The following is a 288,358-nucleotide window of genomic DNA, read 5'->3' on the forward strand; positions in this document are numbered from 1 at the left end:
TCCTTCCTTTTGATTCAAACTGGCCTCATTCAGCACCCTGACTAAACCCACTTTCCTCTACCGTGCACATTAACTCCCTTAATCATTAAGTTCTTAGGACAATGAGGTTCAAATAATCTTAGGAACAAAGCCTTGGATCTATTGACCACAGAAATAGAGTTTCAATCAAACTGAAGATAACACTTAGGCCTCAGTTGTGTTTTAGATCCAGACCTAGAAAATTGTTGCTGTATCTAGGCCAGATGCACCAATCACCTACCCTCTACCTGAGCACCACCAATCAGTAGGGACCACAACTCTGACCATGACCCTAACTACCTTAGCCACTGTGATGAACAATTTTCCCCCTATATAATGCAACTCCTACAAGCAGAGGGGAGGGGCGCAGCTCTGAGAATTCACTCACCTGTGACTCTGGATGTGGAGCCACCTCCTCAATTAATAAATGTACTTTCTTTGCTGCAAGCTCCTGTTCATGTCTTATTGGGCTTTGATACATGTAGGCAAAGAGTACTTCAGAGTTACTTCAGTCCAGTAACACTGGAGCCCTAAATACTCAGAGTGTGGTCTATGAGGGGGTGTGTGGGCTGTGGGTGTGCACATCCCTTTGGCCTTACAGACCTTCCATGGGCACTGGTGGAGGTTGCAGCTGGACAAATCAATAAGGCCCCTCTTGCCTGGGTCTATGGGAAGTACTTCCTTACTGCTACTAAGGAGAGAGAAATTTGGTAGATTAAATGTTTAAAAATTCATGCAGAACTTAATGAAGGGCTGATTAAGACATATTAATAGTCTGTATTTAACAAATACATTACTATAATTATATTGTTAGCAGAATTGCCTTTGTGGTATCAGTGTCTCAGTGCTTGCTTATAGTTTAATAAAACACATTTAGAATCAACACTATATGTTGTTGAATTAATTAAAAGCACCATTTGTGTTTTTGCTAACTAAAATGTGTCACAGGTTTCAACAGTTCTTTATTCATCCTAAAAATATTAATGGAGTGCCTACCGAGTAGATACTTGCCAGGTAATGTACTAGACACTCTAAACATTATTAATTAAATAAAGAATGACTAGAGCTGCATTTTGTAAACAGTTGACACAAGGGAGTAAGTTGGAGATCTACATTTAGAGGGAAAAGTCTAGGAATTTTTTGGAGAGAATGGAGGTATTTGGTTTTTCCAACACCACTACTTGATTTTCACTTGCTTAAAAATGTGAATTATGAAATTTGGAAACATTTCTCTTAAAAATAGCTCTTCTCTGCAAATACTAGATTCTACTCATCTTCACTTATTTTATATTCTAGATTTATGTTATAAACATATAGACATAGGTTGACTCATTTGTTTCAGGAGCCAGCTGTGTGATGCTGGCATCCAAGGGAGGGTATATAATGCTGGCCTGATCAAACACATTTAGGTGAATGCCAGCATCTCTTTCCGGTGATAAAAGAACTGGGATATGACAGTAATTCTTATGGTGTATCTTGACGATTGACACTTAAAAGATGCCTAATAAGAGTTGAATGGGTATTGTAATCCCACACTGCCAGAAATTCGATCATCAAGGTTTAGACCTCTGTTAATAGTGGCATCAGACCACTGATGTTCTAATGACTGTAAATCTAGTTCCTTCTCTGTTTTTACTCTGTGGTTGTATATATATGGAAAGCAAGAAGTGGTCTTAAAAAGAATGAGTATGTGGGGCTGGGAAGACTGTGAATAACAGCCTGATTTAGAGACATGGATATATATTCTAGCTAATTTAGAATTGTTTCTGGGCAGCATTTTCGTGTGATAGTTGAAATATTATCTGAATAATATATGCTGATAATTTACTGAAATCTTGTCAATCTAGAAATAGAGGGAAAAAGCATGATAATCAAACCACTCAGGTATCAAGGAGTGTGATTCACCCATTATCCTGCAGATGCTCTAAGGAGTCAAATAACAATGATCCTTTCATCATGGGCAATAGCCACCTTCAAGAAGTGATAATAATGTCTCTCTTTTCCCACAGTACTAGAATTCTTTAATTTCTTTGGACATATAGGCTGAAATCATATTTCATCTAGTAGGAATTTATGTGGAAAAAAATTTCTACTTTGGAAAACTGATCTTGAAATAAATACTTTTAGTCCTATTGCTTTCTTTCTATTGCCTTACAGAAGTCAGCCACATTGAGAGTTGGGGGAGGAAAAGAGGAATATTGGTCCTTCTAGTGAGAGAAGAGCAGGCCTGGGAAGGTTCTAAGAGTAGGCTCCTGGGAGGGGCCAGGATGACTTCTTAGAGAGGGATGAAGGAGGGCACTAAAAGTTTTCATTTACCTCAAACTGAATTATCCACAGGGTTTAAATCCACTTAATGCTTTTTTACTTGGTAGAGGAAGCATACGCATTAAATAGAAGAATGTTATATCATGTCTGAAGCAATTAGACAATGGAGTGTGTGTATATATGTGTGTTTAGCTTTTTCTGACTGTAAGTTGCAGTGGTTTAATAAGTGAATAAATTTACTTATTTATTTTCCAGGTTTATTGATGTATAATTGACATATAACATTGTGTAAGTATAAGGTGTATAACCTGATGATTTGATAAACATATATATTGTGAAATAATTACAGTTGAATTATGTAACACATTCATCACCTCATACAATTATCATTTTTTTTAAGGGGAGTGTGAGAACATTTAAGATCTGCTCTCAGCAACTTTCACATTTATAACATAGTATTTTGGGGTGACATTAGTTAATAAGATTATATAGGTTTCAAGTGTACATTTCTTTTCTTTTTTTAAGTATATTTTATTGATTATATTTACAATAGTTCCAATTTTTTCCCCTTTGCTCCCCTCCACCCAGCACACTCCTTCCCTGACAATCCCCTCCCCAAGTCCATGCCCATGGCTCACCCTTTCATATATTCTTCTTCTTTTTTTAAATAATTAATTAATTAGTTAAATATTTTAACACTAAAAAATAACAATCCCTTCCTCTCAGACTTAAGACCCTTTACAATCTTATAAAGGACAATGGACGAAGGTCTTGAGCTCCTCTAGCTGCTTCAAGCTGGACATGGTTGTCGTCCTACCTACCCTTGGGTCCAGAAATCCCTAATAAGAGTGGAGGTGTGGAGGGGAGGGTGGCCTTCCCACAAGGGGAAGGATCGTGCAGACTCCAGGTTGGTTGGCTGTCTCTGGACAGCGGCATGCTTGGTTTAACCGGCTGGCATCCGTGTTGTATTCTGGAGGCAACAGAGTTAAAGAACATCATTCAGTCTGTAACCACTAGATGACAAAAGACAGGTATTAATTTTTCAATGTCCCACATTAGGGAAAAGAAGGGCTTCTTTAGAGGAAGGTATGCCAGGTACATCTCACCTGTCCAAAACCCTTTTGCCCATTATACTTAGTTTGGACTGAGGGAAATATTTTAGGTTTCCCCCCTCTCGGGCCTCTGGGCTCTTTCTGTCCAAGCCATTAGGATAGAAAAGAGAAACCAGTTTTAAAGTGAAGCCCACAGACCACCCCGTTCTTCACCAACCCAGCCACTTAGTTCAGCCAAACCATTGAGTCTCAGGAGGCAGCAATGCAGACAGGATTAAGTGAGGCCTATACGTACAGACAATCACTCAGGTAATGAGATCGTAGGCTTATGCCCTTTGAAAACAGAAAACACATGTTAATTTATGTAACATAACCCACATACAAGTCCCTAAATGTGTAGGACTGTCTTATCGGAAAGACATCCAGTTGCAAGGCATTTGACATTCTTCTTGCCTGTAAATTAAACATCTTTGATAATGCCACAGACATAGTTTAACTTTCAAATGAAAACAAATTTTAAATGAAAAGAAACTTTAAAGACGGTTAGCTGCACTACTTTATAGTCTACCACTGGGCATTGTGAACTTCCTTGAATCTTGATTTTTCTCCCTAAGATTACCCTCCTTGTCATTAAGGGGACTGCATTAAGTTCATTTTTAATTTATCCTGTTCATTTGCACAAACACAACAAGAGCAGCAAATGACCACTTATGATCTTTAGTTCTGCTTTGCTGGAACTTATGCAAGGAACATTTAGGGTGACCTTCAGTCTGCCCTTCAGGGCACAGAAGCTGGGCCACATACCTGGCATTCAGCCTTGCCTGTAAACACCTGTCTTTTCCAGGTCCTCCTGGTTTTCCATTGTGCCTTAAGGCCCTTCTAGCCATCTTTCAGGAAAACAACCTTTGTTCCTTCCCTGGAAAGATTGCTATGGACCGCTCATCCATCCAAGGTACCAGGCCTTTTATCTCGTAGACTTTTATTACCTTTGAAAGTCAGTCCCAGTTGCTCAGGGCTTTTTGGTAACAACCAAAGCCCAAGCATGTCTCCTTTAGGCATGACATTCCAGTCAAAGTCTTAGTCAAAAAAATCGTTATTAACAACTGGTCTTATTAGTTTTATGCAAAGAAACTTAGGTCATTACTTACTTTTTAGAATGCCAAATTCTGGCGGGATCAGATAGGGAGAAAATATATACAGTGTGAAGGAAAATCCTTGTCCTTCTAATATTCACTGAACTTGCATTTCTACTCTTTATATTTTTATTTTTACCCCCACTAAAAATTTTTCTGTTTGTTTGTTTTTCCATTACAGTTGTCTCACTTTTTCCCCCCTCTTGGTTCTCTGCACCCTGTTCCTCCCTTCTCCCACATTCAGTCCCCACCCAGTTGTCCATGTCCATGGGTCATTTATACATGTTCTTTGACTAGACCCTTCCCCTTCTACCACTTCTCTCCCTCCCATCTCCCCCTTTGTTACTGTTAGTTTATTCCTCGTTTACATACCTCTGTTTCAATTTTGCTCATTTGTTTGTGTTGTTCATTAGTTTCCTTTAACAGGTGATAGCAGAAGGTAATTTTCTTTTGTTGCCTGGCTTATTTCGCTAAGCATAATTCTCTCTAGTTCCAATCATGTTGTTGCAAATGGTAGAAGTTCCTTCTTTCTTTCAGTACTTATTCAATGTCATTTTCCCCCTTTGTACTCGTGTTCGTCTCTGTCTCTCTCTGTTTCTTCATCTTCTTAAAGCAGACCCTTTAGCATCTCTTGCAATACTGGTTTGGTGGAGATGTATTCTTTTAACCTTCTTTTGTCTTGGAAACTCCTTATTTCACCTTCCATTTTGAATGAGAGCCTTGCTGGGTAGAGTATTCTTCGTTGTAGGCCTTTGTTTTTCATTACTTGGAATATATTTTGCCATTCCCTTCTGGCTTGTAGTGTTTCTGCTGAGAAATCTGATGATAGCCTTATTGGAGCTCCCTTGTATGTTATAAGTTGTTTCTCTCTTGCTGCTTTTAGGATTCTCTCTTTGTCTTTGAATGTAGCCATTTTAATTATGATGTGTCTTGAAGTGGGCCTGTTGGGGTTCATCTTCATTGGGACCCTCTGTGCTTCCTGGACTTGCATGATTCTTTCTCTCTTGATGTTAGGGAAGTTTTCTGTCATTAGTTTTTCAAAGAGGTTTTCTATCCCTTGTTCTTCTTCTTCTCCTTCTGGAATTCCTATGATACGGATATTATTACATTTCATGTTGCCCTGCAGCTGTCTTAGAGCCTCTTCAGTCTTGTTCAGCCTTTTTTCATTTTGTTGCACTGTCTGTGAGTTTTTGTCTACATTGTCCTCCAGCTCGCTGATCCGATTTTCTGCTTCCTCTAGCCTGTTTTTAATTCCTTCTACTGTGTTCTTCAATTCAGAGATCGTATTCTTCATTTCCTCCTGGCTCTTATTGATAGCTTCCATGTCCTTTTTGATGCTGGTATAATTCTCAGTAAGTTCCTTATAGTTCTTCTGGAGTTCACTGTAGTTTCTCTGGAGTTCTTTGTAGTTTCCGCTGAGCTCATTGAGCTTCTCCATAATCCATGCTTTCAATTCCATATCTGATAGTTGGCTCCCCTCTATTTTATTTAGCACTCTTTCTGGGGACTCTACCTTTCCTTTCGATGGGGGGTTGTTTCTCTGTCTCCCCATTTTTGTGACTCCTATTGTTTGTTGGTGCTTCTTAGAATGATCTGCACTTCCTGGGTCTGCCCCTGGTGGCGTCAGATCCTGTACCAGTCTGGGCCTAGGCAGCCTGTTGGAGACTTCCAGGGATCTACTGCCTTTGTCTGTCTCCTTTAGTTGATAATCTATTCAATCTGTGATTAGTTGTCAGGCTTAAGGACCATGGGTGTGGCCGCTTAATTCCTGTAGGCAGGGCCTTTGCTTCCCCTCAGGCTGATGCCACTTGGCCGGGAATGGTCTGCCTGCAGTGTGGGAATGAGTCAGCCCTGGGATCCAGCCGGCCGCTTCCCCAGCTCTCCCCTCAAAGCCACCACACCAAACTCTCCCCAAGCATTTCCAGTCCTCTCTGTCTTCCCTCTGCTTGTGCCCAGGGTAAGTGGGGGCCAAAATATTTTTGTATGTGATCCGCTTAAGAGCTCTTTTTCTCCAGCTGTTTCTCTCCGGCTAGCAAGAAACCCTGTGGCTTTTCGCTTTTCTCAGCTGGATACTATTTTACTTTCCACTCTGTTGCTGTAGGCTGGGGATCCCGGCTGGGGGTTTAGACCCTGCCCTTCTCAGGGGGAATCCCCGGCTGCTGAGCTGTTTCTCAGCCCCTTCAGCTGCCACCCGTGTGAGCCCAGCCAGCCCTTCCGCATCTCCGCACTCCCTACTGGTCACGTTGTAATGTAGTGGCCTTTTTTGTCTCTCCGTGGTTATAAGACTTCTCTCCAGCTGGTGTTCGGTTGGTTATTCCAGATGATTTCTCCAAAATTACGTTGTTATTCCAGACTAGTTCTGGGAGGAAGTTAGTGTAGCTTCCACTTACTCCTCCGCCATCTTGTTTCCCTCAAGTGTACATTTCTATGATACATGATTGATATAATTGCATTGTGTGCCTACCACTCAAAGTCAAATCATCTTCCATCACCATATATTAGGCCCCCTTTACTCTTTACTAAATACTCATCTCCCTCCCCTTTGGTAACCACTACACTGTTGTATGTGTCTATGAGTTTCAGTTTTATATCTCACATATGAGTGAAATCATATGGTTCTTAACTTTTTTCTGACTGACTTACTTTGCTTAACATAATATGCCCAAAGCTGATCCATGTTGTTGCACATCACAGTATTTCATCTTATGGGTGAGTATTTTAACTAAAGTCACTATGCTGTACAGTCTATCCCTAGAACTTGTTATCTTATAACTGGAAGTTTGTACTCTTTGACCAACATCTCTTCATTTCCCCCACTCCCCAGACCTAGGCAACCACTATTGTATTCTCTGTTTCTATTAGTACGGCTTTTTAAGATTCCACCTATAAATGAGATCATACAGTATTTGTTTTTCTCTGACTGGCTTATTTTACTTAGCATAATGCCCTAATGGTCTATCCATTCGATGAAAATGGCAAGATTTCTTTCTTTTACATGGCTGAGTAACATTCCATTTTATGTACATACCGCATCATTATTCATCCATCAATGGACTCTTAGGTTATTTCCATATCTTGGCTATTGTGAATAATATTACAATATACATGGGATTGTTGATATCTTTTTAATACCCTGTTTTCATTTCCTTTGACTATAAACCCAGAAGTGGAATTGCTGGATCATATATAGTAGTTTTATTTTCAATTTATTGAGGATCCTCCATAATATAGTCTTTGATAATGACTGTACCGATATACAATCCCACCAGCAGTGCACAAGGAATTTCTTTTCTCCACATCCCCACCAGAACTCATTATGTTTTGTCTTTTGATAATAGCCATTCTGACAGCTGTAGTTTTGATTTACATTTTTCTGGGGATTATTTGTGTTGAGCATCTTTTCATGTACCTGTTAACCATTTGTATGTATTTTTGGAAAAATGTCTATTCAGGTTCTCTGCCCATTTTAAATTAAAATTTTTTTTGTTGAGTTGTATGAGTTTCTTACATATTTTGGATATTAACCCCTTATAAGATAGCTCGTTTGCAATTAGTTTGCCTTTGCTTTTTTATTTTGTTGGTTGCTTCCTTCTTTGCCATTTAAGTGGGTTTTCTGCAGTGAGCAAGGTTAGAGGTTGTGAGTCTCACATGTATATTTAAGGGAGTCACTAGTGTACTCTTATGGTTGATACTGAGTGTTATTTTAAGTCTTTGAGAGGGAATGGTTCCTAAGAATAAATTTTATCTTCAAATGCATAATGCGATGAGCCAAGATGGGCCTCATGCCTCTAACTATCTCCTAAAAGAGTAAGTTCCAGGAACTGCTGCAAATGTTTAACTTTGATGAGGGTTTTGAACTTTGGGAAAGTAATTTTTTAGCTTTCCCAAACTATTTTTGTTCTGTAAGGTCTCAGGACTAAAGGTTTTATATAAATCCCAAGTTCACTGATTTGCTGCAGGATGTGATGTAAAGAGCATTACAGGCCTGGGCAGACAGAGCTGGGCTAGCTGGGCTTCATCTCTTACTTGCTGCATGAATTCAGGCAAGATTCTTATGCTCTCTGTGTTGCAGCTTCCTCATCACTATCTCACAGCCTTCTTATAAGGATAGAGATGAAGTATGTGTAATGGACTGCATTTTTGTTTCCCCAAATTCATGTGTTGAAGTCCTAATGATTGTGATGGTATTAATGCTGGGAGCACCTGGAAAGGCCAAGGGAGGGCTCAACCTGATAGATACTGAGACCAGGTTCTTGTTCCAGCCCAAGAAAGTATTCTAGAGTGTGACAGAAAGATTTAGCAAAGCACAGTAAATTTATTAAAGCAATAGTATGCACTCAAGAAGTGAGAACAGGTGACCCCAGAGAATGAGACACCCACAATGGGGTTTCGGTGGAAGGTTTTTATTAAATGTGGGCAGGAAGGCATATAGGTTGGTACTCAGCTTCTGATGCTGGTGGGGAGATCACTGGCAAGGCTCATTTTTGTCCCTCCTCTCCAGATAGAGATTTCTTTTCTTTTCTTTCTTTTTTCTTTTTCATTTTCTTTTCTTTCCTTTCCTTTCTTTCTTTTTTCTTTTACTTTTTATTTGGTCTTCTGAGGGCGAAGCAAACAACAGGTGGTCAGTGAAAGTTGTATCTGAGATGTTTCAGCAAAGATGGAAAAGGGGAGGGGTAGAGCCAGAGGCCTTTGTTCCCTTCTTAGTTTCATGCCTCGTTATCAGGAGGTGGTGCCTTTGAGAGATAATTAGGTCATTGGTGAGGGTGGAACCCTTTTGAATGGATTAGTGTCCTATGTAAAGGACCACAGAGAGCTCTCTCCTCTCTTTGTCTTGTGAGGATACAATGAGAGGTTGGAAGGTTGGCAGCCTGCAACTTGGAAGAGGTCTCACTGACCACTACCATTCAGGCACCCTGATGTTGGACTGCCACCATCTAAAACTGGGAGAAAGAAATTTGTGTTGCATATAACCCACTGGTGTGTGGTAGTTTGTTATAGTAGCCTGAGCTGGCCAAGGCAGAGATATAAAAGGGCCTGGCACAGAGTAAGTCGTCGGCAGCCGTCCGTCTCGAGAGACGATGGTGTAGCTTCTTAAGAGTCTATCTGCACCGCCGAGAATGGTTGTGCAGTCCGACTCGGGAGTGACATGGTATCTGTCTCCTCCCGTGTTGAATCGACATCTTGCGATGACGCTGGAGTGTCCTCTCCAGTGAAGCTGAAGCTACAGAGCCTGGGCAGGGTGATATGGAGGGTCTGCTGTTGCCCATGCAGCAGACCCCCCCTCTCTTCGCAGCTGAAGGGTCCAAGGGAAAGACGGAGTCAATACAGCTTGGTTTCAGGTGCGCCGCAGGAGTTGCCGGTGTTGACTACAACGTCAAACCGCCTTAGGGACTCCGGCTCCGGATTTTCTGTCGGGGTTTACTCCCTTAGCCTTTCCCCTGAAGAGGTATGCCGCAAGGCAGCGGAGGTTTTTTGCAGTCAGAGTTTTCCTTCTCTGATGTGCCCTGACTGGAAGATCGAACCAGCGACACTTAGCTCGCAGGCCGACGCTCAATCCACTGAGCCAAACCAGCCAGGGTTACAGAGTAAGTACTCAACGAATATTCACCTACTCCCCTCCCTTTCCTTTCTTTCCCCAGGCTGATATAGCACAGAGTAAAAGAGAGAGTTGACAATGCCTTCATGAATTTGAGAACAGCAGCATGGTTTTGATCCACTGTACACTTTTTAAAACAACTTTTCAAATATGATATTACATATATACACAAAATTATAGATTATATGTATACAATTTAGCAAATTGTCACCAAGTATTTACACTCATTTAGCCAGTGCCAAAATGAAGAAATTACCAGCATTCCAAAGGCCTTTTTTTGGTAAAGATAGCACTATCTGACTTCTAACAAGATAGATTATTTTGTCTGGTTTTTAAAAATATAAGCATAATTACACAGAATGAGCTCATTTGTATCTGGTCAGAAAATAACTTCTCTTTTGCCTTCCTATGTTCTTCTAGCTGAACCAATAACCAAATTAACGTAAGGCAGGTTAACAGGAGAAAATAACCAAATTTAACACATATGTACATGTGAAGATGTCATTATAATATGATAACCCAGGACACATTGGACAGTGAGGCTCCTATTTTATTCTGGAGCTACCAAGAAGGAAGTATGTATGGCAGTTTGGGACTTAGAAGGGCAGGAAGGCTATTCATGTGGAGATAGAAGAGCAAATGTTTGGAAAATAAATGTTTGCTGGGCCATCTTTAACAATGGGATACAGAGAGGACTTTGATTTAAGGCACCTTGCTAGTTTCCTCCCTGACTACCACACACTACTTTATATTATCTATGATGATAGCTCCCTTCCTGGAGCAAGCCCTTTATCTAAAATTTTTAGGCAGTTAGGGGGAAGATCAAAGGTTTTTCCTGAGTCTTTTGTTCCTTAAAAATAACTAGCTTAAAATAGTCAATATCCAAAAAGGCATATTTTGTGGTGGCAAACTTTGCTCCCTGTTAGTTCCTTTGCTCAGCGTTGTATTTGTGTTTAACCCATGTTGTTATGTATAGCAGTGGTGTGTTCTGAATCAAAGAATTTTGAAGCTAGTAGAAATCAGAGTGAATGGAGGGCCAGAGATGGTAAATAATTTGCCCAAATTTACAAAGCTTGTTAATAGTAGCGATGCAATTAGATCCCAAGCCTTCCCATCTCTTGTCCAGGACTTTTATCTGCAGTCTCTGTAAGTAGCCTACACAGTTCAAGTTCACTGGACAAACAAAGAAGGGTAGAAAAACCAATTTCAGCACACATGAGTATGTCTGAATCATTGATTTGGAGATTTCACCATCATCTTTTGATCTGATCCTCTCATTTGTGCCTCCTTTACATGAGAATGTCTAGATCTTGTGTGCCTGGATGTTATTAAGGCATGAACCAAATATACATATTAGAGTGTCAGGGTTGGGAATGGACAGTCAGAAACATCTACACTGAAATCTTGTCTTATTGGTAAGACACTATCCTAATTTTAAAAGCTTCCAGAGGAGATTCTATAATTTTGACTACTTTTTATAGGCGTGAATTGGATCTGCCTATCTAATTCCGAATATGCAATGTACTTTTATTTGAGCATAAAGGCTTATTGGTATCACTTTATAATACCATATATTTGCATATTTATAATACCATATATTACACAGTACATACAGTATCATTCAAGATGGTCCTAATTGAAATATCCTCTGGAAACCCACTATTTAAAAAAATTTTAGTTATTGATTTTAGATAGAGAGGGAGAAAGCAACATCTGTTTTTTGCTCTACTTATTTATGCATTCATTGGCTGTGCCCTAACCAGGGATCAAACTTGCAATGTTGGTGTATTGGGATGATGCTCTGACCATCTGAGCCACATGGCTAGACTCAATGTTCTTTTTTTTTTTTAATTTTTACTTATTTTATTATATTTTAAAAAATCTATTTATTGTGTTTTTCTATTAGAGTTGTCCCATTTTTTCCCCATTGCTCACCCCCCACCCTGCCCACCCCTCCTCCCATAGTCCATCCCTACCCTGTTACCCTGTTGTCCATGTTCATGGGTCATTTATACTAGTTCCTTGACTAGACACTTCTCCTTCTCTCCCCCCATCCCCCAGTCACTATCAGTCTGCTCCTTGTGTACTTGCCTCTGGTTCTATTTTACCTATTTGTTTGTGTTGTTCATTAGTGTCCTGTATTAGGTGATATCAAATGGTATTTGTCTTTTGCTGCCTGGCTTATTTCACTAAGATTAATACTCTCCAGTTCCATCCATGTTGTTGCAAATGGTACGAGTTCCTTCTTTCTTTCTGCTGCATAATATTCCATTGTGTAAATGTACCACAGTTTTTTAATCCACTCATCTGCAGGTGAGCACTTAAGCTGTTTCCAGCACTTGGCTATTGTGAATAGTGCTGCTATGAGCATAGGGGTGCATTAGGTTCTTTTGAATTGGTGTTTTATGATTCTTCAGGTATAAGCCCAGCAATGAGATTGATGGATCAAGAGGCAGCTCCATTTTTAGTTTTTGAGGAAATTCCATATTGTTTTTCACAGTGGCTGCACCAGTCTACATTGCCACCAACAGTGCCCTAAGGTTCCCTTTTCTCCACATCCTCATCAGCATTTGTTGTTTGTTAATTTGTTGATGATGGCCATTCTGACTGGTGTGAGGTGGTATCTCATTGTGGTTTTAATTTGCATCTCTCTGATGGCTAGTGATGTTGAGCATTTTCTTTCATATGCCTATGGACCCACTGAATGTCCTTTTTGGAGAAGTGTTTGTTCAGGTCCTTTGCCCATTTTTTAATTGGTTGTCTGTCTTCTTTGTGTTGAGTCTTATAAGTTATATCTTCGAGATCAAACCCTTCTCTGAGGTTTCATTGGCAAATGTTTTCAGATGCTGTTGGTCCCCTTTTCATCTTGCTGATGTTTTCTTTTGCTGAGCATAAACTCTTTAGTTTGATGTAGTCCCATCTGTTTATTCTTTCCTCTATTTCCCTTGCCTTAGGAGATATATCAGTGAAAATATTGCTACGTGGGATGTCTGAGATTTTCCTGCCTAAGTTTTCCTCAAGGACTTTTATGGTGTCATGGCTTACATTTAAGTCCTTGATCCATCTTGAGTTTATTCTGGTGTATGGTGTAAGTTGGTGGTCTAGTTTCATTTTTTTGCATGTCCCTGTCCAGCCTCCCGGCATAATTTGTTGAAGAAGCTATTTTCTCTCCATTTTATGCTCCTTACCCTTTGTCAAATATTAGTTGTCCATAGAGGCCTGGGTTTGTTTTTGGTCTCTCTATTCTTTTCCATTGATCTATATGTCTGCTTTTATGCCAGTATCAGACTGTTCTGATTACAGTAGCCTTGTAGTATGTAGTTTGATATCAGGTATTGTGATTCCTCCTACTGTGTTCTTCCTCAAGATTGCTGTGGCTATTTGGGGTCTTTTTTGGTTCCATATAAATGTTTGAAGTATTTGTTCTAGGTCTGTGAAATATGTCATTGGTATTTTAATAGGGATTGTGTTAGATGTATGTCCTTGGCTGGCTGTTGCCCGACTCTGTGGACTCATGAATAAACACCTCACTTTGCTGCTCAAAAAAAAAAAAAAAAAAAAAGAAAGAAAGAAAAGAAAAAAAAAAAGGATTGTGTTAAATCTATAAATTTCTTTGGGTAGTATGGACATTTTAATGATGTTTTTCTTCCCATCCATGAACACGGTATGTGCTTCCATTTATTTGTATCTTCCTTAATTTCTTTCTTCAGAGATATGTAGTTTTCTGAGTACAGTCTTTTATTTCTTTGGTCAAGTTTATTCATAGGTACTTTATTTTTCTTGTTGCTATGGTAAATGGGATATTTTTTTAATTTAGTTTCTATCTCTAACATTTTATTGTTGGTGTACAGAAATGCCTTTGATTTCTGAATATTGACTTTGTATCCTGCTATTTTGCCAAATTCACTTATTAGGTTGAGTAATTATTTGGTGGAGTCTATAGGGTTTTCTATGTACACTATCATGTCATCTGCCAATAATGATAGTTTTACTTCCTCTTTTCCAGTTTGGATGCCTTTTATTTCCTTTCCTTCTGATTGGTGTGGCTAGAACTTCCAAAACCATGTTGAATAAGAGTGGAGAGATTGGGCAGCCTTGTCTTGTTCATGATCTCAGGGGGAAAGCTTTCAGTTATTTCCCACTGAGTATGATGATGGCTTCAGGTTTCTCATATGTGGCCTTTATTATGTTGAGGTATGCTCCCTCTATTCCCATTTTGCTGAGTGTTTTTTTTAAATATAAATTGGTGTTGTACTTTATCAAATGCTTTTTCTGCATCTACTGATATGATCATGTGATTTTTATCTTTCATTTTGTTTATGTGGTGTATTATCTTTATTAATTTGCTAATATTAAATAATCCATGCATTCTTGGGAAAAATCTCACTTGATCGTGGTGTATCATCATTTTAATGTGTTGCTGAATATGGTTTGCCAATATTTTGTTAAGGATTTTATCATCTATGTTCATCAGTGATATTGGCCTATAGTTTTCTTTCATTGTTGTGTCTTGACCTGATTTTGAAATTAGGATAATACTGGCCTCATAGAAAGAGTTTGAGAGTCTTACCTCTTCTTGGATTTTTTGGAATAGTTTGAGAAGGATAGAAGTTAGTTTTTCCCTACATGTTTTGTAAAATTTGCCTGTGAAGCCATCTGGTCCAGGGATTTTGTGTGCTGGGAATTTTTTGATTACTGCTTCAATTTCACTAGTTTTTATCAGTCTATTCAGGCTTTCTGATGCTTCTTGATTCAATTTTGAAAGATAATGTGTTTCCAGAAGTTTGTTCATTGCATCCAGGTTGTCAAATCTCTTTCATATAGTTATTCGTAGTAGTTTCTTACTATCCTTTGTATTTCTGTGGTGCCGGTTGTGAATTCTCCTCTTTCATTTTTAATTTTGTTTATTTGGGTCCTCTCTTTTTTTCTTGATTAGCCTGGTTAAAGGCTTGTCAATTTTATTTATCTTTTCAAAGAACCAGCTTCTGGTTTTATTGATCTTTTGAATTGTTTCTTTAGTGTCTATGTCATTTAATTCTGCCCTGATTTTGATGATTTCCTTTCTTTTACTCGTTCTGGGGTTTGTATGTTGTTGTTCCTCTAGCTCTTGTAGCTGTTGGGTTAGATTTTTTATTTGATATTCTTCTACCCTTTTTAGGTAGGCCTGTATTGCTATGAACTTATCTCTCAGGAATGTCTTTGCTGTGTCCCATAGGTTTTGGGCTATTGTGTGTTCATTATCAGTTGTTTCCAGAAACTTTTTGATTTCTTCTTTGTTGTCATTGCTGACCCACTCATTATTTAATAGCATGTTATTCATTCTCCATGAATTTGAATGTTTTTGAGTCTTTTCCTTGAGCTTGGATTCCAGTTTCAGGCCATTGATCTGAGAAGATGCTTAATATAATTTCAATTTTCTTGAATTTGTTGAAGCTTGTTTTGTGTCCTAACATGTGGTCTTTTAAAATGTTTCATGTGCACCTGAAAAGAATGTGTATTTTGCTTCTTTGGCATGACAGATTCTATATATATCAATTAAGTCCATTTGATCTAGAGTGTTGTTCAATGCCTCAATATCCTTAGTGTTTTTTGCTTTGAAAACCTGTCCATTGTTGATAATGGGGTGTTAAAATCCCCTACTATGAGTGTATTGCTGTTGATATCCTTCTTGTAGTCTTCCAAGATTTTCCTTATATATTTGGGTGCTCCTATGTTGGGTGCATATATATTTACAAGGGTTATATCATCTTGATGGATTTTCCTCTTAAGTATTATGAAATGTTCTTCTTTGTCTCTTCTTATGGCCTTCTCTGTGAAATCCGTTTTGTCTGATATAAGTATTGCTACCCAGATTTTTTTTTTTTTAATGTGCATTTGCTTGGAATAATTTTTCCTATCCCTTCACTTTCAGTGTGTAGATCTTTTGTTTTGATATGGGTCTCTTGTAGACAGCATATATGTGTAGACCCACTGTTCTTGATGCCACTCCCCAAACTTGCCATGGTGCCTGCTATTTTATAATTACAGTTGTCTCATTAATTTCAGCATCTTTTGAAGGTCTCTGTTCAAATTAAATGCATTTTTATGAGCGGCATGCTTTGTGTCATCAGTATACTTTGCTGCTTAAATCAGAGATAGGAAATGTGTTTCACTGAGATACAGAATAGACTAAACTGCATCTCATATCATAGGAACTCCTATTCAAAACCAGTTTCCTTTTGTAATCATTGTTATCGCTTAAGAGAGGAAAGGGTTAAGAGCCTTTGTGCTTTGGAGAGGTGGGGGTGAGAAGAAAAGCCAGGAAAACCTGAAGTTTTTGTAATTCTTAGTGGTTGAAAGCCCCAACTCTAGAGTTAAAATGTTAATTTGCAAAGTTTCATGCTGGAGATTTCTCATTGGATGAAGCTTCATGGTTGGGTAAACCAGTTGAAGTTGAGAGCAATAAAACTGAGACATTAACTGAGAACAATCACCATTATATTACACAGGAGATAGCTGACAAACTCAAAATATCCAAATCAATGAAGTTATTGGTGAAAATGAAAAACGTGTCTTTTATTTTAAGGAAAAAACCATATGGACTTTTGGCCAACACAATACTTGTTGAGCTTAAACTATGAGCATAGGCTTGCTTCAGTAAGGATTTTACTGATGATATTGAATATAGGAACATGTAGATCTTTTCAAAGTACATTTATGGATATATGTAAATGGTTATTTTAGGTTTGAAGACAGCTCTGATATTTACACATTCTGTTCCATTGTCTGGCCTTAACGTGTCTTATTTTTAATTAAAAAACCCATTTTACCACATATGAATCACTGCCTTATCATATGACACTATCATGCTCCCCTCTAGATATTAGCTCAAATTGTGCTGGATACATCTTGGACACTGGTGAATTAGGTCTGGAACAAGAAAGTACTGAGATAGCAACCCTGACTGTGGAAATGTTCTCTGAAGAAATAGCAAGTAAAATATATATACACATGCACTTACACATTAAAGAGTGTTGTAACCACTTAGAGGAATGTTTGGGGTACTCAAGACCACCTGGAATTTACTTTTGGCTGTGGATAATCCTAACTATAGCCCTGAGTTTTAGTTCACTACCTATAATTCAGGGATAAGGGCAGAGTTGTTGTGAACATAACCTAATAAAATAAGGGCAGTACTTTATGAACCTAGAGGGGAAAAATTTGTAAAGCTCAGGGCCAGTTTGAAAAAATTACTACAAGAATGTATTGGAGATCAGAAAAAAATTAGATGTTAGGTCTTACCCTCAGAATTAGCAAACAGACAGTAGATTTTATAAAGCTAGAAACATTTTGGTAATTTAGACAATGAGGGCAAATCACACATGCCTTGCTCTGCTTTCTAAGTTCTGATAGTGTAAACAAAATTGTTAACACCTGGGCCCAGTTCACGGACTTACGCTTGTGCCATCTTGCTGGTCTTAAAATTCTGTATTACACAGGCCCCTTGTTGAAATCTGCTGCACCCAGAGGACTGCTCTGTCATCAGCAGCCATGTTGGTGACATCTTTGGTCTCAGATGACTGTATTCCAGACCGGTTCGGTGTGAACTGTCCATTAATGTGGTAAGGGAAGGTTATAGGTCTTCACTTCCCCAGGATCATTCCTGTTTCTCTTTACATTTCTATAAACTCTCATTTATAGTATTTGTCTTTCTTTGCACATGAGCACTTAAGAGGCTAGTCATGTCATTCGAAAAGCTGGAGAAATCCTTTCACGTTTTTTGTTGTTGTTGTTGTTGTTGTCATTTTTTGGTATTTAGAAGCAGTAGCTTAAAGATTCCCAGAGGGCTACAGGGTAGGTGGAAGCTATACTCATCTGATCCTGGCACCAAACCAGATTTACAGCTAAATTGTAGAGAAATAAACCCGAATAACCAATTGAAGGCTAGCTACCTGAACAAAAATGTTATAACCAAGGATTTACAGAAGAAGCCACATATAAACTGGTACAAAGGGCCAAGACGCAGAAAGGCCTGGCCCCTGCACCGACATGCAATGACTAAGAAGCCTCAAGAATATCTCAGATGCAAAACTCCCTTTCCTCAGGAGCCTGGGGTTTTAACCCCACACAGGGGTCCCCAACCCAGAACAACAGAGATGGGAAGAAAAGTCTGCATAGCATCTGATGGTGAAAATCAGCGGGGGTTCATCCTGCTTGGGAGAGAAGAGAGTCTGCTAGAGACCCAGATGCCACCTTCCCAGGGTTGAGCACTTCTGTTACAGCACCAGCCTGGGGTATGCACTGCCTGATCCTTCAACTATGGGTGACACCATTCTGTTGTGCTCAGGTCCTGCAAAGGGATCTGCTCACTGCACCGAACAGAGACCTTTGGGTTGCTTTTTTTTTTTTTTTTTTTTTTTTTAAGTGAAGCTCTTGGCAAAGACTCAGACAGTGATTGAGCTGTGTAGCTTTTGAAAGGGGACCCTTTTCCCCACCTTGAGGACACAACTGTTGTACTCCCTCCACCTGTTGAATCCCTTGGCCTGCCCTGCCACTCTGGGGTCCTGCCTTGCTGAGTTCAGTCTCAAGGGGAATCAGAGTGCCTTGCAGAGCTGGGGCTTTACAAGTGTCTTCTAGGGAGGCTTTTGTCCTGGGATCAGATGGGCATGTTCTGGTTTGTGTGGCTACATTGTTGGGGGGCACTCCAGTCTCTCCTGTGAGCTCAGCCCTATTATCCTGGGAAGGAAAAGAAGTGCCCCCCACCACCACCAATGGGAGACTTTTCGGATTGGCCCTCTCAAGTCCTGGTGGCTCTGTCCAGCTGAGCTCAGTTCTCCAGCTGAACTCGGTTCTGTGGGGGTCAGGGTGTGCTGCTTTGAGCTGGGACATTTGGCGATCTCCTTTGGAGGCTATTATGTGGGACCAGAAAAAGAGCTTGGTACCCTCCTGTGAGCTCAGCTGGTACCACTCCCAGTGGGAGACTCTTGATTTGGCTTCCTGAGCTCTGGTGGCTCCACCCTGTTGAGCTTGACCCTGCAGAGGGGATGGCTGGCTGCACCCAACCTGAACCTGTAGCATGCTTCTCCTGGGGGAACTAGAGTTGAAGACTCTGGCAGAGACTGAGACTGAGTGGTTTGTATCTGGAGTAGGTTCCATATTTGAGTGCTTGACCACATGGCTCCCAAGTAGGGGACCCACTAGCTCTGTCTTCCCTACCAAGCTCATGACCTGTGGAAGGGTCTATGTGTAGTGGCCAGCCTGGGATCACTCTACAGTCTTTCATTGGAAGGCTCTGGAGGAAGATCAGGCAACCTCTGGAGGAGGTGGAGTAGCCAATAGATGGAGGCAAACCTCAGGGAGCCATGGGCCTTTTGTACATCTGCCCCCAGTTCTAAGCTGGAGGAAGTTGACCTTTGTACACAGTTTGGCTTCTTCCACACACCCCAACCCCAGTAGACACAGTCACAAACAGTGAATAGCATGGTAGCTTCACACAAAGAACCCAGAGTGATTATGCACAATGTCTGACATTGACCTGGGCCTGAACCACACCAAAGTGGACCCTGAAACAATACAATCAGTGTTGGGCTTCAGACCACAATAGAGCTCAACCAAAGTAGCCACACAGTGGCCTACCCAAAGGGGGATTTCAGCAAGCACCAGACCCTGCTGGGAATAACTCTGCCTTGGGGGGCAGCTCCTGCACAAAGACTCATACATGGTAATCAAGGTTTATCCATATAACCAGCCAACCTGAAGGGTTAACCCCACCCACAAAAGAGCCAGCAGCATCTAAGACACAACTACAACTGGAGAGAGCACATAACACACAAGAAACATTCCCAGGGCACTGAGCACAGTTGATCTGGAAGATTGTGTCACTGAGCCCAACAAGACACTTTCATCATAACATCATCATAACAAAATTGGGAGTCATAGCAGAGCTACCTAATACACAGAGACAAAATTGGGAAACAAAGAAATATGTCCCAAATAAAAGCATAAAAGAAATCCTCAGAAAAAGAGCTAAGTGAAATGGAAGCAACTAAGGTACCAGAGGCAGAGTTTAAATCAATCATTATAAGAATATTCAAAGTACCTTAGGGGGATTATTTCAGTGAAAACTTAAATAAAGAGACAGGAAGCATAAAGAAGGACTTAGAAACTATAAAGAAAGAACCCATCAGAAATTTAGAATACAATATCTGAAATGAAGAATACACTGGAAGGAATCAACAGCAGGTTAGATGAAGCAGAAGACTGAATGAGCAATTAAGAGGACAAGATAACAGTAAGCACCCAAGCAGAGCATCACACACACACAAAGAGAATTTTAAAAAAATGAAAAAACTCTAAGAAACCTCTGGGACAACGTCAGCTGTAACAACATCTATATCATAGGAATACCAGAAGGAAAAAAAGAGTGAACAAGTAATAGAGAACCTGTTTGAAGAAATAGTGACTGAAAACTTCTCTAACCTGGTGAAGGAAAAAGTCACACCACTTCAGGAAGCACAGAGAGTCCCAATCAAGATGAACCCAAAGAGAACCCCACCAAGACATACCATAGTTAAAATGGCAAAAGTTAAATACAAAAAGTGAATCTTAAAAGCAGTAAGAGAAAAGTAACTAGATACCTACAAAGAAGTTTCCATAAAGTCGTTAGCTGATTTCTAAACAGAAACACTTCAGGCCAGAAGGGATTGGCATGAAATATTCAAAGTTATGAAATGCAAGGAACTGCAGCCAAAATTACTTTATCCAGCAAGGCTATAATTTAAAATTGAAGGCAAAATAAAGAGCTTCACAGACAGAAAAAAAAGCTAAAGGAGTTCATTACAACTAAATGAGTATTGAAAGAAATGTTAAAGAGCCTGCTTTTAGGAGAAGAAATAGAAAGAGGAACATAGTTATAAAGAATAAAATGGCAATAATCAAGTACCTATCAATAATAACCATAAATGTAAATGGATTAAATGCTCCAATCAAGAGACATAGGGTAGCTGGATGGATAAGAAAACATGACCCAAATATATGCTGTCTATAAGAGATCACATCAGAACAAAAGATATATACAGACTGAAAGGAAAGGGATGGAAAAAAATATTGCATGCAAATGCAAGTTAAAAAAAAGCGGAGGTAGCAATACTTATATCAGACAAAGACTTCAAAACAAAGGCCATAGCAAGAGATAAAGAAGGTCACTACATAATACTAAAGGATTGATCCAACAAGAGAATATAACCCTTCTAAACATGTATGCACTCAACATAGGAGCACCTGAATATATAAAGAACATCTTTATATATTTGCAGACATTAAGGGAGAGAATGATAGTAATGCATAGTAGATGATTTTAAAATCCGACTGACATCAATGGATATTTCTTCCAGACAAAAACCAACAAGGCAACAGTGACCTTAAATGACACACTAGATTGGATAGATTTAATTCATATTTACAGAACATTTCATCCCAAAGCAGCAGAATATGCATTATTCTCAAGTGCACTTGGAACATTCTTAAAGATAGACCACATGTTAGGATACAAAATGAACCAATAAATTCAAGAAAATGAAAATCAGGTCAAGCATCTTCTCTGTCCACAATGGTATGAAACTAGAAATTGATTATAATAAAGAAACTGAAAGAAATTCAGACACATCGATACTAAGCAATATTCTTAAAAAATGAATGGGTTGTCTTGGCTGGTGTGGTTCAGTGGATTGAGTGCTGGCCTGTGAACCAAAACGTTGCTAGTTTAATTCCCAGCCAGGGCACATGCCTGGGTTGCAGGCCAGGTCTCCAGTTGGGGGAGTACCAGAGGCAAACACACGATGTTTTTCTCCCTCCCTTCCCATAAATAAAATATTTTTTAAAAATGAATGGGTTAACAATGAGATAAAGGAAGAAATCAAAAGTTACCTGGAAATAAATGAAAACAAATACACAATGACCCAAAATCTATGGGACACAGAGAAAGCAGTCCTGAGAGGGAAGTTGACAACAATTACAGGCCAACCTCAAGAAGCAAGAAAAGCTCAAATAAACAATCTAGCTTTATACTTAAAGGAAATTGAAAAAGAACAAACAAAGCTCAGAGTGAATAGAAGGAAGGAAATAATAAAGATCAGAGCAGAAATAAATGAAATGGACACCAGCCAATGGTCTTTCAAAAGTTAGCATCCAGCCTACTCTGCTCTTTTCTTCACAGTATTCTAAAGGCTGTCACATCTGGACAACCATTTTCAGTAATGGGAAAACAATAGTTTTACAGTGTTATTCTCCCCACATAATTCATGGACTCTCTCTCATGGTCATGCATATCACTTCACTTCTTTTCTTCACACCATCTTCCATAGATATAAGTGGGGGCCTCTATTCAAGCAAGTGGGCTATCCATTTGCACTAAGCATGAATTCCAGGTTGAGTGTTATAAAAATGGGCTGGTGGCTCTCATCCCAGTAATTCAGTTGTGAAGAGGAATCTCATGTGAATTATCCTCAAAGAGACTATACTTGTTCCACAGAAATATGGAGACCATTTATTAATGATTATTTTAAAAACAGTAATCTTTTAAAAATTAATTTATTTTTAGTTTTTCAATTACTGTTTTTTTCAGTATTATTTTGTATTGGTTTCAGCTGTATAGCATAGTAGTTCCACAACCATAAATTTTACAGAGTGTTCCCCCTGATATTTCCAGTACCCATCTGACACCATAAATAGTTATTATAATATAATAGACTATATTTCTTATGCTGTATTTTACACCCCCATGACTATTTTTGTAACTACTAGTCTGTACTTCTCAATCCCTTAACCTTTTTCGCCTAGCTCCCCATCCCTCTTCTCCTCTGGCAATCACCAGTCTGTTCTCAGTATCTATGAGTCTGTTTCTGTTTCATTTGTTCATTTATATTGTTCTTTAGATTACATATATAAGTGAAATCATGTGGTATTTGTCTTTTTCTGACTGACTTATTTCACTTAACACAAGACCATCTACATCCATCAATGCTGTCGCAAATGGTAAGATTTTATTATCTTTTATGACTGAGTAATATTCCATTGTATATATGTACAAAGCTTTTTTATCCACTTGTCTATTGATGGGAATTCGGGTTGCTTCCATAGCTTGGCTATTGTAAATAAGGCTGCAATGAACACACAGGTGCACATAGTCATTCAAATTAGTGTTTTGGGTTTCTTTGGATATATGCCCAGAAGTGGGATTGCTGGGTCATAAGGCAGTTCCATCTTTAATCTTTGGAGGAACCTCCATACTATTTTCCATAGTGGCTTTACCAATATGGGAACAAGGGTTCCCTTTTCTCAACATCCTCACCAATGCCTGTTAGTTGATTTATTAGTGATAGCCATTCTGACTGGTGTGAGCTGATATCTCATTGTCATTTTAACTTGCATCTCTGATAATTAGTGATGTTGAGCAGTATGCATTTGGATCCTTTGTCCATTTTTTAATTGGATTGTTTGTTTTCTTGGTGTTGAGTTGTATGAGTTCTTTTTAAATTTTAGATACTAACCCCTTATCAGATGTATCATTGGCATATATGTTCTCCCATTAAGTAAGTTGCCTTTTTGTTTTGTTGATGTTTTCCTTCACTGTGCAAAAATATTTTTATTTTAAAAGTAGTAATCTTTTAAATAGGTTTTTAAAAATGTTAATTTATTTTTTATTTACATTATCTTTTGTTGTAATTTTGCTACTACCACTTATCCCCTCTATATCCTGTCCAACCACCACCCACCTCTCCCTCCGACTGCAATTACCACAGTGTTGTCTATGTCCAGGAGTTCTTTCTCTTTCTTGTCTTGTTTTGCTCAATCCCTCTATGCCCCACCCCTAATCCCACCAGAGCTGTCAGCCTGCTCTCCACCTATGAGTCTATCTCTATTTTGCTTTTTAGTTCAGTTTCTTCATTAAATTCCACATTTGAGTGAAGTCATGTGGTCATGTGGTACTGGTCTTTCTCTGACTGGCTTATTTCACTTAACATAATGTTCTCTAGTTACATTCATGCTGTCACAAAGGGTAAATTTTTCTTCTTTATAGTCATTGATTCAATGCAATTCCCTATCAAAAGCAGTAATATTTACTGTCTATACAGGGCAACACGTTTTTCACTTGAGACAAATGCTATTAATAGAACATTTTAGCAGTGATGGAAATGTTAACCTTGTGTGCTATCCAATATGATAGCCACTAAACACATATGGCTATTGATCATATGAAACACAGTGTTACTGAGGAACTGAATTGTTAACTTTTTGAATTTAATTAACTTGAAATTGCCATATAGCAGGCTAGTGGGTACTAGAGTTTTAGATTGTCCATTTTGTGATTAAATGATCTGTTGATTAAGAGGATAAGGGGTGATCATCAAGATAATGATACCAATTGAGGTCTTTCTTCAAAAAAAGTTCTATATTTCTCCAAATATTGTCTCTCTCCATTAGGCTTACATTTCTCCTCTATGTTCCTGTCCTCCACTTCGCAGCTTCCACATTCAAAGCAAGAATATTATCATCAAGTGTTTTCATGGTTTGAATGCCAATAACATAATATAAATAACCTATTGCTATTCAATAAGAAGGTTTCTAATAGCATACCATGCTTCACTATTATAGGCCAGGTGGGGGCACTTGAAACTTTCAATATAGACTGTTAAGTAAAACAAATTCCTTGTTATAGAGAAATCTTCAGAAATCTTGTTATAATAATAGGTGTGTTCCATAAAACCATGTTACTATAAATGTTTTCTAGCTTCCCTGGGAAGCAGGCTCTGAGAAAGGTTTGTGTGCAAGTAGTTTGCTGGGGAATAGTCTCAGGAGAAACACTCACAAGGGATTATGTATACAAAGCAAGATTGGGCAAAGGGGAATGTGAGCTGGGATACAGTTGTAGCATTGGCCTCAGCTCATCCCATGACATGCTCTTAAACTGGAATGGCTTTTCGAAATAGTCCCAAATTGAGGCAAAAGGACCAGGTTTTTTTTAAAATCACAAACTAGTCACTATGTGCTGGAGTACTGGCTGCACCCCCCCACCCCCCACTTTGGCTGAGGAACAAAGCTTTAACCTCCCAGCAGACCTCATTCCCAGCAGCTTGAGAAATGAGTGCCTTGGCTATATGTATCACAGTATCAATTGCAATAGATTTTAGTTTTCTTTTGAAAAGGAAACTTGCCTGCTTTCTTTCAGCTATAGGACTTTTGCAGGGCTTTGGAGTTGGTTTGAGTCCTCTGCTCAGTTGCTTAAATTTTTAGGTCTCAATTTCTTTGCTTAGAAATTGACAATAATGCTACCTATTTGTAAGGACAGCTGTGGGAAAGCAATAACAGGGCATATGAAAGCACTTAGCACAAGGCCTGATACTTGGCAAACACTCAATAAATTGTTGCTATTGTTATGATTCTAGGAATTTTTTTAAAGTATATTTTATTGATTATGTTGTTAAAGTAGTTCCAATTTATTTCCCCTTTGCTCTCCTCTTCCCAGTGCCCCCCTTCCATCCAGCAATCCCACACTCCTTAGTTCATGTCCATGGCTCATCATATAAGTTCTTTGGCTTCACTCTTTTCTATATTATTCTTAACATTCCCTTGTCTATTTTGTACCAACTGATTATGCTTATTAGTCCCTGGACCATTTCCCCATTTCTCCCCTCCCCCATCCCTGCTGATAACCCTCCAAATGATCCCCATACCTATGATTCTGTTCCTATTCTGGTTTGCTTATTTGGATTTTGTTTCTATTTTTTAGATTCAGTTGTTGATGGTTGTGAGTTTGTTGTCATTTTAGTGTTCATAGTTTTGATCTTCTTTTTCTTAAGTTAGTCCCTTTAACATTTCATATAATAATGATTTGGTGATGATGAACTCCTTTAGATTCACCTTGTCTGGGAAGCACATCATCTGCTCTTCCATTCCAAATGATAGCTTTGCTGGATAGAGTAATCTTGGTTGTAAGTTGCTTTTCATCACATTGGATACTGCTTGCCAGTCCCTTCCTGCCTGCAAAGTGTCCTCTGAGAAATCAGCTGATAGTCCTATCAGCACCCTCCTGTAGGCAACTCTCCGCCTCTCTCTTGCTGCCCCCAAGACTCTGTATTTATCTTTCACTTTGGCATCTCAGTCATGATGCATCCTGGTGTGGTCCCATCTGGGTCCAGCTTGCCCGAGACCCTTCATGCTTTCCAGACCTGTATGTCCATCTCCTCCGCAAAATTTGGGAAGCTTTCCTCATTTTTTTCAATTCCTGCTTCCTCATTCTGCACTTGTTGACTGTTTTTTTCTTCCATATGTTCCAAATCATGATTAGAACCCCGGTTTCCTTCCCTTCACCATTGGTTTTGTGTGGCTTTTCCTTCATTTCATTCATCATAGCCTTCACTTCTCTTATGCATTTGCTGTACTCAAGCATATCTGTCAAGCATTTGGACATCTTTATCACCAGTGTTTTGAATTCTGCATCTTTTAAGCTGTCTGTCTCCTCATCTGTTAGGTTGTCTATCTCCTCGTTGCTTAGTTCTCCCAGTGGAACCTTTATCTGTTCCCCTTTTTGGGCAATACTTATTTGCCTCCTCATTCTGACAGGCTCTTGTGTTTGTTTGTCTCCTGTCCCAGGTAGAGCTATCGCTCCTGTTATGGTGTAAGGGGCGGAGCCTTAGGGATTCGTCAGTACAGGGCGACCTGTTTCACCACGTTGTGGTGCTGTATGTGGGTGAGGGGTCCGAGAGGGAACAATGCCACCTGCCCAGCACTATCCCCTTTTCCAGGCACCTCTCCTGCTTCTGCACTGGACTGGTGCCTCTCTAGCTGCGGCCCTGGTCATCATTCCCAGAATGGGTAGATCTGCAGATGTTCTAGGACCATGGGGGCCCTTTAAATAAGCGGACTCTGCTGAGAGACTTGCAGTGTCTGCTTCCACCGCAACCCCCACTGATCTGCACAGTCAGAAGCAATGAGGCTTGATTTTCCCTGGTGCTGAGACTGTGAGCTTCAATGTTCGGTGAGGAGCTGGGAATGCTCCCCAGGTGTCCCTCCTGACTTTTCAAAACATGTAACTGTGCTTTCCACTGGCCTGCTGCTGCTGCCGCCGCCACCGCTGCTGCTGCTGCCACCACACCTTGTCCTCTCTGGCCTGGCTCCACCCCTCCTACCTGTCTGGATGAGTATTTCTTCTTTATATCTTTGTTTGCTGGACTTCCAGGTAGTTTGATTTTCTGGAACTTCTGGTTGTTCTAGTTTTGAGGTAGTTGTATTTCTTCTTAGTTGTGGAGGGAGACACAGCGTGTCTCTCTACACCTCCATCTTGGCCGGAAGTCCTCTAGCAATTTTATAAGACACAACTTCTGGGTTTAAGAACTTCTCACTGGGAGTACTGCAGAGTTGAATGGCAATTTTTGGCAACAGAGTATGAAAAAGCTGTGCTTCACTATTCCCTGATGAGTCCTTTCACTTCTCCTGGTCTTCCCCTTGCTCTAGCAGAATAGCCCAGAATTGGTAAAAATTGGAAAAGCCAATAGGAACAAGGCCACTGGTGTTCCTGGACCCACAGGGAAGAAAAGTCACTTGGTGAGCTCTTGATCCTTTTGCTCAGGACAAAATACTCCCAGGAAATCACAAGAGCCTTGCTCATTTATGTTTAGGTTAGTGATATAACCTTTAGAGAATTCTGGAAATGCTTTCTACACAGACATCCCCTCCTCTTCTAATTACATTTCTCTAATTTTGATGATATGTGGCATAAACATAACCCTTTACCACTTTCGAGCACTCCAGTTTTTTGACTCAGTCTTAGCAGCACAAGCAGCTAGTGTCAATAAAAGCTAGTTATAGAACCAAGGGATGCACTTTATTAATTTTATTAACACACTTTTTCAAGCTTGAGTTCAGATATAGGAATAAATAGCTGCCAACCCAGACTGCTCCAGCTGACCCCAGTTGAAGGCTTCTTGCCTTTGCTTTTGTGATGTTCCTCAACCTCTTTATCTGCTAATCTTGTGAGAGAGAGTATTGTGCAAAGCAGAGTCTTCCAGATTTGGGTTTCATAAACCAGTAGATTTTAAAAGGAAAAATTAATTTTCTAAGCGAGGACACAAAGCAGCCCCTACTATTTTTTTGTCACCATTATTTCATAAAAAAGAAGAAAATTTTAACAGAACAAAATAAGGAAGATTATCTTGAGATACAAGGCACTGTCTATAATTGAGTATATTCAGCTTACTGGAAGTCTACACTCTTTTTTTGTTGTTTTAACCTCTTGCCTCCAACAAACACAAACATGGACTTGGCCTGGTCTTGGGTCAGGTGTGGAACATCACTGGAGGTATACACCCTGGTGGTCCTCATAACCATTGAGCCTCAGAAGGGCAGTGTCCAGTCCTGTATTGTTTACTACTCTACCTGGTGCTTAATACAATACTTAGTGCATATTAAGGACTCAATAAATATTCAATAGAACAATGTATATGATTATCTGGCTGTGACCATGGTCAAGTCACAGCATTGTTGGGGCTCAGGTCTGTACCATTAGTTCTGTTTAACCCCAAGTATATGATCTGTACAACTGGAAAGTCACATTGGATGTCTGCCAAGTTTCCTCCCATTTAAATAAGCAAAAACTGAAAGCTAGGAGTGGAAAGGAATAGTAGAGTGTTTTCTGTTCCTTTTTTTTTTTTTTTTTTAATGATAATTCAACTTTTGGAGCCATGTCGACTTTTTCAGAGGCTTATTTTAATGTTTTTCTCCTGAATGTAAGTGTTGATTTTTTAATAGGTAAATTCTGCTTCTCATTGGCTCCAGGTAAGAAAGAGACTGAGTAATAATTTAAAAACTAAGTGTCAAGGGATAAGAAACTTTGCTACAATTTTTAATTAGAAGCTTAGATATTAATTTTTTTCTCTGCTTTTTTTTCCAGTAAGCATTTTTTAAAAAGATCTATATTACACATTTTGTTATTATTATTGTTATTATAAAGTGTCCCATGGCTACTATGTGTAACTGAGTTTAAAGGTCTGATAAATCTTTGATAAATGATTCAGCAGTCACCCTAACATACATATTTTGAAGCCAGTTAAATCCCAAGAGCTGGCAGCAGGCAGAGGGTTGAGTTCACATTATGTCTCTCTTTTCACATTCCTACTCAATCCACTTTCTTTAGGGAAAGCCCCTTTTTGTCATGACCAGTCAGAGGTGAAGAATAAAGAGATGGATTTCCATTAAGAATAGAGGCTTTGTATGCAATTTCTTCATCTGTTGGAATATCTGATAGGGGCAGGACTTTGCAAATGATCTCCAAGTGGAATGTATATGCACTTTGATTTTGAAAGACGTTGTCATGCAAACATTTCCCTGAGTTATGACAAATGTTTAATTAAAAAAGAATTCTTAAGATAACATATTAATATAGATTGTCTTCTTAAAACAGTCACCATGGTTTGCATCCTGTGTGCTTCTTTGGGAATAAAGAGGATTCATTTTTTTCAATTATAAAATTTCATGACTTTAAAGAATTTTTTCCATTAAAATTTTATTGAGCTGTTTACTAGTGCAAAAGTGGCTAGAACATAATGATATTATTTGGCATTAGAAAAATTAACTAGATATTATGGCATATTTAGTCTGTTATTTCAAATAGAGGTGTTGTTTATTGACACACTGACAAATAGAGACTATTTTTAAAATGTAATCTTGTCATTGGCAGTGTTATTTCTTTAAAATTTGGCAAGGTTTCCTGTCTGCTAAGAATGTCCAGGCTGTCTCCTATGTCACACAAGTTCCAAGAGAGGTCTGGTTCTAACCTCTGTTGCCATCACTTTGCTTGGTGCTAAACTACTCTAGGACATATTTTTCTAGAGCTGGAATGTGAACCCAATCTCTATTGATGTCACCATAGACCCTCATCTGTGGGCATGTATGCACATGGGAGGAAGTTAGGTAATCACAAATTACTTAGCTTTTATTAACCTCAGTTTTATCATCTGTAAAATGAGTATAAGCACATATATTTCCTAGGATGAAGATGAGGTGAGATAATGTATATAAGCACCTACCATAGTGAAAGGAACATAGTTTCTTTTTCATGTCTCCTTTTATTATTTCTATAATCTTGCATCCTAACTAGAAACAGAATCACTACTCTTAAGAATTTTTCTTCCTCACACATTTAAGCTTACCTTCAGCTTAGTGTTAGCCTGAAGAATGTAATTAGCTGGTTCTTTGTGGCCCTGCCACTGAGAGAACCTGAGGACAAGTGGCACTGCATGCTAGAATGAAGATGGCCCAGTGGGAAGATGGGGTTTTGAAAATGTCCATGTCTAAGACACTCTAATTTCACTTACAGACTGCTTAAGCAATCTGGGGCTTGTAGAAACTTCTTGGTGAAAGATTTACATGTTCAACCCACCATAAAACAGCAGGAAAGTTCTGCATTATTTTTTCTTTGTGACTATGAAGTGGAACACAGCATTTAGTGGGATTAGATCAAAGAAAATCAGAAGACAAAATTGCTGTTTTTATCAATGTATAGGCACAGTTAGGTTTCTGTATGCCAGCTCTGCCACCAGACTAGACACCACCCTGCCTACTCCTTACTCCCCTTCACCATGTGCTCTTGCTGAGCCACAATAAAAAGTCCTGAAAATGCTAAAGCAGGTAGGTAAGAGAAATCACTTAAAAACATTTTATTGATTATGCTATTACAGCTCTCAATTTTTCTCCCTTTGCTCCCTTTCATTTGGTACCCCCATTCCTTCAGCAATAACCCTCTTATTTTATGTCCATGGGTCATGCATATAAGTTCTTTGGCTTTGCCCTTTCTTACACTATTCTTTTTTAAAAGTATATTTTATTGATTATGTTGTTACAGTTGTCCCCATTTTTTTTTCTTTGCTCCCCTTTGCCCAGTACCCACTTCCTTTCAGCAATCCCACCCCCCTTAGTTCATGTCTGTGGGTTGTGCATATAAGTTCTTTCGCTTTTCCATTTCCTATACTATTCTTAAATCCTCCTCTTATTTTGTACATACAAATTATGCTTCTTAAACCCTGTACATTTTCCCTCATTCTCTCCCTTCCCCCTCCCAGCTGATAACCCTCCAAATGATCCCCATACCTATGATTCTGTTCCAATTCAGGTTTGCTTAGTTGGATTTTGTTTTCAGTTTTTAGATTCAGTTGTTGATAGTTGTGAGTTTCTTGTCATTTTAATGTTCATAATTTTGATCTTCTTTACCTTAAATAAGTCCGTTTAACATTTCCTATAATAATGACTTGGTGATGATGAACTCCTTCCATTCTAAATGATAACTTTGCTGGATAGAGGAATCTTGGTTGTAGGTCCTTGCCTTTCATCACATTGAATACTTCTTGCCAGTCCCTTCTTGCCTTCAAAGTGTCTTTTGAGAAATCAGCTGATGGTCTTCTAGGCACCCCTTTGTAGGTAACTCTCTGCTTTTCTGTTGCTGCTTTTAAGATTCTCTCTTTATCTTTAACCTTTATCATTTAAATTATGATGTCTTGGTATGGTCCTCTTTGGGTCTAGCCTGTTTGGGATTCTCTGTGCTTCCAGGACTTGTATGTCTATTTCCTTTGCCAGTTTGGGAAGTTTTCCTTCATTATTTTTTCACATAAGCTTTCGATTTCTTGCTCTTTTTCTTCTCCTTCTGGCTCTCCTATGATTTGGATGTTTGTACATTTAAAGTTGTCCCAGAGGTTCCTAAGCCTCTCTTCATTTTTTTCAATTCTCGTTTCCTTATTCTGTACTGGTTGACTATTTTTTTCTTCCTTATGTTCCAAATCATTGATTTGAACCCCAGTTTCCTTCCCTTACCATTGGTTTTGTGTGTATTTTCCTTCATTTTATTCAGCATAGCCTTCACTTCTTCCCTTATGCATTTGCCATACTTAAGCATATCTGTGAAGCCTGTGAGCATCTTTATCATCAGTGTTTTGAATTCTACATCTGTTAGGTTGGTTATTTCCTCATCTGTTAGGTTGGCTATCTCCTCGTCGCTTAGTTCTCCCACTGGAACCTTGATCAGTTCCCCCTTTTGGGTTGTACTTTTCTGTTTCCTCATCTTGACAGCCTCCTGTATTTGTTTGCCTCTATGTCTTAGGTAGAGCTGTTTCATCTGTTACATTGTAAGGGGATAGAGCTTTAGGTATTCATCAGTACAGAGAGAACCATTTCACCACTTTCTGGCGCTGTATGTTGGGGAGGTGTCTGAAGTGGAACAATGCCACTTGCTCAGCACTTGCCCTTTTTCCAGGCACTTCTTTCACTTCTGTATGGGACTGGCGCCTCTCTAGCTGTTGCCCTGGCCATCGCTCCCAGAGTGGGTGGGTCTGCGGACATTTTAGGACAATGGGAACCCTTTAAACAAGCAGACTCCGCTGAAAGATTGACCGTTTCTTCCTCCACCCCAACTCCCACTGGTTTGCACAATCAGAAGCAATGAGGCTTTATTTTTCCCAACACTGGGACTGTGAGCTGTGTGGTCTGGTCTGGTGCTGGGATCACTGCCCAGGTGTCCCTCCTAACTTTTTTAAACATGTGACTGTGCTTTCCACTGGGCTGCCACTCCCACTGCTGCTGCCACTTCCACACTGCACCCTTTCTGCCTCAGCTCTGTCCCTCTTACCTATCTGGATGAGTATTTCTTCTTTATATGTTTGTTTGTCAGACTTCCCTGCAGCTTGATTTCTGGAACTTTTGGTTGTTTCCAGTTTTGAGGTAGTTGTATTCCTTCTTAGTTGTGGAGGGAGTCACAGCATGTCTTTCCAGGCCTCCATCTTGGCCAGAAGTCCCCCATTCTGTACTATTCTTAAGATCTCCCTGTCTCTTTTTTACCTACCAATTATGCTTCTTAATCCATGCACCTTATCTCCCATTCTCTCCCTTCCCCCTTCCAGCTGATAACCCTCAAATGATCTCCATATCTATGATTCTGTTCCTTTTCTGGTTGTTTGTTTAATTTTTTCTTTTTTTTAGATTGAGATTATAGTTGTGAATTTGTTGGCATTTTAATGTTCATAGTTTTGATATTTTCCCTTTTCTTAAATAAGTCCCTTTAACATTTCATATAATAATGGCTTGGTGATGATGAACTCCTTTAGCTTTACCTTGTTTGGGAAGCACTTTATCTGTCCTTTCATTCTAAATGATAGCTTTGCTGGATAGAATAGTTCAGATTGTAGGTCCTTGCTTTTCATCACTTTGAATATCTCTTGTGAGTCCCTTCTTGCTTGCAAAGTTTCTGTCATGGCTGCCTCTGCGTACCACACTGCATCTCTGTCCCTCTTCACCCATCTCTTCCCTCCTACCTGTCTGGATGAATGTGTCTTCTTTAAATCCTTATTTGTTGGACTTTCGCACAGCTTGATTTTCTGATGGTTCTGGGTGTAGATTTTTGAGGTGTAGTTGTGATTCTTTCTGTGATTGTGCGAGGAAGTGAAGTATGTTTACCTAGGCCTCCATCTTGACTGGAAGTCACTTTTGTCACTTAATTTAAAAGAAAAAAATAGCTTCAGGTCAACTTATAGTGTTTTTAAGGATGTCTAATATCAATAATTCATTGAAAACTTTCTGAAATTCTTTCCAGTATTTTATGAAAAAATAATTAAAAGACAACATTTTCTTCACTGATGACCACTTAGATATAGTACTTGTGTTTGGTTTTGAACCCACACTGGCCATTTCTACACAGAATAGTATATGGTATTAAGCCCACATCCCCAAATACACTCCCAATATCTAGATAAGTCAGGCTGAAAATGGAGCTCTGGGTTACTCTTGATTGTGCAGGAAGATTCAGTGTTTTGAGTCACCATGAGTTTTAACAGACTGAGTAGTTTAATGAGAAAAATAGCTATTTGGTCTTGGTGTGCTTGGTGTTTTCTTATAAGATAAAGTTATTTAGATAACAATATATTTCTGCATGTCATAAACAACAATAATGTAACATAAGAAAAAATAAAGTTTCAATGGGAATATGATAATAGCTAATAAAGCTTATTTTGTGCCACTGTGCTCAGTGCTGTGTAATCCATTTATAATACTTTGTTGTAATAGTTTATTTCAGTTTCCTAGTAATTTTTATCCCCATTTCACAGATGAGGAACCTTAGGCTTGGGGAGACTTAAGAAACTTACCCATAATCACACAACCAGTGAGGGACAAAGGTTTGAGCCCTGGCAATCAGATGTCAAGCCTACATTCTACAGCTACTGAGTCTTGATTTCATTTCCTCTAAATTTGTTTGAATAACTTTTAGACATGTAGTTAAATTTTACTGCATATTCTTGGTATTTTTCTAATGTCCAGACCCCTAGACTGAGATATTTGTATGTGCATAAGAATGGGTCAATACTGATTTATTCATTCTATTAAACATGTAATATTAAAAATATTTCATCTTGATCCATATTAAAATTAATTTTTAAATTATGATCCAGCATACATATATATATACAATTAAAATATGACACAATACTTTATCATTATTACATGGAATATATTCTAATACTGTCTATTCTGTACTGTTCTGTTCTATTTTATTCTGTTCTGTTCCATTCCTCTGTTCTGTTTTTACTAAAAACAAGCCTCTTGAGGTCAACTAAATTTTACTTCTCACTAATGTGTCAGAGCATCCATTTTTAAAAAATAGTTCTTTGGCTGGATAACTTCTGCTATTCTTTAGAAATACAATACATAACATTACACATTTTAGCATCCTTCTAGAAGAGTTTTCAAATGGTGAGGAATAGCCAAGGTGAAATTAATGTTAGAGGGCCCTGAAGAAGGTGGCATTCTGTTTCTTGAAAAAAGTTCAGACTATAAATCTAGCTTCCTTTGGAACTGAGAACTTCAACCTTAGAAAGTTGGTCCCAGCAGGATAATACCTTGCATGACACAAAATCCAGCCAATCAATGAATAAAGGCTTAAAATCCTGACTAGACTGGGACAAGGGTTCTTCAAGAGTATTCTAGGATGAAAGTAATCTTGGATTTTTTAATAGATCCTCAGACAGAAACACACCTTTCACCATTCATTATGATATTGAGGGGCACTTGAGTAGCTTGTGAAGTTAGCCAGGGTGCATTCGATGCCTGGGAAATGCTGCAGTATTGACTTGCTGATCATCCTGGTATTCATGGGCAGCTGCCAACAGCAAATTAATGAAAATGAAGAGTAAAAGTAAAAGTTAGGGGAAAAAATACAATTAAGCACAGTCTGTCTACTTTGGCATTGTCAGGAATGAGTTGGTGTTGTCTTTATTTTACTACTTATTCCTCTCTTTGGGTGTAACTGATGGGAAAGAGCTTAATGCTAATAACAGTTATTTAGGTACTTCTTCAGTGCCGTATATAATCTCATTTAGTCCTTACAGAAATTTAACAGGAAATTGATTATTTATCCATTTTACCTATGAGAACATTGAAGTTATAAAGGCCAAATAGCCCTCCAAATATTATATAACCAGTAAGTAATGGACATGGGCTGGAACCAAGGAAATCTGAATTCAAAGTCTGTGCTGTGAACCATCACAAAATTCAGCTTCTCTTAATGGGTGCATTGTGGTCAGTTTCACAGGGAGGGAACAGAGGGTGAGGTAGAAGGTATCTGTGTAGTGACTGGCACTCATTCTTTCAATATTGAGCATCTTCTCTGACTTGGCACTGTGGGTGCCTTCTGTTTGCCACACGTGGGTAAAACTTTCAGACTCTGGTTCTTTCAGACTTTCATTGTCTTGGGAGCAGTTGAATATTCTAGATGCTTATATTTAGTACTTTGATGGACTTTCCAGGTGGCTGAGAAAGGTCCTGGAGAACAGGCATTACATTCAAGGTGGCCAGCTCTTTGAGGAGCATGCCTGGTGGCTGATGATGAAAAATGGTCTGGATGATCTCATGGGCCACAGGGACAGAATCAGTGGATGAAAGGTGATGCAAATACACTGAAACCATAAAGACAGTTGGTAGCATCTTGGAGGGTAGAGTAACCGAAAACTGATCACAGCCTTGGCCTAAGATTCTGGGACTAGACTTTAGTTCTCAGGACCTGAAAAGGCAGTGGAACATGAGTGATAGAGGAACTGAGCATTATTCCAGTTTTAAAATCAGCCTGTGGATCTCTAAATTTCTTTTGAATAGCAAGAGGATTGGCTAATAACTAACCTAAGTTTAGAGATGAGGACTAAGTGATTAGGTGTGGAAATGAGACCTTCAGGGGTAGTGGGATGGTTTGTCATTATGTTAGAAAAGGAGACCCAAATGAGCATTTCTGTGGGCCTAATCCACCAGGAGGCAAAATTAAATTTTAAAAATGAAAATGTTGCAAAAGAAAATAACCAAAAGACTTTGTTTTGATTTTTTGGAAATGAATAGCAATATCCTGTCAGGGAGATAATTATTAAGTGTGTGTAGGACGATGTAAGGAACTGGGAAAGCTATTAGGAAGCTCTTCCTTAAATGGTAACCTCCAAACTAATTGAAAATGAGACTAACAACAATAACTCTGATTTAATAATCATTATCTCTTTTAAGCACATTCAATGAATATAGAAAATTCAATTATTTTAACAGATTTAAAAATATTTCAACTGATTTGGCTGTTGTGTATTTTATTTTGTGGCCTAGAGCAGATGACTCTGCAAGAGCCCTGGTCATAGCTCTTGAAAAGGAAGTAGATGATTGTAAATTGATGAGTGCTGCTAAGCTCTTTGGCTCACCATTAGAGTAATGTCACCATGTGCTTTCTCCTCCAGCCTGAAGAGGGTAGCTCCCTTAGCTTGTTATTTAGAATCCTTGTGGGAGAGATCTTAGATCAAACATTTCTATTATGGAGAAGATTCCATTGATAGTATTTTTTGCTTTATTTTATTTTATTTTTTTCCCCAGGGAGATGGCCACACATGAAGAGAACCATTTTTTTAATTTGTAGAGAAACATTGCCTTCTGGATGAAAGATTACATTTTGAAAGCTTAATAATTAAGTTTTATTTCCAGCTTTGCTTGTGACTCACTCTTTCCAAATGCCTTTTTACATCATAAAATGGAACAATTAATCTCCACCTGTGTCACAGTAGTGTAATGAAAATGAGTTACAAAATGCTTGCAATATACTTTGAGCTTGTTTTGGATAAATAGAAAATATTATTATTGTGTGAAAATGATAAAGCTTAGTATATGAGTGTACCTTCTTAAGGCACTACAACATGAGAAATAGAAATGAAACCTAAAAACTTAAATTATAATATATGTTGACAGATATTCTCCTACTCTCCCAAAAGGAAATTTAAAACTCAATAACAAAAAGATATATGAGTATTTATATACAGCATTTAAAGATTCTTAAGGGCATCCACTGTACTTGCCTCCTCCTGTGACCACATCAAAATTACAACTAAACTACAGAACAACCATCATTGAAATTAGCCTATCTCAACAGAAGCCCTATAACTAAGGCTATACAAAAGAAGTCACATAAAGACTGATAGGAAGGGCACACATGCAGAATGGGTTGGTCCTACACCCATGTGTGGTAGTTAAAAATGTAAAATGATAGGGGAGCCAAGATGGCTACAGAGTAGCTGGAAGCTTCATCCACTTGCTCCCAGACCTGGACTGATCTTGCAACTAAACCACAGAGCAACCAACTTGAAAATCCATCATAAAGCTATTGAGAACATGCATGAGTGAGTGCATACACAGAAGAGAGTGTGGGGAGTATGCATGGGTGGGGAAGAGCTGCCCGCCTGCAGGGCACTTGGAAATAGGTTACCCAGGCTCTCTTACTGGAGCAACTGCTGCTGCCACTGCTGCCCAACCCAACACTTCTGGCTGCTCAGATTCCAGGTGGCTGTGGATTGGCTCAGGAGCCACGAGCCTTGAGCTTCGGGGATTGAGAGAGACAGATAGGGAGGTGCTGGCTCCAGAAATGGTGAGGTGGAAACAGGCCCACCCAAGGCTGAGAATCACTGGGGAGAGAGGCAGAGAGCACCCCACCACTGTCATGTGTTACAGTATCGCTGCTGGATTCTTCCCAGTGCTCTCCAGATGAGATGCAGAGAGAAACTTTATTTAAAACAGCTGGGGGCTCTGGCATGCTGTGGCCAGCCAAGACCAAGAGAGACTTAGTGATTTTGGGGGAGGGGGAACTTGTGGAGAACAGCCCCCCACCCCAAGGCTTGGTGCTGCAGTGTGGGAGCTACAAAGTTTTCTAAAAGAGGAGCTGAGGTGAGACTCCAGGTTTAACAGGGACTCAGTGCTTGCGTGCACATGTGTGTGTGTGCAGCTGCTCTGCAAACAAAGAACTCAGAGGGATAGAGTCACACTGAAGGGACTCTAGGACTGAACCCAACACAGCTGGTGAGCAGAGGACTGTACAGGTGGACAGTTTGGGATGAGTCTCCAGTGAGAGAGTGGCAGGCTGGGAACTGAACAGTTAGGAGCTGAATGCCTGAGATTTGCTGCAGTCAGATAGGTTCCCTCACAGACAGGCCAGCCCAACCTCCACTTGTGGGATTAACAGGCTATGCATATCAGTGAGGCCAGGCTAAAGAGCCTCCTTTAGGGAGCATTTCTCAAAGAAAGGGCTCTGAAAGGAACCTTTGCCAGACACTATGAGCTACACTGTTCCTGGCGTCCTGATCTCCTGAAACAAGCAGAGCAGAGAGATTAGAGATAAGTGCAACATGGGGTGTTCAGGGCCCTGCTCAGCCCTGGTGCCTAGACAGAGCTGCCATCTGTGCTGAGCAAGAAAAGGCTGCCTCTTTTACACCGATTGGCCCCTCACAGCAAATGGACAGCTAATTCACCATAAACCATACATTATTGGAAAGAATCTGTGACTGACCAAGATGTGTGGTGAGGGGGCAGGGATAAACTTCCACCATCTTCCCTGAAAACTGAACAGTATCCCCTGGAGGTGACACAGGATACCCATCTTCCCAATCACACCAGAGGCTATCTCTAGAGGCAGATGGAGAAAGTACTGGCAGTCCTCTCAGGTCATTAAATGAACCACTTCTGGGCTCTGGGCTGAGGAAAAGCTGGCAGAGCAGAAGAGTAGGGACCAACCAAATCTGAAAGAGATAACCACAGACTGTGGATCACTTATAGTCCCAAACAGGTGCCTAGGACCAGACTAGGACACTGTATGACATTACCAAAGGTGGATCCAGAAACAGCGGTTAACGCTGGATTCTACTGAGACAAATTCCACCACAGTCTACTTCATGATTTGGTTATTTCCTCTCCTGCATAACTTTTTAATATTCATTTCTTTTCCTTCAGCTTTGTGCTTATTATTTCACTAGTTTTTATATTTTAGTTTATTTCAGATTTCATATTTTGCTCTTCTCTTCTCTTACTCCATTGTAACTTTTTTTCTCCTTCTTCTTCTTGATTTTAATTTTATTTTTTCTCTTGCTATGACTTGTTTCTATTCTGCACTCTTACTATTTCTCTACCTTCCAGGCTCTCAAAACCATGTTTTCTTTTTTAAAAATTCTGTTCATTTATTTTTAGAGAGAGGGGAAGGGAGGAAGAAAGAGAGGAAGAGAAACATCAATGTGTGGTTGCCTCTCACGCACCCCCAACCGGGAACCTAGCTCACAACTCAGGCATGTGTTCTCACTGGGAATCAAACCAGCAACACTTTGGTTCATAGGCTGGCACTTATTGAGCACCAGCCAGGGCTCAAAACCATTTCCCTTGTCATTAGTCATTTCAGATTCTTTTCCTCATTCTTAAAATACCCTTATTCTCTCTCCACATTCACCAATCTTTGCTCATTTGTTGTTGATATGGTGGTTGTTGTTGCATTTTTTTTCAATTTTATTTCTAGATCTTCACTATTTTTGTATTTTAAACCTCAAATTTTACCATTCCCCTTTCCTAATCCATTTAGTTTTCCTCCTGCCTTGTTTTTATATTTTAAAATTTAATTTTTCCTTGTCTTAACCTGGTTTTCATTCCTCACTTAGTATTTCTTCTCCCTCTATCCTCTCAAAATTACTTCTCTTTCCTCTAGACATCTCATAAACTTTTTTATTCTTTTTTTCTTTCTTAGTCCTGTTCCACCCATATTAATCTGCTCATTTGCTGTTGATATTGCTGTGGTGGAGATTTGGTTCCCATTTTTTTACTATATGTTTTAAATTTTTTGTTTAAACCTAATACTATACTACCATTTCTTTTTCCATTCTTCCTACTTCCCTCCCTTTTTTATTTATGATGTAAATTTTCTTTTCTTTCATTCTTCACCTGTTTCTGTTCTCTACTCTTATTATTTCTCCTCCCTTGACCCACTCAAAATCATTTTTCTTTCAGTTGGTCATCTCATATTCATTTTTATTTCTTATAATAGTCTCAGTCTCTTTTCTCTTTAATTAATATTTGCTCATTTGCTGTTGATAATGTGGTTGTGGGTGGGGGTTACTTTTGCAGGTGTGGGTTTGTTTCCTGGATTGTTTGATTTTGTTCTGGCAGCACCTGTACAACAGCATACAAGATGTAGCACGTGGTGTGACTCTCAGTATGCTGGAGGAAAGGACCCACCAAAGAATCACCCAACAACAACAAAAACCCAATAACAACCAGAGAGCACATATAAATGGCATAAATGTCATCCTGAGAGCATCCAATTCAGGAGCTCAAGGAATCCCACAGATCTTCTACCACAAGAAGTCACACCACGAAGACATGGAGTCAAAGCAGATCAATATAAGGAGCAGAAACAAAAAAAGTTACCTAAAATAGTGAGACAAAGAAACAACCCCCAATCTAGAGGAAATCAGGAATCCCCATAAAGGGTGCTAATGAAATAGAGGCAAGCAAACGATCAGACATTGAGTTAAAAATAATGGTTATAAGGATGCTCAAGGTGCTCAGTGAGAACTATAAGAAACTCCATGGAAGCTACATAAAACTTACTGGGAACTATATCAACATGAAAAAAGACATAGAAACTATCAATAAGTGCCAGGAGGAAATGAAGAATACAATTTCTGAATTGAAGAACACAGTAGAGGAAATTAAATGCAGGCTAGATATAACAAAGGGTAAAATCAGTGAGCTGGAGGACAAGGTAGTAAAAACTCCCAGACAGAGCAACAAAATTGAAAAAGACTAAAAGAGAAGAGGGTTTAAAGGAGCTTCAGGACAACATGAAACATAATAATATTCATATCATAACAATACCAGAAGGAGAAGAAAAGAAGTAAGAGATAGAACACCTGTTTGAAAAAGTAATGACAGAAAACACCCCTCACTTGAAGAGCAAAAAATTCACATAAGCCAGGAAACAGAGAGGGTCCCAATCAAGATGAACCCAATGAGGCCCACTTCAAGACACATCGGAATTAAAATGGCAAAATTTGAAGACAAGGGGAAAATCTTAAAGGCAGCAAGGGAGAAACAGCTAGTAACAAACAAGGGAGCTCCGATAAGGCTATAATCAGATTCCTCAACAGAAACACTACAAGCCAGAAGGGAATGGTAAGAAATATTCCCAGTAATAAAGAGCAAAGATTTGCAACTAGCACTATTATTGCCAGCAAGGTTCTCATTTGAAATGAACAACAAAATAAGGAGTTTTCCAGACCAAAAAAAAAAAAAAAAAGTCTAAAAGAATACATTTCCACCAAACCAGCAATGCAAGAGATGCTAAAGGGACTGCTTTAAGAAGATTAAGAAAAAGAGAGAGAGAGGAACACAGATACGAAGGGGAAAAATGGCAGAGTAAATAGCTGTCAATAATAACCTTAAGTGTAAATGGATTAAATGCTCTAATCAAAAGACATAGGGTAGCTGAATTGATAAGAAAATATGACCTGCATATATATGGTCTACAAGAGACTCACATCAGAACAAAAGATCTGTACAGGTTAAAAGTGAAGGGATAGAAAAAGTATTCCCAGAAAATGGACATGAAAAAAGCTGGGGTAGCATACCTATATTAGAAAAAAAAAAAAAAGACTCCAAAACAAATGCCATAAAAGAAAAGAGGACACTACATAATACTGAAGGGAGTAATCCATTGCGATCATATAACCCTTGTAGACATATATGTACCCAACATAGGAGCACCTAAATAGATAAAGAAAAGCTTGGAGTACTTCAAGAAAGATATCAACAGCAACACACTCATAGTAGGGGATTTTAACACCCCACTGTCAACAATTGACAGGGCCTTTGAGCAAAAAATAAACAAGGATATTGTGGCACTGAACAACATTCTAGATCAAATGGACTTAATTGATATATACAGAACCTTTCACCCAAAAGAAACAAAATGTACATTCTTTTCAAATGCACATGGAATATTTTCAAAGGCAGACCACATGGTAGGACACAAAACAAGCCTCAACAAATTCAAGAAAATTGAAGTTATATCAAGCATTTTCTCAGATTACAATGGCTTGAAACTAAAAGCCAACCTCAAGGGAAAAGCTAGAAAACTTTCAAATACATGGTCACTCAATAACATGCTATTAAATAATGAATGGGTTAACAATGACATCAAGGAAGAAATAAAAGCGTTTGTGGAAATAAATGATAATGAACACACAATGGCTTGATACATATGGGACACAATGAAAGCAGTCCAGAGAGGGAAGTTCATAGCAATACAGGCCTACCTTAAATAATATAGAAAAATTTAAAATAAATAATCCAACTATACATCTACAAGAACTAGAGGAACAACAACAAGCAGCCCAGAGCAAAGAGAATGATGGAAATAATCGAGATCAGAGCAGAAATAAATGACATAGAAACTAGAAGAAAAATCGAAAGGATTAATAAATCAAGGAGCTGGCTCTTAAAAGATAAAAAAATCGACAAGCCTTTAATCAGATTCATCAATAAAAAGAGAGAGGACCCAAATAAAAATCAGAAATGAAAGAGGAGAAGTTACAACTGTCACCACAGAAATACAAAGATTGTAAGAAATTACTACAAATAACTCTACAGAAAGAAATTGGACAACTTGGGCAAAATGGAAAAATTTCCAGAAACATACAACCTTCCAAAATGGAATCAAGAAGAAGCAGAAATCCTGCATAAGTTGATAATAACTAGTGAAATTGAAGCAGTAATAAAAAAAAACTGGCACACAAAAGCCGTGGACTGGATGGCTTCACAGGAGAATTTTACCAAACAGTTAAGGAAGAACTAACTCCTTTCCTTCTCAAACTATTCCAAAAAATTCAGGAAGAGGAAAGAATCCCAAACTCTTTATATGAAGCCATTATTACCCTAATTCCAAAACCAGATAAAGACACAACAACAACAACAAAAACTACAGGCCAATATCTCTGATGAACATAGATGCTAAATCCTCAAGAAAATTCTGTCAATCCAGACTCAGCAATGCATTAAAAAGATCATATGCCATGATGCAAGAATGGTACAAAATTTGGAAATCAATGAATGTAATACACCATATAAACAAAATGAAGGACAAAAATCACATGATCATGTCAATAGATGCTAAAAAATCATTTGATAAACATAGCACTCAGTTGTGATAAAACCACTGAGCAAAATTGGAATAGAGGGAGCATACCTCAACACAATAAAGGTCATATATGAGAATCCAGCAGCCAACTTCATACTCAATTGGAAAAACTAAAAGTTTTCCCCTTAACATCAGGAACAAGACAAGGGTGTCTGCTTTCACCACTTTTATTCAACATAGTATTGGAAGTTCTAGCCACAGCTATCAGACAAGAAAAATAAATAAAAGTTATCCAATTTAGAAAGGAGGAAATAAAACTGTCATTATTTGCAGATGACATGATAGTGTACCTAGAAAACAAAATTATCTCCACCAAAAAACTACTTAAACCTAATAAGTGAATTTGGCAAAATAGCAGGATACAAAGTCAACATTCAGAAATGAAGGCATTTTTGTACATCAACAATAAAATATCAGAAAGAGAAACTAGGAAAAAAATCCCATTTACTATAACAGCAAGAAAAATAAAGTACATAGGAATGAACTTAACCAAGGAGGTAAAAGGTCTTTTATTGGAATACTACAGAGCACTGAAGAAAGAAATTAAGAAAGATACAAATAAATGAAAGCATGTACTGTGTTCATGGATTGGGAGACTTAACATAATTTAAATGTTCATACTACCCAAAATGCCCCTGGCTGGTTTTGGCTCAGTGGATTGAGCGTCGGCCTGCGAGCTAAGTGTCGCTGGTTCGATCTTCCAGTCAGGGCACATCAGAGAAGGAAAACTCTGACTGCAAAAAACCTCCGCTGCCTTGCGGCATACCTCTTCAGGGGAAAGGCTAAGGGAGTAAACCCCGACAGAAAATCTGGAGCCGGAGTCCCTAAGGCGGTTTGACGTTGTAGTCAACACCGGCAACTCCTGTGGCGCACCTGAAGCCAAGCTGTATTGACTCCGTCTTTCCCTTGGACCCTTCAGCTGCGAAGATAGGGGGGTTCTGCTGCATGGGCAACAGCAGACCCTCCATATCACCCTGCCCAGGCTCTGTAGCTTCAGCTTCACTGGAGAGGACACTCCAGCGTCATCGCAAGATGTCGATTTAACACGGGAGGAGACAGATACCGTGTCACTCCCGAGTCGGACTGCACAGCCATTCTCGGCGGTGCAGATAGACTCTTAAGAAGCTACACCATCGTCTCTCGAGACGGACGGCTGCCGACGACGACTACCCAAAACAATCTGTAGACTCAATACAATTCCTATTAAGATACCAATGGCATATTTCAAAGATCTAGAACAAATATTTAAAAAATTTATATGGAACCAAAAACAACCTTGAATGGCCTCAGCAGTCTTGAGAAAGAACAAAATAGGGGGATCACAATACCTGATATCAAACTATACTACAAGGCCACTGTAATCAAAACAGTCTAATGTTGGCAAAAGAACAGAGATTTAGATTAATGAAACAGAATAGAGAGCCCAGAAATAAACCTGTGATTCTATGGTCAATTAATATTCAGCAAAGATGGCAGAAGCATAAAATGGAGTAAAAATAGTCTCTTCAATACATAGTGTTGGGATACTGGACAGATACATGCAAAAAAAATGAAACTGGACTACCAACTTATACCATGAACCAAAATAAACTCAGGATGGATAAAAGACTTAAATATTAGTTGTGACACCATAAAAGTCCTAGAGGAAAACATAGGCAGGGATTTTCAAATATCCCACACAGCTATATTTTCACAAATATATTTTCTAGGGCAAGGGACATGAAAAAACAACAACAACAACAACAAACAGATAAACACACAAACAAAATACAAGTGGTACTGCATCAAAGTATAAAGCTGCATGGCTAAAGAAAACATAATTAAATTGAAAGGGCGTCCAATCATGTGGGAAAACATTTTACAATGTTATCACAGGCAAGGGCTTAATCTCCAAAACATATAAAGAACTTATACAACTCAACACCAAGAAGAAACACAATCCAATTAAGAAATGGGCAAAGGACCTGAACAAACACTTTTCCGAGCAGGACATACAGAGGGCCCATAGACATATGAAAAGATGCTCAACACCACTAGCCATCAGAGAGATGCAAATTAAAACCACAGTGAGATATCACCTCACATCGGTCAGAATGTTCATAATTAACAAAATAACAAACAATAAGTGCTGGTGAGGATGTGGAGAAAAGAGGGAACCCTAGTGCACTGTTGGTGGGAATAAAGAGTGCTACAAAATGCAGACTATGGAAAATGGTGTGGAATTTCCTCAAAAAACTAAAAATGGAATTGCCTTTTGACCCAGAAATTCCACTGCTGGGACTTTACCATAAGAATCCTGAAACACTAATTAAAAAAAAAAAAACACCTTATGCATTCCTATGTTCATAGCAGTATTATTTCCAATAGCCAAGTGCTGGAAACTGCCTAAGTGCCCATCTGTAAATGAGTGGATCAAAAAACTGTGGTACATTTGCATAATGGAATACTATGCAGCAGAAAGAAAGAAGGAAGTCCTACCTTTTGTGACAGCATGAATGGAACTGGAGAATATAATGCTACATGAAATAAGCCAGCCAATGAAAGACAAATACCATATGATCTCACCTATAAGAGGAACTTCATGAACCAAAACAAACAAATGAGCACAACAGAATCAAAAACATGGAAACATGGAATAGTTTGCCATCAAATAGAGGGGATGGGAGAGGGGGATAATGGTGGAAAGTAGGGAAAAGGTCTAGTTAAAGAACATGTATCAATGACCCAGGCACATGAACAATAGCGTGTGGACTGACTCTGGGAGCAGTCTATTGACTGCACAGAGGAAGACAAAGAGGGGAATATTGGGAAACTGTTGTAGAACAACAATAAAATATTAAACAAGAAAAGAAAATCTCTGGCCTAGGAGCGTACATGTGCTAGAGCAGTGCTTTGCCATTCAATAGAACTTTCCACAATGATGAAAATGTTCTGTGTATGCAGATGTCCACCTGTGGTTATGGAGCACTTGAAATGAGATTAATGAAACTGAATGTCTCATTTAGTTTAAATTTAATTAAGTACCTATTTAAATAGCTATGTTTAAGTGCAGTTGATACGACTGAGGAACTGAAAGTCTAATTTAATTTAAATTAAATTAAGTGCATATATTAAAGAAATCAAAAAGGATATCTTGGCTGCAGAGATCCCACCTGAGGAGGAAGGGCTTCCAGCCTCATACCAGGCTTCTAGCCTCATAGCAGGCTTCCAGCCCAAGGTTCCAATGCTGGGAAGAGAAATCTCCATAACTTCTGGCTGTGAAAACCAGCAAGAATTGTGGCTGAGTGAGAGAGTGTTCTGGATTCTCAGGTTTTCCTTGGAAAAGGCCTGTATACCAACTTATTCAGACTCACTTGCTATGAGCTCCAGCACTGGGACAAAAGGGCAAAAGGTGACAGGGCCATACCAGAGGAACTGAATTGTCTGCCTTCAAGGTGTTGGCTAGAGGTGCAGCTTTCTTCCAACACAAGTGCTGGCAGAAGCCATTGTTGCTTTGCTGAGCTCTTACCCTGCTGGCTCATGTGGATGCCATATCTGATTCTCCATCAACCTGGCTAACAATTTTTGCCCTGCCCTGGAGATTCCTAAGACGTCACTCCATTCAAATTGCCAGTCTAGCCAAGCTGCTTCCAGTGGCTTTTGCATACAATGGCCTGTCTTGGACCATGCTGTGGACTTTCCTAAAATCTCTTAAAGGTTCATAATCCCTGAAAAAGCAGCCTCTGGCCTCAGCTGCCCCATAACTCTTGCTAAGCAGCTCCAAGTTTAGCACTAGCTTCAGCTGGCCTCAGTTTGCAGCTTAGCCTCTCTCAGGCACCTCCAAGTTCAGAACAAATGCAGATCATTTTATAGCTCACACCAAGCGACCCCAAGCAGGGCACAGGCAGCAGTTGACCTTGGCTTGCATCTCCTAATAGGTCCTAGAACCAATATACCTTGTAACCAATTTCAGACCAGACCAGAGCACCATCTAACCACTTCCACAAAGAACACACTTAAAAAGAAGACTTGGCAAGCTCTAGGGCCTCACTAAAGTGAATCCTATTCTATAGTAAAAAATAGGTCCTCCACTGTAATCACTGCCATTCTTCATAACCATCAGCATGAGCATCAATCACTCCCATTGACATGCCAAGAGAAATCAAAGTCAACTACAATAGGAAGGGCACACACAACTCACACAAGGAACATACCTGGAACACCCAGCTTAGCTGACTAGGGAAACTGTGCCACTGGGCTCAACAGGGCACCTACTACCTAAGGCCACTTTATCAAGACCAGGAGATGTAGCAGCTCTATCTAGTACATATAAACAAACACAGGGAGGCAGTCAAAATTAGAAGACAAAGAAACATAGCACAAATAAAAGAACAGAGCAAAACTCCAGAAAAATAACTTAAAAAAAAATGGGGACAGGAAATCTACCAGATGCAGAGTTCAAAACACTGGTTATAAAAATGCTCAATGATCTCAGTGAGAACTTCAATTAAGGGATAGGAAACATAAAACTATCATTTAGAATCAGAGGTCAGATGAATTTCTGAGACGAGAAAAAGCTAAAGGAGTTCATCACCAAGAAATGAGTATTATGAGAAATGTTAAAGGGTATTCTTTAAGAAGAAGAAAAAATGATAAAAAATATGGACAAAGTGGCAGTATCTACATATCTATCAACAATTATTTTAAATGAAAATGGGTTTAATGCTCTAATGAAAAGGCATAAGTAGCTGAGTGGATAAGAAAATTAGACCCTTATATATACTATCTACAAGAGACTGACTTCAGATAGAAAGACACACACAGAGACTGAAAGTAAAAGGATAGAAAAAGATATTTTATAAATATGGAAAGAAACAAACAAATCTGGGGTAGAATACTTATACCAACAAAATAAACTTTAAGACAAAGGCAATAACAATAGACAAAGAAGGACCCAGTATTCTGTTTCTGGGTATTTATCTGAAGAAACCCAAAGCACTAAATCAAAAAGATGCATGTATTCATATGTTCATTGCAACATTATTTACAATGGCCAAGATATGAAAGCTACCTAAGTGTCCATCAATAGATGAATAGATAAAGAAGAAGAGGTCCATATATACAATGGAATATGATTCAACTATAAAAAAGAATGAAATCTTGCCATTTGCAACAAAACGGATGGACCTAGGAAATATTGTGCTGCATTAAGGAAGTCAGACAAAGAAAGACAAATGCCATATGATTTCATTTATATGTGGAATCTGGAAAACAAAATAAGTGAACAAACAAAACAGAAACAAACTTATAGATACAAAGAACATTTTGATGGTTGCCAGATAGGATGGGAGTTGGGAGTATGGGTGAAAAAGGGGAAGGAATTAAGAAGAACAAACTGGTAGTTATAAAAAGTCATAGAGACTTCCGGCCAAGATGGAGGTGTAGACAGACATGCTGCATCTCCCTCCACAACTAAGAAGGAATACAACTACCTCAACACTAGAAACAACCAGAAGTTCTAGAAAATCAAACTACATGGAAGTCCAGCAAACAAAGATATAGAGAAGAAATACTCATCTAGACAGGTAGGAGGGGCGGAGCCAGGGCAGAGAGGACTCGGTGTGGTGGTGGCAGCAGCGACAACAGCAGCAGGCCAGCGGAAAGCACAGTTACAGGTTTTAAAAAGTCAAGAGGGACACCTGGGGAGTGTTCCCAGCTCCTCATCAGACCCTGAAGCTCTGTCCAGCACTGAAGAAAATCGAGCCTCATTGCTTTTGACTGTGCAAACCAGTGGGGGTTGGGACGGAGGCAGAAACTGCCAGTCTCTCAGCAGAGTCTGCTTGTTTAAAGGGCCCCCATGGACCTAGAACATCCACAGACCCACTTGCTCTGGGAACAACAGCCAGGGCAGCAGCTACAGGGGCACCAGTTCGGTGCGGAAGTGGGAGAGGTGCCTGGAAAAGGGGTGAGTGCTCGACAAGTGGCATTGTTCCTTCTCAGACCCCTCCCTCAAATACAGTGCCACAACGTGGTGAAACAGGTCGCCCATTACTGACGAATCCCTACGGCTCCGCCCCATAAAACGTAGTAGGAGTGACAGCTCTCCCTGGGACAGAAGATTTCCAGCCAAGATGGAGGCCTAGACTGACATGCTCTGTTTTCCTCCACAAGTAAGAAGGAATACAACTACTGCAAAACCAGAAATAACCAGAAGTTCCAAAAAATAAATGGAAGTCCAACATATGAAGTTATAAAGAACTGGTGCTTGTACGGACAGGTAGGAGGGGTGAAGCCAGAGAGAAGAGTTCAAGCTGTGCTGTCCGCAGCAGCAGCAGCGATGGGCAGCAGGACAGCAGTAAGCACAGACACCCGTATTTAGGAGGAGGCAAGAAGTTCCTGGGGAGCACTGCTGGCTGCAGACCAGACCCGTCAACTTGCGATTCCAAAGCCGGGGAAGGCAGACCTCCATTGCCTTGGATGGTGAGGCCCAGAGGGGGTGGGGACAGAGGAGGAGGCTCCAGGTCTCTCAGCGGAGAGTGAACCATCTTGGAAACCATCTTGGACCCCCATCCCCACAGAAAACCCCTCAGCATTGTGAGATGGGCCGCCCAGCTGTGGTGAGTGCATGGGGCTCTGCCCCCTATAGCATAGGAGGTGTGACAGCTCTGTCCAGGAAGCAAAGGTAAACACAAAACTGTCAGGATGGCACAGATCATGATAGAGATCCCAGTGATGCAGCTGACTGGACAGCAAATATGTAACAAAGCAACAGATAGGAAATCTTTCTGAGTCTCAGTTTAGAGCTTTGCTTATAAAAATGCTTACAGACCTGACAGCAGATCTTAAATAAGATGGTGAAGGAATGAAGGCTTGTCCTGCTGAAATGAACAAAAATACATATGAAACTAGTGGCGAGGGCAAAAAAAACAGGGATCAAATCAATAAATTGGAAGATAGGGAAGGAACAAACAGTCAACCAGTGCAGAAAGAGGAAACAAAAAGTGAGAAAAATGAGGAGAGGCTCAGAAACTTATTGGACAGCTATAAGCAGGCCAACATCTGAATCATAGGGCTGCCAGAAGGTGAAGAAGAAGAACTAGAAATTGAAAATTTATGTGAAAAGATAATGAAGCAGAACTTTCCTAACTTGGGGAAAGAAATAGACTTACAGGTCCAGGAAGCACAGAGAGTTCCAAAACAACTGGACCCAGGGAGAACCACACCAAGACACATAATAATCAAAATGTCAAAACTTAAGGATAAATAAAGAGAGAATCTTAAAAGAAGCAAAAGAGAAGAAGAGAATTACATACAAAGGCGTCCCAATAAGACTCTCAGCTGGTTTCTCAAAAGAAATTCTGCAGGCAAGAAGGGACTGGCAAGAAATATTCAAAGTAATGAAAAGCAAAAACCTAAAACCATGATTACTCTATCCAGCGAAGCTCTCATTCAGAATAGAAGGGCAGAGAAAGTGCTTCCAGGACAAAGTAAAACTGAAGGAGTTCATTAGGTCCAAACCACTGTTATATGAAATGTTAAAGGGACTTGTTTAGGAGAAGGAGGATCAAAACTATGAACAGTAAAATGAAAACTGTATCACAACAACCAACAACAGAAGCTAGGGAATTGAAACAAAGGCAGACTAAGTAGGCAATGAGAGTGGGAAAAGAATTATAGGTATGGGGAACATTGTGGGGGGAGGTCAGTGGGGAGGGGGAAAGGGAAGGAATGGTACAGGAATTAAGAAGCATAGTAGGAGGAAGTGGAGTAGATAGATGTTGAGAAGAATATGCACAACCAGTGGACATGGACTAAGGAGGGGGACAACTGGAGAGAGGGTGGGTCACTGGGTGGAGGGAAACAAAAGGAAAAGAAATTTGGACAACTGTAATAGTATAAACAATAAAGCATATTTAAAAAAAAGAGAAAAGTCATAGAGATGTAAAGTACAACATAGAGAATAGAGTCAATAAAATTATAATAACTATGTATGGTTTTAAATGAGCATTAGATTTTTAAATTTATTTTTAAAGTATATTTTATTGATTGTATTGTTACAGTAGTCCAAATTTTTTTTCTTTGCTCCCCTCTTCCCAGTACGCCCCTTCCCTCCAGAAATCCTACCCCACTTAGTTCATGTCCATGGATCATGCATATAAGTTCTTTGGCTTCACTCCTTGTCTATTTTGTATTAGCCAATTACCCTTCTTAATCCCTGCACCATTTTGCCATTTCTCCCCCTCCCCCCACCAAATGATAACCCTCCAAATGACCTCCATACCTATGATTTTGTTCCTATTCTGGTTTGCTTAGTTGGATTTTGTTTTTATTTTTTAGATTCAGGTGTCGACAGCTGTGAGTTTGTTGTCATTTCAATGTCCATAGTTTTAATCTTCTTTTTCTAAGTAACTCCCTTTAGGGAGGGTGGGAAGATGGCAGCAGAATAGGTAGCAGTGTTTGCTTGCTCCCATCACAGAAGAACTTGGAGTACAAACAGGGAGAGCAGTGAGTGAGTGAGTATTTCAGATAGCGCGAACAGAGTGTTGGAGCAGTGTGAAAGAGGGCAGAAAGCTTCACCTGCACTCTCAAAGCTGAGTTGCTGGGCCTCCCAGCCTGGCGCCTCTGCCACACCGCACCTGAAAGGGGCAGCTGCAGACTGGCTCATTAGCTGGGATATGCTTAGAAACTTCCCCCTGCCATAGGCACAAGGATCAGCAAAGTCCCAGAGGAAGTCATCGAGAAGGTTTTGCTGAAAGAGCCGGAGGTGTGGGAAGATAGTGAATAGCCCAGACTGTGAGAAACTGTATGAACTGAGTCTAGGTGGGGACTCCCTGGGCTAGCAACCCTGGGCTGACAACTCTGTGTACCGGGTGCTTGCACCAAGGCTCCACCAAACAAAAAAGCAGAACTGAGCTGGGGAGAGGGGTCCATACTGGAAAGCTGCAGTGGAAATGCAGACTCAGTAGGAACCCCAGACAGGCAAGCGGTATGCACAGGCGCACAATAAGACACTTCCAGCCAGGAACTCAGGCCAGTACTGTAGCTTTGAGGCAACAAAGAGACTTTTTTGGAGAAGTGGAGACAGGACCCAAGGCTGGGCAGGGACTAAGGCCTTGCGCATTGGCTCACCAGCAGAACATCATTGCTAGACAAGCCTGAGGATTGCTGGAGGGTGCCACAGGACAAATGGGGAGAGACCCAACTCAGTGTGGCTCACAGCAGGGAGTGACAGCAGGCCCACAAGTAAGAATATAGTAGCCCCAGAATCCAGCTAGATCCCCTCACAGCTAGCCAGCGAGAAAAGAAGATTTGAAACCCATGGGATTTTGACCATAGGCGGATACATAAAAAGAAAAACAGTGCCCAAAGGTTGTACTGAGAAAATATCTTTGTTAATCTGTTTTCTACCTTTTCTCCCTCCTATTCTTCTTCCATATAACTATTATATAAACCAAATACTATACACTTCCACATTCTCACTTCATTCTGCATTCTTCCCTCCCTTTTTCAACACACAATGTAAATACTACTTACTGTCTCCCATAGCCTTGACCCTACTTGCTACTAATATTATTCTACCATCGTCCCTCTCAAAAATCATCTCTCTATCAGTTAAAACAACTCTTATCAGTTTTTCATGTAGTGTAGTAATCTTAACCTCTTTACATCTATATTAATACTGACTCATTTGTTAAAAATAGTGCGATTGTGGGTGGGGAATATTTTTGAGGGTGTGGGTTTCTTGCCTGGGTTGTGTATTTATGTTTTAACAGCATCTCCACAAAAGAACTCAAGACAAGGTGGTCAGAGTGACTCTCAATCAACTAGCCAGAGGGAAGTTTCCACCAAAGAGTAACTGAAGTATAACCAGACAGCTTAAACAAATGACATAAAGGGCATCCCAAGAGCATCAGGCTCAGGAGGTCAAAGAAACTGCACCACTGAATGCCCTAGGTCATCTATACAGGATCTCATTTCACGAAAGCAGGAAATTAAAGCAGACAAATCCAAGAAACAAAAACAAACAAGAAGCATACAACATGGGGAGACAAACAACCTCCCAGTGAAAGGAAAGGAGGAATCCCTAGAAATAGAGATAAGTGGAAAAGACATAAGCCAACTATCAGACATGGAATTCAAAAGAATGGTTATAAGGAGACACAATAAACTTTACAAACTCAGAGAAAACTACAACAAACTCCAGGGAAACTACAAAGAACACCAGGGAAGCTACAAGGAGCTTACAAGAACTACACCAGCATAAAAAAGGACATAGAAACTATCAATAAGAACCAGGAAGAAACGAAGAATACAATTTCTGAACTGAAGAACAGTAGAATCAATCAAAAGCAAGCTAAATGAAACAGAGGATCAGATCAGTGTGTTAGAGGACCATGTAAAAAAAAAATTCTCAGACAATACAACAAAATGAAAAAAACTGAGAGAGAGTGAGGAGGGTTTAAGAGAACTACAGACAACAGGAGACAAAATGACATTAGAATCATAGGGATACAAGAAGGAGAAGAAGAGACGCAAGGGATAGAAAACCTGATTGAAAAAGTAATAACAGAAAATATTCCTAACTTGATGAGAGAAAAAGTCATGCAAGTCCAGGAATCACAGAGGGTCCCAATAAAGATGAACCCAAAAAGGCCCACTCCAAGGCACATCATAATTAAAGTGGCAACATTTAAAGACAAAGAATCCTAAAGGCAGCAAGAAAAAAAACAGCAAATAACATGCAAGGAGGCTCCAATAAGGCTATTAACTGATTTCTCAACAGAAACACTACAAGCCAGAAGGGAATGGCCAAAAATATTTAAAACAATGAAAATAAAAGGACTAAAGCCAAGACTACTGTACCCAGCAAGGCTGTCATTCAAAATGGAAGGTGAAATAAGGAGTTTCCCAGACAAAGGAAGACTAAAAGAATACATCTCCAACAAACCAGCATTTAAAGACATACTAAAGGGAATGCTTTAAGAAAAAGAAGATAAACAGAGAGGGAGAGGAACATAGGTACAAAGGGAAATGAATAAATACCTGTCAATAATAACCATAAATGTATATGGATTAAATGCCCCAATAAAAAGACATAGGGTAGCAGAATGGATACAAAAACATGACTCATATATATGCTGTCTACAAGAGACACACCTCAAAACAAAAGACTTACACAGATTAAAAGTAAAGGGATGGAAAAAAATATTACAGGAAAATGGACATAAAAAAATCTGGGGTAGCAATACTTATATCAGACAAAACAGATTTGAAAGCAAAGGCCATAAAAAAAGTTGAAGAAGGGCATTTCATAATAAAGCGAACAATCCATCAAGAAGATATGACCCAGCAAATAACATGCAAGGAGGCTCCGATAAGGCTATCAACTGATTTCTCAACAGAAACACTACAAGCCAGAAGGGAATGGCCAAAAATATTTAAAACAATGAAAATAAAAGGACTAAAACCAAGACTACTGTACCCAGCAAGGCTGTCATTCAAAATGGAAGGTGAAATAAGGAGTTTCCCAGACAAAGGAAGACTAAAAGAATACATGCATCCAACATAGGTGTACCCAAAGATATAAGGAAAATACTAGAAGGCTAAAAGAAGGATATTAACAGCAACACAATCATAGTAGGGGATTTTAACACCCCATTATCAAAGATAGACAGATCTTCAAAGCAAAGAAACACCAAGGATATTGACGCATTGAACAACAGAGTAGATCTAATGAAGTTAATTGATATATATCAAAGTTTTCACCACAAAGAAGCAAAATATACATTTTTTTTTCAAATGCACATGGGACATTTTCAAAGATAGACCACATGGTAAGATACAAAACAAGCCTCAGTAAATTCAAGAAAGTTGAAATTACATCAAGCAACTTCTCAGATCACAATGGCTTGAAACTAGAAACCAACCTCAAGAAAAAAAAGACATTCAAATTCACGGAGAATGAATAACATGATATTAAATAATGAATGGGTTAACAATGACATCAAGGAAGAAATCAAGAATTTTTTGGAAACTAATGATAATGAATACACAACAACCCAAAAACCTATGGGACACAGCAAAAGCAGTCCTGAGAGGAAAGTAAGTTCATAGCAATACAGGCTACCTGAAAATGATAGAAGAATCCCAAATAAAAAATCTAACCTTACAACTAGAAGAACTATAATAACAACGAACAAAGCCCAGGATGAGTAGAAAAAAGGAAATCATCAAGATCAGAGCAGGATTAAATAACATAGAGACTGAACAAACAATTCAAAAGATCAATAGGAGTAGAAGCTAGTTATTTGAAAAGATAAAGAAAGTCAACAAGCCTTTAGCCAGGCTCATCACGAAAAAAAGAAGAGAAGACTCAAACAAAATCAGAAATGAAAGAGGAGAAATCAGGACCGATATCACAGAAATACAAAGGATTGTAAGACATTACTACAAACAACTGTATGGCAAGAAATTTGACACCCTAAATGAAATGGATGAATTTCTAGAAACATAATCTTCCCAAACTGAATCAAGAGGTAGAAAGCCTGAACAGACTGATAACAAAGAGTGAAATTGAAACAGTAGTAAAAAAACTCCCAGTACACAAAAGACCTGGACTGGATGGCTTCACAGGTGAATTTTACAAAACATTTAGGGAAGAACTAATGCCTACCCTTCTCAAACTATTCCGAAAAATTCAAGAAGAGAAAAAACTCCAAAACTCTTTCTATGAAGCCGGTATTACCCTAATTCCAAAACCAGGTCAAGACACAACAAAGAAAGAAAACTACAGGCCAATATCACTAATGAACATAGAATCTAAAATCTTCAACAAAATATTGGCAAACAGGATCCAGCAACACATTACAATTATCATACACCATGATCAAGTGAGATTCACCCCAGGGATGCAAGGATGGTTTAAGATTCGAAAATCAATAAATGTAATACACCACATAAACAAAATGAAAGACAAAAACCACATGATCATATCCATCGATGCTGAAAAAGCATTTGATAAAGTACAACACCCATTTATAATGAAAACTTTCAGCAAAATGGGAATAGAGGGAGCATACCACGACATAATAAAGGCTATATATGAGAAACCTGAAGCCAACATCATACTCAATGGATAAAAACTGAAAGCATTCCCCCTGAGGTCAGGAACAAGACAAGGACGTTCACTCTCTTCACTCCAATTCAACACAGTGTCAGAGGTTCTAGCCATAGCAATCAGACAAGGTAAGAAAATAAAAAGCATCCAAACTGGAAAAAAGGAAGTAAAACTGTCATTATTTGCAGATGACTTGGTAGTGTACATAGAAAACCCTATAGACTCCACCAATAAACTACTCGACCTAATAAGTGAATTTGGCAAAAAAGCAGGGTACAAAGTCAATATTCAGAAATCAAGGCATTTCTGTACATCAACAATAAAATGTTAGAGATAGAAACTAAAAAAAAAGAAAAAATCCCATTTACTATAGCAACCAGAAAAATAAAGTACCTAGGAATAAACTTAATCAAAGAGATAAAAGACCTGTACTCAGAAAACTACATATCTCTGAAGAAAGAAATTAAGGAAGATACAAATAAATGGAAGCAAATTCCATGTTCATGGATGGGAAGAATCAACATCATTAAAATGTCCTTACTACCCAAAGCAATTTACAGATCAACGCAATCCCTATTGAAATATCAGTGACATATTTCACAGACCTAGAACTAATACTTCAAAAATTTATATGGAACCAAAAAACACCCCGGCTAGCCACAGCAATCTTGAGACAGAAGAATACAGTAGGAGGAATCACAATACCTGATATCAAACTATACTACAAAACCACTGTGATCATACAGCCTGGTACTGGCATAAGAACAGACATATAGATCCATGGAAAAGAATAGAATGCCCAGAAATAAACCGAGATCTATATGGTCAACTAATATTTGACAAAGGGGGAAGGAACATAAAATGGAGTAAGAAGAGCCTGTTCAACAAATGGTGCTGGGAGAACTGGACAAGGACGTGCAAAAAAATGAAACTAGATTACCAACTTACACCACACACCAGAATATACTCAAGATGGGCCAAAGACTTAAATGTAAAAGTGCTAGGGAAAACATAGGAAAATTTCATATATCCCACATAGCAACATTTTCACTGATACATCTCCTAAGGCAAAGGAAATAAAAGGAAGAATAAACAAATGAGACTACATCAAACTAAAGAGTTCTTGCTCAGCCAACGAAAATATCAGCAAGATGAAAAGGGAACCAACCATATGGGAAAATATATTTGCCAATGATACCTCAGACAAGGGATTGATCTCCTAAATGTATAAAGAACTTACACATCTCTACGTGAAGAAGACAAACAGCCCAATTAAAAAACGGGCAAAGAACCTGAACATACACTTCTTGAAGGAGGATACACAGAGGGTCCATAGACATATGAAAAAATGCTCAACATCACTAGCCATCAGAGAGATGCAAATAAAAACCACAATGAGATACCACGTTACACCAGTCAGAATGGCCATTATCAACAAATCAACAAACAAGTGCTGATGAGGATGTGGAGAAACGGAAACCCTAGTGCACTGTTAGTGGGAATGCAGACTGTTGCAGCCACTATGGAAAACAGTATGGAATTACCTAAAAAAACTGAAAATAGAACTGCATTTTGAACCAGTGATTTCACTGCTAGCATTATACCTGAAGAATCCTGAAACCCCAATTCAGAAGAACCTATGCACCCCTATCTATGTTCATAGCAGCGCTGTTCACAATAGCCAAGTGCTGGAAACAGCCTAATTGCCCATCTGTAGATGAGTGGATCAAAAAACTGTGGTACATTTACACAATGGAATACTATGCAGCATAAAGAAAGAAGTAACTCCTACCATTTATGACAACTTTGATGGAAGTATAGAGAATTATGCTTAGCGAAATAAGCTAAACAATGAAAGAAAAATACCATATGATATCACCTAATATAGGAGACTATTGAACAACACAAACAAATGAACAAAATTGATCAAGGAACAGAAAAACAGTTATGGGGGTGGAGAGAAGGGATAAATAGGGGGTGGGTCTAGTAAAGGAACTAATATAAATAACCCATGGACATGGACAACGGAGTTTGGAATGACTGGGAGGAGGGGTGGGTTGGGTGGGGGGAAAATGGGACAGCTGTAATAGAAAAACAATAAAATACATTAAAAATAAAGTCGCTTTAACATTTCATATAATAATGGCTTGGTGATGAACTCCTTTAGCTTTACCTATTCTGCGAAACATTTTATTTGCCCTTCCATTCTAAATGATAGCATTGCTGGATAGAGTAATCTTGATTGTAGGTCCTTGCTTTTCATCACATTAGATACTTCTTACCAGTCCCTTCTTGTCTACAAAGTTTTTCTTTTTTTTTGAGAAACCAGCTGATAGTCTTCTAGGCACCCCTTTGTAGGTAAATCTCTTGCTGCTTTTAAGATTCCCTCTTTATCTTTAACCTTTTGCATTTTAATTATGATGTGTTTGGTGTGGTTCTCTTTGGGTCTAGCTTGTTGGGACTCTCTGTGCTTCCTGGATTTTTATGTCTATCTCCTTTGCCAAATTTGGGAAGTTTTCCTTCATTATTTTTTCATATAAACTTTCCATTTCTTGCTCTTTATCTTCAGGCACCCTTATGATTTGCATATTTGCACGTTTAGAGTTGTCCCAGAGGTTCCCAAGCCTCTCCTCAGTTTTTTTTTTCAATTCTTGTTTCCTCATTCTGTATTGGTTGACTCTTTTTTTTTTCTTCCTTATGTTCCAAATCATTGATTTGAACCCCGGTTTCCTTCTCTTCACCATTGGTTTTGTGTGGATTTTTCTTCATTTTATTTAGCATAGCCTTCACTTCTTCTCTTATGCATTTGTCATACTTAGGCATATCTGTCAAGCCTGTGAGCATCTTTATCACCAGTGTTTTGAACTCTGTGTCTGTTAAATTGGCTATCTCCTCATCTGTTAGGTTGGCTTAGTTCTCCCATGGAACCTTGATCTGTTCCCACTTCTGAGCCATGATCTCTGTCTTGTCATCTTAATAAGCTCCTGTGTTTGCCTTTGTGTCTCAGGTAGAGCTGTCGCACCTGTTATGTTGTTAGGGGCAGAGCCTTAGGTATTTGTCATTACAGGGCGACTCGTTTCACCATGTGATGCTGTATCTGGGTGAGGGGTCTGAATGGGAACAATGCCTCTTGCTCAGTACTTGCCCCCTTTTCAGTCACTTCTCCCACTTCTGTATGAAACTGGTGCCTCTCTAGCTGTTGCCCTGGCCATCGTTCCCAGAGTAGGTGGGTCTGTGAATGTTCTAGGACAGTGAGGGCCCTTTAAACAAGCAGACTCTGCTGAGAGACTGGCAGTTTCTTCCTCTGCCCCAATCCCCACTGGTTTGCACAGTCAGAAGCAATGAGACTTGATTTTCCCCAGCACTGGAACCGTAAGCTGTGTGGTCTGGTCTGGGGCTGGGATCGCTCCCCAGGTGTCCCTCCCTACTTTTTAAAATGTGTGACTGTGTTTCTGCTGGCCTGCCGGTGCCACCACTGCTGCCACTGCCACACTGCGTCCTTTCTGCCCCTCCTCCACGCCTCCTACCTGTCTGGATGTATATTTCTTCTTTATATCTTTGTTGAACTTTCCATGCAGCTCATTTTTCTGGAACTTCTGATTGTCTCTAATTTTGAGGCAGTTGTATTCCTACTTAGTTGTGGAGGGACACTCAGTGTGTCTGCCTAGACCTCCATCTTGGCCTAAAGTCTGGGTATTAGATTTACTCAGGTGATAATTTTTTAATTATATAAATGTCAAATTACTATATTTTATCCCTGAATTAATGTGATATTGTATGTCAACTATAATTGAAAAAGTAAAAAAAAATTATGAAGTTCTTAAAACTTCTTGTTGCTAACTAAAACTTTAGGTCATCATTTTCTAAAGTGTTTTTAATTTGTTATAGTTTATTTTGATACATTTTGTGATAAATTAGAATCTATTCAATGCATAATATTTTCAGTGATCAAACAAGTGTAACATATGCTAGATGAAACAACTATGTTAAATGCTAGGTTACACGAGTGTCTTTCTTTGCTTCTTCAAAAGAGAGAAATTGTAACACTACTAAAGTACTTAAACTGTCGAATGCAATTTGAAATAAATTATTATAGGCCAGAAACAAATTTAAGTAAACTCATGTTTAAAATGACTTCTCAGTTTTTTGTTGCTTGACTGTCCTTGGTAATTACTAATACTGAGATAAAATATTTTGCTACTTTTGTATACAGCTGACCCATGAACATCATGGTTTAAAGTCTGCACATCACTTATAAGCAGAATTTAAAAAAGAAACAGTCATCCATTTTTATCCTATGGTTTTGCTTCCACAGATTCAACCAACTGCAGATCAAAACCAGTGTTTTCCATCCACAGTTGGAAATCTGTGGTTGGGATGAGAAAATACTGTTTTGGATCCATAGCTGGTCAAACCCATGGATGTGAGGGGATGTCTGTAGTTAAGTTTGGGGGGAATCAAAAGTTATATGTGATGTTTGGGTGCACAGGAGTCAGAACCCCTAACTTCTGTGTTATTCAAGGTTCAACTGCACTTGCTAAGTTAAGAAAATTTAAAAAGAATACATTTATATCCTTTCTGTGGGACTTTAACAGCCTGCCTATTACATTACATATGTAAGTATGCTAAATATTTAATACATGATTCTGTTCTTATCCATATGAATATTCCCTGTATACATACATATGCATATATGAACAGAATATAATTCTATTTGAGTTGTTTTCTGGGCCTTTTTCTGCCCACATCTGAATTTATTCTTACTTTTCTACATTTGTAAGCTGTATAGAAATGGAAAATATTATAGATGACTTTAGAGGAAGAAACAATAAGTATTATTAATGGGTGCCTCATAAGCCATGCAGGTTATGTGGATGTCTCAGCTGTGAGGTGTTATGCGAATCATTTTTTGTTCCTTGGAATTAAAAGGAAATTTTGTAAAATGCCATCATAATGAAAGTTGTTTTAAAAAACAGTAATAGTTGTGTCAAGGAACGTCAAGGTTCTAAAACATTCTCTCAATAGGTGTTGTCTGTATTTGGCAAGGGTTATGAAAGTTCTGGCTGGTGAAAGCTTCCTTTTAGCTTGGTCCTAAAAGACTTGCTGTTAGGAGAAATAGCTACATTTAAGAGTGACCTCTGGAGGCTAGAGTGTGGAGTGTCACTGACATAATTTTGTTACTGTTTTTTTTAACTTTTCACTTAAAGAAATAAAGTGCTCTTTAACTGTCTCTTTGCCAGAGGTGCAGAGTGTAGCAGCTCTGTGGTACTGTCCCCAGTTTGCTGCTGCTGCTGCAGGTCCTGTCATTTTGTCTTTCCATTATGTCTTTTCAGGGCACAAGGGACACCACCAAAATGGTTCCATTTGATGATTGCAATGCTCCACTCTCTTGGGCTGTGTAGTGGTTGTTTTGAAGAGGATGAGAAAACCCTCCCTTCTGGATGAACACTGCTTCTCTATTGAGAAAGTGATCAACATTTAAAATTTCTTTTGGGGAAGGAACTGGGAAGAAAATATTTTTGTCTGGAGTTTTCTAACATATCCACCAGGAAACTATATACAATAATGTAAAGTGTGTGAGACACTCAGACATATCATTCCAAAAGACATGTCTGAAGTCCTTATTTTGGAGAGACATGTTCTACCTGTCAGTTTTTGTGCTACTCCCATCTTGTCATTTCAAGGTATTTCAAGGTATCAGATGAGACATGGTTTGCATAAGACTACTGCCACTCACCACACAGAGACATTAGTGAAAATGAATCATGTTATTTTTGGAAATATTTTGGATTCTTTATCCAAAGGAGATGCATATAAAATTATTTCTCTTCAAGTAAAACATAGGTCTATTAAAGCCAAGCATCATATATCCCAGAAAGAATACAAAACCAAGGTTTCGAAATTAAATTATTTTTATTATTGGTTTGGGATTCAGATCCTTATAATGGTTTCCCTGTTCTCAGAGTACAATGGGCAAGATTCATGGGGTCCTTGCCTGGTTCTGTCACTTACAGTGTAATAACCTTGAAGAAATCGTTGTACTCCATGTGATTTGTAAAATGGGGTAAATATATCTGGTTTTTTAAAAAATTTGATCTTCACTGGTTTGATTCCCAGTCAGGGCACATGTCTGGGTTGTGGGTCAGGTCCCCAGCTGGGGGTGCATGAGAGGCAACCACACATTGATATTTCTCTCCCTCTCTCTCCATCCCTTCCCCTCCCTAAAAAAAAATAAAGTCTTAAAAAATTTAATCTTTATTGTATTTTTTTCCATGACCATTTAGTCCCCTTAAACTTCCTTCCCCCCAATAATCACTACACTGTTGTCCATGTCCAGGAGTCCTTTTTCCTCTTTGCTCAATTTCTCCATATTCTAACCACCCCTACTTGCTGCCATCCTGCTCTCCATCTATGAGTCTGTCCCCATTATCCTTATTAGTTTAGTTTGTTCATTAGATTCCACATACGAGTGAAATCATATGGTATTTGTCTTTCTCTGACTGACTTACTTCACTTAGCATCATGTTCTCAAGGTCCATCCATACTATTGCAAAGGGTAAAAGTTTCTTCTTTTTTTAAAAATGTTTTATAGCTGAGTAGTATTCCATTGTGTAAATGTCCCATGGTTGTTTTATCCACTCATCTACTGATGGGCACTTGGGCTGCTTCCATAACTTGGCAATTGTAATAAACACTGCAATGAACATAGGAGTGCTTATAGTCTTTTGCATTAGTGCTTTGAGTTCTATTGGATATTTCCCAGAAGTGGGATTGCTGGGTCAAAGGCAGATCCATTTTTAATTTTTTGAGGTATCTCCATACTGCTTTCTACAGTGGTTGCACCAGTCTGCATTTCCACCAACAGTGCAAAATGGTTCCCTTTTCTCCACAACCTCGGCACCACTTGTTGTTTGTTGATTTATTGATGGTAGCTATGAGGTGATATCTCATTGTGGTTTTAATTTTCATTTCTCTGATGATTAGCGACATTGAGAATCTTTTCATATGTCTATTGGCCACCTATATGTCCTCTTTGGAGAAATGTTTATTCAAGTTCTTTACCTTTTTTTTAAATTGGGTTGTTCAATTTTTTGGTGTTGAGTTTTGTAAATTCTTTATAAATTTTGGATACTAATCCCTTGTCAGATGCATTGGCAAATATGTTTTCCCATTTAGTGGGTTGTCTTTTAACTTTGTTGATGATTTCATTTGCCATGCAAAACCTTTTAAGTTTGATGTAGATCCATTTGTTTATTGTTTCTTTTGTTTTCCTTGCCTGGGGAGGTATAGCTGATAAAATATTACTAACAAGCAATGTTCAAGATTTTGCTGCCTATGTTTTCTTCTATAATTTTTATGGTTTCAAGTCTAACATTTAAGTCTTTAATCCATTTTGAATTTATTCTTGTGTGTGGTGTAAGAAGGTGGTCTAGTTTCATTTTTCTGCATGTAGCTGTCCCAATTTTCCCAACACCATTTATTGAATAAACTATCTTTAGCCCATGGTGTGTGCTTGCTTCCTCTGTTGAGTATTAATTGACTATAAAGGTGTGGATTTATTTCTGGGCTCTGTATTCTATTCCATTGTCTAAGTGTCTGTTTTTATGCCCATACCATGCTGTTTTGATTGCTATGGCCTTATAGTATAGTTTGATATTAGGTAATATGATTCCTCTGACTTTGTTATTCTTTGTCAGGGTCGCTCTTGCTATTCAGGGTCTTTTGTGGCTGCATATAAATTTTTGAAATATTTGTTTTAGTTCTGTGAAATATGTCATTGGTATCTTGATAGAAATTGCATTGAATCTATAGGTTGCTTTGTGAACATAGTATGTGCTTCCACCTATGTGTATGTTTTTTGATTTCTTTCTTCAGTATCTTATAATTTTTTGAGTACAGGTCCTGTACATCTATGGTTAGGTTTATTCCTGGGCATTTCATTCTTTTTGTAGCAATTGTGAATGGGATTGTTTTCTTAATTGCCCTTTCTGTTAGTTTGTTATTGGCATATAAAAATGCAACTGATTTCTGAATATTAATTTTGTATCCTGCTACTTTGCTAAATTCATTTTTCAATTTCTAGTAGTTTCATCTGCATATAAAGACAGTTTTACTCCTTCCTCTCTAATTTGGATGCCTTTTATTTCTTCTCCTTGTCTGATTGTTGGGCCAGGACTTCTAGTACTATGTTGAATAAGAGAGATTACTTGTAGTTTTTGCCCATTGAGTATGATATTGGCACTGGGTTTGTCATATATGGACTTCATTATGTTTAGGTATGTTCCCTCTGTTCCCACTTTGCTGAGAGTTTTTATCATAAATGATTGCTCGATTTTATCAAATGTTTTTTCTGCATCCATTGATAGGATCATGTGGTTTTTGTCCTTCATTTTGTTTATGTGGTGAATCACATTTTTTTTTATTTGTGAATGTTGTACCAACCTGAATTCCTGGAATAAATCTCACTTGATAATGGCATATGATCTTTTTGATGCATTGCTGTATTTGGTTTGCTAATATTTTGTTGAGGATTTTAGCATCTATGTTCATCAGGGATATTGGACTATAATTTTATTTCTTTGTAGTGTCTATATGGTTTTGGAATTTGGATAATGCTGGACTTATAAAATGAGTTTGGGAGCCTTCCATTCTTTTGAATTTTATGAAATTGTTTGAGAAGGAGTGGTATTAGTTTTTCTTGGAATGTTTAGTAAAATTTACTTGTGAAGCCATTCAGGCCATGGCTTTTGTTTGTTGGGAGTTTTTGATTACTGCTTCCATTTCATTAGTTGGAATTTGTCTATTGAGCTTCTCTGATTCGTCCTGATTTAGTTTTGGAAGATTATATATTTCTAGGAATTATCCATTTCCACCACATTGTCCAGTTTGTTGACATATAGTTGTTCATAATATTTTCTTACAGTCCTTTGTAATTCTTTCTGTCAGTTGTTATGGCTTCTTTTCATTTCTGATTTTACTTATTTGGGTCCTTCCTCTTTTTTTTTAAAGTATATTTTATTGATTATATTGTTATAATAGTTCCAAGTTTTTCCCCTTTGCTCCCCTCCGCCCAGCACCCCCCTTCCCTAACAATCCCCTCCCCAAGTCCATGCCCATGAGTCGTACATACAAGCTCTCCTGCCTCACCCTTTCATATATTCTTCTTCTTTTTTTTAAAATAATTAATTAATTAGTTAAATATTTTAACAATAAAAAATAACAATCCCTCCCTCTCAGACTTAAGACCCTTTACAATCTTATAAAGGACAATGGATCAGTAGTAGACTGTAAAGTAGGTCAGCTAACTGTCTTAAAAGTTTCTTCTCATTTAAAATATGGTTTCACTTGAAAATTAAATCATGTCTGTGATATCACCAAAGAGATTCAAGTTGCAGGCAAGTAGAATGTCAAGTGCCTTGCAACTGGATGTCTTCCCAATAAGACAGTCTTACAGATTTAGAGACTTGTTTGTTGGTTATGTTACATAAATTAACATGTGTTTTCTGTTTTCAAAGGGCATAAGCCTATGACTGCATTACCTGAGTGATTGTCTGTATGCATAAGCCTCACTTAATCCTCTCTGCAGCGCTGCCTCCTGAGACTCAACAGTTTGGCTGAACTAAATGGCTGGGTTGGTGAAGAATGGGGTGGTCTATGGGCTTCACTTTAAAACTGGTTTCTCTTTTCTATCCTAATGGCTTGGACAGAAAGGGCCCAGAGGTCTGAGAGTGGGGAAACATAAACTATTTCCCTCAGCCCAAACTAAATATAATGGGCAAAAGGGTTTTGGACAGGCGAGATGTGCCTAGCACACCTTCCTCCAAAGAAGCCCCCCCCCCTTTTTTCCCCCCTAATGTGGAACATTGAAAAATTAATCCCTGCCTTTTGTCATCTAGTAGTTATGGATTGAATGATGTCTTTTAACCCTTTTCGCCAAATCTCTTGCCCCCAGAACACAACAAGGATGCCAGCCTGTTAAACCAAGCACGCCGTTGACCGGAGACAGCCAACTGACCTGGAGTCTGCACGATCCTTCCCCATGTGGGAAGGCCACCCTCCCCTCCACACCCCCACTATTAATAGGGATTTCTGGACCCAAGTGTAGGTAGGACAATGACCATGTCCAGCTTGAAGCAGCTAGAGGAGCTTGAGACCTTCGCCCGTTGTCCTTTACAAGATTACAAAGGGTCTTAATATCTGAGAGGGAGGGATAGTTATTTTTTACGAACCATGGGTATGGACTTGAGGGGGGGATTGCTGGAGGAGGGAGATGCTGGCTGGAGGGGAGCAAGGGGGAGAAAATTGGAACTATTGTAACAATATAATGAATAAAGAAAAGTTGGGAAAAAAAATAAAGGACAATGGACGAAGGTCTCGAGCTCCTCTAGCTGCTTCAAGCTGGACATGGTTGTCGTCCTACCTATCCTTGGGTCAAGAAATCCCTAATAAGAGTGGGGGTGTGGAGGGGAGGGTGGCCTTCCCACAAGGGGAAGGATCATGCAGACTCCAGGTTGGTTGGCTGTCTCTGGACAATGGCATGCTTGGTTTAACAGGCTGGCATACTTGTATTCTGGGGGCAACAGGGTTAAAGGACATCATTCAATCCGTAACCACTAGATGACAAATGATAGGTATTAATTTTTCAATGTCCCACATTAGGGAAAAGAAGGGCTTCTTTGGAGGAAGGTATCCCAGGTACATTTCACCTGTCCAAAACCCTTTTGCCCATTATACTTAGTTTGGACTGAGGGAAATATTTTAGGTTTCCCCCCTCTCGGGCCTCTGGGCTCTTTCTGTCCAAGCCATTAGGATGGAAAAGAGAAACCAGTTTTAAAGTGAAGCCCACAGACCACCCCGTTCTTCACCAACCCAGCCACTTAGTTCAGCCAAACCATTGAGTCTCAGGAGGCAGCAATGCAGACAGGATTAATTGAGGCCTATGCATACAGACAACCACTCAGGTAATGAGATCATAGGCTTATGCCCTTTGAAAACAGAAAACACATGTTAATTTATGTAACATAACCCACATACCAGTCTCTAAGTCTGTAGGACTCTCTTATCGGAAAGACATCCAGTTGCAAGGCATTTGACATTCTTCTTGCCTGTAAATTAAACATCTTTGATAATGCCACAGACATAGTTTAACTTTCAAATGAAAACAAATTTTAAATGAAAAGAAACTTTAAAGACGGTTAGCTGCACTACTTTATATTCTACCACTGGGCATTGTGATCTTCCTTGAATCATGATTTTTCTCCCTAAGATTACCCTCCTTGTCATTAAAGGGACTGCATTAAGTTCATTTTTAATTTATCCTGTTCATTTGCATAAACACAACAAGAGCAGCAAATGATCACTTATGATCTTTAGTTCTGCTTTGCTGGAACTTATGCAAGGAACATTTAGGGTGACCTTCAGTCTGCCCTTCAGGGCACAGAAGCTGAGCCACATACCTGGCATTCAGCCTTGCCTGTAAACACCTGTCTTTTCCAGGTCCTCCTGGTTTTCCATTGTGCTTTAAGGTCCCTTCTAGCCATCTTTCAGAAAAACAACCTTCATTCCTTCCCTGGAAAGATTGCTATGGACCGCTCATCCATCCAAGGTACCAGGCCTTTTATTACCTTTGAAAGTCAGTCCCAGTTGCTCAGGGCTTTTTGGTAACAACCAAAGCCCAAGCATGTCTCCTTTAGGCATGACATTCCAGTCAAAGTCTTAGTCAAAAAATCATTATTAACAACTGGTCTTATTAGTTTTATGCAAAGAAACTTAGGTCATTACTTACTTCTTTAGAATGCCAAATTCTGGCGGGATCAGATAGGGAGAAAATATATACAGTGTGAAGGAAAATCCTTGTCCTTCTAATATTCACTGAACTTGCATTTCTATTCTTTATATTTTTATTTTTTCCCCCCACTAAAAATTTTTCTGTTTGTTTTTCCATTACAGTTGTCTCACTTTTTTCCCCCTGTTGCTTCCCTGAACCCTGCCCCCTCTTCTTCCACACTCAGTCCCCACCCAGTTGTGCATGTCCATGGATCATTTATACATGTTCTTTGACTAGACCCTTCCCCTTCTTACCACTTCTCTCCCTCCCATCTCCCCCTTTGTTACTGTTAGTTTATTCCTTGTTTACATACCTCTGGTTCAATTTTGCTCATTTGTTTGTGTTGTTCATTAGTTTCCCATAATAGGTGATAGCATAAGGTAATTTTCTTTTGTTGCCTGGCTTATTTCGCTAAGCATAATTCTCTCTAGTTCCAATCATGTTGTTGCAAATGATAGAAGTTCCTTCTTTCTTTCAGTACTTATTCATTGTCATTTTCCCCTTTGTACTCGTGTTCCTCTCTGTCTCTCTCTGTTTCTTCATCTTCTTAAAGCAGACCCTTTAGCATCTCTTGCAATACTGGTTTCGTGGAGATGTATTCTTTTAGCCTTCTTTTGTCTTGGAAACTCCTTATTTCACCTTCCATTTTGAATGAGAGCCTTGCTGGGTAGAGTATTCTTCATTGTAGGCCTTTGTTTTTCATTACTTGGAATATATTTTGCCATTCCCTTCTGGTTTGTAGTGTTTCTGCTGAGAGATCTGATGATAGCCTTATTGGAGCTCCCTTGTATGTTATTAGTTGTTTCTCTCTTGCTGCTTTTAGGATTCTCTCTTTGTCTTTGAATGTTGCCATTTTCATTATGATGTGTCTTGAAGTGGGCCTGTTGGGGTTCATCTTCATTGGGACCCTCTGTGCTTCCTGGACTTGCATGATTCTTTCTCTCTTCATGTTAGGGAAGGTTTCTGTCATTAGTTTTTCAAAGAGGTTTTCTATTCCTTGCTCTTCTTCTTCTCCTTCTGGAATTCCTATGATACGGATATTATTACGTTTCATGTTGTCCTGCAGCTGTCTTAGAGCCTCTTCAGTCTTGTTCAGTCTTTTTTCGTTTCATTGCACTGTCTGTGAGTTTTTGTCTACATTGTCCTCCAGCTCGCTGATCCGATCTTCTGCTTCCTCTAGCCTGTTTTTAATTCCTTCTACTGTGTTCTTCAATTCAGAGATCATATTCTTCATTTCCTCCTGGCTCTTATTGATAGCTTCCATGTCCTTTTTGATGCTGGTATAATTCTCAGTAAGTTCCTTATAGTTCTTCTGGAGTTCACTGTAGTTTCTCTGGAGTTCTTCGTAGTTTCCGCTGAGCTCATTGAGCTTCTCCATAATCCATGCTTTCAATTCCATATCTGATAGTTGGCTCCCCTCTATTTCATTTAGCACTCTTTCTGGGGACTCTACCTTTCCTTTCGATGGGGGGTTGTTTCTCTGTCTCCCCATTTTTGTGACTCCTATTGTTTGTTGGTGCTTCTTAGAATGATCTTTTTTTTTTTTTTTTCTTAATGAGTCTGGTTAAAGGTTAGTCAATCTGATTTATCTTTTCAGTGAACCAGCTCTTGGATTCATTGATCTTTTGTATCATTTTTTAAAAGACTGTATTTCATTTATTTCTCCTCTGCTCTTTATTATTTTCTTCCTTCTACTCACTTTGGGCCTTGTTTGTTGTTCTTGTTCAAGTTCCTTTAAGTATGAACTCAGATTGCTTATTTTTTTTTCCTTTTTTCTTTTTGTTTTGAGATAGGTCTATAATGTTATGAATTTCCCTCTTAGGATTGCTTTCTCAGTGTCCCGCAGATTTTGGATTGTTGTGTCTTCATTTTCATTTGTTTCAAGGTATATTTTATTTCTTCCTTCATCTCATTGTTGACCTATTCATTGTTTAATAACATGTTATTTAGCGTCCATATCTGTGTATTTTTCAGTGTTCTTCTTGTGATTGATTTCTAGTTTCATAGCATTGTGGTCAGAGAAGGTGCTTGATATGATTTCAGTCTTCTTAAATTTATCGAGATTTGTTTTGTGTCCTAACATGTGGTCTATCCTAGAAAATATTCTATGTGCACTTGAAAAGTATGTATATTTTTCTGCTTTGGGGTGAAATGCTCTGAAGATATCGATTAAATCCATTTGATTTAGTGTATAATTTAAGGTCACTGTCTCCTTGTTGATTTTCTGTCTGAAAGTTCTATCTATTGAAGTCAGTGGAGTACCAAAGACTTTGCCTATGTCTGTAGTTCTGCCCATCTCTTCCTTTATGTTCATCAAATTTGCTTCACATTTTTAGATGCTCCTATGTTGGGGACATAAATGTTTACTGGGGTTATATCCTCTTGTTGGATTCTTTCCTTTATCATTATATAGCATCCTTCCTTGTCTCTTACTACAGCCTTGGTTTTAAAGTTTATTTTATCAAATATAAGTACTGCTACCCCAGCTTTTATTTCCCTTCCATTTGCATGAAATATAATTCTCCATCCCTTTACTTTTAGTCAACATGTATTTTTTTTACCTTAGATGGGTCTCTTGGAGGCAACACATATATGGGTTTTATTTTCTTATTCAGCTATCCTATGTCATCTGATTGGAGCACTTAAACCATTTACATTTAAAGTGATTATTGATAGATACATATTTAGTACTGATTTATTGTTAAACTACTTTCCTCTTTTTTCTTCTTTCTCTTTTCCTCCATCTCCTCCTCTTCCTTCTTTTAGCATGCCCTTTAACATTTGTTGCAGTGCTGGTTTTGTATTAACAAATTCCTTTAGCTTTTTCTTGTCTTGGAAGCTCCTTATTTCTCCTTCAGTTTCAAAATGATAGCCTTGCTGGGTAAATTAACCTTGGTTGTAGGTCCTTGCTTTTCATCACCTTGACTATTTCTGGCCTGAAATGTTTCTGCTGAGAAATCAGATGATAGTCTAAATGGTGCTCCCTTTTAATTACCTTCTTTTATCTTATGGCTTTTAGGATTCTCTTTTTGTCTTTAAGCCTTGTCACTTTAATTATGTGTCTTAGTGTTGGCTTCTTTGGGTCTAACTTGTTTGGGACTCTCTGAGCTTCCTGGACTTGTGTGTCTTTTTTATTCACCAGATTAGGGAAGTTATCAGTCATTTCTTCAAATAGGTTCTTGATCTCTTGCTCACTCTCTTCTCCTGGTATTTCCATGATGTGATGTTGTCATGTTTCATGTTGTCCAAAATACTTCTGAGCTTTTCTCATTTTTAAATTTATTTATTTAATTAAAAATATGCTTTATTGATTATGCTGTTACAGTTGTTCCAATTTATTTTCCCTTTATTCCCCTCCACGCAGTGACCACCCTCCCTCCAGGTGCACCCCCCCTTAGTTCATGCCCATTGGTTGTGCATGTAGTTCTTCTCAACATCTACCTGTCTATTCCACTCCCTCCTACTATGCTTCTTAATTCCTGTACCATCTTCTTCCCTTTCCCCCACCTCCCTCTCCCTGCTGACCTCCCCCTAAATGTGCCCCATACCTACAATTCTTTTCCCACTCTCGTTGCCTATTTAGTTTGCCTTTGTTTAGGTTCCCTAGCTTCTGTTGTTGGTTGTTGTGATACAGTTTTCATTTAATGTTCATAGTTTTGATCCTCTTTCTCCTACACAAGTCCCTTTAACCTTTCATATAACAGTGGTTTGGATCTGATGAACTCCTTCAGTTTTACTTTGTCCTGGAAGCACTTTCTCTGCCCTTCTATTCTGAATGACAGCTTCACTTGATAGAGTAATTGTGGTCGTAGGGTTTTGCTTTTCATCCCTTTGAATATTTCTTGCCAGTCCCTTCTTGCCTGCAGAGTTTCTTTTGAGAAATCAGTTGACAGTCTTATTGGGACGCCTTTGTATGTAATTCTCTTCTTCTCTCTTGCTGCTTTTAAGATTCTCTCTTTATACTTAATTTTTGACATTTTGATTATAATGTGTTTTGGTGTAGTTCTCCCTGGGTCCAGTTTTTTTTGGAACTCTCCGTGCTTCCTGGACCTGTAAGTCTATTTCTTTCCCCAAGTAAGGGAAGTTCTGCTTCATTATTTTTTCACATAATTTTTTATTTTCTAGTTGTTCTTCACCTTCTGACAACCCTATGATTTGGATGTTGGCCCGCTTATAGCTGTTCCATAGTTTTCTGAGCCTCTCCTCATTTTCCTCACTTTTTGTTTCCTCTTTCTGCACTGATTGACTGTTTGTTTCTTCCCTATGTTCCAATTTGTTGATTTGATCCCTGGTTTTCTTTCCCTCATATATGTTTTTGTTCATTTTAGCAGAACGAGTCTTCATTCCTTTTCTGTCTTAGTTAAGATCTGCTGTCAGGTCTGTAAGCATTTTTATAACCAAAGCTCTGAACTGTGCCTCAGAAAGATTTTGTATCTGCTGCTTCATGAGATTAGATACATATTTGCTGTCCAGTCAGCTGAATCACTGGGATCTCTATCATGATCTGTGCCATCCTGACAGTTTTGTGTTTACCTTTGCTTCCTGGGCAGGGCTGTCACACCTCCTTCACTATAGGGGGCAGAGCCCTGTGCACTCATTACAACCAGGCGATCCTTCTCACCATACTGTGGCATTTTCTGTTGGGGTGGGGGTCCAAGATGGATTTCTGCCATTCGCTCTCTGCTGAGAGACTGGGAACCTCCTCCTCTATCCCCACTCCCTCTGGGCCTTACAGTCCAAGGCAATGGGGGTTTGCCTTCTCAAGCATTGGAATCACAAGCTGACAGGTCTGGTCTGCAGCTGGGCGTTCTCCCCAGGTGCTTCTTGCCTCCCCTTAAATACAGGTGTCTGTGTTTACCACCATTCTGCCACTGCTGCTGCCTCTGGCACAGCTTGACCTCTGCACTGGTTCTGCCCCCTCTACCTGTTCAGACAAGCACCACTTCTTTATAACTTTATACATTTGACTTCCATTTATTTTCTGGAACTTCTGGTTATTTCTGGTTTTGCAGTAGTTGTATTCCTTCTTAGCTGTGGAGGGAGATGGAGCATGTCAGTCTAGGCCTCCATCTTGGCCAGAAGTCTCCTGTGTGTGTTTGCCTCTGTGTCTTAGGTAGAGCTGTCACTCCTGTTACATTGTAAGGGGCAGAGCCTTAGGGATTTGTCAGTACAGAGTGACCTGTTTCACCACAATGCGGCACTGTATGTGGGGGAGGGTTCTGAGTGGGAACAATGCCACTTGCTCAGCACTCCTTTTCCAGGCACTTCTCCCACTTTCGTATGGGACTGGTGCCTCTCTAGCTGTTGCCCTGGCTGTCGTTCCCAGAGTGGATGGGTCTGCGGATGTTCTAGGACTGTGGGGGCCCTTTAAACAAGCGGACTCTGCTGAGATACTTTCAGATTCTTCCTCCACCCCAACCTTCACTGGTTTGCATAGTCAGAAGCTATGAGGCTTAATTTTCCCTGGTGCTGGGACTGTGAGCTGCACAGTTTGGCGAGGAGCTGGGAACAGTCCCCAGGTGTCCCTCCTGACTTTTTAAAATGTGTAACTGTGCTTTCTGCCAACCTGCCACTGCCACTGCTGCTGCTGCCACCACACTGTGTCCTCTCTGGCCCGGCTCTGGCCCTCCTACCTGTCTGGATGAGTATTTCTTCTTTATATCTTTGTTTTCTGGACTACCATGCAGCTTGATTTTCTGGAACTTATGGTTGTTTCTAGTTTTGAGGTAGTTGTTCTTCTTAGTTGTGGAGGGAGATGCAGTGTATCTGTCTATGCCTCCATCTTGGCCAGAAGTCCCTAATTAATTTTGTTTTGCTACTTTGCCTAGGTGTTCTTTTCTACCTTTCTTCCAAACCACTGATTCCTTCCCCTGCTTCATCTAACCTACTGTTTATTTTTTCCAGTGTATTATTTACTTCAGATATTGCATTCTTTATTTCTGACTGGTCTTTCCTTATGGTTTCTATGTCTTTTTTCATGCTGTTGAGTATAATTACTCTGAACTCTCTATCTGATAAATTGCTTGCTTCCATGTAGGTCTTCTTCTGGAGAATTTTTTTGTTCTTTCATTTGGGGTCTGTTTCTTTGCCTTCCCATTTTGGCTGCTTCTTTGTATTTTCTGCCTTTGTTGTTAAACTGATCAGTGATATAGCCTCAAGCTGTAATTAGCAGTCTGGCCTAAGCACCACAGAGTGGAGCAGAGTATTTCTTGTGGGTGGGCTTACTGCTTCCTCGCAGGCTGATTCCATTTGAAGAGTGGTGCTCTTCCTGAGAAAGATGGCTTCTGTAGTATGGGGAATGACTCAGCAGAGGGATCCTGGCAGCTGTTTCTTCATTACTCTCCCCAGGGCACCAACCCCAGACTCTCCTCAAACATCTCCAGTCCACTCTGCCCTTCCTTTTGCCAGAGCCCAGGGTAAGTGGCTGCAAACAAAATTTTGTGCATTGGCCCTTTAAGAAGCTCTCTGTGGCTCCCTGGCTGACAGAAACTTTGCTGCTTTTCACAGCTGGATGTTATCTGTGTTCCTTTCTGGCCCTGCTGCTGTAGGCTGGGGAGCCTGGCTTGCGATTTAGACCCCATACTTCTCAGGGGGAAACCTCTGGCTGCTGAAATGTTACTCTAGAACTTCAGCTGCCACCTGTGGGAGCCCAGCCAGCCCTCTCACGCCTTCTCTGCACTCCCTACCAGTCTTGTTGTGGTGAAGTGGTTTCTTCTGTCTGTCCTAGGTTATAAGGTTTTTCTAGCTATTGTTCAATTGGTTATTCAGGATGACTTCTCTACAATTTAGTTGTAATTGCAGATTGTTCCTGGGAGAAGGTTAGTGTAGCTTTCGCTTACACCTCCACAATCTTGGTCCCATCCATAAATTTATTTAGCATTCAAAACTTTCAAACTTTAAGCAGCCCTCTACCATTCCTACACTCTGACAGATATCACTAGAGACTCCCACATCTGCAGGATATCTAAATCACACACCCCACTTCTTCAGAATCACTTTTTGTCTTTCCTGCTTACTTTCCTTCCTTTCTGCTTCTTCACTCCTTTGGCCCTTTTGCTTTTTCTCTCTCCATCAGCCCCCTTCTATTCACATTCCTTTGATCTAGTTTAGTCTTCATTGTCCATTATCACCACTCCTTTGTTGCAAATACACTCATATTTCTTTTTCTGTCCTTCCCACCTGACAACACTCAAGCTCTAGATGAAACCAGCCATCAACCTTCTCCAGGTCTACTCTTGAATGGCTTGGCATTGTTGGAAAATATCATAAAACTTGGTAGAGGAAAACACTGTATTCACCATAACCAAACATAATTGTTTTCTGTTGCATGGCAAACCTAATACTATTTTGTTTAGTAGAATCCATCCTACTTTTTTCAAGGACTATTTTATACCTATTCTATTCTCTTTAAAACTTCACACTGTCCCTCAGTATTGGAAGATGACGTTGCCTCATATTTAAAAGGAAAAGTCTCATATTCCCTTCACATGATCCACACCATAATCTATGTGTGCACCTTCTTTTCACAAGTTATGATGGAAGACATACCCCTCCTCTTATCCACTGCACTTGCCCCACATGTAGTTTGAATTCTCTTCCCTCTATGCTTTTCCATTTATCTGGATCTATTTAATCAGCATTAAAACATGCTATCATATTCCCACCAGGAACAACCACAATGACAGCGACAACAAAGATGATGATGGCAAGCAATAATAATAACTACCACCCCTCTTTGACCCTGGTCTCCCTCTCTCTCATTACTTTATAGCCTTAAGCCTTGTCTGATCATGCCTGGCTTTTGTCTTCACAATTCCATTATATCAGGACTTCCTAATGTTACTTGCATGCATTAAATTCAAGGGACTCAGTTTAATTCTCATTTTACTTTATTTCCAGCAACATGCCACATTCCTTTATTGAAATGCTTTTTTCTCTTGACCTCTCTGGCACCAGCCAATCTTGGTTTCCTCTCATCCTATGGATTCTCCCTCCCAGTCTCCTTGATCGACCTTACAATGCTGAACCCATTTCTCTTCTTCCTTTACACTTTCTGTGGGCAATACTGTTTGTATATGACTGTGGCTTCCCAATTTATAGCTTCAGCTCTGACTTCTCTTTCAGCTCTAGGCATCTATATATGACTACATTTGAGACATATTCACTTGAATTGCTCCAAATGAAATTCTTGATCTTTTCTCTCTGCTCTTTCCTCCTAACATGCTCTTCTTCTGGTAAACTTAATTTAGTGGGTAGTACCACTGTCTATTCTATTGCCCAGACCACAGCTAATTGAATTGAAATGTTGTCCCTTCTACTTCAGAAATACATATCAAGATAGTTTCCATGCTCCCTTGGCGGAAGTTGAACGCCAAACTCAAATCTAAGCGGGCCCAGGACCCCGCTTAGGCCAGTACCGCGATCCGGGCCTGTTGGGTGTTGTACACAGCAGCAGGGCAGCAGTCCAGGATGAGTGAGGCTCTGTTCCAGCAGCTTGTCCCGTTGCAGGTCATGCAGAGACTGCGAGGAGAGGTGAGGCCTGTGTTCTCCGGTGCCGGTGGGTGGCGGTTGGGGTCGGGCTGAGGGAGAAGATGGCGGCTCCAGCCAGTGGACTCTGGCCTTGGACAGGTGTCGAACAGCCGTCCCCAGGACGTGGAGGGAGCCTTGGCTGGGATGCAGGGTTCCCTCTCTCACTGAGTGGCTGTTGCCGAGGACGCGGAGATAAGGCAATGAGGAAATGGGGAACTGACCCACCGCGAGTTAATGTGGGACCGGTGGATTAGAGCCCTACTCGCTGCTTTGTCAGAAAGGAGTTCCAGCCCAATGAGGGTCGGCGCTGGCGCTGAGGCCTTGGCTCCCAGCCTTGGGTTCTGTTGGAAATACATTTAAATTTCACCTTCAGAAAAGTCAGTTTTATGGTGGCTTGCCCCTTCACTTTTCCCAGATATTAAATGACATTTAACCGGCCCAAAACAATAGCAGACAACTAGAAATTGCACCGATTTATTTACCCATCTGGCAAATACGGCCGACATGCAAAATGCCTGGCTGGGCACTGGGGCCACAGTGTCAGGAAATCGTTTGCTGTCTTTGTGGGGTTGACAGTCTCGTGCCTGCGCATGTGGTGTTTGGAGGGTCCAGTTTGCAACTGTGGCGTGGAAAGGATGGCGTTGATGGATTGAGTGATGTGAAGAGAGTCTAGAGTTGAATGAAGTCCAGAATCAGTCAGCAAGCAAGCCAGGCAAGGAGATGGCTCGAGACCCAGCAGCTGCGCCTCACAAGATCTGTGGGTATTTTCTTTGGTATTTGTTTCCCGCTAGTTCAGTGTGGTTGTTGGACATTCGTACTGGAGCTCATCTGAATCCATGTGCTGGGGAGTAAAATGTACATTGGACGTTGAAGACTTAGCATGATTATGTATGCCAAGAAGACAGTGTTTGGGGTATATTGGGTTAAATACAATATTGCTGAAGTTAAAAAAAAAGTATCAAAACCATCTCCACTTCTTAGTATAAGGGACATCATCTCTTGTAAGGGTTATTGCAATAGCTTTTTAATAGTATCCGCAATCCACCTTTATATTCCTGATTCATTGTAGTCAGAGTGATTTTTAAAAGTGAAGATTTGATCAAGTCATTGCTTCCCACTGCATTTAGGATAAACTATAAAGCAAATAAGACAGCCAGTAAGACTGCCTGGTTTGGTTCCTGCCAACTCTTGCCAGCCTTTTACATTTGCTTATGATATTCCAGCCATTAAGGCCTTGTTCCAGTTCTCAGAATGCTGCAAGCTCTCTCCTTTCTCATACACTTCCCACATGCTATTTTCCCTGCCTGGAACTCTCTTTCCCCTACTCTTTACCTGGAGAATTCCTACACTTACCTCAGATGTCAGAAATTAGGTTCCTAAGGTTTAAGTATTCTCTCATAATATTTTTTATTTTTTCATTATAGCACTTACCACAGTTTTTATCTTTATTTACGTGACTACCTGTCTTCCTACTAGACTTTAAGCTCAGAAGGCAAAGACTATTCCTTCTTTCCACCCTGTATCATCAACACCTGGCACACGGGATGGGCCCAATAATATATGCTGAATCAACAAATGATTCATAAGAAACTTTGTATCAACTGGACCTGATTATGTCAGGATGTGTTTTTTCACTTGTTCATTTATTAATTTATTCATTCAACTAATACCTGAAATTTTTAAATCCAAAGGAAGAAATTGCTCTCTGAACCTTTCCCTTCACTCTTTCATATTTTAATATTCCATAACAAGTTTCATCTATCTCCTCAAGGGCCCAGTCCCTGGCCGTGGTCACATTTGTCATTTCTGCCTGGCTCACTGGATATATCAAGTTTCAGTAAAGCATTTCCTTCTCTCTCTGTACTGCACTGCTCTGTTCCTAACTGCCCTGACTCTTCTTAATTCTTTCACAAATAATATGATTCATCTGTCAAAGGCGAGATCAGGTGTGTCCAGAGGGTCACTTACGTCATCTGTGTTTATTTTTAAACAGACATTTATTGGACAACAACTATGTGCTAGGCTTTCATAGACGTTTTCTCATTTGATTCTCACAACACCCTCTTACAGGAGTTTTTACTATTCCTACTTTATAGGTGAGAAACTTGAGGCTCATGGAATTAATCTGCTGGAAATCACAGATGAAAATGCTTTCTTTTTGTTCCGGTATGATGCTTGCATTCTTTCAAAATCATGAATTCATGTTTAAAAATGAGCACAGCCAAATGTTGAATTATGTCTGGTAATTCTTTCAGAGGACTTAAGTACACATTTTAAGGATCTTATTTTATAAAAGTAAGATGCTTGTGACCCAGAGATCCTGCAAATGATCCAGAATTTAGCTGTGCCATGTGCTTGGAGAGTGGGGGTGGGGCCATTGCACTGCGAACCAAGTCAGGCAGAAATACGGTACCACCCTTCTAGACAGACATCTGTTCAAATATAAATTTCCTGTCCATTGAGGCTTCTGCTCTATTGAAGTAAAGGTCTCGATACGGTTGAACAAGTCAATCATTGTAAACCTTGTTAGTGTGACAGCCCCCTGTGTATTGTTTAACTGGAAATGAAACACAAATACACCAAACCCCTGCAGTATCTGCTTCATGGTGCATAAATCTACTGTGCATCTTGTCACTTGAAATTTGATGGCACGCTACCAAATGGCAGAAAAGACTTCATTCTCCATGAGCTATGCAAATGATTCCAGGCTCCAAACAATAAGGTTAAAGGACACAGTCTGTCCTTTGCTCTCCTCCCCCATACCCTTCCCAGAAAGCCTTCCCTAGGGTAATTTCTTAGTGGCAACTGGTGAATTATCCAAATACAAATGACCAGTGTTCATTCAGTTCCACATGGAGATCTGGCTTCAGATGTTCTAAATAGAATTGAAATATTCTTCCTGCTTTCTGCTAGCCAAGCTGTATTATTGCTTGCAGCAAAACCTTTCTAGAGCCTTATTAAGGCATTTTAATTGCTTTCCCCAGCTTTCTTTCTCTTTTATTTAAATCTCAGAGGTGAGGGATAATCCGCTCTTAGTTAGGCTAAGATAAAGATGCTCATCTCAGTCCCCTGTTGTTTCCTCCCTCCCCTAATTTATCACACATCCATAACATAGCAAAGCCTACAGTTTGGAAAGGTCTAAACCAGTCTGTTAGTCTGCTGCTGCTAAGAGTTCTGGATTAAGGTTAAATTATTTTACCACCAGTCATATTTTCTTTGTTCGGGCTTTAAGAAGCTAGGACATTTCTCTATCTGGCTCTACTGGGAATATTTATTCATATATTATTAAAATGGAAGCTGGAAGTCTCAAGATACTATCCATTCCAGCTGCAAGTCTTGAGCAGATTAAACCATTCAAAACAAGCAGTTGGCTGTCAGAATCAGTCCTGGGTCACAGCCAAACCTTGTCAGGGCTGCCCCTGAAAGCAGGGCCCAGGTGTAGGGAAGCTGGGATAAACCATTGTGGGTCCATTAGCGGTTCATGGGAGGAGCAAGCTGGCTGAAGTCTGGAACGGTTGGGCCTTATGGGAGCACTATGAAGACATGCCATGATGAGTGATCAGAGCATCAGAAGGATGGAAAATGAAGCAAGAGTTAGGAATGGAGGCTCTACTCTCTTTAAAGCCACAGCCTACCTCATCTTTTAGGAGCATCTAAGGGAAGCTGTGAGCCTCCGAAAAGGCTGTACGTGTCTGCCAATCTCTTATATGCTCAATGACTTTCTTGGAAAGTTTTATATATATTTTAGAAAGCGAGAGGAAGAGAGAGAAAGAGAAAAACATTGATGTGAGAGGAAGCATCAATTGGTTGCCTCCCATACATGCCCTGTTCAGGAACCGAACCCACAATCCAGATTTGTGCCCTGATGGGGGATCAAACCTGCAAACTTTTGGTGTACAGGGTAATCTTCCAATTAACTGAGCCACCCGGTCAGAGCTTTCTTGGAACTCTTAATGACATTTGTTTCCTTTTTCAAATATAACTCCCCTTTATCATTCTAGTAGTCCCCTCTTATCTTTAGTTTAGCTTCTCACAGTTTCAGCTGCCTGCAGTCAACAGCAATCTGAAAATACTAATGGAAAATTCCAGAAATAAAAATGTATAAGTTTTAAATTACATGCAGTTCTGAGTAGTGTGATGAAATCTTGCGACTCCTGGACCATCCAGCTCTGTACAGGAATCATCCCTTTTCTCTGTGTCTTCACACTGTAGGTGCTCCCTGTCCATTAATCACTGGTTATCAGACCCACTGTCTCAGTATCACAGTATCTTTGTTCAAGTAACCTTTATTTTACTTAGTGATGGCCCCAAAGTGCAAGAATAATGATGCTAGCAACTGAGATGTGCCAAAGAGAATGGTAAGTGCTTCCATTAAGTGAAAAGTTATGTTTGTATATGAAAAAATGTAGTATGTATAGGTTTTGGCACTATCCCTGGTTTCAGGCATCCACTCGGGGGTCTTAGAACATATCTCCTAAAGATAAAGAGGACTATAGCAGCTCTTTTTTTTTTTATAATAAATTTGACTTTATTCATTAGTAAAATAGATCAATAATCTGACATTTATTGAGATGGGGAAACATCCTAATTCAGAAAACTATCATGAATGGTAGAAAGGCATTTTATGCTTATGCAAACTGAGGATGCAGCTTTAATACATGAAAGTATCTCAACAAGCCAACCTGGTCTTTTCTTGTTAATTGAATAGCTGAACAGAAAATCTTCTAGTTCCTAGGTAAATCATAGAGTTGATTACCAGAAGACATATTTTTGATGCATTTAATCCAGCCAGTCAGTTCTATAAATGTAAGCAAATTAGTCATTCAGCAAGTGGCAAAGACTCAGCCAGAGGACTATGGCAGCTCATTTTTGAGGAAAGGAAGAATTTATCGAACTTTATAACAATTTATTCTTATTCTTCCCTAAGAAGATATCAATGTAACTTTTGAGGAAAAACCATATTCCATACAACAATTTGATTGTATTTTAAAAATGCATTCTTATGATAAGCTCTCAAACTATCCAAGCAATGTGTAAAAACATTCTTGAACTATTTTAGATTAGACATACCTTATGAATTAAAAGCAGCAGGCTCTGTCTCGTTGATAAAGGGAGAAAATAGTCTCTCTTTGGAAGATTTTTGTCTTAGTGAACATTTGTTCTTTAGGAAAGCTATTGCTTTCTCAGAAGAAGCAATTTATTTTCTTATCTCAGGATGAGGAATTGTTGGAAAAATATTTTATATGATTCAGGAATAAGTAAATCTGTGGACTTCAAAACAGTAGCATTGTATGGGAACATACACATGCTATGTAAACTTACATAATGATAAGGTATTTTATAGACTTAATAATATTTTTATTGCTTCTGGAGCCAGAGAATGTGTTATTTCAAGTGCAGATTGATTTTCGTTAAAGGGAGCAAAGAGCAAAACATTAAGATTTCTTTTTCTGGAGTAGAACAAGATACCCCAATCTTGGTAATTATTAGTGTACAAGCCTTGCCTCTAATGTTACCCCATTAATTCTTACTTCACATCATCATCATCATCTATAATTCTCCACTATGTAATTTTCTGGCATTTTTCTTATAGGTGGTCTAGGACACTGGTGTGGGAACTCAGGCAGCCATCATTGTGCTACAAGCAGTAGTAGGCTACAAAAGAATAAGAAGACATGGCTTCTATCCAAAAGAACATTCACCTCTAGTTGGGAAGGCAGAATATATGTTCATGAAGAACATTTAAATAAGACAAATCTACAAAAAATGTGTTCATCGACATGTATAAATTACTGTATAACAATCATAGCTCCCATTTTCAAGTGAATACTATGTACTAGAAATGTTACAAAATGTTCTATAGGCCATAGTACTATCTGTTTTGCAGGTGAGGAAGCTGAGGCTCAGAGAGGTCATATGAGCAACGCCTGATCACTCAGCTAATAAATGATAACTCAGGTTTGGAATCTAGCTGGGTCTGACCCTGATGCCTGATGTCTTTCCCACTGCAACAGTGGCAGTAACTCCATAGGCAGCAACAGTGTTTGTCTCCTTCATCACCTTGCCTCAACACCCCCTACAATGATGGCACATAGTGAGTACTTAAGGAAGATTTATAGGTGGACTGACCACTGTTAAGTCATACAAAAGAATTACTCTTTTCTAAAGCTGTAAGCTTGTCATTGAACTAAATTTGTTTTCTCTGAAATAGGTTTTATGTGGTTGGATGCAAGACTTTTTTTTTTCCTTCATAGGGCATATGATTCTGCTTCCTCTGTTGAACTTCTTTTTTTCATCTTCTGCTTTTAACAAACCATGAGGCTGACTTTAGAGGGAGGGCAGTACTTGAGTAGTACTGGCTGGAGTACCCCAAGCTCTGAAGACCCACCAATGCCTGGCTCTGCAGCAAGCCAGGAGCTTTGCTGTCACTGGGGTAGGGGTGCTGTTCTCTGGACAGCTGACCTCAGAAGTTCTGTCATGCTCAGAGAGAATGGAAAGGCCTGTTGCTCTGAACCAGAGTTTGTTCTGCTTGTGGCTTCTAAGTGCAGACTGGGAAATGCGACTTATTATCCCTCATTAGAAGATCACTCTAATTTACAGACCTTAGAATGAAGTTATGTGCATGATGCACTTTTGAACTCATTACTGAGTATATTAAATCATATTGAAATGCTGTTCCTGCAGCAGGTGTACTGCTGACTGGGAGCTCAGACAGGGCCTTGGGTATGAAATGTCAGTCTGGCAACATTAGTCCCTCTTCTATTGTTGCATCTTCCACATTTTGGAACATCTGTTCATATTTGTTTATTGAGCGCTTGGGGCTCACATCCAAAATCATGCTTAACTTCATAAAATTGCTATTTTAAGGACAGTTTTTTTCACTCTGCTAAAAATGAATGATACATAATAAAATAGAACAGCTTAGGAAGGTGGGAGGGATGGTGACATTTTCACCTCTTTCATTAGCTGCAGGTGATTAGAGGACATAGACTACCCCACAGAGGAAAAATAGCCTTTGGCACTTGTGAGCTTCAGCATTCTCTGGTGACTGGCTGGACTTTCAATGTGGTCTTTTTTTTTTTTTTTAAAGTGCTCACCAGACAATATGTTTGTTGGTGAGAGAGAGAGAGAGAGAGAGAGAGAGAGAGAGAGAGAGAGAGAGAGAAAGATCAGTTGCTTCCCATAGGCACTCAGACCACCAGGGATGGGACCTGAAACATAGGTATATGCCCTGACCAGGGATGAAACTTTCTTGTGTATGGCACAGCACTCCAAAAACCACTCCAATCAGCTGAGTCATGAGGTCATGGCTTAATGTGGGTTTTAAACTTAGACCCTGGTAAGGAGAAGTTGGAAGCAGAAAATGACAAGGATAGCTAGGTGTACAGTGCCACTGCAGCTGGGGGTGACTGGCAGGGTGTTTCAGTATGCTAGTGCTGCCATAACAAAGTACTACTGTACCACTGACTGGATTGCTTAGACAACAGAAATTGATAGTCTCCCAGTTCTGGAGACCAAAAGTATGAAATGAATGTATCATTATGGCTGATTCCTCTGAGGGCTGTGGTGGAGCTGGGGTTATGCCTCTCCTAGATTCTAGTGGTTTGCTGGCAATCTTTAGAGTTTGTTGACTTCTGCTGCATCACCCTAATCTCTGCCTTCATGTCCACATGACATTCTCCCTGTGTGTGTATGTGTTTGTGTACTAATTTTTCCTTTTTATAAGGATACCAGTCATATTGAATTAGGGGCCCACCCTCATGACCTCATTTTAACTTGATTGCTTCTCTAAAGACCTGTCTCCAAATAAGGTGACATTCTGAGATGCTGTGTTTAAGATTTCAACATTGTCTTTTTGGAGGAATATAATTCAACTCATTACACAGGGTTAAGGGAATGTAAAAAAAAATTTTTTTTTTGAGTGTGTATGTGTGTGTGTGTGTGTGTGTGTGTGTGTGAAACAGAGAGATAGAAAGATATATATATATATATATATATCTGGTTCGATCTCCCAGTCAGGGCACATCAGAGAAGGAAAACTCTGACTCCATAAAACCTCCGCTGCCTTGCGGCATACCTCTTCAGGGGAAAGGCTAAGGGAGTAAACCCCGACAGAAAATCCGGAGCCGGAGTCCCTAAGGCGGTTTGACGTTGTAGTCAACACCGGCAACTCCTGCGGCGCACCTGAAGCCAAGCTGTATTGACTCCGTCTTTCCCTGGGACCCTTCAGCTGCGAAGAGAGGTGGGGTCTGCTGCATGGGCAACAGCAGACCCTCCATATCACCCTTCCCAGGCTCTGTAGCTTCAGCTTCACTGGAGAGGACACTCCAGCGTCATCGCAAGATGTTGATTCAACACGGGAGGAGACAGATACCGTGTCACTCCCGAGTCGGACTGCACAGCCATTCTCGGCGGTGCAGATAGACTTTTAAGAAGCTACACCATCGTCTCTCGAGATGGACGGGCATGGGCATCAGCATACCCTCCATATAACCCTGCCCAGGCTCTGTAGCTTCAGCTTCACTGGAGAGGACACTCCAGCGTCATCGTAAGATGTCGATTTAACACGGGAGGAGACAGATACCGTGTCACTCCCGAGTCAGACTGCACAACCATTCTCAGCGGTGCAGATAGACTCTTTTTTTTTTTTTCTGATTTAATGTGTTTTATTGATTAAAATATTACATTTGTGCCAATTTCCCTTCCCTCTGCTCCCCTCCACCCAGTGGCCCCCCTCCCTCCAGTTGTCCCCCCCTTTTAGATTATGTCCATTAGTTGTGCATACAGTTCCTCCTAACCTCTCTCCATCTATTCCATTCCCTCCTACCATGATCCCCAATTCCTATATCATCTCCCTCCCTCTCCCCACTCCCCCTCCCTGTTGACCTCCCCCCAATATGCTTCCCGTACCCACAGTTCCTTTTCCACTCTCGTTGCCTGTTTAGTTTGCCTTTGTTTCATCTCCCTAGCTTCTGTTTTTTAAACCAGTCCCTTTAACATCTCATATAACAGTGGTTTGGATCTAATGAACTCTTTCAGTTTTATTTTGTCCTGGAAACACTTTCTCTGTCCTTCTATTCTGAATGACAATTTCGCTGGATAGAGTATTCGTGGTTGTGGGTTTTGGATTTTCATTACTTTGAATATTTCTTGCCAGTCCCTTCTTGCCTGTAGGGTCTCCCTTGAGAAGTCAGCTGATAGTCTAATTGGGACCCCTTTGTACATAATTCTTTTCTTCTCTCTTGCTGCTTTTAAGATTCTCTCTTTATCTTTAATTTTTGACATTTTGATTATAATGTGTCTTGGAGTGGTTCTCCCTGGGTCCAGTCTCTTGGGAACTCTCCTTGCTTCCTGGACCTGCAAGTCTATTCCCTTCCCCAAGTCTGGGAAGTTCTCCTTTATTATATTTTCACTCAATTTTTCAAGTTCTAGTTCATCTTCCTCACTCTCTGGCAAACCAATGATTCTTATGTTGGGCCTTTTATAGCTGTCCCAGAGGTTTCTGATCCTCTCATTGTTGCTTCCCATTTCCTCTCTCTGCATTGGTTGACTGCTTGTTCCTTCTCCATATTCCAGTTTGTTGAAATGAACTCTGGATTTTTTTTCCTCACCATCTGTCTCGTATGTGGTTTTGTTCCTTTCGTTATGAATGTTTTTCGCTTCTTTCTTATCTTTTTCCTGCTCTTTTGTGAATTCTGTAAGCCACCTGATAACAATGGCCCAGAACTGAGCCTCTGACAGGTTTCTTATCTGTTCATCTGTCAGGTTCTCTATCTGTTGCCTGGTGAGCTGTGTCACCGGGATTTCTATAGTTGTCTGCCTCATTTTGACAGATGCGTTTTGTTTTCTTGGGCCGGCTGTAGGGGGCAGTGCCTGTGTACGCGTCACAATTCAGCGACCGGCGCCTGTCCGCGACCTATTTCGCAGCCCTGTGGTGCTTTCTTTGGGGGCGGGGGTCCAAGATGGATTCACACAGTTATTCAGCTAGGAGACCGGGATCCGTCCTCCCGCCCCCCTGGGCCTCACTGTTCAAGGCAATGCGGTGGCTGCTTTCCCAAGTGCTGGGGTCGCGCACTGCCAGGGGCTTGACTGCAGCCGGGGTTTTTCGCCGCCCTGCCACTGTCCCAGGTGCGACCGCAAACAGCGCTGCCCTCTTTAACTCTTACCTGCCCAAATGGCACCGCTGGTTTATAACTTAATATGTTGGGCTTCCGTGTAGTTTTATTTTCTGGAATTTCTAGTTATCCTTTGTTTTGAAGTAGTTGTATTCCTCTCTAGTTGTAGAGGGAGACCTAGCGTGTCCGTCTAAGCCTCCATCTTGGCCGGAAGTTCCCAGATAGACTCTTAAGAAGCTACACCACCGTCTCTCGAGATGGACGGCTGCCGACGATATATATATAAGATATATATAAATAATATATATATAAATATAAATATATATAAATATAAATATATATATATAATGTTTTTTCTATATTTCTGGGCTAGGTACTATAAGTGTCAGAATAAAGTGTCAACATTTTGTTGACATTATTCTGATAATATCTCCTGTACTCCCAGGATCTGAAAATGAACACAGACCCAGGGGCCCTCCTCCACTGGGGTTGCATGCCCTCCATCAGTGCAGTGCATGAGCAGGTTGCCCAATCAGCCATTATTGGTTTTCTTCTAAATACCTTCTCTAACAGCTGATAAAACCCAACATAGAATATGCGAAGTTCACTTCTCTGTCAAGGACAAATTGGCTTCTATCCACAGTAAGCTTTCAGTGAAAACGTTGGCGTTTGCTGGATTAGCACAGCATCATGTGCAAGAATATGCTTAATAAATGCTTTGTGAGGATTTATTTGTTAACTTATCAGGTATTTTTGACATTTATTTATTTATTATCCAGTGCCCAGGTGCTTTGCATAGGGTACTGGGGGGTACCTCACATGTTATGGAATTTGTAAGTCAGTCCAATCTTGAGTGCAGTGCAAGAATTCCTCCTGTAGCACTCCTAACAAGCTTATCTTCAATAATACCTGAGATAGGGAGCTCACTACCTGAAGGATAAATTTATTTCTATAGTTGGGCATGTCTATTTCTAAAAGTAGAAAGTACTTTTAAAAAAATTGAACCAGACTTCCGGCCAAGATGGAGGCTTAGACGGACACGCTAGGTCTCCCTCTACAACTATAGAGGAATACAACTACTTCAAAACAAAGGATAACTAGAAATTCCAGAAAATAAAACTACACAGAAGTCCAACACATGAAGTTATAAACCAACGGTGCCATTTGGGCAGGTAAGAGTTAAAGTGGGCAGCGCTGTTTGCGGTCGCACCCGGAGCGGCGGGCGGCGCCAAGCCCCTGGCAGTGCGTGACTCCGGAGCTGGGGAGAGCGGCTACGCAAGCCCCTGGCGGTGCGCGACTCCGGAGCTGGGGAGAGCGGCCGCCGCATCGCCTTGAACAGTGAAGCCCAGGGGGGCGGGAGGACGGTCCCGGTCTCCTAGCTGAATAACTGTGTGAATCCATCTTGGACCCCCGCCCCCAAAGAAAGCACCACAGGGCTGCAAAATAGGTCGCGGACAAGCAGGCGCCGGTCGCTAATTTGTGACGCGTACACAGGCACTGCCCCCACAGCCAGCCCAAGAAAACAAAAAGCATCTGTCAAAATGAGGCAGGCAACTTTAGAAATACCGGTAACACAACTCACCAGGCAGAAGATAGAGAACCTGACAGATGAACAGATAAGAAACCTGTCAGAGGCTCAGTTCTGGGCCATTGTTATCAGGTGGCTTACAGAATTCACAAAAGAGCAGGAAAAAGATATGAAAGAAGCGAAAAACTTTCATAACGAAAGGAACAAAACCGCATACGAGATAGAAGGAAAGGAAATAAAATCCAGAGTTCATTTCAACAAACTGGAATATGGAGAAGGAACAAGCAGTCAACCAATGCAGAGAGAGGAAATGGGAAGCAACAACGAAAGGATCAGAAACCTCTGGGACAGCTATAAAAGGCCCAACATAAGAATCATTGGTTTGCCAGAGAATGAGGAAGATGAACTAGAACTTGAAAAATTGAGTGAAAATATAATAAAGGAGAACTTCCCAGACTTGGGAAAGGGAATAGACCTGCAGGTCCAGGAAGCAAGGAGAGTTCCCAAGAGACTGGACCCAGGGAGAACCACTCCAAGACACATTATAATCAAAATGTCAAAAATTAAAGATAAAGAGAGAATCTTAAAAGCAGCAAGAGAGAAGAAAAGAATTATGTACAAAGGGGTCCCAATTAGACTATCAGCTGACTTCTCAAGGGAAACCCTACAGGCAAGAAGAGACTGGCAAGAAATATTCAAAGTAATGAAAATCCAAAACCTACAACCACGAATACTCTATCCAGCGAAATTGTCATTCAGAATAGAAGGACAGAGAAAGTGTTTCCAGGACAAAATAAAACTGAAAGAGTTCATTAGATCCAAACCACTGTTATATGAGATGTTAAAGGGACTGGTTTAAAAAAAAAACAGAAGCTAGGGAGATGAAACAAAGGCAAACTAAATAGGCAACGAGAGGGAAAGAGGAACTGTGGGTACGGGAAGCATATTGGGGGGAGGTCAACAGGGAGGGGGAATGGGGAAAGGGAGGGAGATGATATAGGAATTGGGGATCAAGGTAGGAGGGAATGGAATAGACGGAGAGAGGTTAGGAGGAACTGTATGCACAACTAATGGACATAATCTAAAAGGGGGGGACAACTGGAGGGAGGGGGGCCACCGGGTGGAGGGGAGCAGAGGGAAGGGAAATTGGCACAAATGTAATAATTTAATCAATAAAACACATTAAATCATTTAAAAAAAAAATTGAACCAAAATCTACTTTGTAATTTATACTTTGTAATGATATAATGTCTGCCCAGTTGTCTTATTTTTAGAGGCACTTAAAAATTGAAATATAATTCATGGACCATAAAATTCACCCGTTTAAAGTGCACAATTTAGTGGTATTTAGTATGTTTCCAAAGTTGTGCAACCATCACTACTACCTAATCTATCACCTCCAAAAGAAACCCTGTATTCATTAACAATACTCTTTATTATTATTGGCTTATTGTGTTCGTTTTATTCTGCACATATGAGGTCTGTCTAGAAAAAGTCCAACCATTGCTAATATAATGAGAATGGTTTACATGACATCAATGTAACCTGGCAGCCAAGGAGAGTGGACTGGAATGGGCATGTGGAACAATGATGACTTCACTGTACTAGTCAGTGGGGGGTAGTAGACATTGTTGAGTGAGCGTGTGTACTGTGTGGTCATGACATTCATACTGAGTGAGTAGAGCAACACATTTGCAGCAGATTTTGTGTTAAGCTTGAACATTCCTCCATGGAAGCTACTTGGATGATTCAGGAGGCTGCGGCTATGGGCACCTGGTGATTGGCAGCATCATCAGGGCAATGCACCCACTCATGCATCACATCTTGTTCAGAGTTTTTTGATGAAACATCAAATCATCCAGGTGACTAAACCCTCCTACAGCCCATATTTGGCTCCCTGCGACTTCTGGCTTTTCCTAAAACTAAAATCACCTTTGAAAGGGAAGAGATTTTAGGCTATTGATGAGATTTAGGAAAATATGACAGGGCAGCTGTTAGCGATTGGGAGAACTGTGTGAGGTCCCAAGGTGCCTACTTTGAAGGGGACAGAGGTGTCATTGTCCTATGTACAATGATTCTTGTATCTTGTATCTTCTTCAGTTAATGTCTACTTTTCATAGTACATGGCTAGATACTTTCTGGACAGACCTTGTAAGTGAGATCATGTGGTGCAAAAGTAGTAACAGAAACTTAGATACATAAAACCGACTGATGGCTGTCTAAAAGGTAGGGGGTGGGGTGAAAGATGGTGAAGGGTTTAATCAAAGTAAATTTACACATGAGCAACAACATGGGGACTGGCTTGGGGAGGGATGAGGGTGGAGCTGGGTGGAGGTAGGGAAAGGGAGAAAAATTGGGAACAACTGTAACAGCATAAAATAACAGTAAATAAATAAAAAGCTCTTCATTAATTCCTTTCCCCAGCCCCTGAAAACCACTACTTTTGTCTGTATATTTACCTATTCTTAACATTTCATATAAATGGAAACATACAGTATATGGTCTTTTGTGTCTGGCTTCTTTAATTTAGCATGGGGTTTCAAAGTTTATGTTGTGGCATGTAGCAGCACTTCACAGTATTCCCTCACTTACCACGGGTATTATGTTCTAGACTCCCGCATGATAGGTGAAAATCCATGAAGTAGGAACCTTACATTTACTTTAGTATTTATATATATTTTAAGGCCTTATAAACCCTCCCCACACACTTATAAACCGTTCCCAGTCCCTTATTAACCTTTCCCACTCTCTTATTAACCTTTTCCACACTTTTATAAACGCTACTTATGTTCTTAAACATATTCTACACTCTTAAACCTATGTAACTCTAACAACATACATATACAGTACCGTAAAATCCTGCAATATAGTGACAAATCAGCGATTAATAATTAAATATAATATTTTTAAAAATCCCGCGATACAGTGAGGCCACGATAAGTGAACCGCAATATAGAGAGGGACTATTGCACTTCCTTTTATTGCTAAATAATATTCTACTGTATGGATATACCATATTTTGTTTATCCATTCATCAGTTGGTGGAATCTTGGCTAGTATGAATAATGCTGCTATGAACATTAAGGTACTACACATTTTTGTATGAATGCATGCTTTTAGTTCTCTTGAGAGCGTAATTTCTGGGTCATATGGTACTTCTATGTTTAACCTTTTGAGGAACAGCCAAAGTGTTTCCCATAGTAAAAGGTGGCACCATTTTACTTTCTCATGAGCAATATATAAGAGTGCTGATTTCTCCACATTCTCACCAACACTTGTTATTATTGTTCATCTTTTTGACCATAACCATCCCTGTGAATGTGAAATAATTCCTCATTGTGGTTTTGATTTGCTTTTCCATAACCACTACTGATGTTGAGAATCTTTTTTTTCCCTTCTTTTAAACATTTTATTTTTAGAGAGGGGAAGAAAGGGAGAAAGAAAGGGAAAGAAACATCAATATGTGAGCGAAACATTGATCGGTTGCCTCTCACATGCTCCCAACCAAAAACCTGGCCTGCAACCCAAGCATGTGTCCTGACCAGAGATCAAACTGGTGACATTTTGCTTTGTGGTATGATGCCCAACCAACTGAGCCACACTGGTCAAGGCAAGAATCTTTTCAGTCTGCTTATCTGCCATTTGTATAACTTCTTTAGAGAAATACAACCATCTTAATTTTTCATTTTGAAAAAAATTTTCTTATTTATTTATTTAGTAAACATTTATTGAGCACACATTGATGTAGAGGCATGGGAGAAATTTCAGACTGAATGGTAGAGTACTTAGGTGTCTGCATGAGGGGTTTTACTAAATATAAATTGTCAAGGCCTGTGAAGCCTCAGGTGAGAAACACTTCTGAGGAGAGGGGAATGTCTAACACTCATGTGGCCTCTATTTGACCCTCTGTGGGTTTGGGTTCTCACACAGAGATCAGGGAGTCACAAATAAGACCTAGAATCATTTTTATCAACATTTCAGTGATGAACCCACAGAAATACTGTCTCTGTAAAGCAAATGGCAATGAATAGTTCAGTTCTTTTCATTTTGGGAGCTCACTGGACAAAGTCCAAAGCAAATGCTGAGGTTTGAGGCAGAGGGCTTAGCCAGCAGGAACTGGATTGAGGCATGGGCAAGGATGTTGGCATTTTCCTCTCTGCTGGATTCTAGAAGTAATCTGTGTGATAGTGTCACTGAACAGTGCTGGTGCTGTCAACAGCTTTATGGAAAGGATGTAACAGTCACAGAAGACACCACTCCTAGAGCTGGGGCAGGTTCAAAAAAGAAGGAAAATGGTGGAGAGTATATGGTAACTGATAGGACTGAGTATTGTACTAGGGAATTCCTGAGTTAGAAGAATCTGAAGGGATTCGGAGGATCCCCAAAGAATATGGAGGGACAGAGCCAAAGAAATACTAATTTTGACTGTTAATTTCACTTTACTTTTACTCCTCCACTGGCGTGGCTTGGGGGAAGTGTAGGTTACAGATAAAGAAGACATGGTCTCTTTCTCAGACGAACAAATAGAACAAAGCAGGGGAGACAAATTTCTATTTCATAATTTCTGTAGTTATCTCTCAAGTTGGCTCAGAGATTTAATTCAGACTCTGTTCTTACTCTTTAAGATATTGGCTGCTCCCATTTCCATCCTGTTGATTTTATCAAATTCTACCTTTTGTCTAGTTCCCTGAGAGTGAAGTCTCTTTCACATACTTTCTCTGAACCCAGCCTCCTGGGTGGCCCTCTCTCCTGCAGCCCATGCCTGCCCTGTTCTTCTGCATGATCCGGGTGTTGGAATACTTCTGTTTTCTCTGTTTGGGAGAGGAGAGGTTTAGGAACTTCAAGGTTGGAAGAGACTTGAGCAGAATTTTAAGGTAATGTTGGGGTTTTTCACATGGTTATGGAATTAGAAGCTAGAAAGACACAGAAGCTTGAAACGGTTTGGCATCTTTTAAAGAGCCTTCAAGTAGTTTGGTATAAGAACGGGGTACTTGTGTGAAAGTATTGAGATGAGATGAAGGTCAAAAGATTGGACACTGGCCAAATTTTGAAAGGTTAAGTATATAGGATTTTATTCTGAAGGCAAGTAGAGAACACTGATGGATTTTCTTTTCTCATTTTAACTGGGAAATAATTGCCATACATCACTGCATAAGTTTAAAGTGTATAGCATATGGTTTGATTTACATATATTGTGAAACAATTACCATGGGAGGTTCAGCTAACACCAATTTTTTTTTTATAGAGATAACAGTAAAATGGAAAGAAAAAAGAATAAAGAAAAAAGTTTCCCTTGTGGTGAGGACTGCATATAGACTGGGTGGATATATTTCCCTTGGTTTCTATTTCAAATCATTATTGTCTATTTTTATTTATGTATGCAATTTTAAATAATAAATGCAATCATATCTTTCAGTTTTATATAAGGCAAATCTCTGTTCATGCTGATATATGAAATGACACTGTCATGCTTATTTTTATTTCAAAGCACCTGACTTTTCCCCTTGAAATGATTACTTTACAAATTTAGGATAGTCTTACCTCTGGGAGTGGGTAGGGGTAAGGAAGGAGGGTGCAAGGAACTTGCCAGCTGTATTAGTAATGCTTTGTTTTTTAAGTAAAGAGGCACTATAATATTTATTTTGTAGTCTTTATACAGCTTTGTGTCTATTTAATATTGCATAATTGAAAATGGTTACTTCTGTAAACAGGAAAACATTAAAAATAAAAAGGGTAAATTGGCTGAACAATCTTAGTTATTATATTAAAAGGTAAAGCTTTAATCAGTTAATCCTGACAGAGTCCTGCATTCTTTTATTTACTTATTCAACAAACACTGAGCATTTACTGTGCTATGTGATGGAGATATAAAGTCAAATAATGTGTGTTCAGGCCCTATCAGATCTTCTAGTAGTGTGGTAAACATATTTAAACAAATAATTATGTGATACTATGTCCAGTGATACAATGGAGATATAAAAAATGTGCTACGGTACCTGAAGGTTTGTGTGCTTCTCTGTGTGCGCACGTGTAGCTAAGTATGTTAAAGCAGTCATAGAAGACTTAACAAAAAAGAGATTCTAAATCCTCTCTTTTACTTAATCCTATCAAGAGTATGCTCCCTCTGAGATTCATTCCCTGCATTGGGAGCTTATGGGAACTATTTATCCTGAAGCCTTAAGGGTTGATCTCAGAAGAGATTTTAAATAGCACAGGTGGCTGGTCTTGTTTTCACACACCTGTATTCATGCCTTTGAGGCTTCTTTTTTGAAGCACCCTTTTGTAAATTTCTCTTCAGCGCAGGACCAATCAATGCTTTACCTTAAAGAGGAGGGCTTTATTCAAATCTGTGAGATGGCAGTAACTGCTATTTTGGGTTATGCGAAGAAGGTATACGAGCCTCAGTGATTGATTCCTGCCTGGCCCTGTTTCTATTTTTTCTCCTTTAGCTCAGAAATATACAGAAGTGATCAAGGGTGGAGAGAAGGGGATATCAGTTTAGGGATTCAGTTAGACCTACCATGCAATTTGGATATGACTCCAAAACACTGTCTTGACCATGTTCACTTGGAATTTTTATAAATTGAATTTGGTGGTGATGAAACAACTGACTTAGGTTCTTGGTGTTATATTCCCCCCACAGGGGCAGAGCTGACCAAAGGTAGCAGTGAGGGGTAAGTTGAATAGGATGGGTGCCCTAGGCCTAAGATCTCACTGACTGACTGAATAACCTGCATATCTTTGTAGTTAGAGATTACATTACAAAATTCACCTACAAGAAGAAAGGGACAGGGAGGAACTGATCAGAGACCGAATCAGAAAATATTCACTCCTACTCCCCCAATGTTATTTGTGTATTTTTCTGTTTTCATTAGACTGGTGTGCTTGCCTACCTACATACCTATGACTGGAAACATGTATCATCCTCTTTCCAGCAATCTCTAGGTTAGAGAGTGTTTTGGGACCTCATTAAGTGCCTAAGATTGAAATATGTGAGACACTTGACTAGAATAGTTATGGAGAGGTAAAGCTGATAGTAATTCAAAACTTTGCACTGCATAATGCTCAGGGATGGTATCTTATTCCTGGAGAGTATTCCAAACAGTTCTTAGCTTCTACTAATAATTTTCCCAGAAGGACTATCAAGACTATCAATTTTACTTGACATCTTGTAACTGTTAGGGAAATAACAAGTGATCATTCTTAACAATTTAATTTGATAAGTAGATACCTTTTCTCATGTAAAACTGATGACATTTGAGGAGCAGTCCCAAATTATACCTTCACAAACAAAGTGCAATCAAGTTAAGAGGAAAAAAAATAGGTATTTGAGTAAAAGCAATAATAAGAAAAATGTTTCATTACTGTTTTCCTGCTTTTTCATTCATTCATTTATTCATTCATCCATTAAAGAAATATTTATTTGGCATCTAGTATGTGTTCAACACTGAGTGAAGTGTCTGTGGTTAAATAATGAAAAAATAGAAGTCTTTGCCCTGTAAAACTTATCTGATAGAAAAAATAGATATTGAATAAATAACCATCTACATTCATCATTACAAACTGTAATAAGTGCTATAAAGAAAGTATATGAAGTACTAGAGAACTTAAAATAAACAGACTTAGTTTAGCCTGCAAATCAGAGAGAGTGGTTTTTGAGCTGAAATCTGAGGGAAAAGTAGGACTTAAGTAGACAAAGAATGTGGAGTATGTCTTAGTCAATTCAGGTTGATATAACAAATACTAAAGTCTGAGTGGCTTAAATAATAAGTTATATTCTCATAGTTCTAGAGGCTGGGAAGTCCAAAATCAAAGTGCTGGCAGATTTGGGTTTGGTAGGAACTCACACTCCAGGTTGGCAGATATCTGTCTTGCTGTGTTCTCACATGAAAGAGAAGATAGAGGGGAGAGAGGGAGGGAGGAAAAGAGGGAGGGAGAGAGAGCACGCTCTAATGTCTCTTCTCATAAGGGCACTAATCCCATTCATGCTGGTTGTACCTCACCTCCTAATACCATTACATTTGGGGTTAGAATTTCACCATAAGACTTTTTGGGGGGATACACACAAACATTCAATTTATAACAGAGTTCTACAACTCTGGAATAATATGTACAAAGGTCCTGAGGTTGGAGGGAGCATGTGCATTTAAGGTACTTAGAGAGGCCAGTGTATCTGGAGCTCCAAGAGAGGAGTAGAGGGCCATACTATGAGGTTGGTGAGAAAGGCAGGGACTAGATTATTTAGGGCCTTGTAGTAAGAATTAAGGATTTTGTAATTATTCTAAGAGAATAGGAAAATCATTTGAGGGTTTCAGTCAGGGGAATAGCATAGTTATATTTGCATTTTGAAACATCACTATTGTAGTATGGAGAATGGATGGGGACAAGAGAAAATATTGGGGGGCTAGTGAGGAAGCTTTTGCTTGGAGCAGGTGAGAAGTCATCATACTTGGATTATTTGGTGGAAATGGAGATGTATACCAGTGGATAGAGTTATTTAATGATTAATTGATAGGATTTGATAGATTGGAAATAGGAGGTGAAAGAGTGTCAAGCCTTACTCCAGTTACCTGGTTTGTTGTACTTACTAGGTGATAGTGCTTATCACTATGATAAAGATCATTGGAAGAGAATCAGATTTGTGGCAAAAGTCATGGAGCTTGTTTTACATTTGAGGGAAGCATTTGAGGCATGTTTGATATTTCTAAATGGATATACGGAACATATAGTTGTATTCAAGCCTGGAGCTCAGAGGAAAGGTATGGCTGGGGATGTAAATTTGGAAGTTGTTTACATATAGATTGTTACTGAAGTCATATTTTGGATGAAGTGTGGGCTGGAGCTGATTAACTTACGCAATTTAGCTCAGCATGATTATGTGGAGATTCATAAGATTTTATCATTGAATGAAAACTTAGATATTACCTTTAAAGTTTGTTTTCCAAATACTAAAACCATTTTATTATTTCTGCTATAAAGTAACACATGCTTATTATCAAATGTTTCTGGAAAAGCTAGCCCTCCCTCTCCCTTTCCTATTTTTACAACACATGGTGAAAAGGAGATCATAGGAGATGAAGGTAGTTCATCTTCAACAGAAGATCTAGGCCTAGAACCTATACTTTTCAGCTGTGGTTATAATATATTATATTATAGTCATAAATTGTGTGTAACTGAAGAAATTATTTGATATGGAAAGTTGAGATCTTAGGAAACAGAGAAGGCATCTATTAATATTATTTTGATTATGAGAGAACCATTTCTTAACAGAAGGTCTTCAACACTCAGACATTTGTAGGCCCTGGTGATATGAGTAGTATAGCACACAGAGACATAATTTTATCTTCCCTTCTCTTCCCCCCGAAAGTTGTGGGGAGAGGTTGGAATGGAAAAGGTTAAGTCATACTTGGAACTTTCTGTTCTTTTGTACAAATTTGTAGTTTCATATCTATTAATAGTTGAATTACTGTTTTTTAAATCAATTTAGATAAATTCTGGAATTGGAAAGACAGCAATATTTTTCATCTAAGTGCCATGTCAGGGGAATGGGGAAGAGAAGTGTTAAAGACAAGAGCTCTCTTATTCTTCTCTAGAAATTAAAGGGTTGGGAGCACTTATGTGAGCTGTGGACCAACTTAGTTAACAGGAAAGCACCTGGCAGGAAAAAATGAACTGAGGAGGTAGAACAGAGTTCTGTGTCTTCTGGTTTCCCAGGACAGCCAAGAAGGGGAATCTTTAAAGCAAGGAGCTTCAAGAAATCATAAGAGATGATCTCACCCCCAAGTACTGCCGCTGAAACCAGAGAATAACCTGGTAATAGGAAGAGCTAGCCCAGAGGAGATATAACAAAAAGTTTTGGTAATTACTTTCAAAACAAGAATGAATCAGGAATTTTATGTGAGGTTGGTAGCGAGTCATCTTTGAAGAAAAAGTCTAATTAAACTCTGGACATCTGGAGCCACATTGGAAGATAGAATTCTGACCCATTACAGTAAATAGTGTTTCTTTAATATTTAGGTTTAATAAAAAGAAAATAAGATCAACTCAATTATATGTTTGCTGGTCTATTAGTAGATAATGATGCAGGCAAGTTGGTTGGTGAATGTATTGGTGTTTATTAAGCACCATTCAAAGGAGAGAAGTTACCTGGAAGACACCAGTATTTTTGGTGCATATCGTAAGTTGAGTTCCTTGGGAAGCAGACTCTGAGATGAAGATGAACATTCAGGAGTTTATTATGAAGTGCCCTTGAGAGCAACATCTGCAGAAGGAGTGGATCTTTCCACCTCATAGTATGCCACAGGAAGGAGGTGTGTGCCTTGGATGAGGGCTGGCAGTTGAGGACACTCTCCTTGCAGTACTCCTAGCAGCTGGGGAGTAAGTTCCTGGAGATGGATCTGGGGAGCGCATTACAGTGTTCACAACAGTGCCCATCTCCTCTCCTCTTATACCTGCTCACCCCTGTATTCTATCAGAAGCATAGTGACTGAAGCCAGTGAAGTATTTAGGGCCCCTTACTTGCACAGGCCCCTTCTAAGACCCTGAATCTAATTTTGTATTCTTTTTCTTGGAAATAGCCCTCTAAATGTAGAAACTTTATATAACCTAAATCTTTCCCTGATTCTGCTGCAGTTACTCTGACTTTGGGAAGGAAAAGAGAAAGAAAATTGACGTTCAAATGCCTACTCTGCCCCAAGCATCATGGTCAGTATTTTGTGTGTATTATATCATTTAAGTTTGAGAACCTTGTTTGCATTTCTCCCATGTTCCCAATCTTTGATTTTTCAGTACCTTCTTTGCAAATTCTTGTTCTTTTGCCTGGAATGTCCTTCCTTACTTTGCTTGTTTGTGGAAGCCTTTCGCATCCTTTTTAGCTCAAATACTGTCTCATCTTGGAGCCTTCCCCTTGCTTCCCATCACCCAACACTGGAATTCTCTTTCTATAGATCTTCAGATTCATTTGGGTCTCTCCTGAAATATTTTGCCGATCAACCTCTTCTAAATAGTATTGTTGGAGTCTTTCTTGACACCTGAAAAAGGGCTGGATACTTCTCAGAGTATTTTGTGGGCATCCCTCACTAAGCTTTGTTTACAGATCACAGCTGCTGTATATACCAGTGTCCCTTGCTCCTCTCTGAGTTCTGAAATGGCAGATACTGTGCTGTTCACCTTTGCATCGCCAGGCTCTAACACAGTATGTGTCGAAGAGTGGGAGTGCAATAAATATTGGTTGAGGAGTCTCCAGTCTGGAAAAAAGTCTCAAGAGCATCAAATTCCTTTCTTTTGAAAACAGAGCTCATGAAGCAACTTCTGACAAAGAATCTTGATTTCCTAGTTTCTCAATAACAGGGGGAGATGTTCTCAGAGAAAAGAAACAGGCATCTCTAGTAGCAAATTTATGCTATATAGTTTCACTGCAAAGGATAAATCAGCATTCCAGTTTGTCAATGGAACTCTTGCAAATATTTTACTCAGAGTCAACCCATCAGATCTTGAATGCTTCTAAGTTAATGGGTAAAATTGAATTTTAAGAGATGTAATAAAAGGGAGAGAATCTGGACTCTACATGGTGAATCACCAATCTGTTTACCAGATATTTTTATACATAAATGGACTGGTCTTGTATATTCTGGTTTGTAAATTCCATATAGAGAAATCATTAAATACTGATAGCATCATTCTTGATTTGTGAACAATATTTCACTATATGGATATACCAAATTTATTTAACCAGCCTGTCTTAAAATATTTATTGGGTTGTTTCTATTTTTTTGCCATAATAAACAAAATTCAGTGAACATCTTTATGAATGTATCTTTGCCAACATATCAAATTATTTACCTTAAATAAATTTTGAAAATAGAATTGCTTGGTTAAACAGTATGACTTAAAAATTCTGTATATAAAGGTATGTGTGTGTGTATATATTTTATATATTATTCATTTATTTACTTGGCAGAGATAGTCTCATGTCCTTCATCCAATTGTTGGTAGGCAACAGGTCTGCATCTCAGTGGCCCCATGTGCCTAATACTCATCCATGGATTCTGAGCAGAAGTAATGTGTGTCATTTTCTGGTGTGCCTTCTCTATGTCTTCCTTCTCCTGTCTCTTAGCTGAGTGTGAATTCCTGGGTGACCCTGGAAGCTACACTGAAGATGGTGGAGGTTCTGTTGATCAGGCTGTGTCATTCTCTCTACAGTGAGAGGATGGGAGGCCCCTGTTGCTGTTAAGATTACGCATTTCAGACTGTAGACAAGTAAGAACTACTCATTATGTGAAGCCACTGACATTAGGGGTTCATCTTTTACAACATGTAATGCTTCCTTTTCTAATACAGATTGCTTGTCCTCTAGAAAGGTTGTTCCTCTACCAACAATGTATGAAAGTGCTCCTTCTTGTTCCCTTTAGTCTTATTAACACTTCTATAGTGCTTAAAAAATTGCCATTGTAATAGCTGATAAGTGGTTGGTATTTCATTGTTGTATAATCATTCAATTCTATGAGTCCTAGTAAATTACACATGCTGATTAGCTAGTATTTCTTCTTAGCCCAGAGATCTGTGACTTCAAAAATTCCTGGAAGGCAAAAAAAAAAAAAAAAAAAAAAAAAAATCTAAGTTTTAAAAGTTGTCTTACATTCATATTTATGAACACTTGGGGATACTATATTTAAGCCAAAAAAACTGAATTAACAGAAATACGAGAGTAACTTCAATATTGTCTACTTGGAACTGCCAACAACAGCCTCACAGTGAGGCTGTGAGCCAATCTAATGGGGTGTGTATGAGTAGAAGGAGAAAAAAAAAAACTCAGTGGAAGTTGTTAACTTATTTTAATGAGTCTTGAATCCAGTGGACTAAGTGAAAATTCATCTGATTTAATTGAGTGACACTAATTGGTGAAGAGAATACAATCAAATGCAATTATTCAAAGTTCATATTTTTTTCTAATTTACCTCTGGTATTTTGCCCTTCTTCCTTTGTGCTCTGTGGGTAGACTCTAAATATAGTTTAGTATTTGTTGAAGCACACCACCACAGATTAGAGAATGCTTTGTGCTCTAGGGTTTGCTTTCATGTTTTTAAACCAAAGGTTAAGATATTTTGTTCTTTGGGTTGGATCACTGAACACAGAAATAGCCTGTGACGCATTGTAATTTTTGTTGCTAAAAACTTAAATCCATAGGGATGAGATGGTTTGCAGAGAAAATAGAATGGAGAGGAGAAGGTTTATAGGAAGAATCAGACTGGTGTGGAAGAAGCAGGAGGGAAATATGGGCTTCTACCCAACATAACAGAAGATTCTCGTAGCTAGGCCCTGTGGGTCCAGAAGCACCGAGGACCCAGGCTCATCTTCATAGTGGTAATTATGGGGCAGCAAGATCTCAAAAAGAATGGCTTCATCGTGCATAGGAGAGCACCTACCCTCAGGTTTGGGGTTCCCAGCCTTATACATAGCTCTATTTCTGGCAGAGCACAGAAACCACAGAAGTTCCTAGATCATGGAATCTGGGACAGTGGGTACCTCAGTAATAATTTATGAAGACAGATGACCTCAAGATGACCCTGGAGAGATGGGGACCAAGACATAAATTAAGTTTATTTATTAAAAAATTAATTATTTTGCACACCTGAGTCAGTGAACAGAGATTGATGCCCACTCTGTCTACATTTCCTGGGGCCAAACATCTCAGATCATTATGTGCTCATGAGGAGCCATAGTTTTATTTAATTGTATTTGTTCATTTACTCTAATTTTATAGTATTTCCTATGAGCACACATTTAAATAAGTATTCAACTAAAATAAGGTTTTCAGAGTTGGCCTGGAAAAGGGGCTTTGCAGTCAGAAGATTCCAGCAATATATAATCCCTCAGTAGGAAATTTAGATTTTAATTTCATCATTACTCGCCAGAAACCAGAGCAGATGTAGTGTGTGTATTTAACTGTAGGTAGAGTTAGGTGCAGAAAATTCTTCTTAGAATCATGAAAAGTAGGTCCTGGCCTGGTGGGCTCAGTTGGTTGGAGCATCGACCCATATACTAAAAGTCTGTGGATTTGATTCCCAGTCAGGGCACATACCTAGAATGCAGGTTTGATTCCCAGTACAAGAGGCAACCAATTGATGTTTCTCTTGAACACTGATATTTCTTTCTCTCTTTTTCTCCCCATTCCTCTTACCTCTAAAAAATTAATAAAAATATTCTCAAGTGAAGATTAAAAAACAAAAACAAATTTTAATCATGAAGAGTAGTATAAAGTGTCACTGAGCCCTAGTCACAGGGCACTAGAGTCTAAATTTTAGAAGAGGACCCCAGATTTTCCCCCTGTATTTATATCTTTGCTTAGGGGTATTTGAGATTTCAGTCATTGCATTAAGCTTTGAGCTACCTTGAAGAAACATTAGAGGGATGCTCCCAGGAATAGGGACTGTGGCTGGACCTGGCCTTAGGCTAAAGCCTTGATTTTGGGATGCTGGGCTCCTTGTCACATGAGAATGAACTGTCCCACCAAGTAATGCACCCGCTTGGTTTGATTTGAGACTTGGAGTCATCCTGGTGACGCCTAGGTGCCCATTCTACATTCTCAGTTGCTACCTCTTTCCCATGTAGTTGCATTTTGGTTAGTATTTGGAACTTAGTTTTATTTATTTTTTATTTTTATTTTTTTAAATATGCTTTATTGATTATGCTGTTACAGTTGTACCAATTCCTTTTCCCTTTGTTCCCCTCCACCCAGTGACATTCCTCCCTCCAGTTGTCCGTCCCTGCTTAGTCCATGCCCATTGGTTGTGCATATAGTTCTCCTCAACATCTTCCTGTCTACTCCACTTCCTCCTACTATGATTCCTAATTCCTGCACCATCTCCCTTCCTTTCCCCCCTTCTCTCTCCCTGCTGACCTCCCCACATAATGTTCCTCATACCTATAATTCTTTCCCCACTCTCGCTGCCCACTTAGTTTGCCTTGTTTTGGTTCCCTAGCTTCTGTTGTTGGTTGTTGTGATACAGTTTTCATTTAATGTTCATAGTTTTGATCCTCTTTCTCCTACACAAGTCCCTTTAACCTTTCATATAACAGTGGTTTGGATCTGATGAACTCCTTCAGTTTTACTTTGTCCTGGAAGCACTTTCTCTGCCCTTCTATTCTGAATGACAACTTCGCTGGATAGAGTAATCGTGGTTGTAGGTTTTTGATTTTCATTACTTTGAATATTTCTTGCCAGTCCCTTCTTGACTGCAGAGTTTCTTTTGAGAAATCAGTTGACAGTCTTATTGGGACGCCTTTGTATGTAATTCTCTTCTTCTCTCTTGCTGCTTTTAAGATTCTCTCTTTATACTTAATTTTTGATATTTTGATTATAATGTGTCTTGGTGTGGTTCTCCATGGGTCCAGTTGTTTTGGAACTCTCCGTGCTTCCTGGACCTGTAAGTCTATTTCCTTCCCCAAGTTAGGGAAGTTCTTCTTCATTATTTTTTCACATAATTTTTTAATTTCTAGTTCTTCACCTTCTGGCAACCCTGTGATTTGGATGTTGGCTCGCTTATAGCTGTCCGATGAGTTTCTGAGCCTCTCCTCATTTTCCTCACTTCTCATTTCCTCTTTCTGCACTGGCTGACTGTTTGTTTCTTCCCTATGTTCCAATTTGTTGATTTGATCCCTGGTTTTCTTGCCCTCGCCACCAGTTTCATATGTGTTTTTGTTCATTTCAGCAGGATTAGCCTTCATTCCTTCTCTGTCTTGTTTAAGATCTGCTGTTAGGTCTGTAAGCGCTTTTATAAGCAAAGCTCTGAATTGTGCCTCAAAAAGATTTTCTATCTGCTACTTAGATTAGAAATTTTCTGTCTGGTCAGCTGTATCACCAGGATTTCTATCATGATCTGTGCCATCCTGACAGTTTTGTGTTTACCTTTGCTTCCTGGGCAGGGCTGTCACACCTCGTATGCTATGGGGCGTGGGGGAGCCCTGTACACTCGTCACAACCTGGTGTTTTCTGTGGTGGTGGGGGTCCAAGATGAATATCTGCCGTTCAATCTCCACTAAGAGACTGGGAGCCTCCTCCTCTGTCCCCACCCCCACTGGGCCTCACAGTCCAAGGCAATGGAGGTCTGCCTTCCCCTGACTTTGGAATCGCAAGCTGACAGGTCTGGTCTGCAGCCGGGGGTGCTCCCCAGGTGCTTCTCGCTTCCCCTTAAATACGGGTGTCTGTGCTTACCACTGTCCTGCCGCCATCACTGCTGCTGCCATGGACAGCACAGCTTGACTTCTCCTCCCTGGCTTCGCCCCTCCTACCTGTCCGGATGAGCATCACTTCTTTATAACTTCATACGTTCAACTTCCATTTATTTTCTGGACTTCTGGTTATTGCTGGTTTTGCGGTAGTTGTATTCCTTCTTAGTTCTGGAGGGAGATGGGGTGTGTCAGTCTAGGCCTCCATCTTCGCCGGAAGTCTCCTGTGTTTGTTTGCTTTGGTGTTTTAGGGAGAGCTATTACTCCTACTACGTTGTAAGGGGTGGAGGCTTAGGTGTTTTTAAGTAATGGGCGACCTGTTTCACCACGTTGTGCCGCTGTATGCAGGAGAGGGGTCTGAGAAGGAACAATGCCACTTGCCCAGCACTCGCCCCTTTTCCAGGCACTTCTCCCACTTCCACACTGGACTGGCGCCCCTCTAGATGCTGCCCTGGCCATCGTTCCCAGAGTGGGTGGGTCTGCCGATGTTCTAGGTCCGTGGGGGCCCTTAAACAAGCAGACTCTGCTGAGACCGGCAGTTTCTGCCTCTGTCTTAACCCCCCCTTGGTTTGCACAGTCAAAAGCAATGAGGCTTGATTTTCCCCAGAGCTGGGACAGTGAACTGCTCTGGTGAGGAGCTGAGAATGCTCCCCAGGTGTCCCTCCTAACTTTTTATAATGTGTAGCTGCACTTTCCACTGGCCTGCTGCTGTTGCCACTGCTGCCACCACCATGCCGTGTCCTCTCTGCCTGGCTTCCACCCCTCCTACTTGTCTGGATGAGTATTTCTTCTTTATATCCTTGTTTGATGGACTTCCAAGCGCTTTGATTTTCTGGAACTTCTGGTTGTTTCTAGTTTTGAGGTAGTTGTATTCCTTCTTAGTTGTGGAGGGAGATGTAGTATGTCTGTCTACGCCTCCATCTTGGCTGGAAGTCTGGAACTCAGTTTTAATAATGCAGATCACACTACAGGTAGAACAAAGCAGTCCCTAGTTTGTTCCCTATTAGCAGTCAGCAAGCAACATGCCAGAGTCATGGTTGGCATTGATGTTGTCTTTGGGTGGTTAAAAAACCAATGTGATTCCTGTCCATTGAGACTTGCCACTATTTGCAAGCCTACCCTGACCATGGTCTTTCCTATTTACCTCTTGGGCCACCTTTATGTGGGACCACTGCTGTTGCTGCTTTTGTTAGGTCATAGTTCTGCTGAGGTGCTTAAGCCCTGCTCACTGTTTTTATTGCTTGTATGAACCATGGTTCCTTCACTTAGGTGACTATACAGATCCTACAGGCTGGTTGTAGCATATGCCCCAGGCTGCCCAGAAGGCCCCCTTGCTGGGATAACTTTATAAGGAGATCACCATGTCTAATGCCTATTTTCTGATTCCTGTGAAGGCCACTTCAAAGGTGGCAGGGGTCTGAGAGTTCACCTTTGTACTGTCTTTATTCTGTATTTATATCTGCTGTGAAATTAAGGATTTTTGAAGATACCTGAAGATCTGAGCTGATTTGGAATGCTTGGAGTCTCTGCTATGGTTCTTGAACTATGCATTTTTGGACTCTTGCTTCAGACCCCGTATCCAGAATCATAATGTTGAAACTTCACAGGGACCTTTGTCTCTTTTACATTCTATTTTTCTTTGACCCACAGATAAAGTTAAATTTTTTTTTGTTTTAATTGTTTTCAACTATGTGTTGGTAGATAACATAACAAAGTAGGTGATCCATTAATACTTCAAGACTCACTTCTTTAAAAGGGTTTTGGTGGGGATGTCTGGCCAATGAGAATGAAACCTCTGTTTCTGATGTAAGTCTTGGTGAGATTCATGGATAGGAACAACCCCTTTCTAACAGTAAGGAACAAGTAGTGATAGGGTTGGGGAGAGGAGGAGATAAGTCAGGACAGGCTAATGCATTAACATTGCAATCTCAGTGACTTGATGCAGTGAAAATTATTTCTTTATCATGCATAGTATTTTTGCAGATCCTGATGCTTTGTGGGGCACTCAATCCCACAGTGACTTAGGAATCTCACCTGTTCCTTTCCAATGTTTCTGTTTATCAACACATGAACTCCAGTCCACAGTGACGGGGGGAGACAGATATGGAGGTCTGTGCAAGAGCTTTTCATTGTGTTTCCCTAGAAGGGACCCATGCTACCTCTATATAGAGTTCATTGGTCAGAATTGGTCAGCCACCCTGTATAACTGTGAAGTGGCTGGAAAGGGTAGTTTCCTCCTAAAGAGGAGAGCAGACCTTGCTGTTTTTGACCAATAGTAATATTTACCCAGTGGAAGAGATGATAAAAGGACTAAGGTTTCTGTTATAGGCGGGGCTACCATGACTAGTATTCTACAGTTTTTCTCCCTGGGACCATATTAACAATTTAGCATTACTAATACATGATGTCCACCTTGCAGGCATGATTGGCTACATCTCTGCCTGAGAGTTTCTGCTATGGGGCTCATGTCAAGAGAGTGGGGAGCAGAGGGGGAAGAGTTGGTGCATTTTTCATTGGTCTCCTGCACCCAATGAAGTCTTTTCTTTAAGACTCATGAAAAGTACTCATTTTGCTTAGACCACGTGGGTGGGTATGTAGGATTCTGAAAAGCTGCTGCTGATTCCTTCAGCTCATTTAGGAGCCATCTGGAAGAGGCCTTAGGGCCAGGGCTGACATGCTATTTCCCCAGACTCTGAGAGCTGTCGCTAGGGAGCACGCGCGCACACACACACGCACACGCACACACACACACACACACTATAAATCACTTATCTCATTGGTGCTTAATTAACTTTTAAGCTTCGTAAACTCTTGAACTAGCTGATAGCAGAAGCCTGGGTGGCAGAATGCTGAGCCTTATGCTCAGCATTGATTAAGTATGAGTTGCATTTGTCACAAGACTTAATGCATGCATTAATAGAGGCAGTAGTGGTTCCCAAATGCTGGCCTGCAGACTGACTGAGTCAGAATAATCTGGGACACCAGGCAAAATACAGGTGCCCAGGCCCTATCCCAGTCCAACTCAATTGGAAATCTTTATTTCAATAAACTCTTTAGGTCATTTAGATGCACAGCCAGGACTTGGAATCCCTGCTGATGACTAGTGCTAGAAGTTTGAGGGTCTGCTAGTGGGGTTCCAGTCATGCTCTGTTGCTAACTGTGTGGACTCAATTCACTTAAGCTTTCTGTTCTCAGTTTTGGCAGCTATATCCTACATCATGATGAGACTAATAGAGGGGGGATGGGCATGGAAGTCAACGAATAATAATAGTTAAAGGAGGATTCATATTCCTCCTTTGTCTTTGTCTCTTTCTTTGATTATATTTTCTCTATGTTTCTTTCTTGTTGTTAACCTAAAAGTAAAAGGCCAAAGTGAGAGGCAACAAGCATTTAAGATCCAAAAGAATACCTATTAGGGAAGGACTGGTTCAGGCAAAAACCCAAATGGTGTTCTGATTAAGAGATGAAGGCAGGGTATATTTTTGAGAAAGGGAAGGGTAATATAATTACATGAACAGAAGGGAGGAATTTCTATAGATGTTAATACTATGGAAGGAACTTCTATAGGTGTAGATAAGCTAACATAGTGATGGTCATTCTAAATAATGTCTTCAATTTTCAGTCCTGTAGCCATATGTCTGCTTTCCTCTTAGTTTTGCAAATAGTTGTTTTCAATACAGTGCTGCTTTGGGCCCAGTCCAAAGGTTTTCTTACCTAGTTTTAACATTTTAAAGATTTGAGGAGTGAGACATGCAAGGCAGTTCCTCTGGGGTGGCAGCTCCAGCTCCATTTTGAAGTGACTTTATTTATATTATTTTTATACCTAGAACAGATATATATCCTTCCAAGTTCTCATGTAAAACTTGGCGGGGATTTGAGAGGAGAAAAATGAAACTCATTTGAAGATGCAAAGTTGTTTCTGCCTGTAGATTTTTACCTTCAGTGGAGTTTGCAGGTTCAGATAAGAATTTTTGGAAGATGAATTTATCAACTTACAGGTTTTAACATTTCTTAATATATTTGAAAAAAAGTCCTGGCTGGAAAATCAGGCACATATTCAATACATATGTATGATGTATGATACAGATTATGTAAGCAGGCTTATGCTCTGTTATTGCATTTAACCACTCCAACATTCTATGGAATCCTGACTATTTCTGGTTTTGAGATGTCAGGTATTTATTATATTAGAATTATATGAGATTACAGACTGGTACATGATCTGACACCACCAGGAGCAGATCCAGGTAGTGCAGATCAATCTAAGAGCATAAACAAATAAGAAGAGTGACACACAAAAAATTGAAAGACAAAAAACAACTCCCCATTGAAAGGAAATGAGGAATCCCCAGAAAGAGTGCTAAATGAAATAAAGGAAAGCAAACTATCAGATGTGGAATTCAAAATATGGATGATAGGGAAGCTCCATGAATGGAACGAGCTCAAAGAAAACTACAAAGAACTACAGAGAAACTACAAAGTACTTACTGAGAACTATATCAGCATTAAAAAGGACATAGAAGCTATCAATAAGAGCCAGGAGGAAATCAATAATACAATATCTGAATTGAAGAACATGGTAGAAGGAATTAAAGCAGGCTAGAGGAAGCAGAAGATTGAATCAGTGAGCTGGAGGACAACATAGAAAATTCCCAGACAGTCAAAACAAAAAAAGACTGAAAAGGAATGAAGAAGTTTTAAGAGAGCTGCAGGACAACGTGAAACATAATAATATCCGTATCATAGGATACCAGAATGAGAAGAAGAGTAGTAAGTGATGGAAAGCCTGTTTGAAAAAGTAATGACAGAAAAAACTTCCCTAACTTGATGAGAAAAAATCACGAAAGTCCAGGAAGCACGAGGGTCCCAATGAAGATGAACCCAAACAGGCCAACCCCAAGATACATCATAATTAAAATGGCAACATTGAAAGACAAAGAGAGAATCCTAAAAGCAGCAAGAGAGAAACAGCTAATAACATACAAGGAAGCTCCTATAAAGCATCATCAGATTTTTCAACAGAAACACTACAAGCCAGAAGGGAATGGGAAAAAATATTTCAAGCAATAAAAACAAAGGCCTACAACCAACACTACTCTATCCAGCAAGGCTATGGTTCAAAATGAAAGGAGTAACAAGGAGTTTCCCAGACAAAAGAAGGCAAAAAGAATACATCTCCTCCAAACCAGCATTGCAAGAGATGCTAAAGGGACTGCTTTAAGAAGAAGAAAAAACAGAGAGAGAGACAGAGAGGAACACGGGTTCAAAAGGGACAAAAGACAATGAATAAGTACCTATCAATAATAACTTTAAATGTAAATGGATTAAATGCACCAGTCAAAAGACATAGGGAAGGTGAATGGATTAGAAAGCATGACCCACGTATATGCTGTCTACAAGAGACCTACCTCAGAACAAAATATCTATACCAACTGAAAGTGAAGGGATAGAAAAAAATATTTCAAGCAAATGAATATGAAAAAAAAGTTGACGTAACACTGCTTATATCAAACAAAACAGATTTCACAGAAAATGCCATAAAAAGAGACAAAAAAGGACATTTCATAATACTTAAGGGAAAAATCCATCAAGATGATATAACCCTTGTAAACACATATGCACCCAACATAGGAGCACCCAAATATATAAGGAAAATCTTGAAGAACTTCCAGAAGGATATTGACAGCAACACACTCATAGTAGGGGACTTTAACACTCCATTGTCAACAATGGACAGATCTTCAAAGCAAAGAAACACCAAAGATATTGAGGCATTGAACAACACTCTAGAGCAAATGGACTTAATTGATATATATCGAACTTTTCACCCCGAAGAAGCAAAATATACATTCTTTTCAATAGCACATGGAACAATTTCAAAGGTACATCACGTGGTAGGACACAAAAGAAGCCTCAACAAATTCAAGAAAATTGAAATTATATCAAGCATCTTCTCAGACCACAATGGCTTGAAAGTGGAAACCAACTTCAAGGAAAAAATTTAAAGACATTCAAACTCATGGAGAATGAATAAAATGCTATTAGGTAATGAATGGGTTAACAATGACATCAAGGAAGAAATCAAAGTTTCTGGAAACAAATGATAATGAACACACAACAGCCCGAAACCAATGGGACACAAAAAAGCAGTCCCGATAGGAAAGTTCATAGCAATACAGGCCTACATAAAAAGGAGAGAAGAATCTCAAATAAAAAACTAACTCTACAGCTACAAAAACTAGAGGAACAACAACAAGGCCAAGGGTGAGTACAAGGAAGGAAATCATCAAGATCAGAGCAGGATTAAATGACATAGAGACCAAATGAACAATTCAAAGGATCAATAAATCTAGGAGCTGATTCTCTGAAAAGATAAACAAAAGTGACAAGTTTCTATCTAGGCTCATCAAGAAAAAAGGAGAGAGGACCCAAAAAAACAAAATCAGAAATGAAAGAGGAGAAATCACAACAGATACCGCAGAAATACAAAGGATTATAATAAATTACTATGAACACCTGTATGACAAGAAACTTGACAGCCTAGATGAAATGGACAAATTTCTAGAAACATATAATCTTTCAAAACTGAATCAAGAAGAAGCAGAAAGCCTGAACAGATCAATAACAATTAGTGAAATTGAAGCAGTAATCAAAAAACTACTGGCACATGAAGGCCTTTGACTGGATAGCTTCACAGGTGAATTTTACAAGACATTTAGGAAAGAACTAACTCCAACCCTCAAATTATTCCAAAAAATCCTAGAACAGGGAAGACTCCAAAACGCTTTCTATGAGGCCAATATTACCCTAATTTCAAAACCAGGTCAAGACACAACAAAGAAAGAAGACTACAGGCCAATATCGCTGATGAACATAGATGCTAAAATTCTCAACAAAATATTGGGAAACCGGATCCAGCAGCACATTAAAATGCTCATACACCACGATCAAGTGGGATTCATCTCAGAGATGCAAGGATAGTTTAATATTCCCAAATCAATAAACTTAATACACCACATAAACAAAATAAAAGACAAAAATCATATGATCATACCAATATATGCTGAAAAAGCATTTGATAAAGAACAACACCCATTTATGATGAAAACACTCAACAAAATGGGTATAGAGGGAGCATACCTTAACATAATAAAGGTCATATTTGAGAAACCTGAAGCCAACATCATACTCAATGGACAAAAACTGAAAGCATTCCCCCTGAAATCAGGAACAAGACAAGGGTGTTCACTCTCTTGACTCCTATTCAATATAGTCTTAGAAGTTCTAGTCACAGCAATCAGACAAGAAAGAGAAATAAAAGGAATCCAGATTGGAAGAGGAATTAAAACGGTCCTTATTTGCAGATGACATGATAGTGTACAGAGAAAACCCTGTACACTCCACAAAAAAACTACTCGACTTAATAAGTGAATTTGGCAAAATAGCAGGGTACAAAGTCAATATTCAGAAATTGAAGGCATTTCTGTATACAAACGATAAAATATAAGAGATGGAAACTGGAAAAAAAAATCCAATTTACTATAGCAACAAGAAAAATAAAGTACCTAGGAATGAACTTAACCATGGACGTAAAATACCTGTACTCAGAAAACTACATAACACCGAAGAAAGAAATTAAGGAAGATACCAATAAATAGAAGTATATACCATGTTCATGGATGGGAAGAATTAACATCATTAAAATGTTCGTACTACCCAAAGCAATTTATAAACTCATTGCAATCCTTATTAAAATACCAGTGACATATTTCACAGACCTAGAACAAATACTTCAAAAATTTATATGGAACAAATAAAGACCCCGAATAGTCATAGCAATCTTGAGGAAGAAGAACACAGTAGGAGGAATCACAATACCTGTTATTAAACAATACTACAAGACCAGAGTAATCAGAACAGTTTGGTACTGGCATAAGAAGAGACATATAGATCAATGGAACAGAATAGAGAGCCCATAAAAAACCCAGGTCTATATGGTCAACCAATATTTGATAAAGGGGGAAGGAACATAAAATGGAGAGAAAAGAGCCTCTTCAACAAATGTTGCTGGGAGAACTTGACAGGGACATACAAAAAAATGAAACTAGACCACCAACTTGCACCATACACCAGAATAAACTTAAGATGAATCAAAGACTTAAATGGAAGCCATGACACCATAAGGGTCCTATAGGAAAATATAAGCAGGAAATTTTCAGATATCCCACGTAGCAATATTTTCACTGGTACATCTCCTAAGGCAAGGGAAATGAGAGAATAAACAAATGGGACCACATCAAACTGAAGAATTTCTGCTCAGCAAAAGAACATCAGCAAGATGAAAAGGTAATCAACTGTATGGGAAAACATATTTGCCAATGATTCCTCAGACAAGGGATTGATCTTCAAAATATATAAAGAACTTATGACTCAACATCAAGAAAACAGACAACCCAATTAAAAAATGTGCAAAGGACCTGAACTCATATTTCTCCAAGAAGGATATACAGAGGGTCCATAGGCATATGAAAGGATGCTCAATGTCACTAGCTATCGGAGAGATGCAAATTAAAAACACGATGAGATACCACTTTACACCAGTCAGAATGGCCATTATCAACAAATCAACAAACAACAAGTGCTGGCGAGGATGTGGAGAAAAGGGGACCCTAGTGCACTGTTGGTGGGAATGCAGACTGGTACAGCCACTATGGAAAACAGTATGGAATTTCCTCAAAAAACTAAAACTGGAATTGCCGTTTGAACCACCCATTCCATTGCTGGAATTATACCCAAGGAATCCTGAAACAGCAATTCAAGAGAACTTATGCACCCCTATGTTCACAGCAGCGCTGTTTACAATAGCCAACTGCTGGAAACAGCCTAAGTGCCCATCTTTAGATTATGTATTATGTAGTGGAAAGAAAGAAGTAACTCTTACAATTTGTGACAACATGAATGAAACTAGATAGAATTATACTTAGCGAAACTAGCCAGGCAATAAAAGACAAATACCATATAATATCACCTAATATAGGAAACTAATGAGCAACACAAAGAAACAAGCAAAATTGAACCAGAGGCATGTAAACAAGGAGCAGAGTATCAGCTACCAGGAGGGAGCGGAGAGGAGAGAGACGGGGTGCAAGAATGGAAAGGGTCTAGCCAAAGAACATGTTTAAATGACCCATGGACATGGAAAATGGGTGGGGATTGACAGGGGTGTGTGTGGAGTAATGGGGAAAAAAGTGGGACAACTGTAATAGAAAAACAAAACAAAACAAAACAAACAAAAAAAGGCAGAATAACCAGTATTTCTACTAGATATTCAATAAATGTTGAATTTATACAAACCATAACTGAAGGTATGACCCCATACAATTATGGGAGACCTTAGCCTTAATATTAATGCATTCTCTAAATATTTATTTTCACTTATTGTGTGTCAGGTGCTGTGCCAGGCACTAGAATGTAATTCAAAGCCGCACTCCCCCAAAGTAGACTTTTCCTACTTTTAACAGTTGTTTAAATTATGTAGCATTGAATATTCTGTGTGATCATCAAACCTAAAGAACCAGAGAAGGGTATAGTAGCCAAATAAACTCATGGAGAGAAAGGTACTACTGGATTTTTCTAGAGAGAGAAAAGAATATATTTTTTGTAGGAGTTGAGAACCACAGTGACCAGGTCTTATTCATTCTTGTATTTATAGCTCCTGGTAGAGCACGAGGCACATGTTAGGTGCTCAGTGACAAAATGTGGGTGTAACCCATAACAATAGCAGCCAATGCTTTACGAGCTTCCTCTGAGCTAGATAGGCCCTGTTCTAAGCACTTCATATGCATTATTTTATGGATTTTAACTTACAGGAAGAGTATTCACTTTTGAGCCAGATTGCCTAGATTAAAATCTGGCTTCTGCCAGACTAGCTGTATGATATTGGGAAAAAATTATGTAAATTCTCTGTGCCTTAGTTTCCTCAAGTATTAAAAGAGGATACTATTAAAACCTCCCTTATAAGATGATTGTGAGGAATAAATGAATTAGGATTTGTTAAGCCTTTAGCACAGCTCTTTGGCACATGATAAGTACTATTTAATAGCAGCTCTTACTCCTCATTTAATTCTCACCACAACCTTATGAAGTAGGTACTAAATATCACATCCCATCCTGGAAATAGGGACCCTGAGCACAAAAAGAAAAAAAAAAAGAATTATATGAGATTAAGTGTAATAGAACTCCTTAAGTACTGAGAAGTCTTAATTAGTTTCCAATGTTGTCTGGTTTAGAATGGGACTGGCTCCTACAAAATCTGAATTTAGCACATTACTTAACAATTTTATTTTTAAAATAAAGCCATTATTTTAAATATCAATCATAATGACAACTACCATGTAACTTAACTTCTAGGCTTCTTAATAATTTTTCTCTTATTTTATAGGCCATAGTTCCCAAGAACACAGATAATCTAACACACAGCCATATAATATTATAACATATAACATTAATAAAATTTAGAAAGGCTAACAACATATAGTACTATTATCAAATATTCAGTCTGATTTGAATGTCACCAATTGGGATTCATTTTTGAATAATAATATCAATATAAATTTTCATATTTATTTTCAAACTTGAATGGGATAGCCCTATAGTAGCAGTATAAATAAAGTGCTATAGGACAGTTTTATATGTATTAATTAATTCATTTATTCACTCAACATTATTAAATAAAAATATTTAGAAATACAGAAATTTAAGTTCTGGGGGTATGGATAAAACATCCTTTACTTAGAAGATCTCACAGTCCAGTAGTAGCCAGGAAAGTAGGCAGAAAATCACAAACAGTAGAACATGTTATGATAAGAGAAAACCACATGGTGATATGAAATGACTAGGCACCATTAACAGAAAGGGAGAAATACAGGAGATGTTTTGCGGTTGCTGAATTGGAACATTTTAGTCGTATTCCACACAGGTAGAAACTTCCTGTGGACACTTGGACCCACAGATTGGTGGAGAGATTAAGGTTAGAGTCATAGCTTGGGAGATGCCATAGAGAGAAGAAAGCTGAAATTAAAGGGATACATTTTTTAAAGGAAAAAGTATAAAAATTGAGGGCAAATATTAATTTTGTATCCTGCTACTTTGCTGAATTCATTTATCAGTTCTAATAGTTTCCTGTTAGAATCTTTGGGGTTCTCTAAGTACAGTGTCATGTCATCTGAAAATACAGATAGTTTTACTTCTTCCTTTTCAACTTGAATGCCTTTTATTTCTTCTTCTTGTCTGATTGCTGTGGCTAGGACTTCTAGTACTATGTTGAATAAGAGAGGTGAAAGCAGACACCCCTGTCTTGTTCCTGATCTTAAGGGAATGCTTGTGGTTTTTGCCTGTTGAGTATGACGCTTGAAGTTGCATTTTTATATGCAAATAATGAACTAACAAGGAAATTAAGAAAATCCCATTCACAATTGCTTCAAAAAGAATAAAACACCTAGGAATAAACATAACCATGGATGTAAAAGACCTGTAGTTGGAAAATTATAAGACACTGAAGAAATAAATTGAAGAAGATGCAAATAAGTGGAAGCACATACTGTGCTTCCTGTCAATGCAATTCCTGTCAATATTCCAATGATGTATTTCACAGAACTAGAACAAATATTTCAAAGATTTTTATGGAACCACAAAGACTCTGTATAGCAACAGCAATCCTGAGAAAGAAGAACAAAGTTGAAGGAATCATGCTACCTAAGATTAAACTATACTCTAATGCCATGGTAAACAAAGCAGCATGACACTGGCATAAAAACAGACACATAGAACAATGGAATAGAATAGACAGCCCAGAAATAAACCCACACCTTTATAGTCAATTAATATTCAACAAAGGAAGCAAGCACATACAATGGGCTAAAGATAGTTTATTCAACAAATGATGTTGGGAAAACTGGACAGACATGTGCAGAAAAATGAAACTAGACCACCTTCTTCACTACACACAAGAATAAATTCAAAATGAATTAAAGACTTAAATGTTAGACTTGAAACCATAAAAATCATAGAAGAAAACATAGGCAGCAAAATCTTGGACATTGCTCATAGCAATATTTTATCAGTTATATCTCCCAGGCAAGGGAAACAAAAGAAAAAATAAACAAATGGGACTACAGTAGTCCCTCTCTATATCGCGGTTCACCTATCGCGGCCTCACTGTATCATGGGATTTTTAAAAATATTATATTTAATTATTTATTGAGGATATTTTGCTACATAGCAGGATTTTGCAGTACTGTATACATATGTTGTTAAAATTACGTAGGTTTAAGAGTGTAAAGTATGTTTAAGAACATAAGTAGTGTTTATAAAAGGGTGGAAAAGGTTAATAACGAAGCGGGAAAGGTTAATAAGGGACTGGGAATGGTTTATAAGTGTGTGGGAAGGATTTATAAGGCCTTAAGATATATATAAATACTAAAGTAAATGTAAGGTTCCTACTTCATGGATTTTCACCTATCACGTGGGGGTCTAGAATGTCGTCGGCAGCCGTCCGTCTTGAGAGACGATGGTGTAGCTTCTTAAGAGTCTATCTGCACCGCCGAGAATGGTTGTGCAGTCTGACTCGGGAGTGACACGGTATCTGTCTCCTCCTGTGTTGAATCGACATCTTGCGATGACGCTGGAGTGTCCTCTCCAGTGAAGCTGAAGCTACAGAGCCTCGAGAGACGATGGTGTAGCTTCTTAAGAGTCTATCTGCACCGCCGAGAATGGCTGTGCAGTCCAACTCGGGAGTGACACGGTATCTGTCTCCTCCCGCGTTGAATCGACATCTTGCGATGACGCTGGAGTGTCCTCTCCAGTGAAGCTGGAGATAAGTGAGGGAATACCGTACATCAAACTAAAAACATTTTTCACAGCAAAGGAAATCATCAGCAAAATAAAAAGACAACCCACAGAATGGAAGAACATATTTGCCAATATATCTGACAGGGGGTTTATACCCAAAATTTATAAAGAACTTACAAAACTCGATGCTAAAAAAATACAAACAACCCAATTAGAAAATGGTCAAAGAACTTGAATAAACATTTCTTCAAAGAGGACATACAGATGGCCAATGACATATGAAAAGATGCTCAATGTCACTAATCATAAGAGCAATGCAAATTAAAAACACAAGATACCATCTCACTCCTGTCAGAGTGGCTATCATCAAAAATCAACAAACAAGTGCTGATGAGGATGTGGAGAAAAGGGATCTATTTTGCAGTTGGTGGGAATGCAGATTGGTGCAGCCACTGTGGAAAACAGTATGGAGATACCATAAAAAATTAAAAATGGATTTGCCTTTTGACCCCAGTTCTGGGAATATATCCGAAGGAACCCAAAACACTAATTCAAAAGAACATAATTATCCCTATATGCATTGTAGCATTATTTACGATCGCCAAGATATAGAAACAGCCCATGTGTCCATCAGTAGATGAGTGAATACAACAACTATGATACATTACACAATGGAATACTCTTGGATGTAAAAAAGAAGAAAGTTTTACGCTTTGTGACAATATGTATGGACCTGGAGAATATTATGCTAAGTGAAATAAGCCAGTCAGAGAAAGACAAGTGCCATACAATTTCACTCATATGTGGAATCTAATGAACAAACTGGACTAGCAAGCAAAATAAAGACAGGAGAGGTGAGGTTAGAGTATAGAGGGATTGAGCAAAACGAAAAAAGGACTCATGAACAAGGACAACAGTGGGGCGATTGCAGGGGTGGGGAAGGGTGTAAGGGGACTAAATGGTAATGGAAAACATACAATAAAACTTTTAAATAAAAAAAAGTGAGGACAGCAAATTGGAATGAAGACAAAGATCCAGAAAGTCTCAACATATATAGATTCATATAAGAACTACTTTTCTAATAAAATATTTTTGACAGATTATTTATTTATTAGAGGATTAAGTCATTGCAATTCAGATGGTGGTATGCTTGAAAAGTCTAATCTATTTTCTACATTGGATTAGAGGATTTGAGAAAAAAAAACACAGTTTAAATTGGAAGTTAAAAAGTTATTTTGCCCCTTTTTTTGTTCTTGTTGAAATGGTGATATGAATCATCTTTTGAGAAGCTTTTTGTCTAAAATAGGTAACGTCCTGTAGATTTGCCTCTAACTGTTCTATTAATTGAACTGCTGGCATGTTTATGTTTTGAGATCTATTTCAGCACTATTGGATTCACCAGATGAAAAACACAAAGACCAGTTCAACCTAGGAGATAATCAATTTTTCATGCTCATTATCATTTAGATTAGTCTCTTTTAAAGGAATGGTAGCAGCATGACACACTTTAATGCTGAATAACACCTCATATCTAGGGAGTCAAGAGAAAGACTTAAATGCTCTAGGTGAAAATGTTAAGATCTTAAATTTCATAGTAAAAGAGACAATCAGGAAATTTGTGAAACCGATATCCAGAAAACTTGCAGTTTAATCAATATTTTTATGGTTGCTAAGCCATCATCTTTTTTGTGTGTGACTTCTGATTGTCCTGACAGAAAAAGAAAAGCCTTCAAAGCTTAAGTATTTTATTAAATCTTTCATACTTTGACACCATTCTGGACCTATGTTAATACTTTATATTGAAAAAGAAAAGACATTTTGTGTCTCTCTGAAAAATTAAAATGAAAACAGAGACCCAACTACACTGGTTTTAGCAGTTTGGGTCATTTGTGGAACATATGACAGCCTCCCAGCACAGGCCTGTACCTGTGTAACCAGTGAGTGACCTCAAGGACTTGACTATTGGGAGGTGAGGGAATCCTATGATTCTGGATTTTTGTCAACTTACTAACACTCCTAGATCTTACATTTAAAATTGGACTGTTCCAAGTAATTCCCTCTTTTATTTAAGAAAGGAATTAACAATACACAGGGCTGCCTCCTAAAAGTATAATATTCAAAGCTACTTTCTAGTTGTGCTTTATTCTTATTTTTGAAATAGCTTTTGGCCTTGGCTCTGGCTACAGGATCTACAAGCTTAAACTCGTTCTGCATCCATAGAACCCATGCTGCCCCTTCTCCCAGGGGCTTACCCATCGAAGTCTGTCCATGTGGTGTGCAGACACACGCACTCATATGGGATGCATATGCACATGCCAGGGAATATATGGCAGAAAAAAAATGACCACTTGGAAATGTGAGGACTTAAATGGAGCAACCGAGAAACACGGCTGCCTTCCCTTAATATCAGAATGCATTTTTTTTAAAGTATAGAAACTTCATTCTTTTCACCATAAAAGCTTCTGACAGTCATAAGTGTGATTTCAAAGACTGTACATCACACCAGAAGAGCTCCAACTAATGTACCCCACTGTAGTTTCAGTGGAGCTCATTAGAACAACAATACAAACCAGCTGTCCCCTGGTGTTTGGAGAAGAAATATCCAATTAACTAGCCATCATCCACCTGGTTCCAGATTTTGCCATCTCCCTATGAGCCTGTAAGGGCAGCCAGTTTGCATGAATTTCAGTCATTAAATGCAAGCCAGGGGGTGAGGGGAGATGGGGAGGATGTGTATTCTATGCTGTGGGAGGGGGAAAGGTGAAAGGCCATCTAGAGCTTGGCTATCCTGAAAGGCAGCAATGAATTAATTAAGCAGGGAATTGATTTTAAAACTATTCCTTATTTTGTGTATTTTGAAGGCTAGAAATATATTGTTTCTACAAATGCAAACATAGAACCATTTCGTAATGCATTTGTTTGGATTTTTCTCTTTAGCAATAGTAACATTAAAAGTGTGAACCACGTCTATGATGTTCGGAGGAAGGGTAGAAAGTAGGAACCATGTATCTATATTGTAATTAACCACATTCCTATATTGGAATATTTAAATTCCACTAGAATTCATCATTAAGGCTTTCCTTTGTGGATTTCTTAAAATATGATTAACTCAGAAATAAAAGCAATGACTGGAGCCCATAAGTCATTATTATTTTATCCTTTGGAATAAAGCACATAGGTGGTATCTGACCATTTAGTCCCTGGAATAAAACCCAATGCTATGGTTCCTGAAATGTTACAGGTCTACATCTTTCTGGAGCAATATCACATTTTGAATAGAGTTGTCAATAAAATAATCATTTCTGAGCATTGCTGACTGAAAAATCTGTTGTGTTACACTTTCCAGTCTCTTCAAAATCACATTTTAAAAATCCATTTTGTTACAAGATGACCAATCTCAGCTGATTTATAAGTCATGGCCTCAGAGGAAATATAGAATGCTTAGAGTTGAAGCCACAGAACAAATGTGCCAGGCTGGAAGCAGACACTTCCTGCATTTCGAACAGTTTCCAGGACATGCTTTAGAATGTGTCAGTTTATAACATTTAAGTCATGGGCAGGTGATCATTTACTTGACAGCCTGAGTATGATGTTTATTTTCCATTAAAGACTTATATTTGGGATTTACATAGACCTACCCTTTCTTTCTGGTTAAGAAAGCATATATGCATCTGATTATTTTCTGGAAATCTCCTTTTATATAATTTCATATTTTAAAATAATTTCTTTATTTTTTTTATTTTTGGTTTTTCAATTACAGTTGTCCCCTTTTCCCCCAATTTCTCTCCCCCACCCAACCCACCCCCTCTCCCACAATCATATCCCTCCCCGTTGTCCATGTCCATGAGTCATTTATACAGGTTCTTTGACTAAACCCTTCCCTTACTTATCCCCCTTCTCTCCCTCTCCCCTCCCCTAAAATAATTTCTTGAATATTTACTTCTTAAACTGGTGATATTAAAATGGTCTCATTTTAGATGGATTTTTCACCTTTATTGCTCTCCTCACTCTTAGTAATTTTGCAATATAGTTTAGAAAACATACCAGTTTCTCTGACCTAAAAGTTGTTACAGCCTGTAATGCACAAAAAATAGGCTTTTTCATGAAGTATACTTAGTGGAATTTCTTTAGAAGACTTGAAGGTTGTGTATTTTAATCCCTATGAAGTTTTAAAGTTAGAGGTTTACATACTACCCATGACCAAAAGCAAATAAATCAGTGGTTGATCGTGTATTTCTATGACCTTGAATAAGAATTGGAGGAAAACAAAGCTCCCCAAACTATAGTCACAGTCTTTTAAAATTAATATTAAAAAATTATTCTTCTAGGAGGGATCATTTGCCATTGTGAATGGATTGGTTAACACTTGATTTGAGAAGTTCTGATCAATATCTTAAATACTGTTTGGTAATTTTCATGTTTCCCTTTCCATCCTTTATAACTCAAACTTCCTGTTTCTTCAAGATATTCTTATCACATTACTTAGTGACTTTGATAGCTGTCTGAAAATTATCCACTTCTTTCTTTCCTTAGTCCTTTTCAGTGGCCCTTATTTCTGTGGTGTCAACTCTTCTAAAATTATGGCTTCATACTACTTTCTTGATATCTTAATCCTAGTCACCTTCATTTCCACTCTGAACTTCTTGATAAAGATTACTCTGAAAATAGGTGAAGTTTGAAAATTTTTTTCTGATGGTAATAGCTTCTTTACCTTTACAACCACTTTTGCTTACTCCTGTTGATTTATTTCTGCTCATAGTAACTGTCAATGTTTTTGTCTGCCCCCCATTACCTGTTCCTTCAGACTTAATTTGTTTTCCCAGTGGCTCTGATCCTGTGGTTACCCATTAAAGTGAAGTCCTCACTAGACTCTTAAAATTCCTCATCTCAGTTTACCAGCCTCTGTGTCCTTGTTTTTGCTTGATGCTTACCAAAAATTGCTAGAGAAGGCCAGGATATTACAATGAGTAAATCTACACTTATTCATGTTGGGATAAAGACCCAAATCTCTAATGAGGTCTTCATGACCTTTTGTGAACTGGCCCAGTCTAATGTCCCTCTACCCTGCTCTTAGGCTTCTGTTCCTGTTGTGATGGCCTCCCTGTAGTTGCTCAAACACATCATTCTTCCTCTTGGTTAGGGGACTTTGCTTAGTCACCCACCTTTATCTTCTCCTAGTTAATTCTTAATCAGTCAGTTGATGGCAACTTAAGTTATCACTTTAAGTGGTACTTAGATTAAGTCTCCTTATCCTTCTAGTATATCAGAGACCATGTACCTCTATCAGAGTGGTACATTTGCTTTTGTGATTATACATTTGCTCTCATTTTGATAAACACATAGACTAGAAGTGTTTCTGCTTTCTCCAGTGTACTCAAAAACTGTACCGTGTTCAATAAATATCTTCCATGGAGTAAGCATAATAAATATTTCACAAGTGGCACTTTCATTAGTAGTAAGTTCTGAAACAAATTATATTTAGACATCTCTAACTATTAGAAATGTTTTCTTTATATTAAAGTGAAATCTTTTGTCCTACTTTTGTTCCTTGGTGTCATACAAAATATGTTGATTTCCAGTGTGGTGTAATGAAGAGAGCATTGCTTAGGAGTAAGATTTAGTTGAAGCTACCATAAATAGGGGACTTACTATGTACTTGGCACCATGCTCATCTGTAAGATGGAAATAACAATAATTGCTTTACCCTACTCAATTTAAAAGGCATTTGTTGAGCACATGTTTTGTTCTATACAGTGCATTAATATTTGGGATAAAAGATGAATAACACATAAGCTGTACTTGAGGAGTTTACAGTTTATTGGAGAAGTACAAGAAAATATCTCAGGTAGGTTTTTAGTTAGGAATATGGTTTACTGAGGAATTGACTTGATATGAATATATTGGGATTCAGATTATTTCCAGCTGCTTGCCTAAGATGAAGAGAGAGGTGTTTAGCCAGAGCTTTCAGAATAGTTGTGACCTAGAAAAGTATGAAGTTCCCCTGAGAATAGGCTTGGTAGATGAAATTTTTGGAAGAATCTCAAGTTTTATCATTGGCAATTCAGGGTTTTGTTTGGGACTCTTAACTGTGGAAACTGGCTTGCCTCTCCCTCCTACCTAGAACTGAACTATGCTCTTGTTCTGTGTCATCTTCTGTGTGTACATGATTATTTTCTTCACATAATCAGTCTAATTTTTGTCTTTTTCCTGTGTCTGATGTTGTCTTCTTATAATTTCTTTTTATTTTTTATCATCACATGAGGACAGGTTATTGATTTTAGAGAGAGGGGAAGTGTGAAAGAGGGAGGGAAACATTGATGTGAGAGAGAAACATGGATCAACTGGTTGCCTCTCCTATATGCCCTAATGGACAAAACCCAAAACCTAGGCACCTCACATGACCAGGATTCAACCTATGATCTTCCGGTTTAAGGGAGGACACTTCAACCAACTTAGTCAAACCTTGTATCAACCACATAAGGACAATGCATATGTGAACTGATATCATATCCCACTGATATGATAGGGAACTCTCATGCGCTGCAGTGGGAGTATAAATTGGTACAACCTTTTTTTAAAACTGGGATTACCTCCTAAAATTGAACATGTGCATTTCTATGAGTCTGCATTTTCATACTTAGTTATATGAGGTCTGTCCAGAAAAAGTCCAGCTATTGTTAATATAATGAGAATGGTTTGTGTGACACCTATGTAACTTGGCAGCCGAAGAGTGAACTGGAATGCACATGCGTGAACAATGACAACTTCACTGTACTAGTCAGTGGGGTGTGGTAGATACCGTTGAATGAGCATGGGTACTGTGTGGCTGTCACATTCAAAATGACCGAGCAAGTAGAGCAACAAATTTGCATCAATTTTTTTGTTAAGCTTGAACATTTATCCATGGAAACTAATCTAATGATTCAGAAGGCCACAGCTGCAGGACAGTGTGCCCACTCATGCATCATGTCTTATTCAGAGTTTTTTGGCAAACATCAAATCACCCAGGTGACAGCTCCCCTAAAGCCCAGATTTGGTGCTCTGTGATTTCTGGGTTTTCCCAAAACTAAAATCACCTTTGAAAGGGAAGAGATTTCAGACCATTAATGATATTGAGGAAAATACAACTGGGTAGCTGATGGCAATTCCAACAAAAGATTTTGCAGAGTGCTTTGAACAGTGGAAGAGACACTGGGAGAACTGTGTGAGGTCCCAAGATACCTACTTTGAAGGGGACTGAGGTGTTGTTATCCTATGTACAATGATTCTTGTATGTTTTTCAATAAATGTCTATTTTCAAAGTACATGGCTGGATACTTTCTGGACAGACCTCGCATATCCAACAGAAACATGTCCATATGTTCACTAAAAGATATACACTAGCATATTTATAGCAGCACTATTTATTATAGCTCCAGTCCGGAAACTACCCAAATGTCCATCAACAGTAGACTTGATAAATGTGCTTTTTCATACACTGGTTTCTATATAGCAACAAGAACGATTTACAACAACAAACTATAACATGGATGACTTTCACTTGCATAAAATACATAACAGGCAAAACAAACCTAAGTGTTAGAAGTAAGGATAATGACTGCCCTTGTCAGGACTAATTGTTAGAGGGGAGCGCAGACTGGCATTCCTGGGGTGCTGATGATCTATTTCTTGAACTGGGTGTAAGGTGTTTTGTGAAAATTTATTGTGCTTTACACTTACTGCCTGTGTACTTGCCTGTATGTGATTTTTATATTTCAATATGAAGCTTTAAAAGTGTTGGTTTTACTGCTCCTTTTTTTTCTTCTTATTGACCTAAGGAATCCTAAAAGCAGCTTTGGTTATAAGAGTAAAATATGGAAATGTATCATTTAGGAAAGAAGCTGTCCTGATATACATTGTAAATTGGCACTTGGTCTGAACAACTGTTGCTAAGGTAGTAGGGGGGTCTTTAAATTGATGTTTCATAGAAAATAACTGTCCCAGTAATCGCAGAGCCCTTGAGATGAACTGACTTGAAATCTACTTCTCTATTTTACTTTGGTTATACTGGCTATTTTTCTTTTAAAATGGATCTGGTAGTCTTAAATACCAAATATTCCACTTCTATTTTGTAATGTGCTCTTAAAAATGCCAGGTTACACACAGAATTGGTATTGTTAAAGAAAACTGCTAGATGTTTCTTGAAAATCCTATAAATTGAGACACTAAAAAATGAATTAACTTTAAAAAAATTCAAGAATTTATTTGATTTGAATCAGGCAGAGACAAATGAAAGTGTTTATTTTCCTTCCAGTTTTATTGAGATATAATTGACACAGAACACTGTATAAGTTTAAGGTACACAGCATGACTTTATATCTGTATATATTGTAAAATATTACCACAATGAGTTTAGTTAAAATCTCTTACTTCACATAAGTTACAAAGTATTTTCTTGTGATAAAATCTTTTAGTGTCTACTATCTTAACAACTTTCAAATATACTATATAGCATTGTTAACTATAGCCATCATGTTGTACAATAAGTCACCAGGATTTATTTATCTTATAACTGGAAGTGTGTGCCTTTTGACGACCTTCATCTAATTCCTGCATACCCCACTCACTCCCTGCTTCTAACAACCACAGATCATATTTCTTTTTCTATTTACTTTTTAAAAATTTTCACATGTAAGTGAGATCATAGTATTTGTCTTCCTCTGATTTATTTTACTGAATTAACTATTAACAAAAAAATTACATGTTAAACTAAAGTTATTGTACTCTCACATATTTGGAAGGTAAATTATTTAAAAGGTCCATATAAAATTTGGAAATAACAGATATTAAAGATAACTTTTATAAACAAATGCATTTTTAAGTATATTTATTAATTATGTTGTTACAGTAGTTTCAATTTTTTCCTTCTGCCCAGTACCCCCCTTCCCTACAGCAATCCCACCCCCTTAGTTCATGTCCGTAGGTCATGCATATACATTCTTTGGCTTCACCCTTTCCTATATTATTCTTAACTTCCCCTTGTCTATTTTGTACCAACCAATTATTCTTCTTAATCCCTGCACCATTTCCCCATTTCCCCTATTTCCCCCTCCCAGCTGATAACCCTCCAAATGATCCCCATACCTATGATTCTGTTCCTATTCTGGTTTACTTAGTTGGATTTTGTTCTTATTTATTAGATTCAGGTATTGACAGTTGTGAGTTTGTTGTCATTTTAGTGTTTATAGTTTTGATCTTTTTCTTAAGCAATTCCCTTTGACATTTATATAATAATAGCTTGGTGATGATGAGCTCCTTTAGCTTGACGTTGTCTGGGAAGCACTTCCTCTGCCCTTCCATTCTAAGTGATAGCTTTGCTGGATAGAGTACTCTTGGTTGTAGGTCCTTGCTTTTCATCACTTTGATTACTTCTTGTCTGTAAAGTTCATTTTGAGAAATCAGCTGATAGTCTTATAGGCACCCCTTTGTAGGTAACTGTCTTTTCTCTTGCTGCTTTTAAGATTCTCTCTTTATCTTTAACCTTTGGCATTTTAATTATGATGTGTCTTGGTGTGGTCCTTTTGGGGTCTAGCTTGTTTGGGACTCTCTGTGCTTCCTGGACTTATATGTCTATTTCCTTCACCAAATATGGGGAGTTTTCCTTCATTATTTTCTCATGTAAGTTTACAATTTCTTGCTCTTCCTCTTCTCCTTCTGGCACCCCTATGGTTTGGATGTTGGCATCTTTAAAGTTGTCCTAGAGGTTCTTAAGCCTCTCCTTGTTTTTTTTTTTCAATTCTTGTTTCCTCCTTCTGTACTGGTTGACTTTTGTTTTCCTCCTTATTTTCCAAATCATTGATTTGAACTCCAGTTTCTTTATCTTCACCATTGGTTTTGTGTGGGTTTTTCTTCGTTTCATATGCATAGCCTTCACTTCTTCCCTTATGTGTTTGCTGTACTTAAGCATATCTGTCAAGCCTGTGAGCATCTTTATCACCAGTGTTTTGAACTCTGCATCTGTTAGGTTGGCTATCTCCTCGTTGCTTAGTTCTCCCACTGGAACCTTGATGCATTCCCCCTTTTGGGCCATATTTCTCTGTCTCCTCATCTTGACAGGCTCCTGTGTTTGTTTGCCTTTGTGTCTTAGGTAGAGCTGTTGGCCCTGTTATATTGTAAGGGGTGGAGCCTTAGGTATTTGTCATTATAGGGCAACCTGTTTCACCGCCATGTGGTGCTGTATGTGGAGGAGGGGTCTGAGAGGGAACAATGTTGCTTGCTTAGCACGTGCCCCTTTTCCAGGCACTTCTCCCACTTTTATGGGACTGGTGGCTCTCTAGTTGTTGCCCTGGCTGTCGTCCCCAGAGTTGGTGGGTCTACGGACTTTCTAGGACTCTGGGGGGCCTCTCTGCTGAGAGACTGGCTGTTTCTTCCTCCACCCGAACCCCCACTGGTTTGCATAATCAGAAGCAGAGGCTTTATTTTCCCTGGTGCTGAGACTGTTAGCTGTGTGGTCTGGTCTGGTGGTGGCGGTGCTCCCTAGGTGTCCGTCCTGACTTTTTAAAATGTGTGACTGTACTTTCCAGCAGCCTGCCACTGCAGTTGCTGCAGCTACTGCAGCTGCTGTTGCTGCTGCTGCTGCCACTACCACCACACCATGTCCTCTCCGCCCCAGCCCCACCCCTCCTACCTGTCTGGATGGGTATTCCTTCTTTTTTTTTTTAAGTATATTTTATTGATTATATTGTTACAATAGTTCCAATTTTTTCCCCTTTGCTCCCCTCCGCCCAGCACCCCCCTTCCCCAACAATCCCCTCCCCAAGTCCATGCCCATGGCTCACCCTTTCATATATTCTTCTTCTTTTTTTAAAAAATAATTAATTAATTAGTTAAATATTTTAACAATAAAAAATAACAATCCCTCCCTCTCAGACTTAAGACCCTTTACAATCTTATAAAGGACAATGGACGAAGGTCTCGAGCTCCTCTAGTTCCTTCAAGCTGGACATGGTCGTCGTCCTACCTACCCTTGGTTCAAGAAATCCCTATTAAGAGTGGGGGTGTGGAGGGGAGGGCGGCCATCCCACAAGGGGAAGGATCGTGCAGACTCCAGGTTGATTGGCTGTCTCTGGACAATGGCATGCTTGGTTTAACAGGCTGGCATCCTTGTTGTATTCTGGGGGCAACAGGGTTAAAGGACATCATTCAATCCGTAACCACTAGATGACAAAAGACAGGTATTAATTTTTCAATGTCCCACATTAGGGAAAAGAAGGGCTTCTTTGGAGGAAGGTGTGCCAGGTACATCTCACCTGTCCAAAACCCTTTTGCCCATTATACTTAGTTTGGACTGAGGGAAATATTTTAGGTTTTCCCCCTCTCGGGCCTCTGGGCTCTTTCTGTCTAAGCCATTAGGATAGAAAAGAGAAACCAGTTTTAAAGTGAAGCCCACAGACCACCCCGTTCTTCACCAACCCAGCCACTTAGTTCAGCCAAACCATTGAGTCTCAGGAGGCAGCAATGCAGACAGGATTAAGAGAAGCCTATACATACAGACAATCACTCAGGTAATGAGATCATAGGCTTATGCCCTTTGAAAACAGAAAACACATGTTAATTTATGTAACATAACCCACACACAAGTTTATAGATCTGTAAGACTGTCTTATCGGAAAGACATCCAGTTGCAAGGCATTTGACATTCTTCTTGCCTGTAAATTAAACATCTTTGATAATACCACAGACATAGTTTAACTTTCAAATGAAAACAAATTTTAAATGAAAAAGAAACTTTAAAGACGGTTAGCTGCACTACTTTATAGTCTACCACTGAGCATTGTGATTTTCCTTGCATCACAATTTTTCTCCCTAAGATTACCCTCCTTGTCATTAAAGGGACTGCATTAAGTTCATTTTTAATTTATCCTGTTCATTTGCATAAACACAACAAGAGCAGCAAATGATCACTTATGATCTTTAGTTCTGCTTTGCTGGAACTTACGCAAGGAACATTTAGGGTGACCTTCAGTCTGCCCTTCAGGGCACAGAAGCTGAGCCACAAACCTGGCATTCAGCCTTGCCTTTAAACACCTGTCTTTTCCAGGTCCTCCTGGTTTTCCATTGTGCCTTAAGGTCCCTTCTAGCCATCTTTCAGGAAAACAACCTTCGTTCCTTCCCTGGAAAGATTGCTATGGACCGCTCATCCATCCAAGGTACCAGGCCTTTTATCTCGTGGACTTTTATTACCTTTGAAAGTCAGTCCCAGTTGCTCAGGGCTTTTTGGTAACAACCAAAGCCCAAGCATGTCTCCTTTAGGCATGACATTCCAGTCAAAGTCTTAGTCAAAAAATCATTATTAACAACTGGTCTTATTAGTTTTATGCAAAGAAACTTAGGTCATTACTTACTTCTTTAGAATGCCAAATTCTGGAGAGATCAGATAGGGAGAAAATATATACAGTGTGAAGGAAAATCCTTGTCCTTCTAATATTCACTGAACTTGCATTTCTATTCTTTATATTTTTATTTTTTCCCCCCACTAAAAATTTTTCTGTTTGTTTGTTTTTCCATTACAGTTGTCTCACTTTTTTCCCCCTCTTGCTTCTCTGCACCCTGTCCCTCCCTTCTCCCACATTCAGTCCCCACCCAGCTGTCCATGTCCATGGATCATTTATACATGTTCTTTGACTAGACCCTTCCCCTTCTTACCACTTCTCTCCCTCCCATCTCCCCCTTTGTTACTGTTAATTCCTCGTTTACATACCTCTGGTTCAATTTTGCTCATTTGTTTGTGTTGTTCATTAGTTTCCTTTAACAGGTGATAGCAGAAGGTAATTTTCTTTTGTTGCCTGGCTTATTTCGCTAAGCATAATTCTCTCTAGTTCCAATCATGTTGTTGCAAATGGTAGAAGTTCCTCCTTTCTTTCAGTACTTATTCATTGTCATTTTCCCCTTTGTACTCGTGTTCCTCTCTGTCTCTCTCTGATTCTTCATCCTCTTAAAGCAGACCCTTTAGAATCTCTTGCAATACTGGTTTGGTGGAGATGTATTCTTTTAACCTTCTTTTGTCTTGGAAACTCCTTATTTCACCTTCCATTTTGAATGAGAGCCTTGCTGGGTAGAGTATTCTTGGTTGTAGGCCTTTGTTTTTCATTACTTGGAATATATTTTGCCATTCCCTTCTGGCTTGTAGTGTTTCTGCTGAGAAATCTGATGATAGCCTTATTGGAGCTCCCTTGTATGTTATTAGTTGTTTTTCTCTTGCTGCTTTTAGGATTCTCTCTTTGTCTTTGAATGTAGCCATTTTAATTATGATGTGTCTTGAAGTGGGCCTGTTGGGGTTCATCTTCATTGGGACCCTCTGTGCTTCCTGGACTTGCATGATTCTTTCTCTCTTGATGTTAGGGAAGTTTTCTGTCATTAGTTTTTCAAAGAGGTTTTCTATCCCTTGCTCTTCTTCTTCTCCTTCTGGAATTCCTATGATACGGATATTATTACATTTCATGTTGCCCTGCAGCTGTCTTAGAGCCTCTTCAGTCTTGTTCAGCCTTTTTTTCATTTTGTTGCACTGTCTGTGAGTTTTTGTCTACATTGTCCTCCAGCTCGCTGATCCAATTTTCTGCTTCCTCTAGCCTGTTTTTAATTCCTTCTACTGTGTTCTTCAATTCAGAGATCGTATTCTTCATTTCCTCCTGGCTCTTATTGATAGCTTCCATGTCTTTTTTGATGCTGGTATAATTCTCAGTAAGTTCCTTATAGTTCTTCTGGAGTTCACTGTAGTTTTTCTGGAGTTCTTTGTAGTTTCTGCTGAGCTCATTGAGCTTCTCCATAATCCATGCTTTCAATTCCATATCTGATAGTTTGCTCCCCTCTATTTCATTTAGCACTCTTTCTGGGGACTCTGCCTTTCCTTTCGATGGGGGCTTGTTTCTCTGTCTCCCCATTTTTGTGACTCCTATTGTTTGTTGGTGCTTCTTAGAATGATCTGCACTTCCTGGATCTGCCCCTGGTGGCGTCAGATCGTGTACCAGTCTGGGCCTAGGCAGCCTGTTGGAGACTTCCATGGATCTACTGCCTTTGTCTGTCTCCTTTAGTTGATAATCTATTCAATCTGTGATTCGCCGTCTGGCTTAAGGACCGTGGGTGTGGCAGCTTAATTCCTGTAGGCAGGGCCTTTGCTTCCCCTCAGGCTGACGCCACTTGGCTGGGAATGGTCTGCCGGTCATGTTGTGATGTAGCGGCCTTTTCTGTCTCTCCGTGGTTATAAGACTTCTCTCCAGCTGGTGTTCGGTTGGTTAGTCCAGATGATTTCTCCAAAATTGCGTTGTAAATCCAGACTAGTTCTGGGAGGAAGTTAGTGTAGCTTCCACTTACTCCTCCGCCATCTTGTTTCTCCAGGTATTCCTTCTTTATATCTTTGTTTGTTGGACTTCCATGCAACTCTTTTTTCTGGAACTTCTGGTTGTCTCTAGTTTTGAGGTAGTTATGTTTCTTCTTAGTTGTGGAGGGAAACACAGTGTGTTTGTCTAGGCCTCCATCTTGGCTGGAAGTCCACATTGATTTTTTAAATCATACATTCTTAGTCACTGACCTACACTAGTTTGTTAAAATATTGTGGGTCTGCACTTGTAGTTGTTTGAAGACAAGCTGAGCTTTGTTAAAAACTTCTAAGGCTTTGAGCAAAATTGATTTGAATTGGGCAGCATCCAATCTAGTAGAGGAAAAAGAGCTTCAAGGAGCTATCCTAAACAAAAGACTTTTATTGGCAGAAGAGAGTGGGAACAAGGAAGTTGCACTGACAAAAGCAGGTTTCTTAATGCAAAGTCACTTTTCTTCAGGGGATGGCAGGCATCTGTCAGGTAGATCAAGTGATTCCTGATTGCTCGGCTTAACATTCTATTTCTGAAAGAGGTAAAACTGTAATTAAGTCTTGGTTTGGTAACATGGGACTTAACATAAGCAACTCCATTTTGGGCCTGTTATCTTTTTTTTTTTTTTTTTTAACATATTCTTGTCCCAGACCTGACTCAGCAACTAAAGGAGAAACACTCAAAATACACATTCAATTGTGAATTTTTACAACAAACTTTAGTGATTCTAAGTGTATATCTGTATTGAACATGTCAACTGAGGTTGCAATTTTGACTGTAGAACTTGGCACAACTCACTGGCCTATCATGTGCATAATCAGCCTATTGACCTAATTGGGGAATGGTAAAAAGAATCATTTGGCAAGTTAGTTCTCACCAAAAGAAGTAATTTCTGGAAACAGATCTTCATTAGGATAAGATTATATAGAGCCTCATACCAAAGGCTTTTCAAGTTAAAACTGGAAGGTCTAAATTAATTGATTTGATTTCATTCATGTAATTCTCATTCAGTAAATATATTGAATGCTTAGTCCATATTTGTGCACTGCAATCCAATGATGAACAAGACTTATGGCCTCAAAAGAGTCACAGTCTGATGGGTGGTTGTCTAGTGAACAGTGTCCTGATTGCTGTGATAAGGGTAGACACATTAGACTAGGAGCGTACTTTCTAATTGCTGTGTGCAAAGTGTGCTTCAGAATGTTATGTCCTATGAATCATTCACAAGACTGAAGACACAATATAAAAAATTTGTGCCCAAAACTTTAGAGCAGCACTTTAATTTTTAAGTCCACATTTTGTTTCTTTATTTGGAAACTTCTCATTCTACATCAATTAGGCCTTTAATTTGGATCTTACTCTGTGTTTCACCAAAAGTAATGTTAGGTAATATAATGTTGGGTAACTGCATCTCTTTCTCTACTACTTTCACTTTGTGGTTGAGATACTTGAATAGCCAGAACAAGCATATTGCCTCTTTTGTGTTATCAGTGCTTAAGTTAATTTCTTAATCTGTAATAATACTTTTAGTTTATCAGTGCTTAAATTAATATTTTATTTTTTCAGTGCTTAAATTAATTTCTTAATCTGTAATAATAATATAGCATGACCTACCTTTACAAATATACCTTGCTAAAATAAGCAGTTGGGTAATGGGTAAATTCAGAAGTTTTCTGAAAAATTCTTTTATTCTCCAGCTTTTAAGCTCTCAAAATGTTATACCCATGACAGTTGGCACAATTCTTTTTAGTTGTTCCTATATGTAACTATCAACATAATTAGGGCATGGATTTTAATCACTCTGGAAAATATCCTCTTGCCCATTTGCAGTTAGCCCCATCCCACCCCCAATATAAAGTAACCTCAGATATGATTTCTATTAATACAGGTTAGTTTTATCTGCTATAGAATAAGATATTATATTTTATTTTGAGTTGTTTTTTTTTCACTCAACATAATGTTTTAAAGATTCATGCACGTAACAGTGAATATGATTAGTCTGTTCCTTTTTTATTGTTAAGCAGTATCCCATTGTATGGATATACCACAATTTGTTTACCCATTCATGTATTGGTGGACATTCAAGTTGTTTCCAGTGTTTAGTTACTATGAATACGTTTCTACAAATAAGTCTTTGTGTAGACGTATGTTTGTTTCTTTAGGGTAGATGCCTAGGAGTGAAATTATTGGGCTATATGGTAAATGTAGATTTAACTTTATAAGAAACTGTCAGATTCTTTTCCAAAGTGTTTCAACTATTTTACACTTTCAAAGCAAGATTAGTGTTTCAGTTGTGCCACATCCTTGCCCCCACTTGTTATTTTCAGTCATTTTAGTTTTAGTTGTTTCAGTGGTTATATAGTTGATCTCATTGTGTCTTTAATTTGCATTTATTTGAAGACTAATTATATTGACCATCTCGTGTGTTTATTGGCCTTGATGACATTTACTTCAGCAATACCTGATGTAATGTTTTTAAAAAAAATTTGTAAAGGAGTAACATGTAAAAATGTTAAAATTTTAAATTATACAGAGGAGTCTATAGGTTTCAAGTATACAATTATATAACACACATATGTATATTGTATTGTGCGTTCATCACCCAAAATTAAGTCTCCTTTTATCACCATTTATTCTCCTATATCCTGAGGCTGTCCTGTCTCCAATGCCCTGACTCGGTCAGAAACTCCCTGTCCAGCAGAGGTTTCAGGACCATGGCAGAAAAACAAATTTATCCAGGACACTGTATTTTGTCTGGAGGGATGGGAGGCGGCTAATCTCTCTAGGGGAGAAGAGCCCAGAAATTCCACCTCCCATGCTTTTTATTGAGGAGGGGATTCAGGAAATACTAGGTCAAGACTTATGAATCATCAATAAACTTTCAGATGCTTGGATTACAGTTGACAGTTACTGATTACAGATATCAACATAGAGAACACAGTGACCAGGCTGATTCAGGGTCTGCTAAACATCCCAATGCCATGCCGACATCAGGTGCAAGGCTTCGTACATTTTTAGCTACAAATGGTTTATAGTTAGCTAAGAGATAAGAAAAGCAGAGCAAGCTCTAAAGCATAATATGCATTCTTTAAATTTAATTCCCATGGGAACTCTCTGAGTGGCCTTTGGTCCTGTCTGCCTCATAGCCTTTTGGTTTTCCACTGAGACTTAGAGGCCTTTCTGGGGGGACCCTGGCTCACGGCTTGGGCTACAATTCCCAAAACAACAAGGAGCAGTCCCCTATAATACCCCTATACCCTCTTCTACCTTCCTCTACTCCCCTTTTCCTCTGGTAATTACCATACTGTTGTCTGTGTCTATGAGGATTTTTTTCTTAATCCCTTCACCTTTTTCATCCAGCCCCACAATCCCCATCACCTCTATCACCTCTGAGAGCTGTCAGTATGTTTTCACTCTATGGGTCTGTTTCTTTTCTTTCCCTCTTATTGAATTATTGGGGTGACACTGGTTAACAAAATTATACTGGTTTCAGGTGCACAATTCCACAACACATCATATGCACACTGTAGTGTGTGTTCACCACCCCAAGTCAAGTCTCCTTACATTGCCATTTATCCCCTCTACACCCTCCTCCACCTCTCCCTGCAACCCCCAGCAATCACCACATGTTGCCCTTGTCTCTGAGTTTTTTCTTTTTCTTTTTTCTCTTTTTTTGCTCAATTCCTTCACCACCTGTAGACCCCACCACAAACAACTGTCAGCTGACTCTTTAAGAGTCTTATCTCTGCTTGTAAGTTCATTTCATTTATTAGATTCCACGTATGAGTGAAATCATATGGTATTTTTTTTCTGATTGTCTGTTTATTTTACTTAGCATAATGCTCTTCAGATCCAGCCATGTATTTTCAAAGGGTAAGATTTCCTTTTTTTTTTTTTTTTTTACGGCTGAGTAGTATTACATTATGAAATGTACCAGAGCTTTTTTTATACACTCATCTATTGATGGGCACTGGGGCTGCTTCCAAATCTTGGCTATTATAAATAATGGTGCAATGAACATAGGGGTGCATATATTCTTTCAAATTAGTGTTTTGGATATATTCCCGGAAGTATAATTGTTGGTCCTTAAGGCAGTTCCATTTTAATTAATTAATTAATTTTTAGAGAGAGGGTATAGAAGGGAGAAAAAGAGGGAGAATAACATCATTGTGAGAGAGAAACATTGACCAGTTGCCTCTTGCACATGCTCCAACTGGGACCAGACTAGTAACCAAGGTATGTTCCCTAACAGGGAATTGAACCTGCAACCTTTTACTTTGCAGGATGATGCCCAACCAACTTAGCCACACTGGTCATGAACATTTTAAAGTTTTTGAGGTAACTCTATATTTCTTTAAACAGCACCAATATGCATTTCCACCAACAGTGCATAGGGTTCCCCTTTCTCCACATGTTCACCAACACCTGTTTGTTGACTTATTGATGATAGACATTATGACAGGTGTGAAGTGATATTTCATTGTGGTTTTAATTTGCATTTCTCTGATGATTAGTAACAATGAGCATCTTTTCTTACGTCTATTGGCCATCTGTATGTCTTCTTTGGAGGAGTGTCTGTATTCAGGTCCTTTGCGCATTTTTTAATTGGATTTTTTTGTTTGTTTTTTGTTTTTGTTTTTGTTTTTTTTTGGTGTTGAGTTTTATGTTTTTTATACATTTTGAATACTAACTCCTTATAAAATGTATCATTGGCAAATATGTTCTTCTATTCAATGGATTGTCTTTTCCTTTTGTTGGTGGTTTTCTTTGCTATGCGAAACCCTTTTAGTTTAATGTAATCCCATTTGTTTATTTTTTCTTTAGTTTCCCTTGCCTAATATCAGAAAAATATTGCTACAAGAAATGCCTGAGATTTTATTGCCTATGATTTCTTCTAGGGTTGCTATCGTTTCAAGTCTAACACTTAAATCTTTAATCCATTTTTGAGTTTATTCTTGTATATGGTGTAAGAAGGTGGCCTAGTTTCACTTTTTTGCATGTATCTGTCCAATGTTCCCAATACCAATTATTGAATGGACTATCTTTACCCCATTTATGTTCTTGACTCTTTTGTCAAGTATTAATTGACCATAAAGGCTTGAGTTTATTTTTGGGCTCTCTATTTTGTTCCATTGTTCTATACATCTGTTTTTATTCCAGTACCATGATGTTTTGATTACTATGGCTTTGTAAATAGTGTAGTTTGAAATCAGGTAATGTGATTTCTCCAAGTTTGTTCTTCTTTCTCAAGATTGCTGTGGCTATTCAGGGCCTTTTTCGTTCCATACAAATTTTTGGAATATTTGTTCTAGTTCTGTAGAATATGCCTTTGGTATCCTAATAAGAGTTGCACTGAATCTATAGATTGCTTTGGGTAGTATGGATATTTTAATGATGTTAATTCTTCCTGTCCATGAATATAGTATATGCTTCCACTTATTTCTTCAATTTCTTTCTTCAATGTCTTATAAGTTTTTAAGCACAGGTCTTTTACATCCATGGTTAAATTTATTCCTAGGTTTTTAATTTTTTTTAAAGCAATTGTGAATGGTATAGTTTTCTTAGTTTCCCTTTCTGATAGTTCATTATTGGTGTAGAAAAATGCAACTGATTTCTGAATATTTATTTTGTATTCTACTACTTTACTATGAAACTGTCTGGTCCAGGATTTTTGTTTGTTGGGAGGCTTTTTGTTTTGTAATCCTCACTTGAGAATATGTTTATTGATTCTAGAAAGAGAGGAAGGGGGAGAGAGATAGAGAGAGAGAGAGAGAGTGAGTGAGAAAATGTGAGAGAGAAACATTGTTTGGGTGCCTCCCATATGTGCTCTTATAGGAGCTCAAACCCACCACCTAGGTAGGTGCCTTGACCCAGGATTGAATCTGCAGCCTTTTGGTTTATAGGACGATGCTCCAACAAACTGAAAAGCCAGTCAGGCTGTTGGGAGTTTTCTTAATTACTGCTTCAGTTTCACTGGTTGTAATCTGTATTCAGATTCTCTCATTTTTCCTGATTCAATTTTGAAAGATTATATGTTCTAGGAATTAATATATTTTGTGTCCAGATTTCCCAATTTGTTGATATATAGTTGTTCTCAATATTTAATTACAATCCTTTGTATTTTTTTCAGTGTCAGTTGTTACTTTTCTTCTTTTACTTCTGATTTCATTTATTTGGGTCCTCTTTTTTTTCTTCATGAGTCTTATTAAATTTTTGTAAATCTTGCTTATCTTTTGAAGAACAAGCTCCTGGTTTCATTGATCATTTGTATTATTTTTAGACTCTTTAATTTATTTCTGCTGTGATCTTTATTATTTCAAAATGGAGTAGTTTTGCGAGTCACCATGAAGAAAGAGTCCAGCTCCTGGTTAAAAACCTTTGTGTAATGTTTCAGGCCTGACCATTGAAAATTTCTATAATTGTATTTACATGGCAGGCTTAATTGGCAAAGCTGATCTCCCCACACCAGACGTGGTGCACAGCCCAGGTATAGCAGTCTGTGAAAGGGTGATCATTAAGGACTCTGGATTCTCTGGTTGGTCATGCTCCTTTGCACAGCAGTGTTCTAGCCTGATGCCTCCATTTGCAGGTCTCACTATCCTGGCCCTTCAGCAGAGGTTTCCTCATAGTAGGAGAAGGGGAAGACCTTAAAGAAACTTTCCTCCATTCTGACTCAGTACCTAGTACTTTCCTACTCAGAGAACTTCTCACTCCTTTCCCCAATCTCTTGGATCCATAAAACTGTAGGAACCTTTTCATTACTTTGCAGTGAAATGACCCAGTCAGTGCTAATTCACCTGACCCTGGATGGACACTGGAGGAAAATGGAACAGGGGGAATCTGACACTTTGTCTGGTTTAGCCTCTTGCTTACTTATATTTTTGTGTTAAGTGATTAAAGGCTTGGCTGTTATTTTCACTTTGGTTTGTTGTCTTAATTGGCTATTCTGACACCTGACAGCTCAGCTCTCTACAGTCTAGGTCAAGCCCTAACAACCACAATGACAATTTGGAATTTTGGGGAACTTTTAATAGCAATCACATTGTGCTTTGCATGTTGAAAAGTAAGAATCTGAATAAAGCAGAATTTGATAGACATTGACAACATGCATCTTGTTCCTTTGGTACAGACATCAAATTTCCCTCCAGAGGATTTTCCCCCCTTGAATCAAAATATTTTTTGAATTTTTTATCTTTTGGACAAAGAATTAAGAATTTTATTAACTTCTATTTCCCTCTAAGGAATGGGAAAGTTAAAAAAAAATTTTTTTTCCTGCATATTGATTTGGAGTTTTGTTTTAAATGGGAACACGTCCTGGTTCTCAGACTGCTTTAAGATTTAGTTGAAATAAGTTTGAGGCTAACTGGAGTTCTGAAGATATCAAGAGAAATATTTGATTATTCTCCTTCATAGTGTCTATGTATTTACAAAATGTTTACATGTTTTTTATGTTTTGTGTAGTATAACTGGTCTTAGATTTTCAACATGTATATCACTAAGTTGGTGGTTATAAACCTCATATATGCTTTTATGCTACCCTTTGTTTTTTTTCTACCTTGATTTATCCTCACAAAGTCTCAGAATAATAAACAGCTCAGTAAAAATGATCTGATTTACATATTATTCAGGAGAATCACTGCAAGTTTTAGATGAAAAACAACTGATGGAAGAGAGCGCTCTGCTTTTGCCTCCCACCTCTGCAGCTGTACAGCATTGTTTAGAGACTTGCCTCATGAACCAGAGTGTTGTTGTTTTTGTCCTGTTCCATCCAGTTCACTGGGGAGGAGCTGGGGAATCATTAAGGTGAAAAATGTTAGAAAACACTATCACTGCTGTGGTTCTGTTTGCACAAAGGCAAAACAGAGTGATACAAAAGAAAGAAGAGTCTCAAACCAGAACTATGACTGGCTGGTATTTGTTCCTTTTGTCTTCTCCCTCCTCTCCTTGTGCATTTACACATTTTAAACTGGGTTACCTTTAGCTTTAGAGTGATCTTTATTTTAGAGAACTAAGAGGAAACGAAATAGTTGGACTGCCCTTTTAGAAAAAAATTCAGATCTCAAAAGAGGCAGGTCACAGCCTTTTAAAAGTTCACTTGTGGTCTCTCCCATCTAGGCCATCAGGGTAGAAAAGAAGGATTCTGGGCTGAATCTGCAGGAGTCAGAATTGTGTATATGGTTAAGTGGTTCCTTGCTCCTGAGTGCAAATTAATACTACATGAGTAACACTGAGCTATTAAATATAATATAGCAAACTTACATGACTACTTTTTCTTAGTAAATTCTTAAAAGTTTTAAAATTGAAATACAATATACTTCAGTAAACTACACAGCTCAATGAATTTTTATCTATCTGTCTACCTACCTATCTAATCTCCCGGTAACAAGAAACAGAACAACAACAAAAAAATCAAGACAGAACATTTCCAGCACTACATAAGGCTTTCTCATGACCTTTCCCAACCAATATTTTCCTGCTCTGAGGTTTCCACTATTTGGACTTCTGCTCCCATAGATTATTTTCCTATTTCTGACCTTTATGTAGTTGGTGTAATAAAATATGTACTCTTTTGCTTTATGACTTTTTCATTTATCATTATGTACCTGAGGTTCATTCAAATTTCCTCTAATACATTTTCCCAATATTTTATTTAGAGGTTTCAGACATACTGAGACATTGAAAAATTGTTCAGTGAACACACACATACTGACATCAGAATCTACACTGCTATCACCGTGCCACACCACCTATCCATCCATCAATTTGTCTTTCTTTTCTTTTAGTTCCTTTTCTTTCTTTATTTTTTTGATGCATTTCAAAGTTTGTTGCTGGCATCAGTCCTCTTTATCCCAGCCCACTTCAACATACATATCTTTCCTTCATTATATTCTTGATTTCTGAAAAGTGTTAGTAAAATCAGTGTGTATTTATGAGAAAAAAGGTGAAAATTATTGGAATACAGTACTTGAATTTAGTATTGCCTAACATTTCATAACCTGAGCTTAAACATTTTTGTCTATAATGTAGAAGCTGAGGGAGGAAGAAGTTTTGGGAGAGAAATAGGGGCCTTCTAGAACCTCAGGGAGGAAGTGGGAGGATTCAAAATTTGGAAAGGAGGATGATGAGGTGTAGCAACATAGAGAAAAAGGAATGAGATCTGGGTTGCATTTTCAGGTTTCAGAAAATAAAAAATAGTAAACAGCCCCTTCATTTAACCCTTAAAGTTTGCTCTGGCTAAGTGCATTTTGTGCAGAGGGAATTCTGCTGAAAATAACAGATGCTTTGTCAAAGCATAATGTTTGTATATAGTTATTGAGATTGAAATATTTTTTCTCAATTTTTACTTTTTTTTAAGAAGCAATTCATATGAAAAGTCTTTGTAAACTTAAAAACTATGAATGCAAATTGTTATCTTTACTCTTTTATGTGGATGTTGTAACATCTAGCATTGATAAATGCAACTACATAAATGCAATTATTTCTTTAAAGAAATGCTTTATTTATTATGCTGTTACAGTTGTCCCAATTTCTTTGCTCTTTGTTTCCCCTCCATCCAATGACCTCCTTCCCTCCAATTGTCCCCGCCCCTAGTCCATGCCCATTGGTTGTGCATGTAGTTCTTCTCAACATCTTTCTATCTACTCCACTCCCTCCTACTATGCTTCTTAATCCCTGTACCATCTCCCTTCCGTTGCCCCTCCTCGCTGACCTTCCCCCCAAATGTTCCCCATACCTACACTTCTTTTCCCACTCTCATTGCCTACTTAGTCTGCCTTTGTTTCAATTTCCTAGCTTCTGTTGTTAGTCGTTGTGATACAGTTTTCATTTTAATATTCATAGTTTTGATCCACTTTCTCCTAAACAAGACCCTTTAACATTTCATATAACAGTGGTTTGGATCTGATTAACTCCTTCAGTTTTGCTTTGTCCTGAAAGCACATTCTCTGCCCTTCTATTCTGAATGACAGCTTCGCTGGGTAGAGTAATTGTGGTTGGTAGGCTTTTGCTTTTCATTACTTTGAATATTTCTTGCCAGTTCTTGCCTGCAGAGTTTCTTTTGAGAAATCAGCTGATAGTCTTATTGGGACCCCTTTGTATGTAATTCTCTTCTTCTCTCTTGCTGCTTTTAAAATTCTCTCTTTGTCCTTAGTTTTTGACATTTTGATTATAATGTGTCTTTGTGTGGTTTTCCCTGGGTCCAGTTATTTTGGAACTCTCTGTGCTTCCTGGACCTGTAAGTCTATTTCCTTCCCCAAGTTAGGGAAGTTCTGCTTCATTATCTTTTCACATAAATTTTCAATTTCTAGTTCTTCTTCTTCACTTTCTGGCAACCCTATGATTTGGATGTTGGCCCGCTTATAGCTAGCTGTTCCATAGGTTTCTGAGCCTCTCATCATTTTCCTCACTTTTTGTTTTCTCTTTCTGCAATGGTTGACTGTTTGTTCCTTTCCTATGTTCCAATTTGTTGATTTAGTCCCTGCTTTTCTTTCCCTCACCACTTGTTTCATATGTGTTTTCATTCATTTCAGCAGAACTAGCCTTCATTTCTTCCCCATCTTGTTTAAGATCTGCTGTCAGGTCTGTAAGCACTCGTAAAACCAAAGCTCTGAACTGTGCCTCAGAAAGATTTCCTATCTGCTAATCCATTAGATTAGGTATTTGCTACCTGGTCAGCTGTGTCATCAGAATCTCTATTATGATCTGTGCCATCCTGACAGTTTTGTGTTTACCTTTGCTTTCTGGGTGGGGCTGTCATACCTCCTATGCTATAGGGGGAAGAGCCCTGTGCACTCATCACAACTAGGTGACCCTTCTCACCACGCTGTGATCCTTTGCTTGGAGGCAGGGGTCCAAGGTGGATTCCTGCTGTTCACGCTCTGCTGAGATACTGGGAGCCTCCTCTTCCATCCCTATGCCCTCTGGCCTTCACAGTCCAAGGCAATGGGGGTCTGTCTTCCCCAGCGTTGGAATCGCGAGCTGATGGGTTTGGTCTGCAGCCTTGGGTGCTCTCTAGGCACATCTCGCCTCCCTTAAATATAGGTGTCTGTGCTTACCATGGTCCCACCACCATTGCCGCAGCTGCCGCCACCAGCCCAGCTTGACCTCTCCACCCTGGCTTTGCCCCTCCTACTCATTTGGACGAGCACCACTTCTTTATGACTTCATATGTTGGACTTCATGTAGCTTTATTTTCTGGAACTTCTGGTTATTTCTGGTTTTCGGTAGTTGTATTCCTTCTTAGTTGTGGAGGCAGACAGAGCGTATGAGTCTAGGCCTCCATCTTGGCTGGAAGTTGTCTCTCAGTTTTTACTTTTAAGGTGAGTAGACAAATAGGAAAATATATAATGTATTTCTGAAATGAATGATGGCTGTAAGGGGACTTTAGAGACCACCTAGTCTTGATTCAAATTAGAGCACATGGGGAGCTTTTTAAAAACCACCACAGAGATTCTGATCTAATCAATCTAGTGTGGTGCCTGGACATTTGTATTTTTAATAAGTTCCCCAAGTGATTCTAATGTGCAGCTGATTTGAGAACTGATACAGCTCAAACTTTTGGTGCCTACTTTTGCTGATACTTTAAAAGTTCAGATGTAGGAAGATAAAGTGACCCATAATGCTTATTTCTTGGCTAACCAATGCACAGTTAAGACCAAGCACAAAGTAAAAAAATATTAGTCACCAGTTACCATCTGAAGAGAAACCTTTCCACACATATCTGTGCTTAGAAGAATATTCTATAAATGGCTTGTTTTCTGATGTCAGCAAATACAACCTATTGGGAACAGGACGTCATGCCACATGAGAATGGTAATAAAAATGGGATGATTCTGAGGGGCTTTGTTACCACTTAAGTTACTGTGCTAAATATTTTATTTTGTTTCCTTAAATTCTAACAACTATAATAGACACCTTAATCTACTTTATAGAAATTTCCTTGAGGTCACACATTGATAGAGATAAGACTCAAACTCGGTCTGATTTTAGCACTTGAACATTTTACTACTGCTTCCTAAGGAAAAACCTTCCACCACGTTTTGTTGGTTGCCCCAAGAATTAACTGCCTCTATTTTCTGTGAGAGGGAGATTTTACTACTGAAACTTTAAGAACTCTTAAATGTAAGATCCAAAGCTGCATCAGAAATGGACTCTGGTAGGTCAAGTTGATAGTATAGTAATTTTTGGTAAAGAATATGAATTTTGAAGTCAGGAGATTCAAGCTCATTTCTGAACTACATCCTTGGTATTCTAACTCTAGACAACTTAGCTTTTAAAATTCTCTCCTCTTAGTTATGAAATAAAGATAAAAATTTCTGTGCTTTATCATTGTTATGGATGTTAAAGATAATTCATATAAAGTGCTACTCAAGCTCTGACCACTGTGGCTCAGTTGGTTGGGCATTGTTCTGCAAAATGGAAGGCTGATAGTTCAATTTCAGGTGAGGGTGCATGCCTGTGTTGTGTGCTCAGTCCCCTGTCGGGATGTGTATGAGAGGCAACCAATTGATATTTCTCACTCATATTGATGTTTCTTTCCCTTTCTTTCTCTTTCCCTTCCCTATTCTCTAAAAATAAGTAAATAAAATCTTTAAAAAAATAAAGTGCAATTCGACATATAATAATTATTTTTCAACCTAATTTGGCATTTGTGTGTTTAGGATGACCATCACAGCTCTGATTATTGTGATTTGGTGGAGGTTAAGGAATAAAGAATTTAACTATTCATTAGGCTTTTGGGAAAGGAAGCTACAAATGAAGTTTTGCTAGGTTTTCATGTCCCAAAATGAATATGAATGGTTGTTTTGTACTGGAAAAACAGATAAAAATCAATATAGTTACTTTGAAAGCTGCCCTTATTTTTATTAAGGAGAGTGTACTTATAATTATTTGTAACCAGAGGTCTCATCCTCTCAGAAAGGGAGCCCATTAGTCTGCTGCAGATTTCATGCCTTAAAATTGCCTTTTGAGTCAGGGAGTTTGTTCATAAAGACACACTGTTTTGATTACTTTAAGAAAAGTAGAAAACTAATTTGCCCATTAGGTTAATTTCCAATCAACTGTTGGCTTCTTTTAAATCTTCTGTGCATAGATAGGGGCCAGGCCTCTTGCTTTGTAGGTGTAAACAAGGAGCTTCTTAATTATTCAAGGGAAAAGAGGTTGCTTAAAGAGAAATTAGTATAGTTTACTTCACTGTATTTTTTATGTTTTAAAGTGAAATTTCAATAAGAGAGTTAGATAAATTAGATGATTTTCTTCATGCTATATGGCTATATAAAATAACAAAAAAATCACTGGCATTTCTGCCAAGAGTGGTATATTTCTTTGTAGGATTTTATTTTTTCTCCATTGAGTATTCCTGATTCTTAGGAAAAAATCAACTGGAAACCTTTAAATAAAAGGAAGTGAATTTTTTAGTGTTTCAAAAAGAGATCAGGAGACAATAAGAGAAGCAGGAAGAGAGGTGAATAAATGGAGAGAATATGTCAGGCTTGGAGATGGGTTTATGTATGACTTGGTAACTGTTGAGTTTCATTATCAGTGTATTTCAATGTGGGGAACTATTATCCTTATAACAGGAATAATCAAATTTTATTCCATGGGGAGCAGAGTCACTACATGACTCCAGACTTGTAATTTAGGACCTTAGCATTTGAATTAGCATCTCTGATAAATTCATAAGCCATTAAAGACAAAAAATAAATTCAACCCCACAGCCTGACTAATACCTTCCCTGACAGATGGCCCCATTTTCTTCTCTTTCACCTAGGCATTGGTCCTCTTTTATTCTTGCTTTATAATGCCTATGTAATACCCTTTTCACCACCTAACTATGTTTCCTATTCATATCCACTTCTCACTGTTGTCACTGCTACTACTCTAGGTCTCATATGTTTCCTGAGTTACTGTAATTGCTTCCTATTAGGTTTTACTCAACTGCATGTGCCCTTCTCTAAACAGTTCCCCTTACTTGCATCTGGAGTAATTGCTTCAAAACACAAATCTTAATTCATAACCCCCTTTGCTAAGAAAACTCCAATGGGTTCCATTGCTTTTAGAATGAAGACTGTGACCTACATGGCCTATATTGTCTTACATGCTCCCTTCACTCTTCCTCTCTATTCACACTGGTCTTTCCCATTCTCTCCCAAGCATCCTTGTTTTCTCCTGTCCTGGGGCATTTGCATATGTTCTTCTCTCTTCCTGGAATGTTCTTTCCTCTCTTTGCCTAGTTAATTCCTGCTAATGGGTCATAACTTTGCTCAACTGTCTGTACCTTAGAGAAACGTTTTTCTTTTTACACAAATGTATAAAGCAAAATGCAATGGCATGTTTATCCAGGTGCCATGATATGCACTAGTGAATTCCAAGCTAACTTCAAAAGATTTTATAACACTCTGGAAACATCATTATACTCTCTAATTGACTTAAACAGACTTCTTATAAACTGTTTAAAACATTTAAATCCACAAATTAACACCCTTTGATCATTCAGATTAACCTTTCTGCTCTGAGTCAATTACATGACAAAAATAGAATAAACTTTAAAAAAATTCAGGTTTAAAATATTAAAATGGAGAAGGGAGAATACTTCTTTTTATTGAACTTACTGGGGTGACATTAGTTAATAAAATAATCTTAATTGCCATCACTACCAGCTCAAATCTGCTTAAATGTTCTCCAAGTACTGGGTAGCTCTCCTTCATTTCACATTAATGATGCAATTTTATATTTTTAAAATTTGTATAATGTGTAGCTCCCAACTAGATTGTAAAATCCAATAGTGTCTTTTTCACTATTACATTTCTAACACCTAGCACAGTGCTTGATACAGAGCAATTTCTCTAATGTCACTTGGTAAATGAAAACTTATCTTGATCTATACTTTATTTCAAGGAAGTTATATGTCTTGTAAAACACATCACTGAGCCATCAACTTATAGTTCAAGTTTTCCTTTAGTCTCTGTGCCTCAATTCTTGGCTCTCTGTCCAGAATCCCAGTCCATTCCTGTTTCTCCATCTGGTCATTGCAAGGTCTTAAATCATACATCTGGAAATCCAGTTCCTGTGCTTGCTCACTCTTTTCTCTATACCTGAGGAGTTAGCTATTAATCTGTTTTCCACCGGATCCATGTGGTCTATCCAGTTCCCAAGCTCCCACAGCCTTTGTTGTGATATTTATCTTTAAAACTCTTTAAAACTATAATTAAATATGTATAAATGTCATTCAGTGCTCTTTAATTAAAAAATTCATTTGTAACTTTACTAGTGAAGCATTGAAAACTGTGACTCAAACTGAATCAAACCATGAAAGAATACTCTCTCATAACAGAGAATCCAGAGATCTTTCAGGACACAGGCATGATGAGATCATAGGCTCAGTGATGACACCAAATGTCCAGAGTTCTTTAGTGCCTGTTCTCTGCCATCCTCAGTGTCTTCTTCATCCTAAGCCTGATACCTCAAGTGATTTCAAGATGCTCACCAGTGTCAATCAGAGCTGTGTATTTTTTGGTTCATGTCTAACAAAATAAAGAGAAAGGGACAGTTTTCCTCTCCCAAGCATACAAATTGTTTCCTTCAGTCTGATTGTACCAACTTTGGTTACATTCTCACCCTCGACCAATAGTAGTCATCAAATAATACAATGAGTTTATTAGCTTAGAAATTAATCACAATGCTTTCTGGAGTTGCCAGAATAAAGTCAGGCTTCTGCTAGGATGCAGAGATGAAGGAGTAGTCATTGGGCTGCTAACAGTGTCCACTACAAATAAGTACTATGGGCAAAGGGCTGGTAATGGCACCAAGAGAAAATGACAAACAACTTTTATAAGTTTCAGGCAACAGACAAGTAAATAAATAAATACAGTAAGAAAATCATGACTGTCAAATAGAAGTGCAAACCACAGGGAGCTCTTTTCGGGGGGCATGAGGGTGGGTGAAGGGACAGGGATATCAGTTTTGTTGTTTGTCTTATAGAGTCTTATTTTGTGGTCGATACACCCTGCTGTTCAGTAGCCCTCAAGGAGGAGGACGATTAGGTGACCACAACAAGGGTATTTAACTTTCTCTGCTTTCCCAACATAAATCTGGATGAAAACTACATTTACAAACCTGGATGAAAATTTAAACAGTTCTCTGATGAATGGTCCAGATATTTTCCCAAGCCATGCTGAATTTGGGAGAAACTCAGGTTTAGCTACATTATTCCCTTGAAGCCTATAAAATGAGACCTCATTGCTTAAAACCTGAGGGCTGCCCACATGGAAGCTCACTTGTTTCCTAACTCTTCCTCCTCTTTTTTACTTTCTCTTTAACTTGTTCCCTGTAGGTGTCCTCAGTGCCCTTCTTTTCTCCCAGATATATCTTGGCATGTTCCATGCTTCTCCCTTTCATCCTCTCAATTATTTGAATCTCAGTCCTCTTATTCTCTCCTTGTGTTTTGCTGATTTCACTGCTTCCATTGTGTAATGAATGCATGAACATTCTCTTCTGCTCTACTCTGTTGGCCTTGCAGAGGGGAGGATTGAGGGTAAGCCCATGAATGGGTATAGCTGGGATTAGGGAGAAATACCATGAGGGGTTTGACAGCCGGCTTTCTCCTTAAACCTGAAATAGCTGCCTTTTTATTAGAGAATTGATTTTCTTCTACATTAAATAATGCATTAATATTTTAAATATTAACTAAAATATTTAGAATATTTCTTCCTAACATTTTTAGGAATGATGTGGCTTGCCTTCTCTGGCTTGTAGTATAAAACACCCTCACATAAGCTCTTAATGAATGGGATCATACCCAAATTACTTCTCTTGAATCTATAGGTTTAATTTATGACCAGTGAGAGTAGGATAGGAGGATAGGAGTGGGAACTACAAAAAATTATCTGTAATCTGGTGATAAGATACAGGAATTTTCCAGGAAGAACATGATATTTGGACTGGGTGTTAAAGAGTGAGATGTATAGTTAATTAGGAAAGGTGTGAGGATGGGAAGTTCTGGGGCAGAGGGACAAGTAGAAAGAAAACATGGAAGCATAAAATTGTATATTCTGTGTAGGAAAACTTATCCTTAAAAAACTGAAATTGTATTTTGGTAATTTGGTGATTGTATCTAAATCTTTTTTTATTCTATATAAAACACTTCCTTGTGAAAATACTTTTAACTGAGATTAGTACTAGGCAAAATAAAATTGTGTTTAATTACATTATTCTAGTTTAAAAATAAAGGTAGATGATGACATTTTGTGGATCAACATCTTAAGAGTGAAGATGAGGATTGGTGGGTAGAAGTACAAAGTAATTTTTACTGAGGAAAGTTATGGCCAATAAAGGATATTTCATTTTAGTTATGTGTTAATTCTTCATGTGCCAAATTAAAGTTCCAGGCTAAGAAATTAATTTCATATCCTGACGATTTCCCCAAAGTATCAATCATTATGTGGTAATTTTCCTAATGTCTGGGAATATAAAACAAGTCATCTAAATTCTACATATTAAAATCTGATTGTACTTCTTTGCTTTTTATTGCTTCTCATCCTTTTCTCTTGCCTGTCTAATACTTTACTGCTAAATGAAATGAAAGAAGTTAATAGACACCTTGATCATTCATTCCATGGAAAGAGCAATTAAAATATCTGTAGAAAATTGTTGCAATCCTTGGTTAGATTTGGGGAGAGTTAAAAATGTGTTCTGGCCTACTTTTTGATGATAGTAGAACATTTGAAAGAAATGTAACTAAAATTAAAGGGGATACTTCCTCATCTTTGGATAGTTATTCGGTTTCCTGTTTTGTGCCTGAATCATCTAGTTGGAGAAGATGCTAAAGTAATCTGAAGTCTATAGGTAGGTGTGGTTAGAGAATGGCCATTATTGGCTTAATGTTCTCTGAGATCTTCAAAGGAAATTTTATCAAATTATGACAGGGGTCATTTGTTATTCTCTTGACCTCCTAGCTTAAATCTTGAAAACAATGTGTTTATATTCTGGCTTTATTGGCAATTACATCGAGTGCCTGACCCATCCAATATCAAATTTGGAAGAGATTTCAGACATCACTTTGTCCATCTTCTTCCTTTACTCATGGGACAGGCTTAGAGAGTTGGAAGTAATTCCAATTGCGTTTTGAGGAATAGATTGAGTAGTTAGGAAATAGAATCATTGTTTTAAGTTTCTTTGGTGTAAATCACAGTTCTCCTCCAGAGGTTAGATTTGAAAAGTCAGAAAAGCAGCAAGTAAACCTGAAGGCTAAGGAAGTATAAAGGAATATCACCCAAACTAGGAAAATTTATATTTTAATTTAGAACATGGCCTTAGAGATGTCAGGTTGGGTAGCTGATATCTCAGTATAGATGGCTCCATGGGGTGGCTGGGAGAAAATGGCCAACTGTAGTAAATGGGACAAGGGTAAAATTTAGTTTTCAGCAATCTTTCTCTTTCCTATTAATCTGCTCCACTACTAAAATTCAAGAAAGCTCAATCCTTTATTTTCAAAAAAGGCGGCCAGTTCAGGTGTTTTATTTAATAATATTGGTCTGTTCCCCCTGCCCCATCCTCAAACTTGACTGTAAAACAGATTCCACATCATGAAATTGTTTTCACCCTGACTGGCATAATCGATTGGAAATATCCTCTCAGGGAAATTTTTTGGTCTCAACATGAAATTCAGAACAAAACAAAACCTATATACATAAAATAATCGATTGGCTTTTGAAAATTTATATTATATAGAACTGAAATCATGGGAAAGGTTAATGATTTCAAGTCTCAATATGCAAATACCCTGCCATAACTTATTTAAAGAAAATGATCCTTCAAATGACCTTACTTGGAGTGTCAGTCTTTTAGTACAGAACAGCATAAAAGGATGTTGCTGCATAACAAATCACTATAAATGTAGTGATTTAAAACAAGGTCTCACAAGGCCAAGTTCAAGGTGTTGGCTGTGCTGGACTCCTATTTGAAGTTTCTGGGTAAGACTTTTCTCTTAATCTCATTCAGGTTGCCAGCAGGATCCAGTTTTTATAGGCTTGTGGTCCTTGCTAGCTGTCAGCTAAGGGCCACTCTCTGCTTCTAGAGGCAATCTGCATTCCTTCTCAAAATTCTCTCCATGTCTGAAGCCACATGGGTGCATCAAGTCCTTTTCGCACATGGGCTCTCTAACTTTACCTTCTGCCATCATCTATATAAAACTCACTTTTAAAGCATTCCTATGATTAGATTGGGCCCACCTGGTAAATTTCCATACTGCTTTATAAGGTTAAGGCTGTCCTGCCTCCAATGCCCTAGCTTGGTTGGAAACACCCTGTCCAGCAGCAGTTTTAGGACCACAGCGGAAAAACAAATTTATCCAGGATACTATATTTTGTCTGGAGGGATGGGAGGTGGCTAATATCTCTAGTGGAGAAGAGCACAGAATTCCTGTGTCCCATGACTTTTATTAAGGAGGGGATTCAGGAGATACAAGGTCAAGACTTATGAATCATCAGTAGATGCTTGGGTTACAATTGACATTTACTGATTACAGATATCAATATGGAGAATACAGTGACCAGTCTGTGTCAGGGTCTATTAAACATCTTGGTGCCTCATTGGCATTAGGTGCAAGGCTTCATACATTTTTAGCTGCAGATTGTTTATAGTTAACTAAGAGATAAGAAAAGCAGAGCAAGCTATAAAGCATAGTATGTATCCTTTAAATTCAATCCCATGAGAACCCTCTAAGTGGTCTTCATTCTGTCTGCCTCTTAGCCTTCCAGTTTTCTGTTGAGACTTAAAGGCCTCCCAGGGGAGCCTGGCTCACAGTTTGGGCTATAATTCCTGAAACCACAAGGAGCAGTCCCCTACATAAGGTAACATGGGATATTTGAGAAAAAAAAGATGGAAGAAGAGTAGATTATATTGTGCATTTTCTTGAATCAAATTGGAAATTAAACTTACATACAGAGAGGACTAGACACCTGAAATAAACTGAAGCCTATACAAAAAAGAGGCTTTTAACCAAGGATGGGAAAAAACAAAAACAACATAACTGTTAAGAAGGATGAGGTCATTAAAGGGGGCTGGCCCCCTCACAAGGGCAATGGGCTGAAACAGCATGACTGTTGGAGCTTCCCCTTGAAAGGAGAGAAGCAGAGAACACAAACCAGGGTCCCAAATAGAGCACTAGTACCAGAATCAGCAGATCACTGTACACCCAGTGATGAAAAGCCGCGGGATTTGTCTCTGCTGGGGGGAGACAAGACTCACTGGAGACAAAGGCTTTAAATTCTTAAAGGGACCAAAGCACAGATCTTGTGTTTCCAACCACTCACCTTGGGCAGAGGGAAGATGGTATGGACTACAGTCTTGCGAGGAGAGTGAAGTGTGGAAGGCACTGGAGAGTGACATAAGGGAGTGGCTGTAGAGCTTTCTGTGCTGGGATATACCTGAATTCTGTAGCAGTCATTTTGCTTGAGAAGAGCAGGCCCCTTCTGGGGGGGAAGCAATTACCATACCCTGTGGGTTACCACTTACCCCAACCTTTGGAATCCTGCTCACCCAAAACTGCGTTTTTTTCTTTTATATGGTTTGTGTTGTTTTGTTTTGTGTGGGTTTTTCTTTTTTCTTTTTTAACAAGGTTACTTTATTTTATTTTATTTATCTGTTTTTAAAGAGAGAGGAAAGGAGAAAGAGCGGGAGAGAAGCATCAATGTGCAGTTGCCTCTCATGTGCCCCCAACTGGGGACCTGGCGTGCAACCTAGTCATGTGCTCTGACTGGTAATCGAACCAGTAACACTTGGTTCGCAGGCCGACACTCAGTCCACTGAGTCACAGCAGCCAGGGTGGGTTTTTCTTTTTATTCTTTCTTTCCTCTCATCTTGCATCTTAACCTGTGCTGAGGAGACAGCAGCTTATGCAGACTCAGGGGGTGTCAGGCCATACCATATATTCTCCTGGGAGACATACTGGTGCTTCCCCCTCATGGGAGAACCATAGAAACACCCTCCCAGTTTCTGGAAGACTCAAAACCTGGACTCTGGAGGTCCCATCCAGTATCCTACTTGAGGCCTAACCCTGCTGAGTACAGGAAAATAATCCCAAACAAACTCAGACCAGTGGCTAGGGGGTTGAAGAAAGCACCAACCATCTTCCCTAAAGTCTAAAAGGCACCTGCCATGAGAGATCCATAAGTCCCATTTTCCCCATCCCACCAGAAGCCATCTCAAAAACAGTCAGGTCTATGACTAGTCTAAGGCTGACACCAGGCTGGCAGTCAGAGGCAGTCAGAGGTGGATCCAGCAGTGACTTGGGTCATTTGCAGACATACCCCTGGGCCCAATGCTGTTATAACCCAGCTGTGCAGAGCAGCTTGGCCAATTCTGGGCACAGCCAAGCCTGGAGGAACCAGCCATAAACTGTGGATCACTGGTGGCTCTGAACACGCTGCCAGTGCCTAGATGGTGACAGCACCTGACATTGACATACTCCAGCATCAGACTGCAGTAAAGCTGTATCCATAGTGAGAACCCAGCAGGCAAGCATTAAACTATGCTGAGACTAATTCCACTTCATTCTTTTTCATTATTTTTGTTATTTTTCTTTTTCATAGCCTTTTCATTAGTTTTTTTTATTTTTCTTTTTTTTTCTATTTTTAGTGTTCTATTTTTTTCTGTCATATCTCTTATTTTGCTCTTAACATTGATTACCCCATTGTTCCCTTCTTTCCTTTTCTTATTTTTATTATTTTGTCTCTTACTTTGTCCCCTTTTCCTGTTTTCCTTCTTCAATTCATTATTCTTATTAGTTTCCCACTTTTCTGCTCCCATAATCACTTTTATATCCTTTGGTCTTCTGCTATTCTTTTTCTTTTATTTCCCCTTTTATTAGGAATATTTTCTCTAATATCAGGAATATTCCATTACTTTTTCCACTTTTACTATTCTCTTATCTTTTGTTATTGAAATTGCTGTTGTGGTTGGGAGAGTTTTGCTTGTTTTGGTTTCTTTTTTGTGTTGTTTTGCTTTGTTCTGCCAGCACTGTACAACAGCATGCAAGACATGTTAGGAGTTGAGCCTCACAGCCAGCCAGAGAGGAGACCCCACCAAAAGGCCAGCCAACAATAGCCAGGGCCCAAATACAATAGGAGAGCCTGTTATCCCACACAGGGCATTCCTAGAGCATCTATATCAGGAGATCAAGGAATCTGCACCACTGGGTACAACAGGACTCTTACCACAGAAGGCTGCTCTACAAGTCAGGGAGTCAAAGAAGATCTTTCTAAAACATAGAAATAAACAAAAAGAGACAGCTAATATGGGGAGACAAAGAAACAAGCCACAAATGAAAGAAAAGGAGCTAAATGAAATCAAGGCAAGCAAATTATGAGACATTGAGTTCAAAATAATGGTTATAAGGATGCTCAAAGAACTTAGTGAGAAATACAAGGAACTTAGTGAGAACTTTAACAGCATGAAAAAGGACACAGAAACTATGAATAAGAACCAAATGGAAATGAAGAATGCAATGTCCGAAATGAAGAATAAATACACTATGAGGAATTAAAAGCAGGCTAGTTGGGGTAGGGGACTGAATTTGCCATTCGGAAAACAAGAGAGAAAAAATACCCAGTCAGAGCAATAGAATGAAAGAAGACTTAAAAAGAATGAGGAGAGTTATTTGGGAGCTCTGGGAAACATGAAATACAACAAAATTTGAATCATAGGGATACCAGAAGGAGAAGAAAGGGAACAAGGGATAAAAAACCTTTTTGAAGAAATAATGACAGAAAACTTCCCTAACTTGGTGAAGGAAAAAGTCACCCCTGTCCAGGAAGCACAGAGAGTCCCAATCAAGATAAATCCAAAGAGGCCTACATCAACACACATTACAATTAAAATGACAAAGTTTAAAGACAAAGAGAGAATCTTAAAAGCAGCAAGAGAGAAAAAATTAGTTACCTACAAAGGAGCTCTGATAAGGTTCTCAGGCGATTTCTTAACAGAAACAATATAGGCCAGAAGGGATTGATATGAAATACCCCAAGTAATGAAAAGCAAGGTCCTGAAGTCAAGACTGCTCTATCTAGAAAGGCTCTCATTTAAAATGAACAACAACAACAACAACAAAGGCTGAAGGAGTACATTTCCCCCAGACCAGCATTGCAAGAGATGCTAAAGGGACTGCTTTAAGAAGAAGAAATAGAGTACAGAGGAACACAGGTACAAAGGGAAAAAAATGGCAGTGAATAAGTACCAAAAATAATAACCTTAAATGTAAACAGATTAATGCTCTAATTGAAAGACATAGGGTAGCTAAAGGTTAAGAAAACATGAACCACATATATGCTGTCTATAAGAGACCCACCTCAGAACAAAAGATTTACACAGGCTGAAAGTGAAGGAATGGAAAAATTATTCCATGCAAATGACCATAAAAAAACGTTTGTCTACTTCTGTCTAACAAAATAGACTTCAAAACAAAGGTCATAATAAGAGTCAAAGAAAGACACTACATAGTACTTAAGGGTTCAGCCGAACAAGAGGATGTAACCCTTATAAACATATATGCACCCAATATAGGGGTACCTAAATATATAGAGAAAATCTTGGAGCACTTTAAGAAAGAAATCAACAGCAACGAAGTCACAGTAGGGGATTTTAATACTCCAATGTCAACAATGGACAGATCTTTGAGATAAAAAACAAGGATATAATGGCATTAAATGATGCACTTAATCAAATGGATTTAAGTGATATCTATAAAACGTTTCACCCCAAAGAAGCAAAATATGCATTCTTATCAAATGCACATGGATTATTCTGAAATATGGACAGCATGGTGGGACACAAAATAAACCTTAACAAATTCAAGAAAATTAAAGTAATATCAAGCATTTTCTCAGATCACAATGGCCTGAAACTTGATATCAAACTCAAGGAAAAATAAAAAACATTCAAATACATGGAGGCTAAATAACATGTTATTGTATATTGAATGTGTAAACAATGAGATCAAGGAAGAAATAAAAAAGTATCTGGAAATAAGTGGAAATGAACATACAACAACCCCAAACCTATGGGACACAACAAAGCAGTCCTGTGAAGGAAGTTCATTGCATTGCAGGCCTACCTAAAGAAGATAAAAAAATCTCAAACAACCTAACCCTATACCTAAAAGAACTAGAAAAACAACCACAAGAAACAAAACAAAACAAAACCCAGAGTGACTAGAAAGAAGGAAATAATCAAGATCAAACTAGAAATAAATGACATAGAGACTAAAAATCAATTCAAAAGATCAGTGAATCCAGAAGCTGGTTCTTTGAAAAGATAAACATGATTGACAAACCTTTAACCAGACTCATCAAGAAAAAAAGAGGGAGAACCCCCCCAAAATAAAATCAGAAATGAAAGAAGACAACTTACAACCAAAACCACAGAAACACGAAGGTTTGTAAGAAATTACTATGCACGACTATATGCCATGAGATTGGACAACCTGGGAAAATAGATAAATTTCTAGGAAGGTACAAAACTGAATCAAGAAGAAGCAGAAAGCTTGAATAGACCAATAACAACTAGTGAAATTGAAGCACTAATCAAAATGCTCTAGGAACACTGGATGGCTTCACAGGCAAATTTTACCAAACATATAAAGAAGAACTAACTCTTATTCTCAGAAAATTTACGAAGAGGAAAGACTCCTAAACTCTTTTCAAAAGGCCAGTATTATCCTAATTCCAAAACCAGGCAAAGATACAACAAAGAAAAAAATCTATAGGCTAATATCTTGGATGAACATAGATGCTAAAATCCTTAACAAAATGTTAGCAAACTGGATCCAGCAACACATCCAAAAGGTCATACACCACGATCAAGTGGGTTTTATTCTAGGGGTGCAAGGATGGTACAATATGTGCAGATCAATAAATGTGATACATCACATAAACAGAATGAAAGACAAAAATCACATGATCTTATCAATCGATGTGGAAAAAGCATTTGATAAAGTCTAGAATCCATTTATGATAAAACTCAGTAATGTGGGAGTAGAGGAAGCATACCTCAATTAGTAAAGGCCATTCACAGAAAATCTACTGCCAACCTCATACTCAATGGGCAAAAACTAAAAGCATTTCTTTTAAGATCAGGAACAAGACAGGGCTGTCTGCTATCACCACTCTTATTCAACATAGTACTGGAAGTCCTAGCCAGAGCGATCAGAGAGGAAGAAATAAAAGGCATTTAAATTGGAAGAGAGGAAGTAAGGCTATCATTATTTGCATATGACATGATATTATACATAGAAAAGCCTATAGGCTCCATCAAAAAACTACTCAACCTATTAAATGAATTTGGCATAGTAGAGGGCTACAAAACCAATATTCAGAAATTGATGGCATTTTTATACACTAATAATGAACTATCAGAAAGAGAAACTACTAGGGTGCTTACTTTGAAGGGGACTAAGGCATAATTGTCCTATGTACAATGTTTCTTGTATCTTGTACCTTCTTCAGTAAATGTCTCTTTCTCTCCCTTTTCCCCCCCACATTATGTAACTGGAAACTTTCTGGACATACCTTGCTATTTAAAGAACCCATGGTCATGGACAACTGTGAGGGGACTGATTATGAAAGTGGGAGGTGAGCTGTGTGGAGGGGGTTGAAGAGGGAGGAAGTGAGACAACTGGGATAGTGTAAAGAACAAAATATTTAAAAATATAAGGTAACGTATATAATATTTTACTGCATTTATTGGGTCCATCTACGCCCAAAGGGGAGGAGGTTATACCATGATGAGGGTCATTGGAGGCCATTTAAAAATTTATTTATTTGTTTGTTTATTTATTTTATTTTTAAAGAGAGGGGAAAGGAGAAAGAGAGGGAGAGAAACATCACTGTGTGGTTGCCTCTCACACGCGCCCCCAACTGGGAACCTAACGTGCAACCTAGTCATGTGCCCTGACTGGGAATCGACCAGCAATACTTGGCTCGCAGGCTGATGCTCAATCCACTGAGCCACAGCAGCCAGGGCTTGGAGGCCATTTTAAGAGGCTTGCCTAGCACAAAAAATAATCTTGGATTTCTGTAACCCACATAAATATTTTCCTTTAAAGTTTCAAAGCCTGAGCTAAAAATTGGACAAATGTTAGATTCTGCATGTTTTTATACATAAAGCATTTTCTGTAGATCTGTACTTTAAAGAGTTTTAAGCTTTAAAATTTTTACCCCAAATTTTCAGTTTAGTATGTATTGCTTTCTGGTAATGAATATAGACATATATTGATATAATACATATAGATAGATATATAATACATAAGGAATATAAATACTACTAATATTTTTGTCATATTTTATTTTGGTCTTTTTTTCTGTGCACATGTGTGTATCATACATTCATTTGCAGTCATATTTTTGGCCACACTATCTGTGTATTTGTACCATTAATTTTCTTTATTTTAATATCATAATGATTTCTCATTCCATGTAATACTTTTCATAAGCATGCTATTAATAGTTGCATAATAACTGCTGCCTGTTAATCTGTTTAATTTGTGCTTTTATTGATCTAGAGCAATACTAACTTTCCACAAAATGAAAAATATCCACTATATTTTAAAGATTCATGCTTCTACATTATTTCCTTAAGAGTGACTTTTTTGTATAATGAGTTTTCTTTAAGGATGCATACTACCTTTTTGTCAATCACACATATGTACAGAAGGTAGGATGTTCTCTAGTGAAGATTTAAACTCTTATACATTTTTCTTTATTTCTTTAGAATGATATGGTTAAAAATTTAATCAGTCTTTGATTTATCTTTGCTTGAAACAAATCCATTCAACAATAGCACATTGAAATACATGATTTTAAGTAATCTCTACTTCAGTTGCAAACAAAAGAAATAGAGGGTCTCTAGTAACAAGTTGCTCAGCATCAAGTTGCATTGCCATTTAAAGCAATTTTCTTTTTGTATTATGATTTTATTCTCCATTATATGAAAGTTACAGAATACTTCAGTCTCACTTTTGTGGAGTTTCTATTGTTATTTGTTCAATTTAACTTCATTAATCGCGAATGAGTACATTTTTGGTGAAAAAGACTTATTCCTTATAATATCCATGGGCTTTTATTTTTTAAAACGGTTTCTTATGTCACACATTAATTTTGAAAAGACTATAATAATAGGGTTAATATTATTGATTATTGTATTAAACTGATAGTGTTCCAAATTTGGTAGTTTAAACATTGTGAATCTGCAGTTGTTTCAGAAAAATTTGTGGAATCACAATTTACTCTTCATTTTCACTTCATATTTCACTTGCTCTGATTTTAAACTATTTAAGTCAGTAGATTAAGAGAACACAAATATATTTTGAAACCACAATGACCTCACTCCCCAAAATAGATTTCCAATGAAGAAGAGGGAGAATGTGCTTATTCTTTTATCCCCTAATTGCTTTTAGCTTCTGCAAAGGTTCTGTTTTGTTAAGGTGGTTGTTTTGAAGCATGTTGTGCTTTCTGCATCTCTTGAAATATTTACAGATGATGAATCTGCAGCCAAAAACGGTCAATAAATAGCACCTGCAGAATGTAGACTTGGTCTAAATTTGGAAGTCAGAACTGAGGACTGGTGGTTTAGATAGGTCTAGGCAATATAATTTATGGAAGAGAATTTAAAAAATCTGACATATAAACTTGAATCATATTTACAACCTAACTGCTAGATTTCTTTTTATATAGTATATTTTGTATTTTATTATAGTTTCAATTGTTTTTAAATGAAATATGCCAGGTTACCAATCTTTTTAGTAATTAAGAGATTTTGTAAATGTTACAAATTTGCAGAACTGTACCTTTAAGTTAATGTAGAGCTGAAAGTAAGGTTTCTTTGTAGTTACCACCCAGCAGGGTTGGCTGCTCTTTGTTTCTGCTCTCATCCTCCATCCAATAATGTGCTGGTAAAATATTGAATAGTAGCTTGCAAAAACAAAGAAAGAAAAGCCTTGATTTATAGTACTTGCTGATTTCCATGTAAATACTTCCTCCATGCCAAAGATTTAACTGCCAACTTGCAAAATTTCTGAAAATTTACTAATTGGCTGATGAGGTGGTATAATGAACTGGTGTAATTATGAACTGCTTTAAGTATGCTACAGTTCACCTCTGCCCAATCTGTGTCATCTCCTGACTTGTACTTGCCTGTCTCAGACATTCACACTTCAAGAACTTTTATCTTTTATGCGTCTTGATAATTTTTTCCACGTTGTTATTGTGTTAGATTCATGGAAAAGCTGAAACTTTAAGGTTTTTACATTTCTAATTTTCATGCAACAACATTGCCAACGGTAACTGCCTACCTTTGACTGGGGCCTTTGCATTTCTCCCTTTGGATTGGGAGAAAATAAGGTTTGTTATGAACTTACCACAACCCACCCTTGAAGAAATTAGTAAATGTGTGTGAGAGGGGAAAGGGAAGAGGAATTTTTAACTAAAGATAAAATTTAATGTAATGCTATTTATTTCACTTTATAGAATTTACATGAACTTCTGAAATGTAAGTACTTTGTTCCTGGCAAAGAGCAGGTTCTCAAAAAAGTGTGCTGAAGGAATGAGAGGGCTGCTAGTCTGGCATGACGACGAGTCATTTAGGCCCCTCTAGAAGCTTCAGATTTCTGAAAGTGTCTTACTGAGAGGTTTTATGATAGTGAAGCAGAATAAGAGAGAGAAAATGATGTGAAAATGGTATTATCATTCCTCTCTTACTACTCTTGTAATGAACTAGACCACAAAGTTTTGGGGCTTCGGTCCTCAGCTGTGATTAATTAGGCCTCATAAAAGCAAAGATGGGGTAGTGAGAAGTTTTGAGCCAATTATTCAATCCTGGTTAGGTCAACTAGCAAGAGAGAATGAAGACTACCCAAACTTCCATTCTCTTGCCTTTATCAACATGTTGTTTATTTACTAGTATTTTTGAGTGATTGTGATTTAATTCACCTGGGCTCCCAGAGACACATGATTTTATTGCAAGGACTTCTCCAGGAGCACCGAGGAACCTCAGTGATCATCAGAGCCATGGCTAATATTTAATACAGTGAAAACATGAGCCCCTTTACATTCTCTTAGATAAAAATTATTCTTGGGATATAGGTAGCTCAGTTTTTTGGCTTAAGTTGTGCTTTCACCATGATTACTTAGTTTTTTATTTCTTACAAATTAAAATTCAATGAAAGTGGAATTTTGGGGTGCATTTAGTATAATGGGAAAACTTGAAGTTATGTTGGCATGAAAAATTTTAGAAATTCTTATTGTATTTTTGTTCCCAGAAATAGTTGCATATTCCATCACAATTGGATTGATTTTTTGGTTATCGAAACATGAAAATAGTCTGTTTATTTCTCTGTTCCTTAGGCAGAGCTTTAGAGTCATCAATTCAAGTCAAGGCAAAGGTATTCTAATTAAATCTGAGGGAATAATTGGGTTAAAATGTGACTAAGAACAGGTTGGAAACAGATGGAGCTTGAAAGGAAACAAATTTAATCATATGGGAGATTGAAGTTGTCAATATGTATGTAACATTCTTAAACTTAAAATAAATTTCACATATTTAAAACTCCTACAGATGTCTAGTCACTTTTAACAGCTTTATTGATGTATACTGACATGCAATAAAGTACATATATTTAAAGTGTAAAATATGATACAGTCCCTATCCTCACTAACCTCAGACATCCACTGAAATATGAATATTCTTGAATTTTATATAAATTGAAGAATACAGATGTCTTTTTTGTCTGCATTGTTTTACTCAGCATAGTAATTTGGAAACTGATCTATTTAAAAAATATAGAAGCCCTTTTTTTTTTTTTCCCTAATATGAAACATTGAAAAATTAATCCCTGCCTTTTGTCATCTAGTAGTTATGGATTGAATGATGTCTTTTAACCCTTTTCGCCAAATCTGTTGCCCCCAGAACACAACAAGGACACCAGCCTGTTAAACCAAGCACGCCGTTGACCGGAGACAGCCAACTGACCTGGAGTCTGCACGATCCTTCCCCATGTGGGAAGGGCACCCTCCCCTCCACACCCCCACTCTTATTAGGGTTTTCTGGACCCAAGGGTAGGTAGGACGACGACCATGTCCAGCTTGAAGCAGCTAGAGGAGCTTGAGACCTTCGCCCATTGTCCTTTACAAGATTACAAAGGGTCCTAATATTTGAGAGGGGGGGGATAGTTAATTTTTACGAACCAGGGGTATGGACTTGGGGGGGATTGTTGGGGGAGGGTGGTGCTGGGTGGAGGGGAGCAAGGGGGAGAAAATTGGAACTGTTGTAACAATATAATCAATAAAAAACATTTTAAAAAATAAAAAAATTTTTTTTTAAAAATGGGAAAAAACATAAATAAATAAATAAAGAACTAAAAAAAAATATTTTATTTATTTATTTTTAGAGAGAGGCAAAGGGAGGGAGAAAAAGAGGGAGAGAAACATTAATGTGTGAGAGAAACATCAATGTGTGGTTGCCTCTCACATACCCCCAAATGGGATCCTGGCCCACAAACCAGCCATGTGCCCAACCAGAGACCTTTTGGTTCACAGGTGGGCACTCAATCCACTAAACTACACCAACCAGGGCCTGACCTATGTGTTTTGGTGTGAATTATATTTCATCACTTCTTATTGCTAAGCAGTACTTCATTGTATAGGATATGTTACAGTTTATTCATTCACTTGCTGAGGGACATTTGGATTGTTTCCAGTTTTTGGCTATTAAACAAACTGCTATGAAATTTTGCAGATAATTTTAGGAATGGAATAGTTAGGTCATATGGTAGGTATATGTTGAAATGTTAAAAACTGTTTTTCAAAGTGGCTGTACTATTTTACCTTCCTATTAGCAGAGTGTGAGAGCTACACTTGTTTTAAATCTTTACTAACACTTGCTATGGCTAATCTTTAATTTTGGTCATTCAAATAGATGTGTAATGGTACCTCACTGTGATTTTAACTTGCATTTTCTTAACAACAGCTTTTTGTGTGCTTATTTGCCGTTTTATATCTTCTTTGATTAAATGTCTGTTAAAATATTTTGCTGTTTTTTAGATTGGGATGTTTATTTTCTTATTATTAAGTTTTGAGAATTCTTTATGTATGCTGGATATAACTCCTCTATCAAATATGTGATTTACAAGTATTTTCTTCCAGTTTGTGGCTTGTCTTTTCATTCTCTTAAGAGTGTTTTTCAGAGCAGAAGGACTTAATTCTGATAAAGCTTAATTTATCAGTTTTTCTCTTGTGGATCATGACTTTAGTATTCAATAAACCTTTGTCTGACTCAATGCCCAAAAGATATTCTCCTATAATATTGTCTAGGTGTTTTATAATTTTATGTTTACTTTAGGTCTATGAATCATTTTGAGTTATATTTATATCATGTGAAGTATAAGTTGAAATTTATCTATTCTTTTTTTTGTATGTGGACATTCAGTTGTTCCAGTACTGGTTTTTGAATAACTATCTTTCTCCATTAAATTGCTTTTGTATCTTTTCAAAAATCAATTGAATAAATATGAGTGAGTCTCTTTCTGGGCTCTATTCTGTTTCATTAATCTATTGACTATATACCAATACTACATTATCTTAATTACTGTAGCTTTATAATAAGTCTTGAAATCAGGAAATGTGAGTCCTAAAGTTTTATTCTTGTAATAAAGTTGTTTTGATTATTTTAGATTTTACCCTCCTCTCCTATTTTCACCAATCCCGGCCCTTGCCAATCATTTTTCTACTTTCTGTTTCTGAGTTTTGCTTTTTTTTTTTTTTTTAAAGATTCCATGTATAAGTAATTCCATCCAGTATCTATCTTTCTTTGTTTGGCTTATGTCACTTAGCATAATGCTCTCCAGTTTCATCTATGTGTGTATCACGTTTTCTTTATTCATTCATTTGTCAATGGATAGTTATGTCATTTTCATATCTTGGCTATTGAGAATAATATGCAATGAACATAGAAGTACAAATAATCTGTTCAAGATAATGATTTCACTTTCTTTGGATTTGTACCAGGAAGTGGGATTGCTGGGTTGTATAGTAGTTCTAGATTAATTTCTTGAGAAACCTCCGTACTGCTCTCCATAATGGCTATACCAATTTACATTCACACCAACAGTGTACAAGTGTTCTCTTTTCTTCACATGCTTGCCAGCATTTGTTATTGCTTATCTTTTTGTTAATAAATACCCTAATAGGTGTGAAGTGATATCACATTGTGGTTTTGGTCTGCATGTCCCTGATGCTTAGTGATGTTGAGCACTTTTTCATGTACTTGTTTGGCCATTTATATGTCTTCTTTGGGAAAATGTCTATTGAGGTATTTGCCAAGTTTTTAATTGGGTTATTATTATTATTATTTTTCTATTGATTTGTACTAGTCTTTTGTATATTTTGTATATTAACCCCTTACTGGATATGTGGTTTGCACATATTTTGCTTTATTCCATAGGTTGCCTTCTTATTTTGTTGTGAAGAAGTTTATTAATTTGATGTAGCCCTACTTATTCATTTTTGCTTTTGTTGCTTTTACTTTTGGTGTAAAATCCCAAAAATTATTGCCAAGACTAATATAAAAAAGCTTACCCTCTATGTTTTCTTCTAGGGTTTTATGCTTTCAGATCTTACATTCAAGTCTTAAATTCATTTTGAGTTGCTTTTTGTGTATGGTGTATGTAACAAGGTGCTTTTCTTTTGCAGCTTTTAAGTTTCTTTTTTGTCTTTAACTTTTGACAGTTTAGTTATAATGTTTCTCAGTGTGGATCTTTCGGAGTTCCTCTTCTTTGGTATTCCTTGGGCTTTCTGGGTCTGGATGTCTGTCTTTTTCCTTCAGGTTAGGGAAATTTTCAGTCATAATTTTTTTAAGTAAGTTCTATGCCCTTTTTGTTCTCTTTTCTCCTCTGGGATCCCTATTATGCATATGTTCGTCTATTCATTGGTGTCCTATAGTCTGTTAAGTTTTCTTCTCTCTTTTTACATTCTTTTTTCTTTTTTGCTCCTCTGATTAGATAAACTTCTCTGCCCTGTGTTCAAGTTCACTGATCATTTTTTTCTATTTGATCTATTCTGATGTTGAAACCTATTGATTTTTCAGTTCAGTTATTGTATTTTTTAAAAAAGTCTCACCTGAGGATATTTTTCATTGATTTTAGAGGGAGAGGAAGGGATAGAGAGAGAGAAGAGAGAGACACACACACACACACAAAGAGAGAGAGAGAGAGAGAGAGAGAGAGACAGACAGACAGACACACACACACACACACACACACACACACACACACACAGACACATAGACACAGACATCAATGGGAGAGGGAAACATCAATTGATTATGTCCCATATGGACCCTGACCAGGTCTCAAACCTGCAACCTAGCTATGTTCCATGACCAGAAATCAAACCTACAACCTTTCAGTGTATGGGATGTTGCTCCAACCAAATGAGCCACACCAGCCAAGGCCAGTTATTGCATTCTTTAGTTCCATGACTTTTGTTTAGTAATTAAAATTATTTTCTATCTCTTTCTTAAAATTCTTACTCTCTTTATGCATTACTCTTCTAACCTTTGTGAGCATCTTTATGACCTTTATTTTAAACTCTGTATTGGATAAATCACCTATTTCTGCTTAATTGTGGTTGGTTTCCAAATATCTACCTTGTCCTTTTGTTTGGAACATCTTTGCTGTTGTCTCTTCTTCTTTTCCTCTTCTCCCTCCTCCTTCTCCTCCTCTCTGTGTTAGTCTTTGTGCATTTGATAAAAAAGCTGCTTCTCCCAGTCTTAACAGACAGACACCATGTAGCCATTTAGGAAATGAATCTTGTCAATGGTTCCATCTCAAACCTTTGTGATTGTCCAAGCTGCTGTCTTTGTTTTTATTTGCTCTCAGCAATTGAAGGTGTGCTGAAAACTGTTAGTATCCCAAAGGCATGGAAAATGCACATATGCCTCTTTAGGCTCCTGGAGGATGATTAATTACCTATTCCTTCAACTTCCCGATGCAGGGTAATTGAAAGCCAAACCTTAAGGCAACAGCTGGGAAAGTTAGGATGTGAGATATGCTGTTTAGCTCCTACCAGGAAGAAACCAGGAGTTGAGTGTTTTTGCCTTCTTATGCTGTGTTCCAGAGGTACTAGTCACTGGGAGAGTTTGTGCTCCCCAAAGAACAACCTCTTTATTTGTATCATCCTAAGAGATTTGTGAATGCTGAGCCCTATTAGCTAGCAGAGATAGGTGATTTGGGAGCTGGTCCTTCATGTGATGGCGGGAACAATTGGGGTGCTAGATATGTGGACAAACTACCAGAAAGAAGTTGGAGACTTGGTTTTACTGTTCAAGTGATCTGGGGAGACAGTAGGGGAAGTGTCTATCATCTCTTTTAGGCTCTTGGGAGGATCCTAGTCATTTCCCATATGCCAGCTGCCTTGAAGTTGTAACCTTAGGAAGTGTTGGGGAAGTTTTTTCACTCAAACTCATTCCCAGGAGAAACTGGGAGAGGACATTTTTGCCTGTTCTCTCTGCATTGTGTTCAGGGTGGAGTAGGGCAGCTGCTGGAAGTGCCTATGTACCTATTTGAAAACTGATTATTTCTGTTTAATATTTTTCTGTGGGACTTATGAATGCTGAATCTTGTTGACTATTAGGGCTAAGTGATTTGAGGGCCCATTGCTTGGGTAGTAGCTACAAAACTTGGGGAGCTAGATGTGCGGACAAGCTCCTTCCAGGAAAATACTGTGACCTGGTTTTATTGTTGGAGCAAACCAGATGGAGAAGGCAGAGACAAGTGCCCACTGACTCTTTTGGACTCTGGGGAGTATCACAGTCAGCTTTTAGGTGTCAGCTAATTGGAACTCAGATTCCCAGGCAGTAGTTGGAAAACTGCAGTCAAACCCCTTCCAGGGAAAATCCTGGAACTGTCAGTTCCCTCGGCTCTGAGCCCAGGGGTGATAGCCATGGGAAATACCCATATTCCCATTTAACAACTCCTTCTTTCTTTGCTATAACCCTGTGGGATTTATGAATGCAATCCCTGTTGCCTTTCAGAGTTAGATGATTTGGGGGGCATGTTCCTTGAGTGGCAGTCTTAAAAGCTAGTGTGCTGTGTATGTGGTTCAAGCCCTTTGCTTCTTAGAAGTAGGAGTTTGGGGGTTCCTTCCCAATTGTAAGGTGGTGTTTCAGGGGTGGGACTATGGTGAGAGGATGTCTCAGCTTTTCCTAGCTGTTTCTATATGGATTTTTTCGTATTCACCCAATGCGTAAATTAGTTTCTAGATTTCTCTCAGAGGAAGTAGCTCCATATGTAGCTGTATATTCAGAGCATCCGTGGAGGAGGGACATTTAGGAGTCTCCTATGTTGCTATTTTGGTGGTCCTAGTCTAAAACACTTTATTAATTTCTGGTTCTGCAAGATGCTTCATATGCCCCAGATCTGGGAGAACACAATGAGAACATGAAGACAGAGATTGGCGTGATGCCTGTACAAGTCAAGGAATGTCAAAAAATTTCCCACAAACCACCAGAAGTTAGGTGAGATGCATGGAACTGAATCTCCCTCACAATCCTGGAAAGGAACCAACTATGCTCTACCTGGATCTTTGGTTTCCTTCCTCCAGAACTATGAGGCAATATATTCCTGTTGTTTAAGCCACTCAGTTTGTGGTACTTTATTACAGTTGTCATTAACAATTTGATAAAGAATCCAAGAACTGGGTGTTAGGTGTGTTTATTGCTGCTAAGATGTCATTGTTTTTAAGCCCTCTCAGTGTACAAGATAAAAAACATATGTGTGTATACTAACCAATGTGTACACAAACATTTATGATTATTTCTGTATCCCTTTGTTTTTAAAAGATGTTTTTAGTGGGCATAGAATTGTAGATTGATAATTTCAGTGATTTAAAGATATTGCTTATCCTCCTCCGGCTTGCATTGCTTCTGACAAGAAGTTGACTGTAATATTTACCTTTGTTCTTCTGTACATCAGATGTTTCTTTTTTCTCTGTCTAATTTTAATATTATCTCTTTATCACTAGTTTTAAGCAATTTGATTTATGTGCCCTGGTGTGTTTTTGTTCTTCTTTTTGTTTTTTCATTTTAGCATTTGGGGTTTGTTAAGCTTCTATAGTTTTCTTGGAAACATCAGCCATTATTTCTTCAGAGACACAAACTATAAGTATATGAGGCCACTTGAAGTTCTCCATAATTTTGTGTTCAAGTTTACTAATATTTTCTTTATTTTTAAAGTATATTTTATTGATTATGCTGTTACAGTTGTCCCAGTTTTCCCTCTTTGCCCCTCTCCCTGCCCCCCACCCCCACAAATACCCCTGCCTACCTTAGTTCATGTCCATGGGTTGTACATATAAGTTCTTTGTCTTCTCCATTTTCTTTACTATTCTTAACATACTCTTGTCTATTTTGTACCTAGCAGTTAATGCTTCTTAATCCTTGCACCTTTTCCTCCATTTTCCCCCTTCTCCCTTCCAGCTGATAACCCTCCAAATGATCTCCATACCTATGATTCTGTTCCTGTTCTGGTTGTTTGCTTATTTTGTTTTTATTTTTTAGATTCAGTTGTTGATAGTTGTCATTTTAGTGTTCATAGTTTTGATCTTTTTCTTAAGTAAGTCCCTTTGACATTTCATATAATAATAGCTTGGTGATGATGAACTCCATTAGCTTTACTTTGTCTGGGAAGCACTTCATCTGCCCTTCCATTCTAAATGATAGCTTTGCTGGACAGAGTAATCTTGGTTGTAAGTCCTTGCTTTTCATTACATTGCATACTTCTTGCCTGTAAAGTTCATTTTGAGAAATCAGCTGATAGTCTTATAGGCACCCCTTTATAGGTAGTTCTCTGCTTTTCTCTTGCTGCTTTTAGGATTCTCTTTTTATCTTTCACCTTTGGCATTTTAATTATGATGTGTCTTGGTGTGGTCCTCTTTGGGTCCAGCTTGTTTGGGACTCTCTGTGCTTCCTGGACTTGTATGTCTATTTTCTTTGCCAGTTTGGGAAGTTTTCCTTCATTATTTTTTCACATCAGCTTTCAATTTCTTGTTCTTCCTCTTCTCCTTCTGGCACCCCTATGATTTCAATCTTGGCAAGTTCAAAGTTGTCCCAGAGGTTCCTAAGCCTCTCATTTTTTTTTTTAATTCTTGTTTCCTCATTCCATACTGATTGACTGTTTTTTTCTTTCTTATTTTCCAAATCATTGATTCGAACCCTGGTTTCCTTCCTTTCACCATTGGTTTTGTGTGGACTTTCCTTTGTTTCACTTAGCATGGCCTTCATTTTTCCCTTATGCATTTGCTGTTCTCAAGTATATGTGTCAGGACTATAAGCATGTTTATCACCAGTGTTTTGAATTCTTCGTCTTTTAGGTTGACTATCTCCTCATCTGTTAGATTGACTATCTCTTCATTGCTTAGTTCTCCCACTGAAACCTTTATCCATTCCTTCTTTTGGGCCATACTTCTCTGTCTCCTTATCTTGACAGGCTCCTCTGTTTGTTTGCCTCTGTGTCTTAGGTAGAGCTGTCACACTTGTTACATTGTAAGGGGGGGAGCCTTAGGTATTCATCAGTACAGGGCAACCTGTTTCACCACATTGTGGCACTGTATGTGGGGGAGAGGTCTGAGATGGAACAATGCCACTTGCTCAGTACTTTCCCCTTTTCCAGGTACTTCTCCCACTTTTCTATGGGACTTGCACCTCTTTAGCTTTTGCCCTGACTGTTGTCCCCAGAGTGGGTGGATCTGTGGACATTCTAGAACCGTGGGGGCCCTTTAAACAAGTGGACTCTGCTGAGAGACTGAAAGTTTCTTCCTCAGTCTCTACCCCCACTGGTTTGCATAGTCAGAAGCAATGAGGCTTGATTTTCCCTGGTGCTGGGACCATGAGCTGTGTGGTCTGGTCAGGAGCTGGGAACGCTCCCCAGGTGTCCTTCCCCACTTTTTAAAACCTGTGACTTCGCCTTCCACAGGCCTGCCGCTGTTGCTGCTGCTGCCACCATCACCACACCACATCCTCTTCACCCCAGCTCCGCCCCTCCTGCCTGTCTGAATGAGTATTTCTTCTTTATATCTTTGTTTGTTGGACTTCCATGCAGCTTGATTTTCTGGAAATTCTGGTTGTCTCTAGTTTTGAGGTAGTTGTATTCCTTCTCAGTTGTGGCGGGAGACCCAGCATGTCTTCTAGGCCTCCATCTTGACCGGAAGTTTCAGTAATTTTTTTTCTTATGTACTTTTACAAACCATTAGCTGCTTGATTTAACAGCTTAGCAGAGTGGCCTGGAGGTGGAATGTTAGAAAACAATTAATGGTTCATTGGAAATGGAATTAAAGCATCACTAAATTATAATAAGTGTGTTGGAAAAGATTTTGTGATAAACACAATTTACATATTACTTTTAGTATATCTTCTTGTCATATATGGCAAGGTACATTTTGACAGAACTTAACAAATTACTTAACGGTTGATTTGGTTTACCTGTGGTTCTGAACTTAAAAATAAATGCTCATAAAAATGCAATAGTAATATCTTATATTACTTTATAGTTGTTCACTGGAGTATTATAGTTGTTAAATGCTTTTGATTTAAAGAGAATTGAGTAATATGATTTTTCTTATTGACAATAATCTAAGAATAGAAAATGATGGAAATATTTGTATTTTCTCTACAATTTGCCAGTAATTTATTTTTTAAATCCTTAGTTGAGGAAATTTTTTATTGCTTTTAGAGAGAGAGAAAGGGAGAGGAAGAGAAACGTTGATGTGAGAGAGAAACAGCAATTAGTTACTTCCCTTATGTGCCCATACTGGGGATCAGGCCCATGACCTAGGTATGTGCCTTAACCAGGAATAGAACCTGCAACCTTTCAGTTACCGGACGATGCTCCAATCAACTTAGTCACACCTACCAGGGCTGGCCAGTAGTTTTAATGAGCACTTTCAAGTTAGAAAAACTGTAGCCATAGTTAATAGTTATCTGTTTACACAATGTTCAATTATAAAAATACTTCTGTGAGGCTTTCCAATAATTTTCAGTCATACTTGTGTATCAATTGTTTTTAATGTCAACACATGTAAAGAATGAAAAGATAGAAAATGTGAGATGAGAATTAAAATAACTTGACTAAAAGCAAGAAATATATACAAATACTGTAATAGTAATACAGTATCTAGTAATTCCCCCTGGCTGGTTTGGCTCAGTGGATTGAGCGTCGGCCTGCGAGCTAAGTGTCGCTGGTTCGATCTTCCAGTCAGGGCACATCAGAGAAGGAAAACTCTGACTGCAAAAAGCCTCCGCTGCCTTGCGACATACCTCTTCAGGGGAAAGGCTAAGGGAGTAAACCCCGACAGAAAATCCGGAGCCGGAGTCCCTAAGGCGGTTTGACGTTGTAGTCAACACCGGCAACTCCTGCGGCGCACCTGAAGCCAAGTTGTATTGACTCCGTCTTTCCCTTGGACCCTTCAGCTGCGAAGAGAGGGGGGGTCTGCTGCATGGGCAACAGCAGACCCTCCATATCACCCTGCCCAGGCTCTGTAGCTTCAGCTTCACTGGAGAGGACACTCCAGCATCATCGCAAGATGTCGATTCAACACGGGAGGAGACAGATACCGTGTCACTCCCGAGTCGGACTGCACAACCATTCTCAGCGGTGCAGATAGACTCTTAAGAAGCTACACCATTGTCTCTCGAGACAGACGGCTGCCAACGACGACGATCTAGTAATTAGGTTTAAAGTAACCCAAATATAAAGTACAGTCACAATTCTCAGAAAGAATAGAGGCAAAAACTCTGAGTAAATAGTTGACGCAAAGGTCATGCATCAAAGTTTATGTATTATATGTTTAACCTTTCAGAATCCCTAAGCTTTCACTTAAAGTCTGTTTCTGCATTTAGCATTAACTATCATTTCAGAAGCTGGTAGTTAATAGTCCAAAGAATTAAGAAAATAGTGCCTAGCTTGACAGCAAGGGAATAGATAGAGACCTGTAAATATAGATACATAAATTAAGGGTGCATCTGTTTGGGCTCTTCAGTGTAGGGCAATGTCCTCTGAGAGCATTATATTATTTTGCTATATATTATTTATATATTCACTTACAAAGATTAACCTGAAACATAAATAAGGACTAATAGAAAAGGGATTAAATTAAACTTTAACATAGTTAATCCACAACTGAGTTGCAAGATAAGTGAGCTGATGCACATGTGTATTCATATTGTGCTTCTCCTATGCAATGTTCACTCCACTTAGTAAGTCATTCCATTACGCTGTAGTTTGCAAACTTTCCCACTGCTTTCATTCTTTTGGAGATCAGTCAGGTGGAAGCAGACTGATGTTTTGGTGATTTTATAAATAGAGGTGGGTCAAGAGATTCCATTAATAGCAGAACTGTCCTGAATCTTTGGCCATAACTCAGATGCAATCAGAAATTTGTAAATATGGACAAATTTAAAGGCTAAAATAAAATTGCAAAAACATCTACACACTTCGTCGGCAGCCGTCCGTCTCAAGAGACGATGGTGTAGCTTCTTTTTTTTTTTTTTTTTTTTTTTTTTTTTTTCAGATTTAATGTGTTTTATTGATTAAAATATTACATTTGTGCCAATTTCCCTTCCCTCTGCTCCCCTCCACCCGGTGGCCCCCTCCCTCCAGTTGTCCCCCCCTTTTAGATTATGTCCATTAGTTGTGCATACAGTTCCTCCCAACCTCTGTCTATTCCATTCCCTCCTACCATGATCCCCAATTCCTATATCATCTCCCTCCCTCTCCCCACTCCCCCTCCCTGTTGACCTCCCCCCACTATGCTTCCCTTACCCACAGTTCCTTTTCCACTCTCGTTGCCTGTTTCGTTTGCCTTTGTTTCATCTCCCTATCTTCTGTTATTTAAACCAGTCCCTTTAACTTCTCATATAACAGTGGTTTGGATCTAATGAACTCTTTCAGTTTTATTTTGTCCTGGAAACACTTTCTCTGTCCTTCTATTCTGAATGACAATTTCGCTGGATAGAGTATTCGTGGTTGTAGGTTTTGGATTTTCATTACTTTGAATATTTCTTGCCAGTTCCTTCTTGCTTGTAGGGTTTCCCTTGAGAAGTCAGCTGATAGTCTAATTGGGACCCCTTTGTACATAATTCTTTTCTTCTCTCTTGCTGCTTTTAAGATTCTCTCTTTATCTTTAATTTTTGACATTTTGATTATAATGTGTCTTGGGGTGGTTCTCCCTGGGTCCAGTCTCTTGGGAACTCTCCTTGCTTCCTGGACCTGCAGGTCTATTCCCTTCCCCAAGTCTGGGAAGTTCTCCTTTATTATGTTTTCACTCAATTTTTCAAGTTCTAGTTCATCTTCCTCATTCTCTGGCAAACCAATGATTCTTATGTTGGGCCTTTTATAGCTGTCCCAGAGGTTTCTGATCGTCTCATTGTTGCTTCCTATTTCCTCTCGCTGCATTGGTTGACTGCTTCTTCCTTCTCCATCTTCCAGTTTGTTGAAATGAACTCTGGATTCCTCACCATCTGTCTCGTACATGGTTTTGTTCCTTTCGTTATGAAAGTTTTTCGCTTCTTTCATATCTTTTTCCTGCTCTTTTGTGAATTCTGTAAGCCACCTGATAACAATGGCCCAGAACTGAGCCTCTGACAGGTTTCTTATCTGTTCATCTGTCAGGTTCTCTATCTGCTGCCTGGTGAGCTGCACCACCGGGATCTCTATAGTTGTCTGCCTCATTTTGACAGATGCGTTTTGTTTTCCTGGGCTGGCTGTCGGGGGCGGTGCCTGTGTACTCGTAATGACCCAGCGACCGGCGCCCTTTGGCGTCACAAGTCAGCGCCCGGCGCCTGTCTGCGACCTATTTCGCAGCCCTGTGGTGCTTTCTTTCTTTGGGGGCGGGGGTCCAAAATGGATACACACAGTTATTCCGCTAGGAGACCGGGATCCGTCCTCCCGCGCCCCTGGGCCTCACTGTTCAAGGCGATGCTGCGACTGCTCTCCCCAGCGCCCGGAGTCGCGCACCGGCAGGGGCTTGATTGGAGTCGCGCCAAGCCTCCGGGCTTTTTCGCCGCCCCGCCCCCGCCGCCGCTCCGCAGACAGCTTTGCCTTCTTTAACTCTTACCTGCCCAAATGGCACCGCTGGTTTATAACTTCATGTGTTGGGCTTCCGTGTAGCTTTATTTTCTGGAATTTCTAGTTATCCTTTGTTTTGAAGTAGTTGTATTCCTATCTGGTTGTAGAGGGAGACCTAGCGTGTCCGTCTAAGCCTCCATCTTGGCCGGACGGTGTAGCTTCTTAAGTGTCTATCTGCACCGCCGAGAATGGTTGTGCAGTCCGACTCGGGAGTGACACGGTATCTGTCTCCTCCCGTGTTGAATCGACATCTTACGATGACGCTGGAGTGTCCTCTCCAGTGAAGCTGAAGCTACAGAGCCTCGAGAGATGATGGTGTAGCTTCTTAAGAGTCTATCTGCACCGCCGAGAATGGCTGTGCAGTCCGACTCGGGAGTGACACGGTATCTGTCTCCTCCCGTGTTGAATCGACATCTTGCGATGACGCTGGAGTGTCCTCTCCAGTGAAGCTGAAGCTACAGAGCCTGGGCAGGGTGATATGGAGGGTCTGCTGTTGCCCATGCAGCAGACCCCCCCTCTCTTTGCAGCTGAGGGACCCAAGGGAAAGACGGAGTCAATGCAACTTGGCTTCAGGTGCGCCGCAGGAGTTGCCGGTGTTGACTACAATGTCAAACCGCCTTAGGGACTCCGGCTCCGGATTTTCTGTCGGGGTTTACTCCCTTAGCCTTTCCCCTGAAGAGGTATGCTGCAAGGCAGCGGAGGTTTTTTGGAATCAGAGTTTTCTACACACTTATGCTTCTAATTATAGAAGAAACATAGAATTTATATTTTATATCTTTAATTTGATTTGAAAACACATTAAAATAATTCTTACCTGAAGATATGTTTACTGATTTTAGAGAAAGAGGGAGGGGGTTCATGGAGAGAGAGATAGACCGACAGACAGACAGACAGATACACCGATCAGTTACCTCCCATGCAGGCCTCACCTGGGGGACTGAACCTGCCACCTAGGTATATGCCCTGACCCAGGATCAAAGTAGCCTTTTGGTGTACATGATAACACTACAATCAACTGAACCACCCAGCCAGGGCTGAAAATATATATTTCTTAGTGTAACTAATTGTCTTCTGCGTTGATGTTTTATTTTAAGCAATATAAATTCTTTTTAAATTAAATTTATTGGGATGACATTAGCTAATATTATATGTTTCAAGTGTACAGTTCTATAGTACATCATCTATATATTGCATCGTGCGCTCCACTCAAAGTCTGATTTCTTTTCATTACCATATATATTTAATAACGTTTTTATTGATTGATTTTAGAAAGAACGAGGAAAGGGGAGAGAGAGAAACATTGATTTGTTTTCCATTTACTTATGTATTCATTGGTTGATTCTTGTATGTTCCCTGACCAGGATGAACCTGCAACTTTGACATATCATGACAATGCTCTAACCAACTGAGTTACATGACTGGGCCCTGTCATCATATATTTGACCCCCATTGTCTTCTTTAATCTAATTCTTAGTATATATTTTTTGTACCACTAGATATGGATCATCACAAACATTTAATTTTTTAGTTGAGCTCTGGAGTGACTGGAGTTTTTAGACAATAAAGTCTCATTAAAATTTTAAGAAACACTTAAAAACATAATAGGGAACACTTTAAAATTATGTTCATATACTGTGTAAACCAATAGCATATAGCACCATTACAGTACAGTTTATTAATAAATACTCTTATTTGGTGCATCATTTCAATTTATTACAGAATATAAACATGTAAAAATTATTAGGCCTTACTTCCTCCCCATACACATATACACACACTTTTAAAATTGAAACCTGGCTCTCCTCCCATGTTCTTCCCCACCAGCAATGCTCAGGCTGTAGGCTGCCCTGGGTCCCCTCCCAGCTTTAGGCTCCTGATAAGCCAGCTCCACTGTTGTCTCCTTCCAGCCACCATCATGATCATCTACTGGATGATGAGGTCTGGTAGATGATGTTCTCCAATGTCTATAAGATCCGGGGGATCCACAGACAGGCTGTGGTTGGAGGAAGAGGGGAACATCAGTGACTCGCTTATTGGTGGAAATGCCTCCGCTGAAGGCCCAGAGGGCTAAGGTAGCCAAAGCACTGTAATACCTGGTGTTGACATTGTCATGAACCATTATTTGAAGGAAACTAGCTTCAGAAAAGAAGCCTAGAAGAAGTACACAAAAGAATACATGAAATCAATCAAATGGAATCTTGAAGAACAGAGACCAGAGAGAATAAAGCCTTTTGTGACAGGGGCTGCAGAACAAATCAAGCATATCCTTGCTAATTTCAAAAACTACGAGTTCTTGATTGGTGAAAACATGCATCCAGATGGCACGCTTACTCTGTGGGAATACCTTGAGGATGATGTGGCCCCATATATGATTCTCTTTAAGGATGATTTAGAAATGGAAGATTACTAACAAATTTGGCAATTTGGATCTATCACCTGTCATCATACCTGTCTTCTTCTTTTCATCCACATGCCAGGACTAGAACAAATGGGACTGATGTTATCTTGAACTCTTCATTTATTTTGACCTTGATTTATTTGGAGCAGAGGCATTATTATAAAGGATAAATATGACATATAGTTTGCCTAAAAATAAAATGTATTTAAACTAAAGTAAAATAAAATAAAATAAAACCCATAGTGTTTTTTTTTTTTTTTTTTTTGGTTGCATTGGGCTATATTGAGGCATTTCCCCAGCAATTAGCATAGTTAATACTGGGTTCTTACTAACACTTCCATAAATATCTGTTAATTGATTTATTTTTTATTCTGGAAAGCATTTGTTTAATGAAATATATAAATATTTGAGTAGATTGAAGTGTTATTTTAAATTATGAATTTGGGGTGGAATATTTTGAAATCATCTAGTTCAACTGCCTCATTTTACAGGTGAGAAATTAGTACACTGAGAGGTTGAATGAGTTTTCAGTGTAAAGGCCAACTTTTTACCCCATTGTATAGTTCTCTGGAGCTTTCACATTGGTCAGACTAAACTTTGAAGATGGACCTGTGACTATTTGTATATTAGAACCATGGTGGGTTATGAGTCAAGATGGTGAAACAAAAGCTATTTCGTGATGCCACTTAGCCAGAGTATTATCAATTCTATCAAATGAATGCTGTGGCAATTTAGTTTTCTCATAGAACTTCTAGTAACAGTGTGGAGGTCATTATGCTTCAGTTCAGGCTATTATTTTTTTTCTAGTTAAATGATGCCTCAAAATTTTCCTATTGTGGGTTGACTCACTTTTACATAGAAGAATATAAAGGCAATTGTGGTTATTTTGCTTTTACCTCTCAAACTTTTGGGGCTGGCTGTATTTGAACTGCTGCTGGTAATTTTAGCAAAGAGATAATGCTGTGTTGTGAATATGTATATATCTATTTAATGATATATGCTCTTTGGTCTGATTTGAGAAAATTTAAACTATCTATGCTAACTTTCTTGCCTCAAAATTAAATTTCCTCCAAATTTGATTACAATTATATTAGTTTATCTAACTGAAATGAAATACTAATTTATGTATACAGGGTGCTTACTAAATCTTTTAAAAACATTTGAATTTTAAAAATGCCATAGTATAGTTTATGTTTCCACAAACACGTTTTAATAGATATTTGTTGAAATTCAAGGAATTATGAGTAAATATTTAATTTGAATATATTCTGCAACCAATAAAGTTCATTTTCCTGTGCATATCACAGTTTCTCGAGCTCAGCCTGCCTACTAATTGTTACTTATTTAAATAGTGAAATGGCTTCTTGATAACTTTTAAAATTATTTAGCTATTTAACAGAGCTCAGTCTTCGTATCCAGAAAATAGTGATGTTAAAACTTAGCATGTGATCCTAAACACTCACATTATTTCTAGTTAATGGTAATAACATAGAAATCTCTATCAATGCTTTCATATTTGTATTTAACTTGTTTTCTTTACCTTCGTGTTACCTCAGTTCAGAATTCAGAGCCTCAGAATGTTGAAATAGATCATCTTTAACCACAAAAAGCACAGCTTAGCCCTAGATTCATTTATTTTGAATTAGGCGAGGTTGGCACCATCGCTGCATAGATGAATGGCTTTTGACTAAATTGTGTTGTGTTCTCCTCAATAGGGAACAGCTTACCCCAACCCCTCCTGAACAAACACTGTCACTTTTATTACCAATCATTAATGGTTAGACATGAAGCTGGCTATTCTCTTAATGTTACCCCAGTGATTACATATTCATTTGGTGAATGTGAATAACAAATAGGCTCTGTGTCTTGTCTACTTGTGATCATTTTCAGATAACAATCTGCAGCCAGATTGTTTCTGACCCCTGACCCCATGATATTGCTTGTGTGGTATAGTCCTGTTTGTTAATTCATTCCTTGATCACATAGCCCTTATGCCTAATGCATTTTCATCACACTCTGTGGCACATTTCCATTATCCTTAGAGCCCAAACACCATGTATTTACCTTCGTCAGAGTCAGTTTGGTAGTGACTATATCAGCATATAATAATACCAGAACAAGGTTCTTAAATAAGATGGGGAAGGAAATGCTGGGCTGTATTCTTATTTCTTTACATCCTAGAGACTTAGCAGGAGAAGATGCTATGCCTACTAATTCTGTTCATAGCCAAGTGTTTTTAGAATCTTAGAATTTTCTTTTTTGTAGTTCTTCATATTGTGAATACATTGGAAAGCTAATAAAACAGATTGCCTGTAAGAGAATCAATATAAAAATAGTCTGCAAGAATGCACGCCACCGTCTGTGTTTTCTTTCCTAGAAATTGTATCCCTGTCTCAGACTTTCAAATTATTATGCTTATAAATATTAATTTATGGAAAGAAATTAGAAAAAGTGTAAAAGTGTGCTTATGAATCGTTGTCGGCAGCCGTCCGTCTCGAGAGACGATGGTGTAGCTTCTTAAGAGTCTATCTGCACTGCCGAGAATGGCTGTGCAGTCCGACTCGGGAGTGACACGGTATCTGTCTCCTCCCGTGTTGAATCGACATCTTGCGATGACGCTGGAGTGTCCTCTCCAGTGAAGCTGAAGCTACAGAGCCTGGGCAGGGTGATATGGAGGGTCTGCTGTTGCCCATGCAGCAGACCCCCCCTCTCTTCGCAGCTGAAGGGTCCAAGGGAAAGACGGAGTCAATACAGCTTGGTTTCAGGTGCGCCGCAGGAGTTGCCGGTGTTGACTACAACGTCAAACCGCCTTAGGGACTCCGGCTCCGGATTTTCTGTCGGGGTTTACTCCCTTAGCCTTTCCCCTGAAGAGGTATGCCGCAAGGCAGCGGAGGTTTTTTGGAGTCAGAGTTTTCCTTCTCTGATGTGCCCTGACTGGAAGATCGAACCAGCAACACTTAGCTCGCAGGCTGACGCTCAATCCACTGAGCCAAACCAGCCAAGGGCCGGTGCTTATGAATATTATATATGTATACCTATATGTTTAACACATACACAGTTTTGGATGAGAATTTCTTCTGTCTTGAAACATAACTTCGGTTTGAAATTTCTTTTTGGAATATGTATTAAAGTACATGTAAGAGTTTAAAATATTCTCATTTGTGATAGCTGTTTTGTAAGTCAAAGGTTAGTGATGGAGACATACATTAACAGCGGCATCCTCAGTGACTCACAAAAGCACTCAGAAATGCATTTTGCTTCTGGATAACATATGAATGTGTACATGATATACAGCTATCATATGTCAGGATATGAAAATAGAAGTAGACACTATTTACTAAGCAGGAAAGAAAAATAAGGCTAACATGACAAAGGAAAATTCTTTTAGTCAATAAAATAAACTAATATTGAAAGGAAAACAGATGGACAAATATGATTACATTTGGCCCAAGTTGCTATTCTAGTAAAAGTGAGTCATATTTCTCTTTTAAAGTGCCTTCCCTCCCATTTTTGGTGAGAAATCAGTAGTAATGCATTTCAGAAATTCCCTTTGGCTTGATTTATTGACATTGAAGCTCTATGCCTGAAGAAAATCTCTGTGCAGACCTAGTTACTTAGTACTTATTATGAGTTTTCCCCTGTGTTTTTCTAATTAAAATGACTTTCTTTAGCATACTACTTGTAGGAGGCAAATATTTGAAAATGAAGTTTGATAATTTCCTGGTCCTTCACATAGTTTAATTTCCTACATTGTGAGAGTAGTTTTAATTGGGCAACTTAGGAAAGATGGTTCTGGGAACAGTGGAATGGTGCAGTAACACTAGAAGACACCCATAAAGTCTTCTTCAGTTGTTTAGATGGAAGCAACTGAACCAATTTAAAGGTTAATTTTTTTCCTTTATCTTTTCACCTACTCTCTTGGGTTTAATGAACTGTTAACTTACTAGTAGACTTAGCATGGGAGTGGGAGTCAGCACTTCCTTATTGAATGTCAACTCAGTTGTGCCAGGAAAGACTGCCCATCCAAAAAAAAGTCTCCTACTTGCACAAAATCCTTTCAAAAGGGGGACAAAACCCTTTGTTCTACAATTAGAATTGAAATATAAAGAGGCAGTACAGCAAAATTCAACTCATACTATTGCTGTGACTAATTGTCACCACTTAAAAGCAAGCTTGGAAGAAAGGGATGAACTAAAAATATTAAAACCCTAATGCTTGGAGGGAGCAGTTAAGGAGCCATACTGGGGAAAGCATGCTAAAAGGGAGCCTGAGATACCCTGATAAAGATGTGTATGATTAGTAATTTCTAGTATATGCTCTTTGGTCAGAAAAATAAAATCATTCCACCAAGTAGATTGCCATGTATGTGTGTCCCAGGTAGGATATCTATGTAAACAAGTTAAGAAAACGCTTCTCTAGAATAATTTATTTCTTCTCTGGTAAACCTAAGACATATGATACAACAGGTGGGGCAATTTCCTCAAGAGCCTAAAACACCTTCTCTGAACCTGCAGTAGTTGGAATCTCTGCTTTATCTACATCCATTTGGAGATAGCAGTGTGACACTCATGGTAGGAAATACTCCTCATTTCCTACATGCATGTGTTCAGGCTTGTGGAATAGCCTGAGAGTGAACCTGTGACAGAAGTTGGAGCATTAGCTGGAGCCTGGTTCCTGGCCTGCTTTAAGAAGTACCTTTTACTGCTGCTGTAATTCTTCCCGATATATTTCACACATAATCTTCATCTTGTCTGTGGTCACATTATGGCAGAACTGTCCAGCCTGGCTACACATTAGAATCACGTGAAGGAGTTTTCAAAAATGCTAAGGTTTAGGTCCATCCCCCTGGGACCACTTGAATCAGGGTCTGTGGTGGTGGTTTCTAAAAAAGTTCCCAGTTAAGTCTATTTGTAGTAAGGTTGAATATTATTGTGTTTTGTTTTGTTTTGTTTTTAAATTTCTGAAGGCATAGGTGAAACTAGTTTATAGTATTCATGGATAATATCTTGGTTACTGGAAAAGGGGCAAGTGCCAAGCAAGAGGCATTGTTCCCTCTCAGACCCCTCCCACACACACAACATCACAACGTGATGAAATGGGCTGCCCTGTACTGATGAATAACTAAGGCTCCACTCCTTACAAGGTAACAGGTGTGACAGCTCTACCTAAGACACAGAGGCAAACAAACACAGGAGCCTGTTAAGATGAACGGACAGAGAAGTATGGCTCAAAAGAGGGAACAGATCAAGGTTCCAGTGGGAGAACTAAGCGATGAGGAGATAGCCAACCTAACAGATGTAGAGTTCAAAACACTGGTGATAAAGATGCTTACAGACTTGACAGATATGCTTCAGTATGGCAAATGTATAAGGGAAGAAGTAAAGGCTATGCTAAATGAAATGAAGGAAAATCCACACAAACCAATGGTGAAGGGAAGGAAACCGGGGTTCAAATCAATGATTTGGAATATAAGGAAGAAAAAACAGAACCAGTACAAAATGAGGAAACAAGAATTTTAAAAAATGAGGAGAGGCTTAGGAACCTCTGGAAGAAATTTAAATGTGCCAGCATCCAAACCATAGAGATGCCAGAAGGAGAAGAGGAAGAACAAGAAATCGAAAGCTTATGTGAAAAAATAATGAAGGAAAACTTCCCAAATTTGGGAAAATAAATAGACATACAAATCCAGGAAGCACAGAGAGTCCCAAACAAGCTGGACCCAAAGAGGACCACACCAAGACACATAATTAAAATGACAAAGGTTAAAGATACAGAGAGAATCTTAAGAGCAGCAAGAGAAAATGAGAGTTATCTACAAAGGGTTGCCTATAAGACTATCAGCTGATTTCTCAAAAGAAACTTTGCAGGCAAGAAGGGACTGGCAAGAAGTATTCAATGTGATGAAAAACAAAGACCTACAACCAAGATTACTCTGTCCAACAAAGCTATAATTTAGAATGGAAGGGCAGATAAAGGGCTTCCCAGACAAGGTAAAGCTAAAGGTGTTCATCATCACCAAGCCATTATTATATGAAATGTTAAAGGAACTTATTTAAGAAAAAGAAGATCGACACTATGAACATTAAAATGACAACAAACTCAAAACTATCAACAACTGAATCTAAAAAATAAAAACAAATTAAACAAACAACCAGAATAGGAACAGAATCATAGGTGTGGGAATCACTTGCAGGGTTATCAGCTGGGAGGGAAAGGGGGAGATATGGGGAAATGTTGCAGGGACTAAGAAGCTTAATTAGCTGGTATAAAATAGATGGGGGGGGCGGGGGGGAGTTAATAATATAGGGAACAGTGAAGCCAAAGAACTTATATGTATGACCCATGGACATGAAATAAGGGTGGTGGGGTTGCTGGAGGGAAGGGGGTTACAGGGAAGAGGGGAGCAAAGGGAAAAGAAATTGGGACAACTATAACAACATAATAAAATGTACTTTAAAATAAGGTCTACGGAAGGTGTTTTTGTACTTAAGTCTTAAAATTTGTTTTTAAATTTTGGCAACTTTCATTAAAGAAAATTAATAGATAAAGTAGTTACTTGACTGTGGAAGGAAAAACACATATAGGTTTATTTATTTATTTATTTCTCCTCACATGAGAACATGCTGATTTTAGAGAGAGGGGAAGGGAGGGAAAGAGAGAGGGGAAGGGAGGGAAAGAGAGAGGGAGAGAAACATTGATGTGAGAAACATTGACTGGTTACTCTTCCATATGCCCTGACAGGATACTGAACTCACAACCTAGGCATGTGCCCTGACCGGGAATTGAAATTGCAGCCTTTCAGTTTGTGAGATGATGCTCCAACCAACTGAGGCACTCTGGCCAGGGCCATATAGATTTATATAAATATCGTATGAGATTTACATGCAGTAGTTGTAGAGGGAGTAACAATTTCATGTTTTGATTCACTAAAGATGAATTAGGTTAACTTCATTAAATATTAGCAGTATTGTAAACTACTAATAAAATTTGGTATTTCACTTTATGAATGTGGTGTGCACACAAACTAATGTGTCTAAATAAGATTATTATGTTAAAGAAGACATGTACCCAGAAAAATTGATAAATTTATGTAAACTTTCTTTTATTCCTACTACTAGTCAAATGTCTTTAGGAAAAAAAAGTATTTAAAAACAAATCTAATTAATTCTGAAATTTTGTTTTTTAAAGATGGCAAATAGTGAAAATACCTGTATATGTTAAATGTAAATATTCCACTAACATAAAATATTAATGAGGTGATATTTGACATAGGGCAATGAGGTAAAAGGTGCAAGGAATAACTGCATATTCAGATAGTTTCCAATGTCCTGTTATGTGCATTAGGTTTTTTTTCTGTATTTAAATTTTTTCTTAAGAACAGATAACCAGGTTTGAATTTATTGAGCGAAAGTTTAAAAACATTTTTAAGACTGAAAAACATATTGCTAGTTAGTTCTGTTTGTTCATTAGATTCCATATATGAGTGAAATGATATGGTACTTGTCTTTCTCTGACTGGCTTATTTCATTTAGCATAATGTTGAAGCAACAGAGAGACAGCCTCATAGGGAGAAGGCTGACAGCTCAGGGAAGTGGGGATGGGGAGATGGAAGAATTGAACAAAAACAATTAAAAAAGAGAGAAAGAACTCATGGACATGGATGACAGTGTGATGACTGTGTGGGGAGGTGGAGGTAAAAGAGGGGATAAGGGGGAAAAATGATGATAAAAAAAAGTATTGCTAGATAAGTTTCCAAAACAGTTTTCTAATTTACACTTTTGTCAATGTATGCAAAGATCTGTTTCATGGCAAATTCTCTGTGGGCTACCAGAGCCAAAAGTAAGGCAGTAGAATTGTACCTGGCATCTGTGAGGGATTGGTTCCCAGGACTCCCATGAACACCAAAATCCATGGATGCTCAGGTACATTATGTAAAATGGAGTAATTTTTGCTTATAATTTACTCACATTCTTTTGTATACTTGCTATGTAAATAGTTGTTATACTGTGTTGTTTAGGGAATAATGGCAAGAAAAACACATCTGTACACATTCAGTGAAGTCACATCATCATAAACTTAACTACATAGTACACGTCAGCAACACTGTAATATTTTTTTTTAATATTCTCAATCCCTTGTTGGTTGAATCAGTGTACATGGACCTGTAGATATGCAGGGATGACTATATAAGGCAGACCATTTTTTTGCAGGCTCCATTTAATGGTCTGCCTCTTAAGTTTCTCCTGTAGGTCAACTCTGCTCATTGGGAACATTAGACGAGTTGATGTAGCTTTCCCTCATTCATCTTCCAGTTGTGTAGTTTTATTTTAGGATGTATACTTCTGGCTAGATGTTATTGCTTTTCCTAAATTTTTTCAGTGAGTATGAATGTGGAAAGTTGTACATGAATGTGGGCCACATTAAATTTTTATCATTAATTTTGAGAACTGTGTATGTGTGAAGGTATATATGTTTACAAGTATACATACACATATGCGTTGAATAATTCTGTCAGATATGATTTTGTAAAATAGTTTTAAAAAATTTGGAGAGGGCCAGCTGGGCACGCAGAAGACCATGCGCAGACACCCCTGGCCAGCCCCAGATGGCACCAGGCCTGAGTGCAGACCACTTGTGCAGGCTCTGCTCTTGCCCGCCCAAGCTGGTGCAGGAACGGTGGGCGGCGGAGACTCACAGACGCTCACTTCCACTGTGCACAAGTGTTTGGACCCCACCGCAAGGGGCGAGAGACCAACTCCTGGGGCGAAGCGAGGCATGCCTGACGCTAGGGTGAAGGCTACCTTGCGCATGCACGTACGCGAGCACATAAGCACCCCAGCCAGCTCCAACAGGCGCCAAACGAAAGCGGGCCACCGCGGGTGCACACCGCTGCAGCAAGGAACAGGAACCTCTGGCCTGCCTCATTAGACCAGCTGTGGATCCAGAAAAAGAAGATGACCCACAAAGGCTGAACTGAGTAAAACTTTCCTTTTATGTATTTTTAAAATTTTTATTTCTCTTTTAGTTTTTTATTTGTATTTTATTTTATTTCAATTTTTAAAAATTTCTTAGTTTTAATTTTACTTTTTACTTTTTATTTTTAAAAATTAAAAAAAACTATCTCTTTAATTTGTTTCATACCATCTCTCCTTCTCATCCTTCCTCTTTAATTTTTGTTTATTTGTCTACTTTAGCCTCCCTTTCACACAAAATAAATAGAATATAACTACTATATGAATCTAATACTATACAATTCCACTTCCTTACTATATTCTGCATTCTTCCCTCTTTTTCTTTTATTATTATTAACATACAATGTAAATATTACCTACCGTCTTGCATAGTCTCGACACTATTTGCTACTATTATCTGTCATCCCCTCTCTCAAAAATCATATATTTCCTCCCTAAAAACAACTCTTATCTATTCTTCCTATAGTATAAAAACCCTAATCTCTGTACATTTATATTAATACTGGCTCATTCACTGATGATAGCAGGATAGAGGGTGTGGGATATTTTTGAGGGTGCGGATTTCCTGCCTGGGCTGTGTGTTTATGTTTTTAACAGCATCTTCACAAAAGAATTAAAGACAAAGTGGACAGAATGACTCTCAATCAACTAGCCAGAGGAAAGATCCCACCAAAGAGCATCTGAAATATAACAAGACAGCATAAAGAAACGACATAAAAGATATCCCAAGAACATCAGGCTCAGGATATCATAGAGACTGCACCACTGAAACCCCCAGATATCCTATAAAGAAAATCATACCATAAAGGTGGGAAGTCAAAGCAGACAAATCCAAAAAACAAAAACAAACAAGAAGAATTCAACATGGTAAGACGCAGAAACAATCTCTCAATGAAAAGAAAGGAGGAATCCCCAGAAAGAGAGGTAGATAGAATAGACATAGCCCAAATGTAAGACATGAAATTCAAAAGAATGGTGGTGACGAAGCTCAATATACTCGACAACCTCAAAAACAACTACGACAACCTCCAAGGAAGTTACCAACAGCTCCAAGAAAATTACAGGGAACTTACAGAGAACTACACCAGCATAAAAAAGAACATAGAAACTATTAAAAAGAACCAGGAAGAAATGAAGAATACAATCTCTGAACTGAAAAACACAGTAGAATCAATCAAAAGCAGGCTAAATGAAGCAGAGGATTGGATCAGTGAGTTAGAGGACAATGTAGAAAAAAATTCCCAGAAAATACAACAAAATGAAAAAAGATTGAAAAAATATGAACAAGATGTAAGGGTATTACAGGATAGCATGAGAAAAAACAATATCAGGATCATTGGAATAAAAGAGGGAGAAAAAGAGGAATGAGGAATAGAAAAGCTGATCAGAGAAGTAATGACAGAAAAATTTCCCAACATGATAAGAGAAAATGTTATGCAAGTTTAAGAAGCACAGAGAGTCCCAGCGAAGACGAACCCAAAAAAACCCACTCCAAGGCACATCATAATTACAATGGCAACATTCAAAGACAAAGAGAGAATCCTAAAAGCAGCAAGAGAAAAACAGCAAATAACATACAAGGGAGCTCCGATAAGGCTATTGACCGATTTCTCAACAGAAACACTACAAGCCAGAAGGGGATGGTCAAAAATATTTCAAGCAATGAAAAACAAAGGCCTACAACCAAGAATACTCTACCCAGCAAGGCTCTCATTCAAAATGAAAGGTGAAATAAAGAGTTTCCCAGACACAGGAAGACTAAAAGAATACATCCACACCAAACCAGCATTGCAAGAGATGCTAAAGGGAATTTTTTAAGAAGAAAAAAAGAGAAGAGGAACAGAGGTACAAAGGGAAATGAATAAATACATGTCAATAATAACCTTAAATGTAAATGGGTTAAATGCTCCAATTAAAAGACATAGGGTAACAGAATGGATAAGAAAACAGGACCCACATATTTGCTGTCTACAAGAAACAAACCTCAAACCAAAAGATTTACACAGATTGAAAGTAAAGTGATACAAAAAAGTATTCTAAGTGAACGGACATGAAAAAAAAGCTGGGGTAGCAATCCTCATATCAGACAAAATGGACTTCAAAGCAAGGGCAATAAAAAGAGACAAAGAAGGACATTTCATAATACTTAAGGGAACAATCCATCAAGAAGATATAACACTGATAAACATATATGCACACAACATAGGAGCACCCAAATACATAAAGAAAATACTAGAAGACCAAAAGAAGGATATTAACAGCAACACACTCGTAGTAGGAGACTTTAACACTCCATTATCAACAATAGACAGATCTTCGAAGCAAAGAAACACCAAGGATATAGAGGCGTTGAACAACACACTAAACCACATGGACTTAACTGGTATATATAGAAGTTTTCACCACAAAGAAGCAAAATATACATTCTTTTCAAATGCACATGGGACATTTTCAAAGACAGACCACATGATAGGACACAAAACAAGCCTGAACAAATTCAAGAAAATTGAAATCATATCAAGCATCTTTTTAGACAACAATGCCTTGAAACTAAAAATCAACCTCAGAGAAAAAAGTCAAAGAGGATCCAAACTCATGGAGAATAAATAACATGCTATTAAATAATGAATGGGTTAACAATGACATCAAAGAAGAAATCAAGAAATTTCTGGAAACTAATGATAATGAACACACAACAGCCCAAAACCTATGGGACACAGCAAAGGCAGTCCTAAGAGGGAAGTTCATAGCAATACAGGCATATCAGAAAAGGATAGAAGAATCTCAAATAAAAAATCTAACCCCAAATCCTCAAGAAATAGAACAACAACAGCAAACAAAGCCTAGGGCAAGAAGAAGGAAGGAAATCATCAGGGTCAGAGCAGAATTAAATGACATAGACACCAAATAAACAATTCAAAAGATCAACAAAACTAGGAGCTGGCTCTTTGAAGAAATAAACAAAATTCACGAGCCTTTAGCCAGGCTCATCAAGAAAAAAAGAGAAGACCCAAATAAACAAAATCAGAAATGAAAAAGGAGAAATCACGACTGATACCACAGAAATACAAAGGATTATAAGAAATTACTACGAACAACTGTTTGGCAGGAAATTTGAAAACCTAGAAGAAATGAACAAATTTCTAGAAACATATAACCTTCCAAAACTGAATCAAGAAGAAGTGGAAAGTCTCAACAGAGCAAAAAGAAAGAAGGAAATTGAAACAGTAATCAAAAATCTCCCTGCACACAAAAGTCCTGGATCGGATGGCTTCACAGGCGAATTTCACAAAGCATTTAGGGAAGAACTAACTCCTACCCTCCTCAAACTATTCCAAAAAATCTAAGAAGAGGGAAGAATTCCAAACTCTTTCTATGAAGCCAGTATTACCCTAATTCCAAAACCAGGTCAAGACACAACAAAGAAAGAAAACTACAGGCCAATATCGCTGATGAACATAGATGCTAAAATCCTCAATAAAATATTGGCAAATGGGATCCAGCAATACATCAAAAAGATCATACACCACGATCAAGTGGGATTTATCCCAGGGATGCAAGTATGGTTTAATATTTGCAAATCAATAAATATAATACATCACCTAAACAAAATGAAATACAAAAATCACATGATCATATCAATAGATGCCGAAAAAGCATTTGATAAAGTACAACACCCATTTATAATGAAAACACTCAGCAAAATGGGAATAGAGGGAGCATACCTTAATGTAATTAAGGCTATATATGAGAAACCTGAAGCCAACATCATACTCAATGGACAAAAACTGAAAGCATTCCCCCTGAAATCAGGAACTAGACAAGGCTGTCCACTCTCTCCACTCCTATTCAACATAGTGTTGGAAGTCCTAGCCACAGCAATCAGACAAGAAAAAGAAATAAATGACATCCAAATTGGGAAAGAAGAAGTAAAACTATCATTATATGTGGATGATATGATAGGATACCTAGAAAACCCTATAAACTCCAGTAAAAGGTTACTCAGTATAATAAGTGAATTTGGCAAAATAGCAGGGTACAAAATAAATATACAGAAATCCAAGGCATTTCTGTACACCAACAATAAAATATCAGAGACAGAGACAAAAAAGAAAATACCATTTACTATAGCAACAAGAAAAATAAAATAACTAGGAATAAACTTAATCAAAGAGATAAAATATCTGTACTCTGAAAATTATGTAACATTGAAGAAAGAAATTAAGGAAGATACAAATAAATGGAAGCAAATACCATGTTCTTGGATGGGAAGAATCAACATTATCAAAATGGTCATACTATCCAAAGCAATTTACAGATTCAATGCAATCCCTATTAAAATACCAATGACATAGTTCACAGACCTAGAACAAATAATCCAAAAATTCATATGGAACCAAAAAAGACCTCGAATAGCAAAAGCAATCTTGAGACAGAAGAACACAGCAGGAAGAATCACAATACCAGACATCAAACAGTACTACAAAGCCACTGTGATCAAAACAGTCTGGTACTGGCATAAGAACAGACATATAGTCAATGAAACAGAATAGAGAGTCCAGAAATAAATCCAGGACTATACGGTCAACTAATATTTCATAAAGGAGGAGGGAACATAAAAGGGAGTGAGAAGAGCCTCTTCAACAAATGGTGCTGGGAGAATTGGACAGGGACATACAAAAAAAATGAAACTAGACCACCAACTTAAACCATACACCAGAATAAACTCAAGATGGATCAAAGACTTAAATGTAAGCTGTGACACCATAAAAGTCCTAGAGGAAAACATAGGCAGGAAAATTTCAGATATCACACATAACAATATCTTCATGGATACATCTCCTAAGGCAAGAGAAATAAAGGAAAAAATAAAGATATGGGACTACATCAAACTAAAGAGTTTCTGCTCAGCCAAAGAAAACATCAGCAAGATGAAAAGGAAACCAACCATATGGGAAAACATATTTGCCAATGACATCTCAGACAGGGGACTGATCTCCAAAATATATAAAGAGCCTATATGACTCAACATCAAGAAAACAAACAACACAATTTAAAAATGGGCGAAGGAACTGAACAAACACTTCTCCAAAGAGGACATACAGAACGTCCATAGACACGTGAAAAAATGCTCAACATCACTAGCCATCAGAAAGATGCAAATAAAAACCACAATGAGATACCACTTTACACCAGTCAGAATGGCCATCATCAACAAATCAACAAACAAATGCTGGCGAGAATGTGGAGAAATGCAAACCCTACTGCACTGTTGGTGGGAATGCAGATTGGTGCAGCCACTATGCAAAACAGTATGGAATTACCTCAAAAAACTAAAAATGGAACTGCCTTTTGAACCAGCAATTCTGCTGTTAGGATTATACCTGAAAAGTCCTAAAATCCTAATTCAAAAGAACTTATGCACCCCGATGTTCATAGCAGCACTGTTACAGTAGCTAAGTGCTGGAAACAGCCTAAGTGCCCATCGGTAGATGAGTGGATCAAAAAACTGTGGTACATTTACACAATGGAATAGTATGCAGTAGAGAGAAAGAAGGAACTCCTGCCATTTGTGACAACATGGATAAAACTAGAGAGAATTATGCTTAGTGAAATAAGCCAGGCAAAGAAAGAAAAATACCATATGATATCACCTAATACAGGAAACTAAAGTACAACATAAACAAACAAACTAAATAGGACAAGAAGCAGAATAACAGTCAATAGAGGGGCGGTGGAGGGAGAGAAGGGAGATAAGTAAGGGAAGGGTTTAGTTAAAGAACGTGTATAAATGATTCATGGACATGAACAGTGGGGAGGAATATGATTGTGGGAGAAGGGGTGGGCTGGGTAGGGAGAAGCAATGGGGGGGAAATGGAACAACTGGAATTGAAAAACAAAAAAATAAAATTAAAAACAATTTGGAGACAGGATTTTGTTATTTACTCTACTTCATTTTTATGGAAGTACTTACTTATACTTAGTTTCTCCTTTTTAAAATCTTTTTTATTGTTACTCTATTACATTGGTTCCAATTTTTCCTCTTTCGCTCTCCTCTGCCCACCCCAGCCCCAATCCAGCAGTCAATCCCCACACTATTATCTATGCCTGTGGGTTATTCATACATGTTCTTTGACTAGTTCCTTTCCCTTCTTTCCACCATTATCCTCCTCCCCCTCCCCTCTGGTCATTGTCAGTCTGTTCCATGTTTCCATGCTCAAGGTTATGTTTTGTTCATTAGTTTGTTTTGTTCGTTTGTTTATTTTGTTCATTACATTCTTCTTATAGGTGATATCATATAATATTTGACTTTCATTGACTGGCTTATTTCACTTAGCATAATATTCTTCAGTTCCATCCATGCTGTCACAAAAGGTAGGAGTTCCTTCTTTCTTTCTGCTGCATAGTATTCCATTGTGTAAATGTACCATGGTTTTATGATCCACTCATTTACTGATGGGTACTTAGGTGATTTCCAGCACTTGGCTATTGTATATAGTGCTGCTATGAACATAGGGGTGCATAAGCTCTTTTGAAATGGTGATTTGGGATTCTTAGGGTTTATTCCTAGGAGCAGAATCACTGGGTCAAAAGGCAGTTCCATTTTTTTGGTTTTTTGGGAGAGTCCATACTGTTTTTCACAGTGGATACACCAATATGCCTTCCCATGAACTGCACTAGGGTTCATTTTTCTCCATATCCTTGCCAGCACTCGTTTGTTGATTTATTGATAGCTTGTGGTTTATCAGGCACTGTGTTTAGGTGTTTCTTGAAAATCAGTGATAAGAGGCAGTGCCTGCCTTCTCAGGGATTTTAGCTAATGGCATCACTGGCACACAAGCATTTAGAATATAATATAATACATGCTATAATGGTGGTATGCATAAAGTTCATCAGGAACATTAGGATGGTGTGCCAATTCTTAGAATACTCAAAGCCAATTTTTTTGTGGGGATGATATTAAATTTTTTCTTGAAGGACAGTTAAATTTCCTTGATGATTAAATTAAGGAAAAAATCCCACTAGCATGAGTATTACTAAGGAATAAGGATAGAAAGGCAAATGAAGATCAAGTTATAAAAGATTTTACATACCATGTAAAGGACTTCTTCTGTTTGGGTCACTGTTCTTTCCCCCTGTTGTCCTCCCCCTAGCATCCTGATTGTATCCTCTCAATATTTGGACTTCAGATTTCTTCTTACCTTGACTACTCTATCTTCTCTTGGCCTTTGTTGATCTTCTTGGTCTTTGTCTATGGCCTGTCTGAAGCTTAGTACATTCTGTTCCTTTTCTGCTTGGAGCTACTGAATGTGGGCTGGACATCTTGTAATTCTCCAGGAAGTAAGAAAGTCACATGCATGACAACTAGGAAAATTCTTTCCTTATGGAAATAATTTGTTACCTTGGAATTGTGTTGTTTTATTATACAAAGAATTGGCTACATCACTCAATGTTTATTCTTTGCCCCAATTTCTCTTCTTATTTGAGTAATATTCTTGTCCCTAATTAGGCAGTAGATTTTTTTGTAGTACCATGGAGTATTGATACATACACAATTATCTCTGGCAATAACTGAACAGAAATGATGGCCAAACATTCTTATGACAATTTATTTTCTGCCAATATTTGATAATTAGATTATTTGTGATCTTCTATTTTTTCTTTTGTAGATTCCTTGATACTTTTACTAATTTTCCACTTTTGTCTTCTATAATCTCCCTTATAATTTCTGCACAATATTCTATCCATGTTTTTGAAGTATTGGATGAGTTTTTTTTTTAATTATGCCTATTACCCTCTGCTGCATGGTATAAAAAGTGGGACAACATTTGCAGCAACCTGGATAATTCTTGAGGGCATTATGCTAAGTGAAACGTCATACAAAGACAAATATTTATGATCTCATCTATATGTAGAATATAAAAAAAAATAAACCTCACCAAACTCATAGATACAGAAAATGCATTGGTGGGTTGCCAGAGGCCAGGGAGTGGGGTGGAGTGGGATGAGTGAAAAGGGTCAAGGTGGTCAAAAGGTATACACTTTTAGTTATAAAGTAAATAAGTCTTGTTAATGTAATGTACAGTATGGTGACTATACTGTATTGTATGTTTGAAAGTTGCTAAGATATCAGTAGATTTTATAAATTATCAGCACAAGAAAAAATTTATGTGAGATGATGGATGTTAACTAGACTTACTGTGGTGATCATTTCACAATATATACATATAACAAATTGTGTTGTACACCTGAAATTAATATATGTCAATTACATCTCAAACAAACAAAAAGTGCATCTAATCTTTTTCTCTCTAAACACTATCACGTACATTTTTGGGAAATTCTGTTTTGGCATTTAAGAAGGAAGAGCCTTTGGATGAGAGCTCAGAGTTTAAAAAGGATAACTTTGATCCACTCATCTACCGATGGGCACTTAGGCTGTTTCCAGCACTTAGCTACTGTAACAGTGCTGCTATGAACATCGGGGTGCATAAGTTTTTTTGAGTTAGGATTTTAGGACTTTTCAGGTATAATCCTAACAGCGGAATTGCTAGTTCAAAAGGCAGTTCCATTTTTAGTTTTTTGAGGTAATTCCATACTGTTTTGCATAGTGGCTGCACCAATCTGCATTCCCACCAACAGTGCAGTAGGGTTTGCATTTCTCCACATTCTCGCCAGCATTTGTTTGTTGATTTGTTGATGATGGCCATTCTGACTGGTGTAAAGTGGTATCTCATTGTGGTTTTTATTTGCATCTTTCTGATGGCTAGTGATGTTGAGCATTTTTTCACGTGTCTATGGATGTTCTGTATGTCCTCTTTGGAGAAGTGTTTGTTCAGTTCCTTCGCCCATTTTTAAATTGTGTTGTTTGTTTTCTTGATGTTGAGTCATATAGGCTCTTTATATATTTTGGAGATCAGTCCCCTGTCTGAGATGTCATTGGCAAATATGTTTTCCCATATGGTTGGTTTCCTTTTCATCTTGCTGATGTTTTCTTTGGCTGAGCAGAAACTCTTTAGTTTGATGTAGTCCCATATCTTTATTTTTTCCTTTATTTCTCTTGCCTTAGGAGATGTATCCGTGAAAATATTGTTACGTGGGATATCTGAAATTTTTCTGCCTATGTTTTCCTCTAGGACTTTTATGGTGTCACGGCTTACATTTAAGTCTTTGATCCATCTTGAGTTTATTCTGGTGTATGGTTTAAGTTGGTGGTCTAGTTTCATTTTTTTTTGTATGTCCCTGTCCAATTCTCCCAGCACCATTTGTTGAAGAGGCTCTTCTCACTCCCTTTTATGTTCCTTCCTCCTTTATGAAATATTAGTTGACCGTATAGTCCTGGATTTATTTCTGGACTCTCTATTCTGTTCCATTGACCTATATGTCTGTTCTTATGCCAGTACCAGACTGTGGTACATTTACACAATGAAATACTATGCAGCAGAGAGAAAGAAGGAACTCCTGCCATTTGCGACAAAATGGATGGAACTAGAGAGAATTATGCTTAGTGAAATAAGCCAGACAAATAAAGAAAATACCATACGATATCACCTAATACAGGAAACTAAAGAACAACATAAACAAATGAACTAAATAGGACAAGGAGCGGAATAACAGTGAATAGGGGGAAGAGGGAGGGAGAGAAGGGGGATAAGCAAGGGAAGGGTTTAGTCAAGGAATGTGTATAAATGACTCATGGACACGGACAACGGGGAGGGATATGATTGTGGGAGAAGGGGTGGGCTGGGTGGGGGGGAACAATGGGGGAAAAGTGGGACAACTGTAATTAAAAAACCAAAAAAAAAATTTTAAAAAGATAACAAATTTAATAAAGTGTAGTGGAGTTATAGATGTTTATGTGCTTAGAATTTGGGATTTGTGGCCTAAGGATCACAGGTTTTACTTTCTTACACTATCAGGATTATAAAATCACTTAGCTTTCTGGTAAGGAAAGGTTTCCTAGGTTTCCAGTTTCTTGGTGGTGGTAGGAATAGAATAGATTTGAGAAATAATACAAAAAGCAATAGAGTTATAAAAATTTCTATTCCTTTTCAGTAGAAATCAAAGAAAACCAACTATCTCTGTTCATGTTTAGATGCAATATTTAGGAATGGGTTGACTCATAATTACTGTAGAATTCTTTTTGTCAGATCTACATTACAATGGCTAACTTTACTTAGAAGACAGTTGGAAATACATATCCTATATTGAGCAGTACAATTTTGTGGAAAGAGCATTTTATTTCTAGTCAGATGTGTTTGACTCTATTTTTGCTTGTGTAACCTTGGGAAAGTCCTTTGGTATGTCTGGGCTTTTTCTTCTCATCTATGAAATGAAAGGTTACGTTAGGTAATTCTTACAGAACTTTTACAGGAAAAAATTCATAAATATATTTCAGAAAAAAGGAGGTGTCGGTAGTGGGAGACACCACCCCATGCCTCTGACCCCCTACAGGAAGACACACAAAAACATGTGGGGCAATGTATTCCTTAACTTAGGTTTGATATCTAAATAATTTAAACACTCTTCACAAAGTTTCTAAAGCTTTTAAAATTTTATATTAAGGACTTAAAATATCTTACACTATTACTTTGCATTTTTACTTTTGCTAACAAGAAGATACATGTTATTTATTTGTTATTCATACCAAACTTTTGTTAAAATGCTAATTGTTAATACTAAGCTGTGATTGTTAGGGCAAACTCATCTGCAGCAAAATACCCTGCTTTATGCTTAAGTTGTTTTGTAGTGAGAAGAATGACCATGGAATGACTCCCACAGGGACATCATCAAAGAAATTTAAGGCTATAAACACTTGGCTATCAAGGGGGCAGTTAAATAAATTTAAATGTATTTATGCCTTTGCTAGGGTGATATCATGCTGGTACATTGTATTTTTACTGGCTTAACATTTTCTAATTTAAGATGGAGGCCAAGTAAGAATATTTCTGCAATGTCACAGTGTATAATTATTGGACAGCCAGCAGGAATTTTTAAAGCAAATTTCACACTATCTCTGAGACTAGTGTCATACATTTCTAGTTTGAATTAGTTTGTGAAAGTTATTTATATAACAGACACTTTAAATTAATGAGAAGTAGCATTCCATTAATAAATTAGGCATGGAAATGTATGGTTGCAAAAGTGATATAATATAAATAGGTATGTGAATCAAATATAAAATTTTAGATTCTTATTTTCTTTTGTGACAAGTTACTTATAATTATTTTCTACCATTTATTAGAACCTGAAAATTAGCTTTTGATATCCACTGGAAAGCAAGTAGCCTGGTGTGGGCTTGGCTTACCCATACAACCTTCTGTTTTCTCTTGCTTCCCATACCAACCCAAGTCGGTTCTGTCAGCGTGTCCCATTTCCTGTAGTAATGTTAAAGTAACACTTAGCTTGGGAATTTGTGGTTATAAGAGAGGGCCTCTCATATATATCCTAAACAATATAAGGGACAAATAACCAGGATAATCCTAATATCCCTGCTACTTACTATATAATATTATTTATAGTTTCCATTCTTAAAGAGTACCTTAGACAAGACCGTGGTAGCCTGATTCTTAAGAATCCAAGCAGAAAATGAAGTTATGGTGGTAAAATCATAGCAACACAGGTAGGGCTTAGAAAATATGCACGGCCAGCAAGCAGAAAGCTGGACAGAGCAAGATTTTAATAGAAACTGAAAAATATAAAGGCTTGTTTAGAAGCGGGACCTACAGACAAGACGGGTTTGGTTAGCAGGCAGAATCTGAGTGGAAATTAAATTCAAGCCAGGGGTTTTCAGTCAGAACCACGGACAGCTCTCTAGAGCCACCTTTGAGTGATTCATAGCTGCCTTTGGAGCCTAGGTATGAACAGTGGTAATTCTTGGCTCAGTCACTACAGGCTTGCTCACATGCCACTAACATTATCACATTCTAAAGTGGATTTAAAGTTTATCCTAATTAGTGAATGATTCTTTGTGTGCACTTTAGAAATACAATAGTCAGTATAGTATAACTAGTGCATAATTTGCAGTTTTGAGATTAAACAATTATGCTTAGTATCAAGCAGTGGAAAGATATGATAATATTTTGTGAACTTCTATGAAAATTGAGAGGCAGTAAGTCATGATGGTTAAGAGTGCAGACATTCCTGGCTTTCACTATCAGCTCCCCTTTCTAGTTATCTGAGATACTGAACCTTTCCAAGGCACAGCGTCTAGATCATGAGCATACTCTATTTAAACACATGGATGAAAATAATAGTGCTGACACTAGAAGGTTATTGATATAATTAAATGTTAGTATTTATTATTACAATAATAAAAACAATAATAAAAATTATAATAGTATATGGTAGTACTGTATAATTCTACTTATTCCATCAAACTCAGTGGCCACATAATCACATGGGCCTGGGATTCTCATGAATCTTACATATGCTAGGCTTATTCGTATGAAAGGCTTTAACAAAAGTTAGTGGATACTACCTCTTACATCAGAGAAGTGTGGTAAAACCTCTGTGTGTCAGCTTATATAATAACCAATGTTAAAATACTTAATACAAATTAAAAATGGGAACTGCAGATCTAGAGGTGTAAATGTGTCTAGTGATCTCAGTTTCACTTATTTTAGCTTTGGTTGCTTCTTATTCATGTAAGGAAATACCTTAAGCAACCCTATTTGAGTCTACTGTACAGTAAAACAGTAAAAGTAATTGAATGAGCTGGGTAGAAATAGTAACAATTTTGCTATAAAAACTCATGATCCCAATAACTATTTATGTATGATTGTGGTGTCTTTGGAACTGGAATAGCTTGCATTTGAATTTCAGATCAGAAGCTTACTTCATTTTGGGCAAGCCACTGAACCTCCTTGAACCTCTGATTCTTTCTCAGCAAAATGTGGACAATAGTTATTTTGGGAGTTGCTATGAAAATCAGAGATGGCACATAGTAGGTATTTAATAAGTGGCATCCATCATTATTTAAATTAAATTAATGTAGCAATTCAGCCAGTCGTTTGCACCGTTTGCTTATATTAAAAATTCTGTTTTGCAGTTTTACCAGAGGTAAAAATTGTTTCTTTAAAGAGTTTTCTTTAATGATGACTTAAACTTTTAAAGTTAAAAAATTTTTAGGGTTAGGTTATCTAATTTAATATATAAGTGCACATTTCTATACTTTTAAATGATATATTTACTTGAAATGTTAATAGTTGCTTTGGGACATTTCCATTAACCATATTCACACTTTATTGCTTTTTCAGGTCATGTGACAGTATGTATTTCTATGTTGTACCTAAAAAGTCTACATGGCTGTTGAATTTAAACAGGATGTTCTTTTAATTAACTTTTATATTTTTGGTATTGTTATGTTTAAAATGAACTTCTCCATTCCAGGGAAATCACATTTTCCTTGGTGGGATGAATCACTGTTGACTGAATCATCTCCCTCTCAGGACGGAAGCTTGGTCTAGTGGTTCAAGCTGTGATGCGTGAGTCAGTTGTCCTGATTTCATTCCCTTTTGGCTCTTTAGTAGTTGGTTAAATCCCTTGTCCAATGGTGATGGTACCTCCCTGTGTATACCTCACAGGGAGACTGTCAGAAGTGATGAATTTTTGCATGGGAGGGTCAGGAATGGGATGATGGGGAAAAGTGAAAAAATATCAGTTCTCATTGAAAGCAACGCATTTGTTCTGTGCTTTTTCTCCTGGATCAGCATTGACTTCAGATGTTTAGTGGTAAATCAGAAGTGGTTGGATATTGGGACTTCAATTGCAGACCAGAGGAGATAATTATCTGTATAGCTCTTCTCTACTAGTGATACTGAAACGACTTAATGGGCAGTGAGGATTGATTGCTAATCTGCCTGTTAAAGCTTTTATTACAGTGGTGTTTTCCTTTTAAACATCATTCAGCTGAACATTTTCTCAGTATGATTTTATTTTCTTGACAGAAGGGGTATGCAGACCTAATAGCAAACATGTTGTTAGTACTTTATATTACTCAGCAAGATTTCAGTTGAAAACAGGCTACAGATTTTATATTTAGAAAACAGAGTACGGAGAGCTTTAAAGCAAGCTGTCATTATACAGCTATATTCAAAAGAACCCATAAAAAGAAGAGATTTTCTTTAAAAATACATCAAAAGAATTATAAATTCAGCATTAGAGTAAGCTAATATTTATTTATTAAATAAGGATATACCAAAGTACTCCTCTAAGTTTCATGATTTGATATATGGTTTATTAAAATATATAGGCAAGGTATTAGGAGTCAGTTTGTGTACATCCAGTTTTGTCTCAAAGTATTGTTTAATTTTTCCCCAACTCTAGGTTCCTTGGATATTAAATGAATATTTTTTTTCTAATGGTATTTTCTTTATCTATGCTGTTTGTGGGGGGACTTTCATCAGAACCTGAATTTATGTGGTGTCTTAGTCTGGGTTCACTGTGAGGGAGATTGTAAGACAAAGACTGGAGTGCAAGCCTTTTATCTGGGAGCTGATTCCATGGAATATGAGAGTGAGGAAGGGAGTCAGAGAAGGAATTTAAGAGTTTGTTATCAAGCAAGTTACTACAGTGTTCGACTGTAGCCCAATCTGATTGGGGATCTCTGGGGTACATGTAGAACCTGCCATAGAGTTATCCTCACAGAGGGTCAAGGAAACAAGTATTTATCCCCAACCAACAATGGCTGAGGGCCATTCTCTGGGGCATTAACTCTCTTACAGCTTATCCCTTAACAAATAGAGCATGCTCCCGTGGCTAGAAAAAGCTCACAGGCAAGGAGATACAGGTGTTCCTAAGCAGTCCTCACCACGAGAGGTGGTGCCAGGTGCATATGAGCAGGCATTGTCAGGGTTTGCCACATACTCTTTCCTTCTTGTTTATTTCTGGCAGAAATTTCTCCCAAGTCTCTGACAATACATTTGTTTTGCTTTTTCTTTGGAAGTATTGCCATGTTAGCTTATTATCTTTTTTTAAAAATTGTGGCAAAATGTACATTTATCGTATTAACCATTTTAAAGTGTACAGTTTAGTAACATTAACTTATTCACAATGTTGTGCAGCCATCATCGCCATCCATCTCTAGAACCTTATCATCCCAAACTGAAACTGTCCTCATTAAACAATACCTTCTTGCCCTCTCCCTAGCCCCTGGCAACTACTACCCTACTTTTTGTCTTTATGAATATGTCTGTTCAGAATCATATAATAGTTGTCCTTTTGTGTTTGGCTTACTTCATTTAGCATAATGTTTTCAAGGTTCATCCATGCTGTAGCATGCATCAGAATTTTATTTCTTTTTAAGACTGAATAATATCCCACTGTATGTATGCAGCACATTTTATCTCTTCACCTGTTGATGGACACTTTGCTGTTTTCTCCTTTGGCTATTGTGAGAAATACTACTATGAACAGTGGTATAAAATATCTGTTAAAGTCCCTGCTCTCAATTCTTTTCATTTATAGCTAAAAGTAGAATTGCTTAATCATATGGTAATTAATTTTTAAGGAACTGCCATACTGTTTTCCACAGTAGCTGAACCAGTTTACATTCCCACCAGTATACAAGTGTTCCAACTACTCCATATCCTCATCTACCTTATTATTTTATGCTTTATAATAATAGCAATTAAAATAGGTGTGAACTATTACTCTGTTTCTTAAAATGTATTTAACCTTACTTTATCTCTGTTCTTTGAACATCTTTGATGCATAATAAAGCACACTTTAAAAACTTTATATAAAATTTAGTTGGCCTAAAATGTTCTTTTAGATAAACATATACTTTCTATGTCATAAATTAATAATTATTATTATAGATAACTAAAAAAATATGAAAACATATGAAGTGGATAACAAATTTACATGTGTTCTTATGAATTAAATATAATTGAAGAAAAGATAACTTATCTAGTAAGTTATTAAAAATATTTATATAATGATGATTTAAAAATTTTTATTTTTCAATCACAGTTTACATTCAACACTATTTTATATTAGTTTCAGATGTACAATACAATGGCCAGATAGTCGTATACTTTGCATAGTGATCTCCCAATATTTCAGTTACCCACCTGGTACTACACATAGTTATTAAAATATTACTGACCATACTCCCCATGCTGTACTTTACATCCCGATTACTATTTCATAACTATGAATTAGAACTTCTTAATCCCTTCACCTTTTTTACCCAGTTCCCCAACTCCCTTCCCTCTGGCAACCATTAATCTCTTCCTTGTATGTGATGGTGGGTTTTAAAACTTAGATTCTAAAGTCAGACAGTCTTGGAGTTAAATCCTGACTCAATATCTGTTTGACTTTGGGAAAATTACATGACTTGCCAAAATCTGTTTATCTACCTGTAAAGATGAAAACAAAAATAGTAACTTAGGGTTGTTGTGGGATTTAGATGTTCATCATACAATGGCATCTTATCTAGCAACTAACTACAAAAGTAACTTGCTAGATCTGAAGCATGACACTATATTAAGTATATGGAGCAAAGAGACATTAATAAAGAAATCACTGTAATGAATATATATAATTGCAAACTAAGAAAATTTCTGGCAAAAAAGCACAGTTCTAGAATAGCTTATTTTTTAAAAAGGCCTGACCTAGTCATGGGTCTCAGGTTTTTCTTAGAAAGTGATGTTTGGAGGCATCTAAAGACTGAAGAGGAATTAACTGGACAAATATTGGATATGGGTAGTGATAGGGAAGTAGTGCAGGCAGAGGGAACAGTTGTTTTATAATGGATAAAAAGAGAAGATACAATAGGAATATACAGTAAATAACATTAAATTAAAGATTTTAGACTCAGAAATATATATAAAAGGGGAGATATTGAGTTCAATTTTGAAGGAGGAGGAAGATTTTGCTGGGTAAAGATGGCAGGCAGCCAGTATACCCCATGCAGAAGCAACACTTCAGAAGCTTTATCCAAATTCTTCAGAAGTTGAATTATTATTTGGTAATGGGGACCCCACCATATGAAGAAGGAGCAGTGTAGGTTAAAATGGAGAAGCAGGTGAAGCTGGATGACAAAGCATGTCAGACCCATGCAGAATCTGGACTTTTATTTGTGAATAATGGGGGCAATGGAAGGTGTCATGGAAGAATAGGACCCAATTTGCATTTTTGAAGTAAATAACACTCTGTGGGAAATGTAAGAAATGGATTAGGAGTTGAGATGAGATTGGAACCAAGAAACTAATTAAGGGGATAAGGCAATTATTTTGATAGTCCTTTCAAGAGATGAAGACATAGGATTGGAGCTGTGATTGTGAAGATGAGCAGGATGAAGAGTTTGAGAGATAGCTAAAATAGCATTTAGTTATCCATTGAGAAATGTAGAGGATGAGGGAGAGAAACTTAGAATAATGTAAACTTTCTGACTTGGCAATTGGAAAAACTGGAGATATATGGAGTAAGTGTGGCCCTCTCCCTCCTACTTGAATGTAAAGGAGGAAATGAAGTCAAAGGATTCAAACTTGGACATGTTGCCTATATAATGTCATTAGTTGAAGGCTATCTGTGAACTTGTGTAATGAGAACTTTCTGTGTTGGAAATACAAATCTGAAAGATATTTGTACATAGGTGGCAGTTGAAGTCCATGAAATATCCTCCCCACCTCCACCAATTTCTTCTTCATCTTTTCTCAAGGCTAACTACTTATACTTTGTATTTTAGCTAACAACTTACTTCACCCAGGAGGCTTTACCTCCTCCCTGAAGTTAAGTGCTCTCTTCCCACACTTTCATGAGCCTGTTGACCCTCAGCACCCTCCTTCAATGGTTATCCTCCTGGCAAGATCAGTGAGGGCAAGGACTATTCCTGTCTCATTCCCTTCTGCGTATCTAGTGTCTAGCAAGATGTTTGGCACATGGGAGGTACTTAAGTGATATATGTTGATTGATTGATTGGATACATTAATAAAGAAGATTGTTTAAGAAAAATCTGTACAGTGAGAAGAAAACCTCAGGATTAAATAGAGTGAAAGAGGGAGAAAGGGGGGAAGATATATATATATATATATCTATATCTATATATATCTATATAGATATAGATATATATATATCAAATAAGATGAGCATTTAATGTCCTTTAAGAGCCAATTATTGATCTTGACCATTAATTTTTGTTGTATTTCCCTGTCTTTTTTGGGGGGGGGGGTATGTAGTTAACAAATTCAACATAGTTATCACAGATATAAAATTTATTTTTTCTACTTAATATTTTAACAAGCATTTTCCTTATATTTGAAGTGTCTTTATTTTTTACTTAGATTTTATTTCATATTTGTAGGTTAGATAGTAAGTTCATAGGCACTTATTTTTTATATAGTGTTGCATTTTATTCATACAGAAATGGTTTCAAAATTCCTGTCACCACATCCTTATTCACTTTCTCATTCACATGTGCATGTAGTAATTAAAAAATGTAAGGTTATATGTAAAATATAAATGTTGTCCTTATGGAGCTTATTATAGGATGAAGGAGACAGACATGCAAACAATTAATTATAAAAAAAGGATAATGCATTCTCTAATAGAGGTCTATGCTAAGTACCATGAATCTACAATGAGGGAGCACCCTACAAGATGTTCACTTAAGCTAAATGCCTGGTTCAGAGTGATATTTTAAATTAATTGTAGTTGTGTTATCTTCTTAATTTTGCATAAAATACAATTATTTTTAAACTATTTTTATTTTTAAGTTTTAAAACATATGTTTTCTTATTTCTCTGTTTAGAGTGAAGGGAAACTGGCATTTATTAATTGCTGGTTAGTTACTTGGCATATACTAGGTGAAATTATTGATATTTATTATAATCTTCATTATTTTCTTTATTTTTCCATTTTTTAATTTATTTTTTAATTTTAAATTTTAAATTATAGTTTAAAGTTAATATTTTGTATTAGCTTCAGGTGTACAGCATAGTGGTTAGACAATCATATACTTACAAATTGTCCTCCTCTGATATTTCCAATACACACCTGGCACTATACATAGTTATTAAAAAATTATTGGCTGTTTTTCCTGTGCTGCACTTCACATACCCATGAATATTTTGTTACTATCAATTTATATTTAATCATTTCACCTTTTTCACCCAGTTCCCCATGCTTCTCCCCTCTGACAGCCATCAGTCTGTTCTCTATATCTATGAGTCTGTTTCTGTTTTGTTTGTTCATTTATAGTGTTATTCCACATATTAGTGAAATCATGGAATTGTCTTTCTCTGACTGATTTATTTCACCTAGCTCACAACCTCAGGTCCATCCATGTTTTTTTATGGCCAAGTAGTATTCCATTGGGTAAATGTACCACAGCTTTTTTATCCACTAATCTACTGATGGGCACTTGGGTTGCTTTCACAGCTTGGCTATTGTAAATAACACTGCAGTGAACATAATGGTGCATATATATTTTTTTGGTTTTTTTTGTTGTCTCTTTTTTTAAGCATATTTTATTGATTTTATTGTTACAATAGTTCCAATTTTTTTTCCTTTGCTCCCCTCCACCCAGCACCCCCCTCCCCAAACAATCTGCCCCCCAAGTCCATGCCCATGGGTCGTACATACAAGCTCTCCTGTCTCACCCTTTCATATATACTTCTTCTTCCTTTTTTAAAGTAATTAATTAATTAGTTAATTAATTAATTATTTTAACAATAAAAAATAACAATCCCTCCCTCTCAGACTTAAGACCCTTAATAATCTTATAAAGGACAATGGGTGAAGGTCTCGAGCTCTTCTAGCTGCTTCAAACTGAACATGGTCGTCGTCCTACCTACCCGTGGGTCCAGAAATTCCTAATGAGAGTGGGGGTGTGGAGGGGAGGATGGCCTTCCCACATGGGGAAGGATCACGCAGACTCCAGATTGGTTGGCTGTCCCCGGACAATGGCATGCTTGATTTAACAGGCTGACATCCTTGCGGTATTCTGGAGGCAACAGATTTGGCAAAAGGGTTAAAAGATATCATTCAATCTATAACCACTAGGTGACAAAAGACAGGTATTACTTTTTCAATGTCCCACATTAGGGAAAAGAAGGGCTTCTTTGGAGGAAGGTGTGCCAGGTACATCTCACCTGTCCAAAACCCTTTTGCCCATTATACTTAGTTTGGGCTGAGGGAAATATTTTAGATTTCCCCCCTCTCAGACCTCTGGACCCTTTCTGTCCAAGCCACTAGGACAGAAAAGAGAAACCAGTTTTAAAGTGAAACCCACAGACCACCCCATTCTTCACCAACCCAGCCACTTAGTTCAGCCAAACCATTGAGTCTCAGGAGACAGCGCTGCAGACAGGATTAAGTGAGGCCTATACGTATGGACAATCACTCAGGTAATGAGATCATAGGCTTATGTCCTTTGAAAACAGAAAACACATGTTAATTTATGTAACATAACCCACATACAAGTCTCTAAATCTGTAGGATTGTCTTATCGGAAAGACATCCAGTTGCAAGGCATTTGACATTCTTCTTGCCTGTAAATTAAACATCTTTGATAATCCACAGACATAGTTTAACTTTCAAATGAAAACAAATTTTAAATGAAAAGAAACGTTAAAGACGATTAGCTGCACTACTTTATAGTCTACCACTGATCATTGGGATTTTCCTTGAATCACGATTTTTCTCCCTAAGATTACCCTCCTTGTCATTAAAGGGACTGCATTAAGTCCAGTTTTAATTTATTCTGTTCATTTGCATAAACACAAGAAGAGCAGAAGATAATCACTTACGATCTTTAGTTCTGCTTTGCTGGAACTTATGCAAGGAACATTTAGGGTGACCTTCAGTCTACTCTTCAGGGTACAGAAGCAGAACCACATACCTGGCATTCAGCCTTTCCTGTAAACACCTGTTTTTCCAAGTCCTTCTGGTTTTCCATTGTGTCTTAAGGTCCCTTCTAGCCATCTTTCAGGAAAACAATCTTCATTCCTTCCCTGGAAAGATTGCCATGGACCGAACATCCAACCAAGGTACCAGGCCTTTTATCTCGTGGGCTTTTATTACCTTTGAAAGTCAATCCCAGTTCCTCAGGGCTTTTTGGTAACAACCAAAGCCCAAGCATGCCTCCTTTAGGCATGACATTCCAGTCAAAGTCTTAGTCAAAAAAATCTCTATTAACAACTGGTATTATTAGTTTTATGCAAAGAAACTTATGTCATTACTTCTTTAGAATGCCAAACTCTGGAGGGATCAGATAGAGAGAAAAATATACAGTGTGAAGGAAAATCCTTGTCCCTCTAATATTCACTGAACTTGCATTTCTATTCTTTATATTTTCATTTTTTCCCCCACTAAAAAATTTTTTTTTCCATTACAGTTGTCCCACTTTTTTTTCCCTCTTGCTTCCCTGCATCCTGCCCCCTCTTCTCCCACATTCAGTCCCCACCCAGTTGTCCATGTCCATGGGTCATTTATACCTGTTTTTTGACTAGACCCTTCCCCTTCTTACCCCCTTCTCTCCCTCCCATCTCCCCCTTTGTTACTGTTAGTTTATTTCTTGTTTACATACCTCTGGTTCAATTTTGCTCATTTGTTTGTGTTGTTCATTAGTTTCCTGTAATAGGTGATAGCATAAGGTATTTTTCTTTCGTTGCCTGGCTTATTTCGCTAAGCATAATTCTCTCTAGTTCCATCCATGTTGTTGCAAATGGTAGAAGTTCCTTCTTTCTTTCAGTACTTATTCATTGTCATTTTTCCCCTTTGTACTTGTGTTCCTCTCTGTCTCTCTCTGTTTATTCATCTTCTTAAAGCAGACCCTTTAGCATCTCTTGCAATGCTGGTTTGGTGGAGATGTATTCTTTTGGCCTTCTTTTGTCTTGAAAACTCCTTATTTCACCTTTCATTTTGAATGAGAGCCTTGCTGGGTAGAGTATTCTTCGTTGTAGGTCTTTGTTTTTCATTGCTTGAAATATATTTTGCCATTCCCTTCTGGCTTGTAGTGTTTCTGCTGAGAAATCTGATGATAGCCTTATTGGAGCTCCCTTGTATGTTATTAGTTGTTTCTCTCTTTCTGCTTTTAGGATTCTCTCTTTGTCTTTGAATGTTGCCATTTTAATTATGATGTGTCTTGAAGTGGGCCTGTTAGGGTTCATCTTCATTGGGACCCTTTATGCTTCCTGGACTTGCGTGACTCTTTCTCTCCTCGTGTTAGGAAAGTTTTCTGTCACTAGTTTTTCAAAAAGGTTTTCTATCCCTTGCTCTTCTTGTTCTCCTTCTGGAATTCCTATGATATGGATATTATTACGTTTTATGTTGTCCTGCAGCTGTCTTAGGGCTTCTTCAGTCTTGTTCAATCTTTTTTCATTTTGTTGCACTGTCTGGAAGTTTTTGTCTACATTGTCCTCCAGCTCGCTGATCCAATCTTCTGCTTCCTCTAGCCTGCTTTTAATTCCTTCTACTGTGTTCTTCAATTCAGAGATCGCATTCGTCATTTCCTCCTGCCTCTTATTGATAGTTTCTATGTCCTTTTTCATGCTGGTGTAATTCTCAGTAAGTTCCTTGTTGTTTTTCTGGAGTTCCTTGTAGTTTCCACTGAGCTCATTCAGCTTCTCCATAATCCATGTTTTGAATTCCATATCTGATAGTTTGTTCCCCTCTATTTCATTTAGCACTCCTTCTGGGGATTCTACCTTTCCTTTCGATGGGGGGTTGTTTCTCTGTCTCCCCATTTTTGTGACTCCTATTGTTTGTTGGTACTTCTTAGGATGATCTGCACTTCCTGGATCTGCTCCTGGTGGCATCAGATCCTGTACCAGTCTGGGTCTAGGCAGCCTGTTGGAGACTTCCAGGGATCTACTGTCTTTGTCTGACTTCTTTAGTTGTTAATCTATTCAATCTGTGATTAGCCATCAGGCTTAAGGATCGAGGGTGGGACAGCTTAATTCCTGTAGGCAGGGCTTTTGCTTTCCCTCAGGCTGATGCCAGGTGGAGGAGGGGGAATGGTCTGCCTGCAATACTGTGGATGAGTCAGCACTGGGACCTGGTTGGCTGCTTCCCCAATTCTCCCCTCAAAGCCAGCACACCAAACTCTCCCCAAGTGTCTCCAGTTCTCTCTGTCTTCCCTCTGCTTGAGCCCAGGGTAAGTGGGGGCCAAAATATTTTTTATGTGAGCCGCTTAAGAGCTCTTTTTCTCCAGCTGTTTTTCTCTGGCTAGCAAGAAACCCTGTGACTTTTCGCTTTTCATGGCTGGAGACTATTTTACTTTCTACTCTGTTGCTATAGGCTGGGAAGCTCAGCTGGGGGTTTAGCCCCTGCCTTTCTGAGGGGGAATCCCCGGCTGCTGAGCTGTTTCTCAGTCCCTTCAGCTGCCACCCGTGTGGGCCAAGCCAGCTCTTCCATGTCTCTGCACCCCCTACTGGTCACATTGTGATGTAGCAGCCTTTTATGTCTCTGTGGTTATAAGACTTCTCTCCAGCTAGTGTTCGGTTGGTTATTCCAGATGATTTCTCCAAAATTAAGTTGTAAATTCAGACTAGTTCTGGGAGGAGGTTAGTGTAGCTTCCACTTACTCTTCCACCATCTTGTTTTTAGGGTGCATATATTTTTTAATAGTGTTTTCAGTTTCTTTGGATATACATCCAGATGTGGAATTGCAGGATCATAAGGCAGTTCCAATTTTAATTTTAACAGTAAGCTCCATACTGTTTACCACAGTGGCTGCACCACTCTGAATTCCCACAAACAGTGCACTAGGGTTGCCTTTTCTCCACGTCTTCTTCAACACTTGTTTGTTGATAACCATTCTGACAGGTGTGAGGTGATATCTCATTGAGGTTTTAATTTGCATTTCTCTGATGAATAGTGATGTCATTTTCTTTAAAATAGCTGTGCTTATTCTTGTTTGACATAAGAGGAAATGAAGGCTCAGAAAAGTTAAATTATCTGCCCCTGATCTGTGAGTCATAAGTAAGGAGGTCAGGGAATGACTATTCAAATCAAGGTCTGCCTAATGCCAAAACTTTCTGCTTTTATTATATTCTAAATATGTAATTCAGTCTGATTCTTAAATAAAACTAGGACCTTAAAAGGGGTCTTGTATATATAGAACATCAGTGTATCTATATCATATTTCACATGTAATGTTTAAATGTTATTGTGCCCAATAAAGCTATTATTTTATTTTCCATGCTAATATGGAAATGTTATGACACAGAAGAAAATGAAATTTGTAGATAACCTGGTATCTTTTTAGTAATGGTTTTATCCATCTTTCCTATGAAGAATTTCCCCAGGTCTATTAAATAGGAGAAACAACAGGCTTATGAGTCCCAATTCTCGTAAATGCTAGACAGTAAATCTCCTAACAAATTACCAGTCAAAGGAAGGAAGAACATGGCAGTACATGAATAATGATGTTCAGTTGTTTTTTGTATGTACATTGCATTATCCCAACTAGAGCAGCATTCCTCATGCAGTTCTTTCTCTCTTCTTTTCTCTTTTCCTCCCTCTCTTTTTCTCCCCTGCCGCTTCTCAGCAGAGAGCCAGCTATAGAGTAAGGCCTTGATAAATATGTGTTCAGCTGAGAGGAGCAGGAGCCCAGGGGATGAGCTGATTTCACACTATTGTGTCAGTTGCTGAATAATAGAGTGTGGTCTGTGTGATTAATGTATTTATGTATTCGACTTGTATTAGCAATATCTTCCCTGCCATCTTCCCACCCATGTCCTCACATGCATTTGTAGAAAGGCAGTCTCTAAAGTGTGCTTTTTAATAAAACAAGCAAGAGAAGGCATGTACTGGGATAAAAGTGTTAGGGAGTTAATTGAAAATATTTAAACAGTTCATGTAAATATTCTACTTCATATGTATACACAGCTTGTGTATATAGCCAGTCAGCAGTTTCTCGGTAGCAACAGTTGAGATCGAAAGTGATATAAAATTGTAACTTTACTACATCAGCCATAGCCATGGCTAGTTTTTTTTTTTTTTTTATGTTTCTTGGGAATGTAACACACAATGGTAATTAAAAACGCCTCTATTCAAGGTCATAAATGATTTTTTTCATAGAAATGCATTGTATAAAGCAATAAACAATGATTCCTCTTAACTAAAACAATCTAGGTTGAATGAGCACTAGAAGAAATTATAAAGAATTTTATTTTGGTTACCAGGAAGAGAGACAAAATATTTTTTGGTGATTCTTCAATCTTCTTTTTAACTTCTTTGAGATATGATTTAAACACAAAAGTTTGTACATACTTGATGAGTTTGGGGACAAGTATGCGCCTGTGATACTGTCACCACCATCAGGGCTATAGGCATATCCATCACCTGTCAGTTTCTTCCTTTTCCCTTTATTATGATCATTTTTGTGTGTGCTAAGAACACTAAGATTTACTCTTTTTTAAAAATTATATTTTGTTTATGCTATTACAGTTGTCACAAATTTTCCCCCTTTGTCCCTCTCCACTCCCCTCGACCTTGGGCAATCCCTACACCATTGTCCATGTCCACGGGTCATGCATGTATGTTCTTTGGCTACTCTATTCCCTATGCTGTACTTTAGCTCCCCATGACTAATCTGTAACTATCAATTTGTACTTCTAAATCCCTTCACCTTTTTCACCCACCCTACCAACACCCCTCCAATCTGGCAACCATCAAAAACATTCTCTGTATTTATGATTCTGTTTCTGTTCTGTTTATTTGTTTATTTTGGTGTTTTAGAGTTGGTTGTTGATAGTTCTCTCTGTAGACTCTTTTGGGTCAAAGCCAGGGCTTTGCTAGTGTTAAAGACCTCCACCTTCTGGGTTAACAGTGAGGGCTGTCCTTGTCCTTGAAGTTGGCTTTCTATACTCTACCCTCAACTGTCTGATATATCCTCTGTCTCTTTACCTGATGGAATGGAAGAGGTAGTATTTAATTCTTATGGAAAAGCAATCATTTTTGGCAGAGAAGGTTTTGCTGTAAGTATCACATGGAAGACTAACTCCTTCAGGAAATACTTCTGACATAGCCTGGTACCTGGGAACAGAGATTCATATGTTTCTTTACTTTCAAGCAATTCATAGCCAGAGATATGCTATACTGCTAATATCAGAGGGCCTTTTATTTTAAGCAATATCAATCAGTTGGTAACTACCATGTGTGTTTTATTTAATCATGTCTATTCATTCAATTTAGGATAACAATTTAAAGGACACCTTTAATTTTTTGTGTGTGTTTTTATTTTTTGATAACTCCTAGCTCTTTTTGAAATTTCACTGACTCAATAATGGATGGAGATAAACACTTGACCCAAAGTCATTTTGTGCATTTACCTGCTAATGGACAGTCATACTCTTTTTCTGGGAATTTGGGTGAGGAATTCAGACCAGTTATTTAGCAGTGACCTAAGGCTGTATATGTGGCCATGAAGACTTCAGGCTAATGGTCATGTGGGAACTCTGATTGCTTGACTTGGTCAAATTCTAACTCTAAACATTGTTATGATCAAAAGGATCTGGTATTACTATTGGCATCAGAAAATGGGGAACAGAAAACTAATAAATATCTCCTCACATTTGCTAATATTTGAGAATTTGCTATATTATTTACCTGTTTCACTATTTCGCTGACTTTTTTTCCCCTCTGCTAACAGTTGTGAATTTAAGAGGCTAGGATTATTTAGGTAAGTAACCTTAGTTATCTAGATGCAAGAATCATATGGTCATTCCTAGAAAAATATAATAAAGAGTTCTCAAAGTAGGCTAGTTTTGGAACATGCTTAGAATGAAACTGGTACACATCATTGTAAGGCAATTTGCTAAGGTCATCTATTGCCCCAGAGAATGAACTACAAGATAATGAATGAATAAGCAGGGAGCATTCCTATGGGTAAGGAACACCAGGCCAGTTTGGAAGAACATCATGTGTAAATCACCACATTTCTTCCATATCTATAGTTGGTGGTACTGACATCTTGTTCCTCAGAGCAGAAGTTAAACTCTAGAGGTGTGGGAGGGCTCTGTTCTCCTAAAAACATGAAAACTATTCCTAGAGGCTCTGAAATTACATATGGTTAAGTAGAGGCAATAAAACCGAAGCCAATTGGGACAGCCTCAAAGAGTAGAATTTTCTATTCTATAGGGGAAAATAATGGCTACCACTTATTGTGTGCCAATATGTGCTGAAGTGATATTAGGTAACAAGATTATTTCTGTCCTTACAGTAAACATGCAATATAAGTATTATTATTTCTATTTTACAGACCAGGAAATTAACATCTAGAGAGGTTGTCTTATTATTTGCTAGTGAATGAAATAAAAACCCACCCCTTTTGACTTTAGTGAAAGTCTTGAAAAAACCCTGTTTTGTCAAGACTCTGGAGGATTTCTTATAATTTTTCAGTAAAACCCAGAACGCATCATCTATGCTTTATTTTTGGAGCAACAGAAAAGTCCTTAGATCTATCCTAAGACAAACAATAAAAAACTCAAATACCATATTGTTACTAACTTTTAAAGCAACCAATTTCATCATGCCACACTTTAATGAAAACATTCAGTGACCAAGATGTGGAAGCAGCCCAAGTGCCCATTAGTAGATGAGTGGATAAAAAAAACTGTGCTACATTTACACAGTGGAATACTACTTAGCTGTAATAAAGAAGGAAATCTTACCTTTTGCAACAGCATGGATAGACCTGTGGAGTATTTTGCTAAGTGAAATAAGCTAGTCAGAGAAAGACAAGTACCATTTGATTTCATTTATGTGTGGAATCTAAGAACAAAATAAACTAAGAAACAAAGTGGAGATAAACTCATGGATACAGAGAACAGATTGATAGCTGTCAGAGGGGAGAGGTTTGGGGGCTGGGTGAAAGGGGTAAAGGGATTAAGTAAAGAAAATAAAGAAAGACTTATGGACACAGACAACAGTATGGTGATTACCAGAGGGAAGAGGAATGGGGGGAGGTAGAAGAGGGTAAAAGGGGGATAATGGTAATGGAAGGAAACTTGACTTGGGGTGGTAAACACATAATACAATACACCAATGTATTGTAGAATTATATGCCTAAAACCTATATAATTTTATTAACCAATGTCACCCCAATAAATTCAATTAAAAATAAAACAAACATCCAGTGAGTCCCCTAGAGAAGGAAGTCTATGCTATTTAGATTGACATTCAAATCTCTTGGCCCAAGTGGTATCTGAAATTGTCAGTATGAACCAATCCTTTCTTTGTGGACTTCTCCCACTAGAATTCTAATCTTGGGCTGCACCTAAACCTGCCATTCTGCTTTTCTCTTTGCTTTACCATCACCCAACCATCATCACAGCTTCCACCACAATCCTCCTCTATTCTTTGAATTTTTATGTTTTTGTCTATATTTCTTTTATGGCTAAACATATTATGGCATATTGTAATTATTTAAGAACCTCTTCTAGAGTCCATACATCTGAAAGAAGGAGCACATCTTAAATAGCTTTCTTTTCTCATAGCCACTCAAATATTTTATGCAGTGACATTTATAATCAAGTTAACAGATTGTCACTGGATATAATTATCGATAATAGCTACCACTTATTGAGCACATAGAATGTACAAGATACTGGGTTACGCATTTTATATAAATCATCCTCAATCCTCGATCCATGATAACCATGCCGAGGAGGAAGGAGCTGAAGTAGCTGGCCTGTGATTCTGTTTTCCCTGGTCATGAGGGAAAACCTGCTGGGAAGAAAAAGAGAAGGTAGGTGGCCCAGTATAATTTTCTTATCAACATAAAGAAAATGGACCTCCAAGGGGAAAGACTAATGATATTTTCTAAGAAGATATTTCTAACTCATGGATGTCTTGAGTAGGATATTCCTGGTTTACGACTGTTTATGGTAAGCAAACCAACAACTGATGGACTTATTAAGCATGGTTCTCTAGTGAATATCATGATGTCATACAACTACCTGGAGGTATAAGATAGGAGTGTTTCATATGCTCCCCACTATGTCGAGTTTCCTTAGAGATCTCATCTGTCATTCTGGGCCAGAGATCACATGTCCAAAGCAGGCAGAAAGAATCTAGGGTGCCAGGTAATGTCTCAGACTTATCCCTGCTTTGCCTCATAATTGTTTGTGCCTCCTGGAACTTGTGAATGAATATGCTATGTTACATGACAAAGTGGAATTAAGGTTGAAGATAGAATGAAAACCACTAATCTGCTGACTTTAAAATAGGGAGATTATCTGGATTATCCAGGTGAATTTAGGGTAATCACAAGGATCTTTAAATGTGGAGGAGGGAGGCAGCAGAGTCAGTTTTAGAGTAATGCAAGGTGATAAAGACTCAGCCAGTCATTGCTGGCTTTGAAGATAGAAGTGGCTACAATCGAGGGAATGCAGGCAGTTTCTAGAAGCTGGAAAAGGAAATGGATTCTTCTTAGAGCTTCTAGAAGGAATGAATGCAACCCTAACAAGATCTTGATTTTAGTCCAGTGCAACCTGCATCAGACATCTGATCTCCAGAACTGCAAGATAAATTTGTGTATGTTAAACAACTAAATTTGTGGTAGTTTGTGGTTACAGCAGCAATAAAAATTGTAATACAATAAAACATTTTATATATCTCCATTTGTAAGATTACTTGCCCAAGCTGACATGACTATTAAGTGCATTTAAAGCGTGCATTAAAAAAAAAAAAATCCTCAGCTGAGGATGTTGATTGGTTTTTTAGAGAGAGATGAGGGGAAGAAAGAGACAGACAGACATTGATATGAGAAATATCGGTCGGTTGCCTCCCATACATGGCTGACTGGGGATCAACCTGCAACATAGGTATGTGCTCTAAGCAGGGATGGAATCCACAACCTTTTGGTGTATAGGACACAACACTCCAACCAAGTGAACCACCCATTCAGAGCAACTTAAAAGCCTGCATTTAAAGCCAGGTTCATCTGACCCCAAAGTCTGTGCTTTTCAGCTGTTTTTCTTAAGTTTTTCTCTTATTAAAGGATGACCCTATGCAATTTTCTCTTGGATAATAGTTACCATTTCTGGTTTTCTGTTTTTATTTATAACACTTACATCTGTTATATTCAGGTTTATTTGCTTCCTAGTAGGAGGAATAATTCCCACCTACTGTCATGCCAAGCAGAGACAGGGGTTTTGATGGAGCTTAAAAAGTAAACTTAAGATCACTTTGAATATTATAATAATTTGAGCTATAGGTGTAAAGGTGATTCAGATTCAGAAGTCATATAAATTAAAAATATTTTCAAATCTTTGAGAGGGACGAATTTCTCACCTGCCTAAGTAAAATAAAGTTAAACTTAAGTTATATAAACATGCTAGGTTAGTATGGCATGGCCTTAGACATTATGTCAAGAACAATTTTTACTGTTTATGAGATTAGGTAAGAAGCATTTTGAGTCAAAATAATGCTTGTTTAAATTCAAGCTTTTACTTACTTGTGTTATCCTGGAATAATTATTGCTTAGCTTTAATTTCCTGATTTTTAAAATGGGGATAGCATTACTAAGTAAGGGTCAACATGAGAATTCATGTGGAGCACATTGTAATCCCTAAAACATTATACAAATATAAGATGTAATAATTATTATTGTTATGAGATTTGAGAGATAATATATGAGTCTTTGTTTGAATAATTACTGGCTGATCAAGGAAAAATTATGAATCAGTTTCAATAACACATTATTATTAGCTTTTGCAAACTAATTTAGAGCATAGAAATCCCTCAGTGTTCAGAACTTGTAACATTTATTGTTTATAATAGTAATTTATAAACCCGACTACCTATCAACATCATAGAAGGAAATTTAAAAGAAATCCTGGGCCCCATGCTGAATTCTCCTATTTCATGTTTTTATAATTAAAAAAAATTTAATTCCTGATGATTCTGGTTACTATGCAGGTTGGGACACCACTAGTATGTGCGTCTTTTGATATTCAGTAGGTAATTTTTCATGTTTTAAGACATTTTCTTAGTTATGTTGTGAGCTTTGTATTTCAACTAAAGTGGCTTGCATCAAATATTATTGCTGCTGATGTTTACATAGGGAAAAGTACTAAATTTCTACAGGCCACAGTAGTGGTTTGTATTGCAATTATTTGAGAAATAATAACAGATTTTTAATTATTCATAACACATGCTTAGAAAATGTGGAACTTGATAGAAATTATCTTCTTTAATTACCTTTTTTCCTTTCCCAGATAAAGAAACTTAGGCCAAGAAAAGTTAAAAGGCTCATCAAAGGTGATGTACTAGCCACTAGGACTGGAATTCCCAGACCTTGCCTTCTTCCTCTATTCATGTTGTAGAAAGCATAAATGAAATTCGCAAGTAGTCAAATTCCTAACCTTTGCAAAGGTTACTAGAATTCTTAATTCTCTTTTACTAAAATTCATAATAAGTGGCAAAATGTACAGACTATAATTTAAAAATTTCCCTTTGAATAGTATATGGTGGATGTGCTAAGTGTCTACAAAATTCAAGAAATAAAGGAGAACAATCGGAATCAACGAGGGTGTTTGGAACTTCAATTATTTTATGCTGTTTTTTTCTTTTCTACCATATATTACTCAGCAAGGAAATTACTGCAATGTTGACCTCCTTTAACATTATTAATAAAACTGGTCCAAATGAAAGTGAATAAATTGGACATTAATATGTGTAATAAAAATCATGAAGAAACAAAAGAAAAATTCAACCTTACTAAACAATGAAGTGCTTTTATAGTTATATAGTTTTATATATATATAGTTATATATATATATATAAGTATATAGTTATAACAATATTATTAACTATATTTCTTATGCTGTACTTTACATTCCCATGACTCTTTTGTAACTACCAATTTGTACTTCTTAATCCCTTCACAGCCATTCTTGGCGGTGCAGATAGACTCTTAAGAAGCTACACCATCGTCTCTCGAGACGGACGGCTTCCGACGAATCCCTTCATCCTTTTCACTCAGCCACCCAACCTTTCTCCCCTCTAGCAGCCATCAGTTTGTTCTCTGTATCTGTTGAGTGTTTCTATTTTGTTTGTTCATTCATTTTGTTCTTTAGATACCACATATAAGTGAAATCATATGGTATTTGTCTCTCTGTGTCTGCAAGTCACCCATTTTATAGATGAGGAAACTCAGTTTGGACAGGGACTGGTCTGATCACATTTTGGTGACATGCAAGTAGAGCTTGGATCCTTAGTACCCAGGCCAATAATCTTCTCCACTACCAAGCTCTTCTCCATCAATTTTTGCATAAGAAACCTCTTGAAGGAGGATAAAGCTATGCAATTTTGTCCTGACAGGATATATGAAATACAGAAGGGACAATGTAGAGACTATGAGGAGAAATTATTTAATGGACCAATTCTGTATATTTGAGCCTTAGATGTGTTTTCTTAGCAAAAGCTGGTAGAGTAGTTCTTTTTTTACTGGCTGTTCCCTTGAGTTACCTTGTCCCTAGCTCCATGAAGTCTCTAAATGTTGAGGCCTTGAAAAATTCCCTTAATTTACTCTGCTACAGAATGGATGGCTCTGCATTTCAGGTGCTTCCTTTTTACTTCTAAAGGACATCTGGTTGTTGATTTAAAAACAGAAAAAAGAGTCATGGAATCCACCAAAGGCAATCAGCCAACCAAAGGCTCAGCTGGTTCATATTTTGTCCATTGTACTTGCTCTATCCTTCAGATTGCAAAGTGTAGTGCATATAAGAATTGATAAAAACTGACAGAATAAGTCAGATATTTTATTTTTTACAGTGCTACTAGTTTACTTAAATTCCTTTGAATCATTATCAATAGCAATGTATCATTAAAAGCAAAATGTTGAAGGTACTCTGTCTTAATCTGTTCAGGCTGCTCTAACAAAAATATCATAGACTGGGTGGTTCACATAAGCATTCATTTCTCTCAGTTCTAGGGGCTAGAAAGACCAAGGTGAAGGTGCTGGCAGATTCAGTGTCTGGTGAAGACGTGCTTTCTAACTCATAGTCAGCCATCTTCTGTTTGTATCTTCACATAGCAAAAGGAGCAAGGGAGCTCACTGGGGTCTCTTTCATAAGTCGTCGTTGTCGGCAGCCGTCCGTCTCGAGAGACGATGGTGTAGCTTCTTAAGAGTCTATCTGCACCGCCGAGAATGGCTGTGCAGTCCGACTCGGGAGTGACATGGTATATGTCTCCTCCCGTGTTGAATCGACATCTTGCGATGAAGCTACAGAGCCTGGGCAGGGTGATATGGAGGGTCTGCTGTTGCCCATGCAGCAGACCCCCCCTCTCTTCGCAGCTGAAGGATCCAAGGGAAAGACGGAGTCAATACAGCTTGGCTTCAGGTGTGCCGCAGGAGTTGCCGGTGTTGACTACAACGTCAAACCGCCTTAGGGACTCCGGCTCCGGATTTTCTGTCGGGGTTTACTCCCTTAGCCTTTCCCCTGAAGAGGTATGCCGCAAGGCAGCGGAGGTTTTTTGGAGTCAGAGTTTTCCTTCTCTGATGTGCCCTGACTGGAAGATCGAACCAGCGACACTTAGCTCGCAGGCCGACGCTCAATCTTTCATAAGTACTCACCTAATATCATCACACTCAGGTTAGGTTTCACCATAAAAGTTGTGGGGGAGGCCAACATTAGTTTATAGCACATTCAAATAATTTAGGATCTTATTTGAAAGGCTTGTTAAGTCTGCACTAATGAGATCTTGATGTAGTTCTTGTCCTCCAAAGCATGTTCTAATAACCTCACCTATTAGATACTTGATATCTGAGGACAATCTACTAGGAAAAAGAGAATGAGAAAGTGTCTTGATGTTGCTTTTGAACAGCAAATAATTGTTTTGTTTTACTATGTACATTTATTTCACGTGGCTTCACACTGCATTTGCATAACAGGCATTCTGCTTTAAAAAAGAATAATAGTCAATATAGCTTAGTTATTTAAAACATGGTTTCTGGTGCCAGATTACCACTGGGTTCACATCCTCGCTCTATTATATGCTCTCTGTTTCACCTTGGGTAAGTTTCTGAAGCCCTCTGTGTCTCAGTTTTATCATTCATAAAATGGAGGGAATACTGGCATTTATTTTATACAAATATTATAGAGGTGCAAGGAGTTAATATATGTGACACATTTAGAGCAGGGTCAATAGAAATATGCTTAATGAATATTAGATATATTTATTATGTTTATTTGGCATTATTAGTGACTAAATTTGGCAATTAAGCTTTTTTTTTCTGGCCACTCCCTTTTCCAAAATGAAGAACAAAATCTGCAGTATAACCCATAAAGGAAAATTTGGGACTCTGTATGGAAACAAAACTGATTATCTTTCTTGGTAAAAGTGGGATCTAGGTAAAAGTAGGAAGAGAGAAGGAAGAGAGGACCAAGTGAGAACAAGGTTAAGTATCTTCTCATCTGGATTAAAGACATAAGTTGGGGGTGAATCTTCTAAATAGATTCTTTAATATTAATTGATACCAAATTACTCTGTGAGTATAATTTTAAACTTTCTCATTATTAGGAGGGCCCTGCCTTCTGGTTTGTGGTGCACTGCACATGCTATGGTAAGGAAATTGATAGAGGTTTTTTTTAAATTTCAGAATGAAATTGGAATTTTAGACACTGCCAATTCAGTGAGATTTTTATGTTTGAGATATGGTTATTATATTAAGGAGAAGACCTATGGTGGGCATTTTGTAATATGTTTTCAATTATTGTAAAATGTTCTAAGATGAGCTTTTAAAGAAGTTTTGCCGAATATGGACTATAAAAAGATTCATGGATATAATAATTTTCTGAGGTGCTATAAGTTGTTGTAAAAATACCCAATTAGGTAGAATATTCTTTTAAAAAAACAACCCCGAAACAAAACTCAACTGAGGTGTTTTTTTTCTTCTTTTTTTCTGCTATTGACTCTCATGATTCTACTCTAGTGAAACAAATTAAAAATGTGTGTTTCTTAAAAAATTATGTACTGGGTTGTTTATATTGCTGTGTATATCTTCAGAAAGGTTTTTAAAGTTCTATGAGGACCACTGAAGCTCAGCATTTCATTGGTCACAACCTATTGCATGCACTTCTCTTGAATATGCCTGTGTGGCATATAATCATGATTGTTCTTTGACAGGTCACATCTTTTTTAGACTAAAACCAAATAAAAAAAACCCATTAGATATAAATATAAAAATGAAATATATATTTCAAATACTCCATTTTTGCTAATTGCACTAAGGCAAAGGAGATAAAAGCTATGTTTTCTCATTAATTATTTAGATTTAGGGTATTAAATAAGAATAACAATTGCAGGAAAAACAATATAATTGTGAGAGTGATTCCATATTACCTTCTTCCACTTTTGTTATACATAGGATTGAGTGAACTGAGGTTAAATGAGAGACAGAAATCTGTTTTAAATACTGTAGATAAAGGAATTTGAATGATCTTTTATCTGCATATGTATTAAAAGCAGTTCATATTACCTTGATGTAACCAAGGTCCTGAGAATTCAAAAACCAGATAGTCTGTGATTTCTTTTTTTCTTTGGGATAATTTCATGGAGTTGTAGATCAGAAAGAGATCTGCAAAGTATTACATCCATCACTTATTTCCCAGAGGCATTGTATTGGAAATTCTATTAGAAGACAGGGCCTCTCCAAATGTGGCTTTTAGAAGTTTTTGTTTTGTGTCGTGACTCAAAATATGGCAACTTCCTTTTTGTCTAGCATTCTGGTACTCAAATCTTTCTCTCTTTTTCAATCTTCAGGGAAAGTAGAAAACAGTTTGATATACTTTAGAAAAAAAAATTCATAGTGTTACCACTGACCTTCTGTCTTTTAAAAATCTCCACATATTCTGCAGTTCATTGACCCTTATGAACACTCATGCACCTCAGGACTTTGGGATTTGAAGAAAAACAGCCGTGTGTGGTTGTCTGATTAGAGGCAAATGCATGCGCATAATATTTGAATACTCTGGAGCTCAGATATATTTATAAAGGCTGTTAACACAGATTGTGGTTTTTACCTCCAGAGTAGACTTGAAGACATATTTCCTGAAAATATAAACCCCATATAATACTTATAAGGAACTTAAATATCTAAACCTTATGGCATGTAGTAATAGATATGAGTGTTATATCTTCAGGAACTGAAATTGTTCAAGTTAATACAAATAAGATGTGTAAAACCTGTCTGCACAATAGGTAAGGAGTGACATTATTTGTAGTAAATTTTTCAGCACATAGGCCATTATACATCACTGGACTGCATCTATCTCCAATAATAGCTTGGCCTAGCAAGAATAGAGATTATGTATTATACTGATTCTTGATGAAAAAGAGACTCTAAATATTCTCAGGCTTCTTGTTTGCTTCTCCATAACTCTTTCATTATAACTGAATGCACTGAAAGAAAAATTGAACAAGATTGTTAATTTCCTCTTGATGGAGTAATGAACTGTTTCATTTTTTTTTCTCCTTAAATTAGAAATCCCCTTACAGAGAACAGACTGATGGTTGCCAGAGTGAAGGGGGTCGGGGGAACTGGGTGAAGAAGGTGAAGGGATTAAGAAGTAAAGACTGGTGGTAACAAAATAGTCATGGGGATATAAAGTACAGCATAGGAAAGGTAGTCAGTATTGTGGTGGGGGCCTGTGTATTGTGCCAGCTGGATGCTGGAGGTGTTAGGGGAACACTTAGTGAAGTTGTGTGATTTTCTGGCCACTGTGCCATACACCTGAAGCTGATACAAAGTGCTGTTGAATGTAAACTGTAATTGAAGAAATTGAAAAAATTTAAAAAATACATAATAAATAAATAATTAAAATAATAAATAAATAAATAAAATATAGTAAAACAAAAAAATAGAAATCCCTTCATGTACCATTTAAGTAAAACACACACACACACACACACACACACACACACACCAAAGAGCTTGGTAAATAAATTTTTAAAAATTAAAAAATAAAAGAAAAATTAAATAAATTGGAAAAGTTAATGGAATGCTGCAATGTGGGACTAATTAGAATCAGAAGAAACCTGGACTAAAAATTAACAAACAGAATCAAGTCCTGTTCTTAACACAGGCTAATTTTTGACCTTAAGTAAATGAATTCAACTATTTATCCTCAAGTTTTTAATTGGTAAAAAATTTCATGTATGTGTGTGAATGCATGTGGGTGGTGGGGTAATTAGTGGGTTCTAGTCTAAGGTGATACCCCCAAGCAGCATTTTTATTTCTCACAATGACTTGGGACTTATTGGCACTCACCCTTTGCAAGTCTGGGTTGGAAAACATCGTGCAATGCACAGAATCATCTTACACAGTGAAGAATTGTGCTGCCTGAAATGCCAGTAAATTCCTGCCCGAGGATGTTGTAGATAATTCTCTAGTATCTCTTCCAGTTGCATATCCAAATTACACAACTAGTAAAAACAATAGTAGATTAAGTAAAAAAAAGCAAGTGGGTGAACTCAAAACTAGAATCATAAAAACAACACTTAAAACTTTTACAAAAGCTTGAGGCAAAGGTAGTTTATATTCTTATTTACTAGGAAAGGAAACTGTCATTTATTGATGTTTCTGTCCCAGCCTTTTCCCCAAATGTAATCACATACATTTTAATGAGAACTATTCAATTTAAGTGTTTTACCAAGCATGAGCCTGAAGCTAAGGGAGGGTGAGCAACTACCCTAAGATCAGACTGTAAATGGCAAAACCAAAATATTAACATGACCCTATCTGGCTTCAGACAACTCTTTCTGCACATTATGTTCTCTTGAAAATGGAAAGTAGTAGAGATTAAGCCAGAAAAGTACTTGTGTGTTGAGAACCAGACATTATGGACCTTTCCCCCTCATTTTTTGAGTATTCAATACTCTTTCTTGCCACTAAGCCTTTGTGAAGACTGCATCCTTTTTTCTCCTCCTCCTCACCTGGCCTACTCACCTTGATTCTCAGGTCCTGCTTGTGCTTTGCGTCCTCTGTGAGTGTCCCTGACCACATGGAACCTACTCAGGTGCCCTACTTTGTGCTCCTACACTTCCTCAGTCATATATACTGTTTGGTTACTGCCGCTGCTTGATTCACTGCTACGCAGGAGGTAAGCTTCATAAGGACAGAGGTCCACTTTTCTCATTTCCTGGCATTTTTTGTACCTTACAAAATATTTGTTGAGTAAAGGGATGAAAATAAGACAATGTTGCAGTTATTTTAAGAAAAGAAGTGATATTACTCGTGAACAGTTTGAATATTTGTTTTTTAACATTAGGTTACAATTCATTTTATATAAATATATAATTTTTATATTACATTTATTGTTGTAATTATAGTGTACATTTCTAAAACTCATTCCTTCTACTTATGTTTTCTTTCTCTTGTACTTTTACTTTTTGATGTCTTTTATGTTATCTTTGTATTTATTTTTGTTCTTTAACATGTTATGTATATAGTTAAATGTATGACACTAATTTATTCTGGGGGACAGAGTAGCAGAAAAGTAGAGTACAGATTATGGAGCCAGGCAGCCTGAGGCTGACAATCTTGGCTCCACCACTGACTGGCTACATGGCTTTTGACAAGTCACTTGCCTTTTCCTTACATGTAAAAAATAAGGAAATAGGATCACTTATCCTTTATGATTGTTTTGGATGGTCAAATAAGGTAATACATGTAATATGTAATATATAAGTAAAACTCTTAAGGGGCTTCAGGAAAAGTACTATACAATATAAGTACAGTTATTATTATTATATTTCTCTTTAATTAGGACTTTTTAGGTAATTATTTTTTTGAAAATGTGCGTAATTAGAAAGAGGGGAATGCTTAAATTTGATAATTTCCATTCAAGCGAATTTTAAATAGAAAAAATTTTGATTAATGTAATCCAAGGAAATTTATGCCAATCAGTACCAATGCAAAGAAGCAAAAGGCATGCTTATTTTTCTTTTAGGATGAATTTAGGAGAGAACATCCTAGAAGAGGACATCAGACATCTGGTGCCATTTCCTTACTCCACCTTTGTTCTTACCCACCTCCTTTGTGCTGTTACTGTCAACTGTAGGTTTTTCCATTTCTCAATGAAATGGTGAGTTTGAAGGCTGGTAAGTCAAACAAAGAGCAAGTTCTTGGGGCTAATTTTGGTGATATATTTTTGCAATGTGGCTATATGCAACTTTAGTACTCCGTTTGAGAAAGTTCCTAAACATTCTCAATGATAATTTAACAAATGGCTCATACATACCTGAAGGATTTACTAGATCCCCAAAACCATTCTCTGTTTTTGGCACTGGACCTAGATGAGGCCTCACAAAAACGAATTTGATACATATTCAGAACCAAGACTTCAATGCTTCTCATTAATTGTTTTAATGTATGGCTCACTGTTCATCTTTATATTGTAACAGTTAATAGTTGAGAATTATAATGCTTGCCTCAGTACTATTTTTTATTAGCCTTGGGTTGTCATGCAACTCTCATGGAAACCATGTTTAATCATACAAATAAATCCTAGTTAGTCAAGTGTCTATAAGGATTTCCTGAAGTGTGAAATGCTGGATTAACAATCATATATACGCATTGTGTAATTCCCATCAGATTATGGATATTCTGAGAGGTGAGGAATTTTAGTTTAAGCAGTATTATTTTTTCCCCACTTTTGGAAGTCTAGAGTTTATATTTTTACTAAACTATCAATATCCAAACTGCCAAATTATTATGCTATAATGTTAAGAGAAAGCTAAAACTAAAATTATTCAAAACACTATACGGAACAAGTAATAGCCTGCAACAAAAAAAAATCAGAGGTTAGAAGAAAACCTACATGATGGGACTAATGACATTCTCCATTTTTAATAGATGACTTCTAATTAATGACATTCTCCATTTTTACTTGCTTTGTGAGAGCACATCTTATATTCTTAAATTGTATGCAGGTGTGGAAATAAATTAGAAGAAAATGTCCTTTGGAAAATGAATCATATTGGTAGCAAGTACTGGTTGGGGTTTGTTTTAATGCTTACCAAATGAATGTCATTCTAAGGCTATATTCATTTATAATTATATGATGGTTATATCTGAGTACTCTTGCTATTTAGGAATTGGATAAATATCTATGTTCCATAACTGTGAATATATTTTATATGACATTATATAAAAGCTAAGATTTCTCAGATATAATAAGTGTTATGGCTAATTTGGTCATTACAATCACAGGAATGTTTTGAAACATCTCTCTGCTCCTCAGTGGTTAAAGAAAACCACAAATAAATTAAATAAGCTGAAAAAAGACAGAAAGAAAAAGATATATTTACTAAGCTTTTTATATTAACCTTTTAATTTACCATTTATGGGTCTTTCCATTTTTTTCTTGTGGCTTTGAGTAACAATCTGATGTCACTTTTTTGTTCCAATACAGCTTTATTTTTTCCCACCTCTTTTGTGCTTTAATTGTCAAATACATTGCATTTATAAATGTTATATGCCTTACAGTTATATACAGTTAAATTATATACAGTAAAGTGAAGACATGTGCAGTAAAACTGTCTTTTATAATTACCTACAAAATTGCCTCTACTTGCATTTGGTTTCATATAGATTCAAATTGCTGTCTGATAATCTTGCTTTTAGTTTAAACAATTTCCTTTTTAAAAATAAAGTGCTTGCAGAAGGTTTTCTCAGTTTATGTTTATCTGAGAATGTTTTCCCCCTTTTCTTCTGGTATTCCCATTATGCATATCTTGGTGTGCTTAATGGTGTCCCTTCTTTCTCTGGGGCTCTGTTCATATTTCTTTATTGTTTTTTCCTTTGTTTTACAGATTCTATAATTTCTATCAATTTCTCTTCAAGTTTTCTGATTCTTTTGCAATCTCAAATCTTCTGCTGAGTACTTTTAGTAAATTTTTTATTTTTGGTTATTACACTTTTTGATTTTTTTATTTCTTTGTCTTTATAATTTCTATTTCTGTTGATATTCTCACTTGGTGAGACATTGTCGTCATATGTTCTTTTAATTCCTTAAGCATGGTTTTCTTTATAACTTTGAATATACTTATAAGAGTTGCCTTGAAATCTTTGTCTTCTAACTCCAACATCTGAGTTCCCTCAAATATAATTTCTCTTGCCCGCTTTTCCTTGTTGTGTATGGGTTCCTGTTTCTTTAAATGTCTCATATATTCATGTATACACTGAGTGAACTCTGGTTATGATCCCTTGTACCCCAAGACTTGTTATTGTTGTTTGTTCCCTTATTTGTTTAGTACTTTGGCTGGACTAGGTTGGTTAGATCTATTTCCCCTGAAATGTTCAGCTTCTGTTGTCTCTTCAGAGGGCATAGCCTTGGGCATGCACATAGTTTTCCTGACTACCAGGGATAATTTTGGGTTTAGGCAGGTTCTCTTTAACTGTCCCTTTACTCATTAAAGGTTTTGATCTTCTTCTACTTATATTATATTCATCTGTATATTCTACTGATTGCTAGCTGATTGCTTTATCATTTTTGACAACACCCTAGGACGTTGATTGCTCAGTCTTTGAGGCTTGTTGTGACCCTCCTCTCAGAAGAATCTCTGTCTTATGGAGCAGGAATTGATTAGGGATGGAGAACTTACTCTTCACTTGCTGTCCTAACTACATACCCCTCATGGAGACAGGGCTCTGGTAGGAAGAGGCAAAAACTGGTGACTCTGCCTCTTGCCACTACCATGTATGGATCTTCTGAAACTCACTTCTGGGGAGAAAGGAAACTGCTGTTATTCACCAGCTGCCACATTGTCTCTGGGCTGGGACGCTGGGGGACATGGGAGCTTCCACTTGACTCCCAAGCCCATTGGGGCAGCTTAGCTGTGCAAGAAAGGAGGACTGAACTCTCCATCAGTGATTCTGCCTGGTTCCATTCTAATTAGCAGGAATTAATGCAACAGCACAGGTAGCATAGAGTTATGGAGAAACGGGAACTACTAAAGTGCACTGCTTGCTGAATCCACTGGTATAGTTCTGTCCCAGGGAGCTGGGGAGATGGAAACTGCTACTTAACTGCTAACCCACTGGGCTGCTGAAACAGCTCTCAAAGCAGAGTTGCTGGTTGGATAGTCCCAGGCTCAAATGCCACAGCCTCACACTGTTCTTATTGTGTTCCCATAGATTTTGTTGAATAAATGCTTCTGGATTCATTGCAAGCTCTTTGATCAAGCTCCAGAGACTTTGAATATTTATTTTTTAAATTTTGGACCTGCTTATCTTTCCAGGAGAAAGATTTCATTGCATTCCTCACAACATCATTCCAGAAGTCCTGCCTCACCACCCACAATTAAATTATATAACCAGCTAGCAGAGCTAAAACAAAGAGGAAATATGTATACAACAAGTGATTATAATTTTAATAATTTAAAATCTTATTTTTAAAGCATTTCTTGCATATGAAAAAATTTTCCAAGTAATTAGCCATTTTACCTCTACTAGGGCACAAAAATGTAGGTTGGGAATTATTATCTTTCTGTTTTACAAATGACCGAAGTGTAAGTACTGGAGGTATGTGACTTGCTTATGTGACAGTTAGTAACTGGCCTAAAGAAAACTCAAACCAGATCTTAACTAAACTTGGTATACCCTGAGACATTGGCTGAGTGGCCTAAGACCCAGCAATAGCACTGAGTTTGAAACTGTATTGGTCTGGTGAACACCACTTTCCCTACCTTTTGACTTACTGTAAACCTATCACATGCAACTGAAATGCTGCCAGAGGCTCTGTAAGTGACTGAGACTACCAGGCAACCAGCAGGCAAAAGCAGGTGAGGGTCATTCTTGGGGTGCCTTGGTTCTTTTGCTCATATGTGCCCAGGCGTGGTGTGGTAAAACTGGCCTTGGTGTGCAGCCTGGTCTTTCCTGCACACACCGAAGCCCAGCACAGGGAGTCACAAACTGTGGATCACTTTGTAGCTCCAAACAGGTTGCTGAGAGCCAGTCACATGCAGCAACTGAACATTGGTCTGCACTGTAGTGCTTTCCAAGAGGCTCAGAACCAATGCACACAGTAGCAAGATTCAGACAATATCATAGCAGAATCCAATACCCATGATAAGTGGCATATTCAAGGGGAGATCTTGGCAGGCATAAAACCATGCTGAGGCAAATTCAGCTTCGTGTGATCAGCACCTGCACAGCATCTCATACACTGTGGATGAGGTTGATTATCACAGTGAGATAGCCAAAAGGTTGACCCCATGCAAAAATGAGCAAATAACATTCAAGACTCAGTTACAATGGGAAGGCCCACATAAGCCACACAAATGACATTACTGGAGCATCAAGCTTAAATGAACAAGAAGACTGTGCCACTGGGTCTCACAGGACATGTACTACATAAGAACACCCAACCAAGCCTGAGAATCATAGCAAATCTACCTAATACATAGGAACAAGCACAAAGAGGCACTCAGAATAGGGAGACAAAGAAACATGCTGCAAATGAAAGAAGGAAAAAACTCCAGAAGAAGAGCTAAATAAAATGGAGGCAAGCAATTTATCAGATATAGAGTTCAAAAAATTGTTATAAGAATGCTCAAGGAACTTAGAGAGTACTGTAACAACATTTAAAAAAGGACATAAAACCATGAAACAAACCAGTCAGAAATGAAGAATACAATCCCTGAAATAAAGAATACACTAGAAGGAATAAACAGGATGTTGAATGAAGCAGAGGATTGATTCAGTGTTTTGGAAGACAGGGTAGCATGTAATACCCAGAGCAGCAATAAGAGAAAAGAATTTTAAAAAATGAGGATAGTTTAAGGGACATTTGGGACAAAACAAAGTATAACAACATCTGCATCATAAGAGTACCAGAAGGAGAAGAGAGAGAGCAAGGGGGTCTAGCACCTATGTGAAGATATAATCTCTGAAAACTTCCCTAACCTGATGAAGAGAAAGGACACAAGTCCAGGAAGTGCAGAGAATCCCCAGAAAGTCTGATGAACATAAAAAGGCCTGCACCAAACCACATTATAATTAAAATAACAAAGTTTAAAGACAAAGAGAGAATCTTAAAAACACCAAGAGAAAGCTCCAATAAGACTCAGCTGATTTCTCAACAGAAACATTTTAGGCCAGAAAGGATTGGCATGAAATACTCAAAGTGATGAAAAAGCAAGGACCTACAACCAAGGCTACTTTACCTGCCAATACTGCCTTTAAAATTGAAGGAGAAATAAAGAACTCCCCAACCAGAAGAAGCTTAAAAAGTTTATTATCACAAATCAATATTACAAATTAATTAAAGGGTCTTTCTTAAGACAAAGAAGAAAAGAAGAAGGAGAAGAAGAAGAAGAAGAACAAGAGGAACATAGTTAAATAAATGGCAATAAATAGGTACCCACCAATAATCATTTTGAAGGTAAATGGCTTAAATGTGCCAATCAAAAGACATAGGGTATCTGAATTGATAAGAAAACAAGACTATATATGCTGTCTACCAGAGAATCACCTCACATGACGGAGATATACACACAGGCTAAAAGTAAAGGTATGAAAAAAGATATTTCATGCAGATGAAAATGTAATAACCTCAAGTAGTAATACTTATATCTGACAAAATAGACTTTAAAACAAAGACTTTATTAAAAGACAAAGGATGCTACACAAAAATAAAGGGAATGATCCAACAAAACCCTTATAAACATTTAGGCACCCAATATAGGAGTACCTAAATATATAAGGCAAATCTTGTTGGAAATAAAGGGAGAGATTGACAGAAGTACTGTACTGTCATAGTAGGGGATTTTCACACCCCATTGATATCAATGAATAGATCTTCCCAACAGAAAATCAGCAAGGAAACAGAGGCATTGAATAACACATTAGACGGATCTAATTGACATCTTCAGAGCATTTCATCCGAAAGCAGGATATACATTCTTTTCAAGTGCATATGGAACATTTTCTAGGATAAACCATATCTTATTACACAAAAGAAGTTTCAATAAATTTAAGATTGAAATCATATCAAGCATCTTCTTTGATGACAGTGGTAGAATCTAGAAATCAATTACAAGAGAAATGCTGAAAAACACACAGACATGGAGGGTAAGTAACATGTTACTAAACAACGAATGAGGTAACAATAAGATCAAGAAAAAAAATGTATACCTTGAAACAAATGAAAATAAGAACACAATAACCCCAAGTCAACTGGACACAGTGAAGCAGTCCTAAGAGGGAAAATCATAGCATTAGAGACCTACCTCAAGAAACAAACATGTCAACTAAATGATCTACCATTACACTTAAGGATCTTGAAAAGGAAAAGCAAGTGAATAGAAGGAAGGAAATAATAAAGATCAGAGCAGAAATAAATGAAATAGAGACTAAAAAATAATGCAAAAATTTAATGAAACCAAGAGGTAGTTCTTTGAAATAATAAACAAGATTGACAAACCTTTAACCAAACTCATAAACAAAAAAAAGAGAGGATCTAATTACATAAAGTCAAAAATGAAAGAGGAGAAGTAACAACTGACACCACAGAAAAAATAATGAAGGAAAACTCCCCAAATTTGGCAAAGGAAATAGACATACAAGTCCAGGAAGCACAGAGAGTCCCAAACAAGCTAGACCTAAAGAGGAACACACTAAGACACATCATAATTAAAATGCCAAAGGTTCAAGATAAAGAGATAATCTTAAAAGCAGTAAGAGAAAAACAGAGAGTTACCTACAAATGGGGTACCTATAAGACTAGCAGCTGATTTCTCAAAAGAAACTTTGCAGGCAAGAAGGGACTGGCAGGAAGTATTTAATGTGATGAAAAGCAAGGACCTACAACCAAGATTACTTTAACCAGCAAAGCTATCATTTAGAATAAAAGGGCAGATAAAGGGCTTCCCAGACAAGGTAAAGCTAAAGGAGTTCGTCATCACCAAGCCAATATTATATGAAATGTTAAATGGACTTATTTAAGAAAAAGATGATCAAAACTATGAACATTAAAATGACAACAAACTTACAACTATCAACAACTGAATCTAAAAAATAAAAACAAAATACAACTAAGCCAACCAGAATAGGAACAAAATCATAGGTATAGGGAGAGGGAGGGGGTGAAATGGGGAAATAGTGCAGGGATGAAGAAGCATAATTGGTTGGTACAAAATAGGGGAGAATTAATAATATAGGAAAGGGTGAAGCCAAAGAACATATATGCATGACTCATGGACATGAACTAAGGGGGTGGGATTTCTGGAGGGAAGAGGGGTTATGGGCAGAGGGGAGCAAAGAAAAAAATTGGGACAACTGTAACAACATAATCAATAAAATATACTTAAAAAAAAGACCCTCCTAACTAATGAAAGTCCTAGACCAGATGGCTCACATTAAAATTTACCAGGCACTCAAAGACCTAACACTATCCTTCTCAAACTATTACAAAAAAATTCAAGAAGAGGGAATACTCCCAAGCTCATTTTATGAGGCTAGCATCCTAATTCCCAAAGCAGAGAAGGCCACTACAAACATGAATATTATAAGCCAGTGTTCCTGATGAACATAGATGATAAAATCCTCAACAAAAGATTAGCAAACTGGATCTGATAATACATTAAAAAGATCATACATCATGATCAAGTGGGATTCATTTTGGAGATGCAATTTGATACAATATCCACAAATAAATAAATGTGATATACCACATAAACAAAATAAAGGATAAATATCACATGCTCATATCAATGGAGACAGAAAATGCATTTGATAAAAACTAGCACCCATTTATGATAAAAACTCTCAGTAAAGTGGGAATAAAGAACATATTTCAATGTAATAAAGGCCATATATGACAAACCCACAGCCAACATCATTCCCAGTGGGTAAAAACTAAAAGCACTTCTCCTAAGGTCAAGAACAAGACTGGGATATGTGGTTTCATAACCCTTATTCAACATAGTACTGGAAGTCCTACAACAATCAACAAGAAATAGAAATAAAAGGCATCCAAATTGGAAAGTAAGAAGTAAAAAGTAAAATTGTCATTTGCAGAAGACATGATACCTTATATATATAATCCTAAAGAGTCCACTAAAAAACTACTAGAACTGATAAATAGATTCAGTAAAGTAGCAGGATACAAAATAAATATTCAGAACTTAGTTTTATTTCTCTATACTAGTAATAAACTATCAGAAAAGAAAACTAAGAAATCAATCTCATTTACAATTACATAAAAAAATTAAATACTAGGAATAAATGGAATAAATTTAACCAGTGGTCTATTTATTGTAAAAGACCTGTACCTAGAAAATCATAAGACATTGAAGAAATAAATTGAAGAAGATACAAATGAGTGGAAGCAGATAACCATGTTTGTGGATAGGAAGAATTAACTTCATTAAAATGTCCATATTACCCAAAACAATCTATAAATTCAATGTAATTCTTATGAAGATACAAATGACATATCTCACAGAACTAGAACAACTATTCCAAAAATTTATATGGAACCACAAAAGACCCTGAATAGCCACAACAATATTGAGAAAGAATGACATGGTTGGAGGAATCATGGTACCTGATATCAGACTATACTACAAGGCCATAGTAATCAAAACAGCATAGTACTGGCATAAAAACAGACATAGAGAGCAATGGAACAGAATAGAAAGCCCAGAAATAAACACATGCCTTTATGGTGAATTTATATTTGACAAAGGAGGCAAGAACATACAATGGGGTAAAGTTAGACTCTTGAATAAAGGGTGTTGGGAAAACTAGACAGATATGTGCAAAAAATTAAAATAGACCACCTTCTTACACAATATATAAGAATAAACTCAAAATAGATTAAAGACTTGAATGTTAGACTTGAAACCATAGAAATCCTAGAAGAAATCAGGCAGTAAAATCTTGGGCATTTCTTGCATCAATGTTTTTCTGATACAACACCTTAGGCAAGGGAAACAAAAGAAAAAATAAATAAATGGGACTACATCAAACTAAAATGTTTTTCACAGTAAAGAAAACTATCAATAAAGTGAAAAAGCCCACTGGATGGGAGAACATATTCTCCAATGATACATCTTATAAAGGATTAATATCCCAAATTTATAAATAACTTATAAAACTAACTCCCCGCCCCCCCCAAAAAAAACCAAACCAAAAGTCCATTTAAAAATGGGCAAAGGACCTGAATAGGCACTTCTCTAAAGAGGACATACAGATGGCCAATAGACATAAGAAAAGATGTTCGTTGTTACTAATCATCAGAGAAATACAAATTAAAACCACAATGAGTTATCACCTCACACCTGTCAGAATGGTTATTGTCAATAAATCAACAACAAATGTTGATGAGGATGGGGAGAAAAGGAAACCCTAGAGCACTATTGGTTGGAAGACAGATTGGTGCAGCAACTGTGGAAAGTATGATAATATGGAGTTTCCTCAAAAAATTAAAAATGTTATTGCTTTATGACGCAGTGATTTCACATCTGACAATATATCTGTTGCAACCCAAGACATTAATTCAAAGGAATACATATACCCTACTCTCACTGAAGCATTATTTACAATTGCTAAGATTTGGAAGCAGCCCAATTTACACAATAGAATACTTACCAGCTGTATAAAAGAAGGAAATGTTGCCTTTTGTGACAACATGGATGGGGAGAATATTACACTAAATGAAATAAACCAGCCAAGGAAAGACAAGTACCATATGCTTTCACTTATATATGGAATCTAATGAATAAAATAAACTAACAAACAATATAGAAACAGACTCATAGATACAGAGAACAGACTGACATCTATAAGAGGGGATTGTGGTCAGGCTGCTGGGTGAAAAAGGTGAAGGAATTAGGCAGAGAAAAGAAAACCTTATAGACACCAGCTACCCAGTATGGTGATTACCAGAGGAAAAGGTGGTGGAAGAAATGGAAGGTAAAGGGGGGATTAAAGATGATGGAATGAGGCTTGATTTGGGATGCTGAACATACAATACAATATAGAGATTATGTGTGATAGAATTGTACACCCAAAACCTGTATAATTTTCAGAACCAATGTCATCCCAATAAATTCAATAAAAATTTAAAAAAGAAAAAAATACTTTGTGTAGTCATTAGATTCATAGACTTTTCAGATTATAATTGGAGATGTAAAATACCCAATTTCTTTAAGAGAATAAAACAATTTACTTTTAAGTGGTAGATAATATTTTTAAGAAATTATTTTTGTAGTTAGTAGAAATTTGGAGCTGGAAGGAAAAGATAATTTAATTACTTCAGTTTCACAGAAGAGGAAACAGAAGCTCAGAGAACAGTGGCCAATGGCAGCATTAGAAGATCTCAATTTTTCTGACTCCTACATGCTTTCTTACATTTTTAACAAGACAGTTTATACTAACAAACATCATCAGGAAAAAGCTTAACAAGTTTTTAACTGATTCATTTTCCACACAATTGGTATGGGGCTCAAATAGTGACTTTTGGGCTTTAAATATGTGCTGTTTGAAATGCCAACTTTATACAGTAAGAATATGAAGATGATTTCTCTTTCCTGGAAATTTTAGGTTATCTGGGATACAACACAAGGGCTGCCAAGTCACCCAGAGCACATTCAAAAGCATGCCAAGGCAGGCGCCTGCTCAGCCTAGGCTCCTGTGTCTCTGTGGGCCTCATTAATTTGATGCACTTTGCTTCTATGACAAAAGAACACTTGCCTAGTCAATTACTTGCACCTGCTTGCAACACTCATCTTCTCACACTCCCCCTCTCCTTTCCAGTCTGGAAATAACTGGGAAAGAAAAGCTTATTTGAAAGGAGAAAACTCCAGATGTTTCCCCTTTGCACCCAGTAAAGGGATGTAGATTTCCCTCAAATAAGTAAAGGTGAACTTATTTAAAATATAAAAAAATTTTTGCAATATATGAGAACATCCAAGTCTTTAAAAATTTTTAAAAATTTTCAATTACAGTTAACATTCAATATTATATTACTTTCAGGTGTAACTGGGAACACCAAAGTCTTAAGAAAAGGCAAACCCTTTGGTATAATTTTCACTTATCTCTTTCTTGTCTTTTTAATGGAGGTCTTTTGTTTATTTCCACTCACAAGATAAGCAATTTCATTTCTCTAAGCTAAAAACATTAGACCAGTTAATACTGTAATTCTAATATCTGCTGCTTGGAATAGTTTTATTTCAGAATGACATTAACATTCATGTACTTATTTCTTTTTTATTTTAGAATCTAAACTGTAATCCCTTCACTTTCCATAGGGAGGTAGGGCTAAAGTGAAAGTAAGGATGAGTGAAAACAAGGCTTTCTCTTTTAATGTTATATACTAGAAAGTCAGAATCTCAATATTTCCTTCAGTCTTAAAGAGTTTGAGGACCCCTTATGTAGGAATTACATTTGCTTCTATTTTAGTAAAAGAAAATTTTACTGTGAAAAAGAAAAGAATTTGCAGTTAACTTAGTTTTCTTTTTTACTCACATGCCATCTATTTAAAACTTAGTGTTTCTTTTTTTAAATATTATTTTCTATTTTTCCTGATATTTTATAAGTTCAGTTCCTCCATCTGTGTTCTTAGTTCTATTCTCCCTAATCTCCTTGAATTTTGTATAATAAATGTTTATTGAGTTCAAAGTAAGTAAACACCACAACACTATAAAAAATTAAAATTATTTCCTCCTATTTTATAGATGAGGAATTGATTTTGAATAGGTTGAGTAGCTTGTGCAAAGTCTTATGCAGAGTAAGTGATTGAGTTGAGAATCCCATGACTAACATAAAGACCTAAGCTTTGATCCATGGTGATAAACTATCAATTCTAGTTCTTCTATCCTCTTTCACTATTTTATTCTTTCCCCAAACTTCTGAGCACTTTCCAGTATCTCCTTCCTCAAACCAGTAACAGAAATTTCTTCTTTAGACCCTACCCCTCAAGTCCATCTTTTTTTTCTTTCTCATTGTTCAAAATCATGAAAAATTAATGTATACTTCTTCACCTCTATATCTGCTCCTCAGTCCACTGCCACTTGGTTTTGACCTCTTTTACATGAGAGTGAAAAGATATTTAAGTGCTAAATCATATAATTTTTTTAAAAAAATATTTTGAGTTTGAAATATAAGTGCAAGGATCTTAAGTATGCAGTTTGACTAATTTTTACATATTTATACAGCACTTAGATCAAGTTATAAAATATTTGCTGCACTGAAGAAGGCTCCTTCATGTTCCTTGATAGTCTTACTCTTTTTTTTCCTTTTTCTTTTTGTATGTTTTATCATTTATGCTGTTACAGTTATCCCAATTCCTTTTCCCTTTGCTACCCTCCGCCCAGAAATCACTCTCCCTCCAGTAGTCCCCCGCTTAGTCCATGTCCATGCGTCGTGCATAAAACCCTTCTCAACATCCCCCTGTCCATTCTGCACCCTCCTACTATGTTTCATTTTTTAAAAAAATTAATTACTTAATTTTTTATAACAATAAAAAATAACAATTACCCCCTCTCAGACTTAAGACCCTTTATAATCCCATAAAGGACAATGGGCGAAAGTCTTGTGCTCCTCTACCTGCTTCAAGCTGGACATGGTCGTCCTCCTGACTACCTTTGGGTCCAGAAATCCCTAATAATAGTGGGGGTGTAGAGGAGGGTGGCCTTCCCACATGGGGAAGGATCTTGCAGACTCCAGTTCAGTTGGCTGTCCCCAGACAATGGTGTGCTTGCTTTAACAGGCTGGCATCCTTGTTGTATTCCAGCCACTTAGTTCAGCCAAACCATTGAGTCTCAGGAGGCAGTGATGCAGACAGGATTAAGTGAGGCCTATATGTACAGACAAACACTCATGTAATGAGATCATAGACTTATGCACTCTGGTTCAATTTTGCTCGTTTGTTTGCATTGTTCATTGGTCTCCTGTATTAGGTGATATTGTATGGTATTTTTCTTTCATTGCCTGGCTTATTTCACTAAGCATAATTCTCTCTAGTTCCATCCATGTTGTTGCAAATGGTAGAAGTTCCTTCTTTCTTTCTTTCTGCTACATAGCATTCCATTGTGTAAATGTACCACAGTGTTTTTATCCACTCATCTACAGATGGGCACTTAGGCTATTTCGAGTAGTTGGCTATTATAAATTGCTCAGTTATGAACGTAGGGGTGCATAGGTTCTTTTGAATTGGTGTTTCAGGATTATTCAGATATAATCCTAGAAACGAAATTGCTGGTTCAAAGGCAGTTTCCATTTTAGTTTTTTGAGAAAATTCCATACTGTTTTCCATAGTGGCTGCACCAGTCTGCATTCCCACCAACAGTGCACTAGTGTTCCCTTTTCTCCACATCCTCACCAGCGCTTGTTTGTTGATTTGTTGATGATGGCCATTCTGACTGGTGTGAGGTGGTATCTCATTGTGGTTTTTATTTGCATCTGTCTGATGGCTAGTGATGTTGAGCATTTTTTCATATGCCTTTGAACCCTCTATATGTCCTCTTTGGAGAAGTGTTTGTTCAGGTCCTTTGCCCATTTTTCAATTGGGTTGTCTGTCTTCTTGCTGTTGTACATATAAGTTCTTTATATATTTTGGAGATTAATCCCTTGTCTGAGGTATCACTGGCAAATATGTTTTCCCATATGGTTGGTCCCCTTTTCATCTTGCTGATGTTTTCTTTTGCTGAGTAGAAACTCTTTAGTTTGATGTAGTCCCATCTGTTTATTCTTTCCTCTATTTCCCTTGCCTTAGGAGATGTATCAGTAAAAATATTGCTACATGGGATATCTGAAATTTTCCTGCCTATGTTTTCCTCTAGGACTTTTATGGTGTCACGGTTTACATTTAAGTCTTTGATCCATCTCGAGTTTATTCAGTTGTGGTATAGTTGGTGGTCTAGTTTCATTCTTTTGCATGTCCCTGTGCAGTTCTCCAAACACCATTTGTTGAAGAGCCTCTTTTCACTCCATTTGATGTTCCTTCCCCCTCTGTCAAATATTAGTTGGCCACATAGACCTGGGTTTGTTTCTGGGCTCTCTAGTCTGTTCCAATGATCTATATGTCAGTTCTTATGCCAGTACCAGACTGTTTTGATTACTGTGGCCTTGTAGTATAGTTTGATATCAGGTAATGTGATCTCTCCTACTGTGATCTTCTTCCTCAAGATTGCTGTGGCTATTCAGGATCTATTTTTGTTCTATATAAATTTTTGAAGTATTTGTTCTAGGTCTGTGAAATATGTTGCTGGTATTTTAATAGGGATTGCATTGAATTTATAAATTCCTTTGGATAGTACGGACATTTAATGATGTTGATTCTTCCCATCCATGAACATGGTATATGCTTCTATTTATTTGTATCTACCTCAGTTTCTTTTATTCAGTGTTCTTTAGTTTTCTGAGTACAGGACTTTTATGTCCTTGGTTAACTTTATTCCCAGGCACTTTATTTTTCTTATTGCTATAGTAAGTGGGATTTTTTTTTCTTGTTTCTATCTCTGATATTTTATGGTTGGTGTACAGAAGTGCCTCCAATTTTTGAATATTGACTTTGGCTATTTTGCCAAATTCACTTATTAGGTCGAGTAGTTTTTTCATGGAGTCTATAGGGTTTTCTATGTACACTACCATGTCATACGCAAATATTGACAGTTTTATTTCATTTTTTCCAATTTGGATGACTTTTATTTCTCTTTATTGTCTGATTACTGTGGTTAGAACTTCCAAGACTATGTTGAATAGGAGTGGGGAAAGTAGACATCCTTGTCTTGTTCCTGATCTCAGGGGGAATGCTTTCAGTTTTTGCCCAATGAGTATGATGTTGGCTTCAGGTATTTTGTATGTCGTCTTTATTATGTTGAGTTATGCTCCCTCTATTTCCATTTTGCCTAGTGTTTTCATCATAGATGGGTGTTGTACTTTATCAAATGCTTTTTCAGCACCTATTGATATGATCATGTGGTTTTTGTCTTTAATTTGTTAATGTGATGTATTACATTTATTGATTTGCAAATATTAAACCATCCTAGCATCCCCGGGATGAATCCCACTTTTTGTGGTGTATGATCTTTCTAATGTGTTGCTAGATCTGGTTTGTCAGTATTTTGTTGAGGATTTTAGCATCTATGTTCATCAGCGATATTGGCCTGTAGTTTTCTTTCTTTCTTGTGTGTTGACCTGGTTTTGGAATTAGGGTAATACTGGCTTCATAGAAAGAGATTGGGAGCATTACATCTTCTTGTATCTTTTGGAATAGTCTGAGAAGGGTAGGAGTTAGTTCTTTCCTAAATGTTTTGTAGAATTTACCTGTGAAGCCATCCCGTCCATGGCTTTTGTGTGCCTGGAGTTTTTTTATAACTCCTTCAATTTCACTAGTTGTTATTGGCCTGTTCAGGCTTTCTGCTTTTTCTTGATTTAGTTTTGGAAGATTATGTGTTGCCAGAAATTTGTCCATTTTATCTAGGTTGTCAAATTTCATGTGATACAGTTCTTCATAATAATTTCTTACAATCCTTTGTATATCTGTGGTATCGGTTGTACTTTCTCCTTTTTCATTTCTGATTTTATTTATTTGGGTCCTCCCTCTTTTTTTCTTGATGAGCCTGGTTAAAGGCTTGTCAATTTTTTTTATCTTTTCAGAGAACCAGCTCTTAGTTTTATTGATCTTTTGAATTGTTTGTTTAGTCTCTATGTCATTTGATTCTGTTCTGATCTTGATGATTTCCTTCCTTCTACTCGCTCTGGGCTTTCTTTGTTATTATTATCTAGTTCTACTAGCTGTAGGGTTAGATTTTTTATTAGAGATTCTTCTATCCTTTTCAGGTAGGCCTGTATTTCTATGAACTTTCCTCTCAGGACGGCTTTCGCTGTATCCCATAGGTTTTGGGTTGTTGTGTGTTCATTATCATTTGTTTCCAGTACCTTTTTGACTTCTTCCTTGATGTCATTGTTAACCCATTCATTATTTAATAGCATGCTGTTTATTCTCCATGAGTTTGAATGTTTTTGAGTTTTTTCCTTGAGGGTGATTTTCAGTTTCAGGCCATTATGATCTGAGAAGATGCTTGATATAATTCAATTTTCTTGACTTTGTTAGTGCTTGTCTTTTTTCTTTTTAATAATTTGTTTATCTTTTTGTTTGTTTAGTTATTTATTTATTTTTAGAGAGAGGGGAAAGGAGAAAGAGAGGGAGAGAAACATCACTGTGTGGTTGCCTTTCACTTGCGCCCCAACTGGTGACCTGATGTGCAACCTAGTCATGTGCCCTGACTGGGAATCGAACCAGTGACACTTGACTCGCAGGCCGACGCTCAATCTACTGAGCCACAGCAGCCAGGTGTTGGTGCTTGTTTTGTGTCCTACCGTGTGGTTTATCTCTGAAAATATTCCATGTGCAATTGAAAAGAATGTATATTTTGCTTCTTTGGGGTGAAAAGTTCTATATATATATCAACTAAGTCCATTTGATCTAGAGTGTTGTTCAATGCCTCAATATCCTTCATTTTTCTTTGCTTCAAAGATCTGTCTATTGTTTACAGTGGTGTCTTATAATTCCTTACTGTGAGTGAGTTGCTGTCTATATCCTTCCTGAAGTCTTTCAAAATTTTCTATACATATTTGAGTGCTCCTATGTTGTGTGCATATATGTTTACAAAGGTGATATTTTCTTGATGAATTTTTCCCTTAAGTATTATGAAATGTCCTTTGTCTCTTTTCATAGCCTTTGCTGTGAAATCTGTTTTGTCTGATATGAGTATTGCTACCCCAGCTTTTTTTTTATGTCCATTTGCTTGAAATATTTATTTACATCCCTTCACTTTCATTCTGTGTAGATCTTTTGATCTAAGGTGGGTATCTCTAGACAGCATATATGTGGGTCATGCTTTCTTATCCATTCAGCTACCTCATGTGTTTTGATTGATGTATTTAATCCATTTACATTTAAGGTTATTATCGATAGGTACTTATTCGTTGTCATTTTCCCGCTTTGTGCTTGTGTTCTCTGTCTCTGTGTTTCTTCATCTTCTTAAAGCAGACCCTTTAGCATCTCTTGCAATGCTGGTTTGGTGGAGATGTATTCTTTTAGCTTTCTTTTTTTCTGGAAAACTCCTTATTTCACCTTGCATTTTGAATGAGAGCCTTGCTGATAGAGTATTGTTGGTTGTAGGCCTTTATTTTTCATTGCTTGGAATATTTTTTGCCATTCCCTTCTGGTTTGTATTGTTTCTGTTGAGAAATCTGATCTGATGATTACCCTTTTTGGTGCTCCCTGGTATGTTATTAGTTGTTTCTCTCTTGCTGCTTTTAGGATTCTCTCTTTGTCTTTCAATGCTGCCATTTTAATTATAATATGTCTTGAAGTAGATCTGTTGGGATTCATCTTCATTGGGACTCTGTGCTTTCTGGACTTGTGTGACTTTTTATCTTATCAAGCTAGGGAAGTTTCCTGTCATTAGTTTTTCAAACAGGTTTTCTATTCCTTGCTCATCCTCTTCTCCTTCTGGTGTTCCTATGATACAGATACTATTAGATTTCATGTTGTCCTGCAGCTCTCTTAAAACCTCTTCATTCTTTTTTCATTTTGTTGCACTATCTGGGAATTTTTTTCTACATTGTCCTCCAGCTTGCTGATCCGATCTTCTGCTTCCTCTAGCCTGCTTTTAATTCCTTATACTGTGTTATTCAATTCAGAATTGTATTATTCATTTCCTCCTGGCTCTTATTGATAGCTTCTATGTCCTTTTTCATGCTGGTGTAATTCTCAGTAAGTTCCTTGTAGTTTCCCTGGTGTTCCTTGTAGTTTCTCTGGAGTTCTTTGTAGTTTTCTTTGAGCTCATTGAGCTCTTTGAACTTCTCTATAATCCATATTTTGAATTCCTTGTCTAGTAGTTTGCTTTCTTCTATTTCATTTAGCACTCTTTCTGGGGATCCCTCCTTTCCTTTTGATGGGGGCTTGTTTTCCCATCTCCCCATTTTTGTGAATCTTCTTGTTTGTTGCTGCTTCTTAGATTGATCTTCACTTCATGGATCTGCCCCTGATGGCGTCAGATCATGTACCAGTCTGAGCCTACGCAGCCTGTTAGAGACTACCAGAGATCTACTGCCTTTGTCTGTCTCCTTAGTTGTTAATCTGTTCAATCTGTGGTCAGCTGTCAGGCTTAAGCACTGAGGGTGGGGCTTTTGCTTCCCCTCAGGTTGATGCCACTTGGAGGGGAATGGTCTGCCTGCAGTATGGGGAATGAGTCTGCACTGGGACCCGGTAGGCTGCTCTCTCAGTACTCTCCTCAAAGCCATTGCCCTCAATTCTCCCCAAGCATCTCTAGTCCTCTCCGCCCTCCCTCTGCTTGAGCCCAGGGTAAGTGGGTGCCAAAATATTTTCATACATGATCCGCTTTAGAGCTCTTTTTCTCCAGCTGTTTCTTTCAGGTCAGCAAAAAGCCCTGTTACTTTTTGCTTTTCAGAGCTGGATGCTATTTTAGTTTTCCCTCTGTTGCTGTAGGCTGGGAAGCCCAGCTGGCAGTTCAGACACTGCCCTTCTCATGGGAACCCCCAGCTGCTGAGCTATTTCTCATTCCTTTCAGCTGCCATCCTTGGGAGCCCAGCCAGCCCTTTTTTGTCTCCTCACTTCCTACTGGTAATGTTGTGATGAAGCGACCTTTTCCATCTCTCCGTGGTTATAAGACGTCTCTCCAGCTACTGTTCAGTTGGTTATTCCTGATGATTTCTCCACAATTAAGTTGTAAATCCAGAATGGTCCCGGGAGGAGGTTAGTGTAGCTTCCACTTACTCCTCCATCATCTTGGATCTCAATAGTCTTACTCTTACCCTCATTCAGAAATGCCCCCAATTTTGACTTCTATAACTACATATTAAGTTAGCCTAATTTTTGTAATGTGTACTTTACCAGCTTTTTAAAATTTTATTTTTCAATTACAGTTTACCCTTAATATTATTTTGTAAGTTTCAGATGTACAGCATGGTGCTTAGACAATGATATGCTTTACAAACTGATCCCCCTGATATTTCAAGTACCCACCTGGCACCAGATATAGTTATTGCACTATAATTGATTTTGTATATATGCTAATCCTGAATTTTCTACAAATAGAATCATATAGTTGTGGCTATTTTTATCTGATTTTTTTTTTTTTACTCAACATTATGTCTAGTAGGTTTTACAATGTGTTATGTTTAGTAGTTCATTCTTTTAAATTGCTAATTAGTACTAAAGGTGTAAATAAGTCACAGATTCCTTATTTTTTCTACTCTTGATAGAGATAAGCACTCATCTTCTTTAAAGATATACATATGGGTGGAATTGTTGGCTCATAGACTATGCATTTCTTCAACTTTATTAGATCTTATAAATAGCTTTCAAAGGTGATTTTTATCAATATACATTCTTATCAGCAATGTATAAGGATTTTAGCTTCTCTGTATCCTTATTATTACTTGGTATTGTCAGTTTTCTTTTAGATGGTATTGTTTTTAAAATTATATTTTGCAAATGTTCCTTCCTAGAATATAGAAATATAATTAATGTTTTAAAAAAGATTTATTGAAACACAATTCACCTAACATACAACTCACCCATTTTAAGCGTACAGTTCAATGGCTTTTAGTATATTCACAGAGCGGTGCAACCATCACCATAATCAATTATAGAAAATTTCATCACCTAAGAAGAAACTCCACTTCCCTTAGCCATAATACTTCATTCCCGCATTCTCCCTCTCCATTCCATCCAACCCTAGGAAACCACTAATCTACTTTCTATCTCTGTAGATTTATACTTATTCTGACTTTAGTATAAGTAGAATTGTGCACTGGGTGATCCTTTGTAACTGACTTCTTTCACTTAGCACAGTATTGTGAGGGTTCATGCATGTTATAGCAGGTATCAGGACTTTATTCTTTTTATTGACAAATAATATTCGATTTTATCCACATTCCATTTATTCATTCATTCAGTTCATAAACATTGGATTGTAACTCTGGATTGTGATTCACTTTTTTGGATTTTGGTTGATTTGTGTTTCCTTTGTTTCTTAGTTCTTTGATGTGTTTTAAACAAGCCATAATTTGGTAGCTTAAGTGAATTTTTTATGTTGTTCAAGTGAGAGTGAGAGTCTTTTTTTTTTTTTTAATCACCCGAGAACTTTTATTCATTGCTTTTTTGAGAGAGAGAGAGAGAGAGAGAGAGAGAGAGAGAGATTGAGAGAAACACTTCTGTGAGAGGGAAACATCTATCAGACCCCCACCACCACCAAATGTGCCTGGATTAGGGATGGAACCCCACTACCTTTTAGTTACAGGATGACACTCCAACCAACTGAGCCAACCAGCCAAGATGAGAGTGACAGTATCTTGCAGTATTTGCATCCAAACTAGAAGCGAAACCAGAATTTTGAGATACTTCTAATTTTTTCTGTCATAGTCATCTGAAATGTGAGGTGTTTTTATGTTTATCTCCATAAGTGAGGAAATGTATACTGTGTGAAGTTCAATGATTTGTCCAGGGTTAAATAATTAGTACAATTTTCATTTAAAACCAGCTGCTTTTACTCCAAATTCAGTGCTTTCACCAGTCACTGTATCTTTTGGGGCTTAGAGAGAAAGAGAGGTAAGAGTGATTCATACTTCAGAATGAGTTGAGAGAACCATTGCTTGGTGTTGGATTGTCAGGTATTCTATTACTAAGAAGGTGGACTTTAAACTGGTCTATATTAAAGTATGTTAGGAAGCATTCCATGAATTTTTCTGTTTAGAGTCTTGATTTTGATCCTGATTTTGCTGTTCTTTCTAGCAGCTGGATAAGCAGACTTCAGAGGTTACTCCAGTTAGGTAAAGAGCAACTGTTCTCCAAGGCCTTACCTCTGATGTGACTCATTAGCCTATTAGCAAATGGCTTAGCAGAATTTTTGAAGAACCTACACTTCTCAGCCAAGATTCCTGAGACCTAGAGAGAAAAATGCTTAGCTACTTATACCTGATACACAAGTTAACTCCAGTTTTGAGGAAGAATTTCTCAGCTATAAAAATTCAGTATAAATGTCATGATATTCTTGAAGAATATGTACTAGTAATCCTCAAAACTTTATATTTTAAGACTTCTAAGCTAAAACCTTTCATTTACTATGGAATATAATTAACATGAATGTGTGCCTTGTTCCATCTTTGAATTTTCAAAGTGAAGTCTGATTTCTCAATTTGAGATTAATTTTAAAAAATGCTGATGTGTATGTTAAAGGTAATTTTTTCATTTTTTCTTTTCTTCTCCCCATTCCCTTGCATATTTTCTTCATTGTGGCTTCCCGTGCCTCCTGCTTTGGCTTTAAACCTCTCTACATAATACTCAAAGGGAAATACGATTTTATCCTGCTCAACTCTAATAATCCTACAATCTGTATGTTAGGAAGAAACATACTAATGGGTAAGTTCTGTATTCTTCACTTTCTTCTCTCCCTGTCACCCACTTTTCCTCTGCTCTCACTGATCAGCTTAAATGAAGAAGATGGTAAAAATGCACTTGTTATAATAAATATATATAAAATTATAATAAATAAGTGCAGATCTGTTGTCTGTAAAGTTAGAATGATATTTTTAAAAGGCAGATAGTGCATATTTGAACAGATAGTTCCCCTGCTGGCAAATGCCTCAGTGGCTCTTCATTGACCTGAGAAATCAAACTTTTCTGCCTTACTTGATATATATCAGTGGTTTGTAACTTTCCTAATGCAGCGACCGTTTAATACAGTACCTCATGTTGTGGTGACCCCCAACCATAACTAAAACATAGTGATTAATCACAAAAACAATATGTAATTACATATGTGTTTTCTGATGGTCTTAGGCGAATCCTATGAAAGGGTCCTTCAAGCCCCAAAGGGGTCATGACCCACAGGTTGAGAACCACTGATATATATGTTTCTTCATGGTATGGGGCAGCTCATTCTTCAAATCACGCAATAGGCTCCAGCCTCACTGTGCTCCTCACCCATCATAGTTTTTGCTAATCATACTTGTGATAGCACAGTTATATATTTGATCCCTTATCCTTTAAAATTTCTCTCCAGAATGTAACGTGAGTGACCACTTCTTCCTTTTGAGAACAACTCTGCTCTCTTTGCTCCTATAGCAACTTTCTCTCTGGTGCTTCTCCTAATCACTTGCCACTCTGTCTCAATTTCAGTTCTGGACATGTTAATTTTAAAATGCATCTGAGACAGCCAAATGGGGATCATAAGTAAGTATTTGCATATCTGGGTCTAGAACTCCCCTGACACCTCTTCCTCAGGCTCCTTGTTCAACTGAACTCCAAATATTGGAGTTCTTAAACTCCTGGCCCCAAGACTTCTCCCCTCCCCTCTGTCTTTTCCTTCCTCTTCCCTTCCTCTCCTCCCCTTTCTCTTTGACAATAACTTTTGCAGCTTAAGACAATTCATATATGTACATCTCTAGCCAGTGCTTCTCCTCTGATCTATAGACCTTCATACTCAAGGTTGTGTGAGAAATGTATACATTTTTTGACCAAAATGTAAGCTCCACAGGAATAAGACCTTGTCTTGCTTATTCACTATTGCATCTATGTTACTTTGAAAGAGAGCTTGAGACTCAAGAGATGCTAAAACATTCAACTGGATAAATGTTAAGTGTCACCCATCTGTGATGCTTCATGTATGTGAAGTCATGTGAATCTTCTTTAACTGATGACTAGCAATTTCACCCACCACCCCAGTAGGCCTGTGGATGAGTGTGTGGATGGTACAAACCAGGCACTGAGGCTGCTGGTGAACTGGGAGTCACTTTGTGGAAGATTGCTGACTGAGGTTGTAATTGTCATTAAATTTAATTTAGCTTTCTAAATTGTGTGAATATATCACAATTTTATCTGTTTATTTTCTGTTGGTGGATATTTAATCTGTGATAAAAGAAATTTGGTTTCTTTTCTCTGCATCCTTGCCAGTACTTGTTTGCTGATTCATTGATGATAGCCATTCTGACAGGTGCGAAGTGATATCTCATTGTGGTTTTAATTTGCATCTCTGATGACTAGTGATGTTGAGCATCTTTTCATATGTCTATGGGCCACCTGTATGTCCTTGGAGAAGTGTCCATCGGGTCCTTTGCCCATTTTTTAATTGGATTGTTTGTCTTCCTGGTGTTGAGTTGTATGAGTTCTTTATATATTTTGGATCAAAAACTACGGTACATTAACACAATGGAATACCATGCAGCAGAAAGAAGGAAATCCTTCTTTGCAACACCGTGAATGGAACTGGAGAATATTATGCTAAATGAAATAAGCCAGTCAGTAAAAGACACATATCATATGATCTCACCTATAAGAGTAATTTAATGAAAAAATAAACTAATGAACAAAACAGAACCTTCGGCATGGAAATATGGAACAGACTCAAAGTGTACAGAGGGGAGGGGGAAGGGGGATAATGGTGGAAAGAAGGGGAAGGGACTAGACAAATAACATGTATGAATCACCCATGGACATGGACAACAGTGTGGGAACTGAATGTGGGAGTAAGGGGTGGGATAGGCAGAGGAGGACAAAGGGGGAAAAATTGGGACAACTGTAATAGAATAACAATAAAAAGTGATAAAAATACTGCTACAAAGAACTAACCAGTTATTTGTAATTTTTAACTGTTCTGTGATTGTAAAATATAATTCATAGACCTTCCCAAAGAGAAATGTTTCCTATTCAAATTATTATAAAATCAAATTAAATGCAAACTATACAGAGAAGTATGGTCATGTATATTGTGGAAGGTTCTCTCTAGCAGACAAAATGTCCTGGAAGTGTTTTCTGAACAACTGAATGAGGTTAGAAGTAGGATGAGAATATATATTTTTATATCTTTTCTTTTATTGTCTTTTAAAATCCATATAATTTACAAAAGTGTCTTTTATTACATATGTTAATTATAATTAATAATTACATTAGGAATATTTATGAATATACTCAACTCAAAAACTAGAACACAAGACCTTTCAGCTACCTATTACTTCTCTTCCCTCTGCCATCTTCCTGTCTCCTTGTCACCCTTATCATTCTTTGCCACAGAAGCAACCACTACTCTTAAATTTATATTTTTATTGCATTATTTAAAATGTAGTTTTATCATAATTATGTGTATGTTTGAATATACCAGTTAGCTTTACTTATTATTGAGCTACATAAAAATATATCATACTCTATATAATTTATTGGAACATGCTTTCTTGATGAACGTTATGTTTTCAAGTTATTATTACTTGTTTTAGGTTGTTGTAATTTATACATTTCATTGCTGTATGAATATGCCACAATTTTATTTGCTTATTCTCTGTCAATAGACATTTGCAATGTTCCTGCTTTTGTGCCATTAAGAACATTGCTCCACTTCCTGCCAAGATGGAGGCATAGACAGACATGCTACGTCTCCCTCCACAACTAAGAAGGAATACAACTACCTCAAAACTAGAAACAACCAGAAGTTCCAGAAAATCAAATTACATGGAAGTCCAGCAAACAAAGATATAAAGAAGAAATACTCATCCAGACAGGTAGGAGGGGCAGAGCTGGGGCAGAGAGGACTTGGTGTGGTGGTGGCAGCACTGACAACAGCAGGCCAGTGGAAAGCACAGTAACACGTTTTAAAAACTCAGGAAGGACACCTGGGGAGTGTTCCCAGACCCTTACCAGACCGTGCAGCCTCTTTGATTTTGACTGTGCAAACCAGTGGGGGTTGGGACAGAGGCAGAAACTGCTGGTCTCTCAGCAGAGTCCGTTTGTTTAAAGGGCCCCCACGGACCTAGAACATCCGCACACCTACCCACTCTGGGAACAATGGCCAGGGCAGCAGCTAGAGGGGCGCCAGTCTGGTGCAGAAATGGAAGAAGTGCCTGGAAAAGTGATGAGTCCTGGGCAAGTGGCATTGTTCCTTTTCAATCCCCTCCCCTGCATACAGTGCCACAACGTGGTGAAACAGGTCACCCGTTACTGATGAATACCTAAGGCTCCATCTCTTACAGCCTAGTAGGAGTGACAGCTCTTCCTGGGACACAGAAGCAAGAAAACACAGGAGACTTCTGACCAAGATGGAGACCTAAATTGACATGCTCTATTTCCCTCCACAACTAAGAAGAAATACAACTACTGCAAAACCAGCAGTAACCAGAAGTTCCAGAAAATAAATGGAAGTTCAATGTATGAAGTTATAAAGAAGTGGTGCTCATCCGGATGGGTAGGAGGGGCGAAGCTGTGCTGTCCACCACCACAGCAGCGACGGAGGTAGGAAAGCAGTAAGCACAGACTCCTGTATTTAGGGGGAGGCTAGAAGCGCCTGGGGAGCACCCCTGGCTGCAGACCAGACGCATCAACTTTTGATTCCAAAGCTGGGGAAGGCAGACCTCCATTGCCTTGGACTGTGAGGACAGAGGGGGTGGGGATGGAGGAGGAGGTTCCTGGTCTCTCAGCAGAGAGTGAATGGCAGGAAACCATCTTGGACCCCCAGCCCTGCAGAAAATGACACAGCGTGGTGAGAAGAGTCACCCAGCTGTGATGAGTGCACAGGGCTCTTCCCCCCATAGCGTAGGAGGTGTGACAGCCCTGCCCAGGAAGCAAAGGTAAACACAAAACTGTCAGTATGGCACAGATCATGATAGAGATCCTGGTGACACAGCTGAACAGACAGAAAATATCTAATCTAACAAAGCAGCAGATAGGAAATCTTTCTGAGGCTCAATTCAGAGCTTTGGTTATAAAAATGCTTACAGACCTAACAGAAGATCTTAAACAAGATGGGGAAGGAATGAAGGCTAGTCCTGCAGAAATGAATGAAAACACATATGAGACAAGTGGTGAGGAAAGGAAAACCAGGGATCAAACCAAGAAATTGGAACACAGGGAAGAAACAGTCAACCAGTGCAGAAAGAGGAAACAAAAAGTGAGGAAAATGAGGACAGGCTCAGAAACCTATGGGACAGCTATAAGCGGGCCAACCTCTGAATCATAGGGTTGCCAGAAGGTGAAGAAGAACTAGAAATTGAAAAATTATGTGAAAAGATAATGAAGCAGAACTTCCTGAACCTGGGGAAGGAAATAGACTTACAGGTCCAGGAAGCACAGAGAGTTCCAGAAAAACTGGACCCAGGGAGAACCACACCAAGACACATTATAATCAAAATGTCAAAAATTAAGGATAAAGAGAGAATCTTAAAAGCAGCAAGAGAGAAGAAGAGAATTACATACAAAGGCATCCCAATAAGACTATCAGTTGATTTCTCAAAAGAAACTCGCAGGCAAGAAGGGACTGGCAAGAAATATTCAAAGGGATGAAAAGCAAAACCCTATGACCACAATTACTCTATCCAGGGAACCTGTCATTCAGAATAGAAGGGCAGAGAAAGTGCTTCCAGGACAAAGTAAAACTGAAGGAGTTCATCAGATCCAAACCATTGTTATATGAAAGGTAACAGGGACTTGTTTAGGAGAAAGAGGATCAAGACTATGAATATTAAAATAAAAACTATATCACAACGACTAACAACAGAAGCTAGGAAATTGAAACAAAGGCAGACTAAGTAGGCAATGAGAGTGGGAAAAGAATTATAGGTATAGGGAATATTTTGGGGAGAGGTCAGCAGGGAGGGGGGAGGGGAGAAGGGAAGGAGATGGTACAGGAATTAAGAAGCATAGTAGTAGGGCATGGAGTAGATAGGAAGACGTTGAGAAGAACTATATGCATAACCAATGGACAAGGACTAAGGAGGCGGACAAGTGGAGGGAGAGGGGTTACTGGGTGGAGGGGAATAAAGGGAAAAGAAATTGGGACAACAGTAATAGCATAATTAATAAAGCATATTAAAAATATTTATTTAAAAAAAGAACATTGCTCCTATACAAATTTTAAGAAAGTAATCTCTTTTAAAAATAGTTTTTATTTATAGTTTTTAAATTTATATTTAATGACATTATATTATTTTTCTTTAATAAAGTTTTGCCTATGAAAATTTACCAATGTCTATACTTTTTTAACATGTAAAGGATTAGTATTCTTGTTACTTCCTAAAAAGAACCTTATTTTCTCTTATTTCTGGACCTTTACATTGCTATTGCTCTATTTTGAAGAACTTTTGCCTCCCTCTCCCCGACTCCCATTTATTTGCATGAGTATTTCTTATTCATCCTTCAGTATTTGATGTTGCTTTGTCCAGGAAGCCATCCTGACCACCCCAGGTTGTGGTAGATATCTCCAATCCCTTTCACATCGTCCAGAAAACTCTACAGTTTCCTTTTCAAGACCCTCATTATTTTCATATGCATTATGCATTCTGTTTTACTTCTTTGTCTCCACCACTAATGTGTACATTTGGCATGGTACATATTTTGCCTCATTTTGTGATCCCCAGAAGCCATCCCAGGGCCTGGCATGAGATAAATATTCAATAAACGTTCGTTAAATAAATAAATGGAAAAAATTGCTAATCTCTCACCTTCTGCTCACCAAAATTATTGATAAGGATATCTTATTTTGTTGATTTCAAAGGACAACTATTTGTTGGTAAGTGGAATATGTAATAATGCTTTCCTTTTGGCCCAGCTGTTACCAATTTTAATGCTGTCAGCTATCAAAGATGGAGATTAGCAAAGAATTAAACAAATTGGGCCACCATTCACTTCCTGTCTACCTTATTCCATGGAGATACTTTCCATAAAGATAGCTATTGATTTCTACTGTTAGACTTCCAGGAAAGCCAGCAATAATTGCTTTAGGAATTTTGTCCATGAATATTTTCTTTTAATTTCCTAGGAGCAAGACCAGCTGCTCCCCTTCTCTCAACACAAAATTAGAGAGCTGGTAAAATTAACATATTCATAAATACTTTTTAAGAAACGTATGATTTCTCTGACTTTGGGGTGGTGAAGAATAAGAAGCAAATTACAAAAGTAAAGTTTCTAAAGGAGTTATATATTATGTAACATACAATCTGTAGGTATATAAATCAGTAAAGCAATGACAGAGATAGAAAATATATTTGCTTTGTGAAAACACTACCATTCTTATTTTTTAAATATTTAATGTTTTTCATGGTTTGGTAAACCTGTAAGTGTGTTTGTCCTTCTTCTTAATTAGCAGCAATTGGAAGAAATCTAATCATTAAAAAAAATTCTCTGCATCTTTTAACTCCAGTTTTTACCCCATTTCTTATAAATATCTGAAAGTTGAATAAGAAACTTTAGAATTGGAATGAAATAAACATTTAAAAAACTGTATAACCAATAATCCACTTTGTATAAGATAATATATGGGCAGCTGTGGTATGCAGTTTTGTTATTTGACCCTATATTGTTATTATTTAACCATTTCAGAGGTATGTTTTATTTTTCATTAATTTTTAAATTTTTAAAATTTAATCTTTATTGTACTTTTTTTTTCCATTACCAATTAGTCCTCTGATACCCTCCTTCTCCCAGCAATCACAGATGTAAGTTTTAGAAACATTTAAGAATTGATTCACAGGCCCAAGAAATTAAAAAAACTGGGATATTTGAATTAGCAGTAGGATCTTTTTTATTTGTCGGGGTTTACATCGTAATTCAAGAAAAGTAAATTTTCTGTCTCAAAAATAAACTAAATATCATCCATTTTGTTAACGCGTAGTATTACTATGTTGGAGCTGGTTTCTATCAACTCATAAGAGCTGATTCTTTCCAAGTCAGCATTCAGTGACATTACATTGGTAGCTTAAAATGGGCTGTGCCAGGAGTATCTCTGCACCATGGAAATTGGCAAATGCTACCAAATAGGAGCTTCCCGCTGTTGAAGACTTCATTATTTATCATTCACTAGACTTCATTGCATGGAGTAACCAACTGTATTTAAAAAAAACTTATTTGTTTCCAGTATCCTTCCATTTGAGGAAGCACTCTGTCTCAATTAATGTGATTCTGGTGTGGCTCTCAGTCCCAGAACCCCCATCCTATTAATTACACAGGTGGATTACAATTTTTATCTGTTCTGTGAATATATCTTCTGCGTATGCATTCATTATCTTTAGGAGATGTTGTTTTACTACTTATTCTTTCTTTTCTTATTATAATTTTTCATGGAATTTGAGAGATTCAAAAAATATGCTGTGGCCACTGGCCTCTCTCCATAATTATCCTCCTTAATTACATTTTAAACAGATGATTAATCCAAAAAGAATTTTTGCATATAAAGTTATTAAAGTTGTTTCTTGAACTGGAGACAGGTTGATAATAGCTGTCAATAATATGCATATATTAAAGTTCTCATGTTGCCTCTCCTTGGAGATTCATGCCCTGTAATTTCTTTTTCCAGAAACCTTCTGTTATATTTACTATATCCCTAGATAAACTTGATAATTTGAGGCTCACCTGTATTTTGTATGTATCTGAGCCTATTAAGAATAATAATTAAGAATACTAATTCCATTTTAAAACACCTCTACTTAGTGCAAAAAGTTTTTCATGTTAAAGCAATTTTAAATGTCTTTTCTTAAGCTTTATATCTTTGTGAAAGTTACTTTGGTCATATCACGAAAATAATTCTTGGTGCCTAGGAAGTCAAAATAACTTAAGCAGAAAAATATATTTTATTTTGAAAACATTAAAATAAAGTGAAAGTGTGAGGGAAATTTTAGGCTGCTATGGCATCTCATTAGGTGTTGTTTAAGGAAAATACGTTGTTTTTAGTCTTATGACAGATTTAGGAATTTTTTTAATTTGGAAAATTAAAAATATGTGCTTTTGTGTTTAATTCTGAAATTCATGTACTTGCAAAATATAATGCTTATTGTTAAACTATATTTATTTCTTTTTTATCCTCTCTCATTCAAAAGACAAATAAATCTATAATCTCAGTCTTATATAGAAACAAAATATCAATGAACTTTTTGGTTAGTTGGAACTGATGAAATCTTAAAAGGTAATACAAATGTTTTTGTTTTTATGCATTTATGTTCCAGTAATTCATCTCAGGGCAACAGAGAAAGAAAATTATATATGTCAAACTACTTTCAATGATACTGTTTTAACAAAATTTTTGTTGATGATCAATTCCACATATTTCTCTATTTTAGTAGTTTTGTTTATTGATTTTTCATCAGATATTAAAAAATGACACATTGTGATCCTTTGTTCACACACCCTACTGACCTCCTTTCTTAATCCATATAATAATGATATTATCTTTTAGAATCAACTCTGTTGAATGTAGTTATATACAATAAATTCACTTACTTTAAATGTTCAGTTTGAAGCACTTTGACAAACCCCTATACCTGCATAACTACTGTCAATTTAAGATTGGGTACATTGTCATGATTACGTAGCTTTATATTAAGCCTTAAGTCCAAATATGGTAAAATATCCAACTTTATGCTTATATTTCAAAATTTATTTGGCTGTTTGGTCACTGGAATTTCTATATTATTTTTTTGAATCAGTTTATCAGGTTTATCGACAGAGCCTGTTGAGATTTTTGTTGCATTAAATTTATAAATGCCTTTGGGGAGAACAGACATCATAACAGTATTGAGTCTTGGAGTTCAAAGTATGGCATATTTTATATTCATTTAGCTCTTGAGTTTTTCTCAGCAATGTTATGCAGTTTTCAAGGTACAAGTCTTGTACATATGTTAAATTCATTTTTAGTTCATGTGTTTTTATGAGAGTATGAGTAATATTTTTAAAACTTTAATTTCCCAATTATTCCATCACTAGTACGTAAAAATACAATTGATGTTGTATGTTGATGCTGAATCTTGTGACTATTCTATTTAATTAATTGATAATCATAGATTTTTGGTAGATTATTTAGGTTTTTATGTTATGTGAATAATGACCATTTTATTTCTATCTAACTTATATATCTTTAATTTATCTTATTTTTCTCTTTCTTTTTCCTCTTTTTGAACATGGTGGAATCTCTAGTACAATGTTGAATGGTAATGGAGAAAAGTAAGGCCTTCGCCTTATTTTGAAATTTGGAAGAAAGCATTCAGTCTTTAACCATTAAGGGACGACCTTGCCTGAAGGCCTTTTATATGTTTTTAACCTGGCTGAGGAAGGTTTTTAATTTGCTTAGATTAAATAAATAAATAAATAAATCAGTGTTCAATTTAGTCAAATGCTTTTTCTGCATTAGAAGGATTTTGTGATTTTTGACCTTTATTCTGTAAATGGAGTATCACATTTGATTTTTCACATATTAACCTTGTATTATTGGTATTATGTCAAAGTCTTTCAACAGTAAACTTTCATTTCTTGTCTTATTTTATTTTTAAGGCTATAAAACATTTTGATTTTATATAGTCAATTGCCTTTTAAAGAAAACGTAAAGTCTTTTATATTGACCCACACATTATCTGTAATTTCTGGCATTCCTCATTTCTTTGTGAAGATCTTCATTTCCATCTAGTGTCATTTCCTTCAGCATAAAGAACTTGTTTTAACATTTCTTATAAATCAAAGTCTGATCATAATTAACTCTTTTAACTTGTGTTTTGTGAATATGTGTTTATTATACCTCCATTTTTGAAGGATATTTTCAGTGAATATGGAATTGTGTGCCTTTCCTAATTTTTCCTCTCTATTTTCAGGGATTATAGTTCTTTACTGCCTATTTCCCAATTCTGAAAACAGTTGTTTCATATAGTTAGTTCACTTTTCTAGGTGTTGATAGTGGGGCAGTTCAACTCATTATGACTGGCAGTGCAAATTCTGACAATTATATTTTCATTTTGCTATCTTCAGAATGTTTATTTCTTCTGTGTTATGTGGAAAAGTAATTGAAATAAAATCTAAAGTTTAGTTGGAGTTAAACATTCACTTAAAATGGACAACCAGTTACATATGATACTCTAAGGTCTCCCTCATCATTTGCTACCTATGACTGCATTTTGCTAGAGTTCCCACCATTCTCCTTAGCACTTATATTTAGAATGTCAGGTTATGATACATCTTTTTTGTTCATTAAAGGCCTCACTTGTCCTTTTTTATACTGCTTTTCTCTCCTGATTTCAACAGGATCAGGTTTTACTTTTATTTTCAGAATTATCCCAGTTTTCTAGAATTGTCTTAATGATATCTTCTCACCCTGGTCATTGCTGAAGTAGATACATAAGAACACTGGACTTAGATACACACAAGACAGCACTATGCTTCCCCACATCACCACAGCTGTATGGTGATGGGAAATTTGCATAATTTCTCTGAACATACTCACCTATGGAATCAGAGTGCGAGTACACCTTCTTATCTCAAAAATGGTAATGCACAAATATAAGGTTTAAAGCATGTTATCTTTGTCCTCATTCATATGACAGGGTCCCACCTGTACCATTTGTTTTGCTTTCTTACTAGAAAATTATTTTCTTATGCATCACACATAACTTACATATTGTCTCTTGCCCCATAACATTAATTTAAAAAACTTGTCTTGAAAACACTGAAAGGGATGTCAGTCCTTTGTGACTCATTTGGAGCAAGGTGCACCTGACTCTCTTCAGCAAATTCACACACACCTCCTCTGCTTGCTCAGTTGGTGGGCTCTCAGGAGCATGAAGGTTCTTAAGTTCAGGACTATTAACTTATAGTGAGTCTGTGTTCCAATGATTTTCTTTAATTGTTTGGTATTTAGAACCCATTTCTCAAGGGACATGTTATTCTAGAACATAGCTAGACAAGATCACATTTTCTGCATACATAATAAAGCTGCACTATAGGGATGAACTGAAATAAATAAGCTGACATTTGTATAAGAGATATTTGAACTATGAAGATTAAAGGCAGTTTTAACCTAAACACTTGGATCAGAGGTACCTTCGATAGCTGTAATTCCCTAGGTCTGATTCACTTGCAGGTAATTTATTTTTAAGAAGCTCATGCTAGCTGATGAGTATTTTTTGCATCTTAGCTCCTACACTCAGAACAAGGCAATGGATGTTTTGCTTCATTCTGGATGTTGCTGGATGTTGGAGGTAATTATAGTTAGTTTAGGTCATGAGGATGGGCCCTTATGATAGAATTAGTGCTATGTGAGGATACAGCAAAAATGCAGCCCTCTGCAAACTAGGAATAGAGTTCTCACTAGGTAGCAACTTTGCTGGCACTTGGACTTCTCAGCTTTCTCACAAGTGTGAGAAGTTGTGTTGTTTAAGCTGCCCAGTCAATGGTATTTTGTTATAGCAATGTAATATTTTTTGTAGCAATATAAATATGTGTACATTATTTATATAGCACTTTTACATTGTACAGCAGTATAAATATGTCATAAATTAAGAATAAATTGAATAATTAAGTAAATATACCACTTCCCCCTACCACACATGTTTCTTTTAAAAAATATTTTAAAATATGCTTTATTAATTATGCTGTTACAATTGTCCTAATTTCCTTTCTCTTTGTTCCCCTCCACCCAGTTACGACCCCTCCCTCCAGTTGTCCATCTCCCCTTAGTCCATGCCCATTGGTTGTGCATATAGTTCTTCTCAACATCTTCCTATCTACTCTGCTCCCTACTACTATGCTTCTTAATCCTGTACCATCTCCCTCCCTTTCCCCCCTCCCCCCTCCCTGCTGACCTCTCCCCAAAATATTCCCCATACCTATAATTCTTTTCCCACTCTCATTGCCTACTTAGTCTGCCTTTGTTTCAGTTTCCTAGCTTCTGTTGTTAGTCGTTGTGATACAGTTTTCATTTTAATATTCATAGTTTTGATCCTCTTTCTCCTAAACAAGTCCCTGTTACCTTTCATATAACAGTGGTTTGGATCTGATGAACTCCTTCAGTTTTACTTTGTCCTGGAAGTACTTTCTCTGCCCTTCTATTCTGAATGACAGGTTCCCTGGATAGAGTAATTGTGGTCATAGGGTTTTGCTTTTCATCCCTTTGAATATTTCTTGCCAGTCCCTTCTTGCCTGCAGAGTTTCTTTTGAGAAATCAACTGATAGTCTTATTGGGATGCCTTTGTATGTAATTCTCTTCTTCTCTCTTGCTGCTTTTAAGATTCTCTCTTTATCCTTAATTTTTGACATTTTGATTATAATGTGTCTTGGTGTGGTTCTCCCTGGGTCCAGTTTTTCTGAAACTCTCTGTGTTTCCTGGACCTGTAAGTGTATTTCCTTCCCCAAGTTCGGGAAGTTCTGCCTCATTATATTTTCACATAATTTTTCAATTTCTAGTTCTTTTTCTTCACCTTCTGGTTACCCTATGATTTGAATGTTGGCCTGCTGTCCTATAGGTTTCTGAGCCTGTCCTCATTTTCCTCACTTTTTGTTTCCTCTTTCTGTACAGGTTGACTGTTTGTTCCTTCCCTATGTTTCAATTTGTTGATTTGAGTCCTGGTTTTTTTGCCCTCACCACTAGTTTCATATATGTTTTGGTTCATTTCAGCAGTATTAGCCTTCCTTCCTTCCTTATCTTGTTTAAGATCTTCTGTTAGGTTTGTAAGCATTCGTATAACCAAAGCTCTGAACTGAGCCTCAGAAAGATTTCCTATCTGCTGCTTCATTAGATTAGATACATATTTTCTGTCTGTTCAACTGTGTCACCAGGATCTCTATCATGATCTGTGCCATCCTGACAGTTTTGTGTTTACCTTTGCTTCCTGGGCAGGGCTGTCACACCTCCTACACTATAGGGGGCAGAGGCCTGTGCACTCTTCACAACGGGGTGACCCTTCTCACCACGCTGTGGCATTTTCTGTGGGGGTGGAGGTCCATGATGGATTCCTGCCGTTCACTCTCTGCCAAGAGACCAGGATCTTCCTCCTCTGTCCCCACCCCCTCTGGGCCTCAGAGTCTAAAGCAATAAGGGTCTGCCTTCCACCAGCATTGGAACTGCAAACTGACGGGTCTGGTCTGCAGCCAGGGGTGCTCCCCAGGCACTTCTCACCTCCCCTTAAATATAGGTGTCTGTGCTTACTGCTGTCCCATCGCTGTTGCCGCTGCTGCTGCTGCCAGCACAGCTTGACCTCTCCACCCCAACTTTGCCCCTCCTACCCGTCTGGGCGAGGACCACTTCTTTACAACTTTATACATTGGACTTCCATTTATTTTCTGGAACTTCTGGTTATTTTTGGTTTTGTAGTAGTTTTATTTCTTCTTAGTTGTGGAGGGAGATGAAGCATGTCAGTCTAGGCCTCCATCTTGGCTGGAAGTCTCGTGTGTGTTTGCATCTGTGTCTTAGGTAGAGGTGCTGTTCTATAACTTGAATTTTTCCTCCACATTCATCCATATTTGTTTGAATCCTGCAAAGTAAGTCCAGACATTTTTATCTGATCCACTGTTTTTTGGACTTACAGTAAGGTACTTGCTTTTGAAAACTGCCACATCACATTATTGCATTTTATTCTCCATAGCCACACTTGTGAATAGGGGGAAAAAAAACTTTCCTTGGCATTAGGTAGAGTAGAGTGAGTCTGTCTTGCTGGCCATGGGGAATTGCTGGAGGGATAACTGAAACACTTATTAAACTTAAGATATAACTCCATCGGTACTTGATAGTAATTCAGATTATTGCCAAGTTTTAGCAGGACCAGGATTTTTCTCATGACTGTGGGACTTGCACTCTGATGAGTACAACAAAAAGTGTAGTAAAAACAGCTTTATTCCATATCTTTTTCTTTGTACAATTTTGTATTTAATTTCTAGAAAGTAGAAAAGTAAATCTAAGTGAAATAGGAAAATGTTATTTTACTAACCCAAGTCATTTCCATGAGATACATTTTAAATCATTAACATACGTCCAACAACTTTTTATGTTCTTGCTTTTCTTAGTATTCTTGTTATGTAGAAGAGGTCTGGTGACCAAGTGACTGACACACTGTGGGATTTCTCCTTTGGCATGTGAGGCAATGCAAGTAATATGGGAACAAGTGGAAGGAGGATTTGAAGGATGGGATCGAGATTGAAACATGGAAACTCTGTAAGGTGTTCTCTCTTTTCTAGTCATCCATAAGATGAGCTACAGCCTGACCACTCCTGAGAGCAAGTGATAACCATAAGCAAAGATAGCTATATGTGTGTTACTCTCAAACTTCATTTGCCATTTGTTTAACTTGAATTTTTATTAAAATCTTGTTTACCTACTTCTGTTTTATCACATTCATGCTCAGAAAATTAAAACAAGACAAAACAAAACATCTTACCTAAGCATCTGGTTAGAGCTTTAAAAGAGAAAATCACATCCCCCAGGATTAAGCACTGCTGATTAGGATGATTGTTGAGATATTCCCCAGGGAAGATAAATCTGAGCATTTAGAAGTTCACAATGATTCCTCCTCCCCTAGACAGTCTTTCTCCATTACTAACCTGGCAGGTCTAGCTTAATTTTATTAAGGGAGAAAACTTGTGCATGTGTGTGCTGAATGTGAAAAAAATAGTAACTCAAGAAATAAAGTATGTTCTCCTCCCAGTTTTTAAGTTTTTATGTTTTGGAGTAATTTCAATATGAAACTGGTTTACGTGAGGAATACTGCTGAGAGACCAAAGAAGATTAGTGTCACAAAGCAATATAATGTCCTATAAAACATGGAAATAACTCTCACAATTCCAGTAGGTACCATTTTTAGAACCTAATTTTTAAAATAGAACTGATGGTTTCATTTAACCTCTATTCCTACAACAAAGTTTTGTAGACTTACTAGGGTTTACTAGCTCATATAAAGCTTATATATTTTTGTTTCTTCCTACAAAATCAAGGTATTTTTTGTTTTTTGTTTTTTTTGTTTGTTTTTTTGTATTCTGACATCAGCTCCAAAGTAATTGAAGCCTAGGAGAAAAAGTGGGTCTACTACTTGTGTTACTGATAAGATTTTCCTGCTCTGCCTCAGTTTTCTTTCTCTCCTAACCATTTAATCCCATGTATTTTAGATGAGGAGTGTAACCTTGATCTATGAAAATGTGTTTTTGTCCTTTGAACTGAGTTGGCATATAGTTTATGCCATTTGAAATACTTTAAAAAGCATTTCCTGCTGTTCTTAATACATTTGATCATTTTGGTAATTTTTGCCCAAGTCACTTTTCTCACAAACTCCTCAAAAAACCTTCAAGAATAGAATAAGAACAAGAGATTAGACTCCTAGAGCCAGTAAAGATTGCTGCTGAGTTAGACATTCTCTCTCTCTCTCCCTTTCTCTCTCTCTCTCTCTCTCTCTCTCTCTCTCTCTCTCTCTATATATATATATATATAATAAAATATCTAATACTGTACCATGCCAAGTTTGTAAAGAAAAAGAAAACACATGATCCTATTTTTATAGCTGAAAAAGCATTTGATATATCTTTCATTTTGATAAGAAACTTTTACTGCAATGTAATACATTAACACAAAATATACTTAACATAATAAAAATATGTAGTTATTGTTCCATATTTTTTAAAAGAACAGCATCTAAACATCTAGAACAACTAAAAACAATTTTTTTACATTTAGGAATAAAATAAAGATGTTCATTTTGAGATTGTTCCTAATGAATTCCAGCTAACAATAAAATTAGAAAATAAAGTGAGAGGTATAAAAGTTATAAAAGAGAAGAAAAATAAGTGTTTTAGGAAATATGGTTATATGCATTAAGAACCCAAGTGAGTTACCTGAAAAATCTGTTTGAAAAATAAGAAAATTCAATGAAGTGGCTGAGTACATTAAGGAAACATTAATAGTCATCCCATATACAAAATAAAATTAGACAGAAAAATATAACTGAAGGGAAGCCCCTATTAACCATAGCTACAAATTTAATAAGAACTGTAAAATATACCAATGGAAAAAAATTTAGAATACTACTAAGTTTTCCAAAAAGACTTAGATAAATAGAAATCTGTCATTTCATTTTCTTAGCTATAGAAATTCAGTATCACTGTGATATTTATTTTCTTCTAATAAATTTATACTATAAGTTTAGCATTTTCTTGAATATCTGTACTAAGAAAGTTTTAAAATAAACTATACAAACTAATTCTAATTTTCTTATATTAAAATAAACTTGTACATATTAATTTTTAGGAAAATTCTGAAAAATAAGTAAAAATATTATTGCTTTTTATATGTACTGAAGGGATAGATAGTCGTGTAGGATATTAAACATACCCTAATGACATAATTACTTAAAGGTTGGTATAGGTACTTGTATAGATAATGTATATCTCAAATAATTTGCTATTAAAAGATGCTGTTGAAAAGTCAGTGGTAGAAACATGAATTATTCAATAAATGATGCTGGGACAACTGCATAGCCATCTGGAAAAAAATAAAATTGGCTTCCATCCAAATCTTATATGTGGCAACAATTTTAGTGTAAAAATTAATTAAAAGTAGTAGGAAAAAAACATAGCAAAAATAAAATAATTAGAAAATAAAAGCACTTCTCAATGTCATATAAAACCCAGAAATCATATAATAAATAATTCATAAATTTTAAAATAAAATAACACTTTCATGGCAGAAACTAGTATAAATGAAATAAGAAATTTAAAAATACTTGTAATATATTTTAGGCAAAAAACTAATTTCTTTACTATACAAGACTTTCTACTTATTAATAAGAAAACAATAACTAATCCAATAGAAATAAGATAAAGTCATAAACACATAGTTCATAGAAAGAAATTATAAGCGACTCAAACTTATAAAACCATATTTGAGTACTTTAAAATAGAAATTAAATATAAATTAAAACCACAGTGAATTAGGTGAATATGCTATTAGCAAAGATGAACAAATAATGCAAATTTGTATTTATGTGATATGGCTTAATAATAGAACTAATAATAGTTAACATTTTTTGATTGCTTACTTGTGTCAGGAACTGTTCTAAGAGTTTTACCTGTATTAATTCCTCCCAATGATTCTGCAAAGCAAATTCTATTATTATTTCTATTTTAGATGGCAAAATTTAGGTCTAGAAGGATAAGTAACTTGTTTAGTCATGAAGAAAGGAAGCGTCAAAAGTAGAACTTGAACCCGGGAGACCTAGCTAAGACATATGCAAATATTATACTCAGCTGTTGCCCTCCAGTTGGTCTTATAAATACATAGTTGCTTTAACTCTGAAATTCCACTGTCAGTTCTTTCCCCTACTTATTTACTCACATATGTACAAAATGATGAATGGACAGATGTTCACTGCAGCCTGTTTGTGATAGCGGTAGATTGGAAACAAAAGTTAATCAATAGGAATTTGTTATATATACTATGGGAATCCTAGGAAGCTAAAAATAAAATAAGGAAGCTTTTAAATTTTGTTACATGTATATATATTACCATTTGTGTAAAAAATAACATGTGTGTGTCCTTATATTAGAATACCTCTGGAAAGATGCACAAGAAATTGGTCATTGTAGCTTTCTTGGGAAGAGAAATTGGAAATTGGAATAGAAAAGAGACTTACTTTTCATTGTATATCCATTGGAGTTGTTTAAATTTTGCACCATGTGAATGTATGATTCACTGAAAAATGAGCTACACTGATATAACTTTTACATGTTTTTTGGAAATGGCTTCACCAATACATTGAAACACTATATAGAGAGGGGAGGGGCATGCACCCCTCTTGGGGATAGCTGCCTTTAATGAGAGCAGAAGTGATGTCTGTGGATGGTGCTGAAGCAAATCAGATGTTCATATGTATTGAACTGGGCTTCCTCTCTGCTTACAGAAACATTTTTACATCCTTATAAAGGATGTTCAGGTAATGTTGATGATTGCCCTCTCTGTTTTCACCTGTCTACGCAGCCTATATAAACACTATATTCTTTAGCTGCCTGTACACCTGGTATTATGCATATCTGCTAGGCCTCCTTGAGACACATTTTTCAAACACTGTCTTTCTGCTCAATTCTGCACCCTGTCATTATTCACTGTTTTGCCTTATTCATCCAGAATCTTTGTTATTTTTCTCTCTAACACCAACCACAGTCTCCAAGTATGGAATCTTAGAACACTCAGAGAGAACTTAAATCTAAATATTTCTTCTCAAGGAAATGATGTAAAGGTCAGAGTGGCCTTTTCCTTGCCCAGTGAAGTGGCTTCCTCTGTATGGACCCAGCTATTCCCCTCATGATTCTGATCTACCTCCTTCCTGGAGGGCTTCATTCTGTTAAATGGAACTGAGAAGGGCTTCCCAACATTCTAGACAGAAATTTAAAAATTATCTTACAGTATAAAGATGTGATGAATTAGATGAGAAATTAAGACATAGCATTGATGCAAATAAATGTTTGTTTTCTTATTCAGTCTAAGTTTGGCTCTAGGCACTCTTCTGGTTCATGTCTGAGTTTTTTAGCTATGAGCAATGAATGTAGCAGAGGTGTTCTAGAGAAATAGCTTCCCTTAGTCACCTTGATATAAATGTCTCCATTATGGTTATTTTAGTATTTGTGATGCAGCGGGGACCATGTTCTTTAAAAAAAAGATGACGGAGATTCTGGGCTATGAAAACAGGATTGGACATTGGCATTGGTCAATAATTTGTGAAGGTGTCTGTTTTCCAGCAAATCAGGATATAGTCTCAGTAGCATCAGTCTTCTTGGTACTTAGGGCAACAAAACTCACTCACTGCATTTAAAAATTCACAGATGCCTTATGAATCAATGAAACATTTTAAAATTGTCAACTCATTATTTTTAAGTTAATTTTAGATGGTTGATCATAATGGATAAGTATATTTAAAAATGAATGAAAATATGACTGCATTTTATCATTGTAACACTTATGAATATGCTAGTGTAATTAATGATAAAAGCAATGTCCATAACATTAAAGTACATGAGCAAAGTGTTATTATTATTGGTCCTGGCAATAAAGTACTTATTTCAGAAATCATCTTTGATGCCTGGTACATGCAAGGCACCATAAGACTGATTAATGCTTCTTTGCTATTGCATTCGCAGTAATTTTGTAGTATATATTTTATAATATATTAAAATTAATTTCAAATGAGTTAAAGGTGAAATTTTAAAAAGTCAAGAAGAAAATATTATTGAAAACAATATCTCCAAACAGAAAACCAGTGAAATCATGAACATAAACATTCAATAGTTTTAAACAAATTAAATTCTTATACTTCAAAATAATCACTTTGAGCCAAATTTGAAAAAAGAATAAATTGGAGAAAATAGAAGTAACTAAAAATTTTAATAGATGTTAATATAAAACAATTATGCTTTTATTAATAATGCTACAATGTATGTTATTTCTAAATCAAGAGAAGTAAAAAAAAGTTCTTGACTTAATAGTGATTATATTTTTAGAATCTAAAAAAAATCAGAATACTCACTTAAAAATAAAATTTTTATGCTTTCTTTTACATGAAACTCTTAAATGGATTCAAGATAAATACCTAAATCCTTATTTTGGCTTATGAGGTCTTACATATCCACATCCCTTCCCAACCTTTAAAAAAACTCTCTCTATTTAGCCTCATCTCTGGCCACTGTTCCCTAACACCTCTTCTTCAATAACTAAAATAACCCAAATATTTAAGTTTTCTCTCATCTTCTTCCTTGTTTTTGTTTCTATGTCTGAGGAGATGGGAGAGGTTGTATTAGGGTCCCATAGTGATAACCTGAACTCAGATAATTCTGATCTATCTCCTTGCCTTGCCATGTTGTTGCAAGTCCCTGAATATCTAGACCTACTTTTTGGTTTCCTTATTCTGCCTGTACCTCTTTTAACTCTCCCTTCATTCAAGTTTCTTCACATTCCAGGGGAGGTTGACATGTTTATTCATATCAACCTGAATAATACAGCACTCAAAACTCAAAATTAGGAAGTGTTAATATTTTTCATATTTTCTTAAATTGTTAAAAATTATCTTCATTGAAGAATGATTTATATACAATAAAATGCACTCACTTTGATTATATACATAGTGTGATTAATTTTGGCAAGTGTGTATATACCTGTGTACCCACCAACACAAGGAAGGAAAGAGGCAAGTCCAATACCTCCCAAAAGTTCCTTGTGCCCTTTCTTTGCCAAACCTGCCACCCCAGGCCACCCAAGCAATATCTAATCTGTTTTTTGTTTCTGTAGATTAGATTTGTGTTCTAGAATTCAATTAGATGGGATCATATGATATGTAGTCCTTTGTATCTGACTTCTTTTGCTCAGCATAATGTTTTTGAGATTCATTCATGTTGTTGTACCTATCAGTAAATCATTTCTTTTTAGTGTCAGGTAGTGTTCAGTTATATGAACATATTATATTGTGTTTATCCATTCTGTTGATGGTATTTGGGTTGTTTTAACTATTATTATTTTGACTATTATTGATAAGGCTGCTGTGAATATATATCTACAAATCTTCTTGTGAACATATGTTTTTACTTATTTTTGGAGGCAAATAACTAGAAGGAGTCTTTCAGGGATATATGGTAAGTGTCCAACTTTAAAAGTAGCTGGTATGGCCTGTCAAGATGAGGAGACAGGCCCAAAAGAGGAAATGGATCAAGATTCCATTGGGAGAACTAAGTGATGAGGATATAGCCAACCTAACAGACATAGAGTTCAAAACACCAGTGATAAAGATGCTCACAGGCTTGACTGATATACTTACGTATGGCAGAGGCATAAGGGAAGAAGTGAAGGCTATGCTAAACATGTGGAGGGTTATCAGCTGGGGGGGGAGAAATGGGGAAATGGTGCAGGGATTAAGAAGCATAATTGGTTGGTACAAAATAGACAGGGGTAGTTAAGAATAATATAGGAAAGGGTGAAGCCAAAGATCTTATATGCATGACCAATGGACATGAACTAAGAGGGGGTAGGATTGCTGGGGGAAGGTGGGTACTGGGCAGAGGGGAGCAAAGGGGGGAAATTGGAACTACTGTACCAACATAATCAATAAAATATACTTAAAAAAATAATTCATCTGAGTATGTCCAATTACTCTATGAATAAATAGTGGTTACTTTGCAGAAGTTATTAGGATAAAAATAAGCCAACTTTGCCTTTGAGCTACATTCATTAAATACTTATTTAAATGGTTATATACAAATTGTTATATACAAATTCCTACCTCAGTTGAGAATATGAATTTCAATAAAATCATAAAAGAGGTAAAAGATAAAGGCTTATGTATATTTAGAGAATATATCATGTGTAGTAGGCCAGGAATAACAAAGGCTTCAGGTAGGAGCAGGCATGAGTGATCAAGGAGCAGAGTAAGTAAGCAGAAAACTGGCAAGAAATGTGGGAGGAGAGGAAAGTATGAAAGGTGTTTTCAGGCCTCCTTGGGTATTATGAGGACCTTGACTTTGACTCTGAAGTAAGGGAACAGAGAATGGAAGGTTTGGAGAGAGAAATAATATCGTAGTCGGCGGCGGTGGCAGCCGTCCGTCTCGAGAGACGATGGCGTAGCTTCTTGAGAGTCTATCTGCACCGCCGAGAATGGCTGTGCAGTCCGACTCGGGAGTGACAATCCCTGCCACACTTGTTACAGGTGAAGGCAGATGGCTGTTGTCGCTGCTGTTGACGCTGCTTCCGCCTTGATCTTTTCTGGACCGCCTCCTCGTTGCGCGCAGCCTCTGCGCGTCACGTACCTTGTCTGACCGTGAGCCTCCAGGCTAGGCGGTCATCTGCTTGAACTTCCCATGTGTTGAGATTGATGGAGCATTGTGTCATGTCCTTTTTGCAGATGTCTTTGAACCGCAGTTTTGGGCGCCCTGTCATCCTCTGGCCTTCTGCTAGCTCGCCATAGAGGAGGTCTTTGGGAATACGGCCTGCATCCATTCTTTTGACATGGCTGAGCCACCTGAGGCGTCTCTCACTAAGAACTGGATGCAAACTGCTCATGTTGGCTCGCTTCAGCACCTCGGTGTTGGGGACCTTATTCTGCCAGGCGACATGCAGGACGCATCGCAGGCACCTCATGTGGAAGCTGTTGAGTTTCCTTTCGTGCCTTGCATAGGTGGTCCACGTCTCGCTGCCATAGAGGAGAGTGCTGAGTACACAGGCTTGGTAGATGCACAGTCTGGTTTTCTCAGTGAGGCTGGAATTGTTCCACGCTCGCTGGTTCAGTTTGGCCATAACTGTGGCTGCCCTGGCGATTCTCCGGTTGACCTCCAAGTCGACTGACAGCTCGAGATGGTGGAACCGAGGTAAGTGAAATCGTTGACAACCTCCAGGGTGTATCCGTCGATGGTGATGCATGGGGGAGTCCCCGTGCCTTGAGCCATAACATTCGTCTTCATCAGGCTGATGGCTAGTCTGAACTCCTTGCATGCATGGGAAAGGCAAGTGACTAACTGCTGGAGTCCCTCTTCGGAGTGTGATGTCAAGGCTGCATCGTCGGCGAAGAGCATCTCACGGATGAGCACCTCTTTGACTTTGGTCTTGGCTCGTAGACGGGCCAGGTTGTAGAGCTTGCCATCAGAGCTGGTGTGAATGAAGACACCCTCGCTGCAGTCCTTAAAGGCGTATTGGAGGAGCATGGAGAAGAAGATCCCGAACAGCGTAGGCGTGAGGACGCAGCCCTGCTTTACTCCGCTGCTGACTGGGAAGGCCTCAGAGGTTGCGCCGTTGTAGGACACCGTGCTGTGCATGTTGTCGTGAAAGGACATGACCACAGCAAGCAGATGTGGTGGACAGCCAATCTTCCGTAGCAAGCTGAAGAGTCCGCTTCGACTGACCAGATCAAACGCCTTCTTGAGGTCGATAAAGGCGAGGTAGAGTGGTTTATGCTGCTCGTGACACTTCTCCTGCAGCTGGCGTAGGGAGAAGATCATGTCCACTGTTGATCGGCCAGCTCTGAAGCCACACTGGGACTCTGGGTAGACGCGGGAAGCAAGGGTCTGCAGGCGGGCAAGAGCGACCCGGGTGAATACTTTGCCGACGACGCTGAGGAGAGAGATGCCCCGGTAGTTGTTGCAGTCGCTGCTGTCTCCTTTGTTCTTGTACATGGTGATAATGTTGGCGTCTCTCATATCCTGGGGGATGTAACCCTCCTTCCAGCAGAGACAGAGTAGATGGTGGAGCGGCTGTAGCAGGACTGGTTTCCCGCTCTTTAGGATTTCTGGAGGGATTCCATCGCTTCCTGGTGCTTTCCCGCAAACGAGGCGGTCGATGGCTTTGCTGAGCTCTGCCGCAGTAGGTGGGGTGTCTAGCTCCTCCATGACTGGTAGGTCTGGGATGGCGTTAAGAGCAGTGTCTGTTACAGTGTTCCTCATTGCGTACAGCTTGAGGTAGTGCTCGGTCCACTGCCGCATTTGCTGTTCCTGGTCAGTGATGGCCTCACCTGTCTTGGACTTAAGGGGGGCGATCTTGAAGGGGATTGGGCCTGTTGCCTTCTTGATACCCTCATACATTCCTCGTGCGTTGCCTATATCGGCGGCTTCCTGGATGCTTCTGCACAGGTTTAGCCAATAGGTGTTGGCACAGTGTCGGGCGGTCTTCTGGACTTTGTTCCTGGCAGCCCATAGGGTTGAAGTGTACTGGGAGTGGGCGTGGCCTTGTAAGCCAGTAGGGCCTTCCTCTTAGCCTCGATCATGGGTTCCATTTCTTCCCAGTGAGCCTCGTACCAGTCAGCGTTCTTCCGCTCTTTCTTCCCGTAAGCAATAATGGCGGAGTTGTATATGGCGTCGCGGAGACGTGACCAATTGAATTCGATAATGTCATCTGCCGCCATTCCCTCGCTGAGTGCATCTTCCATCCTGTTGATGAATTGCTGGGTCTTAACTGGGTTGCTGGCACAACTGGTGTTGATGCGTGGGCGACCCTTCATCTTGGAGTGGTGCAACCTCTTCGACGTTATGCGCACCTTGCTTACCACGAGGGCATGGTCCGTGTCGCAGTCTGCACTGTGGTAGCTGCGGGTGAGGAGGGTGCTGCCAATATCCGTTCTTCTGGTGATGACGAGGTCAGGCTGGTGCCAGTGGCGGGAGCGGGGGTGCCTCCATGACACCTGGTGGATCTCTTTGCACTTGAAGAATGTGTTTGTCACGCACAGGCCGTGGTGACACAAAAGCTCAAGCAGTCGCTGACCATTCTCATTGATCTTTCCTCTCCCAAAGTTTCCGAGGCAGGTGGGCCAGGCCATGTGGTCGGCTCCTACTCTTGCGTTGAAGTCTCCAATGAGACTTCAACAGGCTCTGTCTGGCAGCTGTGTTGAAAATAGACTGAAGAGAGACAGGGTTGAAATCAGGGAGATGGTTAGGAGGCCAGTGCAATGGTCCAGGCAGGGGCTGAGTAGGACTTGGGCCATGGTAGTAGCATATGATGCAGTGTGTAGATGATGTTTTATTGAGTTGTACTCTTGAAACGTATGGTTTTGTGAACTTTTGTCACTCCAATAAGTTCAATAAAAATGACATAAATCAGCAAAATCTAAAGCAAAAGTTTATGTTATTTCATATATTCATGCCTGAAGTTAACTATACTAGAGGGTCAGTATTCCCTTAAACCTTAAATGGTGCTCTCTTGAGGGCAGCTACCCAAGTACCCAGCTACACAGGGTTTGCAATACTAAGAATGCTTTAGTACAGTTTCTCAAACTGTTGTTTATGGATCAACTTCCACAAAATCCTCAGGATGCTAATGAAAAGGGTTGCTTGAGGCCTTCCTTCAGAACCACTGAGATAGAATATCTAGAGAACATATTTTTTAATCAATTTTAATTCTGGATATAGCATTAATTGGATTAGGACAAGCAATTCTTATCAAGATAGTGAACGTAAAATCTTAGTACAACTGAAGACTTTTGCTCATTAATGTGTTAACTTATTCAATAATTATATATTGAGTGTCCACTATGAATCACACATTAGGAATAAAAATATGAATATGAAAGTAATCCGAGGAGATCCAAGATGGCGAAGGAGTAAGTGGAAGCTACACTAACCTCCTTCCAGGACCAGTCTGGATTTACAACTTAATTTTGGAAAAACCATCTGGAATAACCAACCAAACACTAGCTGCAAAGAAGTTTTATAACCACGGAGAGACAGAAAAGGCTGCTACATCACAACTTGACAGGTAGGGAGTGTAGAGACGCAGAAGGGCTGCCTGGGCTCCTACGGATGGCAGGTGAAGGGACTGAGAAACAGCTCAGCATCTGGGGATTCCCCCTGAGAAGGGCAGGGTCTAAACCCCCAGCTAAGCTTCCCAGCCTACAGCAACAAAGTGGAAAGTAAAATAGTATCCAGCTCTGAAAAGCGAAAAGACACAGGGTTTCTTGATAACCAGAGAGAAACAGCAGGAGAAAAAGAGCTCTTAAGTGGATCACATACAAAAATATTTTGGCCCCCACTTATCCTGGGCTCAAGCAGAGGGAAGGCAGAGAGGACTGGAGACGCTTGGGGAGAGTTTGGCGCGGTGGCTTTGAGGGGAGAACTGGGGGAGCAGCTGAACAGGTCCCGGTGCTGACTCATCCGCAGTACTGCAGGAAGACCATTCCCCTCCAAATGGCATCAGCGTGAGGGTAAGCAAAAGCCGAGCCTACAGGAATTGAGCTTCCACACCCACGTTCCTTAAGCCTGACGGCTAATCACAGATTGAATATATTAACAATTAAAGAAGACAGACAAAGGCAGTAGATCCCTGGAAGTCTCCAACAGGCTGCCTAGGCCCAGACTGGTACAGGATCTAACGCCACCAGGGGCAGATCCAGGAAGTGCAGATCATTCTAAAAAACACCAACAAACAATAGGAGTCACAAAAATGGGGAGACAGAGAAACAACCCCCCATCGAAAGGAAAGGTAGAATCCCCAGAAAGAGTGCTAAATGAAATAGAGGGGAGCAAACTATCAGATATGGAATTCAAAACGTGGATTATGGAGAAGCTGAATGAGCTCAGCGGAACCTACAAGGAACTCCAGAAAAACAACAAGGAACTTACTGAGAATTACACCAGCATGAAAAAGGACATAGAAGCTATCAATAAGAGCCAGGAGGAAATGAAGAATACAATCTCTGAATTGAAGAACACAGTAGAAGGAATTAAAAACAGGCTAGAGGAAGCAGAAGATCTGATCAGCGAGCTGGAGGACAACTTAGACAAAAACTCCCAGACAGTGCAACAAAATCAAAAAAGACTGAACAAGATGGAAGAGGTTCTAAGACAGCTGCAGGATAACATGAAATGTAATAATATCCATATCATAAGAATTCCAGAAGGAGAAGAAGAAGAGCAAGGGATAGAAAACCTCTTTGAAAAACTAATGACAGAAAACTTCCCTAACATGAGGAAAGAGTCACACAAGTCCAGGAAGCACAGAGGGTCCCAATAACGATGAACCACAACAGGCCCACTTCAAGACACATCATAATTAAAATGGCAAATTTCAAAGACGAAGAGAGAATCCTAAAAGCAGCAAGAGAGAAACAACTAATAACATACAAGGGAGCTCCAATAAGGCTATCATCAGATTTCTCAGCAGAAACACTACAAGCCAGAAGGGAATGGCAAAAAATATTTCAAGCAATGAAAAACAAAGGCCTACAACCAAGAATACTCTACACAGCAAGGCTCTCATTCAAAATGGAAGGTGAAATAAGAAGTTTCCAAGACAAAAAAAGGCTAAAAGAATACATCTCCACCAAACCAGCATTGCAAGAGATGCTAAAGGGTCTGCTTTAAGAAGATGAATAAACAGAGAGAAACAGAGAGGAATACAAGTACAAAGGGGAAAAATGACAATGAATAAGTACTTAACGGTAATAACCTTAAATGTAAATGGATTAAATGCTCCAATCAAAATACATAGGGTAGCTGAATGGATTAGAAAGAATGACCCACATATATGCTTTCTACAAGAGACCCACCTTAGAACAAAAGATCTACACAAACTGAAAGTTAAGGGGTGGAAAAAAACATTTCAAGCAAATGGACAAAGAAGGACATTTAATAATATTTAAGGGAAAAATCCATCAAGAATATATAATCCTTATAAACATATATGCACTCAACTTAGGAGCACCCAAATACGTAAGGAAATTTTTGAAAGACTCCAAGAAAGATATAGACACCAACACACTCATAGTAGGGAACGTTAGCACCCCATTGTCAACAGTGGACAGATTTAGAAGCAAGAAAACACCAAAGATATTGAGGCACTGAACAACAGTCTAGATCAAATGGACTTAGTCAATATATATATACTTTTAACCCCAAAGAAGCAAAATGTATATTCTTCTCAAGTGCACATGGAACATTTTGAAAGATAGACCACATGGTGGAACACAAAACAAGCCTCCACAAATTCAAGAAAATTGAAATTTTATCAAGTATCTTCTCAGATCACAATGTCTTAAAATTGGAAATTAACCTCAAGAAAAAACTCAAAAACATTCAAACTCATGCAGAATGAATAACATGCTATTAAATAATGAATGGGTTAACAATGACATCAAGGAAGAAATCAAAAAGTTTCTGGAAACTAATGATAATGAACACACAACAACCCAAAACCTATGGGATACAGTGAAAGCTGTCCTGAGAGGAAAGTTCATAGCAATACAGGCCTACCTAAAACAGGTAGAAGAATCTACTAAAAATTTAACCCTATAGCTACAAGAACTAGAGGAAGTACAACAAGCAAAGCCCAGATCAAGTAGAAGGAAGGAAATCATCTAGATCAGAGCACAATTAAATGACATAGAGACTAAACTAACAGTTCAAAAGATGAACATAAGTAGGAGCTGGTTCTTTGTAAAGTTAAACAAAATTGACAAGCCTTTAACCAGACTCATCAAGAAAAAAAGAGAAAGGACCCAAATAAATAAAATTAGAGGAGAAATGACAACCGATACTACAGAAATACAAATAGTTACAAGAAATTATTATGAACAACTATATGGCAAGAAATTTGACACCCTAGAGGAAATGGACAAATCCCTGGAAACATATAGTCTTCCAAAACTGAATCAAGAAGAATCAGAAAGCCTGAATAGATGAATAACAACTAGTGAAATTGAAGCAGTAATCAAAAACTCCCGGCACACAAAAGACCTGGACCAGATGGCTTCACAGGTGAATTATACAAAACATTTAGGAAAGAACTAACTCCTATCCTCCTCAGAGTATTCCAAAATATACCAGAATAAGGAAGACTCTGAAACTCGTTCTATGAAGCCAGTATTACCCTAATTCCGAAACCAGATCAAGACACAACAAAGAAAGAAAACTACAGGCCAATATCACTGATAAACATAGATGCTAAAATCCTCAACAAAATATTGGCAAACCGGATCCAGCAACACATTAGAAAGAACATACGCCACGATCAAGTGGGATTCATCCCAGGGATGCAAGGATGGTTTAACATTCACAAATCAATAAATGTAATACACCACATAAACAAAATGAAAGACAAAAACCACATGATCATATCAATAGATGCAGAAAAAGCATTTGATAAAGTACAACACCCATTTATGATGAAAACACTCAGCAAAATGAGAATAGAGGGAGCATACCTCAACATAATAAATGCCATATATGAGTAACCTGAGGCCAACATCATACTAAATGGGCAAAACTGAGAGCATTCCCCTGGGGTCAGTAACAAGACAAGGTTGTCCACTCTCTCCACTCATATTCAACATAGTCTTGGAAGTTCTAGCCACAGCAATCAGACAAGAAAGAGAAGTAAAAATCATCCAAATTGGAAAAGAGGAAGTAAAACTGTCATTATTTGCAGATGACATGATACTGTACAGAGAAAACCCTATAGACTCCACAAAAAACCCTCTCAAACTAACAAGTGAATTCGGCAAAATAGCAGGGTACGAATATTCAGAAATTGAAGGCATTTCTGTATACTAACAATAAAATCTCAGTGATAGAAACTGAAAGAAAAATTCCATTTACCATAGGAACAAGAAAAATAAATTACCTAGGAATAAACTTAACCAAGGAGGTAAAAGACCTGCACTCAGAAAACTGCATAACACTGAAGAAAGAAATTAAGGAAGATACAAATAAATGGAAGCATATACCATGCTCATGGATGGGAAGAATCAATATCATTAAAATGTCCATACTACCCAAAGCAATTTATAGATTCAATGCAATCCCTATTAAAATACCAATGACATTTTTCACAGACCAAGAACAAATACTTCAAAAATTTATATGGAACCAAAAAAGAGCCTGAACAGCTACAGCAATTTTGAGGGAGAAGAACACAGTAGGAGGAATCACAATACCTGATATTAAGCTATATTACAAGGCCACGGTAATCGAAACAGTCTGGTACTGGCATAAGAACAGACATATAGATCAATGGAACAGAATAGAGAGCCCAGAAATAAACCCAGGTCTATATGGTCGACTAATATTTGACAAAAGGGGAAGAAACATAAAACAGAGTGAGAAGAGCCTCTTTAACAAATGGTGTTGGGAGAACTGGCCAGGAACATGCAAAAAAATGAAACTAGACCACTAACTTACAGCATACAACAGAATAAACTCAAAATGGATTAAAGACTTAAATGTAAGCCGTGACACCAAAGAAGTCTTAGAGAAAACATAGGCAGGAAAATTTCAGATATCCCACGTAGCAACATTTTCACTGATATATCTCCTAAGGCAAGGGAAATAAAGGGAAGAATAAACAAATGGGACTACATCAAACTAAAAAGTTTTGCTCAGCTAAAGAAAACATCAGCAAGATGAAAAGGAAACCAACCATTTGGGAAAATATATTCACCAATGAAATCTCAGACAAGGGATTGATCTCCAAAATATATAAAAAACTTCTATGACTCAACACCAAGAAGACAGAAAACCCAATTAAAAAATGGTCAAAAAGCCTGAGCAAACACTTCTCCAAGGTGGACATACAGAGGGTTCATAGACATATGAAAGAATGCTCAACATCACTAGCCATCAGAAAGATGCAAATAAAAACCACAACGCGATACCACCTCACACCAATCAGAATGGCCATCATCAACTAATCAACAAAGAACTTGTGCTGGAGAGGATACAGAGAAATGGGAACCCTGGTGAATTTCTGGTGGGAATGAAGACTGGTGCAGCCCCTATGGAAAACAGTTTGGAATTTCCTCAAAAAACTAAAAATGGAACTACCTTTTGAACCAGCGATTCCACTGCTAGGATTATACCTGAAAAATCCTGAAACACCAATTCAAAAGAACCTATGCACCCCTATGTTCATAGCAGCACTATTTACCATAGCCAAGTGCTGGAAACAACCTAAGTGCCCATCTGTAGATGAGTGGATCAAAAAACTGTGGTATGTTTACACAATGGAGTACTATGTAGCAGAAAGAAAGAAGGAACTTCTACCATTTGCAACAACATGAATGCAACTTGAGAGAATTATGCTTAGCGAAATAAGCCAGGTAACAAAAGAAAAGTACCTTATGCTGTCACCTATTACAGGAAACTAATGAACAACACAAACAAGTGAGCAAAATTGAACCAGAGGTATGTAAATAAAGAGTAGGCTAACAGTAACAATGGGGGAGGCGGGAGGGAGAGGAGTGGATAAGAAGGGGAAGGGTCTAGTCAAAGAACATGTATAAATGACCCACAAACTTGGACAACTGAGTGGGGACTAAATGTTGGAGAAGGAGGGGACAGAGTGAAAGGAAGCAAGAGGGGGGAAAAAAGTGGGACAACTGTAATGGAAAAACAAACAAAAAAATTTTTAGTGGGGGAAAAAATGAAAATATAAAGAATGGAAATGCAAGTTCAGTGAATATTAGAAGGACAAGGATTTTCCTTCACACTGTATATTTTTCTCCCTATCTGATCCCTCCAGAGTTTATCATTCTAAAGAAGTAAGTAATGACATAAGTTTCTTTGCATAAAACTAATAAGACCAGTTATAATAGAGACTTTTTTACTAAGACTTTGACTGGAATGTCATGCCTAAAGGAGACATGCTTGGGCTCTGGTTCTTACCAAAAAGCCCTGAGGAACTGGGATTGACTTTCAAAAGTAATAAAACTCCACGAGATAAAAGGCCTGGTACATTGGATTGATGGGCGGTCCATGGCAATCTTTCCAGTGAAGGAATGAAGGTTGTTTTCCTGAAAGATGGCTAAAAGGGACCTTAGGGCACAATGGGAAACCAGAAGGATTTGGAAAAGACAGATGTGCACAGGCAAGGCTGAATGCCACATATGTGGCTCAGCTTCTGTGCCCTGAAGGGCAGATTGAAGGTCACCCTAAATGTTCCTTGTGTATGTTCCAGCAAAGCAGAACTAAAGATCATAAGTGATCATTTGCTGCTCTTGTGTTTATGCAAATGAACAGGATAAATTAAAAATGGACTTAATGCAGTCCTTTTAATGAAAAGGATGGTAATCTTAGGGAGAAAAATCGTTATTCAAGGAAAATCACAGCTCAGTGGTAGACTATAATGTAGTGCAGCTAACCGCTTTAAAGTTTCTTTTCATTTAAAATATGTTTTCACTTGAAAGTTAAACTATGTCTATGGTATCATCAAAGACATTTAATTTACAGGCAAGAAGAATGTCAAATGCCTTGCAACTGGATGTCTTTCCAATAAGACAGTCTTACAGATTTAGAGACTTGTTTGTGTATTATGTTACATAAACTAACATGTGTTTTCTGTTTTCAAAGGGCATAAGCCTATGATCTCATTACCTGAGTGATTGTCTGTACATATAGTCCTCACTTAATCCTGTCTGCATCACTGCCTCCTGAGACTCAATGGTTTGGCTGAACTAAGTGGCTGGGTTTGTAAAGAATGGGGTGGTCTGTGGGCTTCACTTTAAAACTGGTTCCTTTTTTCTATCCTAATGGCTTGGACCGAAAGGGCGCAGAGGTCTGAGAGGGGGGAAACCTAAAATATTTCCCTCAGCCCAAACTAAGTATAATTGGCAAAAGGGTTTTGAACAGGTGAGATGTACCTGGCACACTTTCCTCCAAAGAAGCTCCCCCCTTTTTTTCCCTAATGTGGGACATTGAAAAATTAATCCCTGCCTTTTGTCATGTAGTAGTTATGGATTTAGTGATGTCTTTTAACCCTTTTGTCAAATCTGTTGCCTCCAGAATACAGCAAGGATGCCAGCCTGTTAAATCAAGCATGCCGTTTCCTGGGACAGCCAACTGATCTGGAGTCTGCACGATCCTTCCCCATGTGGGAAGTCCACCCTCCCCTCCACATCCCCCACTCCTTTTAGGGATTTCTGGGTCCAAGGGTAGGTAGGATGACAACCATGTCCAGGTTGAAGCAGTTAGAGGAGCTTGAGACCTTCACCCATTGTCCTTTATAAGATTATAAAGGGTCTTAATATCTGAGAGGGAGGGATTGTTATTTTTTATTGTTAAAACAATTGATTAATCATTTATTTATTTAAAAAAAGAAAAATATATGAAAGGGTGAAGCGGGAGAGCTTGTATGTATGAACCATGGGCATGGATTTGGTGGGGGATTGCTGGAGGTGGGGGGTGCTGTGTGGAGGGGAGCAAAGGGAAAAAAATTGAAATTATTATTACAATATAACCAATAAAATATAATTTAAAAAAGTAATCCTACTACTCAGGAATGAGCAATTAATTTGGGAGAAGACAGATAAATAAACTTATAATACAATGTGATAATCTTAAACCAGAAGGTCTTTGGTGATTATACAGGATGAAAGAGGGAATGGCTTATTGTTTGACTGGGTTAGGAAAGGCTTTACCACTGGAAGACCAAACAAGGTTTTGTTCACCAGAGGCAAGGAAAAGTTGTACCTAACAGAAAATTAACATGTGGAAGAGCTTTAGATGTACCAGGCAAATTTTGGTTCATTGAGATAGTACAAAGCCAGTTTCAGAGGAAGGGGACAGAATCAATTAGAAATGGACAACTTGGGGGAAGATTTCCAGGCTACTCTAAAATTTCTGAGCAAAGTTGTACCATGATGATAATATTATTTAGAGATTATTCTAGGGATTATGGATAATCAGGCTAAATTAGAAATAAGGTTAGAAATAAATAAAGAAGCATTTTTATACCAGGTGTATAGAATACAGGGTGCAATCTAAATGAGGAGTTGTACAAATGAAACAAGAGGTTAAAGAGAGTGGCATTTTAAAGCAAGAAATATTAGCATTTGATGAATCTATTCTGATCTAAAACTCATCCATGAAATTATCTACTTTTCTATATTCATAGCTCAGGACTCTATCATTTTTAAAAGCTCAGTTTTTTCCATTTTTTGTGCATTTTTATCTGTGACAAATACATACTTCTTTCTTGGTGTAGTTATTTATCTAAATACTATAATTTTATTAATACATCCCAAATATGTGGCATGTATGGAAATATCTTAGCATTAAGTTGTTGATTATACCATAACAGATTTAGGAAGAATGTATTTTACTGATAATTATTTTGTGTCCTGCAGCTTCATTAAGTTCCTCATCCAGACTTTAGGAAGATACATGAACTGCATTAATGATGTATTGCCTAGTAACAAGAGTGTTTAAGTGAAGGATGAAATTACTAAGGAGCAATCTGTATGAATGATGGGGAAAGTGAGATAATGAAGTGTGGAGCCTCTTTGACACCATATATCAATTGAGGATATGCAAATTAGTTTAAGAATTAAATGTTTGGAACTCAAATCTTTCATGGAGAATTGCTTTTTCAGTTAGCAATTAATAGAATAAAAGTAACCTATTCTTAAAGAGATACTACATTAGAATGATTATATTTTTGATGTAGAAGTGAGCTGCATAGATGTGAAATTCCTTAGTGGCTGTAGAATAGGGGTCAGCAAACTGTGGCTTCAGGCCAAAACCAGCCCACTAGCTGTTTTTGTAAATAATGTTTTATTGGAACACAGTCACCTTCATTCATTGGTGTATAATCTATGGCTCACTTTTTGCTATATTGGTAGGTTTCAACAGTTGCAACAGAAGCTATATGGTCGACAAAGCCTGAAATATTTACCACTTGTCTTTTAACTGGCTCCTGCTTGAGTAATAAGAAGTTTGCTCACTCCTGCTCTAGAAATAAAAATAATTATAATACTAGAAGAGCACAGAGGAGGGCTTTCTGTTCTAGTACCTGTGAAGCTCCACTTTTGCTCCTCCCTATTCCTATATAGAAAGATAAAAATTATATCCTTCCCTAGTGTCCTTCCTACCTGTAGGCATTAAGGTTGAGCCTCTTGTCATTGAATTAGTTTCCTGACCTCAACTTCTTTCCTACCACTTTTGCTTTCTACTCTAAGCCACACTGGTCCTTGTTCTGTTCCTTAAGTATGCCATGTTTGTATTCACTTCAGGACTTTTCAACAACTTGAAACACTTCCATTATGTCTTTAAATGTATGGTTTATTATCCTTCAGTTCCCCCTTAAACCTCATATGTTCAGAGAGGGCTTTTCTGACCACCCTATGGTCCTCACACCCCATTACTCTTGAACTCATTCCTCTATTTTTCCGTTGCATGGATCACCATATAGAATTATTTTGTCTGCTTTTTAAAAAGTTGTCTATTTCCATTAGTAGCCTGTCAGCTTTAATACCCAGAGCAGTGTTTGGCACATGAAAGGTCTCAGTATTTGTTGATGGTGGCTGCTGAAATGCTCTGCTATGAGGAAAAGTTGACACTGTAGTACAGAGACAATAATAGAGCCTAGATCTAGATTCAGAAATTTATTTATCCTTATGCAAATTAATGTGTGAAAGGTTCATAATTTCACATATACATAAGGTCTAAGTTTACTTTTAAAATATTGTAGGAAATCTCAGTAGCCTTGCAAATGAAAATGATTACCTTAGTATAGTTTTTGTAATTATTAATATTCTATTTTATATGCAAATACCTTATACCTTCCTCAGCTCTAAATTTGTATCTGATACCTACATTATTTTATCTTAGTAATCATTTTTGGATGTGTCAGTTTTCAGGGGTACGTTAACCTAGGAATGAAAGTGGAGTTATATAACAAGTGAACAAGTCTTTTCAATTATCACTAATTTTATGTATTTGTTTCATCATTTATACATGCACAAATATACATGCTGGAAATCTTATTGAAACGTAAAATACCTACCTTTTTATTGTTTATGCTATTAATCCATGGTGTCTTTACTGGATATTAAAGTAACCCTCTTTAGGAAATAAAGCTCATTTTACATTTTCTACTTTAATTTTCAGATAAATTTTATCTACTTTGACATCTTATTCTCATCAGCTAACAAATTAGGATACAAAATCCAGGTGGACAATTCTTAGTGCTAAAGAAATAGCTATTTGACCCCAATTAAAGAGGTATAGCTTGGCAAAGCTCTAGTGCTTTCATAAATTTGATGAGGTAGTTTTGGATATTGTTAGTATGGTTGAACAATTGTCTTATAACAAAGAGTTAACAAAGAAAAAATGTATTTCAGCTAGATTCCCATGCTCAAGATAGTCAAAAGGGAGTGCAAATTACAATATATGTATTGCAGTAAATTTGAACTTTGTCAATGTTCAACCTGCCAAATTCAAGACAAAACAGTGTTATTTGTTTATGTAATGTGTTAACTTATGAGATATTTGGGGCTGGGCACTTAAATGAATATGTTGTCACTCTTTAATTAGTAATCTGTTGGAGTACTCTTTAGTAAATTACTCCTACAGTGCATTAAATGACCTCCTCTCAGAAGGGAAGAATAAAACCAAAACTTGGCATCCTCAGGTACTTAATTTATGATCATCATTAATTTTAGCAATTAAATATATGACTCATTCTTTCATTTAAAACTGAAATTATAATGTTTTGTTCTGACTGGCATTATCTAGATTTACAGTGCTGTCTACATAGTTCAGTCCAGTTCCATATCCCCTAGAGCTGAAATGTGATACTATTTTTAGTCCATAATTTGTTGTGTTGGATTATTTGGTATTAACTGAACATTTCTGTTAAGACACTTTCCTCAATATCGCAGATCTCTTTTTTATGGACTGAATCGTGTCTCCCAAATTCATGTTAAAGCCCTAATCCCCAATATGACTGTGTTTAAAAATAGGACATTTAGGGAGATAATTATATTTAAATTAGGTTATAAAGGGGGACCCTAATATGATAGGACTGTTGTCCTTGGAAGAGGAAGAGACATTAGAGATTCTTTTTATTTCTGGACATGCACAGAGAAGAGGCCATTTGAGGATACAATGCTGTCTTCAAATCAAAAAGAGAGGCCTCTCTAGAAAACAGTCCTGCTAGCACCTTGATCTTGGGATTCTTGTCTCCAGAATTGTGAGGAAAAAAATTTCTGTTTAAGTCACTTGGTTTGCTGAAATTTTTTTGTGGAAGCTCTAGCAGACTAATACACTCTGTATATTAAGAAGGACGCTTGCTATGCCTTATACTCTTGTAAGTGGCTAATCAGTGATACTGAGGAGCACTATATAGGAGAAATCACAGTGCAGTCCTTGAGAAACTCAAACCACCATTTAAACCTTTGAGAATCAACATACCAACAATAAATTAATGTGTACTGGAACCACAACCTAAAACTTTCCACTGTTGGTATGGGTTTGGTAAAAACTTGTTTAGGCCACATTCAATATGGCTCAGGTACTAAAGTGCCTGAAGAATCTGATTAAGAGCCATAGAATCTCCAGCCAATATTATCAAGAGCTCCCAAGGCAATGCCTTAGTGAACTTTTGGTATAATACCAACCCATTTATAAAGGTAAAGGGGACATTACAAAGAAATGAAATGTTAGACCATTTTGCAGGACCTTGTAGGAGGTCAGTTTTAGGATGGAAGGGTCACAAATTGGGTACAACATACTGGGATGAAGGAATACTGAGGTGTATGCTGTGGGGTCCCAGGATAGTTGTTCAATTTCATGTTAGTTTCCTTATAATCCTATGCTTTCTGCTAGAAAATAATTGTAATTCGAGATTCTTAAATTTTTTCATTAATATTCTCTTAGGTTTTTTCCTCTCTCATGTTGATTGTGTTGTAGATCAAAATTACCCAGTCTTAGAAATGTGCTGGGAATGAGTAGGAGGACTCAGTCTCCCTAAGCACATTCCTTCTCACCGAGGAACTTTCAACAGTTTTCAAAACTAGGTTGACTTCCCTACCAACTTGTGCTTCCAGCTCCACCTCTTTAGTCTTACTCGCTGATGTAGATCCTGGAGAGTTGGTCAAAGCTAGATTATACAGGGGCTTGTGGATGAGGTTGATAAATTGGTATTTTTCTCTCTGTAGTGAGAAAGCTGTGCAATGACATTGTCGTCGTCATCGTCGTCGGCAGCCGTCCGTCTCGAGAGACGATGGCGTAGCTTCTTGAGAGTCTATCTGCACCGCCGAGAATGGCTGTGCAGTCCGACTCGGGAGTGACAATCCCTGCCGCACTTGTTACAGGTGAAGGCAGATGGCTGTTGTTGCTGCTGTTGATGGTGCTTCCGCCTCGATCTTTTCTGGACCGCCTCCTCATTGTGTGCAGCCTCTGCGCGTGACGTACCTTGCCTGACCGCGAGCCTCCAGGCTAGGACTTGAACTTCCCCTGTGTTGAGATTGATGGAGCATTGTGTCATGTCCTTTTTGCAGATGTCTTTGAACCGCAGTTTTGGGCGCCCTGTCATCCTCTTGCCTTCTGCTAGCTCGCCGTAGAGGAGGTCTTTGGGGATACGGCCTGCATCCATTCTTTTGACATGGCCGAGCCACCTGAGGCGTCTCTCGCTAAGAACTGCATGCAAACTGCTCATGTTGGCTCGCTTCAGCACCTCGGTGTTGGGGACCTTATCCTGCCAGGCGACATGCAGGATGCGTCGCAGGCACCTCATGTGGAAGCTGTTGAGTTTCCTTTCGTGCCTTGCATAGGTGGTCCACGTCTCGCTGCCATAGAGGAGAGTGCTGAGTACGCAGGCTTGGTAGATGCGCAGTCTGGTTTTCTCAGTGAGGCTGGAATTGTTCCACGCTCGCCGGTTCAGTTTGGCCATAACTGTGGCTGCCCTGGCGATTCTCTGATTGACCTCCAAGTCGACTGACAGAGAGCTCGAGATGGTGGACCCGAGGTAAGTGAAATCGTTGACAACCTCCAGGGTGTATCCGTCGATGGTGATGCATGGGGGAGTCCCCGTGCCTTGAGCCATAACGTTTGTCTTCGTCAGGCTGATGGCTAGTCCGAACTCCTTGCATGCGTGGGAAAGGCAAGTGACTAACTGCTGGAGTCCCTCTTCGGAGTGTGATGTCAAGGCTGCGTCGTCGGCGAAGAGCATCTCACGGATGAGCACCTCTTTGACTTTGGTCTTGGCTCGTAGACGGGCCAGGTTGTAGAGCTTGCCTTCGGATCTGGTGTGAATGAAGACACCCTCGCTGCAGTCCTTAAAGGCGTATTGGAGGAGCATGGAGAAGAAGATCCCGAACAGCGTAGGCGTGAGGACGCAGCCCTGCTTTACTCCGCTGCTGACTGGGAAGGCCTCAGAGGTTGCGCCGTTGTAGGACACCGTGCTGTGCATGTTGTCGTGAAAGGACATGACCACAGCAAGCAGATGTGGTGGACAGCCAATCTTCCGTAGCAAGCTGAAGAGTCCGCTTCGACTGACCAGATCAAACGCCTTCTTGAGGTCGATAAAGGCGAGGTAGAGTGGTTTATGCTGCTCGTGACACTTCTCCTGCAGCTGGCGTAGGGAGAAGATCATGTCCACTGTTGATCGGCCAGCTCTGAAGCCACACTGGGACTCTGGGTAGACGCGGGAAGCAAGGGTCTGCAGGCGGGCAAGAGCGACCCGGGCGAATACTTTGCCGATGATGCTGAGGAGAGAGATGCCCCGGTAGTTGTTGCAGTCGCTGCGGTCTCCTTTGTTCTTGTACATGGTGATAATGTTGGCGTCTCTCATATCCTGGGGGATGTAACCCTCCTTCCAGCAGAGACAGAGTAGATGGTGGAGCGACTGTAGCAGGACTGGTTTCCCGCTCTTTAGGATTTCTGGAGGGATTCCGTCGCTTCCTGGTGCTTTCCCGCAAACGAGGCGGTCGATGGCTTTGCTGAGCTCTGCCGCAGTAGGTGGGGTGTCTAGCTCCTCCATGACTGGTAGGTCTGGGATGGCGTTAAGAACAGTGTCTGTTACGGTGTTCCTCGTTGCGTACAGCTCAAGGTAGTGCTCGGTCCACCGCTGCATTTGCTGTTCCTGGTCAGTGATGGCCTCACCTGTCTTGGACTTAAGGGGGGCGATCTTGAAGGGGATTGGGCCTGTTGCCTTCTTGATACCCTCATACATTCCTCGTGCATTGCCTATATCGGCAGCTTTCTGGATGCTTCTGCACAGGTTTAGCCAATAGGTGTTGGCACAGTGGCAGGCGGTCTTCTGGACTTTGTTCCTGGCAGCCCGCAGAGCTTGAAGTGTACTGGGAGTGGGCGTGGCCTTGTAAGCCAGTAGGGCCTTCCTCTTAGCCTCGATCACGGGTTCCATTTCTTCCCAGTGAGCCTCGTACCAGTCAGCGTTCTTCCGCTCTTTCTTCCCGTAAGCAATAATGGCGGAGTTGTATATGGCGTCGCGGAGATGTGACCAATTGGATTCGATAATGTCATCTGCCGCCATTCCCTCGCCGAGTGCATCTTCCATCCTGTTGATGAATTGCTGGGTCTTAACTGGGTTGCTGGCACAACTGGTGTTGATGCGTGGGCGACCCTTCATCTTGGAGTGGTGCAACCTCTTCGGCATTATGCGCACCTTGCTTACCATGAGGGCATGGTCCGTGTCGCAGTCTGCACTGTGGTAGCTGCGGGTGAGGAGGGTGCTGCCAATATCCGTTCTTCTGGTGATGACGAGGTCAAGCTGGTGCCAGTGGCGGGAGCGGGGGTGCCTCCATGACACCTGGTGGATCTCTTTGCACTTGAAGAATGTGTTTGTCACGCACAGGCCGTGGTGACACAAAAGCTCAAGCAGTTGCTGACCATTCTCATTGATCTTTCCTCTCCCAAAGTTTCCGAGGCAAGTGGGCCAGGCCATGTGGTTGGCTCCTACTCTTGCGTTGAAGTCTCCAAGGAGATAAAGAGCGTTACTTCTGGGTATCTTGGATAACGCTTCATCCAGTGCATGGTAGAACTGTTCTTTCTCTTCGGTGGTGGCGCAGAGGGTTGGGGCGTACGCGCTAAGAATGCTGACTGGGCCGAAAGTTGTTGACAATCGGAGGGTAAGTAATCTCTCTGTGCCTCCTGTGGGTGGCTCTATGGAGTTAACAAGCGTGTTCTTCACAGCGAACCCAACACCGTGCTGTCTTGGTTGGTCCGGAGACTTCCCTTGCCAGTAGAAGGTGTTGTTGGTTTCTCTGATAGTTCCGTTGTCGGCCAACCGGGTCTCCTGTAGAGCCGCAATGTCGATGTTTAGTCGTGCCAGTTCCCTGTCGATGACGGCGGTTTTCCTGGCACCATTGATCCACGGAAGGTCTTCAATAAGTCCAGGACACAAGGTCCTGATGTTCCAGCTAGCGAGGCGAAGAGCTGGAGGCTTCTTTCTTGTTTGCTTGGAATTGCCTGGTGCGAGTGTTTTGTGGCCCACTTTTCAAGAGACGCCTCTCTGATCCCCACACACCCAGTGGGGCAGGCGAGCCATGGCGAGACGACACCTAATTGGCTGGGGGCTGCCCAGCTTGAGGCGGGCGGTAGCTGTCCAGTGAGGTGCGATGACCCCTCCCACCGTCAGAGGAGACCCCTGGCGCTCGTTTCCTTCGCCAATCGGATGAGCTTATAACCGGTATCTGTCTCCTCCCGTGTTGAGTCGACATCTTGCGATGACGCTGGAGTGTCCTCTCCAGTGAAGCTACAAAGCCTGGGCAGGGTGATACGGAGGGCCAGCTGTTGCCCATGCAGCAGACCCCCCCTCTCTTCGCAGCTGAAGGATCCAAAGGGAAAGACAGAGTCAATACAGCTTGGCTTCAAGTGCGCCGCAGGAGTTGCCGGTGTTGACTACAACGTCAAACCGCCTTAGGGACTCCGGCTCCGGATTTTCTGTCAGGGTTTACTCCCTTAGCCTTTCCCCTGAGGAGGTATGCCACAAGGCAGCAGAGGTTTGGAGTCAGAGTTTCCCTTCTCCTTAGCCTTTCCCCTGGAGAGGTATGCCGCAAGGCAGCGGAGGTTTTTTGGAGTCAGAGTTTTCCTTCTCTGGTGTGCCCTGACTGGAAGATCGAACCAGCAACACTTAGCTCGCAGGCCGACGCTCAACCCACTGAGCCAAACCAGCCAGGGGTATGTTTCAAATCATTGATTTGAAAACCCCAGTTTCCTTCCCTTCACAATTTGTTTCATGTGGATTTTTCTTCATTCCACTCAGTATAGCCTTTATTTCTTCCCTTATGCATTTGCTGTGCTCGATCATGTCTGTGAGTGTTGTTATCACCAGTGTTTTGAATTCTGCGTCTATTAGGTTGGCTATCTCCTTATTGCTTAGTTCTCCTTCTGGGGCCTTGATCTCTTCCCTCTTTTGGGCCATACTTCTCTGTCTCCTCAACTTGACAGGCTCCTGTGTTTGCCTCTATGTCTTAGGTAGAGTTGTCACACCTGTTACATTGGAAAGGGGGGCCTTAGCTATTAATCAGTGCTGGGTGACCCGATTTACCACCTTGTGGTGCTTTATGTAGGTAAGAGGTCAGAGAGGGAATAATGCTGCTTTCTCAGCACTCGCCCCTTTTCCAGTCACTTCACCCACTTCCTGTAGGCAACTGGTATTCCTCTAGCTGTTGTTCTGGTGATGGTTCCCAGAGTGGGTGGGTTTACAGATGTTCTAGGACCATGGTGGCCCTCTAAACTGACTCTCATTTTTAGGGAGAGGAAAAAGAGAGAAAGAGAGGGAGAGAAACCTTGATGTGAGAGAGAAAC

The 288,358-nt window shown here is 38.2% G+C and overlaps 1 pseudogene; it reads left to right on the forward strand.

Annotated features, from left to right (window-relative positions):
- The first annotated feature begins 176,232 nt into the window (after positions 1-176,232).
- LOC150002802 (translationally-controlled tumor protein-like) lies at positions 176,233-176,682 on the forward strand (annotated as a pseudogene).
- The last annotated feature ends 111,676 nt before the right edge of the window (positions 176,683-288,358 follow it).

This window comes from Furipterus horrens, unplaced genomic scaffold (assembly GCF_987537825.1).
Source record: "Furipterus horrens unplaced genomic scaffold, mFurHor1.1.pri manual_scaffold_8, whole genome shotgun sequence".
In the NCBI taxonomy this organism is placed as follows: Eukaryota; Metazoa; Chordata; class Mammalia; order Chiroptera; family Furipteridae; genus Furipterus; species Furipterus horrens.